The sequence below is a fragment of the Diospyros lotus genome, chromosome 4 (genome assembly GCF_014633365.1).
Source record: "Diospyros lotus cultivar Yz01 chromosome 4, ASM1463336v1, whole genome shotgun sequence".
Taxonomy (NCBI): domain Eukaryota; kingdom Viridiplantae; phylum Streptophyta; class Magnoliopsida; order Ericales; family Ebenaceae; genus Diospyros; species Diospyros lotus.
Window position 1 is genome coordinate 38,140,483 of NC_068341.1, and position 288,358 is coordinate 38,428,840.

Genomic DNA, 288,358 nt, shown 5'->3' on the forward strand with positions numbered 1-288,358 from the left:
AGAATATAACATGTCGTGTCAATGTCAAGTTGAGGTGAATAGTCATGTCAAAACAATGGTCGAAACGTCATGATGATAGAGAATCGTGAGAAAGAAAGGATCTAAATCTCGAATTATAAAATACACAAAAAATCAAATGATTGAAATCATTGATGAACTAACAGTCATCCACGCGTGCTTGTGCTTCTATGTTATTTTTGACAAACTTGAGTCCTTAAGTTTGAGGTACAAAAACTATTTTTATTATTAATTTTTAGCTGTGGAAGGTTGACAAAAATTTTATATACCAAACTAAAGCCGCCAGCTTTGACAATGGCATAAAAGAATGTTAATTTGCACAATGTAAAGCCTCTTTGGAATGTGATCTCTTCAGATTGGGTCGACTTGAAGGGAAGTCCATGCTGTTGAGATTTGGATAAAAACGACATTTTACTTGACAAAAGGAACAAAAAGTTCAAGAACGATTAATTAATGATGATATATAAAAAGTATATTAATCAAAGTAATGCATAGTTATAAAAAAAACAAAATCCAAAACAATACGGTGTCAAAACCAAAAATGACGTGCAAATATTTTCTACAAAAGTCATTTTTTTTTTATATTTTTATGTAAAATATTTTCTTAGAAACTATTTTTCATATATTTTACTATTTTCTCACTTTACTATAAAAAAAATGATTTTAGAGAGAAATTTTTTCTTCTTTTTTAGAGAGAGATTTGGAGAAGAACTCAGGAAAAAGTTTTTAGAGACAGAATCGGAGATGAATCTTTTTCGTCTCTATTTTTTTTTGTTGTTGCTCAAAGATGGGTTTAGAGAATAAAATTTTCATCTGTAACGTCTGTGTGTTTTTACTTAAGACATAGATGAAAAACATTTCATCTCTAGATTAGAGGTGAAAAGTTAACTTCAGAGACGGAATTTAAAGATGGATTTTTTCTCCATTTCTAAAATTTGAGACAAAAAACATTCATTCTCTATACCTTTTTTTTTTTCAGATTGAGACGAAATTTTTCCTATCTAATTTTAGAAATAGAAGAGTTCTATCTCTAAATTTGCCTATGAGGTTAGAGATGAATAAAAATGTGCTTTCAAATTGAGTCGAACCTAGAACCAACTGAAAATAAGAGTCCTAACTCGAATCGTTTGGCCATGAGGCTACATCTTCGAATCAATTATTTAACTGTCCATTTATTTTAATTTTATTTTACATTTGAACATAACCTGATATCATAAATTAGATATACTTATAAAGTCTTTGAAGGAAACATGATTGAAATATTGGGTTGAATCAACGAAATATTCAATTTATCGACAGAATCAACGGTAGTTTGTTTGTATTTATGGGTGTTATAAAATTGATAAAAATTTGAAAGTTGAAGTGTATAATTGCTAAAATTCAAAGTTTATTATATATAAATTAAAGTGGAAGAGTTTTTTTTTTTTTGTTTATTTAATTTTAAGTTCAGCCTTTCATTAATATTCCAAGGTTCAACTAAATAAATTAAGTTGATGAAGGTATATAATTGTTTTTTAAAAGATATCACTAAATTTAGGTCATCTACAAAAATTGTCACTAAGATAAACCAAAATCAAAATATAAACCCAAAATGTCTTAAGTTCCATCCATGATTAAGATGAATATTAATAATGTTGATTAATTCGTATGAAATTTGAGTTAATTATTATATTGTCAAATTGCTGCATACTAAATCAAATTAATTCACAAATACCACTCTTAATGTCTACCACATCTTCATCTTGATCGTCCAGTCCAATTGTTGTGACGTGTCAAAAGCTATTATTATTATTATTATTATTATTATTATTATTATTATTAAATAATATATTATTCATCAATTGATTCCTATGTCATTTTCCTTAATTAAATCACACCCATAAAACACACTGAAATGAGCCATTAAATCATCGATCGATATTAATAAATTATTATAATAATTTAATTTTAATAATAATTATTATAATAATTTAATCAATTGGGTTTATTAAATAGAATTTTATTATCTTAAATTATTAACTAAAAAAACCCATTCAAATGATAATAAACATTTTGTATATTTTTATAATTTTTATTTATAATTTTTTTGCTAGTAGATATTTTTCAACTAGAGGGGGAAAAAATTTCATCACTAATTTAGTAACGGATTGATTCCCTCTCTAATGGCAATGTATATATACATTGTAACACATCTTCTTTTCTCCATTTGCTTCATAAAACCCTAGCTCGTCGCTTGCTTACTAGTGATCCACATTGCCCATGTGCTGTTATTTGCCATCGCCATCGAGACTACCAATGTCGTTAACCAAGATGTCAACCACAATTGCCATTGCCACCACCATTGATACCATGAAAATTTCTAGAAAGCCTAACGGGCTTGCTGATTGGGTTATCGAAAGGCATCAAAAATCATATTTTGCCCCTATGCCTTGCTCTCTCCCTTCCCCTCCCATGGATTGCCCTACCCCTACTCTGTGTGTCTCCCTTGCCATAGCCTCCGCCTCGCCTCGCTACCATAGCCTCGCCGACAGTCACTGCATCGACTGTCGACAAGACGAGGCGACGATAGCAGAGAAGCGACGGCGACAAGGCGAGGAGGCGACCATGGCAGGGGATACGCACAGAGCAGGGGTAGGGGCAAAATCGTCTTTTTGCCCCTTTTCTGTGAGGGCCTTGGTAGGCCTGTTGGGCCCTGTAGAATGACTCTTGATACCATTTGCCATCATTGCCACCTCGATCGTCGTTGCGTGCCACTACCGTCGCCTTCGCATGCAATCGCAACCACAACCGCTATCACCAAAGATGCCATTCACAACCACTACCATCGCAAGCGATGTTATTTTCCCCCATTAACCCCTCAATCATTGTTGTCTTCACATGCAATCCCCGTCCCCATCCGTTACCACCACCATTGCCACCACAATTGTCTTTGCATGTGGCTGCGTCGTTGTCCACCACCGCCACCAGCTTTGCATGCGTCGTTGTTTGCCATCGCCTCTGCATCATGTGCTTTTGTTGCGTTGCCGTCCTCTACAGCCATTGTCGTCAAAATATATATGTGCCCACAATTGTCTTTATGTTTGTTTTTGTTCCTATATGTAAAGTATGTGAAATATGTGTTGTTAAGTATGTATTAAGTATATGTTAAGTATGAGTTAAGTATGTTAATGTATGTTTAAGTATGTGTTAAGAATGCACATTAACGTTGTCAATGATCTTTATATAAATACACCCATCTGTAAGATGAGTTAGATTAATTGTTGGAGAGTTAAATATAGCATTACAATACAAAATGTAAATATTTATCTTCAATTGAGCCACAAGACTCAAGTTAAGACTTCAACCTAATATATAGTTGTTTCTTTCTTCTTGTTCTCTACAATCAAACATAATGGAACTCTTTGAGCACCTAAGATAGATAGATAATAGGTTAACTGCTAATTAATATTTAACTGATGAATTTGTTGAAGGGGTTAGACAATTTATAGACTTTGAATGTGCTCAAGATCAATTTCATAGCGTATGAAAGTTGATATGTCCTTACAAGAAATGTAAATGTATGAAATTTAAATTGGTTGACGATGTTAAGGAAGATTTATGTAAGGTGTTTATGGAAAAATATTATTATTGGACCAATCATGGAGAATTGATGCCCCCCTTTCTGCTAGTAGTTTACTAGGTCCTCAATCTAAAACATAGGATTGACAACCCTCTGTTGAGGAATTTGTCATGAAGGCCTTTAAATATGGTTAAGACATGTCCTATGTACTTTTTGAATGGCTATAAGTTTTATAAAAAAGGCTGGAGTGAGGAAAAATCTACTTGTAATTATGGTGTGTGTGTGTGTTCAAGGTTCTAATTGTGGCAATCGAAGAATGATTTTTATGGCATATTACATGATGTTATAAAATTGGAGTATACTGGATGGCCTATTAAGAAATTAGTTATATTCAAATGTAAATGGTTGATCCAACTTCTAATAAAGAGACAAAAATTTATAAAGATTATGGGATTGTTGAGGTAAAAACAAATAGGTGATATAGGTCGTATGATCTATTTGTACTTGCAAAATAAATAGAACAAGTTTATTTCACACCATATCTTAATGGCCATCAAGGGTGGTTATGTGTTATCAAAACAAAAGCCCGACATGTAATTAATGCTCCAGATGCACCAAACAATGAAACAAATCAACCATACTAGAATGATGAGTCACCCCATTTGCAACTAATAATATCCTCAAGGTTCTAGACTAAATTTTAGATACAGATGGTGATGCAACAAAAATGGATAGCACACATTTCATTCAAGCAGACATAGAAGAATTAAAGGAGAACTTGTCAACTTTATCCTTTACTGATAAGAATTTACTGACATAGGGTCTAGTTAGGTTATTTAATTTATTTTATGAATGTATTATATAATTGTATTATATAATTGTATTTTATGTATAACCAATAGTCTAATTTGATTCAAGGTTTATTTGGTGTATTATATATGTGCATGTTTTTATTCTATATAGATGGCAAATGATTAAGGTAAGAGTCGGGGTAAGGGTCGAGGAAGAGGTCAGGGTTGACATAGTCCACGCATTGCTACGACCCTCGATGCTTCCTCACCCTCTCCACAGTCCAGTACTCCTACCACACATCCATCTTTCACCCTTATCATGCACACTACCAAGTATTTCTGCGACCATGCAACTATCCGATCTACCTTTAGTTGGGGAGGTGGATCCAACAGATGGGCGTATATGAATATGATCTATCACTGGATTAGAATGAGTTTTTACAATTAAAACCCTATCTAGTTTTTATTTAATATATATGTTAATATTGGTTCTGACATTATTTTTATAATTATAGTATTGACCCAACTATGGGACCGTCATCCTATATCTCTAGTATATTGAAATCTAAGTTCGAGGGGGCTTGGAGATCATGGAGCGAGGTGGATCCTACTATCAAAGATATGTGGGTTGAAGAGTTTAAGGTCAACAACAATTAGTAATTGAGTAATAATATTTTTTATATAACTATTAGTACTTTTCATGATTGTTTAGCATATTCTTGAATGCGTGTAGAAAAAATAAAAGTGGTCATCACATAATGAGTAGGAAGTTAGGAAACACTTCAACAGTAAGGGCTCGAAGTCATTAAAAAATGCATTGAAAAAAGTAAGGGATGGACATGATAGAGATGAATGGATTTCTAATAATATTCGGAGAGTTCTAGAGAAAAAATGGCAAGACTTGGATTGGGTGAAAAAGAGTTTAAAAAATATTCAGAATAGACAATTTGGAGAGGGTTCCTCACTTCATACTAGTGGCAGCATATCGGTAGCTGAGCACACGAAAAAATTGGTAAGTTTTAATTACATATCATAATTAATAGGTAGTTTATTGTATTAAGTTCAATTACATTTCATGATAAAACCTTATATTTAACTTAATTGAAATTATGTTCATTTGTTATCTTTTGTAGAGAAAATAGTTGAATACGGAACTAACCAATTTTAAACTTTTTACAAGAATAAAACACTATAAAGGGAAAGAAGATTGGATCTCTTCAAAAGTTGCCTCTATTGTTATTAGTACCAATTTTTTAATCAAATTTAATATTTGAATTGTCATTGTCAATAATTGTTTAATTTGTTAGTTATCTAATTTATTTGCATCTAAATTTCTTGTTTTATGATGAGTTTACTAGGCGACAAAGTGAGAGAGACTCATCACAAACATCTAGAGAAGGGAATAATTCGGCATAGTTGTCAGGTACCTCCGACAACGATATATCTTTAGGTACCTCCGACAACAATATATTTTTGGACGTGGTTGAAGGAGAAAACAAGAAATGGCATATTTTTGGTCTTGGGACAACATTTCTAGAGTATTGTTCAATGCCTTCATATAGTACAACGGTGAGTCCGATTGAGATGGATGATATGCGCTAGACGGTCTCTTAACTTGTCAATGGAGATGCAGTCTACACAAGAGAAAATGCACACCCAAGAAGAGATGATACAATCCCAAATAAAGAGAATGCACACCCAAGAAGAAAGGATACATGTTAGTTAAAATCATAATATTGCATGATGAACATAACATACAATTAATCATTAATTCCCATAATCGTAAAACTCATGTAAATCACATAAACTGTAATTAAATGCGTACCTGAATCCATAATATGATATATCGTAATGAGAAATACCAGCTAATGACGAAATGCCAGAATCTGATTTCTCCCCCTTGACCTCAACCATAATGATGGAATAATATAACTGTAATGCTTTTGATTGTGTTGGGTAGGGAGAGGACTAGACCCTTATTTACAATAGTAGAAGTAGTCTCCCATCAAGACTCTTAGGAGTTATCATTAACATCTTCTAAACCAAATAGAATTAGGATTGATCATTATCTTATTAAATCCTTATATTTATCTTATCAAATTAATACAATTATATATGATAATGAACTTGATTATCTCATCAGATAAACACTATAATATCTGTTGAGATATTTACTTAATTATTATGTGAGCCACAAGATAATTCTTACATTCTTCCACTTGGCTCATATGATATTACATTTAAGATTTAATAAGAAATAACATAATGTGCACAAACGATCATCCTTTAATTCTCTTTATTTTGGTTACCAAAACGTCATTATTAAGTTAAAATATTAATGCGGGTCATGGCGGTTGTGAGTCAATTCTTTCTGACCCAGTCCCTTCCATGTACCACAACACTAACTTCCAACTTAACATGACCTTTAATGAAAATGATCATGACGGTCCAACTTTAATTATTCCTGTCAACTTCATTTTAAACAGTTATGTATACAAATAGAAAATAGGAATATCAGAAACATATGAAATCAAAGTGTTAAATGCATAAACTTTAATAGAGTCAAATTACATAATACCCAAAATACCCATCCTTTCAATATGTTCATTAAATAATTTGGGTGGCAGTCATTTTGTCATAGGATCTGCTATCATAAGGTTGGTGTTGATATACTCTATTGACACTGTATCTTTATGATCTTCTTCTTTAACGGCCAAGTATTTGATTTCCATATGCTTAGCACCCTTAGAATACTTGTCGTTTTCAAAGAAGAATATTGCTGCAGAGTTATCACAATGAATTTTCAGCAGCTTGACAATACTGTCGACAATCCAAAGCTCTGAAATAAAATTCCGTAGCCATAAACCATGAACGGTGGCCTCAAAGCAAGCCACAAACTCAGCTTCCATAGTGGATGCAGCGATGATAGACTGCTTCGCACTTTTCCATGAGATTGCTCCTCCGGCTAATAGGAACAAGTAGCCGAATGTTGATTTTCTGGTATCAACACATCCGGCAAAATCTGAATCTGAATAGCCAATCACCTCAAGATGATCGGATCTTCTATAAGTGAGCATATGATCTTTAGTTTCTTGCAGGTATCTGAAAATCTTCTTTGTAGTTTTCCAGTGATCAAGGCCTGGATTACTTTGATATCTGCCCAGAACCCCTACAACGAAGCTTATGTCTGGTCTGGTGCAAGTTTGAGCATACATTAGGCTCCCAATTGTAGATGCATAAGGAATATTTCGCATTTGCTCTCATTTCAGTTCAGTTTTCGGGCATTGCATAAGGTTAAATTTATCCCCCTTTTGAATTGGAACTACCCCTGATGAGCAATTATCCATATTGAATCTCTCTAGAATTTTATTAATATATGCTTTCTGAGACAATCCTAACAATCCTTGTAATCTATCATGGAATATTTCTATTCCTATCACATAAGTTGCCTCTCCCATATCTTTCATTTCAAAATTCTCAGAGAGATACTTCTTGGTTTCATGTAATAAACCAAGATCATTAGCAGCAAGCAGAATGTCATCAACATACAGGATTAGAAAAATAAATTTGTTCCCACTGACCTTCATATATATACACCGATCAACGGTGTTTTCCTGAAAGCCAAAAGACGTAATGGTATTATTAAACTTTAGATACCATTAGCGGGAGGCTTGCTTAAGTCCGTATATTGATTTCTTTAATTTACACACTATGTGTTCCTTTCCTTCAACTGAAAAACCTTCAGGTTGATTCATACAGATCTCTTCCTCCAAATCCCCATTAAGAAAGGCAGTTTTTACGTCCATTTGATGTAATTCCAAATCATAATAAGCCACTAAAGCCAAGATAATTCTAAGAGAATCTTTCTTAGAAACTGGAGAGAAAGTCTCTTTATAATCGATGCCGCCTTTCTGAGTAAAACCTTTGGAAACAAGTTTGGCTTTATGTCGTTCAATATTGCCTTTAGAGTTATGTTTGGTCTTAAAGACCCATTTACATCCAAATCTTTTATACCCTTTAGGTAATTCAACGAGATCCCAAACTTGATTTTGATCCATAGATTTTAACTTTTCTTTCATGGCATCTAACCATTTAGTAGAATCATCACATTCCATGGCTTGCTTAAATGAAACTAGATCGTTATCAATTCCTAAGTCAAATTCAGACTCTTGTAGATAAACCACATATTCATCAGAAATAGCAGATTTTCTGTCTCTTTGAGATCTCCTTAATGCCATTGGTTGTGATTCAATTGTTGCCGGTTCATCAAGGAGTGTTTGTTGTTCTTGACTGTTATTTGGTTGGATTGCAACTTGAGGAACAACTTTATTAGTCTTGGGCACAGGAACTTCCACCCTGACTTCTTGAATGCTAACATTATGCATTCTATCACTCCCACTAATTTCACCATTTTCAATGAACCTAGCATTTCCAGTTTCTACAATTCTAGTACTGTGATTAGGATAATAAAATCTATACCCTTTGGACTTTTTCGGATATCCAATGAAATGACCACTAATAGTTTTAAAGTTCAATTTCTTTTCATGTGGATTGTAAACCCTTACTTCTACTGGGCAACCCCAAGCATGTAAGTGCCTTAAACTAGGTTTCCTACCCGTCCACAGTTCAAAAAGAGTTTTTGGAACTGCCTTACTAGGAACCCTATTAAGCAAATACATAGCAGTCTTTAATGCATACATCCACAATGATAAGGGTAAAGATGAGTGATTTATCATATTCCTAATCATTTCCATTAGGGTACGATTGTGCCTTTCAGAAACACCATTTTGTTGTGGTGTACCTGGCATTGTGTATTGAGCACAAATACCACGTCTTTCAAGGAATTTGGCAAACGGTCCTGGACATTGACCTGATTCATCAAATTTTTCATAATATTCACCACCTCTATCTGACCTTACAATTTTCACCTTTTTATCTAATTGCCTCTCAACCTCTTTAATATACACCTCAAGTGCATTGATAGATTGAGACTTATCATGCAATAAATAAATATAACTGTAACGTGAAAAATCATCAATAAATGTGATAAAATATTTTTCTCCACCAAAAGATAGAGCATCAAAAGGCCCACAAATATCAGTGTGTATAATTTCAAGAAGCTGTGTGCTTCTTGTGGCTCCTTTCTTAGTGTGTTTTGTTTGTTTGCCTTTAATACAATCAATACACACTTCAAGGTCGGTAAAATCTAAATATGGAAGGATTTCATGCTTTACTAATCTTTCCATCATTTCTTTAGATATATGACCCAAACGTTTATGCCACAAGTAAGCTGAATTTTCATTAACTAAACTGCGTTTAGTTCCAACATTATGATGTAAGGTTATCAGAGTCTCAGCAAACACATTATCAAGTTTAAACTTTTAAAGACCATCACATAATATACTGAAACCAATGAAACTATTATGTTTGAATAAACTAAAAGATCCAGAACCAAATTTAAAAGAAAAACCAACTACATCAAGTTTCTGTAATGAAACTAAGTTTCAAGTAAATGTAGGAACATAAAGAGTTTCTAATAAATCTAAGTAATGTCCGGTATCCAGAATCAAATGATAAGTGCCAATGCCTTCAATGGGAGCTTTACTTTTATTCCCCATGAACACGAAACTTTCATTTGGCCTTGTGGTTCGGATCGTAAGGAACCCTTGCATCATATTAGAAATATGAGTAGTGGAACTAGAATCAATCCACCTAGTGTTATGTGGAACTTCAGTAAAGTTTGATTCATAACATATTAAAGCACAAGGCTTATCTTTCTTTTCGAACCAAGCTTTACGTTTCAGGCAGTCTTTCTTCATATGTCCACTTTTCTTACAAAAGTGACACTTAACAACCATAGGTTCTTTATGAGCGCCTTTCGAAGAATCATTCAGGTTACGAGGACCTTTCTTCTTGCTCTTTCCACTTCTCTTCTTGAAATTGTTACCAACTTCTTGATGCTTTAGGAAATGAACAGAATGAAGTCTTTGGTTCTTTAGCCTTGTCTCCTCCTGAATGAGCATACTAGTCAATTCATTGATGTTCCACTTATCCTTTATAGTGTTATAGTTCATTTGAAATGGCCCATATTGCTCCGGAGGCAAGGAATTGAGAATAAATTGTACCAAAAAATACTCATCCACGATCATTCCCAGGGTCTTTAATTGCGCTGCTAGGGTAGTCATTTCCAGAATGTGCTCATGCATGGTACGAGAACCATCATATTTTATGGTGGTCAAATAACTCATTAATGTACTGGCCAGAGACTTATCAGCAGTCTGGGAACGCCTTTCCACGATTTTCATAAGTTAGGCATTTTCAGTTTTGGGAAGCGTTAACTTAATGTTGTTTGTAATAGTCATCCGCATAAACATAAGGCACAATCTGTTTGATCTCTCTCATACTTTATAAAATTCCCTCTGTTCATCGGTGCTTTTATTGGTGAGATCAGCGGGTTTCTCGATTCTGAGTGCTAAATCAAGATTCAGAACACCTAAGTGAAATTGAACTTGTTCACTCCAGTCAGAGAAATTTAATCCGTTGAAAAACTGTACAATTAATGTTTGCGAATGCATTGAAACAGGAACAAATACTGCAAAAGAAATTTAAATACTCAACATTAATGCATAAAAAAAAAATTCACGTAATTTCATATTCAAATATTAATCATAAGGCACATCATAGTTCTCTTTTGGGTGATACTAAGATGTACAAAATAAAACAATAATTGATAATTAAATATGCACCAATTAAATCTATTTGTTATCTTTGGATATGCAAAATAAAATTAACAGAACATAATAATTATCACATTTATGTTTGACAATTATAAGGACAAATAATTAACCTTTGGATTAATTCCGAATAGCCTTATAATGCAAACTTCAATTTACCCATAAACAAATATCAAACAAAATTTTAATGTCATCAACTATAATATTTATGAGAAAATTGAAAAATAATTTATAGTTCAAAATTTATTTACTTTACAAAATTTGGCCACCTTGGTGACTAACAAATTTTTCTTAATATAAATTTTAAGTCATAAATATTTATTTCATTTATTATATATATACACACACCATAATTGTATATATATATATAAATAAATCTAATTATGGATCTATTAATTTATAATTTAAAATTTATTTACTTTACAAAATTTGGTCACTTTGGTGACTAACAAATTTTTCTTAATATAAATTTCAAATTATAAATATTTTATTTTCTTTTATATATATATTCCATAATTATATATATATTAAACAGATCCGATTATGGATCTTGTTATTGGGTCGTAATAGGATTGAGCAACCCAAATCAGATTTGCATAAGTCTGATCGTTATGGATCAGATTGATCGACCCAGATCTTTAATGGGTTGCTTAATGGGTCTGATGGACCCAGATCCTATCTAATCAGGTGACCCAGTTGTATACTCATCTTCTTCTTCATCAATCTGCTAGGGCTTTAAACCCTTCATTGCGCCCCTGCCATCATCTCCTATTCCTCTGAATCGCAGCTCCTTTTTTTTTTTTTCGGTGAACTTATATGCACCATAAGCCTCGGCCAAAACCTCACACTCATGGGAACTTGAGCATGGCGGAGGGAAGACCATCGATCGACGCCCACTGTAATGGCCAATATTGACGGCCATGGCTGAAAGTGCTAAGGATCGATGGGAGATTAATCGCTGGCCTATCATCACGCCGGTATCTCCCTGTCGCATCCTTCATACACCGGAATCGGAAAAGAAATAATGGCAGTAAGCCAAACCCAAGGTTGACTGCCACGGCTTTAAGCTTTCGGCCATGGCTGAATCCATCGGCCATTGTTTCTTCATATTTATTCATTACATACAATAATATATTATATATATGTAAGTATACACATTGATTGATTACTTGGGTTAATCCAGATGAGAAGTTGGACATCATGGGAAAAGGAATCATGAATAGCCGAATACCAGTTCTCTTATGGTAATTAAGTTTTTATTTTATTTTACATACAAGATGATGTACGTAAATACAAAAAACATTCTGAAGCGGAAAATACATGAGTTTTATAATGTGAGGCTCTAATACCACATGTTAGTTAAAATCATAATATTGCATGATGAACATAACATACAATTAATCATTAATGCTCATAATCGTAAAACTTATGTAAATCACATAAACTGTAATTAAATGCGTACCTGAATCCATAATAGGATATACCGTAATGAGAAATACCAGTTAATGACGAAATGTCAGAATCTGGTTTCTCCCCCTTGACCTCAACCGTAATGATGGAATAATATAACTGTAATATTTTTTATTGTGTTGGGTAGAGAGAGGACCAGACCCCTATTTATAATAGTAGAAGTAGTCTCCCATCAAGACTCTTAGGAGTTATCATTAACATCTTCTAAACCAAATAGAATTAGGATTGATCATTATCTTATTAAATCATTATATTTATCTTATCAAATTAATACAATTATATCTGATAATGAACTTGATTATCTCATCAGATAAACACTATAATATCTGTTGAGATATTTACTTAATTATCATGTGAATCACAATATAATTCTTACAATACAATCCCAAATAGAAAGGATACACACCCAAGAAGAGATGATACAGTCTCAATAAGTGATGACTCGCAACGAGACATAATACAATACCTCTTCTAGCACTTGGGGATCAACCATATATCCCTATGTCATCCTTCACCAACGTCTACCCTTCCGGTGGTTCTAGGTCAACCAACTACTCTATCAAACCCAAGGACTTTAACTCATCGTGACCCTTTATTAATGACATGTATTATGATGACTATTTATTTTTTGATATTTACTTTGTAATTTTACTTGCAATACTATTTCTCTTAATTAATACTTTTGTGCTTTTGTAGTAACTTGTGTAATTATTCATGTGTTTGGAGTTTGGTTTTGTGGATATTGTATTTGACATGTTATTAGGTTTTGAATTGGATATTTTTGGACCATTCCTAGGCTGTTTTGGCAAATCTGATAATCAGAGATGAATTTGTTTTCTGCTGCTAAAAGTAGTGACATAACGACATAGGAACGGATTCCTTCTGTCTCTAAACATAGCAATGGATCTAAATCCATCATTATTTGCGACGAATTCTAATCGTCACAAATAGTGATTGATCTAATTAAAGAATCTGTTGCTAAAATTAACGACAAATCATATTTTGTCTTTAAATTATCGATAACACAGATTTCTTCACTAATTAGATATGGATTGAAAAATCTGTCACTAAAAAATTAGCGACACCTAATCTATTAACAAATAAAATTTCGTCGTTAATAAAATAGCAACGAAACTTTGTTGCTAAAGCCTTTCTTTTTTGTAGTGCCTATAGAACTTTTTCAGGGTGCGAGGTGAATTGTTATTCGCTCTTATTTCCTACCGTAGGGAAGACCCTCCATAAATAGTGTGGATTGCCCCTTTTGTGTTAACTAAATTAGGAGGATCTTTAGCGGGATCACCTTTTACTTGGTGATCTCTTAGTTTCTTTTGCTCCTCTTTAATCACATGTCGATAGCTTCCTCTCCATAATAGTCTTTGTGCTTGAAACTAACGATCACCACTTATTTCCACAATGACTTCGGTTAGAGGTCAATTGTAAGGGGCATTCTTCGAAGGGTCAAGCCTTCTTCTCTAATTTAAGGGGTTTTCTCTCTTCCTTTCCTTGGTGTTTTGAGTAAAGGATTTATCCTACTTTCTCGACATTTCGAAGGGTTTTTTTTATTGCCAATATAAACTCCTTTGTCAAATCATTGCTCTTCAGTATTGATGTATTGCTGAGAACAAACAAATAGCTAGCTTATTTAACATTTTGGCCAAATTCTTTAATAGAGAAAAATCAAAGTTGGTATTCTTTCATTCATCGGTTATGGTCGCAATAGCTAAAAGGTCATCTACGTTGTCCACTTTAAAAGCAATAGTTCAAACTACATACTATTTTAGAGTCCCTTGGTCGACTGTGCTTGACTTGAAGAAACACCAAACTAGTTTTTGAGGGTCTTGGAATCTTTCAAAGAATTGGAGTTCTAATTGAGAAAATGGCTCGATTACCTTTAGTAGGCTATTAAAACAATCTCAAGCCTTTTTATGTAGAGTCCGAGGAAAACCTTGGCAAAGCATGGCATCTGAGACTCCCTTGCCTGATGTCATCTTGATAGAGACACACATGCTTGACAAGATCTTTTATTCCTTAGAACTTGTTGATATGAGGATATTCAAAATGACTGAGGTCTTTTGTTCCTAATGACTTGCTATATGAGGATATTCAAAATGATCGAGTACAAGTTGACTAAGTACCTACTAGAAAGGGAATCATGGTTGTTCAAACAATTCGATGTCATCTCCTACCCTAGTGTTTGGTTACCTTTCTTCATGTTAAGTTTTTGAACTAGATAGATTGTCATTGATAATGAGATCATCAATCGGTAAACTTTTCATCTGGCTGAGTTAAGGGAAAACCTTTGTTTACTAAGACAACATCAAATTGATGACAACAAAATCTCTTACCAATTGAATTTATAAGACTACTCAAAAAATTTAGAGCATGTCCCGAACTAACCAAGATTTGAGATTTTACACACAAACAAGAATGAATGCCCTAAGACTTGACTGGGAAGATGTCACCATAATTCTTAAGTTAGTAAAAGAATTATGGAGAAAGGTTATGGATTGGTGAGAGTATTGTAGAATGTCACACCTTTGGTTCACCGTAAAGGTCTTTTTATACCTTTTGGCTTAAGGTTCGTGATGAGGATCATGATAGGAATTAGCTGGCCCACCCATATCGTAGAGGAATAGTTGATTCCTCCCCATTTCATGAGTTTGAGAGCGATTTGGATAAGGATTATTGGATAAGAGTGGTTTTTCTCATTTTAAGCCTATGCAGGTTAGGTTAGGTGGCACTAAGAAATTTTAGGATGATTATCTTGTGTTTGCCCTTAGGCTTGGGTATATTTACTCCCTAGAATATAGGGATTACCTTGTATTGCCCTATAGGGATTGTCTATGCATGATGGTTTTTCAAATTAGTGCTTAGAAACCTTCTTCTACTTAGATTGTGCTTTGTGAAGATTATCTCTATCCTAATTTTTGGATACTTCAGTGCCCATCCTCTACTTGGATTAGTTTAGCACTTTCTTGGACATCACTAGGACTCCTAAACTTCTTTAGTTTAGATGTTAGCACTTTTAAACTTAGTAAGATAATGTTATACTAATTATGCCTATTAATTTCATAGCTACATTTATTGTCTCACAAGCTTGTCCTTCGTTATTGGCATTGGCACGTGTGTTGAAGTTAATTTGTGTGTTGAAATTTTTTGTCTTGGAAAGGTCAATTTCTACTAAGAGAAGGGCTTTGATGTTGAAATCAAGGAAGAAAAGAGTTTCTCCTGTTATTGTTTGTGTTGAAGTGTTGTAGGCCTATAATACACGTGTGAGTTCCTCTACATAGAGGTTTTATTGCAATAAGCCTGGTTTTGAGACCTTATAAGATAATTTGTTGGCGACTTCGACTTGACCATTAACTTGAGGATAATTTAGTATAAAAAATCATAGTCCAATGCTGTACGCCTCATAAATTTTTTATAAATGTCTTTCATCAGCCTATGTTCCATTGTTTGCAACTATGGTCCTTGGGACCTCAAACCAGCAGAGGATTCACCAGTTAAGGAAGTCTCGAGTATTTCATGGGATGATCTTTGTTAGTGCTTTTATCTCTACCCACTTAGTCAAATAGTCAACTACTATTGTTAGATATTGCCTTTAACTTTTTCCTTGAAAGGTTCCATGGGATTGATGCCCCATAGATAAAATGACCGTGGCAATGATAGGTGCTTTATTGGCTACGATGATCAATGAATCCAGTTAGAATATGCCTCTACTAGCTATGACACTTTAAAACTAATTTCTTGGCATCTACAAAGAAAATAGGCCAATAGTAGCTTTCTCGAAGTATTTTGAATGTAGGAAGCTTCACATCAAAATGGTCTCTACACGTTCCCTCATGAACTTCACGAAGCACATAATTAGCTTCAATTAAGGCTCTAGAGGAGTGGTAAGCTCTAAGATCTTTTGTGAAGTTAATGCCTTGATGCACACCTTTTAGCCTTTACAGGTCATCTAGGAGTTTTGCCCTTGTAGAGGTACGTAAATATTGGGTCAATCTGTCTAGCCTCTTCTTCGATACGCCAGATATCCTCTTTAAAACTAAGTTTTATTGGAACTTCTATTGGTATGCCCTCAAGAAGACTTTTCTAGGGCCTACCAATAGAAGGACATTTTGTCTCTATATGAGGGTTTTTGAAATCAATGTTCTGAGACTTTTCTGGTTGGACTGACTATGCTTTGTGAAGATTATTTCTATCCTAATTTAAGGGAAAATTCTGTGCATTTAGATGGTGTTATCTATTTGGGATCTGAATTTCAAATTCCTCATTATAGCTGGCATTTGGGGTCAAGACTTTTCTGAGAGCCTACCAATAGAAGGACATTTCGTCTCTATATGAGGATTTTTGAATCAATGTTTTGAGACTTTTCGTTGGACTATGCTTTATGAGGATTATTTCTATCCTGATTTAAGGGAAATTTTAGTGAACATCTTCTACCTAGAGTAAGTTATTTAAGCTTGCTCATCTCTGGGCATTTAGATAGTGTTATCTATTTGGGATCTGAATTTCGAATTTCTTATTATGGATGTCATTTGAGGTCAATTCGTATATTAAGCAAGTACTTTGACTTCTAGCATGACTTAGATGATCGATAATTTATTTCATATGAATATTTATATTTTCTTTAATATCATCAAATGCATAGTTACAAAAAATAATATTGTGTCAAAACCAAAATTACTAGCATTTTTTTTAATAATATTTTTATGTTTTTATTTAAAATATTCATCTTAAAAATTATTTTCCACATATTTTACAAAATAGACACAATAAAATAAAATAAAAATCTTACCAGAAAACATTTTAGGCCAAAGTACACGGAACCATATTTTTTTTGTAATTTGAATTAAAATAAATTATAAATCAATCTATTAATGAGTCTTGGCTGAGTTAATGCAATATAATGGAGGGGTACTTTTGGTTTTCCAATTTATTTGTTTTAGATTTCTTTTCCATTTTTGGGTGGGCCTGTATTCGGTCCCACGCACCCAGCTTCAATTTGACAGTCTGAGCCCAATGGGCCTTTATTTTGGGCTTTTAAAAGATAACAAGTTCATTGAAACTCAAAATGCGATAATAACGTTGTTTATTAATGCCGAGAACTTAAAGCGGCGTTCTCTTTATTGTTTTTAATTTATTTTTAGTTTTTAATTTTCTAAAATAATGAGAATGCATTCTCTTTACTGTTTTTAAAAATTTATTTTTGAAAATAAAATGAAGGCGTTTTCTAATTTTTTATTTTGAGAAATAATTTTTCAAAATAACAAAAAAAACACGTTTTTAATTTTTTTAAAAAAGACTACAAAAACATAAAACTAAAAATGAATTCAAAATTCAAAACTAAAAATTGAAAAGTAAAGAGAACATAACTTAATTTTTTTATAATTGACATTAAATATAAATTTTTATATGTTTATTTAATGTGAATATAATTTATAAATTATTATTTATGTTCAATAAATTTATTTAATATATACTAAAATGATAGCACCCAATTGTTAATTGATATAAACTAGATTGGGGAACTTTTAATTGATTTTTACATATTTATAATAGGAGAATATAATTGAAATTAAAAAAAAAAAAGAACGTGATGTTAAAATATAACAATAAATTTATAACTGTAATTGAATGTCTGTCGTGAGCTTTGAGTCTCTGAGGGACCTGTAAAAAAAGCGATTAAGGGTGCATGATGTCTTTTGCACGAACCCCCCATACTTAAATTAGTCTATCTCTAAGTGAAGATGTAACACCCTGCCCTATACAGGTGTGTCACTATAAGGAAATTCTCGGGGTTTTTTTTTTTTTTTTTCTCCAAGACCGTTACTCGCAGCGCCGTGAGCATAATCTTCACATGCAGATGATATATTCGTCGCAAAACTACAGCCGGCACCCGCGGTGACTCAAGAATAATCTTCACATGCAGATCTAAACCCTGAGAGTCCTAGTCTTGCTCGTTTAATTAATAATAACCAGAGCCGGTCCTGGGGTTTTTAAGGCCCAGGGCAAATTTTATCAAATGTGCCCTTTTATATAAATTAAATAAAAAGATAAAAATTATTAATTAATTAATTTTATTAAAATTATAAAAATTTACAAAAGATAAGAAATAATACTTTGGGACTTTATTAAAATCTTGTTTGGGAAAAATTCAATCGGATAAAACCTCAAATGAAGGAAAAAGAATACCCCGTATTATAAACATTACATTAAAAAACAAAAATTACATATTTGAGTTTACATACTTCCTCCTGAATCTCCATAAACATTTCTTGATTTGATCAATCTTCCTTTCATCCTCCACAATTAAACGAAGCAAAAAAAATCATCAAATGTACCTACAAAATAAAAATAACAATGAAATCTCAACCACAAAACATCATTTAAAATGTCTTCTTGTTGCATTTTTATATGCAAAATCATCAATTATACTATCATATTTAATGTTTTCTAACATATCCTTTTCAATGCATAATATCGCTAATCCATTTAGTCTATCTTGAGTCATGGTGGTCCGCAAGTAAGATTTTAATAATTTTAATTTAGAAAAACTTCTTTCAGCAGATGCCACAGTCACAGGTATAATCAATAATACCCTATAAGCAACCATTACATTAGGAAACATATCCACACTCTTTACAAACTCAAGAATTTTAATGGATGTCCATGATTTATCTGTTTCATATGCTTCTTTTGGTAACATCACTTGCAATACCTGTGATTCTGAAAATAAGTCTCTTGCATCAACATCAGAAACATCACCATGTTTTAAAGCATTTTCAAGATTCACACAAAAGCTTTTCAATTCATCATCATGAAATGAAGTCAACTTTACAGCATCAAATAAGAACCCAAAAATAGATTCAAAACAATGCAATTGTTCAAACCTACTCTTCAATTCACCAAGAGCAATATCCACTATAACAAGAAAATAATCAGTTCTAAATGATTCTTCAGCTGATTGTTGTTCCCTATCACTATTGGAAACCTCATCAAAATGCCTTTTTCTACAAACTTGACTTTTTTTGGGAAATACAGGCTCAATTCCCATATCAAGGGAAATTTCTTTAGCATCAATCATAGCAGAAATAAACCCATTTATTCTATAGTTTTCAAAAAATAAAACAAGTCCTTCTAATTGCCTTACAGCAGCATCAAGACGCATGTCTTCAGATTGTAATTTTTTACTAACTAAGTTAATCTTATGTAAAATGTCATGCCAAATAACCAAACTTAATATAAATTCAAAACTTGAAAGCTCTCATGATGCTAAACTTTGAGCATCCCTACTCAATTTGGCATCTTCACTAATTTCTGTTAATTTAAATAAAGCTTCTCTGATTTGGGAAACTTGAGATTTTATTACTTTGACACTTTCAATATGATTTTCCCAACGTGTAGTTGACAATGATTTCAAAGTCAAACCATCTATGTAATCAAGTAACACATTCCATTGCTTTGTTGAATTAGAGAATACCGTATATATGCATTGACATGCTCCAAAAAAAGATTTTACTTTAACACTTGAATAATATATTATATACACATATATAATAATATATTATATAATATATTCCAATGTACACACATATAATTCCAATGTATATACAATTATATATTATATACACATTACACTTACATAGTCACAAAACACACACTGCACACACATATAATATTATACACAGTCACGCTCACGAAAAACACACACATACAATATATACAGATGCAGAATACACACACATACAATATATATATATATATAGTTGCAGAGAACACACACATACAGATACAGTGTAATAGTAATATATATATATATATTAAATGACACCAACTTCAACAGTTCAACTTCAACAGTTCAACTTCAACTTTAACGACTGGCCACAAGCCACAAGCTTAATTAATGCTCTAATCATCAGCTTATAGCAAATAATAATAATAATGGGTTTAACTAATATGATTTAAATACTCCTAACAACCAATCAAAGTTCAAACCCAGGAAGCCATGACACTGATTTCATCATCTTTGCTTCCTCTTTTATGCATTTATCAACTTGCTACCCTATTGCTTCTCTAATATATATAAAGAACAGAATATATATAGATGAAAATACTCACTAAAATGAAGCAGCAACTTAACCGAGTGTGTGTCAGCAGTGAAGGAGAAATAACCAGCAAAATGAAGAACAGTGAAGGAGAAATAACCAGCAAAATGAAGAAGAAGAAGAAGGGAGGAAAAATGAGCATTGGGCAGAGTTTCAACTTTTAGGTTGCGTGAGAGGGCGGCATTGGCAGAGCAATTTCTGCTGTTTTTTTTTTTAATATACATATATATTCATAAATTTATAAAGGAATTTGGGCCCCTTTCAATTATGGGCCCTGGGCTGTAGCCCTGGTGGCCCTAGCCCATGGCCGGCCCTGATAATAACATAATCATAACTGAACGAGACATTATAAACATAGCGGAATACTTAATTATCAAAATGTCGTGGCCTACCACGTGTTACACACAAGATGTTCCCACACCGATATATATATATACAACACCGATACTAATGATTACAACACCGTCGAGCGATTGCTCATACATATAACATAATGAACATTAGTGCTTCCAAAATAATACAACAACCATCAAATAAACACCATTGGCTCACCGGCCGTGTCCTCGACCTCGCAGCTGTCCCTGACTGGAACGTTGAATGCTCCAGGGGCATAACCCATGTTAGATGATAAACCATCTAAGTGAAGGCATGAAATAGATATACAATGCATGAAAGACACACAAGCATGGCATACTAAACAACAACATGCAAGACACGTCTAACTCGAGATATCTCCCTGACATACTTAATCCCTCGAATGCCTCACTGTGACACACGTTCACCTGGTTTAACGTTAATCCCTCGAGTGCACCGTCGTGACACCCGTTCACCTGGTTTAACATTATTCCCTCGAGTGCCCTAGTGTGACACCCGTTCACCTAGATTAACATTGTCCCGATCTCAGGTAGACCCATCCCGCCCCATACGGACCCAACGATGACATGAAATTCGACTGCAAGTGATATGAAAATTTACACACCATGCACCAACATTTAAAGTAAATCAGTTAATGCAATGTAACAAATGTTGACACGATGATCATAAGTAAAGCCTTGTAAACAACCTAAGTCCAGGAGGATATAACCGCTCACTAGAACCCACCACAAGCACTTAAAAACACTTCCAAGACAAGGTAAAGCTAGAATCAAATCACTCACCTCGAATTAGAAAAGTCTGGATTTTGCCTCGAAAAACGTGCCACACCTCAAAAATTGTGTAATCCTTATTCCAACGACCCAATTGACTCATATTTCACCATTTAAGACCTTTGGAATCAACATTTCTATTTTTCCACAATTTTCTCTATTTTTATTTATTTTTCAAACATTTCTACCTTCGGAAATTCATTAAAAATACCTAACATCAATTTTTACAAAATATTTCTCCATGATAATTCCTAAAATAATTTTACCTAAATTCTGAAATTAAAAACAAATAAAAACCCTACCTCACGCGCCACCCCGAAGCCCTGCGAGTGGAAGCCACGCACCGTCGCATAGTCGTCTTCTCTGGCTCCGGCGACTTCCTTTGGCCAAAACAACTATGGGGCCTTGAAGATCTCGATGAGGCGACCTCAATGGTACCCTCAAATGCCCCAAACAATCACCGAAAAATGCCTTAAATGGCGGTTGCAGGTCGCGGTCCGGCGGCCCTCGCTTTTCCAGCCAAGCCACTGAAACCCCTCCAAACCTATACCAAACGACCTCAAATTTTTCAGAATTAATCCTTAGAACACGAAGAACAAAAGCCCTCTAATCTCCTTGCTCGATTCTTGCCAAAATGGACGGAATTTGATCGATTTGTGCGTTAATCCTTTCGGCCGAGAACTCCTTTTATACTCGACCTCGACCCAAATTTCCACCACCAATCGATTGCTCTTATCCCCTTAACCCTAGATCTAGCCTCCAAACCAATTAAATGAGCCCAAATCGAGAGCCTAAGCCCTCGAAAGATTCGGCCAAAACGGAAAAATCTTCCGCCATTAAAACCGGTCACATCGCCGCCGTGCTCGGCCAATGGCCACCCCCTGAAGCTTCATCATCACCTGAAGAACGTCCTAGCACCCTTAGGCGAGCTTCCCGACGTCCAGAGGCGGCTGGCCGGTGACCCATGTGCGGCGGTCGTGTTCACACCTTGGCATTTTTGAAATTTTGCAGTTTAGCCCCTAGTTAATTTTTAATTGCATTTCCTCCCTTTCTTAGATACCCCTAATCTAACTAACACTTCTACTATGACCCTCAAGTTCTATATTTCCCATTTCCCTTTGGAATTTCTAAAAAGCTTTCCATCTCGACCTCCCTCGGGCAGTTTACAAAAGCTGCACTTTTGCCCGGATGCTCCTAATTGCGTGCTTTTGACTTCAATTCTTTGAAATCTCTTGATTTTTACCAAATATCGCCTAATTGTGCCATTTCACCTCAATTGGTTCATCTTAACTCAGTCACTCGTCTTTCGTTTAAGTTTTGAATATTGCACTTAAGCCCGAAACATTGCTACATATCATTTTGACCCATATCTTCCAAAAATTCTCTTAATATTTAATACCGGGTATTACAGAAGATATAGTAATGGCACAACTGAAATAGAATTAGAGTTCTAAGCATATCTCAATCAGATGAATTTTTCCTTATTTATAAAGAGTGAATTAGATGAGTGGAGATGTATCCACATCTCTCGAGATCACTCTTCCAAATTTTCAAGAAACACATCGGATGTAAGTTTGACTCGTTGTTCATAGTCTAGTAGCATGAATAATCTTTCGAAGAACACATCTGAGGAGTTTGAGGTCTGAACTCTTGAAAAAAGGTCTCCCGTTGTCGAAAGAGAGAGGCTATTGGGACTGAGTGACCCATAGGAGTCTCCTGAAAGGGTCTCTCGGTTATATTAGGAGTGGACTCTAGGAGAAGTCATCGGTTTCTTCAACAAAGGTTTTCCAAAGATTTTAAGAGATGCTTCTAGGGGAAGTCTTCAATGGGAACCTATGGGCGTCCCCTTGAGGGTCACTCACAAAAATTCTATTATTTTGATGGGAAAAAGAAATTAATTTTTCCCTAAATTGGCCACATGGACTTGCTTGCTACCTTTGCTATGTGGAGAAATTATTGTATATGAAGGGAATCACTATTATGGCAGTATAGGGAAAAATAAAATTTTTACCGTGTATTAGATATGCACAGCAAAATATAACATACACGTCATAGATAGTATGGGTATTTAAACAACACGCATATACAATAATTGAATGCATAAATAAATGCATACGTGCTACCCAATGAATGGATAAAATACATAACCATTTCTGTATTAAGACAGAGTCCACCTCAAGATGTGGTGGTCCTAATCGGTCCACACCTAATAGGAAGTAAGGTATCGTTCCAATCACCTCTTCCCATGCTAGACACAGATGATCTATGTATCACCGACGCCCGTGTCTCAAAATCATACGCGTAACAATTACACGTATAATTTCCATAATTATTTAGATGAAGAAGAAATAAGAAGAAGAAACAGAAAGCAACGATAGAAGAGATGAGAGAAGAAAAGGCAAATGCCCTACCTCTGTCCTTTTATTCAATCTCTTCCTCCCCTATTTTTCTTTCTCCCCCTCCCCCAAATGAATTTCACTCTGAAGTCCAGAGCCCTTCCCCACCTCCAATAATGCAATTTAATAATTCAAAGGTTATTATGCAATTTTACTATGCACTGTGCACTGTGCAATTTCGACCGCCGCCTTTTACTATGCAATCAATAATTGATTTCACACACACTATACACTATTGGCAAGGGGGCCAATGGTCAACTTTTGACCAATTAATTTTGGAGACATTTTGGGCACACGATATCGATACCAAACAAAACACTATATGGTATGTGACTTTCTAAGTTTGTTGCCCACTAGCAATCAGATAATACCGAAACCCTTTTCGATATCGGTCAACCCCTTGACCCATCACTGGAACTTCTCCAGATCCCGATGATGTTCTGAGAGTTCCTGAATAGCGCCTAGCAACGATTTAAGACAGTATAAGTAGCAGTGAAATTTCACTCAAAGTGAACCTATTACAGTTGACGATTACAGTGTGCTATAACTCTTTTTATAATCTAACGTCCCAACTTAGCAAGAGTTGTGGAGTGACAAACTCACAAACTCAGTAACTATGTGTCAAACCTCATTAATATAACTAGATAACACATCAAAAAACACATTTCCAAACTTTCAATCTACCTTGGTCAGGGACTATTTCATCACATCAATAATAGATCACATAGGACATTCACCCTATCAAATACCGACAAAGGCGACGAATCCTATTCCTAACACCTATCTCCATATACGGGTTAATTACACCAATACTCATTGAACTTTGCATTCTATTACTAGTTGCCCACTGAACTTTAAAATGTTACTCGTTGGTCACTCATCTTTTAAAATGGTTTCCCATCCATCACTAGTTAACTTGCCGTTGGTTGAGGGTAACGGATAAGCGCAAGTGTCAAACGGAAAATACACGTGGCACTGACATAAGCTGATTGTGCATTAACTACCAACCATAATATGCCACGTGTCACTATCTTCCAATTCCCCATAAACCCACATCCTCCCTCCCTCTTCTTCTCTCCCGACTCTGGTTTCCCCCCGCTGTTGTAGACCCACTGACGCAGACGTCATCGTCGCCGACGCCATCGACTTTCGCCTCCGTTGCAACAGTCGTCTCCGCGACCGCCGTTCGCCTCCGACGTAGCCGCCGTCGCTGGGCCGATTCCATCGACGTTCGTCGCTATTGAAGCCTCCGCCATAGCCTCCATTTTGGTTGTTGGCTGGCAGCGGCCATTCGTCTCATTCGTCACTCGATTCTGGGGGAGTGAAAGACTTATATTAGGAAGTGAAGGTTTTATTATAAATTCCAGTTGTTTCTGTTGTTCTTTGTAAATATTGATAACATATACATATGATGCTTTTGATTAATATTTCATATACTTGAATATTTGATGTCAGCCAATTGATCAAATATCTTTCGTTCGCCTCCGACACAATCGTAACCGCCGTTGCCTCCATCGACATTCGTAGCCGTTGAAGCCGCCGCCATCAACGATCCACCAAAGATGACAACTGAAATCATAAATATATTGGAGATGGATGAACCACAACCAGGTAATAATATGAATGATTTTTCTTATTTTGTAGTGTTCCAGAAACCTTACAGCTAGCATTTGGATTTTATTTGTTATAATAAGTGATGAATGACCACATTCAAGTGCATTAATATAAGCTTTCAGTTGTTAGGTCCATTATTGAAGAAACCCTAACCTTGCCTTCTTTTTGCATATGTTTAGAAGTTGAAAACGAATTACCTGTTGAGGCAGATTTTCATGATTCTGAAAACGAAGTTGATGATGGAAATGATAATGTACAGCATGGTGCAAAAGTGACAAAAGTAATGAATAATATCGACAGACAACCAATGGCAGCAGATGAAAGCAATTATTTTGATGATGCATATCTACCATTTTCTGAAGAATTGAGCACTGATTATTCTTCAGATGAGGAAGGTAATTATAAATTTCCTCAATTTTGTGCTGAGGTTGACATGAAAAATCCTACATTAGAGATTGGGATGGAGTTTAGGTCAATTGAAGAATTCAAACAGGTTGTGAGGAATTATGGGGTTATGAATAGGTTCAACATCAAATTTAAAGTTAATGACCCTAAGAGATGTCAAGCAGTGTGTAAAGATGGTTGTACATGGAAAATATGGGCATCCAACACAAAGGACAAGAACACAGTTCAAATAAAGTCTTATAGATCAGATCATACATGCACTAGAGACAAGACAAACAGGCACTGCACATATAAATATCTTGCTGAACATTACCAGGAAATGTTTAGGCTTGATCCTAAATGGAAGACTAAAACTTTTAGAGCAACAGTTTTGAAAGATTTTAAGTTGTCGATCAATAAGGTTACGGCATGGAGAACTAGGAGATATGCAAAGGTGTTAAATGAAGGAAGTAATGAAGAGCAATTTGAGTTATTGAGATCCTACGCGGCTGAAGTACTAAGAACTAATCTGGGGTCTACAGTTATAATTGCTTTAAATGAAGAAATATTTCAGGGAATTTATGTGTGTCTAGAAGCATGCAAGAAGGGATTTATTCAGGGTTGTAGGCAAGTTGTGGGGCTAGATGGGTATTGGTTGAAGGGAAATTGGGGTGGCTAGATGCTTTCAGCTGTTGGGGTAGATGCTAATGATTGCATTTACCCAATTGCATATGCAATTGTAGAGAAGGAAAACACTATTGGTTGGAGATGGTTTGTGAAGCATTTAGGTGAGGATCTTAAAATCACAAATTGTAATGAGTGGACGTTCATGACTGATAGACAAAAAGGACTACATAATGTGCTTGATGAGTTGTATCCATATGCTGAACATAGGTTTTGTGTGAGACACATGTATTCTAATTTCTTTAAGAGTGACTTCAAGGGGAAAATGCTTAAGGACTACCTATGGAAGGCAGCAAAGTCAACTCATGTTGCAGATTATAGGTTTTGGATGGGAGAAATAAGGAAGCAAAACCCAAGGGCATTTGATTGGCTAATGGATAGACCACCAAATGAGTGGAGCAAGTCTCACTTCTCAACCAAAACAAAATGTGACATCTTACTAAACAATTTGTGTGAATGTTTTAACAAGATAATTTTAGAGGATAGAGAAATGTCAATTTTGACAATGTTGGTGTCCATTCATAAGGGTTTTATGAATAGAATTCACTTGAGAAGGGATAAGATGAGAAAACATGTTGGACTACTATGTCCCAAAATTATGAAAAGGTTGGATAAGAACATGGCAACAGCTATATTGTGTGAGGGTGAATGGTCTGGAGGCTCGCAATATGTAGTTTCATGTAGATCAGATGAGTATGTGGTTGACTTGGAAAAGCACACATGTGCATGTCGGAAGTGGGATCTCACGGGCATTCCTTGTGAACATGGAATCTTTGCCATTTTGGACCAACGAAAGGATCCAGTTAACTTTGTTGACCAGTGTTACTTAGTGGAAACATACATGAAAACGTACAACAATATTGTTAACCCAATTAATGGTAAAAGATTTTGGCCTTTGGTTGAAACAATTCCAATAAAGGCACCAGCTTGGTATCAACCTGCTAGAGGCCGTAAACAAATGAAGAGGAGGAAGCAACCAGAAGAGGTTATGATTTATCATTCACAGGGCAAAGCAAAAGTAAAAAAGAAGGGTAGGGTGTTTATGACTTGTAGTGTATGTGGATTAGAGGGCCACAACAAGAGGTACCATGCTAGAAGGGATGCCCCAAGAGAAGAGGTATATTAACCTTTACATTCTGCAATTTTATATTATTAGTATATTCATTTCTTACATTTATTTTTTATTTAATTACAGAATTGGTATGATATTCCACTTGAACGTGTCATCCCAGATATATCAAGTCAAGATGCAATAGGAAATGTAATGTAATTTATTCCTTTAATTTATACCATATATCTGCTTGTATCCATTACTTAAAACTGTATTGGCTCAACATACAGGGCACATTTGTTCCACAAAGAGGAAATACAAGTGAACCAGCAACAACATACATTAGTGGCCAGCAAGAGAAAGGGAAATAAGAGTGCAGCAGTAAAGAATTTAATATTCTGATTTGAAGATGTTGTGAACTGGATAATGGAGAAAACTGGAAGTCTTTATATAAGTTGGCTTGGCATGTTGGCTCGGCAATCATTGATTTATATAAGTTGACTTAAGTTGTCTGTTTTGGCTGTTCTACTTTTTAGCTAATGTAATAGTTACATATTATGTTCATCACTTCCTCCAAGTTGTACTGTTGGAATGATTGGATTGTTTGATATAATGCATCACATGGATCAAGTTGGTGGGTTTCATGATTTTGAAACTCTTATGGCCAAGCATACTGTACTTAGCATTTGTGAATAATGAAAAATAGATAAGATCGTAAGATGCATTCAGTGCCTTTATCATGTGCAAAGAATTTATAGATGAAAAATGAATAAAATGGAAAAGCATAATCTGAGAGCAGTATGGAAGAGAAGACAACTAGCTCATTGGGTTAGTGGTTTGAGCTTTGAAGATTAAATTGTTTGGGCATTGATTTCAAGTGAACAAAGCAATATTGTATCATTCATGTTCCCGTCCCAACCATAACAAACAGAAAGACCCGGCCATCTGTCATCAACACTAAACCTAATGAAAGAATTAGCCATCTTCCTCTCCTTCCCAATATGTCCGATCAATTCAAAAATTGCAAAATGAAAGAATTAGCCATCTTCCCTCTCTTTCCCCATATGTCTTATCAATTCAGAAACTGCAAAATGAAAGAATTAGCCATCTTCCCTCTCTTTCCCCATGTCTGATCAATGCTTCATCAATTCAAGAGTGTTGTCAATCTCAAGCATTTTATTTACTGTAGATGGTTGTTTCCCTAAAGATTAAAAATTAATTCCAACACTCAAACATACATATTCTGAAGAAGAAGCCTTTAAATCCTAAGCCTTTACAGGGGTACTTAAATCATCTCATCACCAGTCATTTTCAGAACATGTATGTTTAAAACACACGCTTAAAATTAGAAGTTATAACTCTTCATCTCATCACTAATCTACAACGGCGGCGACCATCGATGGAGCTGGCCGCGGCGATGCCAGCTACGTCGAAGGCGAACGGCGGTCGCAGAGACGGCTGCTGCGACTGAGGTGAAAGTCGATGACAGAGGAGGCGGCGACATCTGCGTCGGTGAGTCTGCTGGGTCTGCTACAGCGGGGGAAACTAGAGTCGGGAGAGGAGAAGAGGGAAGGAGGATGTGGGTTTATGGGGAATTGGAAGATAGTGACACGTGGCATATTATGGTTGGCAGTTAATGCACAATCAGCTTATGTCAGTGCCACGTGTATTTTCCGTTTGACACGTGCGCTTATCCGTTACCCTCAACCAACGACAAGTTAACTAGTGATGGATGGGAAACCATTTTAAAAGATGAGTGACCAACGAGTAACATTTTAAAGTTCAGTGGGCAACTAGTAATAGAATGCAAAGTTCAATGAGTATTGGTGTAATTAACCCCTCCATATACTACTAGTACAGAACTACATAAATGAACGTTTTCACCTCCTAATTCGATGGTCCGGCTCATTAGCAAATCTCGCACACCAATACACAAAACCATTATCTAAGGATTGACACACTATCGCAACCTGATGACATGACCATTATCCACCATGCCATGTGGTTAGTCATCGACGTCATATTTGACTGATTGTTCCGTAAAGACCACCCACAGGTTTACTAGCGACATCTTATATCATATGACGCGTGACACACCATCCTCCCATCAGTATCCCCATATTGAACGAGATAGTAACCTATGTGCTAGTCCATACTTGATTAATTGGAGTCCCCATCCAAAGAATCTAAGGACTAAGAATAGTTTAAGATATTATATTACCAGAGAATCCTATCACACAGTTTCAACACCTTGAGAATAAAATTCTCACACAAAAGATCTACGGACTCATTCATATAATTGATTGGATAAAATATGAATGAAGATAACCTTATTTTTTATTGATTTATACAAAAACACAATTAATGTATTAAAATAAACCCACTAAATGTCATCCAGATCTAGTAACAAGGCACACAATACTAACAATATAAGTGACTAGTAAACTAAAAGACTTGCATGGTATTACTTAGTTGTCTTTTGTTACTAGTTTAGATATTGCTATAAACTACTATAGTTTTTATAAATAGAAATGTTACTTTTAAAACACTTTCTTTTCTTCTTTTTTTCATGCTGTTTATTCTTGATAAAAAGTCAAATTTATTACGGATATGGCGCAGTGGTAAAGCACTTAAAGTCTTACATAGAGTATTAGAGTTTGAATTAGTGTGGTGACTTAAAAGGCAAAATTATTACTAGAAGACGGTAGTAAAATTAGAAGGAAAATCTCACATAAATTGCACCAAATATCTAATTTTGAATATGTATAGACACTAACCGTATCCGAATTTATTAAGAATGTGTATCAAGAGAGAAGGTCATTCTTCTCTAAAGATTAGTTGGGTGAAGTTTAGACATTTCAGATAAATAAATAAAAAGTCAAATTATTAAATTTTTAAAAAGGATAACAAATTTCAGCGGCAATGATGTGAGAGCGCAAGACATGAGACATAGAAGGAAAATCTTTATGACATGACATGTGATATTTTTGTGATATGTATTAATATGTTATATTTTATGTCACACTAATAGAACATTAATATCACCAAAAATCTCACTCAAAATTTCTAGATTGTATTTAAAAATTAATAATATTATTTTTACAAAGTTCATATACCCTTGCTGCACTCAAACAAACTATACAAATATGCTTATTGAAAAAATCAACAAAAGTGAAAAAATATCACTAATACCTTATGAGCCTACTTTTAATTTTGAAAGCACATAAAAAATTTACAAAAGTGGGGTACAAATAATATTAATGAAAAGACATCTTATTATAGTTATATAATAATCAAAACATGTTGAACATATAACCAGAACGACTACAAAAATTAAATCCTAATCACAAAACTTAATTACAAAAACTAAATCCTATTTGTGATTTAGAACTAAGATAATAGATTTATTTTGTTAAATAATGTTTGTTAACTAAGATATAAATAAAAAAATAAAATATAAAAAATATTACAGATTTTGTCTTTTTTTAATATGTTTTATTAAACTTATGTGGTGATTCTTGAAAAACAAGTCACGTAATTTTATATTTGATATTTTTTAGATATATTTATTTCTCCCTATCAGTATAAGAGGCAGACCCATTTCATGGGCAAGGTGCACTGGAGCCCTTCCAATTTTTTTTTAAAAAGTAGACTTTTTAGCCATAAAAACATATGATTTTTTTTGTTTCAAGTTCACCGCAACTAGCCAACCCAAATCTAAAACAAATCTCTAATATTTAATTCTCGAACCTCAAAATTAAATCTAAACTCAATCTTTCTTCAATCTTTAATCTTTTTTCTTGTCTCAACAATTAGCTTTCTTCAATCTTTACCTCTTTCAGACTTATTTTGCAAATATACATCGTAAGCCATCTCTTCTCTCATTGGAAAGGGTTTTGCCAAGGATGGCCATGTTGGGCTACTATTGGTTCGCAATAAAATAGAAAATGACTTTTTAGAGATTAAATTTGTCAATGAATACCTCTATATCAATATCAGGAATAAATCTCATCAAAACATTATTTTACAATAAAAAAGAGAATTTTTCTAATAAACACGATGATTATTTATATTGAGAGGGAGATTGCTCTTAGTATTAATATATAAGTATTCATCGATAAGTTTGATCTTTTGGATAATAGTAGGTTGCCATCTTAAATAATTTTATAAGGTATTTGTATTGTATATTTTTTACTTTTACTTTTTTAAGTTAATAAATAATGTTAAATATGCATGTAAAGTTTGTTAAACTTCTATTTTTATCTTTTTATTTTTCTTCTATTGATAAAGCTCGCAATTGAAAATTTTTTTAAAGCCCCTTTAGATAAGAAAATCTTAATTTCGTTTCTAATAAGTATATTTTGAATTTTAAAAATAAGAAAAAATGACACATATATCTTCTAATATATTATAAAAAAATTAATAAATAATTTGATAAAAAATTTAAAATACTTTTTCAACTTTATTTTAATTAATTTATATTTTAATTTAAAAATATTTTTTTTAATTTTAATATAATTTTATTTTACTCCTTTTAATCCACCGTACCTTGATAATAGGGACACTGGTGTGTACGTCAGATGGATTCCTAGATTAATTGCCCACCACGGCATTTAGCTTTAAAAGAAAAAAATAGAGACAGCCGCGTGGCAAAGTCGTGGACGCAGAAGCCAACAACCTCGGCCTGGGCGTACCGGCAGTTGTACACGTGAAGCGCCTGCCACCGGTAACTCTTACCGGCTGAGCCGCTGTCCTTAGCCGAACATTCTCGTCCAAGCCGGTGTTTTTTTGTTTTAGACAACGGCATAAATATTAATTCGCTTTGGTTTTTGTTATTTTGATCACTTGTGGAACCATCCATTCTTTCCCCTTGCTGCTCTAGTAGTAAATCCTTTAGTACATTTTCTTTTAGTCAAGTTAACTTAATAATCACTAGAGAGTCTCACCTTCATTTTATTTTTATAATATAATTATTTAATTTAAAATCTTAATGCATCTAAACAAATTTAGGCCGACTCTTAATAATATTATCATTTTATACTCTTTTTAACTCATTTTTATTCACTAAAATTACAGCATCTCCCATGAATACACCAAATTGGTGTTCAATGATGTAAAACACCAATTTGGTGTCAAAACAAGATGAATACACTATATTGGAGTTGGGCATAAATTAATTTGGTGTTTTCATCAACACCAAATTTATTTTTTTTATTTTATTTCTAATTTTGCCCCTCTTTATATAACTCCAAAACAAATTCTTCTATTTATATCCTTTATTACTTTTATTATATTTGTATATTTTGATTAATAAATAAAAATTTAAATTAAATTATTATAAAGAATATATACTATTGGAAATATTTTATTGAGATCTATAAAATGAGTATAATATTGAATATATTTTAAATTTTTTAATATATATTATAAATACCATGTTAATATAAAATGAACTAATTTTTTTATGTATATTAAAAATTATTATTTCAATAATTACTTGATAGAAAAATAATATTCTTAATGCAAAAACTCAATAATATAATAAGAAGCAATAACATTCCTATTAACTTAAATTAAAAATACATGATAAAACTTAGGTGAAAAAATCAATTAAAAAATTAGTTGAAAAATTAATTAGAATAACATATTTTGTAAAAAATTTAAAAATATTATGAGAGTAATTATTATTTTTTTTTAAAATGTGACTAATTATTTTTAATAATAATATTTTATATTAAATAAATTAATTAATATTGGTTAAACAATTATTTATAGAATATTCTTTAAATATGCTTTTTGCACCAATTTAGTGTTGAGCACAATGGAGTGAAAAAAAATTTGTTGAAAAATTTGGTGTAAATTTCTGTGTGACATTAAAATGGTGTCAAGTTTGGTGTCATACATTAGGGATACTCCTAAAAGACTCTCAAAGTTTTTCTTTAATATATTTGGTACTCAACATTCCTTTAAAATTAAATATTTAAATCATTGTCAAAATTTATGAAACTTTCACAACAACTAGAACACTAAAAGAACAACCTTCTATATAAATATCAATTTCAAATGACATTATTCGACTATTTAAAAAATTATATAAAATTGACAACTTACAATTTTGCTCCTACCATACACACCTCTATATCTCAAGTATTTAACTAACTAAATCTCCATTTTTTATAAGATCCATAAATCGTTAGAAAGTTCACTCAATGGAATACAACATATTCCAAATTAATTTCATTTTATTAAGATTTGAACTTTTAGAATTTGATTCTAAATTAACTTATCTAACGAAACGTCTACACAGCGTAGTCATTACCAAATCAAACATATATTTTTCTACAACAATCAAATGGGCGCGGGGCCGAGTTTACACCATCAACTAAAATTTTCTTGTAATTTAATATGTTATCTATCATTTCCATGAATCCATCAAAGTAAACCATTTCATAGAAGCATTTTGTTTTAAACCACTCGAATATATTTCAAGAAAAAGTTCGTAACTAAATGTAGAAAAACCATAAAGTTATAATACACATCCTAGTTCTTGAAAAATATAGTTGAGAAAACATAAACATATGCGCTAAGAACTCTATTTAAGCCAAAATAGTATGTATTATTAAACATAGGCATATGTCATTTTCTCATTCCAAACAATCATGACAAAGTTACCTTATATCTGAACATTTTAGTGGTTTATATTACTACATAATATCACAAACAATTTCTCAAGCCCCAAACCGTGTGACCTTAGTGTCTCAAATTACTCTTGGCAACACTAAGTCAGCCTCTAATTTGCAGAGAAAACAAAGACTCAAGTGACCCTTAGTGTGCAAGAATCAAGAAAGGTGCATAAGAAGACAAGAAATTCATTAGAGAAAGCAAGAAATGGTTCACTATTGAGCAAAATGAAGTACACATTCTTGTACACAACTCTACTCTCGAATTCTCATGAATTTTCAAATTTGTATGCCCTTGGCAATTTATAGAGACATTTTGCCTCATTCAAAATCGTCCCAAAAGCCAAAAAATCCCAAGTTAAAATTTAATCACTACCTGTGCAGCGTCTGCCTACACCCATGGGCATTTGAATTCAAACTGCACCTATGCACTTTTGCGTGCACTACAATGCTACATAGAGGCTTACGCACATTCGAATTTAAACTATGTGCATGTGGGTTTCCCTCAACCATTCAAATTTGCTCGCATGCGAGCCTCCAACCTTTCCCACCTACTGCTCAAAGCCCATGCCAGTTGTCCTATATCTTGGCTTCCCACACTTGCCTTTGGCCTTATTGCAACCTTTGGCATAATGCTATTCTGGTTGTTATTGTGCCTTGCCTTGCTACCTCGAGCAACCTTTTCCCCTCTTCGCACAAATGTCTTTGTGCATGTCCAAGGTTTGATTCTAAGCCCACCCTCTAGCATAATCATATCCCATCTCATTGACATTCCTTGGCTGTAAAATAAGAACCCGTTATGTGGCCTGATTAAGTGCGATAATAAGAGAGTGGATGGCGGCGGTTACCTTGATGGGAGGAATCACTTGTGACTGTTACATTAAACAGTTATCGGTCCTCTATATTCCTATAAATTTAGTTGTTGATACTATATCCATAGATTTAAATGAAATTATTACTTGTTTTCTTGTTGACATTTTGTCTTTTTCAAACTTTATTTTAGGCAAACTTTCTACTAAGTCAAGTCTTACTAATTTTGAGAGTAGATCCATACTATCTAGCCTAGTTTCTTATGCCAAATCAAACAATCTTCATTAGTTGCATATAGACATTTCACATTATTTGCTAAGAGGTCATCTAAGTCAATTATATATATTTTTATGTTTTTGATCAACAAATATTATATTTGACTCTATTTTAACTATACATTTAGATGATTCAAATATTACAATATATCCATTATCACACTTAACTTATACTAAGCAAGTTATGCTTAAATCCATCAACAAGTAGCACATTTTCAATATTAGAGGAATGAGCATTACCTATTTTTACCAATTATTTTACCTTTGGCGTTATACCCAAAGGTCACAAGCCTTCACCATTTGATTTGAGTTCAAGGAAATTCTTCAAATCTCCAATCATATGCCTTGAACATCCGTTATCCAAGAACCACTTTGAGTTCCATTGAGACTTTGATTTTTCCAGCAAACATTTCAAACACTTGTTTTTGGTACCAAAACTTCCTTGAGTCTAGCTTGATTACCAAATTCTAAAAGCATATTTTTAAGCACCCATATTTGTTAACTGGTTTTCTTTTATATGGGCATAAGTAGGCTTTATGCCTTTTTTCGTGACAAGAGTAGCATGTACCAAAGAATGGTCCTTTTTCTTTAGATCTTTGTCAAAATGTATTTCTACAAACCTTTTGGTTATAAAGATTATTTTTCTTTGTTTTATAATTTTTATTTTACTTATTTTTGGCAAAAATTATTTTTACTTGATTTTTCAAACTTTTTTTTTTCTTTTTCAAGACTTTCATTTTTCAAAATAAGAGAAACACTTTCTATTTCAAAGTTTTTAATTTTTATTTTCATAGCATCATTTTCTTTTCTTAAAGAAGTCATTTCATTTTTCAAAGTGACATTTTTTGTAGAAACTTTTTCTAATTTATCAAAAATGTCATAAAATGCATCAAGAAGTTGTTCATATGTTAAATCTAAATAATAAGAGTTTATTTTTACCTCATCCTCAAGAGCCATGAGAACTATACTTACAGTCTCATCTTGAGGCTCATCTTCTTGCTCATTTTCTTTACTGTCGGGTTTACCTGCCGCTATTGCATTCTTCTTTGGTTTCTTAAGCAATGGACATTTGAGTTTGATGTGGCTAGGCTTCTTGCACTCATAGCAGATGACCGGCTCCTTCTTTTGAGACTACTTCATCTTCTTTTAAGGATTCTTTTTGAGGAGCATCCTCTTCATCAACATGTTATATCTTCTTGTGATGAGGGAAACCTTATCATCCATGTCATTGTCATTTCTATGCTCTTTCTCTTTAGTGGACTTCAACGAAATAGTTCTTTTTTCCTTTCTATTATTGTCATCTTCTTCTTCTTCTTTTCTGAGCTCTATCTCATATGTAATGAGAGATTCCATCAACTCATTAAGGGCAAGAGTCTTGAGATTCTTGGACTCTTTGATGACAATGACTTTGGGTTTCCACTCCTTTGGCAAATACTTTAAAATCTTTCTAACAATTTCATGGTTAAGATAAGTTTTTTCAAGAGACTTGAGATTATTAATAATATCAATAAATCTAGTAAACATTTCAGAAATAGACTCATCAGATTTCATAACTATGAACAAACATGCAAATTCTAGTTTCCTTAACTCGATCAATCCCCTTATGTGTTACTTGTAGCATATCTTATATTTCTTTAGTTGTGCCACAACTTGAGATTTAATTAAATTTAGTGAGTGAAAGTGTACAATATAAAGGGTTCATTGTTTTAGCATTGCTTTGTGCCTTCCTAATATCTTCTTCATCAAAATCTTCCTCAAGTTTTGAAACTACTTCCTCGTCTTCTATGGTAGTAGGCATTTCTACACCCTTAATTATGGCGTTCCATGCATAATAATCATTTGGTTGAATATAAATTTTCATTCTAGTTTCTCAATAAATGTAGTTAGTGTCATTTAACAGTGGAGGTCTATATGGATTGACCTTCGACTGTACCATTACCAATATATAATGGCTGCTATAGTGTAAAATGAAGAGAAGATCACAAGTAAGAGTGAAGACAATGAGAAAAGATTATATACCTACTTTGATACCAATTGTTGTCCAAAAAATACACAAGAGGGAGGTGAATTGGGTTTTTTGAAAATAATAATTTTATCTGTTGTTGAAAACTCTTTTAAGCTTTTTTTTTTTTTGTGATCTTAATAAAATGTGATTGACTAAGTATATGAAAATTTGAATCAAACAATTACAAAGAACAATAGAATTTTATAGAGGTTCAGCTCTTTAAAGATCCTAATCCTTTCTCTTAAAACTAAGTTTGAAGTTTCATTAGGGATGATCAACACTAGCCTTTAATTGGAGGTAGAGCCAACATACAATCCCTTAAGTAAATAAGAACCTCTAGCACACTACTAGCAAATACAATCCTCTCATACAACAAGCGAATAAAAATAACAAACTTACAATTAGAGACAAACCAAATAAGTCGCCAACAATTGAAAATTCCAGCTAGCACACTTTCAACACTTGAATATTCTTACTCTTGTTTGAATACTCTATCAATAGTTTGTTCTTCTATATGCTTAAAGCCTTCATACTTATTCTTTATATATAGGCATCTTCTGGTAACTAGCTGTTACATAGAAGAACATAAAATGATTTTAAAATTTAAAAACTTTTCAACCTTTTTCAGTCTCCAAATAGCAATTGTAGGGATCTTTGCTAACACCACACATTAGAGAAAAATTATTGTACAGAAAGATAATCTAGAAAAGTTAGGGAGACAACCTAAAAACAAAATTAGCCATAAACTTTTTGAAACAAAAAACTCAAGTTAGAGATAAGAATTGCAAAAAGAGAAGTCAAAATACATTTTCTTCAAAAAAAGATTTTACCTTTTACATGGGAAAGTCATGCCATGATTTTGGATACAAGGTAAAAACATATTTGAAAAATATATCCTTAACGTGCAACAAAAAGAGATGTTGAAAACACAGAACAACAGGAATGGCCGTTGAAGTTCGGTCGACCTAAGACACAACTTTGGTCGACCAAAGTTGTCTAGTAAACATTCTCATAATTTCAATCGAAGGTTAGGTTGACCTAAAACATGATGCCAAACTTACTAGCCAACTTCGATCGACCAACATTTAATTTGAGTAGACCTAAACGACATATAAGAAGATTTAAATATTCTGTCTCACTTCAGTCGATCTAAGATATATATACACGAAAAACATACATTTTTCATAACAAGAGGTTTATAGATACATTTATGTCATAAAAATATTTTTATTATTATCAAAATCTTATTTATCTATTCTTAAATTTAATAAGGTAAAAAGTAGTAAAATGTTCTAGAGTATCATTAATGGTAGATTGTAAAATGTTCTAGAGAGAATCCTTAATGGTAGATTGTTCTAGAATGCAAGCCGATGTCTATAAATACTTTTATTCTTCTCATTTATAATCATCTAAATAGTTCTAGTAATAAAGAAGTCTTTCTTTAAATCCTACTATTTGAGAGCTTCTTTATCTAAAATTGTGATTTGATTGTTCCTTCATTCCTCCAAATCACGTGTACAAGTGTGGGAAAGACCGGCCTAACCCCATTCAATTGGGTGACATCAACTTGGTGTTGCATTTAATTGGGTGTACTAGAAATCTTCTTTGAATCCTAATTTGAGAGCTTCTCTCTCTAAAATTATGATTCAATGTTCCCTCACTCCTCCAAATTAGGTGTACAAGTGTGGAAAAGACCAACCTAACCTCATTTGATTGATTGGGTGACATCAACTTAGGTGTTGCAAGTCCTAGCATGGGAATAAATTAGGGTGCGACAATTTGTTGCATTCAGCCATCAACAACACTAATGATAGTTAATTGGTTTTTTTTCATTTTTCTTTTTTTATTAAAATTTTCTAATATTAAAGGAGAGGAAAGGGAGAAATAAAAGTTAAAAATTATTTTTAAAATTAGACAGTAATTATTCCAATTAAAGAAAATAGTTGTTATTTTAATTTATGAAAAAAATAATTGACTGGTGGGTGGCTGAGCCAGCTAGATGCTCTCAGTCGAGCCGATCGGATCGAGCAAACTCGGCTGGTTTGATGAGTAGCTGAAAGCAAAGGATACGGAATGTGGAGGTGCGGCACTTTTTGCGTGATCCTGTAACGGCCTAACAGTCTCCCTCTCTCTCTAACGAATTATAAAATCTTATTGGCACTCGAAATTCGAGGAGAGGGAGAGAGAGAGAGAGAGGGGAGTGAAAAGCGGAAGCTAGACTGATCAGTGAGTGAGAGATGGGGTCGGTCCAGTCACCGGAGAGACTGCGGGCCGAGATCGACGAAATCCGGCGGGAGCCGCTGTCGTGCGCCGGGGTGCGCACGAGCAAGGAGGGAGATGAGTTCGGCGACAAGCTTGGGCTTCGACCTGCAGGTGCCATGGTGGATGAAGGAAACAGTGAAGACAGGCTGGTGTGTGTCACCAGCGGCCTATCGTACCTCGGCCGGGCTATCGTCAACCGCCTCCTTCTCCGTGGCTACTCCGTCCGACTTGTTATCACCAAGGAAGGTGATTTTCATTCCCTTTTTTGCTTTCCTTTTGGTGACAGCCAAACAGAGCATGAGCGATTGTTTTGTTGCAGTTGTTTCGTGAGCTATATTTCACTGTTTGCGTTTCATTTATTTATTTAATTTTGGTTTGAGATTGAGAGGTAATCAAGAATTGATTCTTCACAAATGGCGACTTAATTTCCATTTTTTTTTTAAATTAGAAGTGATTAGTCTTCTTTTGAAATCAGAATTTGTGAAGTCATGGTAGTACTCAAAACGAAAGTATTTTACCTCTCTCAGCAAGGATAATAAGAGATTATACTATTTTTCTTTATGATTAAGATTTAAATTTTCCTACCACAACTCACTTATTTGGAGAGGAAAGGGAGAATTTGTGAGCTATTGTTGGTAGAAGTAAAATTAAGAAGTTTTTAATTGGTAGAAAACTTTCCATTATTGGTACTCTTAATTTATATTATATTCCACGTGACATGCCATGTGCGGGACCAATATTCCAGGAACAAGCATGATAATAAAGATGAAGATTCTAGACCTTAGAATTTGATAGGCTTTTGATCCTATAATTGGCATTAGAATTTATATCTTTCTTGTGTTGAAAAATGTTTTTTTTTTCTTGACAAATCTGAAAATAATCAATTCCAAGTGTAGCCAATGCATTTAAATTTTACTTTTTTTTACCGAGATCGAACTTTCATGATTGTTTGTGGGAAAGTGAAACTCTGAATGCGTTAATTACCCTTCTCCTATGTTTTTTGTGGGTTCAAGTGTGATTTGTAAATTAAGGGTAAGGGGGTTAAATTGAAAATGTGTACAGAAGAAGCGAGGGAAGAAGAATTGAGAGAGACGGAATCGTGGGGGCCCAGAAACAATGGTATAAGCGTGGTGGTGGTGGAGAAGCTGAGTGACGCGGAGGGTCTATCAGAGGCATTTAATGGGTGTAGCTGTGTGTTGCACACCGCTGCATTCATTGACCCAGCTGGCCTGTCTGGCTATACCGTGAGTCTTCTTCTCTCTTGTCCACTTTAATCTTCTCTTCAGCTTTATATTATCTTCTACCACTGGCAACAATCATCCGCAGTTCTTACTTTCTCAATTATGCATGGACTCATTCGAGTTTGCACAAGTTAGACGCATTAATTAGAAGACGTGTACTAACTCGCTATCTTTCTTTCCAGCTCTGAGTCTTGCATGATGTAGTGATATAGAAATATGAATCACCAAATTTTAAGAATATATTTTTTCATAAAAAATTAAACAGAAAATTACTTATATATAAATATAGATTAATTTTATTTTTGAAGAAAGGAGCGAAAGTAGTTCTTGACACTGGAAAATTCCCAATTCACCCCGTAGGAAAAAGATTATAGACATCATTGATATTTAAAAAATGACAGTAATTTAATTTTCTTAATTTTGTAATTCTAATAATGCTTTTTTCATTGCAGTTAATATTATTAATATGATAAAAAATATTATTGCATTTCCGTTCCCTCTCATTTTATCTTTCTCCTATATTCAATGAACGGGTGAGATTTTAACGATTTGTCAACCGTATTATCTTTCTTTGGTTTAATTATGGTTAATCCATCATTGAATTGAAGAGAGATACTAAGAAACAATTGAATCCCGACTAATTCACCATACAAGATCAATACAATAAGAAGATAAAATAATGATAGAAAAAAGTGTAGTTACAATTATAAACTTGGGAGAGATTTTTGTTGTTTCTTAAATTTTTTTTTTTTTACCAAACCTAATGTGCATTGATTACAATTCACCCTCTATATTAATAATTAGTTTCTTCATCAAGTCCATATACATCACTCTTTTATTTTCCTTTTCCCTTACAAATCCCTAGTTCCAAAAATCTTATCATGGGTCTCTGAAAGTATGATCCTTACTAAAGTAACGCAGGTCTTCTTTTGTTATAATTGTTGTATTTCCATGAGTTCTGATAGGAAGGATTGCTGATGTTCATGTAAGGCCTAAATTTTCTTGCCAACCCCCTTAGCCCAAAAAACTAATGGTTATAAAACTGGCCTAATTTTTTCATTTATTCGTGGAAAACAGGGGAAAGAAACAATGAAAGAACCATTTTTTTTTCTTTTTGTATTGGTTGAGTTTAGAAACAAAAAAGAAAATGAAAGCTTCATTATGTGAAGTCTTCTTTCTTTTTTAATTACAAAATCATAAAGAAAATGAAAGCTTCTTTCTGTGAATTCTTCTTTCTTTTTTAATTACATGATCATATGATAAAGTAATACTATCTAACTACACTTTTTAGGTAAAAGAATATAACTTGAGATTTTTCTGTCCACTCAAAAATAGAAAAAATATTAAAGTAGCTTATTATTATGAAATAAATAAATTTAAAAAAAAATTAACACTAGACTTCCCAATTTTGAGAATGGGCATTGAAAGAGAATCATATTTTATGTAGCTTTCCCTCTTTTTTTGGATGCATATAGGTTATTTTTACAACTCAACCTTTGTAATCTTCTCAATTTTGGAATTACTAATTAATATCATACAATTTTAGTAATATAAGAATACAATTTTTAATCTTAATTTGAATGCTTTCTTTTGTTGGGGTCACTTTAATTGCATTAACTCATAGCCCCTTTTGTGCTCTAGTTGCAGTAAACATTGTATTGCCTTTTTTGTTGCCAAAAAATTCATACCTACGGCAACTCTTTGCTTACAAAAGCTAAACTAAATATTTGGAATGTTAGAAATCAATGGCTGAAATAGAAGCGAAGACGTGTGAGAATGTAATGGTGGCATGTGCAAGAACAGCATCGGTTAGAAACTGTGTTCTTACGTCATCTCTTTTGGCATGCATCTGGCGAGACACTTCTCAAGGTGACCTCTCTACCATTGTTAACCATCACTGCCGGAGCGATGAATCTGTCTGCTTAGACAAAAAGGTAATTTCTTCTCCTCATTATGAAAAACTCTTAAGTACTCATATGTTTAAACAAGTCAAGATCTGAGTTTTTAATTTTTTTTTTCATTTAGTAAGTTGTTTAAATAAATCTTGAATTATTAAATGATATAGCCAAAAATTGATCTTCAAGTGTTTGAGTCTGTCCATACATCCAATTTACTAAATATGCAAAGATGGGAGGTGGGGGAACGCTGTGCTCTCAATTTGAAGGGAGTATTTCAAGAATAGAAATATTTCCATATCTTTGGGGATGGCTGTGGCCTGTGGAACAGCTTTAAATGGTTGTTTTATTGCAAACTAGGTGCAGTGGTTTCAAACATCAAAATAGACTCCTCATGCATGATATCTTTTAGATTTTGTTAAATTATGCTAAAGTTTGACTTGGTGTTTTCGGTTCAAATGACAAAGACAAATCATTATCTTCTATATTTGAAGTTGGACAACAGCAATAATGATAAATTTAGCTTCTTACCCATGTTTGGTTATATAATCTAAGGCCAGAAGTTTAACAATAAACTGTTTTTTTTTAAAGTAATGTTATTCATCTCTAATAGAGATGAACAGCGATGACGTGACAACTTATGTGAACTGTGTAGTGGACACTACACATCTATTTAAAATATAAAATTTGTTGGACATTTTTTTATTTTTCCCAGACAAATTATACATTTCACATAGTCTGCCACATCACTGTTGTAATTTCTATTAGAGATGAATAGCATTTTACTCTTTTTTTTTTAATTTTCTTTTCTGACTATTTTTTATTTTTTGACAAACTATAATTAAAAATGGTTTTCTGAATTGTGATGAAAGATTACTCCACCATATTGTAGTGTGTGTCACGAGTTCAAACCATGAAAAGCTTAAACATAAGGTTATATAGTTCAATGTGATTTAGATTTTGCCAAGGAACTACTATGGTTCAGTTGCATAAATTAATTAGTTGATGATGAATTAATTGTGGAAGTTGCAAACATTGGACAGCTGTGGTATGCCTTGGGTAAATTAAGGGCAGAGAAAGCAGCATGGAGGATAGCTCATCAACAAATTAGGAGGTTCAAGCTGGTAACCATATGTCCTGCTCTCATCACTGGCCCTCAATTCTCCCTTAAAAATCCCACACCGACCATCGCTTATCTCAAAGGTACCCATCATCATCATCAATCTTCAATTCTTCATCCCTCAACCCAACTAGCTGCACAAAATTATATCACATTGTTACAACACAACGGAATTATATGTTTTTATGGCTAGCGTACGCGTATGTATATCGCAGTTATAATATTGAAATTTTGTACTAGACGAGAACTTTCCAATCACCAATTGTATTCTTGAATACACACAGGGTTTCAAGAGATGTTCGCAGATGGATTGCTGGCCACGGTTGACGTACACAGATTGGCAGAAGCACACGTAGGCGTGTTGGAGGCAATGAACAAGGGGAGTGCGTTTGGAAGGTACGTTTGCTTTGATCGGGTGATCCGGAGGCAAGATGAGGCGGAGATATTGGCCGGAGAGACGGGGATGCAAATGAACCCGCCGGCGCTAGGGGATGATGCGTCCGGCCGCAATCATCTGTTCAGGTTTGAGTTGTCGAATGTGAAGCTCTCTGGGTTATTGTCAAGAACACAGAGATGCAGTGACCCATGCCATGTTAATTAGCGGCTAAAAATTCCTCGACCAGACAGCTAGTAATAATGGGTTATATAGCGTTTGTGATAATGAGATGTTGTAAACTTGTAATCCATCTTTATAGCAAATAAAAATAAATTCTTCCTAGTCTCATAACATAAATCAAGTGACGAGCAAGTGATATGATAGGATAAATATCAGTAGGTCACGAGTTCAATATTTGGCTTAAACAAAGACTAAAGACCCATTTATAATTTATCTCTTCTGTTAAAATTGAGGGCACGAGTGATAGAGATCATTTGATAATCTCAAAAATAAATTCTATGTAAGTAAAAATTGTTACTTTAACTTTTAAGGTCAAATCAAGAATAATGTTGCCAATAGTCCAAATTTTTTTTCATTTAGGGTTCATTTAATAAAACAAAAATTAGATGCATACTCTTTATTTCATGTTATGATAACTTTAAATTAAAATTATATTTGGTTAAAGCGATATAATTTGGTGCATAGCCATGTAAGTGTTTTAGATGTTATGTTTTTTTTGTTTTATGTGATTGAAAAGGTCACAAATTTGAGTTAATAAAATTTTTTTTTCTTGCAGAAAAAATGAAATATTCCCTTTAGAAAGGAAAAAAAAAAAAAAGACAAAGGTAAGAACTTTACATACAAATATAATCTTCCTTTATCCTTTACAAAGTGATAGGAGTCTATTAAGGATACCAAACAAACACAGGTAAATTATACTTAATCTATGGTGCACGAAATTTTTTTGAGGGTGTCATTTCGACGTTTTCAAAATATTTCTGCTTTTGAAACACCAAAAAATATTTCCTAGCCACTTTTACAATTTTAGAAACTTTTCATAGTCATTTTGTAATATTAGAAAAATATCGATTCATAAATAAAGATGAAATTTTTTTCATCTCTAACTCAAAATTTTTAATTTTTTTTAAGAATTCATTTTCAATTTTTTTTCGAATGCATTATAGAATTTATATTTATTTTTAAATTGAATAACTATTTTTTTATAATTTTATATATATTAAAAATTATATTTACTCCTATATTTTTTTATTTAGGCATTTCCATTTCATACTTTTTTGAAAAATAATATTTTTTTATTTTCGTTTTATATCATATCCGTTTTCCATTTCTATTTTCTTGCAATCTAGCACTTAACATTTGAAAAATGACAGAAATCTCTTTTAATATTTTATAATTTTAGTTATGTTTTTTTCTGTATACTATTGCTTCAGTTCAACAAATACATTGAAAAAATAAAACTATGAAATGTTTTTTATATCTTTTAACTTTTTGTATTTATATCTTGATTAATCAACACTAGCTTGAAAAAAAAAAAAAAAATCCACTGTCACGTGCATAACTGATGCTAGTCCAAGATACTCACAGCTAAGGAGTGGAAGAACAGCCAGGGCCAAGTTCGACAATTTCCTATATTCCCTCTCATCGGGAAACAGAAATCGATCCGAAACGATATTAATTAAATTTGTAAAGATTTCTGAAGAGATGTTTATGGTTGATTAGTATAAATGAATCCGCGACTTGCACAGTCAGAGTCCACGCACTCGCACGCAGAGAGAGAGAGAGAGAGAGAGAGAGAGGGAGGCGGGAGTTTTGTCTTTGTATTGTATAATGCAGAAATTCGAGACAGAGGAGAGGCATTTCCGGTGAGATCCCAGTGTTCTCTGCTATTCAACCGATGAACAATGCTCTCTCAACGCAAATTCTATCTTCTCTTCTCTTCGCGTAGATTTAATCTCGTTTGTTAGCTTCCGGATTATCAATTGGAGGATGCAGTGAGAGTTCGGCCTCTTTAATTTCCCCGCAACCTGAGGTACTTCTCTTAATTAATCTCTCTTTTCCTTTCTGCAATTAGAGATCAGCCATTCAGCATTCATCTCGTTTATTCAGTTCGTGATCACCAGTCCAAGTGTGTGTCCTTTTGACAATGTGGATTAATTACTGCTTTGGAAATTAAAACTAGGATGAACATTAATATATATGATCGCTCTCGATCGACATCATGCATTCATCTACATTATGTATATACAGATCCTTCATGTGATAATCATGTCTGCATTCGATCTGGACCACCCGGCCCCCTTAGTTGACTGTTCCGTCCATATCCTTGGATAGATACCAATCTGGCAGGATTTCTGCATTCAAAACCAATTCCTTGTCTCACATTAATTGTCCCAGGCCAGGTGTCCAAGCGCGCAGTAGAACTGAGATTTTTCTTTTCGGTAATACTTGAGTTTTTGTACGTATATATGCATACATGCATATTTTGTATTTTATGAACTATTTTACATTTAATTTTTTCGTTCAACTTTTCTGTTTGATCTAGTTTTCTGTGCAATTGAGTTATGTAGTGGAACAGAGAAGTAGAGATTGGAAATCGGAAGTTGTTTCTTCGTAAATGTGAGCTCTTATGGGGATTTGGGCGAGATATTAATGGCGCTCATTGAATGAATTTTCCCATTGATTGATAATCTCTCACCAAATACTTATGGTAATAATTTAGAATTTGATAAAGTTGGATGATGGAGAGAGTTGGTGGTGGAGACGACAAGGCAGAAATGGTTGAGAGCCCAAATCCAAAGGGATGAAAAATAGAAATTAGGGGTAAGGCTGAAGTGATGCCACTGAGGGAAACTGTTTCACAAACTTGGCTTCTGTCTGAAGGGTCTTTGTCTCAGTGACATTCCCTATTATGGCCGTCCTTTGTATCCTCAAACGGGAAACGCCAATCCCCCCAAAGTCACATCCATTTTGGCAGCCTTTTATTTTACAAAATTACCTTTCGTCTCCTCACCATTTACTTTCTTGTCCTCCCCCATGTGGTTCCGTATTCCACAACTAGGGGGATGGCAAAGGGTGTTCTTGTCCTTTCATAGTGCTGTCAAACTTGCCTGGAAGTGAAGCCCCTCTCTTTAGGTGGACCCAAATCTAGCCCTAGGAGTTCAAAAAATGATTGGTGGTCACTGGTCAATCACTTTTGCTAGGTAGTAGGCGTCTTATGTTTTATTTGTTTATTTTTTGAATAATAAGAAAAAATTGAGCAATTAAGAATATAATGATTTGTCTTCTAATTCAGTTGAGCCACTACATTAGTTATATGATAAAAAAAACACTCATGATTGATAAAGAAAATGCCATTAATTTGTTTACTTTTAAATTAGTGATTGTTAAATAGTGACAAATAATCATTTAAATAATTAAAAAAATGCTAAACACGTGAGACCTTAAATTTTTGCATGAGAAGTCACTCCAATGCAAATTAAGAAATTGGGTAATTGTTTCATATTTTATGTTTTCTTATTAATATATACATCTTATATTTATATTTTTTAAGAATAATATATTTATAAAAAAATAATAATACTAAGAGTCATATCTGATGACAATATCATCAATCATGTGGTGTCTCCTCGTTGAAAAATGTTAAAAGAGATCATATAACATTATCTCCTCTATCTAATATCTTCTTTAATAAAAATACGACACATCAATAAAAACGCCTAATATTACTTTATACTATTAAAATGTTTTAAATAAATTATATTGCTTAATATAACACTTGGCAGGTAGTGATTATAAAACGTGTATCCCAAATCATGTAAGGGCCTATTAAATATATTAAATATAAAAAACTAACTTATAAATGTCAAAAATTTACTAGAAACTCAAATAAGTTGGGCGACTTTAATGGTTCTAAACTTCGTCTCTTAGCACAATGTGCATGCCTAGGCCTACGTAATTAGCATTTTGGGATTTCCAAGGACAAATACATGTGGAGAAACTGCATTCTTGTACGTGAGAGTCTGCGACGCAAAACAACCTTTTGTGGTTTCTTAAAAGCTATGCCAATGACACACACACATATATATACACATACACGTTAACGAGAAAAGGAGCGAGAAAGTGAAGGAAAATCGAAAGGGTTGTAAGTTTTCATCTTTGATCGCCAGGAAAGCCCAGATGGAGAACGCGTCTCGGTTTCGAAGTAAAGAAGGGTTTCAAGAAACATCAACGAACGGACGCAATGGCAAGAACCACCGACACGGGGATGAAAACGTCGGCGAGATTGTCAAGTGCTCCGGCGAGTACTGCCGCTCATGCGCCGCCGCCGCGGTGGCGGACTGCGTCGCCGTCTGCTGCTGCCCCTGCGCTGTGTTGAGCTTCTTCGCTCTTGCATTCTTCAAGGCCCCTTGGATGGTGGGGCGGAGGTGTTTGGGGCTCGGGAAAAAGAAGGCTAAAAAGCTGGAAAAGAAGAGACAATATGAAACTGAAATGGATGGGAGTTCAAGAAAGGAAAGTGTAGAGGTGGCAACATCGGAAATTGTATCGGGAGGGTTTCAAGACGAGGAGAGGGTTTGGCTGGAATTGTACCAGCTGGGTCATCTGGGTTTCGGCCGAGTTTCCTTCACTGGAATTCAGTCCCAAGGTAAGGGCAATTAAGGTAAATCATCATTGAGGAATTCAATTAGAATGGTACGTATCTGAGGAATTGAATTGAAGATTCAGATCTCTTCATCAGGCTTCTCTCTCTCTCTCTCTCTCTCTCTCTAGATATATAATATGCCCCGGTTGTCGTGCTTTCTTCTTCTTCCAGTTTAGCTTGCATGTAATGGAAAATGAGGAACATCTCCTCATCTCTTCCCCTAGAAAGAAATCCCTTCTCCCCAGTTAAAGTTTCAATCCATCTTCAAGTTTTCTCTAGCATTTTCTGTTTTATTCAAAATGTTCATACTCCATAGCCAGTTACGTACTCTTTTTATCGATTAGAACATTTGCCATTATGTTATCTTTGTATATTGAATAATCTTTTTAACGTAAATAAAAATTATTCATAACAAGATGGCGTGCGTGCGTGCGGGGTGAAAATAAAGTGTATAGAAGTAAAAAGTTTTTCACTCCCAAAAGGGACGTAAAAAGTTTTCAAACATAGGAGATAACGCAGTACTACTCATGTTGGGGTCTTCTTTTCAGTTTCAGAACTGATTCCCATGCTATCTATGTCCCCCTGTCTGTTTATTTTTCACCATTATTTTGCTGAGACAAAAAGAAATGAGATTCATTCATTTAACGCCATGTTTGGGATTAGGATCTAGAATCAAAACAAATCTTCGCATGAATTGCAAAAATAAAATGGCAAATTAAAGATGCGTGAATTTTTTTTTTTTTTTGGCTCATTAAGATTCATTATTTTCTACTTTTTTTTGTTTTATTTTAAGAAAAACCAGCTGTTATTTCATGGAGTTCTGAAAAGTGGGCCTGGGCGGGAATGATCAGGAAAGTGGCCCAATTCCGGCCCATATTTAACTAAAAACGCCCGCGGTTATTATAAGTGGCAATTACAAAGGCCGACTTCATATCTTAACACAAAAAACAAAAAAAAAAAACAAAAAAAAAAAAAACAAAAAAAAAAAAGAAGAAAAGAAAAGAACAGAAAGGTGGACTTCATTAAATTCTAATACAATACGAATTGTAGGGGCACAGGGATTTTTTTATTAGTATTGCCCGTGTGAATATTCCACCATATTCTGGATAGGGTCCCCTCATAAGTCGTATCCGTTTAAGTACATATTTTGTTTAAAGTTTAATAACGGATCACTCCATTAATCAGATGTCACTAAATACATCTGTAATACGCAACACGGTCTATTTTAGACAGATTCCCCTACTTTGTGAGTATGCAGTCTTAGTGCTGTTGCTTTTACTTGGCAAAGAAACAGTTTCCACTAATCGAACCCTGATCTTCCAATTATAAAAGGCCGCCCCTTATCTCCTCCTCCTCTGTCACTCAGAATCATAATTTCGTACAGAATCCAACAATGGGAGGTCTTATCAATTGCTACAATGTTGAGAACCACATTCAAGTTCTAGAGCTAAGCCAAAAGACAATCACTCTCCAAGTCGTCAATAAATAAAATATAGAATGACAAATAAGATGGCTACAACAATATCAAGCTATAATCCTGATGGGTTGGCCATGTAAATTTTAGCTCATCAATCATTCTGCGTATCACCACATAGTCTACAAGGGCTATTATAACGTGGAATAAGATAATAGAGAGAGAGAGAGAGAGAGATGGTCTGCGCTCTTTGATATCTCCAAGGTTTAAGGTGTACAGTTATAAAGCCAGTTCTTAAACATGTGCTAGTGATTGGCGAAGTCTACACAAATCAGACACCACAAATTTCTATTTTAAAAACTGATCCACATCAACAGTTGTTCCTTGGCAACAAGAAGGTCGTGAGTTTTTGAGTGTGAAAACAATCACGTAGCAAAATAAGGGTCAAGCTATATATGCAAAACGGCTCTTCCTCAACTCCTTCAAAACTGGGAGCCATCATATGGGGATGTCATTTCTTCTATACAAGGTTGTAAAACAGCATTCTTTGGAACAACTAACAGTTGCTTCTAAAGAATTTAATGAGTAAAAGATAATGAAGTTCATCCTAATCACTTTTGAATTAACTCAATGCAAATATACATTCTCATCTACAAACTTGTTTTCGACACAAAAACATTAGAAATTGAAAATCTCTGTGATGAACAAGGATGTGAATACTAAGTGGTCTCTCCATCATCACAAGAATCAACTTCATCAGAGATGTTGGAGTAAAAGTTATGGCCAAAATATCCAATGTGTCAATGACAAATCACAATCGTTAATCCCACCAAGTGAGCTCAACTAATCCAACGTGTCAAGAGTCAAATTAATTTTCTCTGAGGCTTAATTTGATTTTGCTTCAACAATTGACACATGGATACTTATATCCCAACATACCAACCAAGTGTACATTCTATAAACTCTTAAATTAAAGTTCGAGCTCAAGGGTTTTTGCTTATGAAATTTCCAAATACAAAACAGTATATGCTATTGGGTCAAGTTCATGCCAAGATCCAGTCATTTGAAAAGTAACTCACTACAGTTTTCGTCTCAATTTTGGCATCAGACTGCATTTAGATAACGATATATATTCTTAAAAGGCCATTAACGATCTTGTTTTCCAATAAATGTGAAGAATGCAGATAAAACAATGGCCAAGTACGGTCTTATTGCTGCCTGTTGCTCTCCATAACTTACACTGAACTGAGTTGGTACATTGCTGCACCATTTGTCAATAATAAGAGGACATTGCTAGATTAGCTTCAAAAACATAACTCCCCTCCAAAAGGTAGCATCAGGTAGCATATGAACACAGTGGAGTTGCTACATCCTAACCCATGCACCAAGTCTTTAGACATCAATTCTCTAAGAGCAAAAATAAGGATGCATCAAGCAGAGCTTTCAATTTTCAATTTTCAATTTTCAATTTTTGGGTTATTTATTTATTTATTTATTTTTTGTATTCAACTCTCATTTTCAGTTAAAAAATAAAAAAATTAACATATCGTGAAATAAAATGTTTATTTTCAGTTTTATTTTTTATTTTTCTTTCTTTCTTTCTTCTTCTGCTTTCTAATTTTTCCTCCTTCCTGTCATTGGTGGGAGTCAAAGGGTGATTCCAGATGGAGAACTTAGGATTTGTCAAGAGTTCATGACTCCTCTTGGCGATTAAGGTTGCTGGACGATGGGAAGAGAAGTGAAGAAAAGAAAATAAAAACAAAATTAAAATTCTAAAAACACCTTTTAGTGTTCTCATTATTTGGAATTATTCTTAAAATATTTTATTTTTTATTTTTAAGAAAGCAATCAAATGCCTCTTTTTCTTGTTTCCAAAGCAAAACAAAACAAAACCACCAAAATTGAATGCTAAAAACGAAAATCCTAGCATACTCATAAGCAACTTCCAATAACTAAAACACCAACACAGCTAGCAATAGCTAATGCTGAGGTAATATTAACACCATATAAATTAAGGGTCATGCTATTTATACATCATTTATGTACACGTTGGGCTACACAAGGCACATAAATGACATAAATACCCCTCGTCTCACTGCACCTCACCGCCTTGAGTGAGGGCATTTTAGACATTAGTACATCATTGTATAGCCCAAGGTATACACAATGATATACCAATAGCATTTTCCATAAATTAATGTCCTCCTTAGGGTGTCACTTTTCTCTCTTGCAGCATTGGGGAAAGTTTGTAGGCCTTTCTTGGGCTGTCTCTTTTTGTCTTGGGCCATTGGGAAATATTTTTATGTTCAAGTTAACACAGCCACCAAATAACCCAGAACACACAGAGTGATTACTACAACCAATCCTCTCCTGCACCCATTTTGTGCATCAAAACTCAAAATCCAAGCCAAAAAATCTTTTTCTATATTAGAAATTTTGGTTCCTAGTTCATCACAATTTCATAATTATGCTACATTTTGCAGAATTCACAACCTAGGTTTGAAATTGGAGGACCCCAGAACACTCTCATTGTAATAATTCCATGTCATAGAAACACAGATAAAATACTGAACTACTCGGTTATCACCATTGATTGATCATCTACCTCAAGGCAGAATGTAGAGTTAGCTACGTGAATTCTAAATCTCCAATCATTTCTATTTAAGGCTTTCTCTTATGTGAGACCCTTGTAACTCATACAACAAACATAAGCCAAGCATTGATACTCTATTCCTCAGTTACCAGAAATTCACAATACTTTTTATCGTTATGTTTTAGTCAAATCAAAATTAAAAATGAGCTCAAGATTTTACCTATTTTGGAGTAAACATTACCCAATTCAAAAGAAATTTCTCTGGAGTTCAATTCATTATGCTCCAAAGCAGATACAAACTATACGCTACTAAAAACTGAACTGGCTACAAACAACAGATGATTTCATCGCCCCAATACAAAAGAAGAAAAAGGAAATTTACCAGAATTCCATCAACTGGAAAAAAACCTCTAAGCGATGGCGACCTTGGCTCCAGCTTCCTCGAGCTTCTTCTTGGCCTCCTCGGCCTCTTCCTTGGACACGCCCTCCTTGAACTTCTTCGGCAAGCCCTCAATCAACTCTTTGGCCTCCTTCAAAGCCAAGTTCGTCAACGCCCTCACGGCCTTAATCGTTGCAATACGCGCATTGCTGGGGACATCCTCGATCAGGACGTCGAACTCCGTCTTCTCCTCGGGGGCCGCCGCAGCATCAGCGGCACCGCCGGCGGGGGCAGCGACAACGGCGGCAGGGGCGAAGGACGCGGCGGACACACCAAGCTTGTCCTGCAAGTACTCGACCAGCTTCTGCGCCTCTGCCAGGGTTAAATCGGAGATGTCGTCGCCTAGCTTCACGACTTTCTCCGGGGCCTCCACGGCAGCGATGGGGCGGAGGAAGGTGGCGCGGCGGGGGGAGGATTTGGGGAAGCGGAGGGGGAATTCTAGGGTTTGTGAGGGGAAGGTGGAAGAGGAGTGCGTAGGATAAGAAGCAATTGAGGGCGTAGGATAAGAGGGGGTACGAAGAGAGAGAGTGGAGAGAGTGGAAGCCATTGGAGAGGCAGAGGCTTGAGCAAAGCGAGAGGATAGAGGAGGAGGAAGAGATAAGAGTTGAGGAGGCTTCTTGGCTTTGGGGATAAGGCAGGCTTCCCATTTGCATTTCTGCTTAAATAATTTTTGGAAGCCAAATGACGGAACTGCCCTTTCTATTGTTAACGGCCAAAATATAAATCAGAAAGTATCGAATTAATCAAATAGTCTACCCAAATTAAAATTAATTTAGGGGCAGACTGATGAGAATAAGTTGAATCTCCGATGTCTTTGCTTAAAAATTTGAAATAAATGATATTCAAAAATATTGATACTCTTTTATCTATTAACTTCAATCTCAATAAATAGGGAGTAATCATTCATATCGTAGTATAACTAGAACTCTATTTAGATGTACTTCTATTGTTTCTACATATTTTGTCGGTAAAACTAATTCAAGTATCAAATGGCCTACACATAAGACATCCCACATCCTCACTTGTTTTCTATTTTACAAAACTCTCAAAGATTAAAAACTCAAGACAAGTACTCTCCCATAATTATTGATTTATTGTTGTATCTTGACAATAACAATTGATGTCATTTATGGGAATAGATCGAAAAGTTGAAACAAATAAGCAATGGCCCAAACAAGGAACGTCACTAGTCATTAGAGCCAAGAAGAACTGGAAGTCCAATCCCCTACAAACCAGCTAAGACCTTGGAAAACCCTCACAATAGGTTTTCTGGGGACGCAATCACCTGGACATTCTCAAAGGTCGTAGGAGGCCTTCCTTATAGGTCTCTTAGAGGTTTCTCTAAGATCTCGAGGGTAGTTCCTTTGACTTTGCCTCTTACTAATTACGAAGTCTTGCATAAACAAAAAATGAGGAAAGCCTACAAGCTCTTCGAGAGATGGCGAGACTATTGTAGACTATTATACATCACGTCTCCTTACAACAAACCTTAAGGAACTTTGTCCTGTCCTCTATGACTCTTTTGGGGATAAAGGGGAAGACACTCCTCCTAGAGACATCGCATTTGAAAGGACACAAAAGTAACTCTCCAGCAACCAACTTATCTATGAAAGATTCTCCTAGAGATGATCCCAACTCAAAAGAGGGACAAACCTTGCTATAGACTTTAGACTAACAAAGAACACTTCTAAAAGGAAAAAAAAATCAAAAAATGGTGGAAAGTACATTTGCAGGTTAAGCTCAAGTCCATCCTAGAGTCTCACCAAGGTGGGCATAAGAAATTGATAACCCCTTAGCATTCAACATTAAGAATTAAAGAAATAGCTTATATGAAAAGGATAATAAAGAGATTTTACAGTAGAAATGGTTGATGCTTATGCAAAAAGACCACCCAATAAGAAGAATTCCATTTTCTTTAAAGACAATGGAAAAATCTTTGCCTACGAAGTTTAAGATGCCCCAACCAACTACATATTTAGGGAAAGGAGATCCCTATGATCATATTCAAAGATATGAGCCTCTGATGTTGTTGTATGGATGGGAGGACGCATTCATGTTGAAAGATGCATTTATATTAAGTGAGTATTGCAAAAGATTCATAAAGTTTTTTAAACTATTTTTCAAAAACATGTAAATGCAGTAAAAATAAAACAAAAAATCTCACGCTAACTCGATTATTTTAGCCATGTGCATATTTTCATTCATAATGAAAAGACCATAACAATAACTTTTACCTTATGGAGAGATATTACTACTAATTGTTTCTTTTATGCTATGTCTCGAACCCTTTGGTCCTCATTTCATGAGCTCTTTCACTAACATCTCCTTACCTATTTTACCTTTCCTAACCAACTAAGTCAATCCATGCTAAAGTTGAAATTAAAACCCTTTGTCGATCACTTGTGCTAGTGGAGACCAAACAAAGGGGATAGGAAAATGGTTGTAAGTTCTTATCAAAAAGAGAAGCTCATCTCTTGAGCAAAGGTAAAAGAAGAAGAAAGAGAAGACAATGCAACAAGAAGGAGGAATATGGTTTTTTGGAGCAAAAAGCTAAAATAGTAAGTTTCAAGTCTATCGAGAATGATGATTCAAATTGAAGACTTAGAGAACATTTCTTTATTCACTCCCTTTTGTTCTTGCTTCCTTCTCTCTTCATTTAATGCACTGGTCAGTGCATTAATAAGCCTTTTTTCAAATCTTTTAATGCTATATAAAGAATGGCTTCGTTTTTAAAAACCCTATCGAACAAAACTATTGATTATTTCTAAGGACCGATCGACATTTTTCTCAAACTTATTCAACCAGTTGACCGGTTTGAACAACTGGTCAATAGTTTTGTGTTTTCCATTGAAACTTTTGTTTAATTACACTTAGACTTACTATTAACTTTTAATAGTATTTCCATTAACTTTTAAAGGAACTTAGACCCCCTTTTAACTCCTTAATGACATCCATGTTAACTCTACCCTTTGAAGGGTGAAGAAACAGGCTCGCTAATCCACTCCTTAAAGGTAGTAGAAATAACTAAATAGCCTAACTGAGAGAACCATTCTTCTTTGATGACACAAAATCGAAAAAATCACTAATTGTGCCCATCCATTAGGGTGAAGTTGGGCAAGCACAATGTGGTTTGCTCTCAAGAACTGTAGGCCAAATTCAAGAATGGGGAAGCGAAGGCCAAAAATAATGGATGCTTTGTGGACCCCAATACAGTGTCTAGAGACACAATGTGAAATGATCAGGGGATTGCTACACAATGTGAGAAGGTCCATCGAATGAAATCATAAGTAGTACTATTTCCTCCAAAAGACTTAAAAAAAAGAGTAAGAAACAATTATTGTGTTCAATAAAGTAGGCCCTAGCCCAAAAGGAATAAACTCAAAGAGACCACCAAGAATGCAATCCTTGTGAGACCTTCTAGGGACTTCTCTCAAGTGACCCTGATAGACTATCCAAGAATCTTTCTCGAATGACCCTAAGAGACCCTCATAGGGATTCTCTCGAAAGCCCGTGAGAGACCCTTTCTAGAAACCATTACTTGATATTCTTGGGAGACTTTTTTGGGAGCCTTTCTCAAGTCTTAAAAACATAGTCTTCGAGGGACCTTCCAAAATACAAACTGACGAGAATACGCCAAACCCACCTCGAATGCCTTCGCCTACAAATTTAGAATATACAATTTCAAAAGACGTGAATATTTTTCCATCAATCAACTTCAGCCTTTTAAATATGAAGCAATCATTCTGATCAAAGTATGACTAAAACTATACTTATATTGTATTTCTATTATTTTTACATATTCTCCCAATAAAACTAATTTAAGTATTAAAAGGTCCATACAAAAAACACAACATTCCCCTAATTGTTTTCTATCTTACATATCTCCTAGAGATTAGAAACTCAAGAGAGTACTCTCCCCTTTATTATTGTATACAACAGAATATCTCTTTATCTAAATTTGAACAAATAATATTTTATCCTTCAAAATTATATGAGAGAATTAAAAAAGAGAAATGAGAAATGGAAATTTTCACCGCTTCGTACAGCATATTCAAATCTTTTGCGCGGACCAAAAATTATGATTTTGTAAACCAAATACTCATAATTGCTAGGCTTGAGAAGAGTTATCCCAATCCGGAAGTACAATTATACAAAATGCTCCTACACACTTTACTCTTCTCGCCTGATAGAAAATTACTCCTGCATGGGCGTTTACCTCACCTTGTACGAGAAAAGCTTTACATGTTTCAAGAAAATTAAAAAGAAAAAAAAAAACTAAAGAGAGATTTTAGAAAACTTAAGATTCTTGATACCTTCTTGAATGTAAAAAAAATGATATACAGCACAATTGATATATTATACACGAGAATGGTACATTATAAAACTACCATATAAAGAATTTTCATGATAATATACCACTTAAACTGCATGCAACAGATTCTTTATGTGTACATGATATCAGTGGCTGCTTTAAGTATATCATTCCAAATCTAAAATACCGCCTTAATATGTTACAGCTTATTGGCCCAGCAATGATTGGTTCCTGTTGAAGACAACCATTACTCTTTTAGTACGGGTGGGGAGATAAATCCCATGATAGTAAAATTTTTACAGGATGGACAATAGAATGGCAGCTACTCATTGCCGAATGGCAGGTCCATAGAAGATTATTACAAGCTCAAATAATAATGTGCCAAGAGTAGCAGCCATAGGAGTAAATCATATATAGTTGCAGCAGGAAGTGTGTGTGTGAAGCCAAACATCTTTGTTATAACAGCAAGGTCGTTCAGAGAATTCAAGAGAAAGGTATTATCATCCCTACAAACTGCCATAAATTGGCCCTAGAAGATATATATTCTGTAACATTGCCCCAACCAAAATTTCCAGCTGCAACCAAAATCCTTGACAGCTTCAATCAAGCCTGCAAACCCAATCTCATCTTTATTAATATAAAAGCGGAGTCAGATCAACACCAAAACTGCTCATGCCATCTTTGGAGCAAAGATAAGTGAAGGTAAGAGCAAAGGTATAATAGAAAAGGGTAGAAGAAAGAACATTTTTATTCTTTTCCTTCTATTTTTGTACTGGGGGGAGGGAGATGGACAATGAGATGCAACTGAATAGATATTGCCAACAACAATCTTTTGGCTCTCGGTTAGCCGTGCATATATAATAGCATTTCTTTCCTTTAGTCTACGTTATCTGTACAAATCTATAATTCTAAACACAGCTTTAGTTATTTGTAGTTCTTTAAAACGATTGGCATAGTAGGTACTATAGGCTCCAATCATGGTCCAGGATAATTGTAACTATAAAACAATTTACTTCTTAGAAGTTACCACAGATAAGAAAAGTAAGAACTTGCCTTGCCAGCAATGTTGTTGGAAAGCCAATCCAGCCCTTCGTAAAGCCCTTCTCCAGAGGTTGCACACGTGCTCTGGATGTACCTGAGGTGAACCAAAATATCAGCGAACAGTTCAAATAATTGCTTTAATCTGAAACTTTCTTCACTTTCTCCTTTACTTTCTCATCTGTTCTCCCCCCACCCACCAACACAAACCCCCCCAGACCACCACTTTTAAGGGGCAGGGTTATTTAACATGGATTTTGAGAAACAAGCCCTAGCAACAGGACTTAATGCTCAGACCAGTCTAGACACCATTCAACCAGACTAAACACCAGTACGTGGATTCATATATTGGTGGGCACAAAGAGTAATGAAGAGGAGGGGGCATTCAAAATCATGCCAGAGTTTGGCCAAAATTCTTGACCATCTCTCCTATTTAACCACACTTCTGGCATCACAATCTTCTCCCCAGCATTGTGAAATTAAAATTGACTATACAGTGCCATAAACAAAAAGAAAGCTTACCAATGGCGTTGTCGGAGTGAATGAAGACCAAGCTTGTCAGTTATTTCAGCAGCATTCATTGCATTTGGAAGATCTTGTTTGTTAGCAAACACAAGCAGGACAGCATCTCTCAGTTCATCCTTCAACCATATTTACATGAATTCAAACTCTCTTAGCAGAAAATCCAAGTTACACATCCCCTCTTATATAAAGCCAACATATATATAATAGGACTTTAAGAAGGCTAGACATAAACCTCCACTGGTATGCATCACTAACAAGTCCAGCAGGACAAGAAAAGCACAGCACAACAGCATATAGGAGTACACCCATGGGAGAAGGAAAACACCACTAGGAAGATGTAGCAGGAAGTGAGATCTCTTCTACACTTTTATAACAATTCAGAAGAGGTGGACATTATAGGCTGAAATATGTTGATATATCAATTTACTTGGTGAACCAATGAATCTTAATATAATAGGCTGAAATATGTTGATATATTATCAACTTACTTGGTGAACCAATGATTCTTAAAAATTCAGTTCGTCCAACAATCAGTCACATATAAAATAAACTAAAATCAACCAAACCAGTTGAATAAGGGCATTCTTTTTTATCTGACAAACAAATAGGTAAAACAAGAGTCCTAGTAACACAATTTACTATGAATAACTTAATATAAAACAGGAACAACGACAAACCCCAACCCTAGCTAAAACCCTCTTCTGCCTGAGGCACCAAATCCATGAGTTGTAGAAAGGGAATCACTGCAATACTATTCAACGGTGGATAATTGAATGCTGAACTCCACTACCTCTAGAATCCTCCAAGAACTGAATTAAGCCACCAAAACATTTTTCTTAAATTCAGAGATTAATCTTCAAAACTCAATAATATCAAGCCTCTCTTATTAAAAAAATGAACGTATAAGAAAACCATGTGATGCTCTATAGTATGCCTCTTTTTTCCATTTTGTTTAATAAAAAGATAAGATATAAGTCCCCTTTTTGGCTAAACCAAAGAGGAATGAACCATATCATCTTCTTCTAACCAATCACAACTTCAGTGTGAACAGGAAGTGGAATTAACAAAATAGACTCCAAAGTCTAAAGCATGAAAGCTCTCTTGTCCAAAATAACTGAGACGGTACTGGCCAATATTTACACCATCATTTTTGAAGCAATCTTTGGACATCTTTTTCCCACTTTATATTCTTTGGAAGCAAGTAATTCAATCCAACCTTGAATTCCAAGTGAAAATATGTTAGAAAACCTCTTTGGAGTCAAAAACTGCGTGAAAACCAACTTTTGTTCATCAAATTGCCATCGCCAACTTGTGTCAAAATCTGAGAGGAGTTATCCCCGTTGGCTGCTCAAACAGCTGATGATAAGTCATCATCGCATCTGATGCCAGAACCCAACCACAGTCCACGTTATGCATGTTGGCATTACCATGCTGAATATACTTGAATTCCAAAACACTCTTTGAACCTTTTTAACTTTTCAAACTTCTATTCATTCTTTACCCGGTTTCAATTGCATCTTGCAACATCACATCACCTACCATAACTTTTGCATCCTGTTCGTTTTCACACATCAAGCTCAAACTAGCCCATCAACCACCCCTTAATTAGTTTCAATCACTTCCTGCTACACCATCACCTATCATAATGTTTGCATCTTGATAGTTTTAACACACCCACCAACCACTTCTTTATTGTTTAGTTCTCTTAAATCCTTCCAATTATGCATAAATAGAATGTAAAACACAAAACAGTTAAACAAATAAAAGTTCCTGTCCCAGTTATTTTGGCAATGAAACAAGGATCAAATATGACTAGAACTTTTGAGGGTTTTCCCCTGAGAAATAACATCTTACATTGTTGCAGTCAATAAATTTAATCACTTCTTGAAAAGACGACTTAAGTGGTGTTTTTCTTCCCACTTGAAGACTAATGGGGTGTCCCCAGTACAGGAGGCTCTATACTCTGTGAAGGTCAAAGGAGGATCAACTTGAAGACTATCTATTGCAAGATAAATTTGACAAATAGCTTTCAAAGAACAAAGCATCTCTGTTATTTATTCCTAAATCAACATACAAAGTACAGCTGATGCAATTCAATGATCCTCAAAATGCAAACTTGAGGAAAAATGAATAAATCAAGATATAGAATAGCAGTTCCTGCAGTATATTAACTGAAAGAGGCCTAACTAGAGTACCAAAAAGGAAGCATGATCCATGGTGGAAAATGGACAGAACAATAGATAGCAAGAAACACCGAATGCCCTTTAGTTTTAAATGCATGAATTTGGATTTGAGAAGGGATTTGAAAGATGTCAAATGTTTTGATATTCATAGTTCGGATACAAGTTCTTTAGGACTGATTTTAAATTGGTTAAATTAAATTAATTCAAGTGGATAAAAATAAATCTGAAAATATATGCTGCTAAACATGGTTTTCACCTTCAATATCAACTAAGGTTCTTGCATTGAAATGCAATGAAGATAAAGAAGATTTCTAACATCACCTGATGGTTTATTCATTCCTTTTCTTTTTATGAATTCATCTTCCAAATTAATTGAGAACTTCCTGGAGAATCACTTCTAAAAAAATGTCTATGCTTATGTGGGCATCAATTCAGGACTTCTGGCATCACCAGCATTGTTGCCTGTGAGTTCCTAGGAGTGAAATCCAATCTCAAGTTGTTTCTCAAAGCAAAACACCAATATCACCTGCTTGGCTGCACTACTAGGAAAGGATCAGGATTTCTAATTTAGGAAGCAGTTATGCATGGATTTATGAAATAATTCCCAATTGAAATGATTTCAGATTCATTGTTTATGAACTGTCAAACCTATGAACAGTACTCCAAATGCTTAAATCCACTTGTTATCCACACAAATAACGTGGATTTGGATTGAAGATTTGAAATTAATTCAGTTCAAACTCCACAAATGGGGCACAAAAGAATTACGCATCTCAGAGCAAAATGGCTTCAAATACAGATCAACTAAGCTGAATAGTCAGATAGAAGTTACAAAACCATTCATCTCAACACAGCCAAATATACTATTAACAGAATATTCATTGAGTACCTCGTTCAGCATCCTATGCAACTCATCCCTTGCCTCAACAACTCGATCCCTATCATTGCTATCCACCACAAATATAAGCCCCTGGGTGTTCTGGAAGTAGTGCCTCCACAGTGGGCGGATCTGTACCAGAGAGAAACCACATAGGTTGATCATTATTAGTAGCAAAATATAAATGCAGTGAACCATCATAACATCATATGCAGTTCCAGACTTATGACTTATGCCTTGAACATGACTATTAGTAAATAAGCAAACATTAAGAAGAGCTTTCTACATACATTTTATGTGAATGACTTACAAAAAGGCTGTAACATAGGATCATTTAACTTATTATCTGTTTTATTAAAATAAGTAGTATAATATATCATATCCAAGTGACCAATTTAGCCAAATAACCTAATAGAATTTACTTTGGAAATTTAGTAGAAAGTAACTAGCAGCGCCTTCTATATGACAGAAGTCATGGTAACAGAAAACAAAGACTCGACATTAGTGGCATATTGACACATCATTGTTACAGAAAATATTTCAACTGTTTCCTGATAACTCATTGCTGGCAAGACAGAATTTTGCAAGCCAGCGCGCAAAGAATCAAGAGCTTGAAACATGGTTGTCAGGACCCTGGTCCTAACTAGGTTTACTTCTAAGATATAATTGAAAAAGTAGGAGAAATAGAGAGAGAAATGAGGAAGAAATAGACAGAACAAGAGGGAAAACTGAGAGAGAAGAAGAAGTAGACAGAAAGTAGGGAGAAATAGAGAGAAACCAAGAGAGAGTAAGGGAGAAATGCAGAGGAAAAGAGAGATCTTTAATTATCATCATCCATAATCTCGACCAAGGGGTGTATAGCTTTATATATCAGCTATCCACAATCTTTACAGAGCAGTTACTACTTCTCCACTACAGGTATCTGCTCCTTAATTACTCCATAACTGACACTAATCTGAAAATAAAGGCAATAACTAACTCTTCTACAAATTAATACAATATACAGAAAATAAAAAATAGAAAATAACTAGCTAAATCGTGACATTCCCTCCCCCTTAAAAGATTTCTTATCCCCAAGAAAACTCAGCAATGGGGCCACTATTCTTCATCCAATCCCAACTTTCACTATCTTATTCAGACCATTCCTTTGCCTTTTCTTTTTCCTTCCTCTTTTCTTTTTCCTTTCCTTCCTTCTCCTTCTTGACCTTTTCCTCTTCTCTCTACCTCTATCAAGTATAACTCCAAATAAATCTTCAGGTGTAGAACCAAAGGTATTCGGTGCAACAACCTGATAAGGTGCAGAATCCTTGACCTTCATGCAATAATCACACCAATGAGTTTTAGTAGTAAATATTCCGGCAGCAACCAACTCTTCCACTATCTTCCATTCATCAACATTTTTGGACTCCAAAAGTGCTTTAAAAGCATTTGTTGCTTCCTGCTTGCTAAGGTACACCAAAGGTTCTTCTTCAACAAATTTCTTCTCCAATAGTGTTGCAGTTACTTTTCCTAATGAATCAATATTTTTTTCCAATTCAAATTGTTCACCAGTTTCTTGTAAGTTGGAAATCTGAGGAAGGATGCCCGCACTAGTTTCCTCACAGATGAATGATTTTTTAGTCAAAATTACCTGATCCAGTGTAGATTCTTCATCAACTGCTTGCAGATCGTAGGTCTCAGGTAGGATTCCAGCTCCTACTGGAATCAGTTCTACAGTAGATCTTGAATAAAGTTCCACTCATATACTAACTTGAAACTTCTTTGAAATCAAATCCAGTAAGTCATATAGCTTTTGGTTGAGGTTAGCGAATTCCCTCTTGAATCCGTTCTCCATCTCCACAGTTCAAATTCGCCGAATTGTACCATAAATAACAACTGTAACTGCTTCCAATAATTGGTAACTGCCTCTGAAATTGTTTTCAGAAACTGCCTTGTCTTGCTCACCTTCAAAATCTAATCAGGAATGCCTAGATCTAGCCAAGAACCGGACTGCTTTGATACTAATTTGTCAGGACCCTGGTCCTAAATAGGTTTACTTCTGAGATATAATTGAAAGAGTAGGAGAAATAGAGATAGAAATGAGGGAGAAACATACAAAACAAGGGGGAAAATTGAGAGAAAAGAAGGAGAAGTAGACAGAAAGTAGAAAGAAATATAGAGAAACTGAGAGAGAGTAGGGGAGAATTGCAAAGGAAAAGAGAGATCTTTAATTATCATCATCCATAATCTCGGCCAAGAAGTGTATGGCTTTATATATTAGCCATCCACAATCTTTACAAAGCAGTTACCACTTCTCCACCACAGGTAACTACCCCTTAATTACTCCATAACTGACACTAATCTGAAAATATAGGCAATAACTAACTCTTCTGCAAATTAATACGATCTACAAAAAATAAAAAATAGAAAATAACTAGCTAGGTCGTGACAATGGTTTACAAGCATCAGAGAGAACCATGTGTCATAGACCCAGGGTTCAACCTAGGGTTTAAGAGATAATTGGAAGGAATTTGGGGAGGTAGATCAGATGAAATGGGAGGGAATTAGGGAAGAGCAGAAACAGTGAGAGAGATTAGGGAGAACCGAGAGAAAGAGAGAAATTGAGAGAGATTGAAATCAGATTTCATTCAATAATGTTCTTGTATGTCTTGAATTAGATTGGATCAGCCTTATATATTGATCCAGTAATTAAGGTTTGGAGCCAATAAGGGCTGCCAAATATTCAAATCAAGTACAGTTGAAGGCAGTTGTCTTTTAGGTACAAATCACTACAACTACAATACAACTAAAAGGAAATTCATCAATACAATAAAAGGAAATTCATTTATTATCTAATTACTACTATGCCTTGGGTCATGACACCATGCTTCATATTTATTTTGACGTCCAACAGCCTACATCTAGAAAGTTCCATTGGATAGAAAAGGAGCCATGGTAGCAATAACACTTCAACTCATCACTAATAGCAAACTATGATGCATTAGTGTTACATATTTCAATCATCAAAATACCCAATAATTTGTCAATGTAGGTTTGGGGGAAGCTTGCATTGTGCAAGCCTTGGCTCACAAGTGCAAGGGCTCAAAACAGGACTAACAGGATTATGAGGGAACCACATATTATATCTGTTTTCATGACCAAGCGCCTGGATCTAGAAAGTTCCTTTTTTTCCTTGGGCCAAAAATCTTAATAACACATTAACGTTAGCACAGTGAAAGCAAACTTGGTTCATTAGAATTAGGAACCATGTTTTCTCAACCACAAACATCCCAAAACAGACATGCATACCTTGTCTTGACCACCAACATCCCAAACAGTAAAGCTAATGTTTTTGTACTCCACTGTCTCCACATTGAATCCTGAAAAAAAAAAAAAAAAAAGCCCATTTACAAGGAAATTATTGCTAAAAGACACAGAAATGAGAAAACATGATCTAATTCATCTAAGACAACAACTTTAACGAACTTCATTGATGTAATATAATACATAGTTTAGTAAACAACTAGAATAGTTGGGCATGGCAGTGAGTTCTGAAGACAATTTTAACCATCTTCATCAATTGATATATCCTTTGTTGATTTGCAAGCACCTAGAATGATCTAAGGATTTTGTGAAAGTGAAAACATGTACTTGGCCTAAGCAATAATAGACTCAACAAAACACAATATCTTCAGAAAAACATCTATAACATCCACATCCAACATCTGGCCTCTTCAATCCTTTCAGTTTTCTTCAGCAACTTGTGGTCACATAAATTTAAATGATAAACGTATCACCCCTCATTGTTTGTGTCCCTGCAGTAATATGTCAGCAACTTTCATGTCCCGAAGTACTGCAACAAACAACCTGAACATGCACACGCAATACTAAATATATTTGAAACAACCATAAGATATATAATGTATAGAAAACCAATGGGATAAACACATAAAAGAAATTGCATTTCGTATCACACCGGCCCTCAGCGTCAGGCATGAGTATAATTACAACATGCGATAGCAGTCGAATTAGTGTGCTGTCAGAGCCACTTAGCTAGTAGTACCCCATTTTTCCTGACTTCGATTTCATCATGACACTCTCCCAGCATCTTAACACTGTATTCTGACATTATTGTCATGAAGACACTACCAAAAAATAAATAAAATAATTTGGCAGGTTCATTACTTTAGTTCATGAAAACACTACAATATATATTGTAGGGGGATGGGCTCAAAGAAAAAATGGGAACCTAACCCCAATGGTGTACTCAATCCATCAGTTTATATAGAAGAAAACTTAATCCATTTATATTCACAGATGAGACTCACCTATGGTAGGGATTGTCGTGACAATTTCTCCAAGCTTCAGTTTATATAAGATTGTGGTCTTACCAGCAGCATCAAGACCTACCATAAGAATTCGCATCTCTTTCTTGGCAAATAGCCTGCTGAACAGTTTTGTAAAGGTCAACCCCATCCCTGCTTTGCTTCGGGTATGGGCTCTCCACTTGGCACTGGACACTGAAATTTAAAAAGAAGAAAATGAAAAAAGAAAATAGAGAGATTCGAGTGTTATCAGCGAAATGTCCTAATACAGACATAGGAAAAATAGTGCAATGAACGATTTACCAGATCAGAACAGCACTAGTACCATCATGGCTATGGCGATCGATACAAATCATACAATATCGATTACAAAAACGTCAAATCAGTAAAAATCCTAGACAAATGTATGGTACTCCATCAAGAAAAAAACCCAAAGAGTTCATATTTACCCATAATCATCACGAAACAATTCAATTAAACCCTAAAATAAACAAGAAATTCTACGATTGTGCCCGATTGCCTCAAAACACCGAATCTGGATTCTGAGAAGAGTTAAATCAACGACTCAGTTCATTTGAAAATCAATTCAACAGACAAAAGATCTGTCTCGATGCAGCTTAATTCTCAAACCGTAATAATTGATCCGAGAAGGAGACCAGATGAAAATTAGATCGCATCAAAGAAATATCAGAAACGGATAAATAACTCGTAGAACACGAGCAGCTAATACGAAGTCTATATCTGAGGGGATCGAATTAACGTGGAAAATGATCGACCTGCTCGAGATCTACAGAGATCTGGAACAAATATACGCACAAATCGAATATCAACCCGATATAAGAAATTGATCGAAGTGAAAAAGGAGGTGAAAAGAGAACACACCTCTACAGAGAAGGATGGAATGGAAGAAGCGACTGTCTTCCTCTCTCCGTTACTAAAAGAAATAAAAAATGGCTTGATGAAACATGTTGACTGCGGTTGGTTGCGACGAAAGAACGGAAAATGGTACATTACTTACACGTGCCCCCAAACTGTGCTTTTGTCACTTAGCCCCTAAAGTAATGGAATATTCACACAGACACCTTTTCTGTAGGCATCACCTAAAAAAAAAAAAAAAAGATAAATTACACTTACACTCCTTTAAAATTTTTAAAAGACCATCCCTCAATTTTAAAACATTACAAAGATTTCTCTAAATTTAAATCTTTCATCAGCCAATACCCTTGTCATTGAACTATAATAGGTAAATTTTAAAAAATGTCAAAAATGTTTTTCTATCTATCTTTTTTTTTGTTTTTATCTATTTTTTCTCTTTTTTTCTTTTTCTTATAACAATGGTAATGGCATTGATATTTCTCTCTCACTTATCTTCTAAAGACCCAACTATTATTGGTTCATCCTAACAACAATTGGGTTCAATCCAAGTGCACAATGGTTCGGTTGACTCAATTATTTTATCTCTTTTATTTATTTTTTTTTTTTCTTAATCTTTCAAACCCTAGAAAACACTAAGGTGTAATCTCTTTTCGTCATTGCTCTCTATCTATCGTTGAAACCCTAGCAAACATTAAGATTGAATTTCTTTCCATAGCTGAAACCCTAACAAACAAGAAAATGCAATCACCACCAAGATTTGCTCACAAAATCCCAACAATGGTTGAGGTTCACCATTTAGATTATACTAGTCGACCAACACAATATTTTTCTTTCTAAAAGACTAATTTTTTTAAAAAGATAAAAGAATGAGAACATGAGATTAATAATAGAGCAATAATGATAAATGAAATAGACAAAAAAACATTATACAAGTAAAATGATTATTTCTATAAGTTTTTAACCATATGATAAGTTTCTGTAATTTTTCAAAATCGAGAGATACTTCCTTAAATTTCACCTTCCCTAAAAAATAAAATAACTTTATCTCAATTTCACCTACCTAGGGTTTTTTTATGCTTAGTAGTGAAATGATTTAGTATTGAACTTATATACAATGAAATCAAGTTGAACCAAAATTTTAGAAAACTAATTAAACTAAAATTTTGAAATTCATCAAAGTAACTCATATTAAGAAAATTTAGTAGAAATTCAAAACATGTTAATTAGTGCAATTATGATAATATATAATCAACCTAGATTCATAATAGTGATAGACTTAAAATTTATTGGCATTTTTTTATAAAACAATCATATATTTTAATTAATTTGATTTATTCAACTCAAAATTAAAACACAAGTATTAAAGTTGAATCATAAATTGATTTTTTTATATAAAATAAAATTAAACTTAACCAAAATTAACAAAAGCTCAGGCTAAAATAATTGAAATTAATAGAGTTTGAAAATTTATTTTTTAATCAATCTCTTTGCTAATTTAATACATTTTGTTATTTGAGAATAGGATAGCGATATCCTGTTTGATTGTCGAAACTATAAAACAATTCTTTTACTCTTTTTGAAACTCAAAAAACACGATACACTAAAAATAAGTAAGGAAGAAATTAGGTGACAATTGCATATACAAGGAAGAGAATTCCGATGATCAAGAATAAAGCAAGAGTTTTTATGAGGAATATGACAATTGCATATACAGTAAATAAAGTCTAACTGTTGGTCTTGTACTGAATTTTCATCTTGTTTTTAGGGGTGAGCTTTGCTATTAACACATAATTGTGATTAAAAAGTCATGGGTTTCAGTTTAGAAAAAAAATAAAAATAAAAGGAAGATTGTACACAAATACGATTCTCACCAACAGTGGTATGTATTATTAGGTACTTTTTTTTTTATTATTTTTTAGGAATTTAGGGAGGCTTGGTTCTCTTCTTGAATGGTTTGGGCTTTAACCAATTTTTTTTACTTGTTATTTACCTAATTTTCTTTATAGCAGTAAGCAAATAAATATGTCAAATAAAAAAAATCAAGTGATTTATGCATGACATACCATGGTTAGGTGTCTCATGTATTCTCTGAAAACTAGATGTATTAACTTTATATCTATTTTTGTTATACAAATTTTTCCGCACTATTTCTTGTAGGCTAGACCCAATCTAGTAGATCGGCCCAAGCGAGCTCGTCAAGGCAAGCTCATACACTGTTGAAATCTGAGCTCATACCGCAGAATCAAGCGAGCTTCAAGCAAACTCCCAGCAAGGTTTCCAACAAGCTCTCAGTGAAATACCCAACGAGCTTCCAACAATACTTCTAGCTCGCTAGCCTAACCATTCAATTCGCTAGTCTTAATCCTTTAGCTTGCATAGACAACAAAACTGCTGAACAGTCGAAGGCAGAGACCCATTCACTTTATTTGAGGCAAGTCATATCCCTCGTAATGAGGATCTCACTCCCAGTTTTATGCCGATGATAAGGATTGCTTGTCCCCCATTATACCATCTTTATATTTTTATATTTTATGCAATTATAAACACCCCTCATTATAAATAAGGGTCAAAAATATCATTAAGAGAGAGGAGAGAGATAATAAGAATAATCGTATACTATCACTTTGTCGGAAAGAGTACAGTCACGGAGTAGACACCGTTCTGGGCGAACTACGTGAAAATTCCTTGTGTCATTTCCATTTTGTTTTTCCTTCTTGCGTATTGGGCTTATTTCATTCACTGCAAGTCTACGAATCACGGTCGACTAAATCTGAACGTCGACAATTTTTACGTAGAACTATAAATAATTTAATTTTGTAAGATAGATTAAATAAGTATTTTTATTAATAAAATCTTTATAAAATTAAAAAATAAAAATATATGAGAATACAATAAAATGGACCTCATTCAATGGTACATGAATGTTAATGAGGTAATCATAATTGCAATAGCTACATAAAATCCTAAATCTCTAACCATTATTTCTAATGTCACCTTTTTTTTCATTTCATCGACTCACCTCATATATCTATTTCTTTTTTCCATTTTATCGACTCTACTTATATTTTTGTTTGTCTTTTTTTCTATTTCGTCAACTCTCCTCATACATGTCTCCATTTCATCAACTCTACTCATTTTTGTTTGTCTTTTTTAATTTCATCGACTTTCCTCGTACATATGTCTACAACTCGAGCCTTAATTTATGAAACAAATATATAAACAGTGGAAAGACAAAATGCAAAGGGCAAGCAAAGACAAGTAAAAGCATAGCAGCAATGCTACAAAAACTAAATACATAATAGAATGCCAAAATCCCAAGTGGAAGTGGTTTCCCTTCAATTAATCAAATAATGAAAATGTAGCAACTCCCTAAAAGAAAAGTGGTTCCTCACAGACCGGCTTTGAAATTTTGGGATCCTGAGCAAATCTATAAATTAAAATTTTATTGAAACTTTAAATTTTTAAGATTTTAAGTCGAATATGATATTAATAATTTGAATAATACTACATGTCCCGGAAATGTTACAGAAAGTTTTACAGGAAATTTTATAATTTCTTTTTAATTTTATTTTATCTTCCTTGGCATTTACGCCCCCTCACCCCCCCCCCCAATTTCTCCCGCCCACTTACTGGAAATTCCCCTTTCCCTCTCTCTCTCTCTCCCTCCCCCTTCATTTCTCCCTCTCTCCCCGCGACCCTTGCTATAAAACCTTCGCCATTCGTCGGATCCCCATCTCGACCTAGCCCCGCCCTCCATGTCCTTCCCTCCCTCCCTTGTAACCCGTCACCCCCTTCCGTCGTTTGTCGCTTGTCGTTCGCCTTCACTTTTCAGAAGCGAGATTCTAGTTCGACAGCCGAGATCGTTGCTGCAGGTTAAAGATACCCAGCTGTTTGTGGTAAATTTCATGATCTGAAAAAGAAAAGAAAAAAAAAACCCTAAGTTTGATTTGCTTGGCATGGATCAGTTGTTTTCCCTTTGGTTTAATTTGTCTTTGTTTGGGTTAGTTTTAAACCGATTCTGTGTCCGTTGGACTGTTGATGATTGTGCTGATTGGGACTTGAGGTTGTTTGAGTTGAGGACGGTTGTTTGGTTTTCTGGTGGATTTTTAGTTTTTTTGATAATGAAGGACACATATATTGTGCTTAATAATTTTAAATTAAGTCTTTCTATAGCAAATTTTTTGTTGATAGTTGTTGAATAAGATGTTGTCTTGCATTGTTGTTTCAGTGCCTTAACATACGATTGTTGATAGTTGATAGTTGTTAATAGTTTATAGTTATTGATGCTGTCTTGCATTGTTGTTTCAGTTGTTGATTTTTAGTTATTGTTGGTAGTAGTTGTTTTAGTGCAAGACACCCTATATTTTGTTGATAGTTGTTGAATAATATTTTCTTGATAATTTCCAAATACTTCCATGCTTTGCATTCTATGTGTTTGCTTTGTAATCTGAAAATGATTACTTCAATTCACCAATTTGATCTTTCGTTGACAATTAGAGCTTTAAAAATGCATTTTTAATACTTGTAATTTGATATAACCTTGTGAAAGCAAATTGAGCATACCTATTTCAGCTTTAAAAATGACAATTTGATCTTCCATTTGCTTTGTTGATAGTTTTATGCTATCTTGTTGTCTTGCAATGGGCCTCTAAATGCATTTCTTATTTCATATAATGGTATACAAAGTACTTTGATGGTTTATTATTTCTTATTATAAGGAAAGTCTCGTTCACCCGTTTCATAATTCAAGGAAAGCCTCACTCATTTGTTTCTTTGAAAAGAGAAAATATAGGTACAATTTCCTTGTAATTCTAATCAAATTTTGCTATTTGGATGTGTAAATTTAGTATTCGAAAAGTTAAAATTCATGTAATGTAATTATTATCATATTATGGGGAAAAAAATTAATACGTTTTTTGTATGTATGTAAGTTTAGATGCCAATCCTATTGGGTTTGACTAATTGTACCTATATAGTGTCTCAATTGCCATGACAAACAAAGGTAATAATGTGACTAATTATTCCGACAATTTGACAATCATTGTTGAAATAATATTTATCTATGATTGTGAACGTTGCAGAATCTTACAATAGGGGGACAAAACAGAGGAATATGTCATAGTTGTAGACATCTTGGTCATACCTTGCTAGGATGTCCCACCAGGCAACATTGCCCTTCATGTGGACAGGGGTTTGTGAAATGGATGGAGGTAGAGAAGAATACAATAAATAAAGGACGGATGTTTTTCTGCTGTAGTGAAGATTGAGAATATTTCAAGTGGGGTGATGAATGCCCCCAAAAGAAAGCCGGCACTTTTAGAGGACAACCAAGTGGAGGAGTGTATGAAGAAGGTGAATCAAGTGGTGTTGCTTCAGCCAAATCATCCACCACAGAAGAAATCAAACAAGATATAGCTCGTGCATTCAGATTTGTTGCTCGTATTTCTGAAAAGGAAAATGTGGAGATATCTCTCAATATAATGTTTCGCAAGGGAAAAGGAAATATTAGTTCTTGAGCTTATGTTTAATTAAATCAGCTTTTTTTTTTCTTTATATGTATAATTATATTGTCCATTAATCAAAATTTTGTTGCGGAATGTAAAACTTAAAAATATTCAATCCAACTGGTTTGCTTTTTTATTGATAACATGCTGCTATCAAGTAATTATTTGATGTTCTTGTTTTTTTTTTTTTGCATGGTGATCCTTGTATAAATAAAATCATTGGCTTTTGTTTTGTTTTGCATGTTAGTTTGCACACCTTGTATTTCTTAAATAGAACATGTTGCAATTGTAAACATACAAGATAACCTACAAAGAAACATTGGATAAGGCAACTTCAAGAATATAAAAGGATGAAGATTGTTGTAACTTACTATGCCAATTTGTCATCCCACATGAGAATTCCAAATGCATAAATGATGGAAAGGTGAAAACAAGAAACAAAGAAAGAAAGGAAATAAGTAATTAAGCTCAATATTAAACTTTGGGGATGAAACCACCATGAATAGCATGCAGGGGGTTTCATTTATAACAAAACGGTTATGGGCAGGGAATTCATCAATAACCATATGCAACTTAACTTGCATTGCTATTGCATCTAAATGAATAGCTAACTGATCATACCTATATTTAGCGTCATTGACCTTAAAAACTTTATAATTTCCAAAAATTTCACATTAAGAAATTAAGACTGTACAAACTGGATTATATGATTAACGTTTTTTTCTTTTTTTATTTTTTGACGGTGACAACTGAAAAAATAGATTGAATAAAAGATATAGACATGCTTAGATAGGTCCAAGGATATACTGATGTTCTACCCTTGTGCTTAGTTTTGATGATGAAAAACATATGTTATTAAATCCCTAAGTCATGAATCAAGGTGGTGGTTTTCAACAAAATCAATTTCAAGTGCATTGTTAAAATGAAAACTAAAAAGATTTATGATTCTCTATTTTAGTTAGAGATTTGCAAAGTCAAGTTTTTAGTCTTAAAAGAATCTCCTAAAATGATTTTCAAATTCGCTTTGAAGTCGTTGGTCAACATAGAGCTAAAATTGTTCTAAGGCAAAAGACCAACTAGAACATGTTTTTGAAAGTGTGTTCATTTTAGAAAGTGTTCATTTTAGAAAACTATCTCCTAGTATTTTGATATCTAATATCTCTTAGTAATGAAATGGTTTTGATGAATGTCTATATAAAAATCAATTTCTATCATGTGGATTATATGAATGAGAAAATGAATTTTTAGTATATAAGCTTTGAAGCAAGATATGAAAACTTATAGAAGAAATATTGAGTATGGTTGAGAGTGATTTGAAAAACTTGCTTGTTGAGAGTGATTTGTTTCAAAATATACTTTTGATAATCTCAACTTGCTTTCAAGATAATCAAAATGAGGTTTTAAAAGAATCGAATAAGGATGTATTGAAAATTCAAGATTTTCTATAGAATAGTCGACTATCAGGATCATTCTGTCGACTATGCTTCAAAATAGTCGACTATTTTTGATGTTTTGTCGACTATTTAAGCATCTGTCGACTATTTTAGCATCTGTCGACTATCGAGTAAAAATAGTCGACTATGCCTTTTGATCTGTCGACTATTTTTGTTCATAAGTTTCAAAAATTTCTTCATATCTCAGCATCTGTCGACTATTGGAATGTGTCTGTCGACTATTGAAATTTTGTGTTATAAAATAGTCGACTATTCGTTTTATCTGTCGACTATTTCTTGCTTTAGTTATAAAAATAGTCAACTATATATTTCTTCTGTCGACTATTTCTTTGTGCAGAAAGTTCCAACGGCTATTTTTTCAAATCCCAACGGCTCCAAACGGCTATATTTCTCTTCAACTTCGTGGGACACTTATATATACATGTCATAGATGATCAAGAGAAGACTAATGGACGGAAACGAGATGATCTAGAATTTGGAAATCATTTTATTTGAGCTTACAGTGTTCTCTGTGCTTTCAATTTTATATTTTTCTATGCAAGGCTTCGTTCTATCATTGTAAATCTATTCTTAAGCCTAGTTTTCATTGTGAGAGAACTTGTGACTAAGAGTGTTAACTCTTAGCTTCTCTCTTTCATTTGTATCGTTGTTATTTTCCTAGCTTGTGTAGCTAGAGGGCCCATTTGAGTGGGAGGTTGTAATTCCTAGTCTCGGACTAGAGGACCTACTTGGTTTAAGTAGGGGGTTTTAGTGGATGGTTTGAAAAATCCTTAGTGAGGAGCTAAGGTAGTGGATTAGGCTTGGGTTAAGCCGAACCACTATAAATATTGGTGTTCTTGTGTCCTTGTGTTCTTTAAATCATCTTTATCTTTCCAAGCATTCCTTAATTCCTCACTTGTTTCACTCTTGTCATTTTATATGCTTCACGTTTTAAATCATTAAAACTTCAACCTGTATTAAAAAGTTTTTCAAGTTATTTCTACCAAGTTTTTAAAATAACCAATTCACCCCCCCTCTTGGTGTGTGCCATAGAACCTACTGTTCTAACATATACAAAAGCAAAGTAAAAGCCTAATTTCCCTTCCTGAGGACACCGATATTTTAGCTTCACAGGTTATACGCTTTCAAAATTTAACTAAGATAAAATCCTCCCATACCTCACTTAGTGGGATTAAGGTTTCTGATGTTGTTGTAAAATCCTCCCACATACTTAGAAGAAAGGACTTCAGTAGTAGGCACTACTAATGGTTGTTAGGAAATAAAAAATAAAAAAAACAAACCAGTTGGCTTTATAGTCAAAAGTTGTAATAAAAAAGCAACCCTTTGTGTTGTATTGAGTTTGCAGGTTGCTTCAACTCTGTCCGGCTAATTCTATCCCGCAAGTGGACGGATCGTGACAAGTAATACAATGATGAATAGAGTGTCGTACCCACGAGGACTAACTTTTAACGTTTACTCTAATTGATTTAACCTTAACCTAACACACACATTAACAATGACTTCAATTGTAATGAAAACTAATTTACTAATAAAAGATGCAAACAAAACAATTCCTTTGATTTAAAACTCACAAGACTAAGGCGCTAGGGTTTGTGAATCCACCGTCGACCTCCTATGATTCAATTATTTGTTACTCGGGTCTTGCTATTCCTTATCTTAGGTTGAAAATCAATGATCCAATCACAACCAAAAGCCTCTCTCGATGGTCATTCAGTTCTATGAATATATATGAGATTAACTATCTCTAGATAACCTTCGAACATATAAACATGCATTCAATCACGGAGATCATCACAAAATGATTTCATATGGCATAACGGCATCTCTACCTATTATAGAACCCTACGTTGTTTGTTACCATGTCTAATCCATATTGAATCTCTCGAAAGCAATACAAATCACAAATATGTTCCAATGGTGATCAAGCATCAAAACAGCATTATGAACATAACAAACAATCAACCCGAATGGATAAGAAAAGAACAAACCGAATAACTTTAAATCAAACCATTAGAAGTCGAGGTTTCATCATTCACCCTAGCTATAAGAACTTAGCAATGCATTCTTGCAATCAAAAGACAAAGGAAAGAGTTGGAATCCATAGCAAAAAGTTGAGAAAGAAAAGAAAAATACAACCCAAGAGTAGTCTTCAATCTTCCGTCGGCTTCTCTTCCATCCCCTCAAAAGATCCCAAATCTTCCAAGAATAAGTCTTTATATAGTCCTCTTTAGGTTATCAAAGTCTTGCACCTTAAAGGAGTCTATTTCTCTTTTATTTGGATTGAAATGGACTTAAAACGGCCTTTTCCCGAAGCTTTGAACCCTACCGTGGTCCTACCGCGGTATGCTTGTTGCTGCAGACCCGTGAGCTCCAGAAACTAATTCCTAAAGCGGTCCTACAGCGGTATGCATTCCGCTGTAGGACCGTGAGCTCCAGAAAGCAATTCCTAAAGGGGTCCTACAGCGGTATGCATTCCGCTGTAGGACCGTGAGCTCCAGAAACTAAACCTTATAGCGGTCCTACAGCGGTATGCATTCCGCTGTAAGACCGCTAGCCTTCTTCTTTAGCCTCTTGCTTTATCATTTTCAACTTCTTGCTCTCGATACTCTTTTGATTTCTTTTAATTTGATACCCGACCATGCCTCCAAGCTTTATTTCACTTCCATAATGCACCAAAATAACTCTTTTTGCTCCATGTCCGCTTTAACACATGCTCCACATCTACATAACCATATATAGAACCAAATCAAGTAGAAATCATGCTCATTGAATGTATAAATGCTAAGTTTATAGACCAAAATAAGTGTATAAAAGACACTTATCAAATACTCCCAAACTTAGACTCTTGATCGTCCCGAGCAAGATTATCGACTCAAATATATCACCCCTCAAGTAGAGAATAGTTAATATTTCAAAATCACTTACAAGTTGGATAACCTTCAAGGTAGTTTCAGATTTTTGTATCATTCATAATTCACACAGAGTTTTCTAGTAATGCTACACAACTGTTTTGGACTTATTCCATGTTTTGACGTGTGTGTGCAAATCCTGTCAGGTACAATATCATGCATAAGGTTGTTGGTATCCCGACCCTTTGATGGTCCTGTACACTTTCTCGCTCGTAATATGCACTCCACCCCCAAACTTGGTCTTTTCATTCAGTCCCTAGGTGCTCTCAATCACTCTTTTCTTTCTTGTTTAAGTTTGGTTGGACTCAGCTAAAAATGGCGTTGTCTTGGTTTGTGAAGACTCTCTTTTATTTTGAATGCTTCGACATGCTAACATCCACTAGACAGTCAAACCCACCAATTTTCTCAATCCCTAAGAGTTACAAACATCGGCACCATTATTGAGATTTTTTTTTTTTTTTGGTTGAACGAGTGCATTTTATGCTCCATCTCGTTTTTTTTTTTTTTTTTTTGATATCTTATGTGAAGCCTTCACTCCATTAAGCTTTCTGAATGACCCTTGTAACGAGCTTTCAGCCGATGACTCCCAAGCCAGATGACCACGGGGCACCAGGTTTTAAGATACCTCTATGGGCATAATCACTCAAGTCATTCAGGCTACGAAGAAAGGTATAAGATATATGCATGCTCAAATTTAATTTGGTGCACGACATAGTGACATAGGGATGAGATCACTAGCCTATGGTCATTGCCTAGCTTCTCTTAGTATGTCTAACACATTCCACACAAATTTTAACATGCACGGAATCAACACATTCCTCAACATTTGCCATCATAGCTCAACCTTCCCCAAACTTTTCTTTTCATAATGTTTGATGATTGAGTTGCTTATAAAGTTGGTTTAAGGGCGAAAGTCTAATTGGAAACCTAGCAGTGTAGTCAACCTATGCATTGAATCTTCTGACACATGTGCTCAAATTAGTCTAACATGGATAATGAATCTCAAAACGAAATGAGTAGCATCACTATCTTTACTCTTTGCATCAAAATGGTACCAAATAAACTTCATCATTGATGGCACGTCTACCCAACAAAACAAGATAATTTTTTTTTTTTTTAATAAAACCATACAACTAGACCGTACGACATATGCAAGCTGCCCATAGTGAACCTCCCCCCAAACTTAAACGTTTCATTGTCCCAATGGAACAAAGAGAAAGAAAAGGAAGGAGTGTACCTGGACTATAGTGTCAAGGTTGTGATGGTAGATAGATCAACACATGCTCGTTTTGAGGTATTGAAACTTTCGGCAATGGAGTTGCCCTTGTAAGCAGCTGGTGTAGGATGGCTCTTCAATTGCATTATCACTTTTGAAAATGTACCTACAATGCACAAGTTTGAACATGAGAATGCAACAATGAATAAGAATGACATGAAGTAGACAGAGTCACATGGATGCCCAAACTCCTCCAAACTTGAACCTCACAATCCCAAACTTAAGGTGCAATGTGCAAGTTAACATTAGCTGGGGTATTTTATCAAACACCAAGTGCATGCTGTTATGATGACCTCGACATTGTTTTTGTGCAAAAATCCTAAAAAATGACACCCTAACCTAACTCAAAGTAAAGAAAAAAAAAATGCAACATGCCAATAAATGAAAAAGATAGGAAATTGGGTTGCCTCCCAATAAGCGCTTGTTTAAAGTCATTAGCTTGACTAAGCCTCCATCTTCAAGGAGGCTTGAATCTTTTTAATTTCCATCAATATTTTGTGGGTGCCATTTAATGAACTTATTCCTTGAATGTTAGCAACCTTTAATCCAATCCCCTTCTTTTGCTCCCTCAACACCCTTACCAACTTTTCCTTTTCATGACTTGGTGGCTTGGCTTTTGAAGAAGAAGAAACATCCAAAGAACACAGTTTGTCTCTTTTTGATGGACAACCTTTTTGCTTCTCTCCCAAAGAGCCCACGACCACAACCTTGTTCTTAGCATCCAAACTTTGTTCCTGCTCATCAAAAGAGTTAGCAATGCAATTTTCTTTAAGGTCATCAGGTCTCTCTACTAAATCAACAATGCCATCTCTCATTAAGACTTCTTTTTCATTGCCATTAGAATGTTTCATAGCCTTAAATACATTAAACATAACCGTCTCATCATAAATTCTAAGACCAAGTGTTCCTTGCTGGACATCAATCAAAGCTCTTCCTGTGGCAAGAAAAGGTCTCCCTAAAATTAAGGGCATATCATAATCTTTTTCGATATCCAGAACAAAGAAGTCAACAGGAAAAATAAATTTATCCACTTTTACCAAAACGTTCTCCACTACTCCCCTCGGATATTTGATACTTCTATCAGCCAATTGAAGAGAAACAGTAGTGGGTGTTGGTTCTTTTAATCCAAGCTTCCTGAAAATAGAGTAAGGCATTAGATTTATACTAGCACCCAAATCACATAGAGCTCGTTCAAATAATAAACTACCAATAGTACAAGGAATAGTAAAACTCCCTGGATCTTTAAGCTTCGGTGGTAGTTTGTTTTTCAATATAGCGCTGCTCTCCTCCGTTAGCATAACAGTTTCATGCTCCTCCAACTTCCTCTTATTTGATAAAATTTCCTTCATAAATTTCGCACAGCTAGGCATTTGAGCTAAGGCATCAACAAATGGGATGTTTATGTGAAGCTTCTTGAATACCTCTAGGAACTTCTCAAATTGCTTATCCAGTTTGTGTTTGCGCAACCTCTGAGGGAATGGAATTGGAGGAACATATGGCTTAACCGGTGGTGGAATTACCTTCTCTTGTTCAGCTACTACTTCAGGCATTTCAAGTTGATCCGTTGTCTCCTGAACAATACCATTTTCTTTTACCACACCTGGCCTTTTAACATGAATTTCTGATAGTTGCACCCCACTCCTTGTTGTGATTGCATTTACTTGCTCCTTTGGGTTAACTTCTGTATTGCTCGACCATGTGCCCGGTTGCCTTTCCGTTAAGATTTTTGCTAGTTGCCCAATCTGATTTTCAATATTCTTAATGGCTACGTCCGTCTGGTCACTTCGTTCTTGAAGCTTTAAAAGTGCTTCCTCCCATCCTTCTTTTTCCTCTTGTGGCCGCCCTTGTTTTGGTGGATTTTGGATGTTCTGAGTATTACCATAAGAAAAATGAGGATGATTCTTCCAACCCAGATTGTATGTTTGTGATAATGGGTTACTCTGCTGCCTTTGAAAATTTTGTTGATTTTGAAAATTCTGTGCATAAGCAGCTTGCTCCGTGAATGGTGGATTTATGAGCAGCGGACATTCAGGCAATAGATGAGTTGCTCCACAAGTTGCACATATGGGAAGTGATCCTTGCACCATATTAACATTCGAAGTATACTTTAAGGCTTTCATCTGCTTTGATAGTGCATCAATCTTCGCTAACATCAATGTGTTAAGATCCACCTCATGCACTTCTGCTACTCTTTTATGTGAGTTTCTATCTGGCCACATCACCAATTGCTCACTCATTGTCTCGAAAAGGTCATGAAGCTCCCCAGCTGATTTGTTTCGGATTGATCCTCCTATTGTAGAATCAACTGCAGAGCGGCTGTGAGGAGTAAGTCCAGCATAGAAAATGTGATTTTGAGCTGGTAGTGGAAAACCATGACTAGGACACTTCCTTAATAGCTCCTTGAACCTCTCCCATGCTTCATGAAAATTTTCAGACTCAACTTGCTGAAAAGTTGAAATCTCATGCTTAAGTTTGGCAATCTTGGCCGGTGGGAAGTATTTGAGTGTGAACTTCTGTACCAAATCTGTCCATGTAGTAATACTACCCGGTGGTAATGAGTCTAACCACTCTCGAGCCCTATCCTTCAGAGTGTGAGGGAAAAGGCGCATCTTGAGTGCCTCTTCATTAATTCCTTGATACTTGAAATTTCCACAATATTCCAGAAACTGAGACAAGTGATAGTGTGGATTTTTCTCGCTCATTCCATAAAATGGTATGTTGTTGGCAAAGAGATTGATCACATCCGGCCTCAACTGAAAGTTCTCATGCCCGTAGGGAGGATAAATTATACTTGACCGATTCTCAATTAGAGGGGGCATCATGAAATCTCCCATCAGAATGTCTCTTTCATTAACTTCAACGGGCTGTGCCATTGGAACAAGTTGGTTTACGTTGTCACCCATGTTACTCAGTTGTTCTTCCCTCCTTGCTCTTTGTTCACGACGCCTTTGATGGAACGTTCTTTCTATCTCAGAATCAAACTCACAAATATCCGAACGTTCTGAACGGCTCATGCACTATCTCAATCCCTGCACACACACACAAATTGAAATAGCTTAGCCCAGAAAATAATGAAAACAAAATATAACAGTTAAAGCTAATATCAATCAAAGAAATAATCAAAAGAGTTAGTCCCCGGCAACGGCGCCAAAAACTTGTCCGGCTAATTCTATCCCGCAAGTGGACGGATCGTGACAAGTAATACAATGATGAATAGAGTGTCGTACCCACGAGGACTAACTTTTAACGTTTACTCTAATTGATTTAACCTTAACCTAACACACACATTAACAATGACTTCAATTGTAATGAAAACTAATTTACTAATAAAAGATGCAAACAAAACAATTCCTTTGATTTAAAACTCACAAGACTAAGGCGCTAGGGTTTGTGAATCCACCGTCGACCTCCTATGATTCAATTATTTGTTACTCGGGTCTTGCTATTCCTTATCTTAGGTTGAAAATCAATGATCCAATCACAACCAAAAGCCTCTCTCGATGGTCATTTAGTTCTATGAATATATATGAGATTAACTATCTCTAGATAACCTTCGAACATATAAACATGCATTCAATCACGGAGATCATCACAAAATGATTTCATATGGCATAACGGCATCTCTACCTATTATAGAACCCTACGTTGTTTGTTACCATGTCTAATACATATTGAATCTCTCGAAAGCAATACAAATCACAAATATGTTCCAATGGTGATCAAGCATCAAAATAGCATTATGAACATAACAAACAATCAACCTGAATGGATAAGAAAATAACAAACCGAATAACTTTAAATCAAACCATTAGAAGTCGAGGTTTCATCATTCACCCTAGCTATAAGAACTTAGCAATGCATTCTTGCAATCAAAAGAAAAAAGAAAGAGTTGGAATCCATAGCAAAGAGTTGAGAAAGAAAAGAAAAATACAACCCAAGAGTAGTCTTCAATCTTCCGTCGACTTCTCTTCCATCCCCTCAAAAGATCCCAAATCTTCCAAGAATAAGTCTTTATATAGTCCTCTTTAGGTTATCAAAGTCCTGCACCTTAAAGGAGTCTATTTCTCTTTTATTTGGATTGAAACGGACTTAAAACGGCCTTTTCCCGAAGCTTTGAACCCTACCGCGGTATGCTTGTTGCTGCAGACCTGTGAGCTCCAGAAACTAATTCCTAAAGCGGTCCTACAGCGGTATGCATTCCGCTGTAGGACCGTGAGCTCCAGAAAGCAATTCCTAAAGCGGTCCTACAGCGGTATGCATTCCGCTGTAGGACCGTGAGCTCCAGAAACTAAACCTTATAGCGGTCCTACAGCGGTATGCATTCCACTGTAAGACCGCTAGCCTTCTTCTTTAGCCTCTTGATTTATCATTTTCAACTTCTTGCTCTCGATACTCTTTTGATTTCTTTTAATTTGATACCCGACCATGCCTCCAAGCTTTATTTCACTTCCATAATGCACCAAAATAACTCTTTTTGCTCCATGTCTGCTTTAACACATGCTCCACATCTACATAACCATATATAGAATCAAATCAAGTAGAAATCATGCTCATTGAATGTATAAATGCTAAGTTTATAGACCAAAATAAATGTATAAAAGACACTTATCAAACTCCAATGCCAAAAACCTACAAAAATAACATGGTATCTAGCTTAAACTAAACGAACAAGCAACTTGGGGAAGTATCCGATGTCCATTTCCATATCATTGCACACAAATGCCTCAGATGCAAGTCCTATAACACCAAACAATCCAGAAAGGGCTCTGTTTCTACATGTACATCAAGAATTCATGGGATAATCCTTAAGAATTAGCTGTGTACCAATCTAATAACATTTTTAAATTTTTCATTAGTTTAGATTAAACAATCTTAAATAATGAAAGCAAAATTGTTAGAGTTTACATCTTTCAAAATTAAAACTATAATTATGAAATCTTCAATGTCACTGAAATCTTAGATCTTCTACTTCGATCTAGCTAAATGCAACGATCAGATATGTAGAACTCATGGTCCCGACCCTCCCTGCAAGTATTGATTAAAATATGGTACCATGTTACCTGCATGTAGGAAAAAATAATTAATGAACAACTTCCTATAATATTGAACCAACAATATATTTTTAAAGGTAGTGTAGATATACCTGAAGTATCGAATACAATATTGGGGAATAAAGTAGGCCTCAGAGGGGATAGTGATAGCTGTTGAACATATTGTACATGCTAATACACGTAAGGTACTCCAGGTGTCAAGATATTGCTTCTTGTATACCTTTGAGATTGCCCCTGCAAATAAAAAAAAAATAAAAATTGAACAATGCATTTTCATTGGCTTTTACATTTCATAACTCCAGATTAATAAATTTGGATGCAATCTAATGTTTAGGCTAAAATATTGATAATGATTGATAATTTACCAGTGACTGATCTATCCAATATATAGGATACTGGGATGAATCTAATGCCTGTGATGGTTGTGAGTCGTCATTATCCAATGAACTATGTTAAACCTTTGTTTTGCCTCTATCTGTACTCGCAACTGTCTGTACGTCATTCAAACATTGCAATTAAATAAAATCATTTATATAATTTAGTCATTATAAGTCATTAATTCTCTGTAATTGTTTTTTTTTTTTTGCATGGTGGTCCCTATATAAATAAAATCATTGGCTTTTATTTTGTTTTGCATGTTAGTTTGCATACCTTGGATTTCTTAGAATTCTTCTCCAATTGACTTTTTTTCCGTAATTTCTTCGGAGCTCCTTTAGTTCTCGAGTATATCAGATCGAGCATGTTAGCATTTCCAACAAGTTCTGTTGATAGAGAATTAAAGGCCACTTGTACACTTGCTTGGGAATCCAAATTACTTCCACCACCATGTATGGGTTGTGACATGGAAAGTTGAGTTGTTTTAGATTCAATCCACTCCATGATCCCACAAACTTGGTTTTCATCATCAGCCGCCAAGTTTGCTATATTAGTAAATGCATTGCACATTTTGTCAAATCTTACTTGAGCATGAGTGTTTATCCAACCATCGTAATTAACTGCTACTCTTGTGTGTCGTCTACTTACATCTCTCCTCCACCTCATAAGGATATACCTCTTGGGAAGTACAATGACATCATTACGGAGCAAAACTGATATCGCATGCCTGAACACTATTCCCCTGAACTCAAATAGATGACAACTACAAACAAATTCAGTAGTTTCTCTTTGAAATAAAACTGTGAACATTTCTTTCCTAACTCTCCCGTCAAGCATAACATCTTCTTGCACATCGTACCTTGGCATCAGACCACCCATATTAGAAGATACAACTTCACAGTAAACCTTCCCAATAAATTCCTCTTGAAATTCCCTAAATTTTGATATTGTATACATTTCCTGAAATTGCTTTTCAATTGCATACTTAGTAGCACATAGGACCATTTGCGAGAATGACTTAAAATCTGCTTGGAACTCTTTTTCAACCTTACACCTGAGTGCCCGCTCATATTGTTCAACAAATTGCTTGAGAGAAGTTTTGGAATGAACATACCCATCAAAAAATGTGTTAATACTTTCACTACGTTGAGTTGTTGACATCCCTGCCCAAAAAGTAGTTTTCAAGAAGCATGGAACCTAACGGCTTCTGTTTTCGAATAGTCTAGACAACCAATTGTTCTCATGCAAATCAAACTGATCAACCATCGCAGTCCAGCCATGCTCAAAGTCTTCTTGATGTTATGAGTCGTACACTAGACCATGCACTGCCGAAAGTATCAATCCCTTACATGGATGACTCCCAAACTTTTCTGGCAACTTTTTTAGTATATGCCATAAACACCATCTATGCTTTGTATTGAGAAAAACAATCTCAATTGCTGCTTGCAGCCCTGTCCTGATCAATAATTATTCCATTGGGAGCCTGACCATGCATACATTCAAGCCACGTCCTAAAAAACCAAACAAATGTTGTCGTATCCTTATTCAACAATAGATCGCAACCGAGTAAGGTTGACTGTCCATGGTGGTTCACACCAACAGAAGGGGCAAAAGGCATCTTGTACTTATTAGTTAAGTATGTCGTATCAAATGTTACAACATCTTCGAACTCTTTATATGTTTGCCGGCACCTGTTATCAGCCCAAAATACATTCTTCAACCGGCATTCCTTATCCAAATCTATACTGAAGTAGAAACCGGGACACATTGTTTGCATTTTCGAAAAGTAAGCTTGTATTGCTACAGCATCTCCTTCCCCAAGTCGTAGTCGCCTTACTTTTTCGATGTAGTTTCGATAATCCGTTTCTATGCATGTCAACTGGTTGTATCCACCAGCTTCGACAACAGTTGAATTAAAACTTTTATGTAAGGGAATCCCGGCTAAATCATTAACTTCAAGCCTCCGTTTAATTTGTGCACTAACTTCACAATTGCATCAGTAAAGCCTTGATTTGGACGGACTTATTTTATGATTGTGTTCAAGATATACTTTATTAATACGCCAAACACCATTCAAATTTGTACCAGCTGTTATCTTGGCTTTATAGCCTATATGGATTGTTGGTTGGGGCTTCAAGGAAGTGCTCGTGCTATCAACTCTATTACCCCCCCCCCCCCAAACTACATTCAAATGTCACATATCTCAAAGCACCATCATCGCCCTTCTTCGAATTTCTTTTTCTAACTGGAAAGCCTACGCTATAAACATAACTTTTGTAAAATTCAAATAATTCATTGACATCATTAAACTTCATCCTAATCTCTGGGACAATCTGACTATCTTTTACTAAGGTTTCATCATTGTGTACATCAAGATTTTCTATGACTACTAATTGGTCAGGCACTTCATAACATTCGGCTTCAGAACTACGAACTACGTTTCCTGGATTAGATGATACAAAATAATTTTAGTAACAATTCTTATGTAGTGCATCTATGTGTTATATGATAAACCTTTATTTGAAATTAATTGGCTATGAAAGAAGGAAGATCATGGGATGTAAGATAACCAATATTATTACCTTTGTTTGTCATGGCAATTGAGACACTGTATATTGTAAGTGACGACTTTGCTATCAATAGTGTTACAAGTAGTCAAACCCAATAGGATTGGCACCTAATATGAAAAAACGTATTAATTATTACAATTAGTCAAACCCAAATAGCAAAATTTGATTAGAATTACAAGGAAATCGTACCTATATTTTCTCTTTTCAAAGAAATGAATGAGTGAGGCTTTCCTTGTATTATGAAACGGGTGAGAGAGACTTTCCTTATAATAAGAAATAATAAACCATCAAAATACTTTGTATACCATTATATGAAATAAGAAATGCATTTAGAGGCTCATTGCAAGACAACAAGATAGCATAAAACTATCAACAAAGCAAATGGAAGATCAAATTGTCATTTTTAAAGCTGAAATAGGTATGCTCAATTTGCTTTCACAAGGTTATATCAAATTACAAGTATTAAAAATGCATTTTTAAAGCTCTAATTGTCAACGAAAGATCAAATTGGTGAATTGAAGTAATCCTTTTTAGATTACAAAGCAAACACACAGAATGCAAAGCATGGAAGTATTTGGAAATTATCAACAAAATATTATTCAACAACTATCAACAAAATATAAGGTGTCTTGCACTGAAATAACTACTACCAACAATAACTAAAAATCAACAACTGAAACAACAATACAAAACAGCATCAACAACTATAAACTATTAACAACTATCAACAATCGTATGTCAAGGCACTGAAACAACAATGCAAGACAACATCTTATTCAACAACTATCAACAAAAAATTTGCTATAGAAAGGCTTAATTTAAAATTATTAAGCACAATATACGTGTTCTTCATTATCCAAAAAACTAAAAATTAGCCAGGAAACCAAACAACCGCCCTCAACTCAAACAACCTCAAGTCCCAGTTAGCACAATCATTAACGGTCCAACAGACACAGAATCAGTCTAAAACTAACCCAAACAAAGACAAATTAAACCAAAGGAAAAACAACTTATCCATGCCAAGCAAATCAAACTTAGGGTTTTTTTTTTTCCTTTTTCAGATAATGAAATTTATCACAAATAGTTAGGTATCTTTAACCTCTAGCAACGATCTCGACTGTCGAACTGGAATCCCACTTCTGAAAAGTGAAGGCGAACGGCGAGTGACGAACGACGGAAAGGGATGGCGGGATACAGGGGAGGGAGGGACATGGACGGAAGGGGGTGGCGGGTTACATGGGAGGGAGGGAAGAAGGGACGTGGACTACGAGGCTGGGCCGAGATGGGGATCTGACGAATGGCGAATGTTTTACAGTAAGGGTCGCGGGGAGAGAGGGGGAAATGGAAGAGGGGAGAGAGAAAGAGAGAGAGAGAAGGGGGAATTTCCAATAAGTGGGTGGGAGAAATTGGGGGGGGGGGGGCGTAAATGCCAAGGAAGATAAAATAAAATAAAAAAATTATAAAATTTCCTGTAAAATTTTCTACAACATTTTCGAGACATGTAGCATTATTCTAATAATTTATACGATTAACTTTCAAATTTAAAAAATTTTCTTCAAAACTTTCAGAACTTCAATAATTAAAGTATTAATTTTTCTTATAAAATTTTGATACAAAAATAATATTTATTATTTAAAAAATATTAAAATATATAAAAATTCACTAATGCATTAATTTTTCTTACAAAATTTATGAAATTAATATTTATTGTTAAAAAACATTAAAATATAAAAAAATTCCAACTTGTTGGTAAAGTGACTTGAACCAGTGATCCAAAAAAAATTTAATTTAAAACCTACCACTTTACCAACTAAACTTAAATAAAATTAGTCTAAATTATGTATTTTAACGCATTTATTATATATTTAAAATAGATATTTAAAACCCAAACTTAATTTGTTGGGGCCTGCGATGGTTGAGGGTCCCTAGGCGACCGCCTGCCCTCAGGGCCAGCCCTGGACTTCCTCCCACAACACAATTAAACCAAAACCAACACTTTTAACACCAAGGCATTTGAATGCTATTTTCTCATGGAAAAAGGAAACCTATACAACACTGATTTCTCACTAGCACCACCACTACTACATTTTGTTGTACCTGTTATTACGAACGAGTTAAATTGAAGAAAATAATATAAATTTGACAAGAAATACAAAAATCAATTACATCCAATTCCTTGGACCCTGTTCTTGGAGCCAAAAATTATCAAATGGCAGAGAGGCTGGCCCATTTCCCTAGTTCGTAAGAATCAGCATAATGATACAACTTGATTCTATTTAACAATGACAGGCCTGCAGCCGGCAGCGCAGCTCTAGAATAGGGATCTTCCTGCTCGGCTGGGTCATCCGCAAATGCAGCAACATCCCCGAGAAGTCTGAATGAGATTCGGTGCGTCTGTATTCGCCTAGGGAAATCAAAGTACATTGCTGTCCCAGGTCTAACCACAGGCAAACGATACTCCGCAATGACAAACATATCGCGAGGTTCCTGTAAAATGCACATTACAGGAAACAGAAAATAGGTACCGTATATTTTTCAAGTTATGATTCAGATTCATTCATGCCCTGCCCTTAAGCATGATACTCAATTAAGAAAACAGAAAATAGGTACCGGGTCCATGATCTTGGGCTACTTCATATCATCATATGCATAAATGTCAGCATGGCTAATCAGCATAGAACGCCAGATATATATACTCAAGTTCTTGAGATCCTTCTTTCAATAATCATAAAACAATGTATACCAGTTTCACAACATAGAACAAAAGTTTCTAAAGAAATTGTTTGTACCCATATCTCCAAATTCTAGCATTTGTCTTGGGTTTCAGAGGCTGCAAGGGTTGAGCTATTTGGCCTATGCATTATATATTATATATATTTCTTAGTCGTTCTGATTAGACCATCATAAGAGATAAAGATCAACTGAAATCTTTGGTTAAAGTGCTTCCACAACTAGAAGGGGTTTGGATAGTCACGTGTCCATAAAAGCTATTTGATCAAATAGTATAACACCTTAACAACAATACTATTTGTGTCTGCCACTTGTGATGGTGTAAGAGTTTGTTTTATTTTATCATTTTTTTAGAGATTTTACATAGTTGACCAAACAAAATGAATTTTAGACAAATGAACAAATCATTGGAGCACAAACCTCTTAGTGACACGCTGCATTGCCTAACTGCAGCGGGTAGTGAGCTAGGGCCGCTGCATCATGTGTCAAAACTGCAGGGGATCTTGCATTTTCAGGATGGATGCAAGGAAAGAAGTTGGTCCAGGATCATAGATTAAAGATTGGACCATGGCTCAGTTTCCAGGAACGTGGTATGGGGTACCTTAGTATGCTAATTTTCAAATAGTTGGTTACTTGAACTCTTATAAAAATGATGTATAGACTTAAAACAAGTTCACATATATAATTATCAAGTTTGTATGAACACTTCTACGGGTTTTAGATCTTGTTTCCAAAAATTGTTTTATTTTTCCCATACTTTGCATTCTTCCTTTAATTTTTTCCAAAATGTTTTGGAATCTTTTTGTTTTTTAGCTAACCAAAGACAAAGAGCATATCAAAACAATATTTTATCCCTTGACAAAGACTACTAGCAGGTTACACTTTCAATTAACAGAAGAATAGAAACTGCATCCAGTGAAACGGATCAATGATAGACCGAGATTGCAGGTACCTGGAAAGCAGATACTTGGATATACAGTACAGCGGGAGATATATGTCTATCTTCTAAGAATGTTAATGTCGTATCCCCCATATTTACATCTGAAGGCGGCGAATGGGTGACTCTAGGTCTCACTGCACTGAAACCATCAAGACGGAATCCTGCCAGCAAAGGCGAAGATGGTAACAGACACTGTTCTAAAACAAGATCACCGTCCATCAACCTCTCAGTCTCTATTGGGACCTGAAAAGTATAATTGAAAGGAAATTACCTAGAGTACAAAATAACAAACCTAATAAGGACATAATATGGACAAAAGCAATAGTTGCACCTTGAATCTATTTAGTTGTGGAGCTTCGCTCAACCAGCTTCTTAAACTTATCTGGTCAGAGCCTTGTGGTGATGTAAGACCCAAATCTTTTCCCGCTGCACTTCCAACTACAAGAATTCTTTTGGCGTGAATACATGGGTCGCTTTCAACTGCCCCTCCAAAAGAGGCACGCCGATCAAGTTGTGAAAAAGGATTTTCATCTAGCGACAAAAGATTAAAGTCTTTCTCAAAATTTAAAGAACTTGAACCAGCTTTCTGAAGGCGTAAAGTTATCCAGATGATGCGGCATCGAACCGGATTCCGGAAAGTGAACTTTACATGCCTAGGAACTGTATTCCCTTTACATGTAAAGTTCGCTTTCTGGAAGTCTTCAGGTCCACAAAGTTCTGAGGCGGATGTTAACAGGGACCGGACATCCCATTTTCCCATGCATGACCTTTCCTCCTTGTGTATTTTATTGCTAGCCCAAATTTGTACCTGTACTAACAGTAAGGGGTACACATCAACAAAAGTGGTTAACATGAGAGAGCTTACAGAACATAGTAACAGCTTCACTAACATGATTGATATACGGAAATGTCACACAAAGAGGAAAATGGAGTTCAATAAAAGGTGAAAGTAGGAGGGATTACTTTGTGTGAAAATGGAGTTCAATTAAAGGGGTGAAAGTAGGAGGGGTTAGTGGTAATGTTGTTCTCCATTTTCCCCCCTTTAGTGTGGCATTTCCTTTTATCAATCATGTTAATCACTAAGCACATTCAAATATGAAAAAGAAAAGAAAGAAAAAAAAAAAAAAGGGAAAGAAAAGAAAAAGATGGAGAATGATGAAGTGGTTGGTTAAGATAAATCCTAATTGAAGTATAAAAATCTATGGGAGAAAAAGGCATCTTATATTTAACAAAACTATTTAGAAGAACAAAGGAGATTAAAGTTATAAACATGTAATTTAAAGTAATGAGCCATATAATGAAACTTTGAAGAAGGTAATTAAGAAAAAGTTAATTAAGGAAACAAAGATCTCTGAAAATTAATCTGGTTTGATACCTAGTAGGACAATAGTGGAAACTACTTATTTGTCGAGGCATCTAATGCAAAGGCCTAGAGATAAACAAAAGGATTTATTTTCTTCCAACCACTGCCCTAAGCATGAGCTAATGGAGCCATAACTCTCTGGGATACCCCATTCAAACTGCCATAAATCTGGGACTTCATCTCCATACTTTCCCCAGAAATGAAGCTTTAATTGGCTCAATATAAAAAAAAAAAGGTAGCCCAACCCAAATCCTAACCAAAATGTAATCGGAGAATCATTCCTTGTTCACTTTGTAACCTACTATTGCCAGTCAAAATTGTTCTAAGAAATTCATTGATTAAGGATAAGGGTCGTGCATCATGTGACCAACAATCACAAGACAAATATACTTCTTTCTTATGAGGCAAAAAAACATTGCTTTTATTGTAAAGACGTTAATATTTTGGACCATGTTACTTGTACATCAAGGGCTACACCTTGGACCATACACACGTGCGCAAATGACTAAAATACCCCTCGTGCCTCTGTCTTGTGCCGCCTCACCGCCTTGGGTGAGGGGTTTTAGTCATGCATCTCACTGCTTCATGTCGCTTTGGGTGAGAGGTATTTTTGTCATTTTAGCTACATTGTATAGCCCAATGAGTACAAATAGCATTTTCCTAACATTTTATGAGTAGCGTACCTAACCACTCAACATAGGTCTAAGGTCCTTAACCTCTGTATAGAAAAAAAGGAGGATGATGATAAGAATCAAAGCCCAATAATGAAATAGAAAGAAGAAAAACAAGTTATTTTCAAAGAAAAGTGTGGCAAAAGAGATTGCATTATGAAAAGTGAAGCTAATCCGATGTGGAATAAGATATATAATGCTATTAAAAAACATGAGGAAAATTTTAAGAGAGTCAATGGGAAAAGCCACAAAATGACAGTGAATGGTACCAAAAAGAAAAATAACGTCAAGAAAACTTGATACAAGACTTCACATATATGACCTAATGAACATATATGTATATATATATGTGTGTGTGTGTGCTCTGGAAAAAGCGAAAGAAAAAGTTGTAGTTGGCTAAGTAAGATAGAAAGCTTGTAAAATTTGGTAATAACAACTTGATGCAAAAGACAACAAAGAGTTATATACATACACCAGCTAAAGTGAGGAGAGAGATAGAGAGAGAGAGAGATTCAAGCATAGCGAAGTTCATAAAAGATGAAAATCAAAAGGTGCTAGTAAATGAGGGGGCATCAAGGAGAGGACTTCTCCAAACTATTAAATGGTGGAAGAATTCACTAAGCACATTCAAGAAGAGGCCCTTAGTGTAGGCTATTTGCAAAGTATATTATTTTGGTGGATGGGATAAAAGAACTTATTAAGTTGAGCAAGTCAAAAATAAATATATAAAATTAAAAATAAAAGTGTCAATGATGTTTTGGTAAGAGTTAAAATTATTTCAGGAAGCAATTAGTTCATATATCTCAGATCAATTACTCATAAAGAAAGGAAGATTGCTGAAAATATTACTCAAAGACTCAATATAAAATCATTAAATTAGAAAATGCTTATAACATCTTATCAAATGACTATACGGCTAGCTTTGTGCATGAAACAGGAGATTGGGTAGATAAGTACCAAATGGAAATTCAAATTGCAAAGCAATTGTAGCACCTATTAAAAATAAGATGCCCGAGACATATTTAAGATTGATTAGACATGTAAAAGGAAAAATAATAGATGAATTAATAAGGAAAGCAGATGAATGGAAGAAAATTATACATAAAGAGGCAGGGGAAGGCCAAGAAAACTTGGTAGAAAACTTTCAAGCGTGACATGGTATATCATGGCTTTAGAAAAGATATAGTCATGAAGATGGATGATTGATGACCTAAAATCCATATGGTCAACCCCACAGTGAGTTATGGCTTAGTGTTGTTGGACTATAATTCCTATACCAACTAACTAAATAAGGATTCAAGTCAATAAGGAATTTATTTTACACTAGCAATTAGTTATGTGAGACAGTCCTCTTTGCTTATATGGGCACCAGTTAAAAATAGAACATTAAGCATGCAAAGCAGAACCTTCTTGCAGGACAAAGATTACCAAAGTACAAAAATTATCTAATGAAAACATGATTTAAAAGTCTCCATCAAATGGGAAACCACAAAACAGGAATATAAAAGGGCATCTCTAGTGCACTAAGTCTCCCCACTTTGCAAGGGTTGGGGAGGGTTGTTTTGTACACAACCCTACCTTGCTTTGCAAAGAGGTTGTTTCCATAATTTGAACCCATGGCATTTTAGTCACAGTGGAGCAGTCTTACCATTGCTACTAAGGCTCGTCCTCAGGAAATTTAGTGAGTATCCAAGAAAAAATTATTATTATAAATTAGCATATATAGAGCAAAGGAATGCAGTTTTCAGCTGATATTTGTTAGATCATGAAAAGAGAAAGCGGAGAATAGGCGTTCAATATGATGACACAGCAGGATCCTGCTGTGTCACACACAGATAACAGTCATTTGTTGAAGTGGAGGAAAGTCAAGTATAAGGGTCCAAAATGGATTAAATTTAACATGAAGCACCTGCATAAAGATAGGGATACTTACAATAGGAGCATCGGACGTTGAATAGCCACAGGGACTGACAAGTAGGACCACCCCAGACACATCAGAAAGATCACCAAGAACAATAACAAATTCAACAGAGGAGGCACTAGGAGGAGCTTTCCAGTATGAATGTGGTAATCCAGAATCAAGTGGTGCAAGCAATGACAAGAGTGGTGCTGAACCTGCTGCTGTTTCAACCTACAATGATATAAAACCAACATTAGAAAACAGTTCAAACATGAGGCTGCTCAAAAATAAAATAAAACAAATAAATTCGAAGAGTAAAGAAAATAAAAGAAAGATGACAGCCAGGTTCCCTACAAGTACATAACCATATCTTAAATGTTTGCTTCAAGGTCTTCCTGCTTGACACAGCATTATGATATGTATTTTTCTTACTTTTTCTGATAAAAAATAACAATAAAGAAGATGGCTCTCAAGGGGTAAAGCCTTTATAAAAAAAAAAGAATAAACACAAAGATGCCTGTACATTTATAGGCATGTAGAAAACAAGCAAAGACTGCACAAAAGACAATAAGCTAAGAGAGAAACCTCCCTGAGAAACAAAAATGGGGAAACAAGAGTGGGTGCATTCATGCTAGAAATAGAATGTGAAAGGCTATACTGATGGGAAGATTGGACAGATGCAAAATGGAGGCCAGTTCTGCTGCTTTTGCCCAGTTTGCTAGCAGATGAGCTACATTGAAACTATTCAGAACATGAGAAATTATATCTTCAGAAAGAAGAGGTGGCAGCAAAATGAGTAGTAGACTGGCTTTATGTACAAAGACCACCATGCATGTCTACCTCAATGAGCATTGAATGGTGAAAAAGAAAAAAAAAAAAAAAAAAGCGAGTACTAAAAGTTGGGCCCAATAAAAGAAAACACATGGTAGACCTGAAAATTGATAGAGAGGTCCTATTTGTTTATAACAGGAATTCACAATGAATAAGGGAAACAATTTCCATGTACATTTACACCAAAACCAAGATAAGAGACAGCAAAAAACATACTGCGTACAAAAGGCTTGCAAAGGGAAATTCAGCAAGTGAGTCTTCTCCTTTAAGCAATAGTCTTAAAGTTTTAAGAGTTTCCTGCCTATCACAACCTTTACTTCTTTCAGTAATACAGTCCCTTGAAGGAAATCCAATCACATGATCCAAAGCTTTCTGTGCAGCACTGTTCGCACGAGCACTCCTGCGCATGCTCATCAAGACCCTAACATAATCCAAGGTTAATGCATCAAGAATGATCTCATGGCAGCATAGTTTACAAATAACACCATCCAGTGTCATTGACCGATTAGAAGATACATCAGCTGGGCTGCCATGGACTGATCCAGACTGGCTTAGTGCACCATTATAATTTGACAACTCCCTCAAGTTATAGCTTGATAGCAGAAGAGCTCCCTTCCCAGCAGAACAAACTTTACAAACTTTTCTCTCACATTGAGAACATAAAAAGATAGATGGTGAAGCCTCTGAAGAAGAGGAGGATGCATATCCAGCAACTCCAGCTTCAGCACGAATCTGACACATGCCACCGGAACAACACTGCCCAATTCCAGAAATATTCCAAAAATCTATAGCACTATTGTTAGTGGCATCCAGATCAATAGCAGCAGCAAGTTTGTCTTCAACTACAGAGTGCCCAAGCATGGCAAGAGAGTTTGCAACCCTGCATAATCTTACCGAGTATGATTCATCAAGCAATAGATTTGGATTTATTGTAGCAGGATCAGTGCCCATTGACAGTAATGTTCTATCTCTTTCAGCAGCTGAAAGATTTAGGCGAAGCCTTTCAATTTCAAGTTTAACAGCTTCTATAAAACCTAGTTTTCTTTCCTGCAAATTTGAATAGTTCAGGGAAATATAATAAAAAGTATTGTTATCAAAACATCAAAACAGAAAAAAGAGGAGAGAAAAATTATGTTCGCTTGATCAATCTTCTTATCTTACACAGCAAGGTTAAGATAGGATGCAATCATTATGTTTCACTATTAGGATTGATTACCTTGGTTCAGCAATTAAGACAATGACAATGACCTCGCATTATTTTCAGAAAATGCATGTGATGGAGAAAGAGAGATTCCAACAAAAGGTTCATTTCGCAATATGCACACCTTTGAAACAAGTACAAGATCATAAAAAAAAAACTATTGTACCATGCACAAATGGTTGTTGACACGTGGGAGCAACATTAAGTGTCATTTTCAAATGAATTCCCACATTGCCTATGTTGAAAAGAAAACAGGTCGCCACTACCCCTATTATAAATGTGATTACTCTAGAGGCCACGTGTATTCCTGCTACAAAGTGCTAGGCATATCTACCTAAGGATGCTAGCTTTTTTTTTTTGTTGTTGTTGATAATGGTGTATTTTACCAACCAGCATGCTACATTTTGATGTTTAAGTTATGAGCCATGTGAAATTCATACTATGACATACCTTGAATCATGGATAATGCAATCAGTAAGGTTGGAATTCAACTGAGAGTGGACTTGGGCTTCAACTGCAGGCAGACTGTAGAGTCAACTGTGGACAAACAAAGACCTGGAGGATCAATTATCCATGATCCGATGACCAAGTACCTTGAAAATGGAGGAGGATAGTCAACTGAGGGGTAGGATGTAGCCTGGAAGATTGACTGTCAAAGGCACGGTTGACTGAATTCAGTCTACTGTCACAGAAAAATGCTACTCACCTCTACTGACTGAGGGAAAGTTGACTATGGAGATACATGTAAGTTACTAGCTGTTCATATGGAGAAAATACTCCATTTTACATGGAGAATGCTGAAGGAGGTACAAGTCTCTACGTTCACCCCAGCTAGAATTGCCATAGAAACATCTAATATAAGCCAAGAAAGGTCATCTTGCTCCATGTGCCACAAGTGATCCACGGGCCATGGGCAGCCCCAACCATGCTAACCCACAGTGGATGATAGAGATAAGGTTGTCATGCAAGTCAGGGCAGGGCACCACATTTCTCCGACTCTTTTCTAGTCCTACTGGAAAACCCTAATCCATCCCACACTGTGTACTTTCTTTAATGCAATGTTAAAGGTCTCCATTACCATTATAAACAGAGGGAAAGGCAGCCCCTTTCAGAAAGGTTCTATAAGAAAAAAAACATTTTGAGACTCCATTTTCCAGAGTTGAGATCATCAAGAATGAAACATAAAAGTGTATTCTTCTCCTCCACCTCATACTAAACCCCATGGCAACTAAGATTGCAATCTCAGAAGAACTAGCTTACATGTTCATATGATTTTCCTAACCAGGTTATTACACAATAACACCCTTTTTTTTCCCTTTGACAAGTAAAAGGTGAATAAAAGAGAATGGCCTCAAGAGGGAAAACCCCATACAAGAAACATCTTAAAGGAGCACACCTGATATAAAAGACTAGGTAGGAAAACGGGAGTTCTTGCTAGGAATTAAGAAATAACTATTAAATTAAATAAGCAAGGGGTATTAGTATAATTAACTTAAAATACTTGTATGTATATATATTCTCTTGTATTATACACTTTTTGGTAGAATACAAATTATTTTATTCACATGGTATTAGAGCCCTAGACAAACCCTAACCCTAGATCCAGCTATTGCCGCCATTGATCCCACCGGCCGACGCCACCACCGCATTTCTATCCAACGCTGGTCTCGCGTATCTCTTTAGAAACATCCCATGCGTCTTTCTCCAAGGCAATAGAGGTTCTTCCATCGATTCGTGTCAGACGTCGACTGCCTCTATTCGGCTGTGCCTTGTCGTCGATGTTCGTGTCAGACGTCAACTGCTTCTATTCGGTCGTGTCTCGCTGTCGATCGTGCAACCCTGCTCAAATCTTGTCTTGCTCTGTCGCCTCGCCTAGTGACCGACCGATCGTTGGCCTTCCGCCATCAGCCTTCCTTGTGCATCCTCAGCCGTTGTTCAAGCTTAAAGAAGCTTCAAGCTTCTCATCCAGATCTTGCTACCTAGATCTTCAAGTTTCTTACCCAACCCATATCCGACCTGCCTAGATCCGACCTACTCCAGATCCGGTCAGCTAGAACAGTGGGCTATTCTTTCCATATCATGTCTACATCCACAAGCCTCTCCACCACATCCACAACTGTGACTATTCCCCATTTTTTGGGAGCACCAGTTATTACCACGGAGAAATTGAATGGACAAAATTATTCAGCTTGATCATCTACGGTTGAAATTTGGTTTCTTGGACATGGCTTTTAGGCTTAATTATCAACGACCATTTCAACTATTCCTGAGGAAAATCAACCTCTTTGACAACAAGTGGATGCACGGTTACTTAGTTTGTTGTGGCAGACTATTGAGCTGACTTCAATGCCTATATTTCGACCTCTTCGTGAGTGTAGTGCTCTATGGACTTGGGCTTGTGAGCTGTATACAAGTGACATCACCTATATTTATGATGTGATTGGTGCTTTGTTCAATCTACAACAAGTTGATTTAGATATGACCACCTATTTGGGTAAGCTTCAAGCTTCCATTATTGATTTTAACGAGTTAATGCCCTTTGATATAGATATCAAGAAACAATAGTAGTAGCGTGATCAAATGTTTACTGTCCTCTGTCTTCATGGGATTCGACCCGATCTTGAATAAGTTCAGACAAAAATTCTCGGTACTGCCTCTCTACCTCCTTTGATGGAGGTATTTGCTAGGTTACTTAGAGCCTCTTCTATTACTACTGATCGTGGCATGTCTGCACCTGGAGATCACTCCGCCCTTGCTACTACCTAGATTGATCGTGGACGTCATGGTGGTCGTGGTGGTGGTGGGCGTCTTCAGCCCCAATGCTCCTATTGTAATCGTCTTGGTCACACTCGGGAGGCTTGTTATCACTTACATGGTCGCCCACCTCAAGTAGCTAGCATTGCTAACATTGTTGTTGGCATTTCTGAGAGTCAGGCATCTATCACACCCAGCGATTCCTCACTAGTGACTATCTCCAAGCGGGAGTATACTCAGTTTCAGGCAGCACAACAGGCCACTTCACCTGTCACATCCCTTGCTCACACCGGTAACCCTACTGCTTTCTTTACTAGGTCCTCATCTTCTCTTAGCCCATGGATCTTCGACTTCGGTGCCACCAATCACATGTTTGGTAATCGTTCTCTTCTATCTCATATTCAAACTTTGAAGTCTCTACCTCCTGTTACATTGGTTGATGGCTCTCACACCTTAGTCACAAGCATTAGCACAACATCACCCCTTCCTACTTTACCATTCTCATTTATTTTACATTTACCACAGTGTCCCTTTAATTTACTTTCTATCAGTTAACTCACTCATAATCTTAATTGTTTTATAACCTTTTTGTTTGATTCCGTACTTGTTCAGGATCGGAGGACCAGACGGACGATTGGCACGGGGCTGGAGTCTCACGAAGTCTACTATTTGTCTCACCCTGCTTCATCAGTGGTGCGCACGAGGACTGCTTCCCCACTACAGGTCCATTGTCGATTAGGGCACCCGTCTCTACCCAATCTCAAGAAGATGTCTCCTAGTCTCTCTAGAATTTCTTCCTTAGAGTGTGAGTATTGTCAACTTGGGAAACATAATCATAGTTCTTTCCCGAGAAGAGTCAATAAACGTGTTAGTTCTCCTTTTTCAATGGTCCATTTGGATGTATGGGTCCCAGTCATGTCAGGTCAAAATATGATTTTCATTATTTTGTTACCTTTATTAATGATTTTTCTTGAACTACATGGCTATATTTAATAAAAACGCATTTAGAATTGTTTTCTGTTTTCACTACCTTTTGTGCTGAAATTAGAACTTAGTTTAATGTGCCTATCCATGTTCTTCGTAGTGATAATGCTCTTGAATATTTGTCCTCACTATTTAAATCCTATATGGCATCCAATGGGATTCTTCAACAAACTTCGTGTCCTGGAAGCCCACGACAAAATGAGGTAATTGAACAAAAGAATTATCATTTAATTGAGACCGCCCGCATGCTTCTTTTTCATATGCATGTTCCGCTTCAATACTAGGATGATATTATCTTAACTACATGTTAATTAATCGAATGACATCTTCTGTCCTTAATGACCAGATTCCTTATTCTGTTATTTTTCCTCAGGTTGCCTTATATTCTCCTCCTCCTCGTATCTTTGGCAGTATCTACTTTGTTCACCATCTTGCCCCAGGTCATGATAAGCTATCCGGTCATTCCTTTTCTTGTGTTTTTCTGGGTTATTCACGCATTCAGAAGGGGTATCGTTGCTACTTTCCTCAATTAGCTCGCTATTTTGTTTCAGCGGATGTTACCTTCTTTGAGTCATCTCCTTATTTTCTCTTTTCGTCTGAGGTCTCTGAGTCTATGTCTATTGGCTTACCTTTACCTGTTCCTTTTCTTGACCTTTCTTCTTCTCCTTCTCCACTACCTTCTGCCTCTCACCTTGATCACCCTGATCTTTAGGTCTATCAACGACGTCCTCAACTTGTGGTCCAACTAGTAGCGCCTGTCATCGCTTGTCCGAGGGAGCTGTCCACTGACTCATCCTCTATGCCCATTAGTTCTTCCTCCTCTGGTCTGTCACCCTTGGTTTTTTATCTTGACGTACCTATTGCTCTTCATAAAGGTACTCGTCATTGCACCACTCTCCATCCCATTTTACATTTTGTTACTTATAATTCTTTGTCCCTTGGATACTCTGCTTTTGTTTCTTCTTCATCTTATGTTTCTCTTCCTAAATTTTTTCCCGAAGCTCTTTTCCATCTGGGGTGGCGGGTTGCTATGGTTGAAGAAATGTCTGTCTTACATTCTACTGGGGACTTGGAACTTGGTATCTCTTCCCAAGGGTAAGTCTATTGTTGATTATCCCTAGGTTTACACTATTAAAGTTGGTCCCGACGGCTAGATTGATAGCCTTAAGACTCACCTTGTTTCCAAAAGATACACTCAGGTTTTTGGCCTTGATTATAGCCATACATTTTCTCCTGTTGCTAAGATCTCCTCTGTTTGCCTTTTCTTGTCCCTTGCTGCTATGTTTCACTAGCCTTTTCATCAATTGGACATAAAAAATGCCTTCCTTCATGGCAATTTACAGGAAGAGGCGTATATGGAGCAATCTCTTGGCTTTGTTGCTCGAGAGGAGTCCAGGCTAGTGTGTCGCCTTCGAAAATCCTTATACGGCTTAAAACAGTCTCATCGAGCTTGGTTTGGTCGATTCAGTTCAGCTGTTCTTGAGTTTGGGTTATCTTGTGAAGCTGACCATTCTGTTTTTATCGCTCTCAATCTAGCCACCACATTTTTTTAGTGGTATATGTTGATGATATAGTACTTACAGGGGATGATGATATTGGTATCACTGAATTAAAGGCACATCTTTACCAACAGTTTCAGACTAAGGACCTAGGTTCCTTGAAATATTTTTTGGATATTGAGGTAGCTTGGTCAAAGCAAGGCATCTATGTTTCTCAAAGAAAGTATGCCTTGGATATGCTAGAGGAGACCGGGTTGCTTGGATGTAAGCCAAAAGATACTCCTATAGATCCGAATATCAGACTGTTACCGAGACAAGGGGAGCCTCTTTCTGACCCTAGGCACTACCATTAACTAGTTGAGAAACTTAATTACCTCATAGTCACACGTCTTGATATTTCATTTTCTATGAGTGCGGTGAGTCAATTCTTGGATTCACCTTGTGACAATCATTGGGATGCAATGATTTGTACTCTTCGGTATATTAAGGTTGCCCCCGGTTGGGGTGTATTGTATCAGAATCATGAACACAATCAGATTGTGGGATATACGGATACTGATTGGGCAGGATCACCTAGTGACAGGCGATCCACATCTGGATATTGTGTATTTGTGGGTGGTAACCTAGTCTCTTGGAAAAGTAAGAAACAAACTGTTGCCGCCAGGTCTATTGCAGAAGCTGAATATAGGGCAATGGCCATAACAACATGTGAGCTAATGTGACTGAAACAATTAATTAAGGAGTTAGGGATTACGCAGGTCAAGTCTATGCAATTGATTTGTGACAATCAAGTTGCAATGCATATTGATTCTAATCTTGTGTTTCATGAGAGAACCAAGCACATTGAAATTGATTGTCACTTTGTTAGAGAAAATGTGCTCTTTGGGGATGTAGTTACAACATATGTGGGTTCCAACAATCAGTTGGCTGATTTACTCACTAAGTCCCTTAGAAGTTCTCATGTGAATTACATTTTGTACCAAGCTGGGTAATATATATGCTCCAATTTAAAGGGGAGTGTTAAATAAGATAAGTAAGGGGTATTAGTATAATTAACTTCAAATACTTGTATGTATATATATTCTTTTGTATTATATACTTTTTGGTAAAATACACGTTATTTTATTCACAATAACCATCCAAACACTATAGAGGATATACAGAATGGGGTACCATCCACAACCAAAAAGACTAATTGTTGAAAAAGCTACTCTTTACCCACAAAACCAAACATTTTGTGCCGTCAAAAGCCCTTTTGTTTTTAATCCTCCAGGTACTAACAAATGCGGAGAGGGATAATCACCCAAGTTGACCTCAGCAAGAAGGTGGACAACACTAATGCCACAAATATAAAAGCCTTAACACGTTAGTGGGAATAACCATATAGAGCCAAAATGAAACACAAAAAACTCAAAGTTCCCAATTCACCAGGTAACAAAGAGGATATGGTCCAATGATTCACCACTACAATAAAGATAGTGCCAATCTAACAAGACTAGCCTGCGCCTCCTCAATTTATCAATAGTTGAGATGGCACCAAGGGTAGTTGTCCACTAGCCAAATTTGAGTCTAAACAATCATTTAGACAAGAATTGTATCTAAGGCTCGATGCCTCTTAGGAATGCATTTTGAGAATAAAAAATGGTAAATTGCATATGCACCCCCATGGTTTCACAAATTTGCGAGGACTCCCTATGGTTTCAATTTTTGGCGCCCAAACCCCCCTCTGTTATAATTCCATTACATAAACATTAATTAAACTAAATTTAGTTAATTAAATAGTAATTAAATTATATTAAACTAAATTTAATTAAAATAAAAAATAAAAAAAGTATTGTCAGTTAGAATCCATTGTTGACGATGGGTTCCAAAGTTATCATTGACCGCTAGCACTGATCTTCTTCTTCTTCTTCACTGATTTTGGCTGATCTAGAACCCAGCGAGGGAATAGTGAATAGAGAATTGAAGGAAGAAGAGTAACCAGAGAAATCAGAGGAAGGGATGAGCAGTCGGAGAAATTAGAGAGGCGATGGGTTCTAGTCGGCAAGAAGAAGAGTCACGAGAGAAATTGGTGTAAGACGAAGAGCAGTGAGAGAAATTCAAGGTTAGGGTTTCTTTGATTTTGAATGCATAGAACCCATCTAAGGGTCCTGGTTTCAGCATCCACACAATGGGTTCTGGTTCAGAATCCATGTGATGGTTTCTGGATTTTTCTAGAATCAATTGCATGGATTTGTCTGAAATGGTGAGAGAGAGACAAAGGAGGAGGAGGAAGAAGAAGAAGAAGAAGAAGAGTCACCGACCGAGAACCATTTCTAGCTGGCAGCTTTTCTCCTCCTTCTTTTGATTTTATTTTCAGTTAAATTTAATTTTATATAATCTAATTAAAGATATTAAAAACAAAACTACATCATTTTGAGCTGTTAAAATTGATGGAAGGGGTGTGTGCACAAAAAAATTAAGACCACAGAGACTTACAAGGCCAATTTTAAAGTATGAGGGGTGTCCTCGCAAATGCATCAAACAACACAAGGTATGTAATTTACCCTAAAAAAAACAAACAATCCAACAACCTAAAATAATGAAACTTGTTCTTAGACCTATAATCAGCCTCGGCAAGTGAAGGACTTTGAAGAGGGAGATCTTGTAGTTGTGCACTTGAGGCAAGAAAGGTCTCCAAGGGGTACTTATAAAAAACTCAAGTCATGAAAATTTGGGCCATGTAAGGAGTTGAAAAAAAAATCTGCTTCAAGGCCTACCTAATGGGTGTCCCAGCTGATTTACAAATCAGCCCAATCTTTAATGTTTCTGAGTTGCTTTCTTTTGAGGGATTTGATGGTGACAACTATTGAAGATCAAGTGTAAGACTTACCAACAGTGCAACAAGGCAGGCAAATCAATGCAAAAGATTTCTAGTGAAATGGCTTGGTAAACCCAATAGTGAAAGTACTTGGATTGTAGAAGATGAAATGTAGAGGATTGATCCAAAAATGTATGCTGAAATTGTAAAAGATTTTTCATCGAAGCTGAGGTTTTTTTTTTCAACCCAAGGAGATTGATGCAGGATTATATTCTTTAATTTGTTAGTGTATTTATTTTTCTTATTTAGCTTATGGTTCATATTTATATTATTAGATTTAATAAGTAGTCATGTGACTAGCAGGTGACATTTTAATATAGATGAACAGCTGTGATTAGAAGGATTCCTTTATGATTAGTGGATAGGATCTATTACTGTTGTAACCCTAGTATAAATAGTCTTTTAAGACACTTGGAAGAAAGCCTTAATTTTCTGATTCAACTTTTTATGCAGCACCCCGTCTTTGTGACGAGGTATGTCTCCTATTTGACTTACCTTTGAGTGTAGATGGTACCGCATCCTGTAGATCGAGCTGGGTCACAAAACCAAGGTACATCCTTGGCTTGTGATTACTTCATTGAGTAGGACCCGCTCAATCTCCTCCTTAAAAGCGTCCCCTTTTATTCTATTGGTTAATAATTTCTTTTCCAACCAAACTTACTCATAAGTGATAGCTCATTGGTGAATTGTTCGTCACTCTAAACTAAAGACTTCATCACGGATTCCCGAAAGTGGAAAATTTGGACTCTAAAGTGAGCGGTGAAGACACAGGCTTGGCACCAACTAAATCCACTAAGTAATTTAATTCCAAGCATGATTACAAAACAGAGCAGTTTATATCATATATTCAACTAAGTACAATGACATTTAAGTTCATCTCATCCTCTAACCCCTGGTTGGTCAATCTCCCTCTCCCTTGAATGGTTTGGAATGTTAAAATGCAATGCAACTATGCAAGAGAATAGAATTCTCAACTAGGCATGTCAATGGAATGCAATCACACATTCATAATATTATCCACACATTTCATGAAGGCAACCCTTAGTCATAACCTTCTCCCATTCACCAACTGCTCCCTCTCCTAGGTTCAAGCCCTCCCATTATCCTTTGGCATCATTCACATGACCTAAGGGCTCTACCCTTGGCCAAACATTAACAACAATCATTACAGCACATTTATGGCTTGAACCTCCATTAACACATGCTTGACTCATACTTTCATGCAACATGCCCACATTATGCACACATATCATGAACACATGTCATTTTACGGATTAGCCTGTCACAAAATCATTTCATGCATGATACCAACATAGTGTAACCATAAGCATGCACTTACCTCAAGTTAAGTCTTAGTTTCTTCAAGCTTCGTTCAGCTTTCTAGCAGGTCTTTCTTATTTCTCAGCTCCTTTCTCACTTTCCAGCAGAACTTCCTTACTTCCTTCAACTTTCTCACTCCAGCACCCTTTCTTATGGAGATCTTCTCACTCTCATCTCAGTTGTCTCTTGAAATGAAGGTGGTCTGGCCTATTTATAGGCCATGCAAGCAGTCTACTCCTCTGCTGAAGCAGCTGAGTGCATGGCTGTCCCAATGGCTGCCACTTAGCTCTTGTTGGTGGCATTTTTCCTGCAGAGACAACCAGCTATCTGCTTCAACTGAAGCAGCTGCCACCCTTTTGTCTTTCTTGTTGCCACCTAGCCCAAGATGCAACCCTTTCTTGTAGGAAGACACCTCACCTATATGCTTCAGCAATTCAGCCAACATACCATGCTTCTAAAACCTTCTATAGATTCCTACAGCTGGAACTTCACTAATTCTTACTAACCATAATCCCTTAACTAAGTCCTTAGTCCAACTTCCTCAATTCTTAACCAAAATTACTAATTTCCCATTGGAATCCTCTTTTTATGGCTTTTTTTCTATGGCTAATAACTACTAAAAATGCAGATATTTATCTCTTAATTTAGTCCCCAAAAACTAATTTTAAATTCAGCTGCTTACTTGAGGTTTTTCACCTGCTTGGCTGCCACCTTACATATTTTGTTCCAGCAAATGTCTAAGAATAGCTCCTCAGATTTTGAAGTGTCATGTTGGGACCCTCTTCCTATGTTTTATTAATAAATTCACGGGGTGTCACATTTCAGGTTTTCTTAAACCCTAACTTACATACTATTTGTAGAAGAAAAGGAAACGATATTCCTTGTAATTTTATTGATATGAATGAAAATATTTATACAAGAGGTTTCCTAAGAATTCTCCTAAAATTTAGAACTAGATTACATCCTATTATCTAGATTACATTCCTAATATCTAGGATTAGATTACAACAATATTTAAATGTACAATAAGGATAAATAACAGATAAAAAATAACAAACACTCTAAACTTTATCTCTAGCCAAGCTATCTCTATCTCTTAGTTCTTTTGATTATTGGTTGCTGTTATCTCTATCTCTATCTCTTCGTATACTTAAAACACTATTCTTCCAACTTTGATCTTACACTGGTTTTAGCCTAATTCTACACTTCTACACTTCTTTTGTTGTTTCTTCTTCTCACACTACATCAATCTACTACCAAAATCAACCTAATTTCACCCTGTTTCCCATTACAGATTCTAAAATCTCTTCTACCTATTAGAACACCAAACCTCAAAGCTAAAGCTGAAATCCTGTTAGGCATCTAGCTATGAAAAACTAAGACAAGTTTTACAAATTGTCCTATAATTTCCATGTTCATGTGAGTAATCCCTTAGTTTCCTTTTGTAAATTTTCATATTGCCAGTTAGAAACTTTAAGACACTTGAGATAATCAAAAAATGGCATCCTTTTTTCTGCAGTAAAGAACAATTGATTTAACATTATGGATACATACATATAGACACCAACTAACACATTGATACTGGTTTTTAACAAATATCATATCTATGCATCAGAAACTTGAAGTTCCATATTCCTCACCCATCTTGATGCTCTAAAGAGTGTATAATCAATCAATTTCATAAACCAAACACCAATGAAATAGAATTTCTTACTAAAATGGGAGAGGGACATTGTATCATAAATAAATTTAATTAAAACACGAAGAGAGGTAAAGAAATTGTTGATAATAATTTTAATTACATAATGGAAAATAGAAGTACATTAAAGGGTATTAGAAAAAGAAATCTCTCTAATGAGGAGTTCAAGTCTAGAGGGGTTAAAATATCTCTCAAATGAGTAGAGAACTTTCTAGAGCCACACAACGATACCCCACAACAGATTAATGCATGTATGGGTTTTCATCATTCTAAGGTGAAGAGGGATGGATTTTGGATACTTTCTTGTATAAAAATAAAATTGAAGTTTGAAGAGATTGAATATGATAAGTAGGAAACATTTTGAATCACTATGGCAGAGTTACAGAATGCCTTGGATTCATGCTCATGGAACCCATGGATAACTTCCATGATTTCCCACCATAGTTACTCATCAAAAAAACAATGGGTACAGATGATTTGGGGGCATAAATAACAACTGAAGATTAGGGTAAATGGAAAACTGGAAGGTTCTTGGTGAAAATGTAACCAAATAACTACCAAAACTTTATCACACTGATATGAGCAAACAGCAAAACATAGCACAACGAACTTTATTAAGTCACTAACATACCATTTGTGGGCCTGCAAGGACCTTGAGACAATTTATGTACTGTTGAGAACTACTTTCTGAAGGTCGTTGGTCCCATGATAAAGTGAATTCAGAATCACCTGCCCTCTTTGGCTGTTCAATTACAGCTTCATCCAAGAAACTAAGAAAGTCGCCCCCCTCATGTACAGAAGTCTGCATGACTTGTTGAGAAATGGTCTCCGGGGGCATGTTATCTCCTGTCAGAAGGTCTACCCATAAGTCAGCAGACGCATCTGGCTGCAAAGGTTGTGACACATTTTGATTGCGTATAGCAGCATTGACAAATGGATTTCTGCCTGAATCAGATGTAAAAGGGTTGCTCTCCTTCTGAATATCATTAGCAAGTTCAAATAACCTTGCTCCCGGACCTTCATGAGTAAATATGCCTTTCCAAGGAAGAGTAACTCCAAGAATCTCAACCTGTAAAAGAATTTATTATGATGTCCTGGTAACAGTTAGGGGAAAAAAAAACATAAAATGCATTAAACTAAAACTGTCTGGAAAGGAACAAAAACATATGTGCAGATGCAGGACAAGTTCTTAACACCATCATTCCTGATTATTAACAAAAAATAACTATTGTAGCATATAGTGAACAAAGTTAACTATGGGAATTAATTCACTGGAAATGAATTTGGGTAACAAAAACCTGCCAAGTGCGTTTTGCTTGAGCAGTAATACATGATAAGATGTTGATTGTTGATATTTGAGTAGAAGAAGACAGATTCACTTCAATTTGGTGTTGCATGAGCGAAAGCAAATGGAGAGTTTATCATTATATATTTACCCATTGTTTGGCAACTAAAAAGTTGTGGGATCTTGCAGTGCCCCATCTCCTAGACGAGGTATGCCGCTTATTTGACTTACCTTTGAGTGTATTACTGTGGTCATGACCTACCATGTCTGTAGACCAACCTGGGTCACAAAGTCTAGGCACATCCTTGGCTTGTGATGACATAAAAAGTCTTGACTTCATTAAGTAGGGTCTGCTCAATCTCCTCCTAAGAAGTGTCCCCTTTTATTCCATTGGTTTCTAATTTCAGTTTCTAACCAGATTTACTCATATGAGATGTAGTATTATAATTCCAAGAATGATTAAAAAATATAGGATTGCATATCATGTTGGGTTTCACAAAACAAAACACAACGGAAATTTAAAATTTTTCGACCAACCAAACTCTTTGGCTGATCATGAAACCCAAAAAGACCGGATTTAGTTTGCAAATATATAATCTTTTATGAATATAAATTAAAGAACGATGAACCAACCCTTGGTTTTCCGACACATGAAAAGTTGAATCTTTGTGCCTTGAGGTGTCACCCACCCTCTATAAGTGATCCACACCAAAGAAGAAGCTTTATCAATGTCAACGAGAATGCCCCTTGGGTCTTCTTGCACCAAGAATGCAAGATCCACTGCCTTTAGCAGCTTGAAAACTCTTTTCAACTTCCTTGGAGGCCATTCCAACTTTTCTCAAAAGTTGTTCCTATAAAGGCAAAGGCTATTCATGGCCTTAAATAGGGGAGAAAACCAAACCCTAGTCAAACTAGGGTTAGAAACCAAGTCCCAGCACGTTTTGGACATGCTGGACCACGGCTAACCCGTTGCTAGGTTGGCTGTGCGCGGGCCTGGCTGCAAGCGCTAGTTGCGTTGAGCCCCGCACATGCAGACCTTGGGACATGCCTAGGCCCATCCTTGGCCACACCACATGCCGCCCTTTGCCAGTTTTCGTCCCGATTTCTTTTCTTGCTCATTTTTAACATCTCGTGGACTTTTCTGCAAGTGCTAGCTCACCCCAAAAACTCACGAATTCATCTGGACCAAAACATTTTTCAGTCCCATTGAATTTTCCATAAATCTTCTCTTTGTTTGTGTGTGACCTTATAGGTTCACTATGAAGATGATAAAGGGAAATTAAAGAATCACACTCTAGATCAAACGCTTTGATTAAGATTCATAACTTATGTCGTCACATTGTCGTATCCCTTGGATCCAATAGGGTTTCTCCCTTAGTAAGGGAGTTTAGGCAGGAATTCAGAGAGTAGAGGGAGAGAAGAATGAAGAAGAATTTAGAGGGAAGAGAATTAGAGGGAGAAATTGAATATAGATCAATTCAAATCATTCAATGCCTACAAGTGGAATTGGGCCAAGTTTATATACTCGGTCCCTAGCGGTTTGGTGCCAAACAGAATAGTCACTATTACCGCATTCAAATGTTTATAGTTCTAGTAATTACACTTGCTTCCCTTACTTCATACTTATTACAATAGATCTCCCCCTAGGTACACAACAACTCCCCCGCTCTTGAGCTAATTCTTGTCCCCAAGAATGGTAAGCAGGCTGGCTACGTTGGGAAACTGTTGGAGGAATTCTGAGAGATATTCCCAAGTACTGTTGTTAGGGTGTAATGCAGACCATTGCACTAGCACTTGGGTGATAGGGGCCCCTTGTTGTAAAATCACCCTCTTGTTTAAGACTGCCACTGGGATGGGTGTTAGCTCCTACTCTTTGAGAGGCAATGGTACGGGTTGGCTGACCATTTGACTCCCGGTAGCCTTTATGAGAAGGGACACATAGAACACGGGGTGGACTTGTGTTCCTTCCAGTAGTTGTAATCGGTAAGCTATCGGTCCACTCTTTGTTTTAATGGAATAGGGCTTGTAGAATTTATGACTTAGCTTAGTCATCGATTACTTTGATATGGACTTAAGTTGGGGCTGGCTAAGTTTGAGGTATACTTCTTCTCCTACCTCAAACTCCCTCTCACTCCTCTTTCTATCTACCAATTGTTTTGTCCGATTTTGCGCCTTGGCTAACTCAGTCTTTAGAGTTTGTAAGATGTTCTGCCGATGTTGTAGATATGTAACCACAGCTACCACTGAGGTTGGCTCCCCAATCATCGATACTAAATTGGGCTTGTACCCGTACAATGCGTCAAATGGCGCCATCCCAATGAAGCGATAGTGGATGGAATTATACCACCATTGCACCAAGGACAACCATTTGTTCCATCCTTTAGGCTGTATAAAACATAGCACCTTAGATAAGACTCCAAGCACTAGTTGACTCTCTCCAATTAGCCATCTGTTTCGGGATGATATGTTGTTGACATGTGAAGCTTAGACCCCAATGATTTCAACAACTCTTGTCAAAATAGGCTAGTAAACACTTTATCCCTGTCTGATATTATCGTCTGGGGAACCCCGTGCAGCTTCACCACGTGATCCAAAAACTCTCTGGCCACTTCTTGTGCCATGAAAGGGTGCGATAGGCTAATGAAGTGGTTGTATTTAGTTAGTCGATCCACCACTACCAGAACACAATTCTGCCCTTCCAATTGTGGTAGTCCTTCTACAAAATCCATTGTAATGTTAGCCCAGGCCTGGTCTGGTACTTCCAAAGGTTGTAGAAGGCCTGGTTTAGCCACTGATTCATGCTTGCACCTTTTACAAACATCACACTGTAGTATGTACTCCATAACTGATTTCTTTTAGACTGGCTAAAAAAAAATACATGCTTCACCTTTCTATAAGTGTTTTGAATTCTCGAATGTCCTCCTAGGGGTGAGTCGTGCATGGTTTAAAGTATCCTTCCCTTTAATGTCTCACAATCCCATAGCACCAGCTGTCCCCAATATCGAATCAAGCCGTTGCACATGGTGTAACCTTGCTTGCAGTTACTATCACAACTAGTGGTTGAGTGCTGGACAACTCACATTTCATCTTCCTTGTTGTTCCTTCGTCAATGAAGCTGTGGGTGCTCCCATTGCCGATTAACACCATGAGGGATCCCTCCAGTACCTTCCCTTCCATCTTAATTATCTTGCTGCTAGTCATCCCTTTTATAGCATGGAGAGAAATGGTGCCATTGTCTTCCTCCTCACCTTCTTCTCCGGTCACTAGGATTTCCTCCCCTACATCTTCTTCCACTTCTCCTCTTTCCAACAGTAGCAATTGTCTTCCACAACGATGCCCGGGGTAGTACTTATCCCCGCATTTGTAACATAGTCCAGGAGGCCTATTCAGCTCCATCATCCTCCCTCCTTACTGTATCACGTTAGCTAACTATGGCAATGCAGGTAACTTCGGTATTGGCCCCATTCTGTATGTCTCTCTTTTGGCCCTCTTCCCACTATTGGGGTTGGAACGGATCCATGTCCCCTCGCCCGACTCCTTTATACCTTATCATCACTTCCACATTCATCTCTTGAAGCAAAGCACTCTCCACTGCTTCTTGCACCATTCGTGGCCGAGTCATCTTCATTGCGGACCTCAGTTCCTCATTCAAGCCGCTAAGAAAACTTGACACAAAGTAATCTTCAATCAAGTAGGGATTGCGGCTCAGCATTAGAGACTTCGACTCCTCAAACTGGACTTGGTACTCTTGCACCAATCCATGCTACTTCATCTTGTTCAATTCTTCCACGATATCCATGGTTCTCTTCTCTCCGAATCTTTCACATATCCCCTTGACGAACTCCACCCAATTACAGTCTTCCCTCACCCATGACCAACCTTGGTACCACACATCTCCTACATCGTTCAAATATGCCACCGCCAAGCTAATCTTTTGATCCTCAACCACCCAATGTATTCCAAACAACTTCTCGCAACGGCGCAACAACCAGCGAGGCTTTGTCTCATCAAACACCAATAATTCCAATTTTGGAATGGGGAAATTGGAAGGATTGGAATTCACCTGAACCTCCGATCACATTTCCATCCCATTGTCCCCCCAATAATGCCAGATCACCCTCCACCTCCAATGAGCCAACCACCCTTTGGCTCGTACTGACTCCTGGCAAGATCGGATCCAATCTTCCTCTAGGGGGAAAGTCCGATGATAGCCTGACTTGATCTTAACTTGAGAACATGAGCATGAATTGTTGCATCTGATCGTGCAACATGTTGCTTTGCTCTCGCATTTCCTCTCGGATTTGGTTGCGCATATCTCCGCGTAATCGGTCTATTACCTCTTCCAATCTCCGAACGACCATCGATCCCAATGAGTCCTCCATCGATCTAACTCGGGCTTGTACATCCATCACCGTAGCCGACACTTGTTGGAGCTGTAATTCCATCTGCTTCATTCAAGTACCATTTGTCATTGTTGAGTTCTTCAATTCCTTGGAAAGCCAGGAGCAAATACTCTTATACCAATTGTCATATCCCTTGTATTTGACAGGGTTTCTCCCTTAGTAAGGGACTTTAGGCGGGAATTCAGAGAGTAGAGGGAGAGAAGAATGAAGGAGAATTGAGAGGGAAGAGAATCAGAGAATTAGAGGGAGAAATTGAATATGGATCAATTCAAATCATTTGATGCCTACAAATGGAATTGGGCCGAGTTTATATACTCGGACCCTAACGGTTTGGCGCCAAACAGAATAGTCACTGTTACCGCATTTAAATGTTTATAGTTCTAGTAATTACACTTGCTTCCCTTACTTCATACTTATTACAATAGATCTCCCCCTAGGTACATGACACACGTGACAAAAAATTACCATCTTGCCCTTATACCAAAATTGACATCTTGCAACGTATCATGGCCCCTATGAACCTTAGGAAGAAAACTCTAGCTTTTAATATGTATTTACCATATAGTTAAACTCATAGATTATACACCTATATATACAAATACATTGGGCCATGGGCTCTAATATAAGATTAACCCTAGATTATAATCATATAACTCAACACTCCCCCTCAAGCTAGAGCATATATATCATATGCACCGAGCTTGCTACAAATATGCTCAATTCGATGACCCCTAAGAGATTTAGTAAAGACATCTGCTAATTGGTCATTAGAATTGACAAAATCTGTGGCAATATAGCCAGATAAAATCTTCTCTCGAATGAAGTGACAATCTATCTCGATATGTTTGGTTTTCTCATGAAAGACTGGATTGGAAGCAATATGTAATGCAGCTTGATTATCGCAAATTAATCTCATCTGTGATATCTCCCCAAACTTGAGCTCCTGAAGCAATTGTTTTAACCAGATAAATTCACACGTTGCCAAGGCCATAGCACGATATTCTGCCTCTGCACTTGACTTAGCAACAACCTCCTACTTCTTACTTTTCCAAGATACTAGGTTTCCTCCAACTAGAACACAATATCCTGAAGTAGACTGTCTATCAGAGGGAGAACCTGCCCAATTAGCATCAGAATATCCGACTACTTGAGTATGACCTCTGTCCTCATACAATAGTCCTCTACCTGGAGCTCCCTTAATATACCTGCGAATCCGGATTACCGCATCCCAGTGGCTATCACAAGGAAACTGCAAAAACTGACTGATAACACTAACCGAGAAAGAAATATCTGGGCGAGTGATAGTGAGATAATTAAGTTTTCCAACTAGCCTACGGTATCTTCCAGGATCAACAAGAGGCTCCCCTATCTTGGTAAGAGCTTTACATTAAGGTCCATAGGAGAATCTATAGGTTTACAATCAAGCATCCCAATTTCTTTCCGAATGTCTAACACATACTTTGGTTGAGAGATAACAATACCAGAACTGAATTGAGCAACTTCTATGCCAAGAAAGAATTTAAGTAACCCCAAGTCCTTAGTCTGAAAATGATGGAAAAGATGTTTCTTCAACTGAACAATACCATCCTGATCATCACCTGTAATAACAATATCATCCACATAGACAACCAAGTATATACACCTCCCCTGTGATGTGTGTTTATAAAAAACTGAATGATCAGACTCACTACAAGTCATACCAAAGTCTTGAATGACAACACTGAAACAACCAAACTAGGCTCGAGGAGACTACTTCAACCCATATAGTGAGCGACGGAGTTTACAAACCTGCCCAGATTCCCCCTGAGCAACAAACCTAGGAGGTTGCTCCATATAAATCTCCTCTTAAAGCTCACCATGTAAGAAGGCATTCTTAATGTAAAACTGATATATCGGCCAGTGGCGCATAGCTGCTATAGAGAGAAACAAACGCACAAAGGACATCTTAGCAACAGGGGAAAAAGTGTCACCATAGTCAAGACCATAAACCTGAGTATACCCCTTGGCAACCAAACGAGCCTTAAGGCGATCAACCTGCCCATCAGGACCCACCTTAACAATATAGATCCACCGACAGCCAACAAGAGATTTCCCTAGGGGTAAAGGGACCAAATCTCAAGTACCATTGGAATGCAAAGCAGTCATCTCATCCACCATTGCTTGTCGCCACCCCGGATCAGAAAGTGCCTCACGAACAGTCTTAGGTACTGAAACAGAGGATAAGGAAGACACAAAAGCACAAAAAGGAGACGAGAGACAGTGATAGTTAAGAAAATTATAAATGGGGTGAGGATTGCGAGAAGAACGGGTACCTTTCCAAAGGGAAATAGGAAACAGATCCTCAGAAGGCAAGACCGCAGCAGGTGAAGAGACTGGAGCAGGATGTGAGGCAGAAGGAGTCACTGAAGGAGTACGAGACACGAGAGAAGGTGCAGGAACAACATCTCCACCGAGAGAAGACCGAGGCGGATGACGCCGATGATACACCTGTCATGGGGTAGAAGGAACAGGGAAAATAGAAGCAAGAGGACTCGCGAGAAGAGGGATAGCTTCAAAAATGGGTTGACACTCGGAAGGAGGTGAAGAGTAGAAAGTAGACAACTCAAAGAAGGTAACATCCGCTAAAAGAAAATAGCGGCGGGTGTTAGGAGAATAACACCGATAACCCTTCTGAAGGCGAGAGTAACCAAGAAAAATGCACTTGATGGACCGAGCAGACAATTTATCTTGACTGGGAGACAAGTTATGGACAAAGCAGGTGCAACCAAAGACAAGGGGAGGAAGAATATATAATGGTTGATCAGGAAACAAGAGAGAGTGAGGAATCTGGTGCTAAAGAATCGAGGAGGGCATCCTATTAATGAGATAGCAAGCAACAAGGACAGCTTCAGCCCAAAAGCGAAAAGGGACATAATGATGCAGAAGAAGAGTGCGAGCAATTTCAATCAAATTTTTATTTTTACGCTCAACAACCCCATTCTGCTGTGGTGTATATGCACAAGATGACTGATGCAAGATCCCCTGAGAAGACATAAAAGTAGTAAAGGGAATAGAAAAATACTCAGGGGCATTGTCACTGCGTAATACTTGGATAGAGGTATGAAATTGCGTTTTGATTTCAATACAAAAGGATTAAAAAATTGAGAATAACTCAGAACGATTTTTCATTAAATATAACCATGTGCAACGAGAATAATCGCCAATAAACATTATAAATATTGAAAACCCAAAACAGACACGACACGACTAAGACCCCAGACATCAGAATGAACTAAAGCAAACGGGGACACAGCCCGATTATTGACACGCTTTGGAAAAGAAGTGTGAGACTGTTTTCCAAGTTGACAAGACTCACAATGAAAAGATGACAAACTGGGGACCATCTTCTGAAACTTAGCCAAACTGGGATGTCCCAAACGAATGTGGAGAAGAGCAGGAGACTCAGTCACCGAGCAAGCAACAGGAGATGCAAAAAGGTTGAGATGATAGAGACCCTACGACTCACATCCGATGCCAATCATCTATCTCGTACCGCGATCCTAGATAGTAACAGAATGATCATCAAAGGTAATAGAGCAATTTAAGGCACGCGTAAGTTTACTAACAGAGACAAGATTAAAGGGACAATGAGGAAAATAAAGGACAGAATCTAAAGGCAGATAAGGTAAGTGTTTGGCAGTGCCAACAGCTTTAGCAACCGCTTTGGACCCATTGGCTAATGTTACAGAAGGTAAAGAAATAGAATTAGTAAAATGAGAGAACAAATGGGGATTACCAGAGATATGGTTCGAAGCACCTAAGTCCAGGACCCATGGTCCTAAAGAGGATGACTAAGCGAGACAGACAGTGGAATCACCAGAGCGGGCGACAGAAGCAACTGTGGATAAGGATTGTTGGAACGTCTTATACTTGAGATACTCATCATAGTCAGCCCCAGTGAGAAGGACAGATTGTGGTGGATGACCATCACAAGACTTAGATCGAGAACCATTAGCATGAGCAACATTAACACGAGGAGGGCGGCCATGCAACTTATAACACTGTTCCTTAGTATGCCCCCACTTGTGACAGTAGTTAGTTACACTTAGGGCGTTTGCCCCGATTACGACGATCTCCTCCCTGTTCACCATTACTCTAAACCTGTGAAGCCATAACTGAATGATCACCTGCAGAAGATTGAGGACTGTAGAAACAGATGAAACCTGAAGAAGACGATAATACACTTCATCCATAGTAGGTACAGTAGGACTAGCAAGAATCTAATCACGAACAGAAGCAAGGTCAGGACCAATGGTAACAAAAGTACACACCATAAAGAACTTATCTCGCTGAGCTAGATCCTCTGTAGTAGTCTTACCAACAAGTAACAAGGAGTTAAATTCAGCTTTAATAGAGGCCATCCAACCAAGGAAATCAGGAAGAGGCAAACCCTGTTATCGTAAACTAAGCATATTAGACACCACTGAATACAAATGTTGAATGTCATTAGTGTATAGTGCCTTAGCTTGAGCCCACAACTATATAATTGGAACTGCCCATCAACTTCTCAATAGCAATGGCTGGAGAGGGAGACAAAATACCCGAGAATGAGCTATATTTACTGGTACTAGCCATGTTGGACAAAAGAGAGCCCTACAAGATCAACAGATCTGAAACAAAAGGGGTTAAAAATAGCCAAACAAAGAGCCTAGATGATCCAGCACAAAGAATGAGGTGCGCTGGAGACGGCAAACAGCTAATGCCAGTGACCGGTGGCAGCGGATGGCGACGAAACCACCTGGACTGGGATGGATTGAAGGAGGTGAATCCAATGGTGAAGACGGCGTTGCAATCGAAGCACTGGAGAGAGAGATCGGAGCCAAAAAAAGTCTCTGAACAGTGCGAGAGAGGCAGTGCGTGACGGCGGCAACGGCGATGATCCTCTGGGGGTCGACAAATAGGAGGCCAGTGAAAGCACCAGTGGTGGCTGTGTGCGTGATCGGTGGCCAGACAGTGAAGACCCACTGCAGACCAGTAGCGCAAGCACTGTGGTAGCGGTGTGCACGAGCGGCGGCGACGGTGGCACGGCAAGCTGCGGCGGTTGGTGGCAACACGACTGACGGTGGTCGTCGGTGATGTGGGCGGCGGTGGCGGCAGCGGCGGCTAGGGTTTGTATGGTGGCTGCTAGGGTTTGTATTTTGGCTCTGATACCATGTGAAGCTTAGGAAGAAAACTCTAGCTTTTAATATATATTTACCACATAGTTAAACTCATAGATTATACACCTATATATACAAATACATTGGGCCATGGGCTCTAATATAAGATTAACCCTAGATTATAACAATATAACTCAACAGCCCCCATATCATAATGAAATATAAACGGCACTTTAGATGAACCTTTCTGCCCGAGTTTCAATGCTATTTGATCCCTCTATCATAATGTCCCGGTTCGGTCTAGAAGTATGGTAAAATGTCAAACCTCTAATAACCAATAGTATGTGTACGAATGCTAAGTCCACAACTCCTATAGTTGAATTAATAACTCTTATTAACTCTCAACTATCCGCGTTGGCCAACGACTTCTTGAGTTGTGACTTCATCATTCACATAGGACATATACCTTTTGAGATTCTTACAAAGGTCAATAGATCCCATCTTGCGTACTCACCTACTTTCGTATGATTTGGACCATACCCAATAACCACCCTATAAGAGACCCATCTTCCTGGAGTACAATGGCATCAAGGCATGACACTCCTCATATAAAATAATCGTGGTATCTCAAGTCAAGGGATTACTAGCACTTGTCGCCACAAAGAACTCCCAATTGACGTTTAGTAAGAGTTACCATTTGCGTGTTCTTAGGTTAGGTCATTTAGTGAACTCATTCAACAATGAGCACCTACACACTTGCATTAGTGTCACGGTGTCATCACACAAGTAGTCAATGAGATCAACTACCCCCTTGTAAGCATGCGTAGTGTGTACCGATCTTATCGGTACTATAGAGGTCCCACTCTATAGTCCTACAACCAAGAATAGTTTAAGAATAAAGCACAAGTCATTCAGTCTCATTAGTTTGATCTCATTATAATCTGATTGACATCGCTACACTCTTTAGGCTTCATCTAAATAGGAAAACATAAAGATGAACGCATTGTCAAGTATTAAAAGAAAAATACTTTTATTAATCAAAATATGTCCGAAATTTATAAAAGATGCAGGCAATTCACAACTCTTATGATTGACTCTCAAGTTACAACTCCTATCACATATTCAACTAAGTACAAGGACATTTAAGTTTGCGCAAAACATTCTAACAAAAGTACATATATAATGTCTTGCAAATTTCCTCTCATCCTCTAACCCCTAGTTAGTCAATCTCCCCATCCCTTGCATGGTCTGGAATTTTAAAATGCAATGCATGAGAATAGAATTCTAAGTTAAGGCATGTCATGACAATGCAATCACACAATCACAATATCATCCACACATTTCATGAAGGCAGCCCCTAAGCGTAACATTCTCCCATTTAGTGATGGCTCCCTTTCCTAGGTTCAAGCCCTCCCATTATCCTTTGGCATCATTGACACGACCTAAGTGCACTCAACCCTTGGCCAAACGTTAACAACAATCATTACAGCATTATGGCTTGAACTTTCATTAACAACACAAGCTTGCCTGTACTTTCATGCAACATGCCCTCATTATGCACACATATCATCAATACAACATGTCATTTTAAGTATCAGGATGTCATAAGTGTAACCCTAAGCATGCACTTACCTCAAGTTAAGTCTTAGTTTCTTCAAGCTTCTCTTAGCTTTATAGCAGGACTTTCTGATTTCTCATCTCCCTTCTCACTTTCCAGCAGAACTTCCTTCTTCAACTTTCTCACTCTAGCACTCTTTTTTATGGATATTTTCTCACTCTTATTTCAGTTGTCTCCTAAAATGAAGAAGGTTTGGCCTATTTATAGGCCATGAATGTAGCCTATTTCTCTGCTGAAGCAGCTGAGTGTGTGGCAACCTCGGTGGCTGCCACTTGGCTCTTGTTTAGTGGCATTTTCCTGCAGAGACAACCAGCTATCTGCTTCAACTGAACCAGCTGCCACCCTCTTGTCTTTCTTGTTGCCACCTAGCCAAGATGCAAGCCTTTCTTGTAGGAAGAAACCTCATCTATATGCTCCAGCAATTAAGCCACCTCAACATGTTTCTAAAACCTTCTACAGATTCCCAATAGCTGGAACTTCACTAATTATTGCTTAATTAACCATAATCCCTTAATTAATTCTTTAATCAAACTTCCTCACTTCTTAACCAAAATTACTAATTTCCGTATCATTGGAATCCTCTTCTTATGCCCAATAACATGTTAGAAATGCAGATATTTATCTCTTAATTTAGTCCCCAAAAACTGATGTTAAATTCAGCTACTTGAGGTTTTCCACCTGCTTGGCTGCCACCTTACATATTTTGTTACAACAACTGTCTAAGAATAGCTCCTCACCTTTTAAAGTGTTATGTAGGGACCCTTTTCCTATGTTTATTAATAAATTTATGGGGTGTCACAGATCTCCTCCTTGGATAGTTCAGAGACTTGCGCACTTAGAAGACATGTCAAGAATTTCGTTCGTTGCATGCTAAGGCACTAGAACTGCTAAGAGAAAGAAAAAAAGTGTACCTTTTTATTCATGTCTTGATGGTTGGAACATCTAAGCAAAAGTAACAAAAGAACATTCAACAATCTGAAGAACCTATATTTGACAGAAAAGTTAATTTTCCTTCCCTTTTGTACAGTCGGGTCTAAGATCGTAATGATCAACCTTCAGATTAATTCTTAGATCTCATAGAAAGTTGAAAGCAATGATGTATGGAGGAAATAATCTAAATCATTTCATTGTGTATACGGGCTGCACCACCTTGCTACCTTTAGAATGGATTCTTGTTATTTATCAGGGAAGGGAAAAAAAAAATTCATTTGGGTATACAAGATGGTCTTGCATCCTAAAAGGAGTTTTCCTCTTCGAACAGACTCTTCATGTACCCATTAAATCACTACCAAGCAAATAGAAATGCCAAACAAACAAAAGAAAATGAAAAAAAATAAAGAAGAGTATAAAGCACCATCCAAATTAGACCCTATCACAGGGATATCTGAAATATTTGTTCAAGTTCTTGCATAGACAAAGATCTCAAACGTCAATCTTCATTTCTGGCTCTTAAATCCCTATGTACTCTTCCAGCCAAAAGATTATTGATCTAATATTCATGGGTGCATTGACTTAATTACCAATTCTTCCAAATTGTAAATCTCTCCAAAGCAGAAATTACAATTCTTACAAACAACCTAGCAATCATCTCTAATAAGATCGAAAGAAACTCCGCAAAGTCAGCTAAAAAATTAGATCTAAACATAAAGATGAATAATGTAACATGCCTTAAAATTTTCTTCATACCTCACCAAGAGTTAATGGGGTTACTCCAGATACAGTAGGATAAAAGGTAAGAGCAACAAATCGGGAAAGAAAGTCCAACTCGCCCTCCAGTTCTTCATAATCATATAATAATGCACGAGTAGATGCATCCTGAGAATGAAGACGTGCACCAGCTCCAGTGACAGCCATGTCCTCTGCACTAACTGATCCTGGTAAAGGTATTAACATGTTTGTGCCATTTCCACATTTAGGTATAAATGCACCCTGCCAACAGAAATTGACTGCAATCATAAACTAGAAGAGTAAGGACACTGGAAAATACAAACGATGAATACACAGTTGCCTGTCATAAAAACGATCCTGCTTATAATCCAGTCAAGTAATCACATTTATTACAAGGATAATATGTATATAGTTTTCTACACCACTAACAAGAACCCACCCGGAATATTTGTAAAGAATATCTAAGAGCAAAATAAGTATACAGAACAAGTCACGTTCAATTACTAGGAGCAGTGAAGCACCAAATAGATGATAACCTCCTGAGCAAAGCCTCTGGTTGTGTTAACCACTTATCATATGTAGTACCAAATGGAAGACAAAACAAGGACTAATGCACCATGAACATGAATAAACATATTAGGAATTACCAACACAGCAATTGGCATGGAAAGATAATAACTGAAGGAGATAGATATAGATGGATAGACCCTTATATTTTGTGGGTGGGGAAAGGAGATCAGTTTAGAAATCATTCCATAACCAAGGGATTGGAAAATGGAAAAAGAATATATAACAGGAAATGAAACACAACAAGGGAACAGGGAAAAAAAAAAAAAAAGGAAGAAGAAAAAGCAAACAACTTTTAGCCACATGGTTAAGCATCAGTCAATATATATCACAAATAATACCTTGAAGCTTCAGAAATGTTGTCTCCAGTAAACCAGGTGTAATTCCGTCCCTGATTTTTTGCACTCCCACAAATTTAAATGAATACAACATATCAAGCCTATAACCCGCCATGTGGAATGGGCTATATAAATTCTAGCTTGCCAATCATTTCTATCTATGGCCTTATCTTTTGTAAGGTTCTTAACTCATATCATACCAAGTGTCCCCAGCCAAATTTTTCTTGGTTTCCCCTACCTCTTTGTGAGATACTTGTTCTATTTCATCCACTCCTTTCGTAGGAGCCACTATTGTCTTCTTCTCACATCAAAAAAACCATATAAATTGTGTCCCAAACATATAATCTTTAACAGGAGCCACACCAACATTGAAACAAATAACCACATTCCTAAATATTTGTCTTTTCTTCTATAGCCACACATTCATCTTAACATCCTCATCTTTGTTACATTCATATCTCCACATATTAGTGCTTTATAAGTTGGCTTTATGGCTATCTTATAAAACTTTAACTTTAACTAAATCTTACAATCACATAAAATGTCAGATGCACTTTTCCATTTTTACCTCCCTCGCCTTTGAGCGTATGTCATTTTTTTAAGGGACTTGTTAAAATGTAACCAATAATAACCCAAAAAATTAAAACAATTTGAGAAAACAATCAAACACCCCATTAGCTATTTGCCATAAAACCGAACATTAAAACAAAAAATGTCAAGTCTCATTAGCTATTCAACATAAAACCCTAAACCCTAAAGTGAGAAAGGAGAAAGGATAGAAAGAGATCCAATAGCAGAAAGGAGAAAGGTTTTAGTATGATTGTCATTGGAAAATTTGTTTTTTGTCAATATGAAAGCATAAAGAAGAAGATATTGAAGGCTTGCATGAAGAAAATGATGAGGAAGAAGACTTTGAACTTAGTCTTGATAAGGAGTGAGAAATAAGTGTAATTTTAACTTATAAAGATTTGAGACAATGATTCATGTTGATGTTTTGTTATGTTAGATAATTTAAATATTACTTTTGATTTGTTAATTTGCAAATTGTATGTCTACTTGCTTGTCATTTTATAATAATATAGTGTTGGTTAATTGTTATGTAAGATTTTATAAGTTTGCATTTGTTGAGAATCCGTATTATTGTACTAGCTTAGGTGCTGTATACAGTAGTTGTACCTAACTTAGCTGATTTGTACATGGCAATTACAGCAGGTTAGTATAAATACTTGTAACCTCTATCAGTAGATCTGAATTAGTTTTTCCCTCTAATTTCTCTTTCCTCTCTTCTTTTCTCTCAGTTCTGCATATAATTTCACAGCATTTACCCCTTTATAGTTATAGATACATATTGAACATAATGATGTATAAGTATTTTTATGCAGATTTTTAATAAATGTGTGTTTTGCATCCAAAAGGCTTGCACCTGCACCTCATGCCTAGGCTCCAAGCACCTATTGCACCTCAGTGCACCTTGAGCCTTTGACAATTATGAAGATGGGGAATTGGGGCATACCTAGGGGATGAGGACGAGGCACCGCATAAGTCCACCCCAAGGATTTAGGGTGGTTTTTGTTCCAAGCAAAAAGGTGGGAAAGAGAATATGTGAGGAGACTAGATAAAGTACATTTAATTAACAAAAGTCTCCTGTGCTTCGATAAATTCTGCCCATTCCAAGAAGCCATTACCAAATGACTCCCTAATCTCTCAATAGAACTAGTCCATTCAGTGTTGGCTTTAAAAGTTGCCCCACGTGGAAGAGAAAATACATAGTATAATGGGCCTAACCTATATCCTGGCAAAAGAATGAGAGTCAATTCTTTTGCCACCTCAAAACAAAGCAAGACACCGTGTAACTGTTCAACCTCCTCAAATAAGGCTAAGAAATAACATTGTTGGCAAAAGAATGTGAGTCATTTGTACACTAGGACTTACTCTATCACAAACCTCAACTTGCTAATCCAACAAAATATATCTGCCACATATAACAAAGACTAAGGGCCTCCATAAGGACAATGAACAAAAAAAAAAAAAAGGAAAAGAGAATCAGCCTTTGATGGAGATCTACAATTTTAATTATTCTAGAACTTTATAGATCAGTAGTATTAGTGTTTTATTTATTTAGGAAATGTTAAAGATTAGGAGTGTTACATTTTTGTTTCGTAGTTTGATTAGGATCCTAGTTTGGTAGGATTATGAGGGTATATAAATAACTCAATATGTAAAGATCTTATTCCATTTTACATGATTAATTTTTAGAATATTATAGCTTTAGTTGAATTAAGCTTCTATTTACTTAGGAAATGTTGAAGATTAGGAATGTGTGATATTTATTTTGTAGTTTGATTAGGATCCTAGTTTGGTAGGATTGTGGGTATATAAATAACTCACTATATAAACATCTTATTCAGTTTTATATGAATGATTAAATATCCAAAATATTGATTACTAATCTCCTCTCTTAGCTGGTTTTCTTCTTCTTCCTTCGCCACTTCTTCTTCTTTGGGTTTACACCACCCTTGCATCAACCCTCTAGAACTACAGAAGAAGCCTTTCGACACCCACTCACAAACACCAAGAACTTCACTAAAGAGAAAATGAATCAAAGATTGCCATTTTTGCCAATCTTCTTGCCCAATCCCAAACTCCCAATGAGGAATTACCAAAACACATCCTCAGCTTTGCCCTCTGTCAGATCTAACGGATCTGACTAGGGTTTTCTCAAGAATTCCGCAAGGAATTCTGGAGATGTGGTAGAAGTTCGACCGTAGGGAGAGAGAGAAATACAGAACGAGAGAAAGAGAGGGAAAATTAAGAGGGAAAATCGAGATTCAATTCATTCATATCCTCTTGGGTGAGATCAGTCTCTATTTGTACTGATTTCCCACAGCAAGTTGAAGTCTCCCGCCAAGCGCAACTTGCACAACTTGCCTCCGTGCCACTTGCAATCATGTGTGGCATGAGAGTTAGTTATTCTGTTACCCGATTACATTTATTATATAGGCGGTACATGACAATACCCACCCCTTGAGGAATTTCTTGTCCTCAAGAAATACAAAGTAAACTTGCTACCCTAGGAAATTGCTTGAGTAAGTCCGGGAGGTACTCCCACGTGTTGTCAGCCATGGGTAGATGATTCCATTTGACCAGTACTTGAATTAAGGGCGCCCCTTGCCGGTAGATGACCCATCTGTCGAGGATAGCTTTTGGCTCAGCTGTAGGTTCTGGGTTCTTGGATCCAGCTGGTAGCTCAAGGCTCGCTGGTTGGCCCTCCATGTATTTCTTGAGTAAAGACACGTGAAATACTAGATGGATATGGGAGTTGTCTGGTAGTTGCAGTTTGTAGGCTACCTTGCCCACCTTCGCTAAAATGGGAAAAGGGCCGCAGTACCTCGGGCTGAACTTGGTTATGGGTTTGTCGGTGATGGCCTTTAGCTGAGGGCTTCTGAGCTTCACCTTGTCATCTACTGAAAATTCCCTTTCGCTTCTTCCTTTGTCTGCTTGTTGTTTCATTCTATTTTGTGCCATAGCCAGGTCTCTTCTTAGTTGTTGCAGTAACTCTTGTCTCTGCTGAAGGTGGTCATCCACTGCTACAACATTAGTTAGCTCAGGTGGGGTCGGAAGTAGGGGAGGTTTGTACCCAAAGAGAGCTTCAAATGGTAACAGTTTGATGGAACTGTGGTGACTAGAATTGTACCACCACTGGGCTAGAGCTAACCACTTATACCATTTCTTAGGCTGTTAAAAACACAAACATTGTAGGTAATTTTCCAGGCACTGATTAACCCTCTCAATCTGCCCATCCGTTTGAGGGTGATAGGCGGATGACACGTTCAATCGGATTCCCATTGATTTCATCAACGTTTGCCAAAAAAGGCTGGTAAAGACTTTGTCCCGATCAGATATGATGGTGCGAGGAACCCCATGTAGCTTAATGACCTGTTCAAGGAACACTCGTGTAACTTCCTGAGTGGTGTAAGGGTGTGATAGACCGATAAAGTGTGTAAATTTCGTAAATCGATCAACCACCACCAATATACAATCTCTACTCTCTGATCTAGGAAGACCTTCAATAAAATCCATAGAAACACTCTCCCAAGCTTGCTCCGGAATGCTTAAAGGTTGCAGTAACCCTGGTGTGGCCACGGTTTCATACTTGCACCGTTTGCAAGTGTCACAAGTCATTACAAACTAAGTTACTGTCTCTTTTAATTTAGGTCAAAAGAATAGTTGTTTTACCTTGAGGTAAGTATTCTAAATTCCTGAATGTCCTCCCAAGGGGGACCCATGTAAGGCCTGAAGAATCTTGTCTTTCACCTAGTGACAGTCTCCAACTACTATCCTCCCATTATACCGAAGCACTCCATTCTGTAGCGTGTATCCTGTTCTACAGTTAGGATCTAAGATCAATTGCTCTAGGATCCTTTTGATGTGATCGTTTGCATCATAGCTGTTGGCCACTTCTTGGTACCACCCTGGTACTACCGTTGTGATGGCTGCTACCTTTCCTTGCTCCTGACATCTTGAAAGAGCATCTGCCACCACATTATCTTTACCCTTCTTATATTGTATAATGTAATCAAGACCCATTATCTTTGCCATACCTTTCTTTTGTAGCTGTGTGTGGAGTTTCTGTTGCAGCAGGTACTTCAAACTCTGGTGGTCAGTCTTGATCACAAATTGTCTCCCCTCTAGATAATGCCTCCACTTCTCCACTGCCATTAAGACGGCCACAAATTCCTTCTCGTAAATACTCAAGCCCACGTGTCTTTGGGCTAGTGCTTGGCTGAGAAATGCTATGGGTCTGCCTTCCTGTATCAATACCGCACCTATACCATTATCACATGCATCGGTCTCAACCACAAAGGTCTTGCTGAAGTCCAGTAATCCCAATACCGGTGCCTCGCTCATGGCTTGTTTCAACTGTTTAAAAGTTGTCTCCGCTTCAAGCCCCCATCTAAACCCTTCCTTTTTAAGCAGTTGCGTTAGGGGTCGACTTATCATCACATATCCCTTCACAAACCTCTTGTAGTACCCAGTCAGACCTAGGAATCCTCTTAATGCTTTGAGAGTGGTCGGTCTGGGCCATGCTTGCATAGCTGCCACCTTTTGCGGATCAGTGCTAACCCCTTTTCCTGATATGATATAACCCAAGTATTCAACTTGTCCTTGTGCAAATGAACACTTTGACTTCTTAAGATACAATTGGTTGAATCTAAGGATCTCAAAAGTAGCCTTGAGATGTGTAAGGTGTTGGTCAAAAGAATGGCTATACACGAGTATGTCGTCAAAGAATACGAGAATAAAACTCCTTAGGTGTGGTTCGAATATCTGGTTCATTAAGGATTGGAAAGTGGCTGGAGCATTAGTGAGACCAAAAGGCATTACTAAGAATTCGTAATGGCCTTGGTGGGTTCGAAAAGCTATCTTATGAATATCTTGAGGGTTCATCCTAATCTGGTGGTAGCCTGCCCTCAAATATAATTTAGAAAAAAGGGTGGCACTCCTTAATTCATCTAGGAGATCTTCAATGAGGGGAATGGGAAATTTATCTTTGACAGTTAGGGCATTCAATTGTTGGTAATCTACACAAAAACGCCACGTTCCGTCCTTTTTTTAACTAATAGAACCGGGGATGCAAACGGGCTATGGCTGGGTTGAATGAGAGAATGGTGCAGCATTTCTTTAACCATTTTCTCTATTTCTGTTTTCTGTGGTGGGGGGTAACGATAGGCTCGGGTGTTGCAAGGTTCTGTTTGAGGTTTCAAGATGATGGAGTGGTTGTGGGTTCGAGGTGGAGGTAAGGTCTTAGGCTCTTTAAAAACGATCCTCATATTCAATCAAAAGTAAATCAAGTAAGTCAAGTTGGTTTACCTCCCATGCCTGTTGGGCTGGACTACTGACCACCAGCCTGAGTTCTCCTGCGTTTCCTGGTTCCTCCTCTTCCTCTTCAAGTGCTTGAATGGAAAAGAGTTGAGCCACACTGCTCATTTTTTGCTTCAGTATCCTCTGCAGCCGTTTTCCTGTAATCATTTTACACATTCCCACTTCTTTGCTCCCTACTATAGTCATTCTTCTTCCCTCCTTCTCAAACGTCACCTCCATCCTATTAAAATCAAAGCATATGGGGCTCACATGCTTCATCCAATCTACCCCTAAGACCACATCACAGCCCCCCAATTTGAGCAATCTAAGATCAGTTTTGAAATTTTCTCCTTGCATGGCCCAACAAAATCCAGCACATGCAGATTTACTCACCGCCTTACTTCCATTTGCTATCGTCACTGTGAGAGGTTGCGTACTAATGAGAGGGCATTTCTATTTTTTTGCAATTTCCTCATCCAGGAAACTGTGGGTACTCCCACTATCTATGAGAATCATCAACTTGTATTCCCCCACTCTTCCTTCCACCTTAATGATTTTGTTGTTAGCCAATCCCCGCAATGCGTGTAATGAAATTTCTCCATTATCTTCCTCTCCTTCATCATGTATTTCCGTTACATCCTCTTCTTCCAAACTATCCTCTTCGCCTTCTAGCAAGAGTAGCTGCTTCTTGCACTGATGCCTCGAAAAATACCTATCTCCACATTTGAAGTAGAGGTTAGCTTGTCTTCTCTGTTCCATTAATCTATCTCCTTGTACTTTAGGACCCATCGATGGCAATCCCTTCATCTCCTGCATGCCCCTAAAATTATCTCTTCCTTGATTCCTTCCCACGGGGGTCAACACATTGTGAGTTCCTCCCCTATTCAGCAACCTCTGCTTTTTTCATAAGCGCTTCCACTGTCAACTCATGCAACCTGGCACTATCTGTGGCATGTTTTAGGGTCTTTGGTTACAAGACTTTCACCATAGGTCTCAATTCCTCACTCAATCCACTTATAAAGCTCGAGACAAAATATCCTTCTGTGAGATAAGGATTGTGGTTGAGCATCAATGCTTTTAACTCTTCAAACCTTCTTTGATACTCCGCCACCGAACCTCCTCGCTGAATCTATTGAATTCTTCTACTACATCAGTTATTCCCCTTTCTCCGAACCTCTCACATAATTCCTCCGCGAACTCTACCCAATGGCACTCCTCTTTCACCTTGGCCCATCCCTGATACCAATCATCCCCTGCATCGTTGAGATAGGCTGCAGCTAGAGTCACCCGTTGCTGCTCCGACACGCCATACCATTCAAAGGCTCTTTCACACCTCCTCAGCCACCATCTAGGGGTGTTTCCGTCAAACATGGGAATATCCAATTTAGGCATAGGAAATCCCGGATGACCTTGGATCCCAACTACTCCTTGTCTTCGTTCGACTACATTTTCTCCTGTTTCCAGTTGATCCTCCTCCATCTCGGAAGTTCCCGGCCTCCTTCAATTCGCCCCATGATTGGGAAGAATCGGTTCTTCTCTGTCTCGAGGAGGAAAATCAGGCGATAGACTTACCTGGTGTTGTCGGGTGAACATCACCATAAACCCTTGCAATTGCTCTCTGATCTGTGCTCCCACTTCTTCACGGATTTGACTAACTGCTCCATCTAGTTTGCGATCAATGGATATGATCGCTTCATGGTTGCGATTGGATCCAAGCTCCAACTAATCCACCCTCGCTGTCAGATCCAACACCGTGGAGCCAAACTGCTGCAGCTGCATCTCCATGTTCTTCATCTTGGTACCCTCCGCCATCTTTCCAAATTCACCGTAATCGGAACTGGCCCTGGATGGGCTCTGATACCAATTTGTCAGATCTAACGAATCTAACCAAGGTTTTCTCAAGAATTCCGCAAGGAATTCTGGAGATGTGGTAGAAGTTCGACCGTAGGGAGAGAGAGAAATACAGAACGAGAGAAAGAGAGGGAAAATCGAGATTCAATTCATTCATATCCTCTTGAGTGAGATCACTCTCTATTTGTACTGATTTCCCACAGCAAGTTGAAGTCTCCCGCCAAGCGCAACTTGCCTCCGCACCACTTGCAATCATGTGTGGCATGAGAGTTAGTTATTCTATTACCCGATTACATTTATTATATAGGCAGGTACATGACACCCTCTAGAAGTATAGAAGAAACATTACCTCACCAACACCGAGAACTTCACTAAAGAGACACAAAATGAATCCGAGATCACCGTTTTTGCCCAAAAATCAGCCTCTCAATCACTAAAGGAGATCCCAACACACATTGTCACAAGCCTTCTCCACATCAAGCTTATAGATGAGGTTCCAAAGCATTAGACTTAAGCCGAGAATCCAAAAATTTGTTATCAAAAAACACAACATCAACAATTTGGAAACTCCATAGAGGCATTATGGGATCAGACAACCCAGAACCTTCTTAGTTCTAGAAAGACTCAGTTCTGATCGAATTTTGTACACACTTCCTAAGACACTGATAAGACTTAAGTCTTTCAAATCCTTGGCTCCCCCCCGACTCCCCTTAAAGATCAAAGAAAAGAACAAAGCATAAAAGCTCTTTTAAAAGCAGCTAGAATAACAAATTTCTTCAATTGCACTCCAACAATGCTGAAAAAGGGCATGAGTGCCAAGCACTTTGTCTGCCCTCATACTATTCAACAGTTCTATATTCACTCAATCAAGAGGGAGTTAAACTACACACCTGGGGAGGGTGTGTATAATTTTCCTTATAATTGTAAATTCCAGCCTTGGCCCAGAAAAGAAGAAGAAAAGAATTCCCATTTCCAGGGCACAACTGCACACTATAGTCAGAAAATAAAGCAAACTTCCTTTTTAAGACTTGAATATGTAAGATCGCCACCTCCTTTTAGCACAGGAAATATAATGCTAGCAAGTATGGATCCAAAATTTCAACTAATAGATGAAATTAGCCACACCTCAAGGACAAGTTTAAGCCCATCCAAGTAGCGTCCCGTCCTGACATCAACTGTTGATGGAAAAGTTGAATCATCTGCACCATGTGAAATAGTGAGAAGAAGTTGACAGGCATGACAAGGCTCCCTGAGATAGATAAACATTTCAATAACATCTGCACCCTGTGGGCACACCTGTAGAATGGACCATCATGTAAGTTCTGATCGACATATTTCAGTACAAATAACAAACAAAGGAAATATATAAGTAGAAGAATATATTTCTATCATAATAGATATAAGACTAGTAATTAGTTATAATATGATCTCCTTGATGACAGAAAGAAATTTTGCAGTACCCAGATTAGGTCTTTCTTCTTGAAACTGAGAAGACTCGCTCCATCGTCAGAAGCTTGAAATATGTTGGGAACAGGCTTAAGCAGGCAAGCAGATTCCCGGGACGGCACCTGTAATGATCAACATGAATATTAAACAATAGTTTGTTGTAACATTGTAAATCTAAAATCAAGACGACATGTCATTTGAATTAATATTTTCCACAACAACGTCATACCTTAAAAGTAATTAAATGAAGTACAAAGACAAAGTGGAAGAAGATTAAAAAACAGCACAAGGAGCAAGAATGACCAGCTTTATATATTTACTAGCAGTTCAGCATATTGTTCAAATATGTACCCAAAAGAGTATTGTATAGCCAACTAATAAAAGGGCATCACCAATGCACAAGGCTCTCCACTTTGCGAGGGTTGAAGGAACGTCATCTTCGTACACAACCTAAACCTTGTTTTGCAAAGAGGCTGTTTTCATAACTCAAACATTTGACCTTCAAGCCACAAAACAGCAACTTAACATCACAACCAAAGCTAGCCCTCTTAAATAGCCAACTAAACAAAAATAAAAAATTGTATTGTTAATCATGAATCCTAGATTTTTGCGTAAGCAACAATACATAAGTTTTCTCTCTTCGTCTTTTATTGACATATGGACAAATAGCATTTTAGTTCAAAATGACAAGAAATTGATGTGTAAAATACTCTCATTTTGGTTTAGGAAAAGTCAATTTATAATGAATAGCTACTAATACATTCTAGAAATCCTATACAGAATTTAAATATTTTTTTATGATTATTCTAATTTATAATTTCTCAAACAAAGAAAGAAGGAAAATAGGGACAAAAGAATCCCAAATTGGAATTTTTATTCTCAGATATACCTTATTTGAGTTAGTTTTTATAGATAATAGCGTAATTTTCTTTTATTATTTTTATCCATTATTGGCAATTTCAACTATAAATGTTTCTATAACATTTTTGTATTATACCATACAACAGTATTCATGCAATTATATATTTTAAATATAAAAGTATAATTATACTATTTCATATTTACAATGGTTTACATTGTAATATAGATTGTATTTTAATTCATAAGTGAAATCTGAAATTTAAATTTTAAATAAGTGCAGCAGCTTATCATTAAAAGAATTCTAAACAAAAGCAAATACCTGAGGAGCAATATCTTAAAATAGGTGAATGAAACTGTATTAGTAGTCCTATTTCCAAAATTTAAGTTGGAAGGATAGGCTATAAATGTTACTAAACATGTATCATGCAATGTGCCCATAGTTTAAGATGGTAGAATGCAAAGTTAGACAATAATAAGAAGTTTACTTCTCATGATCAATAATTTTAGACTCTTTTATATTTAATGTCAAATACAAAAGTTGGTTGAACAGGCAATTCTATGATCTTACAAAAGAACAAAATAATATTTTTTACTGACATAATAATGATGAGACTGACATAAATCATGTCATAGAATAGATTGATATTTGAGGAAAACATACATGATAGGAAGAGAAAAAGAGAATAAAAAAACCAAGCTACAACGGTAATTTTGAGATATAAACAATGAAAGATGACACAGAATTAGGAATATAAATTATTGTTAAAACAACAACATTAACAACAAAAAACTTCTGATGAAAGATCAAATGATGAAGTAATTCATTTCAGTCTAAGTACTATATGCAAGAAGCAGAATAAAATGCAGAGCACAACAAGACGCATCAAACAAGAAATAATCCATTTAGCTAATTTGAGAAAATCCACAGGATAACATACATGTAAAGGTTGAATTGGAACTGATGGAAGATGCTTGAAAAGCCTCAACCCAAGAAACATCTCTAACTGCTTTTGGCGAGAGCTATCTACAACTGCATTTTTGTATCTCCTCTGCAGAGTGATTTTCATATTCTGTGCAGCAGAAAACTGTTTAAATTTGCCAGCTTCCTCGTTAAAAATACTTAGAATTTGGCTGTGCATAGCTTTAGAACCAGTGTACAATGTCGCATGAATATCACCAGCAAGAAGGAAAAGATCAGCCAGCTGAGATACTGGCGACAAAATCGTTGACCTCTTGAACTCTTCAAATGTCATATCAAACCTCTTCCATGGCTTGTCTGGACATGGATGATTCCAGGTTGTTGTCCTAGTATTGTGATCAATATAATATGTTTTCCCTGTTACAGCATCAGATCTTTTTTCCCAGCCTGGTGGTAGTGGGGCAGTATATCCACAATAATTATTAGTAGACTGATAACCAAATGCGAAATCACTATCAAGTGATATCCCTACCCGTCTACATTGCTCAACAAAAACTTGTAGAGAACCAAAGTAGCTAGCAGCATTGGTTCTATCCAAAGAATCCGCACAATTGAAACGTATAACTCCATTTTGATGTGTTCTCAAGCAGAATGCACCTTCAATATCACCATTAAAGATTATTTCACCACTGCAGTCCTTAATTCGCTGACGTGAAGGCAAATAATCACCCTCACAAATGCCTATAGATATTGTGGGTGCCTTCAGTAGTTTCCATAATCCTTCAATTGTTAGTTGCTCACCTTTCAATTTTACACTGGCATGCCAATCATAGTTTATCAAATGAACTCGAGTATTAGGAAGTTTTCCAGTTGATCTAATATGGCTGATGGATTTCTCAAAGTGTTGAACTAGAATGGATTCCGATTTTCCTTCTACATTTCTAAGTAAGTTGATGCACACAATTGGAAGCAGAGAATTTTTCTTCTGATTAACACCAACAGCTACATCTAGGTTCTGTGCACTGTACCTCTTACTTAACCTCTGATAGTATTCTGCGCTTCCTTTATAAGGATCACAATCTGAAACATATATCTCTGCTTCTGCTGCAGTGATCTTTAATTCTGCACCCCACCAGATTGGGATGGTGCCTCGCCGCCAGATATAAGTATTGAAAGGAACACTTTGACCAGCCTTTTTTGGAATCCATACAAGTTGCTCACACTCAACTTCATTGCCTGTCAAATACAATCTTCAGAAGCTCCAACAGATTGATTTAATAAAATAATGAACAAACAAAATATTGATATCAAGAAAAGGGTGTCCCATTGCACGAGACTCTCCACTTTGCAAGGATCAGGACAGGGTTGTTTCTGTATGCTGCCTTACTAGCTACTAAGGATCGATAGCAAGAGAAAAGCCCAAAAAAAAACAAAAAAATCAACGGCAAAAGATGTGGGACACATGTGGTCATTTTTACTTTTCTTTTTTTTTTTTCCCGTCTGCCCCGGGGGGAGGGGGGGTTGCTGTGCAGTATATGTTCTCGAGAATGTGAAAATGTTAAAAATCTGGAGAATAGAATATACAATATAATAATGATATACTACTATAACAAAACTATATGGCTCAATCATTAACCTCAAAATTATAGCAGAAAAAATGACTAGAAAGTAGAGAGGTACTTTCATGGAAAACGCTAATCTTGTTTGCAAATACATCCTAATGGATTGCAATTACTCATGACCTTAACCAGATTAAAGCTGGAATGCTTTTTCCACTGTAAATATCTGAAGTGGGATTAATGAAGATTGAGATGAATAGAAAATGTAATTTATAGATGACATGGAGTGGAGGTGGCCATTGGAATAAATATATTCTTTATCTCCAATAAAGCAAAGTGGAGATAATCACTAGACCAGTACTAGGTTTCTTAGTTTCCTGCAATGGCATGATTAAATTACACAACATAGATGGGCTACTAAGATTTATCTGAAGCATATGTGAGAGTGATTGGGAGAGAAAACTTGAGAGATTAGCCTCTCAATTCTATTATTTATACGCTAATTACAATCAATGATGGAGCTAATCATGGAGATAATTACAGCCTAGCTAATTACCCTAATTATCATCTAATCATCAGTTGATTATATACACATTCCATACATGGAAGAGAATAAATCTCATAAATCTCACAGCACATATTTAAAACAAGAAAAGTCCAACAGAAAGACAGCATAACCTAAAAGATAGAGCATGTAGAAAAGAAAACATGCTGAAAGTTGATGGCCCATATGTGCAGGTATTTGTTATGCTAGCATTTAAACCTACTGCCAATGCACACCAGATGGCTTTTGCCAGGGAAATTTGGGTCAGTGGACAAAGTTTTCCATTGAAGGACGTGAGAGAAATTTAATTTTGAGGGTACTTTTGATTCTTTTACCAGCCAAGGCTGCCTCGACAATAGGACAAACCTAAGATAACAGGACCTTTGACAATGTTAAATAATTCAACTACATTACCTGTGCTAAAACATGAATTCAAGCCCCTTGCCAAGTATCGAGTACCAGGATGAAGCCTGCTCCTACGAGCAATAAGAGCAACTATTCCTTCTTGCTGTCCTAAGCTTCCAAAGCCCCGACATTCTGCGAAACCCTATGATAGTTATCAAGCAAGTGGACATTATGACATGTTGATTTATATTTTAATAACAGAATATGAGGTGGCATTTTCAACACAGGGATGGCGGTCATCCAACAGTGAAACTTTCATTATTTGACAAGCATCTAACTGCAAAACTAAAAAACAACAAATGTTATATAAGGCAATTTTTAGAAATTTAGATAGGATAACAGGGTGCAAATGAAAAAAAAAACAACCATGGATGAGTAACTCCTCTCTCAGGAAATTATACATCAAGATATGTTTTGAGCATAAAAATGCAAATTAATGCTGTACAAAAATGCAAATTAATGCAGTAAAAAAACGCAAATTAATGATTGAAAACAATGATCATTGCAAGGTAATAATCAACACACACAGTGACTGCAACAGATCATTTATAGAGAAACCATGGGGCCAATTCTCAAGATGCATTAATACAGTATTTTTTATATTACTGTAGCCCCCAGGGCATAGGTCAACTGGCGGACAAGTGATACGCTAGGGTTAGTACTAGTAGGTCACGAGTTTGATACTCGGCCTAAGCAAGGGCCAAAGGCCCGCCTGCGATTTACCTCCTCTGCCGAAATCGAGGGCATGAGCAGTAGGAGACCGCGCAAGGGCGGTAATCCCAAGATGCATTAATACAGTAAAAGAATAACTTAAGATAAGAAGTAAAACCAAAACCTGCAGAAGAATGACACACTGCTGTGGCAGACCAATATTTTTGAAAGGCATTGAAAACCACCCATTCCAAACAAACTCAAGGTCAGGCTGATGCAAAGGCATACGGCTTGGAAAAGGCCTAGTAATGTCCCTGATTTCACAAAAGTAGTGCTTTCCATCAATATCAAGCTCTGTCAATTCTTGAACATTCTTCATTTCAGCTTTGCCCTGGGGTTGAGGATTCTGAAGTGGAATTTTGATCCATTGCGTCTCAGTCACAGTGTATACAGTCCCTCCACCAGGCAAATTTGGAATGTTAGGAGTCACCCTTGTAGCAATAAGAAGTAACCCAAAACTGCCCAGGGCTGCATATCCCAATATTGCCCTGGCATAAGTTACACTCTTGCAAAGCCACTTTGATCCATTGGTGACATAATCTAAAGCTTCATTTTGGGAGCTAAAGACATCATAACCCAGTGTCCCACGATAGCAAAGTGCTCCAGTTGTTGGGTCAACATAAATCACCTGAGTGTCACTTCTAGAAGACAAGCTGGAAACAATATAAGTTTCGCCAGAATCCAGTGTAACCACAACAACAGATGTGTCCCGGAATTGATTGGCTGCAACAAAACATCAAACACCAACATGAAAAGAAAATAGCAAGCATAACATATGCATATCATAAGTGCTCTAAAGTTGATGCCACAACAAAGTCTAACTCAGGAAATCACATCTTAATTCACTTGTGACAAAAAACAAAGATGTTTCACAAGTAAAGAAGCTGTGAGAAAGAAGAGTATAAGTTGAAAGATACGGGAGAGGCTGTAACTTTGTGAAGATCAAAGAAAACCCAACTAAAAAGAAAGGAATAGCTACATGATGAAGAGTACACAAAAATAGGAACCAGATGATGTTGTTTTGGTCTCATTGCTAATTGCATACAAAGGTTTGCATACAAAGGTAATTGAAGACAGTAGGGGGCTGTTTAGTTGTAGAAATGATTTCCAGGTTTCTATCTCCAATTTTCTATAAAATCTCTGGTTTTCATTTTCTAGAACACATTCAAATGTTAAAAATACAGAAACTAATTTCCAATCTAGGAAATTAGAACATATGTTCAGAAAAAGAAAGATGTTTTAATTTTTTTTATGTAACTTGTGTTACAGAATGAGATGAAGATGATTTGTGGAAATTTTTAGGAAAACCACGTTTTCCAAAACTCCAAACTAATAAGGAAAACTTAGAAAACTCATCTTAGTAGTTCTCCAAGATTAGTTCAATTTTGGAAAACCGGATGTTTTCCAAATCTCCATTTTCCATTTGGAAATTTTTTGCATTTGAACAAGTTTTCTAATTTTCCTTTTTCTCTGAAGTAATTTTCAGGAAAACTGGGGCAGTTTTCCACAACTAAATAGCCCCTAGTGTTCCAGAATGGAGCAGACAGGCTTGCCAGAAACAGACTTTGACAGCAAACATCTGGGTTTAAAGAATGGTAAGAATTTCATGCTTATTGCTGTTACATGTTACAAATCACATGGTACTATTCGTTATTGTATTATTTTGCATTAATTGATTGCATAAATGATATATGACCATTTCTTGTTGCACTTTCAGTCATGTAAGGCCTCATATACAGGTGGATTGCCTTGAGGAGGCACTGAACTAAAAGTTTCTATAGGCCATAGGCTAGCCTAGATGTCTGAATTCAAAAATAACATGTTATTCTGTGTTGCATCATTGGCACATGAGCACGTCACATGCCTGCGTAGCATATGCATGCATTTTTGATTAAGCTTGACAGCTCATGTGGTTATTGTTACCACAGACACTACAGGTGGAGCAACAGGTTAGGATGCTCAGCACCAATTATGTTCGTACAGCCATTGCTATTGTCAGGAAATAAAGAGTAAATTTTCAGAATTATAAGATTTATGAGTTTTTTTTTTTTCCTATATAATTATTGGTTTGTTTTTCAGTTGTATTATCTATTTGTGGGCTAAGTTATGGTCCACAAGTTGAGTTTTGTTTTCAGATTAGTCGTTAGGTAGTGGCTCCTTATTTTAAGAAAGTGGCGAGTGCTTCTCCTAAACTGTATATATATTGAGTTATAAGCAGGAAATAAGATCAGTTTTCCTTGCCAATTCATAACATGGTATCAGACGCATAAAAGCATCCTATTTTCCGAGAAGACTAATATCTGTTGGAGATCGAGATTAAGTAGAAGAAGCCGAGATAAGAAGCATTCAAATAGAAGGATAATTTGCTAATTATCAGGTTATCAAGAAGCGAAAAAATAGGAGATAAGAAGATGAGTTCAACTTAAGATATTATATACTATTTATCTGTAAATTAGTAGCTTGGTTAGATATTGTATTGTTTATCTCTAGGAGTAAAAGTCGTAGGTCATGAGCTGTATTTATATGGTGTTCAATCAATGAAAACATGGAGTTTTGATTGATTTCATTCTTCCTCAAATATACAGTTGTTTATTTTTCTGTTCATGGAATCAGAGCAAGGTTCTTTCTAGCCGAGACTTCCGATATTATGGCTTCTTCTGATCCCCATAATGCAGTTCATAAAACTGCAGAATCCTCTTTTGTCCCAAACTCTCAACTAGGAGCAAACACTGCCCCTGCAATCCCGATTACCTCTTTATCAACCGACAGCCATACCCTCCAGATTACTCAACACCGGTTGAATGGAAGGAATTTTCGAGAATGGTTCCAGTCTGTTATGCTAGTTATCAAAGGCAAGGGGAAGTTTGGCTACCTATTAGGAGATGTACTCACTCCAGCGAAGGATACAGCCGATTACCAGAGATGGGAGACGGAAAACTCTATCATCATGGCCTGGCTTATCAATTCGATGGAACCCAAAATTGGTCAGACATACCTCTTCTACGAGACTGCTAAAGCGGTATGGGATGCAGTTCAAGAAATTTATTCTGATCTTGAAAACACAGCTCAATGTTTTGAGATTAGATCAGCCATTAGAAACACTAAGCAAGGTACTCTCAGTGTCACCGATTACTATAACACCTTGATGGAGTTATGGCAAGAGATGGATCTTTTCTATGATCCAAAGTGGGATTGCTCCACAGATAGTCTGAAATACAGCAAGATGCTGGAAAAAGAGAGGATATTTGATTTCCTCCAAGGCCTAAATGCTGATCTAGATGAGGTTACAGGCCGGCTTTTTGGTGCTAAACCTCTCCCATCACTACGAGAAGTGTTTGCTGAGGTGAGAAGAGAGGAGAGCAGGAAACATGTTATGCTTCAGAATATGGTTGATTCAAATACAACTTCTACACTTACCATAACAAAAAGGGAGGAGTCTTCTAGAGAAAAACAATGGTGTGACCATTGTAATAGACCCTACCACACTAGGGATACTCGTTGGAAGTTGCATGGGAAGCCAGCAAACTGGAAACCGAAGGGCAAGAGAGAAAGACAAAAACCAGCCTATATCTCAGCTGCTACCCCTACTGCTGACGAAGGTATCAACTTAAATCTAACCACTGAACAAGTGGATTTTTTGCAGAAACTTTTGAGTAACTCGCACATTACAAAGGAGTCCAAGGCACCAGCCACTAACCCCATCGCATCTGTTGCTCAAAAAGGTAACTTACTATGCACTTTAGTAACTAAGAGAGTTGAGGGAAGTGGCTGGGTTGTAGACACAGGTGCATTGGATCATATGATTGGGTCTACAACCACCTTTGATAAATTTCAGATCAGTAATAAGGAGCTAAAGGTGTTAATAGAAGACGACACAATGACTTCTGTTCGGGGTAAAGGGGACATACACATGTCTGGTTTGCAATTAAAATCTGCTCTCTATGTGCCTAATTTGAAGTGCAACTTGCTGTCAGTTAGCAAATTGACTAAAGATATGGACTGCATTGTGATCTTCTTCTCTTCTCATTGTATTTTTCAAGATCATTCTTGGGGGAAGATGATTGGCAGTGCAGAGGAGAGGGACTCTATTGGGTTTCCAATGATATGGCTTCTCCTAAGGATCAACTACCACATAAGTCTCTTTCTTTTACAGTTAGTTCTACTTCTGAAATTTTATTGTGCATAAACGTCTTGGACATCCTAGTTTTTCTTACTTAAGATGTTTGTATCCCAACATATTCATCAATAAAGAGAAGTTAGTGCTTCAATGTGAACATTGCATTCTTTCTAAGCAAACACATAGCACTTATGCTTCTCACTCCCACATACCATCCAAACCCTTTTACCTTATACACAGTGACGTATGGGGACCAGCTAGAGTTCCTAGCTTGTCCGAGGCTCGATAGTTTGTTTTCTTTATTGATGACCATACTAGGATGTGTTGGGTATACCTTATGAAGGAAAAATCAAAAGTATGTGCTATTTTCCAGAATTTCCACAAGCTAGTTCTTAATGTTTTTTAGTCCCCTATTTGCATCCTAAGAACCGACAATGCCCGAGAATATTTTTCCTACCTGTTTACCCAATATCTTACAACTTATGGAATTTTTCATCAAAGTCCCTGTCCATACACCCCTCAACAAAATGGTGTGGCCGAGAAAAAGAATCGCCACTTACTTGAGGTTGCCCATTCCTTAATGTTCACTAGTTCTATGCCTAATAGATATTGGGGAGAAACTATCCTAACAGCTTCTTATTTGATAAACAGGCTGCCCTCTAAAGTACTCAATTTTCAGACCCCTTTGCATATCTTGCTGAGCATTTTTCCTAATTCTCAGATCCTAAATTCTCTTCCTCCAAAAATGTTTGGTTGCAGTGTTTATGTTTGTAATATTACACCTAACCATCATAAACTTGAACCAAAGGCCATTAAGTGTGTTTTTCTTGGGTATTCTCCCACTCAAAAAGGATATAAATGCTATTCACCCACATCACAAAAGTTTTTTTTCTCTTGTGATGTGACTTTTGTTGAGCATGAATCCTATCACCCAAGTGGAACCACACGCAAGCAACACCAGGTGATAAAGACCATTGGGATCCTACAATTTCCATGCCTATATCCCTTCCATCCTCTGTCTCATTCCCTTCAGAAACTGATCAAACTGAATCAGCTACAAAAGAGCAGCCCATACCTGTTGAACCTGACCTATCCTTATATGAAAAACCTATCACCCAACCAGTTGAACATGTGGATGCTAATCCTGAAAGAGAAGCTAATTCAGAAAAACCTATAAAAGTTTACTCCCAACGACAAAAGGGTCCTCAACTCGGCCAATCAATAGAACCGAAGGGTGATCCTGCCAATGATGAGATCATTAGAGCTGAATGTGACCTGGATATTCCAATTGCCATCCAAAAAGGGGTAAGATCGTGTGTTAAATACCATATTTCTAATTACTTGACATACTCTAGGCTATCTCCTACATTCAAGGCCTTTACAACTACAATGGATGAAGTTGTTGTCCCACGAAATATCCAAGAAGCACTAACAGAACCCAAGTGGAGAAAGGCTGTTATGGAAGAAATGAGGGCTCTAATTGGTAACAATACATGGCAGATTGTTGATCATCCAAAAGATAAAAAGATTGTTGGGTGTAGGTGGGTCTTTACAGTTAAATAATGATCAGATGGAAGCATAGATCGATATAAAGCAAGGCTGGTTGCTTAGGCATACTCTCAAACCTACGGGATAGACTATGAAGAAACATTTGCACCAGTAGCAAAATTAAATTCCATAAGAATTTTATTATTTGTTGCTATTAACCTTGATTGGGAGTTGTTTCAACTAGATATAAAAATGCATTCCTAAATGGAGATTTGGAGGAAGAAGTGTACATGAAGATGCCACCCGGTTTTGAGGAAGGTGAAAACAAGGGCAAGGTATGTAAGTTGAACCGATCACTCTATGGATTGAAGCAATCACCAAGAGCATGGTTCAAGAAATTCAGTTCAACTCTTATTAAGTTCGGGTACAACAACAAGGAGAGGCCAACCACACATTGTTCACCAAACATGCAAACAATGGAAAAATGGTTGTTTTAATTGTGTATGTTGATGATATTATCCTTACAGGTGATAATACTCAAGTAATAATATAACTTAAACAAAGACTTAGAGAGGAATTTGAAGTCAAGGATTTGGGGACTATGAAGTATTTTCTTGGAATGGAGGTAGCAAGGAGCAGAGAAGGCATTTTAATCACTCAAAGAAAGTACTCTGGACCTTGTAAGGGAGACCGGAATACTGGGAAGCAAACCAACTTACACTCCCCTCGAAAGGAACCGGAGTATGGCATTACTGGCAGTGGTACTCTTGTTGACAAGGGAAGGTGTCAAAGGCTAGTTAGAAGATTGATCTACCTATCTCTGACCCGACCGAATATTGCCTATGCTATGAGTATTGTGAGCAAGGGCTAGTTAGAAGATTGATCTACCTATCCCTGACCCGACCGAATATTGCCTATGCTATGAGTATTGTGAGCAAGGTTGTTAAAATCGGGATTTTAAGTGGGATCGACAAAGGGTCCATAAAATCGGATCGTAAAATTGAATCGTAAAATCGTAAGATTTTAGAGATAATTAAAAATACCCTTTAATTTTTGAAATATATGTTTATAATAATATAATTTTGTAGAAAATGAATTAATATTATTTAATAACTTAATTATTCCTTATTATAATTCAAAAAATGATATTTCCCAAATATAGCTCAAAAACTAGCAGGTTGGTATAGGCAATTTAGAGGCAAAATATAGGTAATTTAGAGGTAAAATATAGCTTAAAATTCTTTAGAGGATGCTTCCAATGTCTTCCATTAGATTTAGATTGTAATTTTTTCTTGATTTAACATTGATTAAATCAAGTAATATCCCAATTTGGGTTGGGTGGTCCATTAATTAATTACTTGTTTGTCTTGATTTACTTATGCAATCAATGTTAAATCAAGTAAAAATTATAATTTAAATCAAGTAAATTGGAACTTATGCAATTAATGTTAGATGCTATGTGACATTGGAATTTATGTAATCAATGTTAAATCAAGTTCCAATTTAGAGGCAAAATATAACAATTCATTGCATAAGTTCCAATGTCAGATGCTATGTGACATTGAGACGTTGGAAGCATCCTCTAAATTACAACTTAAATCAATAGAGGTCTTTGAATCGTAAAATCGTTTGGGGATCTCTGAAGCGTAAAATCGTAAAATCGTACATGTAAAATCGAGATTTTATAGGATTTTATCCCAAATTGAATTTTACATGGGATTTGAATCGTTTGGGGGTCTTCGAATCGTAAAATCGTACGCGTAAAATCGGGATTTTAACAACAATGATTGTGAGCTAATTTATGCACTCACCTACTCAACAGCATATGAATGCAGTCTATCATGTATTGAGGTACTTGAAAGGAACACCAGGTAAGGGGCTATTGTTTAAGAAGACTGATAATAGAGGAGCTGAAAGTTTTGCAGATGTTGACTGAGCAGGATCCATAGTGGACAGCCGATCAACATCTGGGTTTTGCACTAAACTTTGGGGTAATTTAGTCACTTGGAGGAATAAAAAGCAGTCAATAGTATCAAGAAGTAGTGCGAAGGCTAAGTACCAGGCAATTGCACAAGGTATATGTGAGTTAATTTGGGTGACTAGATTAATGGAAGATCTACAAATCCCCTTAACAACACCAACAAAACTTTATAGTGACAGCAAGTCAGCTATAAGTATTGTTAATAATCCTATCCAACATGATAGGATGAAGCATGTTAGGATCGATAGAGTTTTATCCAAAGAGAGATTGATCAAGGAGGAATCAAACTAACTTATCTACCAACAAAAAATCAGGAGGCAGATATATTTACTAAGGCCATGTCAAGACTTGGTTTTGAATCTCTTGTTAGCAAGCTGGGAATGAGAGATATCTATTCACCAGCTTGAGAATGGGTGTTGGAGATCAAGATTAAGTAGAAGAAGTCGAGATAAGAAGTATTCGAATAGAAGGATAATTTGCTAATTATTAGGTTATCAAGAAGCGAAAAAATAGGAGATAAAAAGATGAGTTCAACTTAAGATATTGTATACTATTTATCTGTAAATTAGTAGCTTGGTTAGATATTGTATTGTTTATCTCTAGGAGTAAAAGTCGTAGGTCATGAGCTGTATTTATATGGTATTCGATCAATGCAAACATGGAGTTTTGATTGATTTCATTCTTCCTCAAATAAACAGTGTTATGATTAGGAGCTTTTAGCTAATCAATACTTCTAGTTTGCCAATTCACTCAACACTCCTCTCTAGAAATCAACCAACAACAAAAATATAAACTGGAAATGTAATGTCCGACCCTTGAAATGGGCTGGAGTGGGATCAGAATTTCTGGGAAATTCCGTTAGAACAAAACTTAGAAAGAGAGACAGACGAGAGAAGAGAATTGAGGAAGAATAGAATTGGTTATTTCATTCCAGAATAGTCATTCCGTTTCAGCCTTCCCTTCTTTATTCATTGTTAGGTGGGTTAGTTAGTTCTAACCCCCTTTCCCGCCTTTCCTTCCCTTTCTATTTATTACAATAATACCCCCAAGTCCTAACAATTCCCCCCCCCCCCCAATGAAGTAATTCTTGTTCTCAAGAATCAATACATCTGGCAAGTATTCCCAAATCGGCTGGTCTGGTGGTAAATGAGACCAACGGACCAGCACCTGCGTAATAGGGGCAGCTCCTCTATAGATCACCCTATTGTCTACAATTGCCCGAGGTTCAATGGGCTCCTCTAATTCCTCTTCCATCATTGGTAAGACAGCAGTTGAGAATCCTTCATTTCCTTCCTCTAATGGTGGCAGTGAAGCCTCACTAGCTGTTGTTCCTCCTCTAGACTTCTTTAATAATGATACGTGGAATATCGGATGTATTCTCACATTTTCTGGTAGCTGCAACCGATAGGCCACCTCTCCTATCTTCTCCATGACTGCATAAGGCCCAAAATATTTGGGGCTGAATTTGGATACTGCACCCTTAGTAAAAGCAGGCTGTAAAAATCGTTTGACCTTCAAAAACACTGCATCCCCCACATTGAACTGCCGCTCACTTCTCTTTTTGTTTGCATAGTGAACCATCCTACTCCTGGCGGTTGCTAATTCCCTTTTAAGCTCCAATAATACTTCTCTCCTTTTCTAGAAATATTGTTCTACATCCGCCATTGTAGCAGTAGAACTAGAAATGGCAGGAAGTAACGGTGAACAGTACCCAAACATAGCTTCGAAAGGGGTTCGTTTAATGGCTGTATGATATGTAGAATTGTACCACCATTGAGCAAGTGATAGCCAACGGTGCCAACTTTTAGGCCTAGCAAAACACATACAGCGGAGGTAGGCCTCTAGACATTGGTTTACTCTCTCCATTTGTCCGTCTGTTTCTGGATGATAAGTTGTAGATAAGTGTAGACCCACCCCCAAACTCTTGAATAATTCCTGCCAAAATTTACTTGTGAAGATCTTGTCTCTATCAGACACAATGGTCTTGGGGATTCCATGAATTTTAAACACTGAATCCAAGAATAATCTAGCCACCTCTAGAGTTGTAAATGGATGCGTCAAACTCATGAAATGAGCAAACTTAGTTAAGCGATCCACAATCACCAAAATTGTATCTTTGCCCTCCAATTTCGATAAGCCCTCTATGAAATCCATTGAGATATCCTCCCATGCTTGATTTGGAATTGGTAGTAGCTATAATAAACCTAGTAGAGCCACTATTTCATGCTTGCATCTTTGACATATATCACATTCCAGCACATATTTCACCACTGTTTTCTTTAATCCCAGCCAATAGAAAAAACGCCTTACCCAATAATATGTGGCTCTTATCCCTGAATGTCCACCCACTGCTGATCCGTGCATGGCCCTCAGAATTTGTAACTTCAGCTGGTCATTCTCCCCTATAACAATGCGGCCCTTGAACCGAATGAGTCCCCCAACAAGAGTATAATCCTGCTGTTCATTAGGTATTATTGCTAACTGTTGTAACAATGTTTGCAACCAAGGTGTCTGGTCATAGCTCCTCACCAGCTCTTTCACCCATTCGAGAGTGACAGCTGATATAGCCTGGTAAATTCCTTTTTCCTCTCTTCTGGACAGCGCATCTGCCACCAAATTCTCCTTCCCTCTTCTATATTGAATTGTATAATCCAATCCCAAGAGTTTAGAAACTCCTTTCCGCTGTAAATGAATGTGTAACCGCTGTTGGAGTAGAAATTGAAGGCTTTCGTGGTCCGTTTTAATCACAAACTGATTATTCTCTAGGTAATGACGCCATTTCTCCACTGCTACCGATGCTGCTATCAGTTCTTTATCATACACACTCAAGCCTAGATGTTTAGGAGCTAACCCTTGGCTTATGTAAGCTAAAGGTTTCCCTTCTTGCATGAGAACTGCTCCTACCCCATTATCACAAGCATCTGTTTCAACCACAAACTGTTTTGAAAAATTTGGAAGAGCTAAAACAGGGGCTTGAGTCATGGCTTGTTTAAGGATTCCAAAGGCTGCTTCAGCTTTAGGATTCCAATGAAAATTGTCCTTCCACAATAACTCTGTCAAAGGGCGACTAATCACTCCATAATTTTTGACAAATTTTCGATAATATCCAATCAAGCCTAAAAAACCCCTTAACTCCTTCACATTCTTAAGCCTCGGCCAATTCACCATTGCCTCTATTTTTTTAGGATCTGTACTCACCCCTTTAGTTGAAATGACATGGCCTAGATATTCCACCTCTCCTTGAGCAAATGTACACTTAGACATCTTGACATATAATTGATGAACTCGCAGGATCTCAAATGTGGTTCAGAGGTGAGATAGATGGGTTTGTAGGGTTGGGCTGTAAACAAGAATGTCGTCAAAGAAAACAAGTATAAATTTGCAAAGGTAGGGACTGAAAATCTGGTTCATCAAAGCTTGAAAGGTGGCTGGCGCATTGGTTAACCCGAAGGGCATGACAGTGAATTCATAAAGCCCTTGGTGTGTTCGGAAAGCAGTTTTAGAAATATCGATGGGTCTCATTCTAATTTGGTGATAACCAGCCTTTAGGTCTAGTTTAGAAAAAATGGCAGCACTATTGATCTCATCTAATAAGTCCTCAATGATAGGAATGGAAATTTATTCTTTATGGTAAGGGAATTGAGCTGTCTATAGTCTATACAAAATCTCAAAGTGCCATCTTTTTTTTTGACAAGAAGGACTGGAGAAGTAAAGGGACTTTGGCTAGGTTGTATGATTGAATTGTTTAGCATGTCCTTTACTTGTTTCTCAATTTCAGTTTTTTGGGCAGGGTTATATCGATATGAGCGAATATTTACAGGTTCTGTGTTGGGTTTAAGATGGATAGCATGGTCTAAAGGCCTTTGGGGTGGTAGGGTAGTCGGCTCTTGGAAGAGATCTTGGAATTCATGCAATAATAAGTGCACGGGATCCTGAGTGTTTACCTCTTGAAGAAGTTGCAGTGTAGCTGTTGCTGTCCTCATGGACTGTAGACTGTCACCTTCTTCCTCCTCATACTCCATTGCATGAATAGAGTATAATTCTGCAAACTGCTCACTTTTCCGGTTCATTAGCTTGTGTAACCTCCTTCCTGATATTATTTTGCATTCCCCTTGATCTAGGCTTCCCATCATTGTCAACTTTTGGCCTTCAACCTCCACTGTCACCTCCAGCTTCTTGAAATCAAATGTTAGAGGACTTACATTCTTCATCCAGTCAACCCCCAGCACGATATCACACCCCCCCTAACTCCAAGACTCTCAAGTCTGCCACAAATTCTACTCCTTGCATTACCCACTTAAAATTCGAACATTTATGGTTGCTGTACATTCTGTCCCCATTAGCGACAATTACTGATAGTGGGTTGATTCTGGTCATTTCACACTTGAGATCTTGGGTTGTTTTCTTGTTCACAAAACTATGGGTGCTTCCAATATCAATCAGCACCGCTAATCTTCGTCTTCCCACCTGCCCTTTAACTTGTATGATCTTCCCCGTAGGCCCCCCTTTCAACGCGTGAAAGGAGATTTGTCCTCCATCATCCTCTTGTTCTTCCTCAGCATGGGGCTCTTCTTCTGTATCTTCTTTTGTCTCTTCATCATTGGAGGCCTCCATCTTCAACATTAATCTCTTACATTGATGGCTAGATCCATATTTTTCCCCACATTTGAAGCATAGGCCTAATTGGCGCTTTTGCTCCAATGTTATATTCTTGCTTGTTCCTATTCCATTTCCATTCTTAACGCCTGCTTGGTTTGTTCCTCCCATACCCGGTTTGAAATTGCTTCCCCCGAAAGGGATTCCCCCTCTATTGATGGCCGACCCTCCTTATGGCCATGGCCTATTCTTCTTGAATACTGCCTCCCATGTTACTTCTTGGAGACGTGCTTTTTCTGCTACTTGTCTTACTGACACTGGCCCCAGCATCTTTACTACGGATCTTAAATCGTCTCTGAGTCCGCTAATGAAATTGAGACGAAGTAGGACTCGGGCAAGCTCGATGAGTTGCTCCTATCAACGCCTTTAGTTCCTCAAACCGCCTCAAATAATCTTCGACCGATCCTTGCTGTTTCAATTTGTTAAATTCTTCCACCGTGTCCACCAGATTCCGTTCACCAAAACGACCACATAGTTCGTTGGAAAATTTGGTCCACGACACCCATCCCCCTTCTGATTGCCTCCAACTCTGGTACCACGCATCCACGATATCATCCAAATAGGCCACTGCCATCGTCACCCTTTGTTCTTCTCCTATCCGGTACAATTCAAAGAATCGTTCACAGCGTCGTACCCACCAACATGGTTTAGATCCATCAAAGATTGGAATTTCCAATCTTGGCGTTGGCGATTGTCCCCCATGCATCAACCAGTGATTTCTACCATGGGTTTCGCGTTCCCATGCAATCCTTCCCTCCCTTCCCTTTGGTCCGCTTGGTCGCGGTAATATTCCATCACCCATTACGTATGTCTCCATTCTTGAAACAGACTCTTCTTGTGATCGAGATTGCGGCCATGTCGACATGATCGCAACATGCGATCGATCTTCTGTCCATAAAAGTCGGCCTGTTCTTGACCCTTTTCCAGTTCCTGTATACTGTCTTTGATGGCAGCTAAATCTTCCCTCTATATCGCCATATCCTCCTTTTGGATTGCCATGTCTTCTCTTTGGGCCCTCACATCTTCTTACGTCTGCCCCATTAATCCATCAAGATTCTCAAGGCGAAGCTCCAATTGTTTCAGGCGTGTTCCTTCTGCCATTCCGCCGTTGCTGAACGGACCTTCTGTCACCTTCTACTTGCGCGCCCGAAGCCGCCGAAGAAGGCCTAGCTCTGATACCAGTTGTCCGACCCTTGAAATGGGCTGGAGTGGGATCGGAATTTCTGGGAAATTTCGTTAGAACAGAACTTAGAAAGAGAGAGAAGAGAGATAGAGAGAGTCGAGAGAAGAGAATTGACGAAGAATAGAATTGGTTATTTCATTCCAGAATAGTCATTCCGTTTCAGCCTTCCCTTCTTTATTCATTGTTAGGTGGGTTAGTTAGCTCTAACCCCCTTTCCCGCCTTTCCTTCCCTTTCTATTTATTACAATAATACCCCTAGGTCCTAACATGTAAGAACAGAATTAACAATGAAAGAAATACAACCAAACCAATCACAATAGGCGCAAGATATCTCCTGGTTCGAACTGATCAAAGATCAATCCTACATCCAGCCACAAATCTCGAGAGCAATCCACTAGAAATTCAGTGAAAACAGATTACAAAAACCCTCAACTCTCTATCACACGAGTACGCTACCCTCCCACAGAGATTACAAAGACTCTCCCTCTCACAAAGCCTTTCCTCTCTCCTTAGCAATTTCACTCGTATACAAAGACATAAAATGAATGATTGTTGTTATATCCTATTGCCTTGACAACGCCTTCTATTTATAGACCATAGGAGGCATTAATTACAATGACTTTATTTAGCCTACACAAAGACTAAAATAACCCTTATAATAAAACATCTAAGTTATCTTCTTTCTAACTTAGAATTCCAATGGCATTCACTCGCCTAAAGGGATCTGTTGTTCTCTTAATCTTCTAGACAAATTCCTCAATGCAAAAACTCACCATACAATTGTTTATTTTTCTGTTCAAATATCTCATTCCGTGACATTGAGCCTATCTATCTTGTGACTTGAGAGTTCAAGTGCAATTCATCTGGGAGCTATGTCTACCTCAACTAAATCAAGTGGAGCCTCTGAAGCACCAATTACAGCAACCATTTGTGGGGAGAACAAAAGCAGTCCCTCAACTAGAGAATTGCATAATATCCAGGAAGCCTATAGGCTAAATGGTAAAAACTATTTGAAGTGGTCTCAATTGGTTTGTACATTTCTGAAAGGGAAAGGCAAGCTGAGCCATCTACTCGGTACTTGACCCAAACAAGGAGATCCTACTTTCGAAACTTGGGATGAAAAAGATTCTATGGTAATGTCTTGGTTATGGAATGCTATGCTTCCCGAGATAAGTGATATTGTTATGTTCTTAAGTACAGCTAAAGAAATTTGGGATGCAGTCAAACAAACTTATTCAAAAGTTCAAGATACAACCCAAATTTATGAGATCAAAACAAAGATCTCAGAAACCAAGCAAGGAAACCGTTCAATCAATGAGTATTTCAATCTTCTGCAAACTCTATGGCAAGAAATGGATCACTACCAGTGCATCAAAATGACATGTAGTGAGGATGCATCCCTACTTAAGAGGTTTGATGAAAAAGGCAAGATTTATGAATTTATTGCTAGCCTAAATATTGAATTTGATACAATGAGAGTACAGATACTTGGGAAAGAGGACTTGCCATCTCTAAATGAGTCTATAGCCATTGTTCGTGCTGAGGAAGGAAGGAGAGGAGTCATGCTTGAAACTTCATACAGTGGAAAATTCTGCACTAATAACGAGAAAGATACAGCATTCCAATGCAGAACATCAAGGGAGTGAAGCTAAAAAACTACACATGGGTCACGGCCACACAAGACCTCTTGCGGTGCACCTATTATAAGAAGCCCAGACACACTATAGACAAATGCTGGAAGTTACATGGAAAACCACAAGCTGAAGGTAAGGGGACACCAAGCAAGTAGAAGAAGCAGGAGCGAGCCTATGTGGCTAACACACAATAGGCTAGAGAAATGGATCATTCAGAACCAGTGACTACTGAGTTCAACAAGGAAGAAATCACTAAATTGAAACAACTTATTGGATCCCTAGAGAAATCTACTGGTTCAGGTACCTATATCCTAACTTCTTCAAGTATTTCTTCCTTTTCTCATGCACTAAATGCCTCAAATACTACTCTCTCAAGTGCATGGATTATTGACTTAAGAGCTACAGATCATATGACATGTTCTTCTCACAAATTTGTGTCATATATTCCCTGTCCTAGCAGTCGGAAAATTACCATTGTGAATGGTATAACTTCTACAATAGCAAGTCAATGAAATGTTTATATCAATGAACATCTTGCCTTAAAAAATACCCTGCATGTACCTAAACTATTCACTAACCTTGTTTCAATCTAGAAACTTACCTCAGATTCTAATTGTAGAGTGGTTTCTCATCCCTCTCATTGTGAAATTTAGGAGTAGGACACGAGGAGGAGGATTGGGCATGCTAAAGAGAAGGAAGGTCTCTATTTTCTTGAGGAACAAAGCGGACAAGAACCTAGGCTAGCCAAAATCTCTCCAATGTCATGTATGACTAAATCCTCTCAGTCTTGCAAAGAAAAGATTTGGCTACAGCATTTACGTTTTGGTTATCCTTCTTTTAATGTTCTGAAAATGATGTATCCTTTATAGTTCAAAGGATTAAATGAAGCAGGCTTCCAGTGTGACATATGTGAGTTTGCAAAACATAGAAGGACATTTTTTCCAATGAATGTTAAAAGAAGTCCGTTTCCATTTGCACTTATACACAGTGACATCTGGGGTCCATTTCCTATTCCTAATATCACTGGGGCTTGGTGGTTTGTGTCATTTATTGATGATTGCACTAGAACCACTTGGATCTATCTTTTAAAAAAAAAAATAGATGTCACTTCGGTAGTCCCTGTTTTCTATAATCTAATAAAAACTTAGTTCAATGTTGAGATCAAACGAATCAGATCACATAATGCTAAGGACTACTTTAATTAATTCCCTACTTCCTATTTCTAAGAAAAAGGCATAGTTCATGAGTTCTCTTGTGTAAACACTCCACAACAAAATAAGGCGACTGAAAGAAAGAATATACATCTTCTAAATATCACTAGAGCTCTCTTATTTCAAAGGAATGTTCCAAAACAATACTAGGGGGGGGGGGGGCTATCTTGACTACTACTCACCTTATGAATCGACTGCAATCAAGGAACCTAAATTCTCAAAGTCCACTTCAACTACTATCTCAATTCTTTCCACAAGTTTCAATCTCTAGTGGTCTTATACCTAGAGTATTTGGGTGTGTAGCATTTGTTCATCTACACTCTCAACAAAGGGGAAAACTGGATCCTAGGGCTCTTAGATGTATTTTTGTGGGATATTCATCTACTCAAAAGGGGTATAAGTGTTTTCATCCCCCAACCAAAATTTGCATCAATGGATGTTACATTTGCTGAACAAAATCAATATTTTATTCAGAATTCTCTTCAAGGGGAGACCTCAGTAACTAAAGAAAAGGATAGAAATTTGTTTCTTCTTGAGTTTCCTTCCTTATTGCCTACTACTATACAACACCTACAACCAACATCTAATCCTCAGTTCAAGCCTCAAGAACAGACAAAAGAAGTGTTAATTCAGGAGGCTAAACCTCGTCCACTCCAAGTTTACACAAAAAGGAAGAAACCTACTGCTCATTCAGCACTTGTTCAAGTATCTGAATCAACTCCTAGTCATAAAACCTTCCTCACCAACATTGGCTCAATTCCCATCCCAAAAATAGTATATGAGACATTGAGCAATGAGAATTGGAGGAAGGCCATGAGGGTAGAGATGCAGGCACTTGAAAAGAATAAGTCATGGGATCTAGTAAGGCTACCCAAGGGGAAGAAACCAGTGGGTGTAGATGGATATTCACTGTTAAATATAACTCAAATGGGTCGTTAGAAAGATACAATGCAAGGTTGGTTGCTAAAGGCTATACCCAAACCTATGGTATGGATTACCTTGAAACTTTTGCCCTTATTGCAAAAATGAATACCATAAGGATATTGCCATCCCTAGCAGCTAATTTTAGTTGGAAATTACAGCAATTCAATGTAAAAAATGCCTTTATACATGGAGATCTAGAGGAAGAAATTTATATGGAGGTCCCACCGAGAGTAAATTCAACAAAAGAAAAAGATGTGGTATGTAAGTTAAACAAATCCCTATATGGGTTGAAGCAATCTCCAAGAGCTTGGTTTGGAAAATTCACCAAAGCCATGCTCAATTTGGGATACAAACAAAGCCAAGGAGATCATACACTATTTATAAGATAGTCAATTGCTAGAAAAATCACTATTTTGCTGGTTTATGTAGATGATATTATAATGACAGGAGATGATTTGGAGGGAATGGAAAGCCTAAAGCAATGCTTAATAAAGGAATTCGAAATTAAGGAGTTAGGCAAGCTAAAGTACTTATTGGGTATTGAAGTAGCTCACTCTCAGCAAAGTATTTTCATATCCCAACAGAAATATATCCTTAAAGACTGATATGCTAGGAAGCAAGCCAGCTAAGACTCCTATTGAGCCTAACCATAAGCTAAGTAACGGTCCAAATGATGCAGTAACAGATAAAGGTCTCTACCAAAGATTAGTTGGGAGACTCATTTATGTATCACATACTCGGCCTGACATAGCATATGTTGTGGAAGTAGTTAGCCAATTTATGCACAATCCTAAGGAAGTACACCTGAAAGCTATGCACATAATTTTGCATTATCTAAAGGGCACACCAAGTAAGGGAATCCTATTCAAAAGAGGACAAGAATTAACCCTTTAAGCCTATACAGATGTTAATTATGCAGGATCAATAGTTGATAGGAGATTAACATCCAGGTATTGTACTTATCTAGGAGGAAATATCGTGACCTAGAGGAGTAAGTAGCAGAATGTGGAGTCAAGATCAAGTGCAGAGGCAGAATTCAGGTCCATGGCACTTGGGATTTGTGAATTACTATGGATTAAAATAATCCTAGAAGATATGAAGGTCAAATGGAAGGATCCTATGAAGCTATATTGTGATAATAAGTCAACTATTAATATTGCACACAATCTAGTGCAACATGATCGCACTAAATATGTGGAAGTTGATAGACACTTTATAAAAGAAAAGGTTGAAAGGGGTCTAATTTGTACTCCATATGTGCCTACAGGAAGTCAACTAGCAAGTCCATCTACTTACTAAAGGCCTTCTAGGAACAGTCTTTCAAAGGTTAACAAGCAAGCTAGGAATAGATGATATACATTCTCCAACTTGCGGGAGAGTATTGGGAAATAAGGAGTAATTTTTCATAATTATAAGATTTATGAGTTATTGTTTTTCTTCCTATATAGTTATTGGTTTGTTTTTCAGTTGTATTATCTGTTAGTGGGCTGAGTTATGGTCCACAAGTTGTGTTTTGTTTTTAGATTAGTAAACAGGTAGTGGCTCCTTATTTTAAGGAAGTGAGGAGTGCTTCTCCTAAACTGTATATATATTGAGTAACAGACTGGAAATAAGATCAGTTTTCCTTGCCAATTCATAACAGCTATGTATCTTGTTTTTAAAGGGTCATTAGTGCATACTGTAAAGAAGATTTGGGTTATGAATATTTAGTAGTTAAGTAAGGCCCTAACAGATTGAGCTTGTTCATCAATGGACTATGGGATTTATTATATGTAATAGGGTTATATTTGTGCTTCATGCTATATGACATGAAGGGTCATGGGAATGCACTCAGTTGGGGCGGGGCGGGGAACAGCACTTTGGCTCCAGCCGAGCTTTCTAAATTTGGCAACCACTAATTAATACCCACCTACTGTTGTCAATACAAATGATAAATTTAGAACTTGGAAAGCCTTTACAATCAAGTTACTAAATTAGGATTCTTATATAAAGGTTTTGGAGAATACTTGTCATAACTCAATACCACATCAATAGTTTACTGGAAATGTATTGGGTGTATTTCTTGATCCCATAAGCCCAAATGTCAACTTCAGCTACCATGTTGAGTGGGTTACCTGTGGTATTATAATACTCCAATATTAAGATACCAACTTATGATAGATTGGCAGATTTCCTAAACTTAGCAAATTAACCAAATACCAACCCACTCAATAATAGGCACTCCCAAAAAAGATGATTATGGAAGCTCTTTCACAGCTTATCTCAAACTTACTACCCAGAACATGGGTTTCAGAAGAACTAATGACATTCTATTTCCTGCTTTCAATTATTAGCTTGAGAACATAACATCTCTCAGTAAGAGAACATAACATCTCTCAGTAAGAGAACATAACATGCCTCAATACTGCCTTACCTCATGAAATTTACCATCCAACAAAACACAAGCATTCACTGATGATGGGACAAAAGAAATGTCAAGCTGCAAAATCTTATCACATAATATTCTGCCACAACCCTTTATTTTTGCTCTTCTCATTGCAAACTAGGAGGGAAGAAGAGGTAGAAAGGAGGATATACAAATAGGGATAGGAGAATCATTCAAATCTGAAGAGGCTCACCAGGTGATTCCATGCTCTCTCAATAAATTGTTTTAATACTTTGTGATGAAAACAACCAATAGTTTGATATTCACGCTCCCTGATGAAGCCAACCAATAGTCTGCATTTAAATACCAAAAAAAACAAAAAACATAAAAAGAGGCAAAGAATAAGTTCAAATATAAAATGATTAAATTAAGGTACCAAACAAATTCAATAAGCAGCTTGACGCTTGCTAAAAGACCTCCCAACAGAAAACAACTACAAATTCAATCAGTAGCTGAGACTTTCACCAAACAAGATCTCTCGTGCCGGGACAACACGAAGACAAAAGAATCTCATTTTGTTTTCTATTAATCCCCTTTCCAACATCATTGCCCCTAAACAAGAAACTAAAGCACAAATAGATAAAGATGCAAACATAGCTTAGACAATGTAGGGTTTCAAGAAAAACATAGAGCATGAATATAACAATTATGATCCATATAAAAGGAGGGGAAATAAAGACAATGTTAAATTTCAAGGACTAGGAGCAAAAATATATGTAGAAGTGTAATATATATACACACACAAACATCTATATTCTTATAAAAGTCAAAACCCAGTTTCGTGTTAGTGAATCCAGTCAGATTTTTGTACACCTACCTACAAATTTGTAATTCCACATATTTTATATCGCTAAATAAGATAAGTAAGAGTATTAATATAATTAATTTAAAATATTTATATATATATTTTCTTCTATTATATATTTTTAGTAAAATATACAGATTATTTTATTCACGTAATATTAGAGCAATTAGAAAAAACCCTAACCCTAGATTCCGCTGCCGCCGTCACTGCCGCATCCGACGCCTGCAACGGAAGACGAAAAGCCTCCGCCAGATCTGAAACAGATCGGCCTTCCTCGTGCTCCGCCGCCGCTCTTCCAGCTTCGCCGTCGATTTCTCCTCCGGCCGCCTCTGCCTTGACCGACGATGTCTCAGTCAGTCACCCTCGCCATCGATCGACGGCTCCTCCTCTCTCTTGGTCATCGCCGGTCTTCTCGTCCTGCATCCACGGCCGCCGCTCGCTCTCCCTCGTCAACGACGGCTCACTGTCTCGAAGTCTCAAGCAGACCAGTCGTCCTCTCCAAAATTGCAGATTCGCTCTCTCTGATAATCCTATTTATGTTCTTCGTGCCTCTCCCTCTTGCCCGGACGAACACCCTCTGCTATCTCTGAAAAACCCTAGAACTTGGAATCCATTGCAACAATTCTCCTCTTGATTGGTCTTTTATATGTGTTTCTGCCATTGTTGGCTGTTTCAGCCAACCCAGATCTCAACTCAAGATCTGACCCAGATCTGATTAAATCCATTGGCAACCTCCAGACCCACTTCAGATCTGCTAGCGCAGATCCTGCCTAGATCTGGCCCAGATCCGACATGCTCCAAATCCAGGAAACCAGAACAACGGGCTGTTCTTTTTGCATCATGTCTTCATCTACAACACACTCTTCGTCCACAACTATAACTATTCCTCACTTTTCAAGCACATTAATTATTACCATGGAGAAATTAAATGAACAACTATTTTGTCTAGTCATTGTGGTTGAATTAATAAAATTAAATGAACAACTATTATGTCTAGTCATTGTGGTTGAAAATTAATTTATTGGACATGTCCTTGAGAATTATTTATGAAAGACAATTCTAACTATTCTCGAGGGAAATCAATCTCTTTGGTGACAAGTGGATGCACAGTTACTCAATTTGATGTGACAGACAATTAAGCCTACTTTGATGCATATATTTCAACCTCTTCATGAGTATAGTGCTCTATAGGTTTAGGCTCATGAGCTATATACAAGTGACATCACTCTTATTTATGATTTGACTGATGCTTTATTTAATCTATAACAAGTTGATTTAGATATGACCACCTACTTGGGTAAGATTCAAGCTTCAATTATTGATTTTAACGAGTTAATCCAAACTTCCATTACTCACCAGTGACTATCTCCGAGAGGGAGTATACTTAGTTCCTTTAGTTTCAAGTAGCATAACAAGCCACTTCATCTGTCATATATTCTACTCACACTGGTAACCCACTACTTGCTTTACTTAGTCCTTATCTTTTATTAGCCCATGGATCTTTAACTCTCATGCCATCAATCACATGCTTGGTAATTGTTCTCTTCTATCTCATTTTCACACTTTAAAGTCTCTACATCCTATTACATTGGCTGATGACTCTCAAGCCTCTGTCGCAGGTATTAGCACAACATCACCCATTCATACTTTACCATTATCATCTGTTTTACATTTATCACAATGTCCCTTTAATTTATTTTTTGTCAATTAACTCACTCATAATCTTAATTGTTCTATAACCTTCTTGTCTGATTTTGTTCTTATTCAGGATCGGAGGACCGGACGGACAATCGGCACGAGGCTTGAGTCTCACAAACTTTACTATATGTCTCACCTTACTTCATTTGTGGCATGCACAATGATTGCTTCCCCACTACAGGTGCATTGTCAGTTAGGATACCCGTCTTTACTAAATCTCAAGAAGATGGTTCATAGTCTCTCCAGTATTTCTTCCTTAAAGTATGAGTCTTGTCAACTTGGAAAACATAGTCATAGTTCTTTAAAACTAAAAAATAGAAAAAACAATAAGTTTTTCTGTACGTACAATTATTGATTCACAAGTTGTGCTTTTGAGATATTACATTATTTTATCTTAAATAAATTAGTTGTGGTCACAAAAGATCTTCTCATTTAGTAAAAATATTGGCTTGAATATGTAAGGGTGTTCATCATGTCCAAATTGAATCAGATTGAAACTAGGATTCTTAGAAATCCTACACTGAGAACCGAATTAGTAAAGCTCGATGCACAAGGAATTTCAAGCATTAGTTAAGATTAATACTTGGACTCATGTTCCTCCTTCTATTATACCTAGTTTAGTGGGTTATAAATGGGTATTTAGATTCAAGTATAATGTAGATGGCTCTAGTCTTAAATACAAAGCCAGACTTTTTGCAAAATGTTTCATTAAACATAGGCTAGGATTTTCATGAAACTTTTAGTCTTATAGTGAAAGCTCTTACAATAAGAATTATCTTTACATTGGTTGTGAGTTATGGTTGGTTTATACAACAAAATGATATTGAAAATGTCATCTTGATCGATGACTTGGAGAAGATAAGTTAACATAGAAACCTAAGGGTTTTTTTAATCCTGATTTTCCTGCTTATATCTACAAGTTGAACAAGGTTTTAGGTGGCCTAAAACAAGCTCCTTAAACCTAGTTTCATAAGCTAAAATTAGTACTTATAGTCTAAGGTTTTTATTCTAGTACTTCAGATGCATCTCTGTTCACTAAATGGACTAAATAGGAAGTGTCATATCTCTTGTTACTGGTGTGTGTCCTAATGCTAGATTTGGATGACCTTTAGCGAGCGTGCAACTAGTCACATTCATTGTATCTGTGTATATATTTATAAAAGAAGAGTTTATTCATTCATGAGCTCTCCAGTTTAACACATAAATGAGTCTCTAGATATTCTATTTGAGAATCTTATTCTCAAGGTATTGAGACTATATGACAAGATTATTTGATAACAGGATGTCTTAAACTATTCCTAGTCCTTAAATTCTTTTGATGGGGACTCCGATTAATCAAATATAGACTAGCACAAAAGTTAATGCATCGTTCAGTATGATATAGTGATGGGAGGGTGGTGTGTCACACTCTACGTGATATGAGATGTTACTAGTAGATCTATGGGTGGTTGTTGGGAATAACCAACTGAATGTGACGCCGATGACAAACCACATGGCATGGTAGATAATGCCCTTGTCGTAAAGTTGCGATGGCGTGTTGATCTTGGACTTGAACTAGCAAGGTTATTTTGTATATTGGTGTGTGGGATTTGTAAATGAGTCGAACCATCCAATTAGAAGGTGGAGAGGTTCATCTATGTGATTCCATATTGCTGGTATATAGAGACAGGTGTTGGGAATAGGATTTATCGCCTTTGTCGGTGATTGATGGGATGAACGTCCTGTGTGATCTATTGTTAGTGTGACAGGTCAATCTCTGCCCAGGGCAGATTGAATATAAGGAAATGAGTTTCCTAATGTGTCATCTGGTGTAACACCCCTAATTTCAGGTGTTAAATAACTTAGGATTTCAGGAATTTTTTTTTTTTTCACAACACATCCACTAATGCACAACATACAATTCCTAAAAATCCAAATTTTACATTCTCTTCCTATCAAACTCAAATAGCTAAGATATATAGGTGTTATAATTACAAATGCGAAAGCTAGATCGAACCTGATATGATACATAACCATAACGTTTTATTTATCATATAAGAAACTATTCAAGATGTCTACAAAATACATTACATGGATACAATCTATCAAGCGCGATAACCGAACGTCTCAAACATAGCTAAAAGAATACTATCGTTACATAGGTTTATACAAAATCAAAAACATGTTAAACATTCTACACATGGCAAAATAAGCTTATTCTTCAGCTATTTCCTTTCCCTTAGGCCGCTTGTCGAACCTAGAACGTTTAAATATTCTAGAGACATAGTCCAATTAGAAGATGAATCTTTTAGTGAAAACTCTAAAACAGTTTACATAAATGCATGAACAGGTATAAAACGTATGAGGAAACAACGAGGACTACTCTAGAGTGCCTCATGAACACGTCAGCCTCTTACAATGAGAGCTTTCTCAACGGCGCATTCATAGCTCGTCTCGGGACATCTCTAACCATCTCACCGTGGGCTAACCTCATAAAACTCATGCAAACACCACATCAGTTGTCCCTTAGACTCACGGTCTTCCTCACGAGAGCTTTTTCAATAGCACATGCATAAAGTCTCTCAGAGGATATCCAGACTTTTACCTTTGAGCAACAATAAATAGGTACAACAGTATTGACACACGAATTTTATAAATATAACCGTTGAAAGTCAAAAACATATATTTCCAGGAAAACACATTTCATATATGTAACATGATTTCATGCAAGAGAACAATAGGATTTTGCGTTCAAGAACTTTACACAAAACACGTTTCATGCAATAGACGTTTTTTTGAAAAATAAAAGTATAGGTGTTGTAGTCTTACCTTATACTTAATTCAGGATTCCTCGAAATTCGTGTCCGACCTCAATTCTCGTGCTAGGCCTATTATTATTCAACCTCGAGCCTTAATGATCCCTAACCATCATATTTATTCAAAAAAATATCAATATCTATTTTTCCTAATTTTTTCATAATTTTTCTCTATTTTCTTCCTACATTCTCTTTGAAAATTCAAAAATAAATACCTCCTAAAGATCTTTACTAAATTTCTCTCCACCATAAATCATAAAATATTTTTCTAAAAAAAATAAAAAAATTTATCAAAGTACCTCAACTCATGCTCTTGCGCGTGGAATGCGCGTGAAGACCCACACGCGTGATGCACACGTCAGTTGTCTTTTTCCTTTTTTTTGATTGCCGGTGACTAGTCCAATCACTGGATTTTTGCACCACCTTGTAGCCTACCTCAAGTCGATCACAAAGGCATGCTCCTTGGCCCAAAACCACCACTGGAAAGCCTCCAAATTGGGCAAAAATAGTCCAGTTCCAGCCACTGTCAAGCTTTTCCGGCCACCTTCAAAAACCCCTTTAAACTATCACCAAAACACTTCAAATTCTCCAGAAATGATGCTCAAGACCTCTAGAGAAAATCCCTCTATCAAATCTCTCAAAACTCACCAAAAATCGAGCAATATGATGCTTTAAAATCGGACAAAACTCTTGCCTATTTATAGGCGAAATCCAACCATCATCTGGCCAATCACCGGCCATTACCTTGCCCACAAGCCTCCTAGGACCATGCTCAGCCATACCCTAGAAAGGTATAGTCATCTCATTGTCGAATTTTGGCCCATGCGCAGTGGAAGGTCCGGCCATGCTATGGAGAAATTCCAAAAATTACACTTTAGCCCCCTTAAAAATTTGTTTTGCATTTTGACCCTCCCTTGAAGCCCCTGAGTTATCAAACAATTCCATTAACTCCCTTAAGTTATAAAACCTTCATTTCATCCCCAAATATTTAGATAAACCATCATTTTGACCCATCCTCGACCAAAATTAATAATTTGCACTTAGGCCAAAATATATGTTTTAATCGCAAACCCTTTTATTTTATCTCACAACCACTTAAGGGTTATTCGATTCACAAAATATGAACCTCTACAGGGTTCCGTAGATTTTCTAGAAGCCCCTTACCGTCATTCGGTCTTTCAAGCTATAACTTAGTTGTATCGAAAATCGCCATAGATTAGATTTCTTTCGGCGTCATAAATCCCGTCTCGAGACGCTCGTCGATGTCATACCCTTATCTTTAGACATCTAAGTTCTTAGGCACTCCTTATAGTTAATTCGATAATTTATTTTACCATCAAACCATTTTTTCAGTATTTTAAACTCATCTTAATTACATGGCGATCTCATGAAAACATAGGGTATTATATCTAGTCACATTGAAGAAGTCTGACATATAGTTTTTGAGTTTGTGAATTTATCACTCCATGGCTTTTGCTTAGTCAAAACATCAGGTGATTGAAGGATTATAACGCACGGTAATCGTTAGTCGTAATAAGTTCATTTGAAGTGAGATTTTACTGCCACCTATAATATCTTAAACCGCAACTAGACGCTATTCAGGAACTCTCATATCATCATTGAGATATGAAAAGATTCTGGTGATGAGTCAACGGGTTGGTCAGTACCGAAAGGGGTTTCAATGCTATATGATTATTAGCAGGCAATGTACCTATAAAGTCATACACCATATAGTGTCGCGTCTAGTAACCACATCTTGTGCCTAAAGTTTCGCAAGGATTGGCGAGTCAAATGTTGACTTGTCGGTCTGGAGAATCGACTTTCTTGTGGCGGAAATCAACTTTCGCCAAGGCAAGAGTCGACTTTCGATCACCAAACTTTCGCTCCAAATTGGTGCCATGTGTTGCCCAATTGGAGGAGGGCGTGGGTGAGGCGATGGTAATCCTAGTTGAGCATGTATGGCAAGCCAGAATGGCTCATCTTCTGTTTCATTTCCTTCATATGGCTCTTGCTTGGTATCAGAGCTTGCTTGGACTTATTTAAGATAAGAAGCCATGTACACCTAGGTTGTCGGGTAGGGTTAGGTTATTTTTAAGGGCAAGTTAGCATTCGAGGTTTGAATTCATTCTAAGTTCTATTGTTTATTTTGTAGGAATATGAATACTTGCAGTGGACGAGGATGATCGCCTACACAGGACTATGGGCGAAGCATACCGCCACCTAAGGTGCCGAGGGATACACGTGACACGCAACGACATGAGACTCCGGATGTGCAGGATACCTTAGTAAGCCTTGCACATGCAATTGAGGTGTTGGCTGCAACACAGCCGAGGCAAGAGTAGCAAGGTCATGGTCACCCTGCCGTCAGTCAGGCATCCCATGTGGGAGCACAGGGTGGCGAGAGTAGCTCTGGGGGCACTTCTCAAGAATTTTATGGCATTGCATCCACCTGAGTTTAGAGGAGGTGCAGATGCAATAGAGGCAAAGAATTGGTTACTAGAGATGGAGAAACACATGCAGTTTATGGATTGTACTGGAGATAAGAGGTCCTTGTGATATATCCAAATGCCTTTAGAGCCATTTATTTCGTTAGTTGGACCCATCTATTCGGGTGAAGTGGAGTTAGGAATAAATAGCTCTCCCTCAAGAAACTCATCCTGAATTTAATGATAGGGAATCAAAGACTGGCCATTAAGGGTGCCTCATGAACACCTATGCAATCCTCATCAATAGAGCCATGCCAATGTCTCCCTACCTAAGATTTCTTACCTCATAATCTTCTAAGAAGGAAAAATTCTTCCTCATTCTCTCAATATCCACCTCTAGAAATCTAGATCAAATCCCCAAAATTACCCTTATTTTTTAAGGATGGCAAGTCTTATAGTGTGTTTTGTTCTAGCTATTTACTCAGAAAAAAATAGTAAAGCTTACCACAGCTGAAAAAGTCATCAGGAGATTAAAAAGAATCAGAAGAGCTTGTGAGTGACCAAGAAGTAGTTAAGGATGGCAATTGCAACAGAAATCGTGGTGAACCGAACCGAAACCAAACCGATCAATCCGATTAAAAATCGTTTGACTGGGTAATGGTTTGGTTTAGGAAAAAATCGAACACTGTTTCAATGGATATGATTTGGTTATGATTTTCACTAAATCTAAACCAAAATCTGAACCGAATGTATGGGTAACTGAACCAAATCGAAACGAATATACATATATATAATATGTATATATTATATATACATATTGTATATAAGAGTGGCTGGCTGAGAGCAATTGAATTGAAATGATAATTTAATGTTGGGATAGATGGTCTCAGCAAAAAGCATGGCAACTGAAATTAGAAATTTGAAAGACAATTGAGAGGACATGCACAGTGGGCTGGCAGAGGTGATCATTGCACTACAAGGGAGGAAATTGGAAATTGGAAGGCTAGAGATTGAAATTGGGGGGTTGTCGTCTACTTGTAGTTGCATATACATGATATGTCGTATCATATATTATTATTGTAAAAGGAAAACTAGGAGAAGGTAGACAGACGTAGGGGTGTGCAATTGGTTTTAACCGAACCAAACTGCCCAAAAATTGTGAACCGAACCGAACCGAACCAAATGCAATAACCGAACCAAACCGACCGACCAACCCCAACAAACCGATCTAACTGAAACCGATCTAACCAAACCCTAAACCATGCTAATCGAACCGAAACCAGAAATCGAACTAGAAACCAACTAAGAGACCAGCTTTGTTGTTGCTGCCGGCCGGCAATTCCGATGATCGAAACCGATCATCGGATTCCCCCAACCACGGTGACCCACACACCCAAAAACTAAAAGCATCTAATGGTTGGATTTTAGTAGATCTAGGTTTCAAAATTTCAATGTAAAAGAGAAATAGAGTGCAAACTTATCGAAAAACCATCGGCGCAATCTTCGTCTTCGTCTCCGGCCTTCGTCTTCTTCTTCGGCATCGACGACGGATGGTGGAGGGAGAGAGAACAGATGAAAAGATGAAGTCAAAAAGCCTTCAGCCAATGCCTAATCCACGAAGCTTTGAAGAGCCTTCATCTTCCCCATCGCCTTCGAAGAGCCTTCGTCTTCCCTTTCGCATTCGTCTTCGTATTCGCCATCGCCAGATCTATGAACTCGAAATCAAATCGAGATGAAATACCAAGATGCGAGAGAGAGATAGAGAGAGAGAAGAACGAAGAACAGAGAAATGAAATGTCGCGCCCGCGTGCGTGACTCGTGAGAGGGGGAGTTTGGTTCGCGCGATGGGGGTTGTGGCCGGTTCAGTTCAAGTGAGTGAGGCTATGTTTTACAAGTTCGGTTCGGTTTTTTTGGTATTTTTATCAAAATAACTGAACCGAACCGAATAACCGATTTTTAAACAAAAATATAACCGAACCAAACCATTATTTTTGAAAAACCGAACCGAATCGACCAAACTTTTCGGTTCGGTTCGGTTAGTTCGGTTTAACTGAACTTTTGCTCACCCCCAGACAGACGTGAGCCCTTTCTCTCTCTCTCTCTCCCCCTTGCATTCTCAGAAGCTTCTCGATTAATTTTCCTGTCAATTGTGCATCTCTCGTCCCTGCAAGTTTTGCCTTCCATCGACTCTCCTCCGCTTTCTTTCTCTCCAGCCCGTCCGTTAAAATCCTTCCCATGTAAATACATATATTTGGGATGTTGTGTGATGTAGTTTTTGGAAGTAGTAGCGTGAGTTGGAGCCATTAATAAGGAGCAAGTAATTGAAGTATAAATCAGTGGAGCAATTTGAAAGCAGCTACGGGAGGAATAAATTAATAAGGGGGAAGAGGAGGAAAGGAATTAGTAATGTGTAGCAGCCCGCGTGAGCCTCTTGTGTGTTTGTTCCTTCCTCTCTTCTCATCATAAGGTGCGCGACTACATTTCTTATCTCCATAGCTTGGTGCATGCAAGAGTTCAGAAGATCTAAGGCAAGTTCTTCTACTCTTTTCTTCCCTTCTTTGGAAAGTTCCTATTATTTTATATAACTTGCGAGGGTCCTTTACGTTGCAAGTCCATGTGCCCATTTACCTATTTGGCAAGTTGTTTTATCTTTTCTTCTAGGGTTTCTTATGTATGAGATATATGGTGGGAGCCTAAGAGCCATTTGTATTCCATTGAGGATAAGCATAACACACTGATTTTGTTACAGTTTCTTTCATCTTAATTAATGCATGTCTGTCTGCTTGCTTAAGCATTGAATAAAATGATTATCATTTTTTCACCCGTATGTATATTGTAAATATATTCTCAGAATGGAGTTCCATGATCTGCTAAGATATTATTCATAAAACTTTTGGTCCCAAATTATTTTTGTGCTATTTTGCATTGCTTGTAATTGTGCAATGAGAACTGTTTGATCTGTGCATAATTTGTTCAATGAGATTTGTATAATCTGTGTTCTTTAACTTCATTGAGATTTTTCCTGTTGGGGTCTGAGTAATAACTAATAACAACTTCTGAATTATGTTGTTTGTTTTTACAGAATATGGCATGCTCGCAAAATGGTAGCACACAACAATGTTTTGTACGAGGATCTTCTTCTGGTGAACGAACTCATCAATCAATACCGGTGGAGAGTTCTCAAGAGATGAATGTTTCTGATAAGGAAATTGGTGATAGGATTAGAAGTGATGTATGGAAACATTTTCAAAGTGTGATCATCAATAAAGAAATTAAGTCCCAATGCAACTATTGTAAGAAATTACTTAAGGGTAAATCAATGAATGGTACATCAACTATGAAACAATATCTCAATAGGTGTCCTAGGAGAAGATTGGTAGGAGATATAAGGCAAATGTTTATAAAACCTGATTTGAAATGAGAGCTCTCTTTCAGTCCATATGATGAAAAAAAAAAAAAAGAGAAATTAGGAAAGATGATCATTATACATGATTATCCTCTTTCGATGGTGGAGCATAGTGGATTCAAAGATTTCACAAGTACCATTCAACCTTTTTTCAAGTGTCTTTCTTATAATACTTTGAAGAATGATATCATGAGGATTTACAAAGAAAAGAGGGATAAAGTGATGAGTTTGATTGAAAACATTGACAGTAGTAGGGTGGTTATTACAACGGACATGTGGACTTCTAGTAACCAAAAAATGGGTTTTATGACTGTTACAGCACATTTCATTGATAAGTCTTGGACATTGCATAGCAAAATTTTGAGATATAACAAGTATTTTTTACTTAGTATATTGTTTTATTGTTGTTAAATTTGATCATTGTAGTTTTAAACTTTAAGTTTACTAATAATTTATAATTGTATGTCATTTAGGTTTATCTATGTCCCTTGCCCTTATACAAGTTGTTAAGTTCAAGGGTAAGTAAATACGATTTTGATGATAACAAAAATATTTTTATGATATAAATGTATTTCTTTTTCATACAAAAAGTAAATTTATTTTGAATTAAAAGTGAGTACAAAAAGTAATTTATTTTGAATTAAAGATTAATTGTCTTTAGACATGTTTCCTTATTTTGATCATTTATGCCTCAAAAGTATATGTTTGAATTTTCATTTTTTGATAAATGCATTTATTATTTATGCAATGAGTATAATTATTTTGAATTAAAGGATAATTGATTTTAAATATATTTTCTCTTTCTCATACAAAAAGTAAATTTATTTTAAATTAAAGAGAATTGGTTTTAAACATGTTTTCTCTTACTCATGCAAAAAGTAAATTTATTTTAAATTAAAAGATAATTATTTTTAGACATGTTTTCTTATTTTAATAATTTATATCTTAAAAACTCACATTTGAATTTTCAAATTTTGAATTAAAGAAGAATTATTTTTAGACATGTTTTCTCTTACTCATACAAAAAATAAATTTATTTTGAATTAAAAGAGAATTGATTTTAAACTTGTTTTCTTGTTTTAATCATTTATGTCTCAAAATCTTATATTTGAATTTTTAAATCTTGATTTCTCATGCAAAAAGTAAATTTATTTTGAATTAAATGTGAGATATGTTTTCTTATTGTTTGAGAAAGTCTAAACATTTTTTAAATTTCAAATTTCATATTAATCTTTTCTTTAATTGCTAGTGTGTTTGGAAGATGTATATATATATAGGGTAAGTAATGAGGCTCAAGATAGAACAAAGTTGATAGAGCATTCAAACAAGAGTGGGAAAGTTCGAAGTGATGAAACTGTGCTCACTAGTTGAATTCTCAATCGTTGGTGACTTGTTTGTAATTGTCTCTAGTTGCAAGTTTGTTATTTTTACTCATTTGTTGTGTGAGGGGATTATATTTGCTAGTAATTATTGCTTAGACAATGAATTATATGTTAGTTCTACCTCCAATTAAAAACTAATGTTAATTCTCCCTAGTGAAACCTCAAACTAAGTCTTGAGAGAGAGGATTAAGCTCTTTAGAGCCGAACCTTTATAAATTTCTCTTGTTATGTGTGATTGTGTGATTTTATTGATTTCAATCTTACTGCAATCACCACATATTAAGATCACAAATTTAAGAGTTTTCAAAAGAGTTAAAATTATTAATTTCTGTAAAACCCAATTGTAACACCCCGCATTCTCAGGGCGTTAGATAACGTAAGATATCGAGGATATAAATTTTTTTTTCCAAATAGAAACCCATCACAAAAACCATTCTCCGAAGATCCCATTACACTTTCTTAGTATATCAACCATGAACCATTAATAAACTAAGATAGGTACATCATCTCAAATGCGGAAGCTAGATCGAAACCTCAATAAATCATAATCGAAACCACTTTATTCATAATATAAAGTCGAACCAACGTCTACATGACATCCTCAAAATAAACAGCATAATTGAAACGACATAATATAAAACATGAAATAATCGTCGTCACTCCTCAGCAATTCCTTTTTCCTTTGCACCGCTACCTTCACCTAGAACGTTAGAATATTCCAGGTACATAGTCCATATTAGATGATGAATAATTTAAGTGAGAGTTCAAAAACACATTTTTCATGATTGAATGCAAAACATGAAATAAACCAATACACTCGATAAGCCTTAAGCCAAGAGAATCCCAAGTGCTTAACTACCACGGAAAAAGAGCAATCTCTCTAAAAGCTATGCCACCATACCGACACATCAACATGATGCAATTCTAGCTTAAGAGGGGCAAGCCAACCCATCACTCCAACATCTCGGGAACAATCGTTACCAACTCCCGGCCAGGAGGGTCACATTAACGCAGAAACCCGGATCACCACATTTACGTCGGATATTACGTTCTCACTCTAAGCATCCAGGAACCACCACACAATCCCAACTCTAAAATTTCACATGGACCACCTAGTCATTCTAATGCAACTTTCCTGACCAAACGGCCTGGCACGAAAACCAAGGCAGCCTTCCTGGCATACTCACCAGCACAAGATACCCTTATTATTCCGTCACGCCCTTGGAGAATTATGGCTACACTATCCAGACAACATCCTAGGCTGACATCCCACATGAACAACACAATATGGACCACCTAGTCATCCTAGTGCAATTTTCCTAACCAAAAGGCTTGACACGGAAATCAAGGCGACTATCTCGGCATACACATAGCATCAGATACCCCTATTATTCCGTCACGCCCTTGGAGAATTGTGGTTACATTATCCAGATAACATCTTAGGCTGACATTCCATACGAACACACAAAACGCAAGACAATGTCACATTTCACAATTCAATGCATCATATAAACAACATTTATAAAATGCAATGCACAAGTACAAAATGTTAAGGGACAAACCTACCCCATAAAACCAACCGTCACCGATTATCGTTTGCAAGCAACAAAACCATTTTGCATGAAAACTCAACATGTTTTGATAGCACAAACCAAGTCTTTAGGATAGAACCACGCATAGGTAAGAACCAAGTTTTCAGGTAGAACACTCACAATAAGTCAAGTTTTGGGGGCGAAAACTCACCTCGAATGTATTCAGATTGCCTCGATTCTCGTGTATTACCTTGATTTGCGTGTTAAATTACAAACACTTGAACTTATACTCAACCTCGAGCCACGATACTTGCAAAACATCATATTTAATTAAGGAAGCATCAAAATCTATTTTCCTTAATTTTCTCTATTTTTCTCCCAATTTTCACCTCGGTAATTCCAAAATAATTATTTCCTCAAGCATTTTTCTCAATTTTTTCACACAAAAAATCCTAAAATAAATCAAGAGAAATACTGGAAGAAGAAATACCCTGAAATACCCTTGTCACGTGCCCTCACGCGCCTAGCGCATGGGTGCGAGTGGAGTGTGGCGCGTATAGCTCACACGCCACCTTCTTCTCTTATTTTCAGTTGCCGACGATGGCTCTAATGGCCAAAACGATGGTACCCCCTTGAAGCCCTTGAAGAGTCGATCCCAACCATACCAACCTCCGGCCGAAAAGACGTCGGAAAGTGCCCCAAACGGGCTATTACAGGTGGCGGCGGCAGTCCACCTTGCTTCTTCCAGCGAACTTCGAATAACCCTCAAACGCACACCAAACACTCCAGAAATGATCATTGATGCCTCAAGACCAAAAGCCCTCTACCTGTTGCCTTCGATTCACTCCTAAAATCAACCAATTTGATGTCAAAAACCTTGAAGTTTCTACCCCATTTTTATACCAAAAAATCAGCCACTCCTCGACCAATCGTCAGCCAGAGCTTGGCCCCCAAGCATCCCTCGGCCGTATACAACCTCTCCCAGCTCCTCCCCGATCGTACTATCACCGAGATAGACCTCACATGCAGTGGATTTGCGGCGATCGAAATCCTCCTTGCGTTCTCACTGCCCAACTTTGATTTATTGCACTTCCACCCCGCTGCTTCCTCCAATCTCATTTTGGCCTCTTCCATGATACCCCTGATCTTTCCAACACCATCACTAAGGCCCACAAGTTTTGTACTTCTGAAAAATTACCTTTTTGACCTCCCTTGGGCAAAATTAGAAAATTACACTTTGGCCCGATTAGTCGATTTGACCTTAAATCCATTCGTTTTAACCTGAAATCACTCGAGGGTTGTTCTATACATAAAATATTGGTCCCCAACATGCTCCATTAACACTCTGGATGATCCTTACGTCGATTCGATCTTCTCAGCCCAATCGACAGTTGTACCAAAAACTGTTCCCGATTTCATTTCTTTTATTTCCTAAAATCATAACTCAAATCACCCATTCTTACTATACCATTTTCCTTAATCATATAGGGTTCGGGGTACTCCCTCCAGCTGATTCAGTCTCTTAAAACTGCCATAGTGTACCCTAAAGTCTCATTTTTCTAAAAATTTCATTTATACCCTTCATTAAATATCGTTTAAAGCCTCAAATCATTCCCGGGTATTACATATTCACCCCCATCTTAGGTATTTTTCTGGGCAACACAAGTGATGTGTTAATTGATGCTATGCTTGGGTGGAATGTGGACTCAAGATTATCCACAATTGCAATGGATAATTACTCTACCGATGATAGTATGATTGGTAAGATTAAAGCAAAATTGAATGTTGGATGTCTTTTGAATGGTGGATCTTTATTACATATACGTTGTTTTGCCCATATCTTGAATCTCATTGTTAAGATTGGTTTAGATGTGATTAAACATGCCATTGGTAATGTGAGGGAAAGTGTAGTTTTTGGACAACATCTCCAAAAAGAATAGAAACGTTTGAGGACGTTTGTCGACAAATGAAAGTGCCTTATGCTAAAATGTTGGATTTGGATTATCCTACTAGATGGAACTCTACTTATTTGATGCTTAAAACTGCTTTGGTTTATAAGTCTGTGTTTTCTCGAGTTAATCACAGTATAAGAATGTGCCAAGTGACAAGGATTGGGAAACTGTAAATGATGTTTTGTGATAAATTAGAGTTATTTTATAATGTAACTGAGTTGTTTTCTGAGAGAAAATATCCAACTGTTAATATGTACTTTCCAATAATTTGTAAGTTAAGTTGACATTGAATGAGTAGGTCAAGTCTCCCAATGAAGTGATTAATACAATGGAAAAAAACATGTCAGATAAGTTTGATACATATTGGAATGTGATTCATAAGTTGATGAGTGTTGCTGCAGTGTTAGATCCTAGGTATAAGATGATTTTTCTTGACTTTTACTCTTTTAAGGTCTATTCTTATGACTATGATGAACAAATTAGCAGCATCAAGTACCTTTGTTATGATTTGATGAAGGAATATCACATTAAAAAGAACAAATTGAATAATGTGAATAACCAAGAATGTACATTGGATGGGAGCGTCACTCAAAGAAAGAATTTCATTTCTTTTGATCATGAATATCAATATTTTCTTAAAAAGAGGAAAACTACTAAGCTTACTAGATTCAGAACTGAATTGGACCTTTACTTGGATTAAGATGTTATAGTTGATAATGGTTAGTTTGATATTTTACTTTGGTGGAAAGTGAATGGGGTGAAGTATCTTACCTTGCAAACTATTGCAAGAGATATATTAGCCATTCATGTATCTACTATTGGTTCGGAGTCGGCATTCAATTCTAGTGGGAGACTGGTGAGTCTTCATCATAATCGACTTCGTCCAAAGACAATAAAAGCATTGATGTGTGCCCAAAGTTGGTTGTCAAATGAAGTGGAAAAAGGTGAATTTATTTCATTTACTAGTTATTTTTTATTGTTAGGACTTTAAAATTTTCATATTAATTTACTTTTTATATTTATATTTTTGTTAGATGGAGTTGGCTCATTCATTTCAGATGGATATGCATCAATTTACGAAGAAGATATTAATGTTATTGATGAAGATATTAACTTTCGTAACTATTTTTTTTTAGTTTAAGTTACAATTTAATTATGCAAATATTAGTTTATTGATCTTAACAATTGTAGGTTTGGAGATGTGAATTTCTATCCAAGAAGTTTGAAGTTAATTTGTAATTTTATGCAAGAATAAGTTAACTTTATTATAGTTTGTCTTTATTTGTTGTGGAGTTATCAAAAATTTTTATAAATGTTATTCGCAAGAGTTTGTCTTTGTTTGTTGGTATAGATCAAACTAAAAAAATCATGGCTAAAATCGAAACTGAACCAAAAATGAATGGTTTGGTTATGGTTTTTAATTTTTAAAACCAATGGGTAATGCTTTGATTTTGGTTTTAGTAGTTTAAGTTTGATTTGGTTATGGTTTTGGCAAAAATCGAAACCAAAACGAACCATTACCAACCCTAGAAGTAGTACACAAAAGGTCTTTCAAAAAATCTAACAAGAATCGCCCGAGTGAAAAGTAAAAAAAAAAAGAGAAATAATTGAGGATCCTCTTTTATAAAGAAACCCTAAGAGACAAAATGACATAGGCTATGGGAATTTGAATCGTACGGTAAAAATGCAATGAAAGACCATAGCCATTGGATGAAAAGAAAAAGATTTAGTAAGGTAAGGTCCATGCTAAAACCAAAACAAAAAATGTTTCCACCACTAGAAAAGCATAACTTCAAAAAAGTCCCTTGGATGATGGTTTGACAAACACAAATACTCTTCCCTTTGAGAGATTCAAAGGAAAAAGTTGAAAACAATTGATGTGTAATGGATCCAAGCTTGCCAAAAATAAGCCCAAAACTAAAAAACAATGGATAAAAGCAAAAGAGTAACAAAGAGCCTAGAAGACCCTCTTGGGAGACGGGTCTTCAAGAGACCCATTAATCAAACTTTGTAAGCTCATCCTCTGGGAGACTTGAAAGCCTCCCAAAGACCCCTCTTGCGAGGTATTCTCATATGAAACTTGCAAACTTATCTTCAAAATTATCTCCAGGAATTGCGTAAAAGATAAGGATTATCTATAGCAATCCAAATTCTACTCAATCTTGGAATATCAATGATATTTATCACAAATCTCCCAACTCGGTTATAAATAGGCGAGCCTTCATTCAAAAGAGATCAGTCATTTTTTTATTAATTCAAGAGTTGTGTACTTTCTTCTATAATATTTAAAAACATGACTTAAGAATCAAAGTGTTTGTACCAAAAGTGCCTTACACCATTTGAAAATTTTGTTTTGGCAAAGTTCTCAAGGTTTAAAAATGGTTCTTCCTAACCAATAAATTTTATTTTTGTATTTAAGTCACAACACAAAATGATAGCCAAACTCAACCTCAAACTAGCTATTTCAATTGCATGGCATGTAAAGACAAAGTGGTGTTGGAACATTAGTTGGTTGGTTGATTTTCCCTTTTGTTGTTGGGTAATGTGTTTGTTAGTTAGTTAGGAGGCTGTGAAGTGGATATAAAAACACAATTTGTGCCTTTTCACTTATTCATTGATTCAAATGAGTTTGTTGCAGAAATATTTTCTCTTCTCTGCTCCTCTTCTTTATTTTCTTCTCTTTTCTTCTTTGCAATTTTGTTTTGGTTCAACTCCTCACAGAAAAAACATAATTAATTATACTTTGTAACAAAAGTACAACATACATTCTAATTTTAATTAATAAATGTTTATATCAAATAGTATACTTATATAGTTTAGATTTCTATATTTGTATAAATTTTATATAAACTATTATATTTATATAAATAAACTATATATATTTATACATATGCATATATAAAGAAAATATATATTTACTTATGTATAAATATAAATAACTAAAAATTTAAAAAAAATAAAAAAGCCCCAAAGGCCCAATGATAAATCATCTTAATAATGAATTTTGTTGGCAACTAGAAAAGCATCCCAATCACCAACAAAATCCATAGCAGATGAGTTCTCTAGATCATCATATTCCAACAATCTAAAATCCAAAAAGGAGAAAAAGAAAGACAACGATGGGTGGTTATTATTACCATTTGTTTTGCATGATAACTACAACATCAATGGCAATAATGATGGCTACAGGAGCTAATGATGATGGCAACGAAGAACACTACGAGAAAGACATAGACAATTGTTGAAATATTTCAATTTGTTTAGGGGTATATTTGTTTTTTTTTAGTCATTTTCATTTTTTTACGTGAAGTTTTAAACTTTAAAAATATAAGGTTGACCTCTTGTCATTTTTTTAAAATGCTAGTACGAAAGTTTTGAAACGAGATAGTATTTTTTTTTTTTTTTGAGCTATTTAAATATAGACAAATAAAATAATTATTTTAAAATGTTAATCCAACCAACTTTAAATTCTATCCAGGGGTGGATTTAAATGTGAGCTGTCTTGGGCTGAAGCTCAGGGTAGCCCATAACAAAATAAAAATTTTTAAAATAAAATCCAGCCCAAATCCAATTTAGCCGAGCCCACCCCAAATTGTTGGATCTACCCTTGGTTCTATCCAGTCTTGATTTTCGAAGAAGCAAAATTATATTTTTAAAGTTTTAGATAGCACGATTGAACCATCCACTCAGTGTGGAATATCACTATCCTTTGTCAATAAAAGAAAATTTGATGGACTACTTGCATGATAATCAGATTGATATAATCCCTACCCTAATTATAAAATAAAAAAAAAAATCTTTATGAAACATGTGATCATGTGTATCCAAAGGTGGTGAGCAGCTCTCTCTCTGTTTGAACAAACATGTCTTGTGGCACCAGTATCAATCCACTATTCTCTCAGGTTATGACTCGATCAACAACCATTTGAAATGATTCACTAAGGACCATCCCTTTTACATGAATTTCATGTAAAATTACCTAAAGTTATTGCACTTGACCGACCACTGTTTTGAAATACACCATCTTAAAATTAAGGAATTGGCCAACTATGAATTTTTTGGCTCTAACATCCTTGATTTTGTATTTTCGGTCTAAGGATTCCCAAAGCTCCTTGACAATTTTCATTATACTATACTGTATACATTATACAATAAATCATGCAGATTATTCATCACAAAATTTCTGCATAAAAAATCAGAATGTTTCCATGCATTAAGAGCATTGATAACTTGCATATCTATTTCATCTTCCTTTTAGTGTAGGAGCATCATCACTCAAGAATCTTGCAAGATTCAAAATGTTGAGTTAAAACATCATCTTTTGTCACCTCCTCTTGAAATTCAACCCATTGAATTTCTTAGATTTTTCACCATGATTCACGAGCACAGTGACGGGCATTTGGGCAACAGGGGCAAATCCTTGCGCCATGTTAGCAAGGGTTCCAGCAGCATTCAGGCTTGTAGCCATTTCTAGAAAATTGAATGTGAGAATCTGTTTTAAGACTGTTAGAAATCTAATAAATACAATGTTGTACAAATTAAGATAACAATACAACAAAATATATAATAGAACAAGGGATTACAACACAGCATGAAGCAATAATAACTGTAGGACAGAATATGAAACTGGACAAACAGAAAATGAAATGAAACCGAAACAGCGCAGGGATGGAGAATCAAGGCGAGTGTGACATAAATTCGTCTCCTCACTGAGAGTGTTTGAGGTTGGTTGGTGTCTGTCTCCCAAAGTATAACGGTGCACGGGCTATGAAGTTAGCACAAGTTTCGAAACCTCACAGCAAACTAGAATACTGGCCGAACACTATCAAAACTGGGCAAGAAACGAGGATGATTTGAGAGAACACAAATTTCGTGCAATGAGTGTTGTGTCTTTCAAAGAAATGAGGGACTCTATTTATAGGCGAAATGCTAGTAAATGGCATTGAATGGCGTTGGCAAACGACATTAACAAGGCCCGGTTGTTACAAAAATTTAAATCACTTAAACTAGCTAGTGTTACTGCACATGACACCAGCAATTGTAGCTGGCTAATAAACCTGTCGTTAATCGCATTTAGGGTTATAAAAGGCCTGTAACAGCCAGCATTCACCACGCTTAATGTTGTAACGGCTTCCCTCCAAATTCTTGTAATAGCTACAGAGTGAACTCCAGGTGAAAAATAAAAGGGAAATAGACGTTGCATTCATGTACGCAAGTTACACACTAGTTTTGTTCACGGGATCGAAGATTGGCACCCGCATGTGCATGCACACGCAAGAAAGAGTTTTTTTGGTCTGAGAAGTTTACTCATTATTTTATGTGTAAGTTTATATGAACATTAAGAGGTTATATTACTCCTTCAATGTAAGATAAGAGTATTCTCTAAATATTTTTCTAACTCAACAACTATGGTTCGAATATCAATTTTTTATTCACCCATTTATTATTTTTAGCATATAAGTATATCAACTTGATCTTCTCGTAGAATTAGAATTCACTTTGATCTAGTTACAATATTTAAAATTCACTTTGATCTAGTTACAATATTTAACGAATTTCACTTAAAATTTAGTCTTAATATGGGATGCCTCAACGTCATTTATGCCAATTTTCCAACAATGTATGGCAACGAATTCACGATCTCATACAGTGTTTGGTTTCCAAGAAAATTACAACCAAGAAAGAAAATTCGTAGTGTTAAACGATAGCAGTCCCTATTAGGTACAGCCTTAACGAGGCATATTAAAACGTTATGGAGATAAGTCAACGCTCGTCGTCGCGGGCGATGATGGGAACTTACGGGCACCCTTTTTAGTGGCGGAATGTTCCAGACCCAGCACAGAGAGCAAAGAACAAGCAAACGATGCTCTTGATGATAAGATTATTTTCTTAAATATTTGGGTAAGAGCTTCTTTATTTCATAACTCGCTTGCCTAGTCTACTATTATCCTCTGTGTCAGGAGAACTCGGTTTGGATTTTTTTTTTTTTTTGGTTACCATGAAGATGTGCTTCATCTTGACTGGTTTTTTAAGATCATGTTTACTGTCTTTGGAAGTAGTGAACTGCACCTTGCCCATGTGTCCTGTCAGAATAAGCCTTTTCTTAATTGATTAGCCAGGTGATTTGAAGAGAACAAGCAGGTAGATGCGAATATGCCTAATACCCTGCCAGCCATAAACCATTTTATTCGTTACCTTCATATAACTGATTCATTGATTCATAATATGTGAAAAATAGGTCTTGACTTCCTCTTTTGTTGAACTGATTGCATTGTTTTCTCAGTTCCCCAACCTGGGATGGTGTACAACTTAGGGTTCTTAATCCAGGAGTTGAGTGTCCAGAATGAAAAATTGGTTCAAGAGTTCACAGGTTTAACAAATTGCTAGGAATTTTCAGAAGGGCAGAGATTACCAAATAACCAGGAATAGCACCAGAAAAATAAAACTCGTTTTCTTTACAAAAATCTCATAGAAAACTGAATACTAAAGCCAAAGGCTGTTGTATGTTAGTTGGCCCAATAGATCAAGGTTCATGCATTCCTTCACAGTCGAGATTTTAGGAAAAGAAGCAAAAAAAAACTCAAGGAAAGATAAGAAAAGTCACTGAGGAACAAACCCAAAAATTTGAAAAACTTTCTGGGAGCTTTAATAGAGGAATCGATTGTATTGGGTTTTTTTTTTTAATGGATAAATTACAGTAACCATTCCTGAGAGTTGTTATAATTATGGGGACCACCCCGCTAGTTTGAGAACTGAGATCTAAAATTTGTATCAGCCCCTGCCGTTAAACAACAATTTAAATTTCTTGAAAATGTTAATTGCCCTCCCATTTAAATTTCTCTCCATCTTCTCTCTCCCCCATCTCTCTTTCTCTCTCCTTCTTCGGCAGTGGCGGCATTTCTTCATTGGCAATGGTATATTCTCTCTCTCTCTCTCTCCAAAGAACCCATTCAACCTTCTTCAATTCGAACAATCCATTTGATTTCTTGCTCCCCCCCCCCTCTCTTCTTCCTCTCCCATCTTTCTTTGAAGAACCTATTCGATTTCTCTCTCACTCTCTCTCTCTCTCCCTCCCTCACCCCCCCCCCCCCCCCGGCCCTCTTCGTTCCATCTCAGAATCAATCAAACACCAATGTTCTCTGGGGTTCTGCCACCGACACAACGGCCACCACTGGCTGGCCAGCAACTGTTGGTATTTTCTTTTTACTCCACTGAAATGATAGAGAGAGGAGGGAGAAAGTTATAGGGGTTAAATAGTTAGTTTACGTTGATTTTTTAACGGCATGGGAGGTCCCTGTGATTATGCCAATTCTCAAGGATGGTTATTGTAATTTCCCTTTATTTATTTATTTATTTTTAACTAACCAAGAGACAGCAAGCAGGAGATCAAGCTCCAATACCGAGTTAAATTTCAGAACAATAAAATAAAGAAAAGAGAGATTAATGATGAAGGCTGAGGAATAGAGTGCAAAGAACAATGCAGGTGGTTAATGGGAGAAATCATATGACTATAGGTTATGCCACTTAATTCCATTTATGTTTTTAACATGATATATAGTACATAAGTACTCTCAACTTAAATAAATAACTCACACAACAAGAAGGAACTTCTCTATCTCCAGGTAGGAGGAGAAGACAACAAAAATTTCCTTTAGACTGGTGTCACCTACGATGGAATTTGTGTACACGCACATACTATAAATTGGCTTCATCAGACCTGTAATGCCATACTTATATCTGCTAAATTAAGTTTTAAGTTTAGAACATATCCTCCATTCAGAACTTTCATAGAGAAAATTCCTACTGACTGAGAAGGTAGTATAATTTTTCTGCTTGTAAGCTATTTGATGTTTTTTTTTATAGTTCTCTAATTATATAAACATTTATAAGACACATTATTCAACAGATTTAGCATTGGACTAGACTTGGTTGTCTGCCTGGTGGTTTCCCCGTCTTCAAACAATCAATTGGAGGGGTGCTTGTGGTTTTAAGCTCTCCATATGTCTCCCAACAGAATGGTTCAGATTGTTGCCCTTTTAGCTCTATGTTTGTTAATGTTATGCCTGAGCATGGCAAGCTATCGCTGCATGCGAAATACACAGGTTTTTCTGTGTAAGTCCCTTTTATATTCTGATAGGATACACCCGAGATAGCCACAGCTGATGTTGCATTATTGCACTTGTGCCCGTCACAGTAAAACTGATCTATCACGATAGGAATTTGTACTTCAGAAACTTGAATATTGGAGAACATTATTCCTTGCACTGAGCCTGAGCCACCCTGCAGTAGAGCACAATGATCCTTGTAATGGTTAACGTCTAGAAGAAAAGCATTTTAAGGGCTTCTGGTAAGTTCTGAACGGACTCCAAGTTATTGGATACTAGGGTAACTAGAACATGGAATGGGAATAGAAACACCATACACCGTATCTTTTGAAATGTGTTAAGTAAACTCGAATGCCTAAACAAAGCAAAGACGTGAACTTGAATATATTTCAAGATGTTCTGTTAGTATTTTTCTTTTCGACAATTAGGAATCCAGTGAAATAAAAGTCTAGTTAGTTTTTCAAATTAATGATACAAGAGCAGAATTTTTCAAAGCCTGATGGTCGTTCTTTTTTCCCCCCTTTTTATGCTTAAATTTACTATCCAAGCTGTTTGTCTATTATATATGTTTTCTTTGGCTCTCCTAAGAAAACATTTGAGAGATTAAATTTGGAAAAAAAAAAATCAGATTTGCTGAATTCACTGTTTTGGGAAAAAAAATATGTCATGTTCTGGAACGTGCATACCAATTTGTAATTTCTTAGGGTATTATCACTTTTTAGTAACATGGTTTGGGTACCTAGCTTGATTCAGGTGTCAATATGAACAAATTTCTCTTGACTCTAGAAGGAAAATGTAGGCAAGTCATTTATACCTGCCATGTCTTTATCCTTACACCAGTTAATGTGTTCTTAATTGTGGTGTCTCTGACAGTAATGTTTGAGACACAAGCTGTGGTGTCCTCTTTTCCTAGCCCCCCAATGCTGATTCCATGTCCTGGTCCGCAGCTCAGATCGTGTATGTATACACCCGAGCATCCAGTCTGGATTGAGACACAGTCATCTCCTGTAGAACATAAGAGTTAATAACTGCATGTCAAAAATTCTTATTTAACAACAGATAACCCAGTGGAACAGGGGACGGGACATAATAAGAGCCTCAGTTATAAAGAAGACAACTTGGTATTTTCAAATTACCACAAGCAAGATTAGTGTTGTAGATCACAACATCGTGGGAGTTCTGCAGGTGGATTCCATCTGTATTTGGACTGTCACTGGGGGATGAAACACTCAAATCAAAAACCTGAACTGCCGTGCAACTGTCAAACTTGAGGTGAGTTTGAGGGCTATTTTGAATTGTTATCCCAGTAACCGTAACATCAGAACTCCCGTAGAACCTGAGTGCCTGCATAACACCATTTGCATTTCACAATTCATTTTGACTTCTAAAATGTAGGTGCAAACAGATGAATAACAGTGTTGGAAAACAGGGGGAAAATAAAAGGAAAATAACCATAATACTGCTTAATAACGGTTCTTACTGTTGGCTTGGTGCTTGGCATCTTTCCAGTGGTTTCAGTACTTGTCTGCAGGCATTGAGGCCATGAGAAGGCATGGTTAGTTCAATAAGCAAATTCGTGTCACTGCTAGTAACAGCTACTTAGTTTTAGTATATGCTTTGCTTAGGTTTGAAAAGAAATTGATATACCAAATCCTGTGAGCTGCTGTAATTCGATTCTTTTGTAGAATATGGACCTAATTCGGTCTCATCTGTTGGATTGTCTGCAGGTGTTTTGTTCCACCAGACGGAACCTTGTCCATCAATAACGCCTTTCCCTCTAATTGTAATGCCCTTGAGCTTTGTGAATTCCAGCCACTGGAGGAGACCAGATCCCCAAGCGCCAGAGCTCGTAGGAGCAAGAATCTTACCATCCAACTGCAGCCAGATAATGAAAATAAATTCACAGTTTCAATCTTATAACCAATGAACCATGTATTAAACTTCATGAATGAAATCTAATTTCAGCTCAAAATGATCATAAGACTGAAGAGCGTCGGAAAAGTACACTTAGCCATGCATAATTCACCTGAAATACGATGTTCGATTCACAGTCGGTGCCTGAGAAAGAGATGGGTTTGAGTAAGAACACAGGACCCTGATGGCACCACCACTGTTGGTGCCTTCACTTTACACGCCTCTGCCCAGGCAGCTTCAAATGCCTGCAACGCGCAATCACAAGCCAGTCAGTTAAGACCATCACTGCATTAATGCCATACGAATAGGATTTGGATACAAAATTCTCATACGGATAATGTATCTTATTAATATTCATTCATCTGCTAACTATCATTGTCCTATTATATGTTGATATTTCATCTATGTGTACTTTCTCTGTAAATAAGTTTAGCGAGCTGATGCCCCCAAGGTTGGCAGCCCAACAGGAGTCAGGTTCAAACAGGGACCAAAAGTCTCGAGGTCAAGTTCAATTGTCTTGCCTCGCATGGATTTGGGTGGCAGCCCATCATGCTGAGGTTTAAGGGTGAGAGGCCAATGATGGGGAGTTATCCTTAATGGCGTCTTAGACACCCCCCTCTCATGCATCCTAAGCAATAGAGTATCCAACTGACCTACAAAGCTTAGCCTAACAGGTGGGACAGGAGTCGAGCATTAGTTGAATGAATGTTGGAGAAGAAAACCATCACCTTTGTGTCATCTGTAGCTCCATCACCTTTAGCACCATAGTGTAACACATCGAATATGGGGGAGCTGCCACCATCTTGCAGCAGCATCCTCCTGGCCACGGCCATGCAAGCTGTGTCATGGCTCAAAAACCAGCCAACTAGCAAAGCAATGAGAACACTGCTTGCCGGAGCTCTTAGCCCACAGTTGCCAGTCATATTGCCAGTAATTAATATTAGAGACAGGCGGAGAGGTGGTTGTTTCCGGTGGGAATGTGGTGGTGTATATATAGGCGGGTAATGAGCATAATGTACACGTCTCGCAAGACTGCACACACACGAGCTGCACAGTGAATTCTATTCACGAAAATGATGCTCCAAAGCAAGTTAAAAAGTGAGGTCAATGTCTTCTGTCATTATAGGTTATTTTAATGAAGTGTTTCGTTTCTTTTATATATGTGGATGATAGATATTAGAATATCTTATGATTTTGTGTCCAACTTCTCTTTATACTTGCAGGGTTTTCTGTGTATTAATTCCCATTTTGTTTCCGTACTTGTGTTTTTGTGTATTAATTGTCATCTTGTTTTTGTATTTGCATGAATACTTTCATATGAATTGAAGATACGACTCTCTCCCCTCCCCCCTCAAATATAAAAATTAAAATTTGATTAACTTTAAGCTCCGATGTCTACTGTGCAGAATATTTTAATTTTTTTTTAACTTTTTGTGATAGTGTATTTGTATTGTTACATTTGAAGAAGTGTACTTTAATAAAACTATTTAATTATACTCCTAAAATGCATATTATACTTGTGCAATTGGCCCGTTTTGTACTTAGCACATCCTTCTATTCATATGAAAAGGATTGGCATTCGGCTCCATAATTATATCTTCGCCGCCTAATAGAGTTAATAATACGAAAACAATATACATAAGCATTAGCCTCTATCTCTATGAATATGGGGATTCGGTGAAAATCTTCATTGTTGCTTGAGATGGTAGATATATAAAATGCTTACAAATTGGGTTATATGTATTCGTAAAACCCCAAAAAAATTATTTATTTGTCTTCGAAGTATACGTCGAGCGGTTTGATGAGTAATATGTTGGTGTCAATCATGTGGATTGTGAGTTTGATCATCGTTCTACACAAGAATCAAAAGTTTAATCTTGAATTTATTTCTCTTGATATAATTAAAAAAATAAATATAAGAGATCACACAAAAACGATCATTCAAGAAAAGTTATTCATTTCAGCCGTTGTTTGGATTTTTAGAAAGGCTGAAGTGTTTGGTATTATTACAATAAGTGTAAGAAGAAAGGCCAACATCTCTCGTCTCTGTACTTCCCTTTTGGCATTTCTGTTGTTAGCATAAGGACGTTTGGGAATTTTCTATTCTTAATTTTTAATTACTTAGTGTCCCTAAAGTTTTAAAATAGGATAATAATTAATAGTGAAGAAACTAATCTAAATATGCAGTTCCTTGCACGGTTGACTAATTAATGGCTGTGGATTAGTGCAGAGGATGCTATCAAAATTGAAGAATTTTTCTCAAACCAAATCATATTGAGACTTGACTAATTAATGGTAGTTGTGGCCTCTAGTTGCTTAGATTACGCAAGGATCAAATCCACCAAAAGAAGTCAAATCCATCAAAAAGAAGTCTTTGTGTGTTTTTTAAGATAGTGTTTATCAATCAAGACATGGGCTAAAAAAAATTAGAATATAAAAAATATTATTGACAAAAGTATTTTTTATTATATTTGTTAAATTTATGTGGTAACCCACTTAAAAGAAGTCACGTGACTTTTTAATTGAGATTATCTATATAAATTTATTTTTTTCTCTCTAGATAAATTTATCTGGCACCTTATAAATAAAAAAATAATTTATATGTCTCCTAATGCATTCTATAAAATTTAACAAGCAGTTCGATAAAAAATTTGAAATACTTCTTAATTTTATTTTGATCATTCCATATCTAGAAAATATTTTAATCTTCTTTTGATATAATTTTATCTTGCTCGTTTTAATAAACACTATCTAAATTTGATTGCCCCTTTGCTCCGGATTTAATGGAATTATTATGTAATTAATACTACCTTTCTCTCCATTTAAAAAGTTTGCTCCAGATTTAATGGAATTATTATGTAATTAATACTACCTTTCTCTTCATTTAAAAAGTTCTAGGTGAATTAGAGTAACAGCTTCAAATTGGGCTACAGTAAATTTGGTTTAAATTTATTTATTTAGTCAAATAATAGAGTTTGAGCTTCACTTTTAAATTTGTTTATTAAGGCAGTGTTTGTTAAAATGAGTAAGATAAGATTGTATTAAGATAAGATTAGAATATTTTTTAAACTAAAATATAGAATAATCAATATAAGATTTAGAAGTATTTTAAGATTTTTATTAAACTATTTGTTAAATTTTTTAAAATGCACTAGAGACATATGCGTCATTTTTTTCTTATATATAAAAACCATGATAAATTTATCTGAAGGGGGAGAGATAAATTTATCTGAAAAAATTAAAATAAAAAATACTCTTATTTGGAATACTTTGTATATTTTATTTTTTTCGATTTATATCTTAATTAACAAACACTATCTAAATAGATTGAGAATTCGAGATTTAAATTTAAAGTGCTCGCTCCTCAACTCATTCGAACTTATTTATATGCAATATATATTTCAAAATAATGAGTTTAACTCAAACTCATTTCATACTCGAATCTAAACCCAATAAAATTCTAAATAAACAAAAGTCTAAATATTTAAACTCTCAGCCAATTTGCACCCTTTTACCTCCAATCAATACAAAGATGGAAAACTCCTTTATCCATCACGTGATACCATGGTCAAGTTGGATCCTATTTCTCCGAGTCTAAGTCCATCTTGGCTATTTTTCTTCATTACAATTCCATAGAAATAGGAAATGATTATGGGATATTTAATTTTAATATTTAAAATGATACTTTATAACGATATAATGTACATTTATATTAATTTTTCATATAATATAATACATTGATGTTTGTCGACATGCAGAAATGGTCGACCGAGATTCATCGACCCATACTGATCCAGTAATCATAAATACGAGGAGAAGAGAACAATAACACCATTAACAAACAATGCGCAAGAGTTTTTTACGTAGTTCGGCCAGAATGATGCCTAATTCACGACTATTTTTTGATCATTTTTGTAAAGTAACAGTATGTATTTTATCATGCCTCTACAATAGCTTTTGATCCCCTATTTATGGTGTGGAATACTGACAATTTATACAAAATTTAAAATAGTGGGGACCATATCGTGAGGGACAACATATCATCATCTCCATAAAATATAGGGTAAAAGCTCCGCATCATGTGGGGACTGGCTTTCCACGGATAAGGACAGGTAGACATCAGATCCGGTTATTCTGCTTCGTGGTCTTATTGACGAGTTGATCGGGTTGACTAGCGAGCTGGAGCCATCGTCGGGAACTCGCTGGTTATAGTAACCAAAGCTCGGGCTTTAACAATTATGCGACCTCGCAGAAATAACGTCAGTCTTGGGCCCATTGGACTTGGAGAGGTTGGACCTTACATTTGAACTATTCCTCACCCACAACAGTTCAAGGAGGTTCAAAAAATACCCGTAACAATGTTTAAATTAGATAGACCACTGAATTAGAAATTGTAATTGAATTAATAACGTTTTTAATAAATCGGATTAAAGATTTTTCTTATGTCCACGATGTTTTTGAACCATATGGATTAGTGAATTTGAATAATGTTACTTACACATTTAGATTGACCCTTATATTAACATTTCATTAATCAATTATCAATATACCATTCATTTGAATGATTTAATGAGGAGTGTAATCGTAATTAATTAATAAGGTGTCAATCTAAATGTACAGGTAGCATTATTCAATAGATTTATTGGATTTATAGATTTATTAATAAGGTGATGGTCACAGTCCTTAAGGCATAGGTCAAATGGTTAGGCCATGTTAAGGTGGGATTTGCATCAGTAGATCGTGAGTGTGATTGTTTATCCTACGCAGTGAGATAAAGTCTTCACATGCGATTTATCTCTTCTGTAGAAATCGATAGCACGAGCGACGGGAAATCAGACGAGAACGGTAATACTAATAAAATTTAAATATTAAAATAATAATTTAATAAAAATTAAATATTAAAATTTACTAAATTGTATGTGAGTGAGCAACTCAAAAGAATCCTCAAAAACCATTTTCGGTTTTAAATATAGAGAAGACACTGAATCAGTAAATCTCCAATCATAGATCTTGACTTGACACAAACTATATTTTATTTCCATGATTGTTATAAATACATTTTCTTTTCTTTTCTTTTCTTTTCTTTTTTTTAAATTGTTGTATGAAAGCAACCCATGTATATATTCAAACAATAAGAGACTAAATTGTGATGATGTGATACCCCCTAAATTACAAACCCTAGGCATGTGCCCTTTTCAGCCTTGAAATGATGATTCTAGTAGAAATTCATGCACATACTTGCCGTGACCAACTATCATCTACTGTTTACTTTGATACAATTTTCCCAAAGGGACAAACTCCTAGTAATCGGTTGACATGAGTGTTAAAAAATTATATAAATCACACAATTTATACATGTATTTATGAAATATATGTATATGTATGGAAATGGGATAAAACACTTTATTGTGATTACATTATTGGTGATAATTTCGTCAAGAATACTTTAGAGTAAGTGTATTTTTTTTAGATAGTATTTGTTAATTAATATATAGATCGAAAAAGATAAGATACAAAAAATATTTCAAATTTTTGTTCTCTCCAATGTATTTGTTAAAACTTATTTGGTGATCATTGAAAAAGAAGTCACTTAACTTCTTATCTGATATTTTTCAGATATGTTGATCTCTTTCCCTCCAAATAAATATGTTTTTGACCTTACAAATAAGAAAAAATGATGCATATGTCCCCTTCAATGTATTTTTAAAACATTTAATAAACAATTTAATAAAAATTTTAGAATGCTTTACAAACCTATCTTGACAATTTCATATCATGGTCTGGAAAGTATTCCAATCTTATCTTGATAGAAGATCTTACTCATTTGCCCCCAAAGCACATGTCAAGTGGTTGAGTCATGATAAACTAAGATTCACACCAGTAGATCATAAGTTCGATTCATTACCCTATGTAGTGAGGCAAAATCTCCACATGTGATTTACCTCATCTGTCAAAATCGAGGGTACGAGCGGCCGAAGATCACACAAGAACACTAATCTCAAGATTTTACTCATTTTAATAAACGTCACATTAAAAGATAATAGAGTTATTCTTATTAATACACATCGGGCGAGTTCATTATTAAGGACGACGAGAAAACATTCATACTACTTGTCTAATATTTTGTGCTTTTACGGTACTACATAAAAAAAAATCTCTGCATATTATAAATTTTTGCTTTTTTTCTTAATTTAAGTATTAAAAAGATTGAATTTGATCAACAAATTATTATCATCACATATATTATTATTATTATTATTCATAAAAACAGTAATATGCCTATTTATAAATTGAAACAAGACTTTTTTGATAATTTATTATATCATAATCAAATAAAATTAGGGATACATGCATGCATGTAATCCAGCGTCACGTGAAGAGGGCATGTGCGTCCAAGACTTGTGTATAAATTTGTTTATTGTACCGTTTACCCGGAAAAAGCCAAAGACAGCGGCTGAAGACACGGCGGCGGAACGCTTGACAAAAACGAAAGGGAATGGAAGAATGTTGTACTGCGCCGGTGTCCGGTCGCCTTTAATTAGCGTCTGTACTCGTGATTGCTTGTTTACCGCTTCAATTGACATGTGAACGTCGTTTTCATCATCTTTGGCTGCTTATCAAACGGCCGTTAATGCAGTTATTCCCATATATCATGCCTTCGCTTTTGGGATCCGCTTCTTCTTCGCCCTTATCTCCGCCCATGTCAGCCTTGCATCATAAGTTGATAATCAATAAACTTTAAAAAATTCCATTGATCCATCACTATTAACACTTTAGGCTACACAATAATACTAAAATATCTAAAATACCTCTCACCCAAAGAGATGAGGTGAGGCGATGAGGCTGTTTGAGGAGATGTGGCACATGACTATAATATCCCTCACCCAAGGCGGTGAGACGTAATGAGGCGAGGTGATGAGGTGAAAGGGATATTTTTTCTCATTTATGATATATTGTGTAATCTAAAATATACACAATGATGTACTTATACAATGGTCCATAAATCTTTAGACTAATTACCTAATTTATCTTCAGTTTTGAGTATTTTTTTAATTTTATCATATTTTAAGAATTACTTCAATTTGGTTATTATACATAATTTGCAATAAGAGTAAGGCAAAAATGACGTCATTTGATTGATGCGTCAATTATTGGATACTTCAGCACGCCACGTCAGTTGGGCCACTCAACAAGTCGATCTAGAATAAAATTGACATCAATCTTAAAATATGAGAATTAAATTAAAAAAATTAAAATAAAACAAAATTAAAAAATAATTTAAAATTGAGGATAAATCAAGCTATCAAGCCTAAATTTATCGCATCATTTTTGAGTTAACAGTAGGGTTGATGCAAGTAGAGGTGTCAGAGCTGGTCCTGGGTTTTCTAAGGCTCAGGGCAAATTTTTTCTAAGTGTGCCCTTTATATAAATTAAATAAAAAATAAAAATTATCAATTAATTAATTTTATTAAAATTATAAGAATTTACAAAAGATAAGGAAGAATAATTTGGGATCTCATTAAAACCTTGTTTGGGGAAAATTCAATGGGACAAAACCCCAAACAAAGAAAAAAGAGTAGCCTGCATTGTAAACATTGCATTAAAAAATGAAAACTACATATTTGAGTCTACATGCTTCCTCCCGAATCTCCATAAGCATTTCTTGATTTGATTAATTTTCCTTTCATCTAGGAGTGTCAAAAAATATCCGAAAACCGGTAAACCGTACCTTTTGGATTGGTTCTATGGTTCAATAGTTAAGTTATGGTTCTAAAAAATTAAGAATCAATATATTTGATTTGGTTACTGATTTTTTTTTGTTTAAAATCGTGATTCGAACCGAACTAGAACCGATATTATACTTATATATATTATAATTTTTTGGTATATATATACATATGCATAAATAATATCACTTCTTAGGAAACTAGCAAGAGTCATGAACTCTTTTATTTCTAGGCTTTTATGCGCTATTGCTATAATAAATGGTAGATATAATCTCATTTAATGAGATAGTTTAAGAATTACTTTGTTCTACTTTTACTTCAAAACTGGAAACATTAATGAAATTATGGGTTTATTTCAATTAATAAATTTGTTTGTATTTTCATATTTTGTGAAAATGTTTAAAAGCTAAATGTTAATTGGATAGAATCGAAACGAAACCGAAACCGGTCCAGTGTGACGGATTGGTCATGGTTTGATTTTATATATGTAATGATTCGATTACAATTCTTATTTTTTCGGAATCATTAAAAATATTTCGGTTACTAGATTCTTACAAAATCGGATCAATCTGAATCGTTGACACCTCTATGTTCATCCTCTACAATTAATCGAACCAAAAACAATTATCACATGTATCTACAAAATAAAAATAGCAATGAAATTTTCTTTTGATAGGATACTGATGACAATTTCTTTTGTTAATTTTTTTAAAAAAATTTATATACATATATATATATATATAGACTTAAAAAAAGTTTGGCCCCTCAATTGTGGCCCTAGGCTGTAGCGCTGGGCCAGGGCCGGCTCTGAGAGTCGTCGGACTGTAAAATATGAATTCACATTAATGAATTAGTGTTTGTCATGTCTAAATAGTGTTCGGACAATAGCAAACTGATGTTGAAGTGATGGCATGGCTTGCGTATGTTTCAAAACTAAAGTGTTTTTCAAACTAGAGGCCAAAACTCATTTTTATTAAAATTATGCTTAAAAATCAAAAAATAAATTATAATCGTCAAATATTATTGAATATATTTTTCTTTTATTTTTTACACGTGCACAAAAAAGACCACTCATTTATATATATATATATATATATAAGCCCATGTTATCTTTTCATATCGTAAAATTTTATTAAAAAATATTTTTTCTGAAATATCATTTATGTATCTCACTTGAAAAAAATTAATTGTATCAATAAAATTTGAATTTATGACTTTTAAATAATAATTATTTTTTAAACAACTTTATCACTAAACTAAACTCATTTTGTTTAAATTTTATCTTTAAGAAGGTAAAAATTAAATTACAAAAGATATAACAATGCCCTTAAAAGTACATTCTGCCTTTTAGGTTCAAAAGGTGGAACTGACTACTTTCTTTTAGGACACCACAAGCCTTTAAATTGGTTGGTGTTCCTTTTGGACTTAGGTGGTCAAATGTGAGATTACAATGGCAGGGAATGAATTCTGAGGAGTGATTGATACCTACAAGTACTCTAACGCTCAAGTCAATAAAAAAAGAAAGTGACAGAATATCATTTGGCTAGAAAAAAACATACATTGGTTGTAAAACCCTGCCTCGTCGGGCGTGCCAATATAAGGAATATACTTGAATTTTATTTTTCTTCCATAAATTCAACACAAATAGTATTTCAAAGAACAATTTTCACATGCTCACAAAATCTCAAAACTCCAGTCTTGCCCCTTTAACTATCGAAATCAATAAAGTTAAACTAAACAAGGCATGTCATTATGCAACGAAAATAAAAAATTTATTGTCATAGATGACAACAATCGTTCATACAACTGAATTCAAATTAAATAAATATTACATGACTTTAAGAAATGAAACTAACGTCTATCACCGCCGATCGCACCACGTTCGCCGCCGCGGGCCGCCATCATGGCAGCCTTCCTTACCTCGCATCCAACCGCTATGAGCTCGCGGCCATGGTCGCCATTACTGCGCAGCCAACTCTACCTGCCTTCAACCTCGTCGGCCTCCTCCAAACTGTCATTGTTGCTGCTTTGCTTGTTGGTCGCCCCTGCTCTGCTCGAGCTTTCTGGAAGCTTGCAGGCATGGCTACCACAAGCTATTGCGGCTTGCTCCAGTTGCTTCCGACCACCCTTGCGGTTACTTCCGGCCTCCAGCATCGTCTCCCAGCTTCTCCCTCGACCTCTCGGCCTTTCCTTGCGCAGCTTCAGCCTCATTCTTTGCCATTACTCTCTCGGCCACGTTCCTTCTTCATTTCCATTTTGCTCTCAATCGAAGCCCTATTTATAGGAGACCTGTAACGCCTCGTTTTCCCACAACGTGCATTATTTCGAGATTTCGAGAATATTTTTTTTTTTTCACATCATATACACAACACAAGCCTCTTGACATACATACCTTCATCATAGTCATTTCCCGACAATCCCGATCGTACCTTCTTAGCATATCAAAACTTAAGAATTAATAAACTAAGACAAGTAATATCAATCACATCAGCGGAAGCAAGATTGAAACCTCAATAATATTTAACCGACAATTCCTTTTACAATAATCAAATCGATGTTTCACATGAAAATATCAAAATATTACATAACCTCTGAACATCGTAATCATGGACAAAAACCTACGAAAACTAAACATAGCCGCTACATCTCGATGATATTCTTTCCCTTGGTGCCACTGCATTCACCTGGAACGTTTGAATATTCCAGGGACATAGTCCAAATTAGATGCTGAATCATCTAAGTGAGAGTTCAAAAATATTTTCATGCAGATACGCAAAATCATATATAAAATCGATAAATCCTGACATGCACCAGCCTAAGAGAATCCCACATAGCACTTAACCCTAACCGGGGAAAATGCAATCTCTCTAAAGGCGACACGACCACTTCGGCCCATTGGCAAAATAATTCTGCTTAAGAGGGACAACCTCGACATATGAACTCGAGAATTACCCCATTGTCATTGTTAGGCTTTACGCTCCAACTCAAAAGCATTCCAAAACCCAACGCAACCTTAGCCCCAAGAGTGTCACATCAGCACTATCCCCGAAATTCACAACACCTCAGAATTAATGCTATTGCTCAAAGGAACCTGGGGTGGTGTTCACTTTCAGCCCCGCCACTTGAGCCAACAATCAGGGTGGTGTCCACTCTCAGCCCCGTCCCAAGTGGGTCACATAACATTAACCCTTGGCACCCATTCGAGTGCTGACACTCGAGAGCTACGTCACAGGTTAACAACCCATGTCCCACATGGACAACACAACATGCCAATGTTGAAAAATCATAACATGCATAGCTTAAAATCAACATTTCGATCTATGCAATTTACCGTATGAAATTTAATGCACGTGTAAATAACCGTTTGGACAATCCATCACAATAAATCAAGCCATAGGATGAACACTCACAGTAAACCATTCACATGTCACTTAAAGTCTTTTCGGGCATAACCACTCACCTTTAGACGAAATTTCAAATTGACAAGTGCGGTTTGCCTCGATTTACGTGCCTGTCTTGATTTGCGTGCCCTCTTCTCACTTTGCACGAGTTACTTCACCTCAAGCCGCAAGGTACCCTAATCACCCAATAATTATTAAAATATATGTTTCCCCTTAATTTTCTCACATTTTCTTATTTTCTCCTATTTTTCTTCTCTAATGATTCAAAATAAATATCTACACAACTATTTTCTCAAATATTTTTACATAATAATTCATAAAATAATTTTCTAAGAATTTTGGAAAAAAAATTAAAAATTACCTATGTGGCATGCGCCTCCACACGCGGGCGAGTGGGCTGGAAGCAAAGGCTGGCGCGTGGCAGTCACGCGCCTCCACACGCGGGCGAGTGGGCTGGAAGCAAAGGCTAGCGCGTGGCAATCACGCGCCACCATCTTCAACCTCGAGCCGGTCGCCAGCGGTTGCTCTGATGGCCACAAAACCGGTACCGTCTGAAAGCCCTTGAAGAATCGATCCTAGCCCCACCGGTTTCAGGCCGAAAGGACATCGGAAAGGCCTCCAAATGGCCAGTTACAGGTCGGCGGTGGCGGTCCGCCTCTAACCCTCAGCCGAACTCGAACAACCCTCAAAAGCTCACCAAAATACCTCAAAACACTCCCAAAACGATCCTTGATGCCTAGAGACCAAAAGCCCTCTATCAAAGCTCCCAAAATCATCCAAAATCGAGGTCGATTTGTGCTTCAAATTCGACTGAAAGCCCTCGGTATTTATAGGCAAAAACGACCCCTCACGTGGCCGATCTCCGGCCAAAACTTCTTCCCCACGCCTCCTAGACCACCCTAGGCCACTCCCTAACGACCCTAGGCTGTCAAATGGCCGGATTTTCCGGCCAAATCGGCCATGCATGTGCAACTTTCTGAAAATTATAATTTAGCCCCTTGGAATTTCTTTTTTACATTTTGGCCCTTATCCTCAAGCCCCTGATCTTTCTAGCACCATCACTAAAACCCTCAAGATTGGTATTTCTCATTTCTCCCTTGAAACTTCAAAAAAATTACCGTTTTGACCTCCCTCGAGCAAATTCAAAAAATTATACTTAGACCCGATTGATCGTTTTGACCTCAAATTGACTCGATTCAACCTGAAACCACTTAAAGGTTATTCTATATATTAAATATTAGTCCTAGACACACTCCGTTGATTTTTCGGACATCGTCTATGACAATTCGGAAATACGACCTAATTGGCAACTGTATTTTCGCTGTACCGAAAATTGTTCTCAATCTCATTTCTTTTATTACTAAAAATCATAATTTAAATCACTTGTCATTACTATACCATTTTCCTTGGCTGTCTAGGGTTTGGGGTACTCCCTCTAACTAATTCGGTTGTTCAAAGCTGTGTTAGTGTACCCTATAGTCTTATTTTTTTTTAAATTCCATTTATGCCCTTTATCAAATATCATTTTTATCCTTAAATTATTCCCGGGTATTACAAGACCCACTACTACCTCAAACCAACCTTAGTCATCATTTCTTGAAGCCACATTAGCCCTCTAAACTAGCAGAAGCTCAATCTCAAAGCTTCACAGAAGCTCACATGCACGTGTGTATATATATATAAAACTATTTATTACACTATAAGTTAAAGGAAATTACATATTAACCCCTTAAATTTTCTCTTATTTTTATTTATAAAATCTCTAATTATAATTACATCCTCAAATCTCAAATTAATTTACATTACAATACTGAAAATACAAAATTAATAACTCCAAGATTATTTGATAAGGACAATTTTACCCCCAACGTCTTTACTGAACTATTGTTTCATCCCGAAACCACCTCAGGGTTGTTTCTTACAAAAAACTGAAGCCCCCTCAAGGTTCCGTTGATTTCCCAAAGGTCTCCTACAATGATTCGATTTTTCAACTTGAACCGAACCTATATCAAAAACTGTCTCGATTCCCATTTCTTTTAATACCATAAATCCTATCTCGGAACGCTCGTTAATGAGATATATTTTTCCTAGGGTATCTAGGCTCCAAGGTAGTCCCTACAGTCAATTCGGTACTAATATCTGTAAGAGATTATACTTAAACCCCAAACCTTTTAAAAATTTCACTTATGGCTCAAGTAAAAATTACTCTTGCGTCCTTTAAAAATTCTTGGGTATTACATTGGTTCTAGAGAAAGCTAGTCTATATAGAAGGATGAGAAGTCCTCTTGCATGCATGCTTGTATCGGACGTTGTAGGGTGATGGGACTGGATATCCGGTACAGATGGAGCTCATTAACGGTGGCATGGTGCCAATATGACCCTTATTAAATGCGGATGGGATCTGGCATTAATGAGGATGGGATCTAAAGTAGGCGCATGAGTATCCAACATCCAGTAGAAATGATGGTTGTTGTAAACTAACACAAGGTTGAGATTGGGCCAAGATTGGGTCGTGGGCCGAGATGGAGCTGGGCTAGGCCAGGCTTGATTTGGGCTGGTACATACCATAACCCCTTAGGTCGAATGTTCGAGAGGCGAGCATCCAAGCTAAAAAAGAAGAAGTTGGGTGAATCTGCTACCTATCCGAGGTTTACAGCCGAGTTGGCGTTTAAACCTTACCGAGACAGATGGCCTAGTTAAGGCTTTGAATATGTCCGAGATCAATGCCTGAGCTGATTTGTGGTTGTTCTTGGGTGGATGTGGGTCCTATAAGTACCTAAAGTTAGCTCAGACCCTATGATGCGGCATCTTTCTTGAGGTTCTGACATGCGGCGCATGTAATTCCAAGATTTAAGGCGTCATGCTCAGGAGGTGGGACGTTGCAGACAAGTAATTGAAAGCCCATTATTTTGCTCATGATTTTAAATGTACGACAAATGGCGGCTTCCTAGTGGTGGATTGGCGACGGATGACTTCCAACTGTCGGATGCGTCGTGCAGCGACCATTATAAAGCCCCTCTTCTGCCTAGAGTTTCTACTCTTTGCTTCTTCAAATTTTTCAATTCCTACAATCTCGCAAGTTCTAAGTGCTTTCCTTCCTCCTTTGCAGCCTACGATCGAGACCGTGTTTCCTACTCACGTTCCCCCTTCGCCCACGACTCTGACCAGGTAGTCCTTTGAATCTTGATTGTTTTCGTTACTGTAGGCTTGCGTCGAATGTTGTGGGGGTTTTACCAAGAACGTGAGTGATTCTTTAGCTTCGCTTACTCTTTTGCGTCTATTTGTCCAGCACGTATATGCTTATGCTTGTGTATTCTTGTTGCAGGCAAAATGGCGCCAAAGCTTTCCAAGTGAGACATGAGTAGGAAGCATGATCTCGATCGTAGACCACAAAAGAAGAAGGAAAGCACCTAGAACTTGCGAGATCAACAACAAGAGGAAGGAAATTACACCACGCTGAGCCAATCGACAAAGTGGCTGGGAAGACCCTAGCCTTGCCAAGGATGGTTCCCAAACTGGGGAAGCCTACCATTTCCAAGGAGCTGGCTTGGTACCAAAAGCGGCAGAGGGATTCCGAGAGGGAGGACAGACCATCCAACAACTCAAGCCCAGCTAGTCATCAAGCTTACTCGATCCAGTTTCAGGATCCCAATTTTCGAAGCAACCTCTTCATTAATGATTATCTACATTCATCGTCAGAGCAAAAGAAGCTGTTAGATCTAGGGTAGCCTGCCACATTTCACTGGGTCAAGCACTGGGTACTCCAGCTTGCTGCTAATTGTCAAAAGCTTGAGGCAAACATCGTGAGTCAGCTCACCAAGATGAAGCAAGAATATGAAGAGAAGCTGGGTCGAGCCTGGGAATTAATGAAGAGGAAAATACGAAAAGGCGTGGAGGCGGGCACTATAGAGGTAAAGAAACGGGTCGATGAGGTCGAGTCGCTCAGCTTTAAACGTCACATGATTGACACCATCCAAAGCCAGCTCGATGTTGCAGGTGCAGAGCTAATAAAGCTTAAGGTGGAGGTTGTGGTAGCCAAGGCCGAGGTGATCAAGAAGGAGATGAAAGTGAAGACTGATATTATAGTTGCTCGTTCAGAGGTGGAGAAGGTGAAGACAGAGGTAGCCAAGATCAAAGAGGAGATCAATAGGGCGCAGGCAGAAGCGGAAAAGTTGGCTAGTGAGGCTTTCCTTCAATACGTCGAGGGGTGCGAAGTAGCTCTGTCTCATGTTCGAGCTATCTTCCCCAAGTTGGATCTAACGGGCTTTGGGCCTTTTGCAGAAATCAAGGACAGCCAACTCGTGGACCCAGTGGAAGAGAGCGGAGCCGAGTAGGCCGACATTTCAAAGACAACCTAGCCGTGCGAAATTGGAGATGAAGCGCTCCAAGATGCCGAAGTTGTTGATCTTTCTTCAGTGTCCTTACCAAAGATTGTTGTCGAGGCTGCTCCTGAAATGTCCCTACCAAACATCTTGGAGCGCTTCATCCTCGATCTGATGCTACTTGGCTGCCTTTAAAATGTCGGCCTGCTAGGTTCGGCTCTCTTCTACTGGGTCCATGAGCTGGTCGTCCTTGATTTCTTTAAAAGGCCTAAAAGCCAAGAGATCCATCTTGGGGAAAATAGCTTGGACATGAGACAGAGTTCTTTCGTACCCCTCGACGTATTGAAAGGAAGCCTCACCTGCCAACTCTTCCGCTTCAGCTCGCTCCCTGTTGATCTCCTTCTTAATATTGGCTACCTCTGTATTTGTCTCTTCCATCTCGAATCGGGCAACTGCAATATCAGCCTTCGCCTTCATTTCTTTCTCGGTCACCTCAGCCTTGGCTATCGCAACCTCTGCCTTTAGCTTTATCAACTCCGCACCAGCAGCGTCGAGCTAGCTTTGGAGGGTGTCAATCATGTGATGCTATTTAAAGCTGAGAGACTCGGCCTTATCGACCCTCTTTTTCTCCTCAACAATGGTCACCTACATGCCTTTCCGTATGTCCCTCTTCACTGATTCCCAAGCACGACCCAGCTTCTTTTCATAGTCCAACTATAACACCTCAAATTTCTCGGGCGTGTTATAACTTAGGATTTCGGGAATATAAAAATTTTCCATACCATAATCGCTGCCATACATCACACAAATTCCCCAAAACCCTAATTTTCACCTTCTTAGCTTTACAAACCCAATATTAAATAGCTAAGATAAGTGTTAAAATCTCGAATGCGGAAGCTAGATCGAACCTGATATGGTTCACAACCATAACGCTTTATTTATCATACATAAAATCGTTCAAGACGTCTACAAAATATATTACATGGACATCATCTCTAGCAAGTGATAACTGAAATATTAAATATATCCAAAATTATATAGGTTCGCACAAAAATAAAGATATTCTAAACATGCTACAGGCAGCAAATTAAACTTATTCTTCAGCTACCTCTTATCCCTCAGAGCCGCTCGTCGAACCTGGAATGTTTGAATATTCCAGGGACATAGTCCAATTAGAAGATGAATCTTCTAGTGAGAAACTCCAAAAACAATTTATATCGATGCATGATCAGGTAGGGGTGTTCACGGTTCGGTTTGGTCGATTTTTGACATTTTTAATACGCCAAACTGCTTGTGCGGTTTTTTATTAAACCAAACCGCGCGATCTGGTTTGGTGAGCAAAAACCTCATCGAACCGCATCGTATTTGCGGTGCGGTTTTCGCGGTTTGTTCAAAATATTCAAAATATTAATCCACTCATTTTTGTAGTGCGATTTTCATGATTTAATAAATTATTTCATCAACTATTTAATTCATAAATTAAAATAAATAAAATAATCTTTTATTTATACAATTTGTAAACAGATTGTTTTTACAAACTGTTTGTATAAAGAATCTGTTTGTAAACAGATTGTATAAGATTGTTTTTACAAATTGTATAAGATTGTTTGTAAAAACAAACTGTATAACAAACAGTTTGTAAAACAGAACAGATTGTTTACAATCTGTTTACCAGATCTATTTTTCTGGTTTGAGAGTAAATTGTTTTATAAATTATTTTATAATTTTTTTATTATTACATTATATTCGGGCGGTTCGGTTTTAAACCGAACCGAGAAATCCTCAAACCGAAAATCGCACGGTTTGAGGATTTCTCAAACCGTGTCGGACCGCTCATCTTAAAAAACCACGCGGTGCGGTTCGATTCGGTCGGTTTCCACGGTTTGTCCATTTTTTTGAACACCCTTATGATCAGGTATAAAATGTATGGGAAGACAACGAGAACTACTCCGAAGTGCCTCGTGAACATGTTAGCCTCTTCCAACGAGAGCTTTCTCAATGGTGCACGCATAGTGCCTCTCAGAAAGTCCCTAACCATGTCACTTCGGCCCGACCTCATAAAACTCATGCAAGCACCACATCCATTGTTCCTTAGGCTCACGGTCTTCCCCATAAGAGTTTTCTCGATGGCGCACACATAGCGCCTCTCGAGGGATATCCGACTTTTGCCATCGACCAATAACAAATAGGTACAATAGTATGGCCACACGAATTTTATAAATGCGACAGTTAAAAAGCCAATAGCATATATTTTTCAGATAAATACATTTCATATATGCAACATGATTTCACGTAAGAGAATAATAAGAGTTTACGAACAAGAACTTCACAAAACACGTCTTATGCAATAGAAGTTTCTCATAAGAGAATAAAAAATAAGATTTGGAGTATAGGAGTCTCACCTTGTTGGTTTATCTCTTGGACGGTATAATTTCACAGTAAACGACCTAGGTTTCTGCAGAAAACACACGTTTTAGTAAACCTAACCTCAAATATTTTTACATAGGGTTGAGGTGTATTAAAGTATGGGCCTAATTGGAAAATTTTAAGGAAAATGGGCCTCTCACGCGCCCTCAAGCGCCCCAGGAAGATAGCTTACGCACCTTCACGCGCAGCCACTTCTGGCACGTGTATCTCACGCGCTACTACCAGATTTCAAACAACATTGCGTCGTTTTCGTATTTTGGCTATATCTCTATCGTTTTAACTCCGATTCGACCCATGTTTGAACCTATTGGACCCTATATTTCCCCTCTACTGGATTATCAAAAAAAAAGGACTTAGCTCACTTTTTTTTATTGATTTTGGCGAACTCCGGCGAAAAATCGTAACTCTGACGAGGCTCGTTCTCCCTAGCTTCTCTATAAATTTCTTCCCGCCTTCTTGCCGAACTTCCTACTCTCTCTCTAGAGCAAGCTCCTCCTCTTAGAGTGCCTCAACTCTCAAACTTGCTTGGAATGATTTGAGAACAACTCATGGTGCCTTTTTATAGATTTTTTCAACCAATCACATTATGCCACTTGTCATAATCTAAGCCATGGACTCCAAAGACTCAAGATATATTTGAATGGCTTTTGAAATCCAAAACTAGAATGGATTTGACTTTTGAAATCAAAGCTAATTTCCTAACTTCTTCCAAATGACACTTTGACCCTTATTTCAAGTTCTCAACTTTAATATTTTACCACATGAGCTTATAATTTTATCTTTATTTCATTTGGATAATTCTCTAATTACAATTACACCCTCAAACATCAAATTTATTAAGATACTTAAAATCTCAAAATTAATAACTCAATATTACTCGATATGTATGATTTTCGGGAAGCCCTTACCATTATTCGATCTTTTCAGGCTATAACTTAGTTTAACCGAAAATCGTCTCTTATTTTATTTCTTTCAGCGCCATAAATATCGCTTCGACACGCTCGTCAAAAATATACCTTTGTCCTTAGATATCTAAGCTCCAAGGCACTCCTTGTGACCGATTCGGTCACTTGTTGCCATTTTTAGCATATTTTTCGATATTTTAAACTCACTTAAAATACATGGCAACCTTACGAAAATATGGGGTATTACACCAAATTTATCTTGGTAAGCTAGCTCACGATGTTTGCCTCAATCGTTCGACAATCTGCAATAAGCTGGAGTACCTAGCGCTTAACCCAGTGAAATGTTGCAAGTTATCCTAGATCCAACAACTTCTTCCATTCTAACGGTGAATGTAAATGGTCATTAATGAAGAGGTCGATCCAAAAATTAGGATCCTAAAACTGGATCGAGTAAGCTTCGTGACCAACTAGTTTTGAGCTTCCAGACGGTCTGACCTCCACCTCAGAACCCCTCTGTCGCTTTTGGTACCTAGCCAGCTCCTCAGTAATTGTAAGCTCCCTCGGTTTTGGAACCAACCTTGGCAAAGCTAGGGTCTTCCTAGCCGCTTTGTCGACCAGCTCAGAACTTGGGGTAGTTTCCTTTCTCTTGTTGTTGAGTGTTCTCATGTCTCCCTTGGAAAGCTTTGGCACCATTTTGCTTGCAGCAAGAATACACAAGCATAAGCATATATGTGCTGGATAAACAGAAACAAAAGAGTGAGCGAAGCCAAAGAACCACTCACGTACTTGGTAAAACCCCCCACAACATCCCGACGCAGCCCACAGTAATGAAAGAAATCCATATTTGAATGATTACCTAGTCAGAGTCGTGGGCAGATGGGGAACGTGAGTAGGAAGCACGATCTCGATCGTAAGCCACAGAAGCAAAGGAAATCACCTAGAACTTGTGAGATTGCAAGAATTCAAAAACTTGAAGCAAATAGTAGAAACTCTAAGAAAAATAGGGCCTTTATAATGGTTGTTGCACGGCGCATCCAATGGTTGGAAGTCATTCGTTGCCAATCCACCCCTAGGAAGCCGCCATCTGTCGTACATTTAAAACCACGAGCAAAATAATGGGTTTTCAGTTACTTATTTGCAATGTCCCACCTCTCGAGCGTGACACCTCGAATCTCAAAATTATATGTGTTGTGTGTCAGAACCTCAAGAGAGCCACCTCATCGTAGGGTTTGAGTTGACTTCAAGTACCTATAGGACCTACATCTGCCCAGGCACGACCACACATTAGCTCGGGCATCGATCTCCAACATATTCGAAGCCTCAACTCGGCCATCTGGCCCGGCCAGGTCTAAATGCCAACTCGGCTATAAACCTTGGATAGGTAGCAAATTCACCCAACTTCCATTTTTTTAGCTTGGATGCTCGCCTCTCAAACATCCGACCTAGGGGGGTTGTGGACCATAATAACCCAAGTCAAGCCTAGCCCAACCCAACTCCATCTTGGCCCATGACCCAATCTTGGCCCGATCTCAACCCTATGCCAATCTGCAGCAACCATCATTACCACAACATGTTTGATACTCTCGTGCTCGCTCTAAATCTCATCCTCATTAATGTCATATCCTATTCGCATTTAATGAGGGTCCCATCGACACCATGCCACCGTAAAAAAGCCTTGTCAGTGTCGAATATCTAGTTACATCACCTTGCAACGCCCAAGGCAAGCATGCATGTAGGAGAATCGCTCATCCTTTTATATAGACCAGTTCTCTTTAAAGTCAAAGTATGTTCTTTCCAACCAACTAATATTTTGTCACTTTCATCTCTTACTAATTTGAATGTCGAACTGCTTATAACTGTCAATCACCCCCCGGAGTCCATTCTTTGTCATTGCAAGCTCACGTCCAACCACCATTTTTGCAGCAAAAGGAACAACTAGGCTACAGACCTGTTTTGCCCTTCATTAAATTCTTTCACATGCGTGCAATGTTATAGCACATGTACACCTCTAGCGTGTGTTTATATATATATAAATTAATTTTTAAAAAATATTTTATCACGCAAATAAACACACAAAATAAAATAAAAAATAATTTTTTATGTAAAATATTTTACATTTAGACAAACATAACGTGTGAAAGAAATATGTGTAATAGAGTTTGGTAAAAATAAATAAGTATATACATTGTGGCTGGTCAATAAAAATAAAATAATTATTAAATAACAGTTGGTCATCGAAGGCCTGCTAAGCTAGCCCGCTTATGGTCGAGTCTTTGGGCCATGGTGGGGCACCCCCTCCTTGTGAGGCGACACGACTAGCGTTTGCTCCTTTAGGTGTAAGAAGGTTTTTTTAGCAATTAAAATATCATTTTATAGTACTTATTGCTTTTTAAAAAACATTATAGGTTCCTAGTTACTCAAATGAGTATTCAGGTGTATATCTATTAATATAAAAAATTATATTTAGAGTTGTGCAATTGGTTACAACTGAACCGAACCATCTAAAATTACTAACCAAATCGAACCAACCAACATATAATAATCGAACCGATCGACTAACCCCATTAACCGAAACCTAAATCATGGTAACCGAACCGAACCGAAAACCGAATTAATCTAGAATACCAAAGAGACCAAACATCTGTTGTAGCTTGCCACCTAGTCGACCGGTGATTCTAATTTTTGGAACCGATCATTGGATTCCCCCAATCACGGTAATTCCTATATCCAAAAATGAGTTTGATCGGATGATTGATTTTTTGTTGATCTAAAAATTAATTCTATAGTTAAAAAACTCAACACGTTTCTAGAAAAATAGAAGTTGCCAAAAATTTACCGAAAGGCGAGCACGGTGGTGTAAATCGGAGGAGAGAGAGAGAGAGATACACTCATCGTGAGTGTTGAAGTTGACGTTGCTGTGTTGGAAGTTCAAGTCAACGTAGGCGTTAGAACGGAAGCATCGGAAGTGGTTGTATCGATGGAAACAACAGTTGACGTCGGAGCTAGAGATAAAGCATCACATCGGCGTTGACGATGGCATCGAAAAGGGCAATGGTGCCGTTGTGCAGGAAAGTCAAAGACGATGGGGGCTGAGCAAACGGAATGACCAAGGATCAATTCGGTCCTTTCGCCTTCGAGGTCTTCTCTCTGATCTATGAAGCCTCGAAGAGCCTTCGTCTTCGCCATTGACGACGGCGACGGATGGTGGAGGTATAGAGAAAGAATGAATCGGCAAGTTTTGGGATGAAAATGAAATGACGAGAGAGAGAGAGAGAAAATGACAAAGAGAAAATGAAATGGCAGTACAGAAATGGGGTGTCACGCCTGCGTGAGGAGGATTCACAGTTCGGTTCTATTTTTTGATTATTTTTAGCAAAATAATCGAATCGAATCGAATAACCGATTTTTTACTAAATGAGTAACCAAAACCAAACCGAACATTATGGCTAACCGAATCGAAGTTAAATCGGTTTACCCAATTTTTTATACACCCTTAATTTAAATACATAATTGTCCATTACTCTTGATATAACTCATAATTAAGAGAGTCGTATTCTCAAATTCTCGTACATAAAAGTTAAAATCAACCCAACCCCGTTTATATAGAGTTTAGGGATCCTCGCGAAAAACTTATTCCTTAAATTGCTCAAACCTTCTCGTACTGACCCGTAAATCTACTCTAAATTTATCTTAAACCACGATGTGTTGAAATATATATATAAATGATAATATGAAAGGTGTAACTCATAATTTACTCTAAATCATTCAAATCCAAACACAATCCAACATGGACAATGTCAGACCAAGTCTAACAATGGCCCATCTAAAGCCCATAATACAATTTGTCTTCCCCGGCCCTTGAATCACGGGCGTGAAGCCCATAACTCCTTTAATATATTTCATACTAAGTATTTGTTCAGCCCATATCTAGGTTTAAAATTTCATACTAATTCCTTTAATTTTTAGTATTATTCAAAATACTAAAAATTCATTATTATAACATTGAAACTAAATACAAAGTTAATAATAGTCCTTTTAAAATAAATTGAAAGTTTTTTTTATAAAATTAAATAAAACAAGAAAATTTAACATTTTTACTATAATTTTTTTAATAAAAAATAAAAAATCCAAGTAACTAAAGACACGAATTTCATAATTTCTAATTTGAATGTAGTTAACACATTGATTATTGAATAAATTACATATTTTGAGATTTCACGAAATTATAAAAAACTCTTTGTTTGAGAAATAACAATAAGCACTTATATTGTTAAATAAAATGACACATTAACCAATTTACTTTTTATACTCCCTTATTTTTCTATATATTAAAAATAGAAATAAAAAATACCTCACGCCGTAATTCATTTCAGTGCTTATGCCCACGATGAACCTAGTGGATTCAAGATGTGATGAACCCATATCTAGGTTGAAAAATGCTATTGGTATATCTTTGTGTATATCTTGAACTACACAAAGGGGTATCAATGACAAAAAAGTTATTCATGAGGCGCAAATAGGCGAGCAAGGCCCATGGAGGTGAGGGGTATTTTGATCATAATACCTCTTTATATAATTCAAGATGTACAAAAATAATGTACATGTAGTATAACTCATCTAGGTTTATCACCATGCTTTATTTCCAACTCATATATGGGTTTAAATGTCCGTGAGAAAAAGAGAAAATTAGGTGAATAAGAAAAAATGAGAGGGAAAGAATTTTATGTTGCATTTTATTTTGCTTTTTTTAATTCGTTTTGAATTTTTAATTTTTTAAAACATTAAAAACACGTTTACTTTGTTATTTTTAAAAATATATTTTCAAAAAAAAAATTATAAATGAAACCCAAAATAATTTTTTAATTATTTTGAGTGTTTTCAACCAAAACACACTAAAAACACCAAAATGCAGAAAAACACACCCCCCCTCAAATCTCGCACACCCAGCATCTCTTGTCTCTCTCACCTATTCTCTTGCTTCAGCCGTTGACCATGTCTGTCACATCCATAATCGCCGTTGACCGTGCCTTCCACCGACCGTGCAAGCTGTCGTCGATCGCCTCCTGCTGTTCTCTTACTAGTTTTGTCTTATTTCTCTTATCTTCTCTCATCTCTCACCTATTCTCTTCCTTGGGTGTCTAGTGGTTGCTTCTTATCATCAAAAACCATGGGCCATAGTGGCGATTAGTAGTGCATATATAAACGAGTGTTGGGTTTGGTCGAATGTTCAAACTTAAATCTAAGGAGATTTGGCCATTGGATTTTGCTGATTTTTTTGTATCTTGGTCAATGGGCCCTTGGGTGTCTAGTGGTTGTCTCTAATCATTGAAAATCATCTATCACAGTGACTGGTAGAGACTGACAATGCGTTTTTCATTTGTGACTAAAAATTAAAAATTAGATTTATAAAAATTCAACCGTTAAATTTGGTTCATTATTGTGTATGTTAACCCCCTTGGCTTGGAGTTTCTAATTGTAGGTTCTGATTATGTGAGTCTCTAGCTAGTGGTGGTCGCCAACGATGGAGAAGACGTAGGGTGCATAATAGAAGAATAAAAGAGATAAAAAAAAATATAAGGAAAAAAAAGGGGGGGGGAAACAATGTATGTTAGTAATTTATTAATTAAATTTATTATTTTATTTTAATAGTAAAATTTAATTAAAAATAGTTAATTTTATTATTTAATAATCAAATTCATTGAATAATATATTATAAAACATTTTTTTTCAAAATTTCTAAGTAAACACATTTTATAGTTTTATGTTTTAAAAAACAGTTTTTTAGAATAACAAAAAGAATACGTTTTTAAAAATCTCAAAATAGATACTCAAAATACAAAATTGAAAATAAATTCAAAACTAAAAATTGAAAACTGAGATACAAAAAATAACGTAGTCTTAATTTTTTTTAATTAATTAGAGAGAGAAAAAAAAAACTTAAGTTGTTTTCTTTTTGTATTTTCAATTTTTAGTTTTAAGTTTTAAATTTATTTTTAATTTTTGTTTTGATAGTCTATTTTTAGAAAACTAAAAATATATTATTTTTGTCATTATAAAAAAAAGTTTTTTAAAATAGTAAATTAGATAACGCATTTACTTTAGAATTTTGAGAAAAAATATTTTATGATATTTTATTCAATAAATTTGATTATTAACTATTTTTAATAAAATTTTACTATTAAAATAAAATAATAAATTTGATTAATAAATTACTGACATTTGTTTGATAATTTATATTAAATATTATTATACATAATATATTTAATATACTTAATAATATACTATATGTTATCTTATATTTTTTATTATAATATAGATATATTATATTTTTAAATAAATATATAATTTTATTTTTAAAATTTAATAATATTTTTTCATTTTTTTCCTTTTCTTTTTTAGAGCCAAAACATCGAAAATGAATTGTGTTTTCCATGTGTTGAAATTAAAGATTGTTTTGGTTTAAAACAACCAATGTTTTGGGTTTTCTTTACAATTTTTTTCTTATTTTTTAAAATGTATTTTTAAAAATAATAAAATAAACATATTTTCATTATTTTAGAAAATTGAAAACTAAAAATAACCTAAAAACAACAAAAAAAATACAGTTTTAAATTTTTGTAATTATCTTAAACCTTTGAGATACTACGACCCTATTTGTTGCAGTTTAATTAAAGAAATTATAGTTTCTAACTTTTTAGATTATAGTTTCTAAAACTTAAAATAAGTTGTGAACTTGTTTGTTACAACTTATCAGAAATTGTAGTTAAACAGTTGTAGTGTTTGATACCATAAGCTGTAAAATAACTTATTTTTGTATAATTGTCCATAATACCTTAATAGTTATGGAATGATAATTTAAAAATTAATTAGTGTATATGTATAAGTTTCAAGTGTTATAAAAAAATTAATTAGTGTATAGAGAGAAAGGGAGATGGCGAGAGAGAAGAAGAGATCTGAAAATGGAGATGGCGATGGAGAAGAGAGACTCTTGATTGCATGGACAGAAGAGTAATTCTTTGTTAAAAATAGGGGCAAAATTATCACAAAAATGTAACTATTTAATTAGAAGTTGTAAAATGTGGGGTACCCCAGTTTTGAAAAAGCCATCTTCTATCTCTTCTAAAAATTAGTAAAAGTTATGAGATATAATTCTAAAAACTAAAACAAACACTACATACCCACTTTTTTGAAATTAGAAACTAAAAGTTGTAACTTTTAAGTTGTAACAAACAGGCCCTATGTAGATTTGGGATGAACACTTAATTTAGATTTTAGATTCTCATATAGAAAGAGAGAAAGAATAATAATAATAAAATTAAATAGAGATAAAAGGTAAAACTATTCGTCTCAAACTCAAACTAGTTTCAAATGAAGAAAAAGGGAGAAAAAGAAAAGAGAGGGAGAGATAATATATGCCTGTTTGTATAAACCTTAAGAATATTCTGTGTGTTTTTTCAAATGCCAAAAGTAAATTTTACAATTATCTTAAATTCTAAAACTATCACATGTAGTATTCCCTTAATTATTTATGCATATAACAAAACCTATATATACAACATGCATCAATTTCGTACCCTCACATTTGTGTATCATATAATGACCAATAAGTAAATCTTATATATCTAGACCCTATAGTGTAATTCAAGAACCCATTGTCTCATGACTCACAAATTATGTTAATTTAAGGAGTCCATAAAATTGAGAGAAAATGATTATTTTGTCTCTATGTCTAAATGACGATTTTACCTTTATATAAATCACTCCCCCTAATTTAAAATCTGTTAGAATGAACTCTCTTTTTCTCCGTGTCTAAATGAATATTTATTTATTTTTTATATTTTATTATAAAAATAAAATTTAAATGTGATTCGGGAGTCCATTTTTACATTTCGACTCAAAATCTCATATACGGCATTATATATATCAAACTCAAACTTAAAATTTTAAATGGTAGAGATTTTCTACTTTTGATATAAAGTGGGGCTTTTAACCTTTTGTTTTTATGTGATTAGTGGGAGTTGAAATGATTCCTTTTCCAAGGGAGCCTACCCTAATTAGTGAATCACATTAGAGCCTAATTGGCCTTGCCTGCCCTATTTATGGACATCTCCAATCCAAGTGAAAGCGGCACAATAATTTGTCTACTAATCAAATTTGGAAAAGGATTCACATGAGACATCACTCAACATCTAACTCTTAAAAAATATAAAATAAAATATATATAAATAAGCACAAGTGTTCATTTATATAGTACTTAGCTAAAAACGCAACTTATTAAGATGCAAGTTAATTTGAATCGGACTAGCGTCGATAAAACATTAAGTGAAAATAAAAAAATGAAATAAACATGAGTTTTTGTGTGTTTAAAATTTCAAAAAGGTAATTAATTTGGGTCATTTTGATTAAATCAATTTTTAAAACTTTGGATGGATTTGATTTTGATATATATATATATATAAATTCAATATAGACTACCAAATTATTTTAAAGGGGCAAAATACTAATTTACCCTTCTTCTTCTACTTGGGTTGGGTTTAATCAGCTAAAATATTAGGGTTTTCACTAATCTGATCCACGGGGCTAAATCCCACAGCTTAATTAACGTTTTATATTTGGGGGCATGTCCTTTAATAAAGGCATCGGTTGCCTGATTCAAAGAAGCTAATGGTTTTTTGAGAGAGGGGTGGAGGGGGGGGGGGGGGGCAGTCAAAATTTGCAGAGTCAAGAAGCCAACCAGAGAGCGACGCGTGTAAACCAAACTCCACGGTACGAACATAGTGGCTCTAGACAAGATTTAATACGGCTCTTGGGGTCCGCTCTTCTCTCTCTCTCTCTCTCAATCTTTTGGAAAATAAAATAACAACAAACTCAGACTTAGAGTATCCAATAAGCACATTTCCAGAGAGAGAGAGAGAGAGAGAGAGAGTCCGTGAGAGTCTCGCGCAGTCAAACCTCTCTCTGAATCTCGCAACACACACACACACTCTCTCTCTCTCTCTCTCTCTCTCCGTCTTTTGTGTTCCGATTGCAGTTCGGAACGCCTCGGATCGAAGGCTTCGAAGTTTGCAAAATGTGAAGGGATTCGCAGCTGCAGGAGGTGAGTTTTCATCTCTCTTCGCTTCTGTTGTGCTCCTTTCATTGTCCTACTCTTTCCACCTAGGAAGAAAGCAGAGCCTTAGGTTTTGTTTGGACGCTGAGGAAATGTAGGAGAGAGATCTGTTCTGTTGGAAAGAACCTGAAGAATCACGTCCTCTACTTGAGCTTGATGGCCGAGTGTTTGGTTCAGGTGATCGGTGGACTTGCTGATCAGTTTAAGAATTTTCTTTCATGCATTTTTCGTGTAATGCCCACCGTGGTGCGGCGGGAATGTGATATGTGTGAAGGATGGTAACATCTGAGAGTTAGAGGAGATGTAGAAAATGATGGCATTTTCAGTTAAAATGTGAAAAAGTTCGCTGCCCGTGGGAAGACTTGCTTCGGATGTGGTTTACTTTGGGCGGCTCCGCGAATGCGTCTCTCAGTACGCACGGTGACAGATTCTGAGAATGGCTGCCGAAAAACAAAGTCTGTGTTGGGAGAATGAGTTTGTAAATAGTTTTCTGGCAAAATTGATCTCAACATACCTTCTTTTTAGGGGTGGAAAAAAGATTGCACGGTTTCCAAAAATCATCGTCTGGGAAATAAAAATTATGATAGGATTTTAAAGTTCTGGTTATTTACTTACCCAAAAAAAGTTATGATTATTTTGGGTCTAGACGGATAATGAAAATAAAGAAAAGAAAAACACAGGGATCACAAAGAGGCCGAAGTTTGGATATTGTTGTCTAGCTTTTAGATGTTTCTGTGAGTTTATATAATGTAATACAATATGAGAAAGGGGCAAGGGGTTGTGGCTCTAAATCTTGAAACTTGTATTTGGTTACCCCTTTTCTCTGTTCAGTGATTATTTATGCACCCTTTTTAGTCGATTTCTATCTCTAAATGTCCAAGACAAATTGCATGCAGAGTTTATGATAGAAAAGGTTAAAGCCTTACCATGAACCATAATGGAGAAAAAATAATGGAAAATGAGATCTTTCCTTGATTTAATTCTATTGCTGAAGCAATTACAATGCTTGCAGAGTTTGGTTGTAACTTTAAAAGCAAATTTCATTTATGATATTCTAGATATTTCTATATACAGATAGATCATACATATATGGCAACATAAAAGGGTGTTCCCAATGCATGAGACATAGTTTTGGAGGAAGGTCGTTTGTATGCAGTCTTACCTTTACGTTTTAAAGAGGTTTCTACAATTTGAATTGATGAACTTCTGATCACAAAGGATCAACATGTTTGACAGGACTCACAAATGAAATTAAGGGGTTATGCATATATGTGGTTGTTTATGTACACAAGTGAAGAGCCATGAATGTTTTTTTGCATGTTAGATAGATGTGCAGGATTGATATATGTTAACATATGCACCAAGTATAGTGGCTAATAGAATGGTATAGTAGCACAGCGAATGAAATAGAGAGTAGAAGCATGGTGAATGAAGTGTTCTTTGTGTATGGATGTGATGCAGACTCAAAACCAAAACATAAGAGTAATCCCGATTACTCAAACAAGAAATAAACTAAATAAATAAATAAAATAAACAATACTAATTCCTGAAATTTACTATTCTGTCCTACATCAAGATGTGGCACCTAATTTTCTGTAAATTGGTATTAGGGCATGCCATCCATCAAATGTCAATAGTGTAGTCAAGCTTGGTGGTGGATGGTGGTAAGTCACTAACATATGCAAATGGTTGGTTGGGAGTAGTTGTTAAAATTGTGTTAATTTGATCATTGGAGATTGCCTTATCAGAGTTAGAAAAGCAACGTGATTGTGGATAGGGACATATAAGAGGCATGATCATACAAGTTGTATGTGATTTAAAGATGATTTGAAAGTCCACGAAAAAATGTATATTCTTGGTGATACATTGATCTTTCCCAATTTTAGAAGATCAAATATTATTACCAAGTTATGTCTTGAAGCATGTGATGCATGGGATATTATAAAAGAAGAACCATGCACTGGCTTGCTGAAAGAAGAGAAAAAATAAGAGAATTTTCAATTTTGGAAAATGCTCTTCATATTAAAATTTGGAAGGAGATTGGAAGAAAGATATCCAAGTTTTTGTTTGGGAGATTCTTGAGCACATTGTCTCTAATTGTAGATATGAGGTTTTACCAGTTGAGTATTGGGAAATATGGTTTGAGGAAGAGGAGTTTATGTTGAACGAGAGTGACAAGTTTGAAAAGCTTAAGTAGACTAACATGGATATCTATAAGGAAGATGGAAAGGAAGAACATCCACCTAATGAAGGTTAAGAAACTGTAGCCCCAATTATGAAGTAAAAACTGTTGAAATTAAAACAAAATGGAGGAGATGTTAGTAAACAAAGAGAATGAAAAGATCAAAAACATTATAGTTGACAAATTGAGGGAAGAGATTTGTGGCAACCAAATTGGAGACTGTCCAAATTAGAAGTTTGAAGAAGAAAATGTGAATGAAGAAGTTTATTATGACTTTAAGTTGAAGAGTTGGATTTTAAAGGAATGACTTAACTGGAGCAAATTTCAATTGACCATTTTTTTTAGATGACAACATGATTTCTATTTTCTCCCCAAAGTTAGAAGGAAAAGTGAATGACCCTTATATTGTCCATGTTGAGATGGAGTTTAATGCATCTACCTCAACAAATTATCCCAATGATTGAGAGCACTAGAAATCGGGATATTGAGATTTTTACAAGTTGTTATTTGCAAATTGATATCAGGAAGTCTATTTTCGATGCATGTTGGGTGGATGTGGAAGAATCCTTTTATCCTCTAGAGCAAGTGAAATTTGAGGAATAAAGGAAATTTGAGAATAGTAATCAATAGAGTGCCCATGTGACAAAGAAGTAAAGAAGAAGCTTTGAAGACATTACACAAGGATGCTAGGAAGAAATAGAAATGCATTTCTAAAAGATCAAAGTTAGGAGACAATTGCAAAGGATATAAAGCTTATTTTTGTTAAAGGTGATGGATGTTAAGACTACATCTACAATTTTAGCCCCTTGAAAGTTAAGTATGTGCAAAATAAAAATTTCATCATAAAATCATGTTTAATGGGGTTTGGAAAGTAAACTTGATTTATGATATTTTAGATATTTATGAAGCATTATGTATAAAGTTAACAGGTCATGCACGTATTTAGTTGTTCTTTTATACAAGCAAAGAGCCATAAGTGTCTTTAATATTGTTAGATACACATATATGATGTGCCTATTAGTAGAAGTTTATAAATAAGCTATAGTCAAGTTGTATGGTAAAATATAAAATGAAAGGACTTTTCCCTTTGTTTTGTATTGCTTTTTCTCCATGTTTTTGTATGGATGTCGAGGACCATGAGTATGTTGAGTGGTCAAACATTTTCCCAATATAACTTTACAATCCTTACAACATAAGCGATCTTCTTGTCTTATAAGAAAGTGGTCTATTTGGGTAGTTGGTAAGCCATTATAATATGTGTCAAGTTTTCTGTCTTGTTTCTATTTGGGTAGTTGATAAGCCATTTTAATGTGTGATCAAGCCATTCTAGTAGCTTGTTAGTCATTTCCATGGCCTTATGTTTTGTAAGGCCCTTATAACTCATAATATATTTAAAGGTCTTCTACCAAGCTTTTCCCTATCTTATCTTATTGTTTTTTCTAACAAAAGATTAATTCCACACATCCACTGCTGTCACAAGTGTGTATTCTTCTCACATAATCGAGCCATCTTAATAATCAAACCATCTTAATTGTGTCTCATGCATTTGATCTTTAATAGAAACTACTATGGCCTTATCACAAATACCATCTTTTCTAATTTTATTTCCTCTTGTTGCACATTATTTGTAATATTCCCCATCTCCGTTCAGCTCATATGCCATGGAAAATCAAATTGCTATTTAGCCTATTATTTTTTTCTCCAAATCCGTAACCTCTATATATATCTCTATACCCATTCACCTCCCATAATGATCTTCTCTGCTCTAGGTATTTCTTGTATCAATCCCTCTAAATATTTCCAGAAGTTTGTCTTTATCTCTTTTCCCAACCCATCCGTGGTGCATGTGTGCTGATAGTTTTCACGGTCTTTTCTCTTAGAACAATTTTAGCTCTAATAATAATCATTGAGTCGTTCTACAGGGCCTGACGGGCTTACTGAGCCCCTTACAGAAAGGGGGCAAAAAGACACTTTTGCCCCCGCCCACTGCTGCTCTCTCCCTGCTCGCTTGTCTCCCTTCCATGGCCGCCGCCTTGCCACTGGCCTCGCCTCGCTGTCGCGCCTCACCGATGCAATGACGGTTGGCGAGGCAGCGGAGGTGAGGCGAGGGCGACAGCCATGGAAGGAAGACAAGCAAGCAGGGAGAGAGCAGCAGTGGCCCACTTTGCAAAGTGGGCGGGGGCAAAATCGTCTTTTTGCCCCCTTTTGGTAAGGCTGTCGGTAAGCCCGCCGGGCTCTCTAGACTTTTCCATGATCATTTCTCTTATTCTCTTCACAACTACTATCCCAAGTCTTAACCATAATAACTCCCCACTCCATTCTTTTCATGATCCATTTTGAGTACCTAAGTTTTTATCCAGATTATATCAACAGTTTAGCTTTCTCTCTCACCCATCTCATCTCTTGGAGGCATATAATATCAAGTTTTCTCCTTATCATCATGTCCACCTCTTCCATAGATTTTGCCATCAAAGTTTATATATATATATATATATATGTATGTATGTATGTATGTATGTATTTTTAATTCTTTCGTTTCTTATATGGCTTCATATCTAGCATAACATACTTTACTTAGTTAATCACTTTGAATGTCATTGCTGAAGGACACAATAGTGGACTTCAACTCAGTTTTCTGACCTTAAAAGAAACTTGTAATTTCAAACTCTTTGTGAGACAAGAAATTGTGCAATTTTAAGTCTTCTTTGTTAGCACCAAAGACTCAGCTCAATCCATTATTAGACTAAAAGAGTTATGGGCAAATTGCTGGAACATTGTCAAGTTTGGGACTTTTTTTGTTTTGGGACATATTTGCTCCAAACAGTTTAGACCTCTTACTAATAATTAAGCCTAGTGTATGTTTCTTTTACTTATCTGACCCTACCTAGTGGATTAAGGCTTGATATGTTGTAGCTGTACATATTTCTCAGATTCAGATAACTCAAAAATACACGCCTGTGTTTTTGTTCTCAAATTATCAATAGCATAATAACAGAATAACCAGACTAAACCTTATCTCTTGCAACTAAATGTTTATGATTAGCTAGTAATAGACTTGTTCCTGACTTGATTCTTTGTGGAATTCAACCAAAATTTACTGTTCAACTTATTATGACTTAACATGCCAAATTGGTGTCACACCCCACTTGACACTTGTATTCCTAAAACTTGACAACTGATCAATTGACTAAATAAGATATAATACTTTACAGCTTGTATGATTCCATTTTTAATTTCGTTCAATGTAGATTTTATTCTATCTTAATTGAGGCTACATAAAATTTTGTTCCTTAAAAGTTTATTTCTCATACAGTTGATTTCTTCAAAAGTTAACTTTGTTCAGGATACACTTTATTTTGCAATTGCAGACATATAATCCCTGTTTCTGCTTGGCAGGTATGGCTTCAGCTGGTACGGTGCCTTCAGGAATGGGAAAACCTAGTGGTGATGCAATGTTGGTTGACAAGCTCCCTGAGGAAATCAATGAAATGAAGATCAGAGATGATAAGACGGAGAAGGTTGTTGTTTATGAATTTGGATAAAACTAATCACCTTTTTCTGCCTGCCTGTCTGTTTATGGCTTCTCCTAATTTATCTCTTGTTTTTTCTCCTGTGTTAGGAAATGGAAGCTACTGTGGTGGATGGAAATGTAACTGAAACAGGCCATATAATTGTGACAACAATTGGTGGTAAAAATGGTCAACCGAAGCAGGTAGATGATGCAAATTTCCTAGTTATACTGTGGTGACTTGTGGCTGCTTTTATGCACTGTCAGAGAGTACAATTTACAGCTATATAGAGCAAATACCAATTATGGCAGGATTAACTGTGTAGCTTGGCATCCACTCTTTGGAAAATCACATGGGTGTAAAAATATTTGGACAAATGACTTCAAAAAAAATTTCAAGAAAGAGGAGATGCTAATCATTTTTTCCATGACTTATTTTTAGAACTAACTACTTTGCATTCTATTTATAATTTTATCGAAGCTAGCTGACCATATAAATTAGCATACAGGCGTTATTTGATCTAGCAAAAAGAAAAAAAAAAAAAGAAAACGTAGTAATTGTTTGTTGATAGTCTTGTTTGCTACTCCAAGCAGTCATAGTATTACCTTTTGGTTTCTGGTTGAACTCTAAATCGAAGAAGGCATGTAAAAAGATACTGTTTGATTTTTTGAAAGTTATAATGAATCAGTTGTAATTCATTTTTTCGTTCTATGGTGCTTTGAGTTTTTTTTTTTTTTTCTAATGTGATATTTCACAGTTCCCCTGATAAATTGTATTTATTTTTTCTTGTTGGGATTCAGACCATAAGCTACATGGCAGAACGTGTTGTTGGGCAGGGTTCGTTTGGAATTGTTTTTCAGGTGATAGTTTGAATTTGAACTGAACTGGTATTGATGTTCTACTAACAATGTTGGCATCCATTGCATAGTCTTCCAATGGTTACTATTATCACTTATCAGTTCCAATTTTCTTATTTTGCAGGCTAAATGCCTTGAAACTGGGGAAACTGTTGCAATCAAGAAGGTCTTGCAGGACAAGAGATATAAGAACCGTGAACTGCAAACAATGCGCCTTCTTGATCATCCCAATGTTGTTTCACTCAAACATTGCTTCTTTTCGACTACAGACAAGGACGAGCTTTATCTCAATTTAGTTCTTGAATATGTACCTGAGACACTTTATCGTGTAGCAAAACACTACAGCAGGGCAAGTCAGAGGATGCCTATGATATATGTCAAACTCTACACATATCAGGTATGATGTTCAAAAAGTTGTATTCTTCCAGTTTCAGGTTCTAATATGTGAAATCCACTCTTGCATTTGCATTTTGCAATGTATCTTTATCCTAGCAGTCCCAACTCCCAAGCCTGCTTAAAGAAGAAGGGCTTTGCAAGACATTTATTGACCATTGTATCGCAAGGATACTAAGAATTTATATAGTAAAGAAAGAAATGATTGTAGTGGTTCAGCACTAATTGTGGCCATGCTAGAGTAAAATGAACAAAGAGGATTCATGCAGTTCAGCTTAAGTAGTTGGAGAAAACACGAGTCAGGTTGAGCGTGATTTGATTATTGGAAATTATCTCAAAGAGTTCAGCTCACTTCCCACGTTTCTTCTTTCTTGAAATCGGATTCTGTCTTTTGTGTGTGTATAAAGTATGTTTTCCTTATTTTTATTAAAGACAACTAATATTCAGAGCGTGGAAAGCCTTAAAAGTTTTAAATTGAAACATTTTCTATTCGAGATTATTCATTCATATTTACTTTTCGAAATCTTAGTTGAAAGCCCTTCTAATACATGGTGCAGTTCTCTCAAATGCAACAGTGTCAAGTCAGGATATGCTAATCTCTGATGCTGGGCCTTACATAGATGTTATTTTCCTTGTCAAAAAAGGAAAATAAAAATTAAATAGCTTGTCAAGTTCATGTCTGCCATGGCAATGGGTTAAATTGCCAAAGATCTATCATCTACTGCCCTTTATGCAATTTAAGCATGTGACCATTTTGGTTGCTGTTTGAGCGGATATAATTCTAGAAGAAATGTCAGGGCAATCTTCATTTTAGGAGAAAGTGGGGTTTACACCTACTTCCTGGTCATGTCTTGAGTTTAAGTTGGGGGCTAAATTTAAGCACTTTTTTTCTGGGTTCCACTTTACTGTGCTCGAATAAAATACTAAATTGCAAATCATATAATGGTCTTGCAAGAGTTGTGCCTAACTGCTAAAATTTTGCTTAATTTGATTTCCCATTTTAAGTTCTGTCACAATGTGAGTATCTTGCGGAAATGGAGTTGATATTTTCTTAACATTATTTGCATATGGTTGTTATATAATATGACTTGTGTTAATCTAGTAGATTTTTAGAGCTCTGGCATATATTCATGCGGGTGTTGGAGTCTGCCACAGAGACATAAAGCCTCAAAATCTACTGGTTTGTAGTTCTTTTCTTTCCTTCTTTTATATATGTATTATTATTACTTTTTTGGTGTGTGAGGGGGGGGGGGGCAGTGGGAACCTCCTGTGTTTAAATTGAAGGCTTAATACTATAACCAAGAGAATTGATTTTTCAGGTTAATCCCCATACTCACCAGCTCAAGCTATGTGATTTTGGCAGTGCAAAAGTTTTGGTAAGATATCTGGTTGTTTGCAACTTCATCTCTAATAGGGGATGCTTTTACACTTCTAGTGTCAGCAAAAAGGTTCATGGGTTGAGCTCTTGCATTTCCGTTCATAGAATCAACTACCAAGTGTTGTTTCTGATGGTGGTTGGATATCCTTAACCTATAAAACACATATATGGATTTACAAATAGACAAGGGTGAAAGACATGACAATTTGGAAAAAGAAAAAGAGGAAATAAGCATATTGGTGTTAGGAAAAATTATGTTTTTATATAAAATTTCTGTTAGCTATATATTTTTAGTGTAATATCCATATAACATAAAAAATACATATAAAAAAAAAACATTTTTTCAGTAGGATGTCTGAGTATCAAAATAGATAGAATTACAAGTTATAGAAGATCATCATCGAGACATCATTACAATCTTAAAAACCTTAATCAATATTTAGGGCCCATGTAAAGAATTAAGAATGAGCATTCCCACTTCCCACTTTAACTTTAGCCCTGCAAAACCATCACATGTAATGTGTCCCAACACATATTCATATCTGTCCAATGAATATCCATATTCACTAAATGGCGGGGCACTGAAAAGGATGGTCATTTCTGAGTGACTGCTCTCCATAGCTGTCAACAACAGTACTCAAAGGAATGTCAATAAACCAAAAATTGACATGGGATCCTAATTTGTCTGTTTCAATCCTTAACAATCTGAATAAATTCTTGAAAGTTTCTTTTATTCTACCTTTGATCTCTTGTACTTTGCACATTATATTTGACAAATAAATCATTGTTACTTATGTAATGGATCGACTCTTTTTGGGTTACAGTACTGAGATTCTTATGCTATACTTGCATGAATGACTGCATGTGGGAACACGTATATAGCCAGATGCATGTTTGTTTGTTTATGTTTGTCTTGTTTGTGTGTTGTCAAGGTCATTTGAAAGGAAACAATGTCCATGTTGCAGTTGCATGATCTTTCAACTCACATAGATATAGGGTAGAGATCCCTTTGATGAAGCTCTTTGTTATTTTGTCCCGAGATGCTTGGGTGCTGTTTCATTTATTTCTTAATTTTGTTTGGATATATGCCCCATTGTTTGTCTCTGACCTCTGCATAATATATGTAGCCCTTTTCCCTTCTGATAGCACAGATTCCTCTCGCCTATCTGTTTGTTATTTTGTCTCGTGATGCTCTGGGCTATGTTCCATTTTTTTCTTAATTTTGCTTGTATATGCCGCATTGTTTGTCTATGATCTGTACATAATGCATGCAGTCCTTTTTTCCTTCCAATCTGTGACAGGTCAAAGGGGAGCCAAATATATCATATATATGTTCTCGTTATTATCGTGCACCTGAACTTATATTTGGAGCAACTGAATACACAACTGCAATTGATATATGGTCTGTGGGCTGCGTCCTTGCTGAACTGCTTCTTGGCCAGGTTCTTAAGAAGCTGCACGATCTATTTCTTTTACTTGGTGTAGAGAACAGACCTGTAAAAAGTTGATTATTTTCTTATATTTTTCTTTTTCACATGGCCATTCCAAATTGCCAGCCCCTCTTTCCAGGTGAGAGCGGAGTTGATCAGCTTGTTGAAATAATTAAGGTGACATTTCTGGGCCTTGCGCACAAGAATGATGTTGGAGTTCTTTACCATCTTTTAGTTTCTGAAGACATATTTCTTTACTATATTCTATTTCTAGGTACTTGGAACCCCTACTCGGGAGGAGATCAAATGTATGAATCCCAACTATACTGAGTTCAAATTTCCACAAATCAAGGCTCATCCTTGGCACAAAGTGAGCATGCTAGTTTCTTGCCAACTACACACATTTATATCTGCTGTATGTACTCATCTGAACCCATACTCCTGTCATCTGTAGCTTTTTCACAAGCGTATGCCACCTGAAGCTGTGGATCTTGTCTCAAGACTTCTTCAATACTCCCCGAACTTGAGGTGCAATGCTGTGAGTATTTCCTTCCATTTTGCTGTTAATATTTTTCTGCAATGAAGTAATTTAATTATTATAAATTCACCACTAACTTTATTCATGCCATGGCTTTTTCTATTTGATGGCTTTCATTTCTCAGAAATGCTCAAGTGCATAAACATTTTATGTTGCAGTTTCATTTCAAACCAAATAAATCTCTGAAGGGGAAGTGGAGGATATTAACTACTAATAAATCTCTGATTTTTTTTTTTTTTTTTTTGCTTAGCCAAAAAAAAAGAAAAAAAGAAAAAACATAGCACTTTTATTTTTCCTTCTTGTAAGAACTATTAACAAAAATCTCTGTGGGAAAGTGGCACAACTTGGATTTTATGAACTTTTGAAATCATTGGGTAATTTTTTTCAATCTCCTTGTAGTCATTTTTCTTTTCCCTCTAAGCATTGTTTTCCACTTATATTGAGAACTTATGTTCTTTTCTTTTAAAGAATCCTTTGGTTGTGAGTTTTTTCAATTTAATAACCTTACAATTTTCCAAAATCCACATAATTTAGTGGAAGCAAAATTAAACATTGATAATATTTGTTACCACTAAATTTCCAAACTATAATTCTGAACATCCTCGGTTTGCCAGAGCTATATGATTATCTGGGATAAAATGAATTTAGCTCTTTGTGAAATTTTATAGGAAAACTCCTCGTACTCTTAAACATTATAATGATTGAATTTTTTTTTTTTTTTTTTTTACCGAAAGATTGGAGAATTTTATTTTATGAACTCATTTATGGCCCAAAAATTTCATGTTTGCTCTTTAGACTTTTTAATGTTCTCAGGGCACCCTTCCGGATAGACCACTTATCACCCATTAAACAATTCTTCCCTGGTCTCAAAGTTTCCAGATTTAACCTACGCATTGTTCTGGTCATCTTGCATATGTTTTTTTAGAATTTTTAAAAATTATTTTGACCCCTTTCAACCTGCATATTTCTCTGGTTTTAACATCCCAAAGCATTTCTGGACAGGATATAAATTCCAAATTTATTCACGTAATGAATGATTTCTTAGGTTTCATCTTCTCTAGCAGATTTAACTCAACTAGGTTTGGGAAGCTGCTCTATTGGCCCCAGTCTCAACATTGCATGACCAATATCAACCCATCTAATATCTAGATAAAACACGTCAAAATTCCAAAATATACATGACATATTTGCAATAATTAATGTATTAAAACAACTCCTTTGTGTATGTCATATGAAATGAAAAAATAGAGAGTTTATCTCTCTATTTTATCTCAAACAGTAGCTTTTTGTGTGATTATTTTCCTATTTCGTTACTTGATTTTCTGGTCACTGGAGTGTCGTTGGCCGACCAGACCACCTCTATCTTGTAGCCCACTCTACAGAGAGTAGAAACCACCTTTTCTCACCACTGGAAGGTGGCTGGAGTCACCGGAAATGTGTCTCAAAGGTGGTTTGACAAACCAACTTCATTTTCTGGCAAGGTTGACGAATCGACTTTGGGCTCACTTTTCACCCTTTACCAGTCTCACTTTTTGGCAACAGCTTAAATAGAAAAGTTGGGGTCCTAAATGTCGTCTTAACTCAAATTAATGGCTCCCTCAAAGGCTTCTTGAATTTTGATAGATTTTCCCTTTTCTCTCAGCCAAATCAACCCATTTTGTTTATGAGACATCTTATCTCTTCAGAAGATATGCCTCTATAAATTTATGAAGCCAAGTATATCTCTTTTGATTTCCTTTTAAGGGTAATGTGAACCATTGCCCTAAGAGCAATGATTAATTTGCAATAATTGCATATTTTTTTCAGACAAGGTGCATTTATATCACCTTCTAAACAATCCTTTTGGTTGATTAAATGTCTGAAAACACTGCACATTTATCATTAACATTGGAGTGTTTGGAAGTTGAAAACAATATACAATAAATACACGTTGTCTGAAAATAAGGTGCACTTATTACACCTTAACCATTGCCCTACCACATTACCCTTTTCTTAATTATCCTTCTTTTATCAAAGAAAGATTTTTGTAATTTGTCCCATTTCCCTAAGATATAGATCGGAAAAAGTGGGATATGAAAAACATTTTAAACAAAAGTACTTTACATCGTATTTGTTAAATTTATCTGACGACCCTTGAAAAATAAGTCACATGACTTCTTATCTTGAACTTTTCAAATAAATTTATCTCTCATCTCCTTCAAATAAATTTATCTTGGATTTTATAGATAAGAAAAAATGACGCATATGTCCTCCATTGTATTCCAAAATGTTTGACAAACAATTTGATAAAAATCTTGAAATGCTTTCTAGTTTTATCTTGATCATTCTATATCTTGGTCCAAAAAGTATTCCAATCTTATTTTACTCAATTTAACAAACGCTACCTTGACTTATATTATCAAATTCTAGAATGCTCTTTATCCCCTCATTTTTCTAGATTTTTTAAATTTTTTTGCTATTTTTAAAACCCTATATTTAATATTTTTGGGCAATGGGCATCTTTCCTAACTTCTGAAAATATCCAAAAATTTAATATTTAATTTGGATTTTCAGGCTATTTTCTCATTTTCCCCAGAAATTGATATTTTAGGGAACATTAATATAAGGTTTCAATTTAAACCCCATTTTTGGATAATTGGACCTTAAAATAATTTTGCTTTTTCCACTTTCCCCTATCATTAAAATCTGAATATCACAGCAAGCCTTGATAGCAACGGTGAGGTTGCTCCTTTGTGACTGGAGTGTCGCTAGTTCAAGCTGCTGAAATAGCCTCTTTGCAGAAGAAGGGCAAGGCTGCTACATGGTAAATAAAGAACTAAGTAGGGCCACTCTGTTCACAGGCTGGGTAGTAAGTCAAATGTTGTAATTGTTCAATAAAATATAGATTGATCTGGTTAGATGGCTGTATCAAATATCAATAATCCATGGTTCACTCCCTGCATAAGGCTTCCATGTAAGTACAGTTTCCCTTCACTGTGTGGTTGACATTTATGGTATATGCATTACTAGACTGTTGATTTAATATAGTTCACTGTAATCTATGCTTCAAACAAGTAAATCTGCATTCTTCAAACTCATATAATCAATTTCCAATAATAGGTTCACATTTTATCACTCTTGAGTTACGTTGATATTTCTTACAAAATGGTGTCCCTCAAGCACGAGACTCACCAACTTTGTGAGGGTCAAGAGCTGAGTCATTTTCATATGCAGCCATTGTCCTGCATTTTAACAGTTTTGTCTGTTTAATCCTCCAAGGCTTTAACAGTTGTAATGATGAAAAATAATGCCAGAAACTGTGAAGACGGACATAACTTTTTTGTAGCACAGTGGCATATTCTTGATACAAAGAGTTTTAGCAAGTGAAATCAATCTTCTGTATTATAGATAGAAATGTTAATTGCGACGTGCTCCTTTCCATATGTTTGTTTGTCTGTTTGCAGTTAGAGGCTTGTATCCACCCCTTCTTCGATGAACTCCGCGACCCTAATGCTCGCCTCCCAAATGGGCGCCCCTTGCCCTATCTCTTCAATTTTAAGCCTCAAGGTTTGCTCTTTGGCCCGTTTTGTTTAGAAAATGGTTTCCATTTGGGCGAGTTCTTGTCCTTTTGATTTCTGAATTGAAAAATGCTGCATGCATTTGCAGAGCTGAAAGGAGCATCTCTGGAGCTGCTGTCCAAACTGATCCCAGAACATGCCCGGAAGCAGTGCCCCTTCCTCAGTTTCTAAGAGTGTAACATCAACGTGGATTCTCTTTTGGACTGGTTTGTTTGTACCTGTACCTGTAACTGTACCTTGTTTCCCTAACTTGGATCATGCAGAATTAGATTTAGAAGCAACCCTGCTTGTTTATTTGTTATATACTAATGGTGACGGGGTGTCCCAAAAGTCTCTTGATTGATCAACATTCCTGGGTCTTATGCTCCCGCTTCCTATGGAAATCTATGTTGCACGAAAATGGAAACAGAAAATGTTTCCGATAGAAAATGGAAACGTGGAAACGAACATTTTTTTAAAAAAATAAGCATAAATAGGGTCCGAAACAGGAATAAGAAACGTTTCAAAAAGGAAAAACGATTCTTATGAGATGTTTTCGTGCAACAGTGGAAATCACATTTTAGACTCTAATAGCAGTCTCAACCTGATGATCTCTCTCTCTCTCTCTCTCATCTAATTTCTCTACTTTTCGTCATTTGGTCTCTCAGTCAAAGAGAGAATCTTTCTTTTTGTTTTCTCCATTTCATTACTATATCTTACCCAACATCCTAACGCATGATATATATTGTTGTCTGTAATCTTCCCTCTTTGGCTTGGCATTACTTTGCAGCCATTGCTTTCAACTGTGCATTGAATTTGTCAAAAATAATAATTCACTAAACCTCCCGCAATGGTCACTTCAAATTCAACTTGATTGGGGCCCTTTGAAGATTCTTGTGATTCAAATATTTAGCTTTCAATGCCAATCGATTACAATTTTTAAGGTAAATATAATTTTCTTATTAAATGCGAATAGATTTGACTATAGTTTATAAGATAATTATAATTGCGATTTTATATTCGTAATTGTACTTGTAATCGCATGGTTATAGAATTTTATAATTGCGTTGTAGATTAATTGTATAACTAACTAAAATTTTAATGAAAAATAATCTTTTATTAAATTAAATAATATACAACAGACACAAAAAATATATATATGAAATTGTTAACCAAAATTGAAAATACATATTTAAATCACATTTAAACTAATAATTGCATAAATTAGAATTGCTCATATAATGAAAATCTTAAAATGATTACATTTTATGGGAAATGATTTTGCTAATTGTTGTGATGTTGTTATAATGTATTTTAAGGAAACAATGTTATTTATTAGGGCAAATAGCAAAAAAAAATTAAAATTTTTTACGAATTTATAAATTTATCTAAACGTTATAATTTTAACAATTGTATTTCAATTTGCAAATTAGGTGTAATTTTATTCAATATCTAAAATTAATTTGGGAGACATATTATTACTAATGTAGCTCGTAATGTCATAAAAATATATATATATGAGTAGGACCCACATGTACAGATAAAAAAATTATACATGTGAGTCCCACTCACATGTGTACATGTGGATCCTATTTTTATTTCTTTTTATGACAAGTGATTTGACACGTTTTCTTTTTTTACTTATTAAAAAATTATTATTTTTTTGTTTTTGTTTCATATCATATTTATTTTTTTAATTTATTTGGCATCTTATCTTGAAATTCTCAATTTACGAAAAAATAATACTAAACTCCTACTACTGAGAGTACAATAATTGCCCTACTCTCTTTAGATTTACTTTCCACCACTTCATCTAAAAGCATTCAAACATAAAAAATTAATTAAAAAGTCAGTAATATATTTTACTTTTTATACTAAACAATTATAATTATGATTTTATATTCGTAATTGTACTTATAATCGCATGGTTATAGAATTTTATAATTGCATTACTAACCAATAGATTAATTGTATAATGAAATAAAATTTTAATGAAAAGTAATCTTTTATTAAATTAAATAATATACAATAGACAAAAAAATATATGAAATTGTCAACCAAAATTGAAAATACATATTTAAATCACATTTAAACTAATAATTACACAAATTAGAATTGCTCATATAATGAAAATCTTAAAATGATTACATTTTATGGGAAATGATTTTGCTATCTGCTGGGATATTATTATAATGTATTTTAAGGTAATAATGTTATTTATTAGGGCAAATAGCAACAAAAATTTAATTTTTTTTATGAATTTATAAATTTATTTAAATGTTTTAATTTTGACAATTGTATCATAATTGGTTTCAATTTAATGTAATTTTATTCAACACTTAAAATTAATTTAGAAGACATGTGTTATTATTGATGTAACACGTCACTTGTTATAAAAAATATATGAGTGGGACCCACATATACATATATGAAAAAAATAAAATTATACATGTGGATCTCACTCGTGTGTGTGGGTCCTACTCTTATTATTTTTTTTATGACAAATAATTTGGTACATCAGTAATGACACACGTCTTTTAAATTGATTTCAGGTATTGAATAAAATTGCATCTAATTGAACCAATTGAGATATAATTGCTAAAATTAAAAAGTTTGAATGAATTTACAAATTGTCGAGAAGCTTTGAGTTTTTTTTGTTATTTGTCCTATTTATTAAACATTATTGTAAATAGATTACAACATAAAGATATTTTCTATCAGAATATATATTTGAATTATTAATTTATAAACTAATACTATATTATATATAAAAACTAATATTATATATATAATTATCTGTTGGTCCTATGATATGGCCACTCAATATAGGGTGAATTGAGTGATTAATTTTTTCTTAATTTTAATAAATATTATTAATTAAATATTTTATTAAAAAATATATTTGATAAATATAATAAATTATATTTAAGATTAATATTAAATGTAAGCCACAAGATATAAGAAAAATAAATAATATGAAGCACAACACAATTTATAGTGGTTTAGTATTTCCACATACACTTAATCCACTTTCCCAAGGTTTAACCACCCTTGAGGTTACACTAAATCAAAATCACCAAAGTTTCCATACTAACTCACATTAAAAACTATATACACACCTAAATTACAATAGGTTATAGGCAACCACTATACCAAAGTTTTATTCATAACTTACTTTTAAAACTAGATTCATCTATATTTTAACGGATATAGGAAATCTATACAATCCTCAATAATAATTTAAATACTTACAAATAAATTGTGTACACTTGGACACAAATAAGCAATTAATAACAAATTATACAATTCAATAATATTTAAATAAATAAATAAACAGTGACCTCAATTTGAATGGAGAATATCGAATTCGGCTTTGCGATCTCTTTTTTTCCTTTTGCCTTGTGCCTCTACGGTTGATGAACAATGAATCTTTGAAAGCCTGGTGATATTTGAAAGTTAGCTTGAGAGATTTGGATGTGCAATGGATTCTAAAAAAATGAGTTTGGAGGGGTATTTATAAGTATTTTAGCCACTAAATAAAGAGTTAATATGAAGTTTGAAATTTAAAAAATGTTTACTCTTTTTTAAACAATAAGAAAACATGTTTCACATTTAATTCAAAACAAATTTACTTTTTGCATAAGAAATCAAGATTTGAAAATGCAAATATAAGGTTGCGTTCTCTTTATTGTTCTCAAGTCATTTTTAGTTTTTAATTTTTTAAAATAATGAAAACGCGTTCTTTTTACTGTTTTTAAAAATGTATTTTTGAAAATAAAAAAATATTTATAAAGAAAACTCAAAACAACAAAAAGTTATTTTGAGTGTTTTCATTCAAAATAAACTCTAAACTCAAAACACATTTATTTATGTATTTATTCATATTTTACTATTATAATGGAAAAAAATATTACAAAATTTATTAACTTTAAAATTTATATATTTTTTAATAATATATTAACATTAAATATTTCTAATTTACTGAATAATCAATTTTTTTGTATAAAATATTATTAACAAATTATTTTCAAAATTTCAAAGAGAACGCGTTTTCTAATTTTCTGTTTTGAGAAATAGTTTTTCAAAATGACAAAGAGAACGTGTTTTCAATTTTTTAAAAATACACTATCAAAACAGAAAACTGAAAATGAATTCAAAAACTTAAAACTGAAAATTAAAAAACAAAGAGAACGCAGTCTAAGTTTTTGAGACATAAATGATTAAAACAAGAAAATATGTCTAAAAATAATCTCCTTTAATTTAAAATAAATTTACTTTTTACATGAGTAATATAAAACATATCTAAAACTAATTATCTTTAATTCAAAATAAATTTACTTTTTGTATGAAAAAGAGAAAATATATTTAAAAGTAATTATCCTTTAATTTAAAATAAATATACTTTTTGCATGAGTAATATAAAACATATATAAAACTAATTATCTTTAATTCAAAATAAATTTACTTTTTGTATGAAAAAGATAAAACATATCTAAAAGTAATTATCCTTTAATTTAAAATAAATATACTTTTTGCATGAGTAATATAAAACATATCTAAAACTAATTATCTTTAATTCAAAATAAATTTACTTTTTGTATGAAAAAGATAAAACATGTCTAAAAGTAATTATCTTTTAATTCAAAATAAATGTACTTTTTACACGAGTAAGATAAAACATGTCTAAAACTAATTCTCTTTAATTCAAAATAAATTTATTTTTTGTATGAGAAAGATAAAATATGTCTAAAAATAATTATCCTTTAATTCAAAATAAATATACTTTTTGCATAAGTAATAAAAGTATTTATAAATAAATAAAAATTCAAACATAAACTTTTGAAACATAAATAATCAAAAGAATGAAATATGTCTAAAGACTATCTATTTTTGAGACATAAATATCTATTTTTGTTTCCACTTTTAATTCAAAATAAATTTATTTTTATATAAAAAATAAATACATTTATATCATAAAAATATTTTTGTTAATCATCAAAACTTAATTAATATGAGCAAGTTAACTCAATATTATCAATTACGGTTAGTGGGTTATATTTTTTATAATAATCATAATTGTAACAATAACTGGAATTTTTTTATTTTTTAATCATAACGGTGTTTGTATAAATTTTACTTAATTTTTAACTGTATTTGTCTAATGCAATTATAAATATCTTTACAAATTAACTAATCCGCTCCATCCCTATAGCCTACGGCTTTTAATTATATTTTTGTATATTCAATGAATAATGCTTGAAATATTTATTTGAAGTTTGACCTAGAATAAGCCAGTCAGTTATAAGTTTACAAATGTAATTTTAATAAATAAAATGTAGTAAATAAACTATGTTTTAAAAAGATTAAAAAATTATATTTCTATTTATACTTATTATATTCTATTAAAATATATGAATAATAAAACGTTTCTATCCTATGATACATAGAAACTTTGAGAAACATCAAAAAAATATTTTAAAACCATTTTTACAATTATAAAAATGTTTCAGGATCGATCCGTAATATTAGAAAATATCAAAAACGCGTTTCTGTTCACGAAGATGTTAGAAATGGAAAAAAATTTATCTACTTTCTCTATTTACGCATTTCTGTTTCTTACTTTTTAAAAGAGTACTACTTTTTCGCTTTCATTTCGTATCGCATTTATTTTTTTAATTTATTTGATATCTTGTCTCGAAATTCTCAATTTACAGAAAAAGAATACTAAACCCCTACTCCTGAGAGTACAATAATTGCCCTACTCTCTTTAGATTTACTTTCCACCACTTTATCTAAAAGTATTCAAACATAAAAAATTAATTAAAAAGTCAATAATATATTTTACTTTTTTATACTAAACAATTATAATTATGATTTTATATTCATAATCGTACTTATAATGACATGGTTGTAGAATTTTATAATTGCATTACTAACCAATAGATTAATTGTATAATGAAATAAAATTTTAATGAAAAGTAATATTTTATTAAATTAAATAATATACAATAGACAAAAAAAATATGAAATTGTCAACCAAAATTGAAAATACATATTTAAATCACATTTAAACTACCAATTACACAAATTATAATTGCTCATATAATGAAAATCTTAAAATGATTACATTTTATGGGAAATGATTTTGCTATCTGTTGGGATATTGTTATAATGGATTTTAAGGTAACAATGTTATTTATTAGGGCAAATAGCAACAAAAAATTAATTTTTTTTTATGAATTTACAAATTTATCTAAACGTTTTAATTTTAACAATTATATCCTAATTGGTTTAATTGAATGTAATTTTATCCAATACCCAAGATTAATTTAGGAGATGTGTTATTATTGATGTAGCACGTCACTTCTCATAAAAAATATATATAAATAGGACCCACATATATACATATAAAAAAAATAAAATTATACATGTGGATTCCATTCATGTGTACATGTGGGTTCTACTCTTATTTCTTTTTATGACAAGTGATTTGGCACGTCAGTAATGACACACGTCTTTTAAATTGATTTCAGGTGTTAGATAAAATTACATTTAATTGAACCAATTAGAATACAATTGCTAAAATTGAAAAGTTTGAATAAATTTACAAATTGGGGAGAAGCTTTGAGTTTTTTTTTTTTTTGTTATTTGTCCTATTTATTAAACATTATTGTAAATAGATTACAACATAAAGATATTTTCTAACGGAATATATATTTAAATTATTAATTTATAAACTAATACTATATTACATATAAAAACTAATATTATATTATATATATAATTATCAATTACGGTTACTGGATTATATATATAATAACTGGAATTTTTTTTTATTTTTTAATCATAACCTTGTTTGTATAAATTTTACTTAATTTTTACCCGTATTTGTCTAATGCAATTATAAATATATTTACGAATTAACTAATCCGCTCCATCCCTATAGCCTATGGCTTTTAATTATATTTTTGATAGCCAGTCATTTACAAGTTTACAAATGTAATTTTAATAAATACAATATGCTAAATAAACTATGTTTTAAAAAAAATTAAAACATTATATTTCTATTTATGCTTATTATATTCTATTTATATATATGAATAATAAAGCGTTTCTATCCTACGAGGCATAGAAACATTTTGGGAATGTCGTTTCGGCATCTTCAAAACTTTTATTGTACTAAAATATCGATAAATACTAAAAATGTATTTTTAAATTATTTCTACAATCGTAAAAATGTTTTAGGATTGATCTGTAATATTAGAAGATATCGAAAATGAGTACTACTTTTTCGTTCGTAAAGATGTTAGAAATGGAAAAAGTTTCATCTACTTTCTCTGTTTACGCTTTTTTGTTTCTTACTTGTTAAGAAAGTACTACTTTTTCGTTTCCGTTTCGTATTGTATTTATTTTAGCATCTTACCTCGAGATTCTCAATTTACCGAAAAAGAATACTAAACTCTTACTCTCGAGAGTACACTAATTGCCCTACTCTCTTTAGATTTACTTTCCACCACTTCATCTAAAAGCAATCAAACATACAAAAATAATTAAAAAGTCAGGAATTTATTTTACTTTTTATACTAAACAATTTAATTAATACAAGTAAAGCCGGTGAAAGCAATGCATCTTCTCTCCTTCTTTTTTTTTAAATCATTTCATTAATGAAATAAATGCATCAATTTAATTGATTATTTTTAAATTTAAAGAAAATGTAAATAGAAATTATCCGACGTGGCGCGAGTATCGCTGATTATTCCATCGTGGCGCGTACTCGTCGTTCTCACTGCGTTCCAACGCAGAGATTTGTTCCGCCCGCGCTCTTCATCAGTGCGATTCCCTTGAACCTCTTTGCCTTCTTCTGTTGGTTCCGAGATCTCTCTCTCTCTCTGTGTGCTCTCTCTCTCTCTCTCTCTGCTCTCTCTTTCTACCGGTAGGTGGTAGACGAGCGATTCTTCTATGCAGTTTGCTTTTTCTCGCTCGCCGGGGCTTTTTTTTTTCTTGGTCTTTGTCTTTGTCGTAATTTTGGTGTGTTTTACGGGAGGAATTATTGGTTTATAGCGCAGAAACGTTACACTTTCTTTGCCCGTTGCAGGAGCGAAGTGCATTGTCGATGTAATCAGAGATGCTTTCAGTGTCAGATTGATTCTTCCGTACCGGAGAAAAGGTTTGGTTCAGTCAGTTACTATTTTCGTCTTTGTTGTTTAACTCAGTTTTATGACTTTGTAAGACCGGCTTTTTAGCCTGGAATGCAGTTGAAGTCGCTGGATGTTCTTTGGGAGCCCTTTCAAGGAATTTGAAGGGTTCAGGTTGGTACAAAAAATCAAGGGATTAAAGCCCTAAGGGAGGGTAAGATTCTCGTTTGGTTCTTTAGGTTGTGGAATTTGGCTTTTGAGTGTATTTAGTAAGTGTTTAATGTAGTAGAAAAAGGAGTTGCTAGGGGTTATAATTGTTCCATCTTCCGTTCTATGCAACTTGTTCTAATATTATTGCTTCTTTCATCTATTATTTAAACAGAATTTTGAACGGTTTTTCACGTAGATGGGAAATCCTAGTCCTTGTTCTTGGATGCGCCTTAAACTATACAAATCATACGATTATTGAATGAGTAATGGAGACTATTGTCTAAACGTACCTTGAGCATGACTGTTATGTTGAGTTCACGCCAAGTGCATGATTACTCGGCTAAAATCACCCACTTTCTCATCTTCTATTCTTAAGTGTGGGATTATATTTGTGTAATATTTTTTCTCTTACATTAAGATATTGGCTGTTGAGAGAGAGCCTTAAAGGCAAGGACAAAGTTGTTTCTTTTGTGACTGGGAGTTCTCAAGGTTGAGTTGTGGAAAAATCGCCTTTTTTGCGAATTAAAGGAATGGCCGCATACAAATACAATTCTCGCAAAGTGGGAATCTCATGCACTTAGGCCTTCCTTTGCCTATTCTAATGCCCTCCTCTTGTTTTGGCACTTAACAATTGGTTCTCATAAGTTTGTTTTGACTTTTCTTTTCCTAAGTTATTCATTTTTCTTTTTATAAATTGCATGTCTTCTCTGGGCATTGGTATTACAGTGATTTGCATTTGTCTGTAATTGTTTTTGACATGTGAGACATCTAATGGTCACAACACTGTATTGTACAATTCTTACCCTTTTTGATATGCCAGTCATCATCTTAACTTGTACAGTTCTTACCTTGGGAGCATTAGCCTTCGGTTATATAGTCTTCCATTGGCAGGCCATTTAGACAATCTTTTATATGCTTAAAATTATGTATTCAAGATTTGATGCTTGAAGTTGTTGTAATTAGTTATGACAATTTAATCTACAGACATTGGCTATGCTTTGTATCTAATTCATTTCATCTATTTCTTGTGCAGCTTCTGAACCTTTGGGCTGGCATAGTGGTTTCTGCAAAATGGTATGTTCCTTTCTAATTCAATTTTATAAGCCCTTCAATCTGAATTTCAATAGATCTCTTTCATTCTTCACTAGCAGGTATATTATTTCTCATGTAATTTTATATGTATTCACCCTGAAATTCAATACTTTGAACCATTTACGTTCTGGTCGGTAATAGAAGAAATTATGATGTTTGGTCAAGTAAGAGGAAGACTAATAGAGGCTCATATGAGGAGAGTGGATGGAATGGAACAACTATTTAGCAAAAGAGGCAGAGGAAGACCAAGAAAACTTTGTGGGAGATACTTAGGTTTGATACTAATTATATGGGCCTTACAGAAAATAAGACTACACATAGAAATAAATGGAAAACTGGAATTAATGTAATTGGCTCCACATACTTGGATAAAGGCTTTGTATGTGGTTGTTGTTGTTTAATGTTGTGTTTTAATTGTTGTAGGACGGGAAATCCTCTGGTGAAGAGAGTGACAATATTGATTGGGATACTGAGGATGAGCTAGAAATTCAGAACTATGGCTTATCTTCTTGCCCAAGTTTGACAAATCTGGATGGCAAAGCTGTTGTCAAGGTATATGTATTAGGATCATAGCAAAAGTTCCAGTGAAGTTTCCTACTTTTTTACGTTGCCTAATTTGTTGAACAACAGTTGAATTGCTGATATGCTGTAGAAATATAGAGGGTTGGAGGGTTGTTTTTGTACACAACCTTACACTTTCTTTGCAAAGAGGCTATTTTTTCAACTTGACCCATAACTTTCCAGTCATAAAGAAACAACCTTTTTATCACGACTTGAACGACTGTGATTGGTGTAAATCCCTAGGAAGGTGGTGGGCCCCTTGGGGACCTCCAAGCATATGAAGATCTAGTTCTATACATATATTGTAAAGACTAAGGTTCACCATGAATATGCCTCGTGTGTATAAAACAATAAAGTGTCAAAAAAATTATCATATCCATGATGGACGATCCTGTTAATACAACTGAGTATCAAAATGCAAAGAAATCATATCCTCAGTTTGGGAATCTACGTATAACAGTTTCCATCAAGATATTTGAGTATATCTGTCTATATTTGTCTATTTGTGAATCAATATATGGACTTATACTGTATTTGGAGCAGGCATATAATGCAAAATGAGAAAATAGAAAGAGAAGAATGTCCACTGGCATATCAATACTCAACTGCACTATTGCTCTCTGAGATATCTATCCTAAAATTTAGTTGCTAAAAAATTTGTAGATTATGAATTGTTTTACTATGGATGAGTCACTAGGACACAATAAGCAGATAATCTAAACTAAGATGGATGGGTGACAAGTTAATGCATTCAACAAAAGAGGGTTAATGTGAGAAAAAAACTGATGATACAACAACAAACACCAGCCTTAATCCCACTAGGTGGGGTCAATTACATGAATTCAAAATCTCCAAACATCTATATTCATAATCATCTCCTCCATAAGGCCATTATATCCTATGTCATCTTTAAGGGTTTTCCACTAAGTTTTCTTTGGTCTTTTCTTGTTTCATCCTTTTGGTACAAATTTTCTCCATTTAATCCATTTGCCTCACAGGTGCTTCTATTGGTATTCTTTTCACATATCAAAGCTATCCTAATCGTGATTCCCCCATTTTATCTTTAATAGGTGCCAATATAATCTTATTATGTATGAACTCGTTTTTCTAATTTGTAATTTTTGTTTGGCTGCTCATCCGTTGTAACATTCTCATCTTTGCTATTCTCATTTTTTCACATGTTGGTGTTTAACTGCCTAACATTCTAAGCCTTACACCAAAGATGGTCCTATAGTTGTCCAAATAAATTTTCCTTTTTTGCTTGACAGCAATTTTTTGATTGTATAAAATGCTTGACACACCTCTCCACTTCAACAATCATATCTTGATTATATGAGTAACATTCTTCATAACCTCCCTTTCTTTTTGAACAATTGATCCACTATATTGAAATTGTTTTTTTTTTTTTGGGTAATTTGGTCTTCAAGCTCTAGAATGATATCATCCACACTTATATTTTTACTGAACTTATATTTTACATCTTGGATGTGTTTTGTAATTTTATCCATACCAAGAGCAAAGAGTTAAGTGCTCAGTGCAGATCCTTGATGTAATCCAATTGTAATTAGGAAAGCCTCAGTATCTCCTCCACAAGTCCTAATGCACCTTTTTGCTTCACGGTGCATGTTCTGTATCCCTGTGTATCTGCAATTGAGATTTCTCTCTTTTACAATACCTTTCACAAGACTTTTCTAGGCTTTTTCCAAGTCTATAAATACTGTATGGAAGTCTTTTTGTTTGTCTTTGGACCTTTTTGTTAAACGTCTTAGTAAGTAGATGACTTCCATTGTTTAACTACTAGGCATAAAACCAGATTGGTTTTCAATGACCTTAGTTTCTCTCCTTAAACCTTTTCTCAATTACCCTCTCTCAATTACCCTCTCACAAAATCACCTGACTTATTAGCTTGATTCCACTACAATTTTCACAGCTTTGAACATCTCGTTTATTCTATAAATAGGTTCTTTTTCCAGCTTCTTCTTTACTTTGTTTTAATCATAGGACTTCGCAGTATATTATCCAGGGAATATGATGCTAAAAGGATCTTCTGGTATGTAGCAGGTCATATGTTTGCATTTTATTGGTGATCAGGAACTGTGTGGGTGTTCTTTGCTCTGTACTTGTGCAAGGCTTTATATAATTAATGCAGCTTGTTGTCAAGACGCTAGTCCTAACTAATGTTTCATTTGAAGATAGAATTGGAATTGAGGGAGGAATAGAAAGAAATGAGGGAGAAACAGACAGACATGGGGGAGAAACTAAAATTCTGATATTCCTTAACTTCACATATGATATTCCTTTACTTCTACTCCCACTACTCCTCTACTCCACCACACCTAAGTACTCCTAATACATAACTGTAAATAACAACTGAATAAAGATCTAACAACTGAATAATAAAAATAACAACTTCCTAATTTATCTAGGTTGTGACACTTGTCTTTGAATGTCCAAGCCTAGGAGCCTTTCTTTGTTGTTTTGGATTCTTTATTTTTATTGACACTTCGGTTATGGTTGCGTGCACCTTCTAATTTTTTTTTCAGCCTTTGTTTTTGTAATCAAACTTGCTATATGAATTGGTATACTGTTCTCCATACTATAAACTTACAGTTGATGTTGGTTCCTTTTATTGTCACCAGGCGAGCTCATCAACAGCAGTTCCTTGCTCCAATTTGATTAATCATTTTGTAGGAATGGGTTTTTCCCAGAAAATGGTAGCAAAAGCTATCGAGGAGAATGGTAGTTTTGTTGTTACTCATTTGAGGGATATTTTTTAGCTTGAAAGAATAACTTGTTTATATGACTATAACATTATCAACAATATGCAGGTGAAGGCAATACAGAATCCATACTGGAAACTCTGCTTACGTACTCGGTGAGTAATATATGCCTCATTCTTTTGGTTATATCATCGCTATTATTATTTTGAATACAATATCTAGGTGTCTTGAAGGAGTAAAGTGACAAAAAAGATCTATTGGGGTGGGGAATCCAGATATCACCTTGGATACCAGGATGGAAACTGCCATTATCTTTTTTTGTTGATGGTTTAATATTTCAGATGCTAATGTTTACCTTGTATAACCACATTCTACTATTTACTTCTTCACCCCATAAATGAAATCAATTTGGATACTCTCTTTATTCATGAACTGTGTACTGTATAATGTTAGAAGTAGATGGTATGAATTCTCAAGGAATGCTGTTTATTATTTTTTTACATAATGTTTTAGCAGATACTTATACTTAATTTGAGATCTAAACAAATTATTGTTTGCAAGCATGAAAAAACAGTTGCTTAGTTGTGGTAGGTAAATGATTTGGACGTACCCTCTGTTCCACTAATAAGATACTGGGAACAATTTGACTTAGATGGATGTTTTTGTTGTTTGACATGCAAGAATCTGGGTAGAAGACCAAAGCCTATAAAAATGTGGTCTGCAAGTATTTCTTGCTGTGATGGTTGCTACACTAACTTCTTCATTCTTTATTCACAATTTAATTTTTGGTAATTTTGAGTGTAATCTCCAATATGAAAAATAATGAGGTAGATCTAAACAAATTATTGTTTGTGGTGATTTGCTACTCCCCTCTATGATGTTGAGTAGTGTGGCTGTTTTTGATGATACTTCACATTAATGATGAAGCAACTAAGAAAACCTAATGTTGCGTGGGAAATTTCATCTAGAAGTTGTAAATAAATTTTCTATGGGAATTTGATGTGGTTCACATGTGAGTAGCGCTTGCAGCTAAATATTGAGTATGCAATCATATAAACTATTCTTACCAAATATAAATGCCAATACATGGTTGAATTTGTTATTTTATAGATATTTCATCTAAGACTGAGTGCATGATTTTGACCCAGGACAAGTCATCTAACTTGAACTTTCTTTTGAATGATTGATATATATATATATATATATATAACAAGTGCTCCATTTGGTTCTGTTTGTTTGATATTAGTTATTGGCTAGATAGATATTAGGGTTGGAGAGAGTTTTTGTTCTTATTCAAGTGCACCCCATTTTTGTTGTGCTGCCGCTTATTCAGAAAGCATATTCCAATGGTTTCTTTTTCAAGTTTTTTGTACGTAAAAAAAATTGCTATTTTCTTTTCCTAAAGATGGTGCATATTTACTCACAATCCCATCATTTTCTTGAAAAATTAACATCTATTTTCTAGAAATTAAGGAAATTAGGAAAAAAATATATTAAACAATAACAACATATCATGCCTTAATCCCACTAGGTGGGGCTAGTCATGTGAATTATTGTTTTGCTAATCATTTGGCTGTATCTTTTGTAAGCTCTATATCATTCATAAGAGTTTACCACCAAGTTTCTCTTGGTTGTCTTCTATCTATTTTGTTAAAGACTTCTTCAACATCTACTTTCCTCATAGAAACCTCCCATCTTAATTGTGTTTTGTGCATCTTATCTCCAATATAGGAAACAATCCACATCTACTTTCCTCATAGAAACCTCCCATCTTAATTGTGTTTTGTGCATCTTATCTCCAATATAGGAGGCACTCCAACTTTATTACGGATAATGTCATTTCTAATTATACCTTTTCTTGAATGGATTAACATACATCTTAACATCTTCATTTGTGTTAGGCTCATATTTTGTACCTGTTGGTGTTTTATTTTTGTGCCGTACAATAAAATTGGTCTTACAACTGTCTTATAAAATATTATTTTTACCTTTAACAAAATCTTACTATTATATAAAATATTGCACGTTTTCATTTTAACCATCCTACTTCAATTCTATGGGTAACATCTTCATTAATCTCTATCTTTTTGGATGATTGTTCTAAGGTATTGGAGTTAATCTTTTCTTGGGGTAACTTTTTCTTCAAGTCTGACCATGACATCATTCGTACTTTATATTTTTTGCTAAAATTATGTTTCATATATTTGGATTTCATTTTGCTCAACTTAAATGTTTAGATTCTAAATTCTTCCTTCATTTCTTGTAGAATAATATAATGGCATTAAAGTAGGAGAATAACTTTTTTATGCTTATATTGATGTGTTTGTATTACTGTAATTCTAAAATTTGGTTCCATTTGTCATTTTATTTTAGATATATTGGAACAAAGCATTTTAGTTTATGTTTTGATGCAACAATCTTTCCTTGACGATTTTGTTGGTAACTTTGTTTATTTTATCATTTTGATTGAATACTATTACTCTATGACTAATATATTAGCTATAAAGTTTTGAATTCCATGAAAATACCTGAAAATTGTGTACCCTTTCAATATTGGAATGTAGGAAAAATACCATGTGTTGGACTTAAACTAGTTTGGGGAAAAAAATACCATGTGTTGTTAATCCTTACCCTACTTGGATATGGTAATTCTTATTTCCTAAACTCTTATCTTCACTAATCATACAGATCTAGTCCATTTAGAATTGACATTGCGAAGTTCAACTTCAAATAGGTTTTGGATTATTTTAATTAGTTTAGTTATTATTATTATTATTATTATTATTATCATTATCATTATTTTAATTATCCATTATCCTAATTTCTATGTTTCTAATTTTCTTGTAGATCTGTCTGTATATATATATATATATCTTTATATTTTCTTTATTATCTTTTTCCTAAAATTTTGTTTGTCACATAATTGTCTGATCATTAATCTATTTCTAGATTTGAAAATTTTCCAAAATACAATTTTTCCTGCAAGCAACTTCACCTTTTCCTTATTTAAACAAACCAATAACTAATAATTGGAATTATAATCTCTTATCTAAGTATCTTGTAGTCCGTTGACAGGAGTTTTCTAATTATTTCAGGCTATTGAAAGCTCTCCTCAGCAGCCACAGCCTATTGATTTTGATTACTGCTCTCTGGAAGATGACGAGAACTTCCATTGTGATCTTTCTGATTCAGTTAGTTGGTCTGAAGATGAGGTAACTGTGTCTTTTGGTTGCATATGTTACCTGGTTGCTTTCTTTTAATAATGTTTGATCACTTCAATCATCAAATCTACCCTTCTGCTTAAACCTAACAATTAACGTGGTGATTGTGCACCTGTTATGTTTCGCTAATAGTTGTCTTTTCTTGTTGATACTCGAAGATGCATGCTATTATTTCTATTGGAGTAAGTGGAATATTATCACATGCAACTAAATTGCTTAGAAATATCCTAGTCATTTTTTGTGCTGATGAATACATGCTTTTGGAGAAATAAATCTCACAATTTTTTAATTTCCAGAATTAAATAAAAATAAGATGTAGTTCACCATTAAAAACCACATGCTCATGGTACCCATCTGTCCAGTCATAAAGAAAAGGGCAAGAAAGAATATAATATCTAAGCCCATGAATGGGAAAATTCTATTCTGATTTTCCTTCTTTGATAGAGAACTAACATCATTATTACCAGGCCATACCAAAGAGTACTGAAAATGTTCCCTTTGTTGCTTTATGTTGCCAGCCTTTTTGTTTTGTTAGAAACTACCTGAGATTCCTTGTCCATATGTTGGACTCGATATGCTTGATCTTGCTTTCTATATTTCTGTGCTACATCTTCTCGAAAATTATGTTTTGATTATATGTTCCAGTCGTATCTTGGATTGTATATATATTTCCAAATGTAGATTAGGTAGTTTCCTAATCTAGATTTGGTAGTTGCTTATTGTGGTAGAACATCTTGTGTGTATATATATATATATATATATTCATCCAAACCCTTCAAGGGTAATAAGATTGAATATCTTTTTAGTCACGTTTGACATGGTATCAGAGCCATAGAAAGTCGATCACCAGTCTTTGTGGTTTCCGATTGCTGTGGCCTTTGTTGATATTCAATCTCATTACATAGCTACTAAAATCCCACGACACCATAATGGATTCAACTGATTCTAGTAGCACAACAAAGGCCCCTTTTGCTGGAAGTAGTGGCATAATCTTAGGAGGAGAGCTACAGAACATCCAAGCGACCTACAAGTTGAATGGAATGAATTACTTGAAGTGGTCTTAGTTGATTCAGACATTTTTAAAGGGTAAAGGGAAGCTAAGTCACCTACTTGGAATCGGGCCAAAAGAGGGAGATCCTATGTATGCATCTCGGGATGACAAGTACTCTTTAGTCAGTCCTAGCTTTGGAATTCTATGCTGCCAGAGATTAGTGACACATTTATGTTTCTAAAGATTGCCAAGGAGATTTGGGATGCTATGAAGCTCAGCTACTTTAAAGTGCATGATGCTGCTCAGATCTATGAGATCAAGACTAAAGTAGTAGCCACCAAGCAAGGCTCCCAGTCCATCACTAAGTATGCAAACCTCTTGTAGACATTGTGGCAAGAGTTAGACCACTACCAGTGCATTCAAATGAAATGTGTCAGATCTTAAGAGATCTGACAAAAATTCTCTGAAGAATTCTAGAGAATGATAGAAACAGAGAGAGAATGGAGAAGAAATGGAAGAGAATAGAGATAATTTGAGAGAAAGAGAGAGAAATGAGAGGGAAATAAGAGAATGATTCAATTCAATATCTCGGTCCTCCTTACATGCGCTCAGGTCCTTTATATAGGATCCCGCAATTACATTCCCGCCAACCAACTTATTTACATAGTTACCCTCTTCTAGAGTTAGCTAGTTGCTTCCCTTAACTACCGCACGTATATGCTAGGTCCCCCTTTTACATGGCATCTTCTACTTCTACATATTAGGACCGTGACAAATCCCCTCCGGCTTGAGATAATTCTTGTCCTCAAGAATACTAAGCAGGCTGGCTGCCTGAGGGAATTGCCCTAGTAGGTCAGGCAAATATTGCCAGGTGTTGTTATCAAGGGAAAGGTTCGACTATTTCACCAACACTTGGATGATAGGGGTCTCGTGCTTGTATAATACTCGCTTGTCTAGGGTAGAGCTGGGAACTATCGTGACATTTGCATCTACAGAGAGTTGCGATAAATTGGAGGATGTTTGCTGTGTTCCCATTGATCTCTTGAGCAAAGAGACGTGAAAAACCGGGTGAATTCTAGATCCTTTAGGGAGCTGTAGTCGGTATGCTACCTTTCCCACCTTGGCTTCAATCACATAAGGTCCGTAGTACCTGGGGCTTAGTTTGTTCACCTGACCCTTAGCAATTGCCTTAAGGTGGGCTGGCCTGACTTTGAGGTATACTCTTTCCCTCACGTTGAACTCCCTTTCGCTCCTCTTCTTATCAGCGTACTGCTTCATACAGTTTTGAGCCAATGCTAGCTCTTATTTGAGCTATTGCAAAACTCTTTGCCTCTTCTCTAAGTATGCCTCTACAGTGGCCATTGTCGTGTGCTTTGTTGGAAGTAGTGGAGGCTGATATCCAAACAATGCTTCGAAGGGTGTTCTTTTGATAGATGCATGATGGCTGGTATTGTACCACCATTGGGACAGGGACATCCACTTATGCCACCTTTTAGGATGCAAGAAATACAAACACCTCAAATAGCCTTCCACACATTGATTAACCCTCTGCATCTGGCCATCCGTTTGAGGATGGTAAGCTGTAGACATTTTAAGCTTCACCCCTAGGGATTTCATCAACTCCTGCCAGAACAAGCTTGTAAAGATCTTGTCCCTATCTGAAATTATCGACTCGGGAATCCCATGTAGCTTCATCACTTGATCCAAGAAGGCTCTAGCTACTTCTTGGGTTGAATAGGGATGGGTTAGGCCAATGAAGTGTGCATACTTAGTGAACCGGACCACCACCACTAAGATGCAGTCCCTCCCTTCTGACTTAGGAAGACCTTCAATAAAATCCATACTTATGCTCTCCCAAGCTTGTGCAGGTATGGTTAAGGGCTGTAACAAGCTTGGCTGGGCCACGGTTTCATACTTGCATCTGCTACACATGTCATACACCATCACATACTCGGTCACATATCGTTTAAGGTGAGGCTAATAGAAAATTTGCTTCACCTTATGATATGTGTTCTGAATTCCGGAGTGCCCTCCCATTGGAGATTCATGAAGGGAACTCAGTATCTTTTTTTCTCAATTCCTCATTCCCACCAATTACGACTCTGCCTTTGTACGTCAATATCCCTTGATGCAATCTATATCCCGGCTTCCCATCAAGACTTAGAATCAACTGCTCCAATAACTCTTTCATTTTGTCGTTTACTTCATAACTCGCCTCAACTTCCCGGTACCATTCACTGGTGACTACAGTAAGGGCAACTACTTCTCTTTCTTCTGGGCATCTAGATAGGGCATCAACAACTACATTTTCTCTTCCCTTATTGTATTTTATGCTATAGTCTAGGCCCATAAGCTTAGAAATTCCTTTCCTTTGGAGGTGGGTATGAAGCTTCTGTTGTAGTAAAAATTTAAGACTTTCGTGATTAGTTCTAATTATGAACTGACCTCTTTCCAAATAATGCCACCACCTTTCAACTGCCATTATCACTGCCAAAAGCTCCTTTTCATATATACTTAGTCCCAGATGTCTAGGGGACAAGGCCTGACTAAGGTAAGCCAACAGTTTTCCTTTTTGTATCAACACAGCTCCCACCCCCGTATTACATGCGTCAATCTCCAGTATAAATGGCTTACTGAAGTCTGGTAGCCCGAGCATTGGAGCCTTGCTTATAGCTACCTTTAATTGTTCAAATGCCTTCTCCACCTTTGGACCCCAATGAAATCCCTCATTTTTTAACTGCTCCGTCAAAGATCGGCTGATAATACCATAATTCTTTACAAATTGCTTATAGTATCCTGTCAAGTCCAAAAAGCCCCTCAAGGCCTTAATGTTAGTAGGCCTTGGCCAAGCCATCATAGTAGCCACTTTCCTTGGATCGGTACTCAACCCTGCTCCCAATATAACATGCCCCAGATACTCTACTTGCTTTTGACCGAAGGCACATTTGGACCTCTTAATATACAATTGGCTGTTTCTGAGAACCTCAAATGTAGTCCTTAGGTGTTTCAAGTGTTGGCTGAAAGTTGGGCTTTATATTAAGATATCATCAAAGAAAACTAGAATAAAATGGCGTAGGTAAGGTTCAAAAACTTGGTTCATGAGTGATTGAAAAGTGGTTGGGGCATTGGTGAGCCCAAAAGGCATCACCAAGAACTCATAATGGATCACGGGTTCTAAAGGTTGTTTTGTGGATATCATCAGTATTGGTGCGGATCTGATGATAGTCGGAATGAAGGTCTAACTTGGAAAAATAGGTGGCATTCTTTAGTTCATCGAGTAGGTCTTCGATTATGGGAATGGGGAATTTATCCTTTATGGTTAAGGCATTAAGCTGCCAATAGTCTATATAAAAATGCCACATTCTGTCCTTTTTCTTGACAAGGAGGACAGGGGAAGCGTACAGGCTTTGGCAAGGTCGGATTAAGGACTGTTGAAGCATGTCCTTAACCATTCTTTCAATCTCAGTTTTCTGGTGTGGGTGGTATCTGTAAGATCTGACATTAATAGGCTCATAGTTAGGTTTAAGGTTTATTGAGTGGTCAAAGGCTCTGTTGGGAGGTAGGGAGTTAGGTTCTATAAATAAGTCCTCATACTTAGCCAAAAGCATATTAAGTTGGTGTAAGAATTGTACCTCTGATTTGTTTGAATCTGTAGTGTGGGTGGCCATTTTCAACTCCCCCTCTTGTTCCTTCCCATCTTCCATCTCTTTTAGTGTCTGTATGGAAAATAATTGGGCTACTTGAGCCCATTTACTCCGGAGCAATCTCTGAAATTTCCTTCCTGTGATCATCTTGCATGTACCATTCTCTCTGCTACCGGTAAGGGTCAACTTCTTTCCCTTCTTTTCAAACGTTACTTCCATCCAATTGAAATCAAAGCTGATAGGGCTCACTTGTTTCATCCAATCCACCCCAAGTACTACATCGCAGCCCCCTAGCTTAAGCAACCTTAGGTCAGTCTCGAACAACTCCCCTTGCATCTCCTAGCAAAATCCCGTGCAAGCTGATTTGCTTAGCACTCTATGGCCATTAGCAACTGTCACAAACAATGGCTGGGTCCCTGTTAGCTTGCATTGGAGTCTCTTGGCAGTACCCTCGTCCAAGAAACTGTGGGTACTCCCACTATCAATCAGGATCATCAGGCTCCCCTCCTAAACCCTTCCTTCCACTTTAATAATTTTATTGTTGGTTAGCCCCTTAAGGGCGTGCAACGATATTTCTCCGTTATCATCCCCTACTACTTCTATCACTTCTTCTACTCCATCTCTTTCTTCTTCTACTTCTTCATCCTCTCCTTCCAGCAAGAGCAGCTGCCTCTTGCATTGGTGTCCTGGGAAATATCAGTCACCACATCTGAAACAGAGTCCTGGTTGCCTTCTTTGATTTGTTAACCTCCCATTCTGTCCTGTTGAGGAAGGAACAAGTGCGGCAACTGTCATACTTCTCTGCCCCGGATTCACCCTTACCATTTCCCTATTGTACCCCTTCACCATCGGTCCTGTCAGTCCTATACCGACTCCCCTACTCTACTGCCTCTGCTTTTTCATGACGACTTCCACCGTCTCAAGTCATAACATCTTGACCATAGGTCTGAGCTCCTCACTTAACCCACTCATGAAGTTGGAGACAAAGTAAGCTTTAGAGAGGTGGGGGTTTAGGGTGACCATTATTGATCTTAGCTCCTCGAATCGGGCCTGATAAGATTGCACTCCTCCTTCTTGTTTGAGTTTATTGAATTCCTCCACCACTTCCATTCTATTTCTATCTCCAAACCTCTCACAATTTCTTAGCAAACTCCTCCCACGAACATTCTCCTCTAGCCTGTGACCACCCTTGGTACTAGGCGTCCCCTGTATCATTAAGGTAGGCAACTGCCAATGCTACTTGACACTCATCTGGAACATTGTGCCAACCAAACATCCGCTCACATCTTCTTACCCACCACCTAGGATTACTCCCTTCAAATAGGGGGATATCTAATTTAGGCATAGGAAACCCCGGTTGATTAATTGTAAACGGTCCTTCCCGCCTTAGATCTACCCTCGTATCCCTTTCTTCTCTCGGAGCATCCTCAATTTCAGAGAGTTCGACATTCCCATTCCTCACTCCTTACCCGGTTAGAATCGGTTTGGTTCTTTCTCTAGGGGGAAAATCAAGTGATAAACTTACCTGATTTTGGCGTGTAAATATCGCCATAAAATTTTACAGTTGGTCTCTAATTTGAGCTCCAACTTCATCCTTGATTCCATCCAATCTCTCCAAACCCCCTAACGATGCGTCCATCTTCTGATCCATCGCCATGGTTGCTTCATGCTTGCAGTTGGATCCAATTTCTAGCAACTCTACTCGAGCTTGCGAGTCAGTCACTGTCGACTGAAATTGGTGCACTTGTGAATCCAAGTTCTTCATTCGAGTTCCCTCCGCCATTGTTGTTATCGACTTCCCTTGGCTTGGATTTGCTCTGATACCAAATTGTTAGATCTTAAGAGATCTGACGAGAATTTTCTAGAATTCTCTGAAGAATTCTGGAGAATGATAGAAACAGAGAGAGAATGGAGAAGAAACGGAAGTCGAGAGAAAGAAAGAGAGAAATGAGAGGGAAATAAGAGAATGATTCAATTCAATATCTCGATCGTCCTTACATGTGCTCGGGTCCTTTATATAGGATCCCGCAATTAGATTCCCGCTAACCAACTTATTTATATAGTTACCCTCTTCTAGAGTTAGCTAGCTACTTTCCTTAACTACTGCACGTATATGCTAGGCCCCCCTTTTACACGATATCTTCTACTTCTACATATTAGGACTGTGACAAAATGCAGTGAAGATGTGGCTATACAAAAGAGGTTTGTTGAAAAAGAAGGAATGTATAACTTTCTTGGTAAGGAGGATCTACCCTCTCTAAATTAGGCAATCTCTATTGTGCGTGTAGAGGAAGGACGAAGAGGAGTAATGTTTGATGCTTCTCCTACACATAGCTTAGCTCTCATCACCTTGAAGGATTCTAGTCAAAATAAGGGGTCTAGAGAGGAGAAAAAGGTGTCAGACTCGTCTAAGATGAACAACAGGGATGTATAACTTTCTTGGTAAGGAGGATCTACCCTCTCTAAATTAGGCAATCTCCATTGTGCGTGTAGAGGAAGGATGAAGAGGAGTAATGTTTGATGCTTCTCCTACACATGGCTTAGCTCTCATCACCTTGAAGGATTCTAGTCAAAATAAGGGGTTTAGAGAGGAGAAAAAGGTGTCAGACTCGTCCAAGATGAACAACAGGGACTCACTACGGTGCACTTATTGCAGGAAGTCTTGGCACACCATAGAAAAGTGTTGGAAACTCCATGGTAAGCTACCCAAGGAAGGACAACCAAAGGGCGAAGGACAAGTCTTTGTGGCTAGTGGCCATCAGCCTACTAAAAGAAAAGTTCCAGATCAAATAGATGCAATGGAACTTAACTGGGAAGAGATTGAAAAGCTGAGGAGTTTGTTAGGATTGTTGGAAAAGAAACCTAAGACAAGTACTTACTCTCTAGCCCTCACAGATACCTCTTCTTCTTCTCTTACCTTTCATGCTTTAGATATGACCCATCCTCATACTTGGATTCTTGACTTTGGAGCCATAGACCATATGACATGTTCCTCACACCTATTCATCTCTTATACACCATGTCCCAGCTCTAGAAAAATAACTACGGCCGATGGATCATTGACCACTATGGCTGGCCCAGGGGATGTCCTTATAAACATGCATCTCACCCTCAAGAATGTTCTTCATGTCCCTAAACTCTTTATAAACCTTGTATCTATTTAAAAACTCACCGCAGATGCTAACTGTCGTGTCATTTTTTCACCAAATTTATGTGAAATTCAAGAACATGACACGATGAAGATGATTGGGCATGCTAGGGAAAGGGCTGCACTCTACTACCTTGAAGAACTCAATGAGCATCCCAATAAGATGAGAGTTTCTCCTGTCTCATTCCTACCTAGGTCCAATAAAGATAAGTTGTGGCTACATCACTTCCGTCTTGGTCATCCCTCTTTTATGGTTCTTAAATTGTTGTTTCCTTCCTTATTCAAGGGTCTAGATGTTAGGGATTTTCACTGTGATGTGTGTGAATTTGCAAAACACAAAAGAGTCTCATTTCCCCATTCTAATAAAAGTAGTCGTCTTCCGTTTACACTAATTCACAGTGACGTATGGGGTCATTCTACTGCTCCTAACATCTCAGGGGCCTGTTGGTTCATTTCCTTTGTTGATGATTGTACTTGGGTTGTCTGGTTGTATATGCTAAAGACTAAATCTAAAGTGTGCATTGTTTTCCCAATTTTTTACAACATGATTAAAACTCAATTTGGGGTTGAGATAGAAAGGTTCAGGTCTGACAATGGTGAAGACTACTTCAATCAGTCTTTATTAATTTTCTTTCAACAAAGGAGCGTACTTTGAATCTTCTTGCATTTATACTCCTCAACAAAATGGAGTGGTTGAGAGGAAAAATGACCTCTTTTAGCTGTTACGAGGGCTCCTCTTTCGCAATAATGTTCCAAAACATTATTTGGGGGGAAATAGCCTTAACAACCACATTCCTTATTAACCGGCTACCCTCTAGGAGTCTTGATTCACAAAGTCCCATTCAACTTCTCACAAAGGCTTTTCTTGGATTCCATGCATCTAACTGTCTCACACCCAAAGCGTTTGGTTGTCTCACTTTTGTCCATGTTCATACTCCTAATAGAGGCAAACTTGATCCTCGTGTGTTTTTATTGGGTATTCCTTCACCCAAAAAGGCTATACGTGTTATCATCCTTCTACCAAGAAATTTTTTATTACAGCTGATGTTACATTTGTCGAGAATACCTCCTACTTTGCTCACCCTTATCCTCAGGAGGAGACTATGGTACCAGAAGATAGGAATTGGGATTTGTTCCTCCTTGACCTATCTTCTTCTTCTCTATCTTCTCCTACCTCAAAGGATTCCCCAGGTATGATACAAGGGAAGACTCTACCGCTTACTTTCTGTCCACTACAGGTATACTCAAGAAGAAAAACACTAGTTCCTCCACCTATGCAGGTTACAACATCTGATCTAAGTCCTGCTCCTGACATTTTTCCAGGTATTTCTCCTACTAAACCTGAAATATCAACCATCATACCTGCTGTTGAATTTGATTTGAGTGACCATGATTCACCTAGTACTAGTGACTTTGACTTGCCTATTGCCCTTAGAAAGGGAACAAGGACCTGTACAAAACCCTCTACTACGTTTGTTCATGACCTATTCAAAACTGTCTCCTAGACATAAAGCTTTTCTCACTAGCCTGAACACAATTCCTATTCCAAAGACCTTTTCTAAAGCAATAGGTAATGAGAATTGGAAGAGTGCCATGGAGGTAGAGATGGCCTCTCTGGAGAAAAATCAAACTTAGGAATTGGTTAGTTTGTTGAAAGGAAAACATCTGGTGGGGTGTAAGTGGATATTTACTGTAAAGTACAGGACAGATGAATCCTTAGATAGGTACAAAACAAGATTGGTGGCTAAAGGATATACACAGACTTATGGGGTAGACTATCTGGATATTTTTGCTCCAATTGCAAAACTGAATACATTAAGGGTGCTACTGTCCTTAGTTGCTAATTTAGGCTGGGCACTGCAACAGTTTGATGTCAAGAATGCTTTCTTGCACGGTGGCCTAGAGAAATAAATTTACATGGAATTGCCACTAGGATTTGGGCTAAAGACTAAGGCAAATGTGGTGTGCAAGTTAAAAAAGACTATGTATGGACTGAAACAATCACCAAGAGCATGGTTTGGCCGTTTTAAAAAAGTTATGCTTGGTATGGACTACAAACAAAGTCAAGGTGATCATACCTTGTTTGTCCATCACTTAGCTATAGGGGGAGTGACAACATTACTGGTATATGTGGATGACATTATTGTAACCAGTGATGATATAGAGTGTATGGAAACATTACAAGGATGTCTGCTCAAGGAGTTTGAAATCAAAGAATTGGGCATATTGAAGTATTTCTTGGGAATAGAGGTGGCTCATTCTAAGGAAGGAATTTTTATCTCCCAACAAAAATACATACTTGATCTCTTAACAGAAACAAGGACGTTAGGCAGCAAGGCTATTGACACACCAATTGAGCCTAATCACCTAGCACATACTCGGCCAGACATTGCTTATGCCGTGAGTGTAGTCAATGAATTCATGCACAACCCTAAGGAGACTCACCTAAAAGCAGTATATAGGATCTTGCATTACTTAAAGGGGACTCCTGGAAAAGGTATACTATTCAAAAATGAAGAAGTAATGTCTCTTGAAGCCTATACAGATTCTGATTATGTAGGGTCTGTGGTGGATAGGAGATCTACATTAGGGTATTGCACATTCCTAGGAGGTAATCTTGTGACTTGGATAAGTAAGAAGCAAAATGTTGTGGCTCGATCAAGTGCTGAAATAGAATTCAGGTCAATGCCCCTAGGGATCTGTGAGTTACTATGGCTTAAGATATTATTGGATGACCTTTAGATCAATTGGACATCACCTATGAGAGTCTATTGTGACAATAAATCAGCTATTAACATTGCACACAATCCAGTTCAACACGACCGAACAAAGCATGTTGAAGTGGATAGGTATTTTATTAAAGAAAAATTAGACAATGGACTGATTTGCACCCCATTTGTAACTTCAAGTGTTCAACTTGCAGATATTTTGACAAAATGTCTACTGGGAGTTGTGTCAAAGGTTACTAAGCAAGATTGGAATGTATGACAATAAAATGGCTTTTTGGTAGTTTTAGCTATTTGCCAATTGTAACTATTTTAATGTAGTAACTCTTTTGATGAGAAAGCTTTTGTTTGATATGTCATGGGAGCAGTCTCGTAAGTTTTTGAGCAGTAGTCTTGTCGCCATGTGTAATGTGTAGAATTTAGAAGCAAAATAAGTTGAATCTTAGGAAAGCTTACTTAATGTCTTATTGAATTTGAGTATGAGATATATATACACGAGAAACCACGTAAACTATCTCCTAAAAATTAGGAACAAATTTGAATTAGATTTAGAAGATAAAACAAATCTACTAATATTTAAATTTCTGGAGTCATCTTTTTCTTTTTAGCGAGCTACCTCATCCCTTTAATCTCGAAAACTTCTTTGATCTCCTAACAACTTTATTCACTAATCTTGGGCATTCCTTCTACCTGTTCCAACACTCTCCCTCAAGCTGGTGAATAAATATTTGCTATTCCCAGCTTGCCAATAAGTGATTCAAAACCTGGTCTTGCCATTGTTTTGATAAGCACATAAGCAATTTGACTTTTGTAGGAATAAAGGACAAATTAATTCTTTCTTCTTCAATTTCTCACTTTGTAAAACTTTGATTAATTCTCACATGCTTCATTCGATCATGCTATACCAGATTGTCGACAATACTAATTACTAATTTACTATCATTGTACACTCCTGTTTGCTGTGACAAAGGAATATGTAAATCTCCCATCAATCTTTCTAATCAAATTACTTCACAATTCCCTTGAGCTATGGCCTGGAACTCTACCTTGGCACTGCTGCAAGCAACAATTGTCTACTTTTTACTTCTCCATATAACTAAGTTTCCCTATAACTTAGTGTAATAATCTGAAGTTGATCGGCTATCTTCAATAGACCTGGCCCAATCTGCATCGATAAAACCCTCAATTTCTTATCCTGTATTTTTTAGAAATAAAAGTCCCTTTCTTGGTGTCCCTTTTAGATATCTTAGGACATGGATAGCAGCATTCATATGTCTTTGGGTGGAGAATGCAATATTGGCTTATCACACTCACTACATAGGCTATATAAGGCCATGTGAGAGATAAATAGATTAATTTTCCCACTAGCCATTGATATCTTTCTTTTTCTACTAGTGCATCATCCTTGATTTCTCCAAGTTTCCAATTCTTCTCTAGGGGTGTTCCAACTAGTCTACATCCTAGCATACTTGTCTCTTTCAAAAGATCTAGTGTGCATTTTCTTTGTGAAATGAAAATACCTGCTTTATTTCGACCCCCCTCCATTTTTAGGAAATATCACATTGTTCCTCTCAACTGCTTCTTTAGACTCTATTTCTTGTATATCATCCCCTGTTACTATGATATCATTCACATATACAATCAAGATAGTGTTGTTTCCATTTGCTGCATGTTTTGTAAACAATGTATGGTCTGTCTGCTCCTGTTGATATCCTAACTGATTAAGAGTCTTATTGAACTTCTTGAACCATGCTCTTGGTGACTGTTTCAACTCATATAAAGATTTCTTAAGCTTACATAACTTTCTAACTTCCACTTCTTGTTGAATTCCAAGAGGAATCCTCATATACATTTCCTTATCTAGCTCTCCATTGAGGAAGGCATTTTTAATATCTAATTGATGTAGAGTCCTTTCTAAATTGACAGCAAGAGGGAGTAATACTGTGATAGAATTTAATTTAGCCATGAGAGCAAACGTCTTTTCATAGCCACTCCCATGGGTTTGGGTGAAACCCTGGGCGACCAATCTAGCCTTATATCTATCAATACTTCCATCTGCACGATATTTCATTGTGCAGACCTATTTATGCCCAACCACCTTTTTGTTCGAGGGTAACTCTACTATGTCCCAAGATTTGTTGCCAACAAATGCTTTTATCTCCTCTAAAACAAGAACTTTCCACTTTGGATCCTTCAAAGCACATTGGATGGTCTAAGGAACTAAAATATTGTCTATACTTGCAGTAAGGGCCTTGAACTGTGGAGACAAATTTGAATAAGCCAAATGATTAGAAATAGGGTACTTAGCACAAGACCTTACCCCCTTTCGAAGTGCTATAGGAACAGCTAGATCATCAACCATGATAGTGTTGTCCTCAGGTGGACTAGGCTCCAGATCCAATGCTTGGCTATGCTGAGGTTGCTGAGGACCTGTAGGCTGCCGAGAATAAACCAGAATTGGGTTTTCAGGAGCTGTAAGGGAGGTTTCAGGAGCTGTAAATGAGTTTTCAGGAGCTGTAGGTGGGTTGAGTGAGTTTTTCAGCCATGATTCATGGATTGAAGAGTCTGGCGCTTAAGATCTAGGCTTCCAGGATTTTGGCTTTGATACCATGAAATAAGTTGAATCTTAGAAAAGCTTACTTAATCTCTTATTGAGTTTGAGTATGAGATATATATACACGAGAAACCACGTAAACTATCTCCTAAAAATCAAGAACATATTTGAATTAGACTTAGAAGATAAAACAAATCTACTGATATTTAAATTTCTGGAGTTATCTTTTTCTTTTCAGTGAGCTACCTCATCCCTTTCATCTCGGAAACTTCTCTTATCTCCTAACAACATCTTTATCCACTAATCTTGGGCATTTCTTCTACTTGTTCCAACAAGAAGTCTTGATTTACCTTGGCACACGCCCACTCTAGTTTATTCTTGTAGATTTTAGTCTTTTGATTGATTTCTCTTTGCAGGAATGTACAGATTCTTTGTCTGATAAAGAGAAGACATTATTGTCCTTGGCAAATATGGGGTACACAGTTGAAGAGGCTTCGGTAGCTTTGGATAGATGTGGTGCACACACGACTCTTTTTCATGCTGCTTTGGCATTTAGCTTTATCCGATGATTTTCGTGCTATTATATTGCTGATATTGGTTTATTCTGCTAATAAATATTTTTTCTGTGTGTTATATTTTCTACATGTAAATACTTGGTTGTATTTCAGCTTTGGTTGTTAAAATCTTATCTTGATTGGCACTGTATTTCCTTGTGGGACTTACTTTTCCTTCTTTCTATATTTCATCAAAGATGCTTTTAGTACATTTACATTCTCTTTGAGGGCTTTGCTGAGGAAGAGCACTATTTTTCAGTTCTCCTGTTTTAGTTCTTATAACATGTGTAGACTTTCTTTCTTTCCTTCTTACTTGTTGGCTATTTCTATCATCTTGTTGCTCCCTGGGTCTGTCTAATCCTAGCTTAAGGCAAGGGTTCTGATTAAGTTACTACATTAAGAAGTTGATGTTTTTCCTTATTGGGTTTGTTGTATTGTTGAAGCTTTATGTAACTGCTTCTTATTAAATTGAATAAACATCTCACTACCGGAAGTTATTTGCCACCACTTTTTCTCAGGTGGTTTTTTTGTTGCAACCCATTTGGTTTTGTACTACAGTCGTTAAAATCGAAAAATTTGATGATGTCAGATCATTTGAATACATTTAGTTGCAAACAATTTGGGTTTGTGCTATAGTCGTTAAAACCGATATATTTGGTGGTGTGAGATCATTTGAGTAATTTAGACCTTGGCATTTCCACTGATTGATGAAATTTATGGGGTTCCTGATTGACTTGATCATATCAATTGAAGGGAGAAAACACGTGTCATGTTGACAATGTACCATGTCTTAGTTGGGTCATTATTCTCTTCTTTATTTCTTTCTCTTCTTCATTTATCATCTTTTTGGCTTCTCTCCCTCTCAAGAGGTATCTAAAAACCAGGGTTAATGGATAGCATTCAGCATTTTTGTATTCCCCTTTCCCCTTTTGTACCATCTTGATGCTCAAACCATCCATTTCAATGGGAAAAATAATAATTTATTGTTTCACTCTGTACAATACTTGCATTCCAGTTCTGCCATGGGTTTCTACCTCCTATGAGTTTCTTTGGACGTTTCAAAAAGTTTGGTATTTCAGCCACTGGGGTCCTTTAGAGTTAATTGTTTTACTTCAAACATCCACCTCCTTCCCTGATCCAGAAGAAAACATAAGGTGATTGAATTGAGTTTGTGAATCATAGCAGTTTTGTTGAAATCTGGTTACAGAATAAAGCAAGAAAGCTTGTGATTATACAGTAACCCTATACCCTTATTAATGGGTGTTGAATGCACTAGCGTGCTTTCCTGGAAATGAGTACTGGAATGGGTAATATATGACCCATAATGCTAACTTCTGTATCCATAGGTTTTGAAGTTGTTGAGGAAACTGTTCTTACATGTTCTAGAACGTTGCACAGTAAGGGCAACATGAATGCTTTGAAGACAAAACAACAAATGTGAGGCCTCAGTGGGTATGAAGGCTAATCTCTTCCTGTTAGGTCACACTATCACTTGTTAGTAAGAGGCTCATTATTCATGTAACGTATGTTAGTTATGTTATATGTGTTCATATGGCCGTTTGTCTATCCAGAAATTGGTGTGTGATTCATGGTTTCTTTTTGAGTTATGATTTAGGACAACGTGATATACTGGATGTCTCACACCACCATGTCTCATATTTCCATTGATCAAGTATATAGATTTGCTGGGTGGTCTTAACCAATTACTTTAGCTAGTTGATAATGTTGAACTTTGTGCTCCTGTGCAGTTCAGCTGCACATAACTATTAAAATAAATATCTTTCCTAATAATCCTTCCTTCAAACTGTTGTAGGTCCAGATGCCGCAATAGCTGAACTAACTGATTTTTTATGTGCTGCTCAAATTGCAAAGGCATCAGATGCCTATTCACAAGAACTACCCGATGAGCATAAGGTCTATTTTCATTTTCTTTTCAAGAATAGGGACATAAGATTTTACATCTTATTCAGTTTGTTCTTTTAGTTATCATTGCAAGAGGATTATTTCCTTTTTGTGCTCATACTCAATAGTTGTCAAAAGGCATGTCCGGTTGAGAGGTGCAGCTCTGTATGCCTCCACACAGCCGAGGTGAGTCACCATCCACTGGGTGCGTGCCTAGGTGCAAGGGCGCGCTCCTCTTGTGCCTTATAACATTAAGGCCCAATAATTGACAAGAAAAAATTATTAAAATAAATTTCAAACCTAAAAAGATTAGAAAAGATTAAGCCTTATTTCAAAATGTGAAGATTAAATCCCAGAAAAAAAAAAAAAAACTAAACAGACTACAAAAAATTCATATCAAATCCTAATAACATTAAAGCAAAAATATATCAAAATTTAATCTAATAACATTAAAGCAATCCCCATTCTAGAAAGATTAAAACAAATATATATCAGACTCTAATAACATGAGAACAAAATGTTGATAGTTATAAATCTAAGAATGATGGATGACTACAATCTTGGGAAAATTGATAGCTGTAATTGTGTTATGTAAACTTTTCTATTTGTAATAATAGAGTACAAATATAGGGTGTAGAGTGAGACACAGACCAACTAACAACTCTTCATTTTTATCTTGACAACCCACTCAATCTTGATTTCTATTTGTATCTCTAGTTATCTTTACTTCTTTTATAAAAAAAAAAAGTATTATGTTTATCTTTACTTCTAGTTTTAATCATAATCCGTTACAATAGCTATATCCTACTTCGTCTAAACCCCTATTTGTTCTCAGCTAATTCTTCTCATCTTAATTTTCATTTATCTTTATTTATTTATTTTTTATTTCTAGAATTTTGAGTGTTACAAAAATTTTCTGTCAGTCTTATTTTTCAACTCAAAAGTCAAAACCCCCATTCCGAGAAGATTAAAATGAAATTATATCAAACCCTAATAACATTATGCAAATATATATCAAATCTCAAACAGAAAACCCCATACCCATTCTAAAAAGATCAAAACAAATTTATATCAAACCTTAATAACGTCAAATCAAATACATATCAAACCCAAAAAACATTAAAACAATGCTTCATGTTGATGTTTTGGACTTCTAGTCCTTTGTTCAAATAATATTAGTTGTATTATAGTGTTGGTTATTTGTTATTTATGTTTTTATGAGTTAGCATTTACCTCTTTATAGGTATGTGTTGAGAATAATGGGGTATAAATATTTTACGCATTTTAAATAAATATGCACCTCACATCCATGAGGCACACGCTTGCGCCTTGTGGTTTTGATAACTATGCTCATAATCTATAAATTTGTGCAGTGTTAATCTTTTCTTGATCTTTCCAGCCAACACCAAAGCTAATTTATGCCGATGGAAGTAAACACAGGAAGAGGAAATTTATTAAGAGTGAGCTACAGAAGATCAAAAGGCAAAGGAGTTATGAAAAGAGGATAATGAGTGAAGATGACGAGACAATTCATCTTCCCAATCCAATGATTGGCTATGGAGTCCCTTCAGAAGTGTGCCCAATAGTTCATAGAAGCCTTCCAGAGGCAGCTATTGGACCTCCTTTTTTCTATTATGAGAATGTGGCCCTAGCTCCCAAGGGAGTTTGGGACACTATTAAACGGTTCTTATACGATGTTGAACCAGAGTTTGTTGATTCAAAATATTTCTGTGCTGCTGCAAGGAAAAGAGGCTATGTCCACAATCTTCCTATTCAAAACAGATTTCCTCTCCTTCCACTTCCTGCAAGCACCATACATGAAGCATTGCCACTGACAAGGAAATGGTGGCCTGCATGGGATGAAAGAACAAAGTTGAATTGCTTACAGACTGTTATTGGAAGTGCAAAACTAACAGAGAGGATCCGCAAGGCTCTTGAGGACTGGGATGGTGAGCCACCTTTGCATGTGCAAAAGTATGTACTTGAGCAGTGTCGAAAATGGAATTTAGTTTGGGTAGGGAGGAACAAGGTTGCACCCCTTGAGCCTGATGAATTTGAAATGCTCTTGGGGTTCCCGAGGAACCATACAAGAGGAGGTGGTATAAGTAGGACTGACAGATATAAATCACTTGGTAACTCATTCCAGGTAAACATTTCTTGCATTCCCTTCTTTATACTGGCAATCTTTTTTTTTTTGGTTACACAGTACAAATAAACTTTTTGTAAAAAGGTTTTATACATAAGGTTTTTGTTACATCTATTTATTGGAAATTAAACACCCCATTGTAATGATGTATATTTGCAAAATATCATGGTCACATCATTCTATTTGTACTTTCTGTTATTTTCCCTTGTATTTTCATCATATATTTCTATTTAGCCTATCCAATCTCTAATGTGCCATCTTTATGGGATAAACCATTACAGGTTGACACAGTTGCCTATCATCTGTCTGTCTTAAAGGACTTATTCCCAGGAGGCATCAACCTTTTATCTCTGTTCTCTGGCATAGGTGGTGCTGAAGTTGCCCTTCATCGGCTTGGTATCCCCCTTAAGAATGCTGTATCAGTCGAAATTTCAGAAGTGAATAGAAATATTGTCAGGAGCTGGTGGGAGCAGACGAACCAGAAAGGCAACCTTATTGACTTTGCTGATGTGCAAGAATTAAATGGTGACCGCCTGGAACAACTCATGAACTCTTTTGGTGGCTTTGATCTTGTCATTGGTGGGAGCCCATGTAACAACCTTGCAGGCAGCAACCGGGTCAGTCGGAATGGGCTGGAGGGTGAGCAATCTTCACTGTTTTTTCATTACCATAGGATTTTAGAGCTTGTCAAGTGTATAATGGGGAAACAAGGATAATAATATTTGGAAGGGCCATTTTTGCCTGAAATCTTTTCTGATTCCAAAACCAAAATCCCTGTTCCATTTGTTCAAATGAATTGCTAAATGATCATTTTATGGTCAAATGCAACAGTACTGCTGCCCCGAGGGCTCTTTTGAATGTTATTCTAAGTTGCCGCATTCTCTTTATTGCTAGATTTTGGCATGAAAGCTGTTTCTTATTCTGTTGCTTACACCAGTCAGGTGATTGGCATATAATCACATTTGTTCGCAACGTGCTGTGGAAGAAATAGATGACATGAAATGCCATTTTCTTAAGTTTTTAGTTGTTGGGTTTGTCATGAAATTTGTTTCATATATTCTGGTGCTTAATGAATAGTAGATGTGGCCAAGTAGTTCCTTGTTAGTATGCAACTTAAACAACTCCTCCTATTCAACTCTTTTCTTCGTCGAGTAGTAGATGTGGCCAAGTTATAGTTGCAGCTCTGACTATAATCAAACAATGAAGTAAAACAAGTCAACTGGGTGTCTCTTGCATAGCATGGAGAAAAGTAAAGGACACTCATGTTTTACTTGGAGGTAAAGGTGTGTATATTTGAGAGTTTTGAAAAAGAATTGAACTAGACTGAACTCTGTTTGGGGGATTTGACTCGATCTTTTAGCATTATTAACTAAAATTGAACCAAGTTGGTTGGTTTTATGGACCAAAACTAGACCCTACTCTTAAAAAACCAAAATGTTTGATACGATTTCTTGATTTTCTTAGTTATTTGCACACTTGTACTTGGATGAATTTAAATTATAAGAGTTCCTAAAATTTAGAGTTTGAAGTTATGTAAAGTGTAAAGTGTACAGGTTTTAGAATTTGAATTAAAAAAATACTTTAACATGCATGTGTCTAATAATATAAAAGTTTACAGTTGTTAAAATTATTAAAATGATAAAAATGACATATTAGATATCACTTATTTTAATTGATAAATTTATTTGGATGCAATTTTTAAATAAGGAATTTTATTAATTATAATTTTAGAAAAATTATAACATATATTGACAATACTTATATAATAAATTCATGTTGTTGGATCTTTAGGTGTCGAACAACAAAACTAATTTACAATATACAAAATACAAAAGTTACAGAAAAAATAAAAAAATACATAGACACTAGATTTACGTGTTCATATTTTTTTTAAGAATTCTATATTAGAACAAGGATTTTTTCCTTAGTCAATTCACTCAATAATAAATCAAAATTTACAAAATTACACAAAAACGCTCACAATATCCCTCCAAAACTTTTCAGAGTAGAAGCTCTTACTCTACCAACCCAGCACTCACCTCTTTTTACTTTTTCAATCCCAATGTTTAACACTTAGAGAAATTAGGATACAATGGCTTCTTCATATCATCATTCATCCCTGTTCTGTTTTTATTTATAAAGGAATTCCCGACTTCAATAATTTTTATGAAGGTTAGTTAGTTACAATTAGATGTTTAGGATTTATCAGTTGGCCATTGGAGCTCTAGTCCCCAACGGTCAAAATGACTTCTAACGACTAACAGACTCAATTTTTAGTCATCCACCCGACACATATATTTCAAACCACATGTATAAATATATTTACAAATATATATATATATATATAATTGTCGAGGACGCAGTTGCTTTAAGACCCCATCGTCGATGACTCGCTCCAACCAAGATGTTGGGTTGAGAGCAAAGGTGGTGATCGGATAAGGAGAAAGTGATGGTGAGGAATGGCGGTGATTGGTAGAAGGCGATTCTAGACGGTGGTGTCGGAGATTGACGGGACCAAGAGGGACAGAGGCAGATCTCGAGTGGGGACAGAGGTCCAAGGTGGTGGTCAATTTAGCAAAGAAAGGGAAAGAGGTTAATGTAGGGAGGCGGAAAGTGGTGGCCATCGGCGTTGGTGACGAAAGCTGACTTGGCAAGGAGGGATTAAGGCATTTTGATGTAGATGATGTTAGATTTGCTTGAGGGCGAATTAGTCATTTTGTTTCCTCAACAACGGCTTTTTAAGTAGCTTATAAGCTCTTATAAATTAAAAAAAAAAATAAAGTTAGGAGGAGTAACTTTTTAAAAATATTATCATTTTAAAAGAAATTAACAAAATATTACAAATTTAATTTATTTAACAAAATGTTACAAATTTTAAGCCTATGTGGTCCACTTTGAAGATGGAGGCAACAAAATAATTTGAACAAGACAAGATAAGATATATTGTTAAAAAAGGTAAATTATTATAAAACTTGAGCGAGTTTAGCCCTTTGTAATGTGTAACTTGTGAAATTCGATTCCTCGAAGGGACACTCCAAAATGGCGAGCCAAATAGGATTTTAATGTTGTTTGGACAATAATATTTAATACTCTTCTTAAGTTTATGTCTTTTGAGGGATGAGCTACTGTCCGCCTAATGTGGGCTAGTCGGGGGATGGGTGTGTGGGTCTTACCCATCATGGGGCCCACACCCCTCTTTTGTCTCTCAATTTGCCCGCTTCAGGCAACTTTTATGTTGCCCAATGCAAGCAACATAAGAGTATTTATATGTTATTGTTTGATAAATAATCTCTATTTATAAAAAGTTTAAAATACTTTTTAATCTTATCTTCATTATTTTATATCTTGATTTCGAAAGTATTCTAACTTTATCTTGATATAATTTTATTTTACTTATTTTAATAAATAGTATCTTAATTTGAATTGAGATGAAAGGCAAATGAATCAATTAGATTTAGGACATATTAGGTGTACTGCCATATTCATTAATATTAAAAGTTTAATAATTTACCATTGTGATGTAGATATGTAAGATAATTAACTAAAAGGCCCACTATATATCAAGAAATTATTAGGATACAGAAGGAGTAAATTATACTATAAGTATCCAAATTTTACATTTTGTAACAAACTGATTAGTGTATTTTAATTTTATTAGTACAATTACTAAACTTTAATTTTTCTTACAATTTTATTTCTTTTTCTGGGTACAATTTTGTTAACAAAAACTGATATGGTATGCATTAATATAAATTTTAAAATAATTAATTATGAAGTTTATGTTAATTTAGCCATTGAAGGATTTTTAAATTTATATTAACGCATATTATCTCAATTTTTGCTAATAGAATTTGATCTAAAATCAAGCACAAGAATTGAATTATAAACAAAATTATAGCTCAGTAGTTGTGGTGACAATAACTAAAGTAGAGCAATTAGTTGTTATGAAGTGTAGAGTTTAGAGAGTAGTCGTATCGTAGTATAATTCAATAATGGTAATTTTAATGAACGATGCACCTTATTTATTGCATTTTATTTTAGTTATTTAACATTTTTATAAGTTGATCATAAATATACTGTATTTTAAAATATTTTTTTAACTAATATAAGGTTTGTAAGAGTAAAAATAAAACACATTTATGTCATCACCTTATTTATGTTGGGAAAATCGAGCAATTTTCCCCAAAATCAAAAGTACCAAAAATAATACTCGAAAAAACTATTAAATATAAAAATAAATAGAACACCAGAAAATTAACGAGGTTCGACCAATATGATCTAGGTCCTCGGACACCACCAAATCTTTTACTAATATCAAAAGAGAAAAAAATACAAAGTGTGTAGAAAGAGAAATAAACACAATTGAGGGATACATATTACAAAGGGGGAGGGTGCCTTTTATAATGAAATAGACCCTCCCAATCCTACTGCCCAGTCGATGTGGGATTGGGAGAGCCAAAATCCAACAAATCTCCACTTGGCGAATCTCCAAATTCCATCCAAATTGCTCAAAATTCTCTCTAAATAATCTATCATCAGTAGTGTTTTCAAATGCGCTATGAAGTGCCAACTTCAAATACTAAGGATATTAATCAAGTCCAAACAATGTTGGAACTTGACTACTGTCACAACTTTAGTCATCATATCAGTAAGATTTTCAGCAGTTGGGATCTTTTGAATTTGTATCTCTCATTTTTCCAAAATTTTCCGTACAAAATGATATCTTACGTCGATGTGTTTCATCCTTGCATGATAAACTTGGTTCTTTGCTAAGTGAATAGCACTCTGACTGTCATAATGTACCTTAATGTACTTTTGACCAATTCCCAATTTATTAAGCAACCCATAAAGCCAAATTGCTTACCTTTACAGTCTTTGTAACTGCCATATACTTTGCTTCTGTGGTAGACAGAACAATTGTAGACTGTAAGGTAGACTTCCAACTGACCGGTGCCTTTGCTAAAGTGAACACATAACCAGTCGTAGATCGGCGTTTATCCATATCACCAGCATAGTCGGAATCATAATAACCAACTATGCAATTATCCACTTTCTCATCTCGCTCAAATACTAAGCCAACATCTACGGTGTTAGAATATACCATAGAATCCATTTCACAGTTTGCTAATGTTTATTTCCAGGATCATGCATATACCTGCTCACAACTCCAACTGCCTGTAAAATATCGGGCCTTGTACACACCATAACATACATCAAGCTACCAATAACTTTTGCATACGGAACCTTTGACATATACTCCTGTTTCGTAGCATTCTTCGGAGTTAAAGATGCACTAAGTTTGAAGTGAGGAGCTAACAGGGTACTCACAAGTTTTGACTTTTCGTTTGTGTTGAAATGGTGTAGTACTTTCTTTAGATATGTTCTCTGAGTCAAACAAAGCCTTCATCTTTTCCTGTCTATAATTATCTCCATGCCGAGAATCTTTTTGGCTTCACCTAAATCTTTCATTTCGAACTCTTTATTCAACCGAGCCTTCAGTTTTTCAATTTCTCCACTATTCTTGGAGGCTATAAGCATATCATCAACATATAGGAGAAGATAAATAAACGATCCATCTTGTAGCTTGCGTAAATACACACAGTGATCATATTTTCTTTTTGTGTACCTCTGCCCCAACATGAACTTGTCAAATTGCTTGTACCACTACCTTGGAGATTGGTTCAATCCGTACAACGATTTGTTTAGTTTGCAAACCCAATTTTCTTTACCAGCAACTCTGAATTCTTCTGGCTGAGTCATATAGATTTCTTGTTCCAAGTCGCCATGTAGAAATGCAGTTTTCACATCCATCTAAACTAATTCCAAATTCAATTGCGCTACCAAGGCCAACAAAATTCTAATGGAGGAATGCTTCACAACTGGAGAAAAAACTTCATTATAATCAATACCCTCCGTCTGAACGTAGCCTTTAGCCACCAACCTTGCCTTGTAGCGAACATCTTTCTTATAAGGAAATCCATCTTTCTTTGCATATACCCATTTGCATTCAATTTCCTTCTTTCCATTCGATAAGCTGGCTAGCCTCCATGTCACATTCTTCTGAAGGGACTGCATTTCTTCATTCATAGCCTTCCTCCACTTTCTATTTTCTGAACTTTGGACAGCTTCATTGTAAGTGGTAGGAATATTATCATTTACAATTGGAGATGCATAGGCCCCAAATAAAAAAAATGAGCAGGTTTTCGAATCTCTTGTCGTGGCCTTCCTATTGCTATTGATTCTTGTTATTGTGGAGGTTCTTGGGTTGGAACCTCTTCTTCATCTGACGACTCCTCTACCGCAGGAGTGTCTCCACCTGATTTGATATTCACTGCTGGGTCAATCATTCTTTTAAACTCCACATGTTTTGGAGTATTCTCCACATGTTGTGGACCATCATGAAGGTTAGGCTTCCATGAAGGTCAAGGTGACCGAGGGACCAGGGTAGTGGTTAACAATAATGACTCGTGTATCATGATGATTAGACCTTTGATGTCGAAAAGTAATATCGGTTGAGTAACTGAGAGATCACAAGTTGGGAAATGACTCGGATATGAATATGTAGTTGTTTGTGTGAGAATAAATTGTCGAGAAGCTGATTCGATGAATGTTGAGACCATGTGGTGTCTTGAGATGTCTAAAGAGAATGGAACCCAAGGAATGAGGAATGGCTCTAACATGGAATAATACTACAGGTGACGCCTACCAGTGACGGGTCTAATGCTAGGGACCACTGAATGCAGGTGGCAGATGGCCATTAGGTTAGCTCATGTTGAGGGACCGCAGCCCTCTATGTGGGGTAACCAATCTGCTGTGGAGACGATTAAACGCCGAAGTCCTGGAGCGAACTGTAGGTTATGTCTGGGCTAAGCCTGATTTCCTTGGGGACTATAGTGTTGTGATAGTGCTGCTAGCGTGGCGCAACGATTTGGAAATTTGTGTAGCCTGACTGAGGATGTAAATTTCCAAGCTTTGAATGAGATGACAATTAAGACTCGATATCATTTACTTCGACTTGATTAATTATTAAACAACTGCAAGAGGTTGAGATAATTTTCTTATGATTGATATGCAATCGAGGGTAAGACAAGGGAATGAAACATTAAAGTACTCAAAACATAATATTCATTCCATATGTTCAATATAGTTACAAGAGATCAAGCCATACAGTAAAAAAAAAAAAGGTCAAACCATAAAACTGATAATGTCATTGATGCTCAGTGGCGACGATGGTTTGCAAACACGATGGGTCCCATCTCATTGATGTCATCTGGGAGTGGCATCTGGCTACTACTAGTTTTGCCAGGGTAAGGTAGAAGAGTAGCCTCTGGGAGACTAGGATGAGGGACGTCCTCTGGGATGATGGGAATATCGGAGCTCTAGTTTGGGTTTTGATCAGGTTGAGGAATAGAATGTGGATGTGAAGAATAGTATGCGAATAATGAATCTTGCAATAGAGCTCGATAAGTTTGCAAATCACTAACCTGTTGCTGAAGAGCAAGAATGTGAGGTACACATCCATAGACAGGATCTTAAAGCCGGGCTTGAGTTTCAAATAAGAGTGTCATAGCAGCTCCAAGTCAATCACTTACCGGAAGATGGGCCAGGAGGATGGAGGCATTTCTGGCACCAAAAATGTTGTGGATGGCAGCAAAATAAGTGGATCCTTCCTCATGAAAGAAATAAAGAGCAAAGATGCAGTGTGGAGTACACTGTCTTCTCAAAACTCGGCAGGCACCGCATTGAAATGGGTCGAACCTTAGCATCAGATATGGGTTAGATCTAGTGGATCGAATTAGGGATGGGTCAAACCTGAAGCGGGTCCAGTCAAGCCGATTGGGTCGGATCGACCCAGATCTGGCAGCAGCCGCAGAGACGACGATGGTCGCTGTGGCGGCCGGGGGGAAGCCAGGTAGTGGCCGGTGGCTGCGCGAGGGAGTAGGCAGCGGTGGTGGCCTGGTCGGATCTGGCCTATGCGAGGACTGATTGGGCTGGCGATGAGGTTTGGGAGGAGATGGTGATCGGTGGCTAGGGCGTGAGGAAGCCATATTGTGGCTCGCGGCCGAAGGCGGAACAGGTGCTGGAGGCGGTTGCCTAGCGGGCGATGGCTGCCGTCGGAGGTGGTGGCGACGCTTGTGGCCGGTGGCTGTTATCTCGGTCAGTGCATTGCAGAGGAAGGAGGAAGGAAGAGGAAGAAGAAGATGCAGGTGAAGAAAGAGAAGGAATGAAGAAATGGGAAAAGAAAAATATATATATATATTTGAAAAAAAATCAAAAAATACCAGGAAAACCCAAAAAACGTGGGGAAAATGCTAAAAAAAATAAGAAATGAAGATTTATTAATATTCTAGAGATTTTAGCGAGAAAAATGGTTCGAGCACGTGTTTCGAGGCAATACACAAAAATCAAGATAGTGTGCAAGAATTGAGGTGATGCCCGAGAATCAAGGATTTGAATGCATTTCGAGGTCAGGGCACGCATACCGAGGAAGCCTGAGAGGCTAAGTCAAGGGTGCTTTGAGGTTTAAGATGAAGTGACTTGTGCGAAGTTTGAAGTTGACACAAATCGAGATGATGCACGTATTGTTAGAACAGGTAGGTTCTATGGCACACACCAAGAGGGGGGGTGAATTGGTTATTTTAAAAACTTAAATGATAGAATTTAAAATAAAAACTTTTTGATACAGATTGAGGTTTTAGAGTTTTAAAGCGTAAACCATAAAAATGACAAATGAACAAAGATAAATATGAGAACCAGTGAGGAATAATGAAATACTTGGAAAGATAAATATATCAAAGAACATAAGCATAAGAAAACACAAGGATTTATAGTGGTTCGGGTTAACCAAGCCTAATCCACTACCTTAGCTCCTCACTAAGGATTTTTCAAACCATCCACTAAAACCCCTTACTTAAACCAAGTAGGTCCTCTAGTCCAAGACTAGGAATTACAACCTCTTACTTATACAAGCAAGCCTTCTAGCACCTAGCTAGGAAATACAAAACCTTCCACTCAAAATGGGCCCTCTAGCTACACAAACTAGGAAGCATAAGAAATATAGAATGAGAGAGAATCTAAGAGATGAATCTCTTAATTACAATGTCTCTCAAGATTAAACAAGGCTTAAATGAATGTATTAACAATAATAGAACGAAGCCTTGGAGAGAAAAGTATAACAATGAAAGCACAAAACACTGTAAATACAAATGAATATAAAATGTAAGCTCAATTCAATTCGTTCTCGTCCATTAGCCTTCTCTTGGTCATCCATGACTTGTATTTATAAGCTTCCCACAAGATTGAAGAGAAATGAAGCCGTTTGTGACCGTTGGAGAATGAGAAACTAGCCGTTGGAGATTAAAAAAACTAGCTGTTGTAAGTTTCTGTGAAACACATAGTTGACAGAGAAAATAGGTTAGTCGACTATTTTATCAAATAAAACTAGCCATAGTCAACAGACATAAAAGCATAGTCGACTATTTCTCAACCAAAACTTCTCATAGTCGACAGATCCTTTTACATAGTCGACAGATCAAAAATTACAAAGAAAATTTTGAAATTCATGAACAAACATAGTCGACAGATGAAATAGCATAGTTGACTATCCTTACACAATAGTCGACAGAATGAAATATAGTCGACAGAGGCCATATATAGTCGACAAATTAAACAAGCATAGTCGACTATCCTTATGCATAGTCGATAGCACTAAACAACATAGTCGACTATCTTCTTGGAAAATCTGGAAACTTAACAGATAACATGTAGAAGCACACTTGATTAATACAAAACATCACCACATATTTATCACTAATTTTGTTTAAATTAGTCCTCATTTTGTTTAATTTATATTTTACCTTTCATTTACTTTAATACATAAATGTAAATAAGAAAATACCCCTCATTTGGATTCAATAAAAATATCTAAAAAATCAAAATCCATAAGAATAAAAAAGTAGAATTTGGATTTTAGTAGGAACTTAGGATTTTGCGATTTTACCACCTCCAAGATATACACTTTCTATTTCTTGAAAAATTCGTTAAAAATCATTTTATTATTAATGAATGTTAGCTATTGAATTACCGGGAGTTAGTTTTCTAAAAAGGAAACATTTTCATATATGTCTCCTTATAAGGTGCTAGTCTTCCAGACTTAGAAAAAATATTGAAACGTTATCAAAATGAGTTTCAAGATATGATGCATGAACTAAAGGATTTTTCATACGATTAAGTTTCAAGCCAAAACCTTTCATGCACGTTTCAAAATATGAAAGCTTATTTTGAAGTATGAGATTAACATAAATGATTTTTCATACTTAAGATTGGATTTTCATCAAACACATATATGTTAAAGATGATCTTTTGCCTTAGAACAATTTTAGCTCTATGTTGACCAACGACTTCAAAACTAATTTGAAAATCATTTTAGGAGATTCTTTTAAAACTAAATACTTGACTTTGCAAATCTCCAACTAATATAGAAAATGATAAATCTTTTTGATTTTCATTTTAACAAAGCATTTGAAATTGATTTTTGTTGAAAACCATAGACTTGACTCATGACTTAGGGATAAAACAAGGTATTATTTTTCATCATCAAAACTAAACACAAGGGTAGAACATCACGTATTTCAAGGCAATATGCGAATATCGAGGTAGCCCGATAAGCTTGAGAATATGGAGATTGTAGCAGAAACAAAGATGAATGAGGCTAGGTTGGTAATCTTGGCTAAAAAGTCGTTACAAGGATGTTGGTGTAACCATGATAGCTTAAGGTGGTAGGTGTGGGACCAAAAGCCAAAAGACATGATACGGGTGTGATGTAAGCAGTGACAGACCCGAGCCATGCTGTTGGGAACTAGTGTTGGGACCGAGTGTGTCCTTGTGGGAGCAGCCTAACTAGGAGACTGGATGACGACCCACCAGGTGCACAAGGGCAACACCGTGATTATGTAGGTGGGTAGGGACCGAAGACCTATAGTAAGCACAATAGGCGTGACGAGGGCTGTGGTTAAAGATTCCACAACCAGATGGCGAAATGGTAGGACCACTCACTCATTGTAGGGTTTGACAACCAAGTGAAAGCTTAGCAAAGTAGAAATTGAGAATCGGGTGCAACCTATTTAAGAGGGGTTACCTAATGAGAATTCTTAGGTAAGGGTAAATGACCCTAGTTGGCAAGTGGCATCAACCAATGGAAAAAGCCTCAGTATCTTTGTCGAGCATGGAAAGAATTCCTAGTTAGGAGAGTGGGCGCACTTCCTTAAGCTCGAGGTGTGGACTCGAGTAGTGCACGTTATTAGTTAAAGCGTGAAATTACCCATTATGATGAAGTATGGGTATGTGGGTTATGTTTGAGTCGTAGAGATAAGTGACGTTCAGCTGGTCAAGGTAGTAGACCATGTGTGAAATGGTCAAGTATGGCTAAAGGAGCCAGATGGTTGCTTCCCATATAGTACTAGCATAGTGATAGTCAATCGACAATGAGATGTTGCCATGAGGATCGACTTAAGCTATACATGCATATGATTGATGACGAAATACCATAGGTGAATGGGTGTTAGTGTGTCTAGTGGGTACTAGAAGTGACACTGCTGCGATTGATCAATGTTAAGACATTGTCGTGTGTGTGATCGGCGTAAAAATTATGGTCATGTGGGTTTGGCATGGGAAACGTTGCCATGTGCGATCGGTGTAAAATTGTTGCTGACTGATCAATGATGCAGTGTTGATGAGATTGGATAGCATTATCGTGTGATGATCTTGGTTTGATATGGGGAAAATGGGAAGATGACTGCAAGGTGATGTATGGAGACATTTGAAATCCATCAAAAAGATGGGTATTACTGTAGTAGTCGCGTGTTATGACTAACGGCTAGTTGTAGGTTTTGACGGGAGGCTAAAGTGGCATTAGTAGATGAATATCCTCGAGAATTAAAGGATCGGTAACTTAAGCAGAAGCTTGAGTGGTGGTAACTTGAACGAATGATAAAGCTGTGAGATTTCTAAGTGTAGGAATGAGGAAGTAGCTTGAGAACTAGATTGTCTTAGGCAGAGTAATCGTGAAAGAGAATTTCGAGTATGAAATTCTTTTTAAAGGGGGTGAAATGTAACACCCTATATTACCGGTGTTGGAAAATAAGAGAAAATTTTCAAGAATGCTCTTTGAGAGAGAAGCGTGAAATGAAATGATGGTGCCCTAAGAGAGGGGCATTTTGGTAATTTGGTTAGTGAGCGGTCTGGTGGGCCCTGAGGGCAATTTTGAGAAATGAATTAGCAAATTGTTGAATCAACAGTAGAGAATGCCCTGGGATTTGCATGCCCAAGAAAGAGGGCATGGGATTGACGAGTGTCTCAAGGTAAGGCTAATGATGCTGAAAGAAATCGGATCGGGAATAGTTTCCGGATTAGTTTCTATATAAGCTTAAATTGTTACCCTAACCGAATGTTCGTAAGGGGCAACCGAGAAGTCACCGGTAACTCAGAGGGCCCTAAAGGGTGGCTTGATTTTATGAATAAGTCAACCTTAAAGTGTTTTCAGGTTGAGATAAGGTCCTGTGAAAGCACATGGACGAGATCGGTTTTATCGAGTAATAACCGATTATTAATTTTGGGAAATCAAGATTTTTAGTGTCTTGAGGGCAATTATTTAAGACCTTAGAGGGTCTAAATGCGATTATTAAAATTCCCTAAGTGGGATTATGGAGTATTAGTGGGGTTGATGCGTAATTATTAAATAATTATGTGTCTTATGATATAATTAAATGTAATATATATATATACACACATTGGATGCACTGAGCAAGCTTCTAGCATAGCCCATTCTCTCAAACCCAATGGAATCCGAGGCAGAGAAAAGAGAAGGGAGACGCCGAGAGCGATTAAGAGGGAGAAAGAGAGATTGGGATTGAGAGAAAGGGTCGATCGTTGAATGGCAATGGTGGCCGATTGGCGAGTAGCAGGTGGAAGAGGCGGCGACCATGAGAATAACAACAGCAACGAGGGAGGCGACCGTCGAAGGCTGAGCGCGAGGGTTGCGGTGTCGCGATGGCGTGAGGGGCAACTGTTGGCGATTGCAGCGGTGACTCGGGAGGCTAGCTTGGTCGGCGTCGGTGGCTGAAGTAGCCATGGCAGCCGTGTGCACAAGCGACTGCTCACGGTGTAAGGCTGCCTGAGGCGATGGCAGCCGACCGATGGTTGCGGAGCAGCAGAGACGATCGATGGTGGTGGAGCTGGCTGCAGCGGCGACCGGTGGGCAGAAGCCAGGTGGCGGTGACCGATTGCTAGTGCAGGGCACGCATAGGGGAGAAGGCTCGGGAGGAAGAAAAAGGTAGGAGGAAGAAGGAAAAAAAAAATAAAAAAATCTGAAAAATAAAGGAAAAATAATCAAAAAATTTTGGAAAAAGTTCTAGAAATTATTTCGAGACGTGAGGAACATGCCAGAGGCTTGAAAATGGGGTTTTGAGCAAAATGTGGCATTCTAAGAGGTAACATCAGTGTGGGCATTTGGTCGATTTTCTCCTTCAGATTTAATAAGGGTTGATCGAGGAGGCGGTGATTCTAGAAAAGTTTAAAGTTCAAGCTAGCGTTCTTGCCGTGATAGAGATAAGGCTTCGAGCCAGGTAAGGGACGACTTCAATGGTGGCGGGCATGCAGATGTTTGGTAATATGGTTAAATATATGTTGTGTGTAGTGGTGTGTTGTGCATGTTCTATAGGTAGTCTAGTAGAGTCCTATGGCCATGGGAGAGACTAAATGCATGCTAGGGGTAATACGGAAGGTAAGTGCCTCGAACAAATAAGTTCAAAGAGCAATGATGCCTCATCATTCATGCATAATTATTTGTCATTGCAATGCATATATTATCTTGTTTACATTCATTTGCACCCTTACTGAGTCATTGTGATTCATGAGGTTTTACCTCATGTTGTAGATGTTGCGAGTTCATATGCAAGCAGGGATGATGTCGGGAGGTTAAAGTGGCGACTAGCGTCGTTGCTCGTGTTGGGAATTGTATTATCTCCTGTATATATATTCATGTGGTGGTATGTATATATATCCTTATCGGTGAATGTGTATGTTGTTGGGCACTGGATGGTATCCAATATGTTGTAAGCGGTATATTGTAGTATATGATTGTGTAAACTTCTGGTTGTTAGTGCTTTGTTTGATGGAGCCAAGTTTTAGGAACAGGTAAGGATCAAAGAGGTACTTCCCATAAATCCCCAGTACTCAGTCGATTTTTAACGTGCTAGTTCTTGGGTCACCTTTAGCTTGTTGTGAGGCGAGCTGAAGAAAGATGAGGCTTACTCGGGTTTCGAGTCCCGTCCGCTGTGCTTCTTTTTATGTTTTGGGACCGACTCCTCGAGTGGAGTGAAGGGAAGGACGAAGCCTAGTCCCCACCTAGGATGTTTTTCGATGAAACATAGTTCGTCTCTTCATTAGTTTGGTGTTGTGTATGAGTAATCCGGTCGATTATTCATCGGTAGCGCCCATAAGTGGGAGCAGACTGTTACAGTAACATCCTTACTAAAGATTATCTTCTTCGATTCCGAACACCAGAGCCGATAGCCCTTTATTCCAGAAGTGATCCCCATGAACAATGCTTTCTTTGCTCTTGGATCCAACTTGGATTCCTTAACATGATAGTATATAGTGGAACCAAATACATGTAAGGAATTATATCATTAGCAAGTTTTTCAGACCATACGTTGAAAGGTGTTTTTCCACAAATAGCAGTTGATGGCAACCGACTAATGAGATGACTCGCATATGTCACAACCTTAGCGCAACATTGTCTGCCCAACCTAGCATTGGACAATATACACCGAACTTTCTCCAGCAACGTTTGGTTCATGCGCTCTGCCACCCTATTCTGTTGCGGTGTATCTCTAACTGTAAAGTGTCGAACAATACCTTCATCTTGGCAGACTTTGTCAAATGGATCATTTCTATAGTCATCACCATTATTTGTTTTAAGTCGTTTGATCCTTTTGTCAGTCTGAGTTTCCACCATATTTTTCCATTTAAGGAAACAACACTTCATCATTTTCCTTTAAAAGATACACCCATACTCTTCAGGAATAATCATCAACAAATGTCACATAATAGTGTTTACCTCCCATAGAAGCTATCTTGGCTGGTCCCCACACATCTTAGTGCCCAATTTCGCTTTCGTCTGCTTCCCTTTAACATAGTGCTCACAAAAGTCTAATTTACAGGTCTTGATGCCTTACAATAATCCTTGCTTGGCTAAAATTTGCAAAGATTTTTCACCTGTATGTCCCAAATGCATATGCTACAGTTTGATTATTTCTGTATCCCTATCATTATCGAAAGCTACTGCTATTGTTGTCCTAATAATTGCATTACCCTGATAGTAATACAAGTTATTATTCTTTCGTATACCTTTTATCATTATAAGTGCGCCAGAGAACACCTTCATAACTCTATTTTCTGCAGTTACCTATCCCTTAGACTCTAATGTTCCCACAAAAATGAGATTCTTTTTCAAACTCGGCACATATCTCACATCTGTCATCATTATAGTTGATCCATCATGATTCCTCAAATGGATTGTGTCAACTCTGGTTGTTTCAAAAGGTGTGTTATTTGCTGTGTAAACAACTCCTCCATCAAGTTCTTGAAAGTCAAAGAACCAATTCCAATTGGGACACATATAGTAGTTGCAACCCGAATCCAAAAGCCAAGCACCAGAATAGCTTATCGAAGACGTAAGAACTAGTGAAAGATTTAAACTCTCATCATTAAGTTCAGCAACATTTGAGACAACTTTCCCTTTGTCAGTTTAGCTTTTAACTTTGGGCAATCCTTCTTCCAATGGCGTTTCTCTCGACAAAAGGCACTCATCTTTGTTCGGTCTGGGTTTCGAACTGGATCTCCCTCTCCTTTTTTTCTTCTGGCTTTGCGAACGGCCTCTTACAATCAATGCTTCTGTTATGCCATGCATTGGTTCCTTTTTTTTCTTTCATTTTCAACTCATAGCTATACAAAGCAACACAAACTTCACTAAGAGACACTTGAACCTTCCTGTGAAGCAGAGTAGTGCCAAGAAATTCAAATTTCTCGAGAAGGGATTCCAACAGCATCAAAGACAAATCCTCATCTTTGAATGTTTCATCTAAATTCATCAAATCAGCTACTAATTGATTAAATGTAGTGATATGATCATCTATCGTGGTACTAGGAACATAAATAAAGCGGAATAATCTCTTTTTCATGTAGAGATTATTCTGACCATTTTTCTTCAAAAATTTCTCCTTCAATGCCTTCCATAGAATGCTGACAGAATTTTCCTTCAAAAATGCATACTTCTGCTCTCTGGACAGGCATGATCGAATTGTACCATAAACCAATCGATTGATGGTTTTTCAATCTTTTTTTCAATATCATCTGGTTTCTTTTCTTCAATGGCGATGTCTAAACCTTGCTAAAAAAGAGCGTCTAGAACCTCACATTGCCACGTGCTGAAATGACCCGAACCGTTAAACACCTCCACTGCAATTCTTGTATTCGCCAGATTCCTCGCCCAAGTGGACGAAGAAGAAGCTCCTAATATGGATTATTTTGAACTCTTTTCGCTTGCCATCTCTGCCATCTTCTATATTCAATAGTTATCAAAGTGGAACAATTCAAGAAAATCTTTTCTGATGTGGAAGCTCAGACACAGCTGCAATCACAGAGCATACTAAGAAGTCTTGGGCTTTGATACATATTACAAAGGGGGAGGGTGTCTTTTATAATGAAAGGGACCCTCCCAAACCCACTGCCCAGCCGATGTGGGATGGGGAGAGCCAAAATCCAATAATTTATTCATACAAAAGATTAGTTTATTCAAGTTGGAGCTTGCTTTCATGGGATTCCCTCAGCATTGACTCAGGGACGACCTCATGGGATAGGAGCTGGGATAAATTAAGGTTGGGACTTGTCCTTTTTCCATTTTTTTTTTTTTTGGTATAGTCACTTAAATTTTGTATTATTTCGATTATATTTCTGAACTATACATTTTAGAGTTAATTGTACATCTCAGTTAGAGTGTGTAATACATGCGAACTAAAATGTCTAAATTATCCCTCACGCGCGACCACCATTTCAACCATAGCTTCTTCCTTTAGAGTGACTAACGATGAGACATATGCAAGCCACTAAAAGAAGAAGCTACGACAGAGATGGTGGTCATGTTAGGCCTAATTTGGACATTTTAGTGTATGTATTACATGCTCTAATTGAGGTATGTAGTTGATTTGAAAATGTATACTCTTAAGGTATAATTTAAACAAAAAAAAGTTTAACTGACCACATAAAAAAAATGTGAAAGGATATAGAGAAAGATATGTATTTGGTCAATTAAGATTTGAAGGAGATGAAGATACAAACACACATACATGCATAAGGATATTGAAAGATGAAGGAGGGAGAAGCCATGATGAACCTAACTCTAATTCAGTGATCAGATACATGCATGCATCAATCATATATTTGAAAATCATGGTCAAGATGCACCATATATGGCATAATTGCATATCCCTCTCTACAATGACGACTCCACTTCAAACCATCACAAGCTTTTTATTCAATTTTAACTTAATTTCACTTCATGTGATGAATGAAATGCTTATTTGGAATGTAAGAATTATTTGTGGCTCACGCGGTAATGAGGTATATTTTATTAGATATAGTTGTATTTATTTGATGAGATAAATAAAATATTTAATAAGATAATTAAATATTCAAATTCTACATGTATCAGATACGCGCAATGGAATTAATTATATATAAACTATATGCAGTTTGGGTATTTAAGCAATACGCATATTCATTACATGAATATAAATAAATGAGCTAATAGCATGAAAAAACCAAACATTTTGTGATTTTATCCAAACGTTTTAATTTTGGCAATAGATGCTTAATTTGGTCGATTGATTACAATTTTAGCTAGTACCCAAATCCGATTTGAGAGGTGTGTGCGTTCACTGACATGGCACGCCACCTAGCATTTTAAAACATTTTTAGCGGGCCTTACATTGACATATGTGAAAAATAAATAAAAAAATCTTATATTATATAGATATATATATATGTTATATATATATATACACACACAGGGAAGGCTAGCAGGGGATGGAGCGACGGCGATGGTGGTGACAACGACAATGATAGTGTAGGGCTGGAGGCGGTGGCTGATCTGCACCACCATCATCGTTCACGACGTCACATGCATCAAAAACCCTAGCCCAAAATGCTTCCCCCTCCATTGTTTAAAATGTCGATTTGGAAGTTTGTGGTGCAAGGTGATTACATAAGGATTGGGACTATGAACAACTTGCGAAGCCAGTCTCCAGATCTCGACAACATAGAGTCCCCGATGAGTGATTTCTAGGTTAAGTTCGATAGGATGATGACTGTCGTTGATAGAGGTGAAGTGGTAGCGTTGTTCTGCTCGAGCCCGGATGTGAATGTAAAAGTTGATGTGTTCATAACCAAGTTTAAGGCTGGGCTTAAGCTTCAAAAAATCAATTGCATCAAGCAAAAACATGGGTTGGCCCCCGTCAAATCTAGCCATCGCCTCTTCCTTCATAGCCTCTATCGTCGCAACAAAGAAGTAGAGATCTCCGCTGCCTTGAGCCCTACACTGTCATCGTCGCCATTGCCTCGATCTTCTCCTTTGTCACCATGGCCTCCGCCGCCGTTACTCCATCCCCTACTCGGCTTCCTTTTGCGTGTGTGTGTATATATATATAACATATATTTATCTATATAATATAAGATTTTTTTTTTTTTTACATATGTCAATGTGGGGCCCACTAAAAATATTTTAAAATGATAAGTGGTGTGCCACGTCAGCGAGCGTACACGCCTCTTGAATCGGATTCAGGTACTGGCCAAAATTGCAACTAATCCACCAAATCGTGCGTCTATTGCCAAAATTGAAATGTTTGGATAAAATTGTAAAAACGCGAAAAGATTTGATTTTTTCATGCGATCTAAATAAACACATACCTACAGTTCGATGTAAGGATGAAGTACAAAACTATTTTGTATATTGAGACCATATCCACCTCAAGTTGTGATAGTCTTAGTTCGTCTACACCTAATACGCTGCTCTATACCGTTTCGATCACCTCTTCTCATGCTAGACACAGAGATTCCTCGTATCACTAGTACCCACATCTTAATTTTTGTCGTGTGACCCTCACGTGTATTAATTTTACAACGGCAACAAAAATTATAGAGGAAACAGAAGAATAAGAAGAAGTAGCATGCAAACAGTTAATATTGCTATGTGGTATTCAATTGGGCTGGCTGAGTGACACCAAAAGTTGACTTTCCATAAGGTAAAAGTTAACTTTTGTTGTTGTATAGAGTCGACTCTCCTATCTTGGAAAGTTGACTTTCCTGCCTTACTGGTCAACTTTTGGCCTGCAATCCTTGGGACATTTTGGGCACACAATATGGATACCAAACGCAACACTATATGGTATGTGACTTTTTACGTTTACTACATGCTAGCAATCAGATAACACTAAAACTTATTTCGATATCGGCCAACACCTTGACCCATCACCAGAATCTCTCCATATCCCGATGACGATATAAGGGTTCCTAGGCAACGCCTAACAGCCGCTCAAGACAATATAGGTAGCAGTGAAGTCTCATTTCAAGTGAACCTATTACAACTGATGATTATCATGTTCTATAATCATTCCATCACCTAACGTCTTGACTGAGAGAGAGCCATGGAGTGATAAACTCACAAATTCAGTAACTATATGTCTGACCTTATCAATGTGACTGGATAACACCTTAGAAAATTCTTTCTTGATAATCAATCTACCTTGCTTAGGTATTGTCCTATCACACTAACGATATATCATATATGATGTTCATTCTATCAAATACTGATGAGAGTGATGAATCATATCCCCAACACGTCTCCATATACCAACAATACAAATGCATATAGATGAATGTTCCCACCTCCCAATTGAATGATTCGGCTCATTAGTAAATCTCGCACACACCAAACCACAAAGCAACTATGTTGGTTCAAGTTCAAGGATCAACACACCATGGTAACTTAACGACTTGACCATTATCCACCATGCTATGTGGTCAGTCATCGGTGTCACATTCGGTTGGTTGTTTATTAGAACAGGTAGGTTCTATGGCACACACCAAGAGGGGGGTGAATTGGTTATTTTAAAAACTTAAATGATAGAACATCAATATAAAAACTTTTTGATACAGATTGAGGATTTAGAGTTTTAAAGCGTAAACCATAAAAATGACAAATGAACAAAGATAAATATGAGAACCGAGGAGGAATAATGAAATGCTTGGAAAGATAAATATATCAAAGAACACAAGCATAAGAAAACACAAGGATTTATAGTGGTTCGGCTTTACCAAGCCTAATCCACTACCTTAGCTCCTCACTAAGGATTTTTTAAACCATCCACTAAAACCCCCTACTTAAACCAAGTAGGTCCTCTAGTCCAAGACTAGGAATTACAACCCCTTGCTTATACAAGCAAGCCCTCTAGCACCTAACTAGGAATTACAGCCACTTGCTTTAACGAGCAAGTCTTCTAGCACAAAGCTAGGAAAGTAAGAGTGATACAAATGTAAACGAGATGCTAAGAGTGGGCACTCTTAGTTACAAGTTCTCTCACAATAAAAACAAGGCTTGAATGAATTAATACAAGTTAAAATCAAAGCCTTGAAGAGAGAAAAAAATTAAAGCACAATCACTGTAAATACAAACGAGTAACAGTAAGCTCAAATTAATTCATTCCCGTCCATTAGCCTTCTCTTGATCTCCTTGATATGTATATATAAGCTTCCCACAAGATTGAAGAGAAATGAAGCCGTTTGTGACCGTTGGAGAATGAGAAACTAGCCGTTGGAGATTGAAAAACTAGCCGTTGTAAGTTTCTGTGAAACACATAGTCGACAGATCAAATAGGTTAGTCGACTATTTTATCAAATAAAACTAGCCATAGTCGACAGACAGAAAAGCATAGTCGACTATCTTATAACACAAAAATCCCATAATCGACAGATACATATGCATAGTCGACTATTGCAAAAATGTGAAGAAAATTTTGAATTTACAGAACAAAAATAGTCGACAGATGAAATAGCATAGTCGACTATCCTTTCACAATAGTCGACAGACACAAAAATAGTCGACAGATGCAAAATATAGTCGATAGATTGAAGAAGCATAGTCGACTATCCTTATGCATAGTCGACAGATTGAAGCACACAGTCGACAGATGAAGAAGATTTTCAACAGAATGAATTTTGAAAACATTACAACATATTTACATTTTGTTTAATTTATATTTTACCTTCCATTTACTTTAATACATAAATGTAAATAAGAAAGTACCCCCCATTTGGATTCAATAAAAATATCTAATAAATCAAAATCCATAAGAATAAAAAAGTAGAATTTGGATTTTAGTAGGAACTTAGGATTTTGCGATTTTACCACCTCCAAGATATACACTTTCTATTTCTTGAAAAATTCGTTAAAAATCATTTTATCACTAATGAATGTTAGCTATTGAATTACCGGGAGTTAGTTTTCTAAAAAGGAAACATTTTCATATATGTCTCCTTATAAGGTACTAGTCTTCCAGATTTAGAAAAATATTGAAGTATTATCAAAACAAGTTTCAAGACATGATGCATGAACTAAAGGATTTTTTCATACGATTAAGTTTCAAACCAAAACCTTTCATGCATGCTTCAAAATATGAAATCTTATTCTGAAGAATGAGATTAACATAAATGATTTTTCATACTTAAGATTGAATTTTCATCAAACACATTTATGTTCAAGTTGGTCTTTTGCCTTAGAACAATTTTAGCTCTATGTTGACCAACGACTTCAAAGCTAATATGAAAATTATTTTAGGAGATTCTTTTAAGACTAAAAACTTGACTTTGTAAATCTCTAACTAAAATAGAAAATCATAAATCTTTTTGGTTTTTATTTTAACAATGCACTTGAAATTGATTTTTGTTGAAAACCACCACCTTGATTCATGACTTAGGGATTTAATAACATATGTTTTTCATCATCAAAACTAACCACAAGGGTAGAACATCATTGTTCACCAACAACCACCCACAGATCTACTAACGACATCCCTATATCATATGACGTGTGACACAATACCCCCATCAGTAACTCATACTAAAAGAGGTAGTAACCCTTATGCTAGTCCATACTCAACTAATTGAAGTCCCCATCCAAAGAATCTAAGGATTAAGAATAGTTTAAGACATCCTGATATCAGATAATTCTGTCACACAATCTCAACACCTTAAGAATAAGATTTTCAAACAAAATATTTAGGGATTCATTCATATATTAAACTGAAGAGCTTATGAATGAAAAAAACCTACCTTTTATTAACTTTTATTAATATATATATACACACACAAAGACACAATAAATGTGTTCAGTTACAAACTCGCTAAATGTCATCCAAATTTAGTATTAAGGCACACAATATTAGCAAAAACTTTACTTAATTGTAAGAACTACCTCCTCATTTTAGAAATAGCAAAAACCTCTGTTACTGTTAAACAAATGAATAAAATGACTATTTTACTCTTCATTCTGTTTTATTTTTCTCTCTTTCTCATTTTTTTCTCATTTGATTTTAGAAAAATAAATAGCCATCAATGACTACTATTATAGCTAGATAAAACAATTTCAACCCTTATTGGTGATAGAAAAGTCAGCTTAAGAGCGGGGTGAATTAACCTATTTCACCCTTTACAAAATGAAACTTGAATAAATTTAAATGTAAGTACAGTGCAATAAAAAAAAAATGAAGAAAGCAGTATATGATGTAAAGTGGTTCAGCCTCAACTATCTAGTCCACTACCTTGATCCACAACCAAGAATTTTCAACCACACCCACTGGTGTATATTCTATTAACTTATAGTTTTAGTAGGCTCACTACCAACTTTTACACTTGGCTTTTTAGAAATGGCTCATCCACAACCATAATCTTTTCATAAGACAAGGTTTAACCTTTACACGATGGCTTTTCAAATTGGTTAAGCCAGAGCCACTACTTTTTAAAGAATAAGGTGTAACCTTTAACAAATTCACAATAGATTATGAAGAATATATAAAAGAAATAGTAATTAAGTACAGAAGCTCTTTTCTTGATTGAGAGAGTTACATGATTTCAAATGAAACTCATTATCAAATATTTTTTCACAGAAATGTATTAAAATGGATAGCTCGTGAGAAGTAGGATTTTTGGAAGGAGAACTCTTAAAGTTTGATTGAAGTAGTATATCACGTTTTTAGTTCAGATGTGTGTCAATTCTTCAAACAACCTCTTCTTCTATTTATATATTTCATGTACTTAAAGTTAGCTGACATGGCATATTTCAAAATGAATGAACCATTTTGTCTCACAACTACCACTTTTTGTCTCTAATAGCATTTAACAACAATTAATAATTCACGTGAGAAAGCTCATGTTGCCTTATCAACATTTATTGAACTGAAAAGTGTAAATTATCAAGCATTGAATGCACCCAGCGGCTATAAATTTCAAATTCAGATGGCAATTACTTGATTAGGTTAAAAAAATACTCGACTAATAAAAAATCTTCTAATCGACTAAATAAAGCAGGTAATTAATTATGTAGAGTTTACTAAGTATGACCAAGCATTACTCGATTTAGTTAAAAGCCACAAAAAGCGCATATATAAAACACTCAACTACCAGGCTAGACTTACCCGACTAAATACTTTATACTCAATTGATCTTGAAGCATAGAAGCATAGCCACAATTAGTTTAAATATTGCTCGACCATCTTAAGAATTTACTCGACTAAGTTTGAAAGATACATAGAGAATGCATAACTCACTCAATTGATAAATCCTTAATAGTTGATTGAAATTTAGTTTTATAAAACACATATTCGACTATCTTGAAAAACACAAAGATATATACTCGAATAATTTTATAAAAAAAAATAGGTGTGTAAAGCTTTTTACCAACTGATACTTGATTAACTCAAGTACGTTAGCCAACATATAATATACGTTTTACTTTGTTCAATAAATGCTCAAACCTTAATGCTCTTGAAGATGCATGGATAATCTCAAGGCATATTTCGAGTATAAGAAGGATTTCCAAACATATTCTTTTCATAAATCAAAACACAAATTTCTTAATAATTGGGATTCGATTTGGGGTTTGAAATTGAACCAAGATATGAGAGAGAGAAAGAGGACAAATCCTATAACGATGATGGTTTTTTTGCTAGCACCGAAGACAACCCTTGCAGCAATGATGACAATCGTGGTGAAGCCTTGTTGCAATGACAAATGCATTATGTGGTGTAGTGGAATGACAAATGCATTATCTAGTATTAGGGTACACAACACTAATAGAAACTTAACTTAATTGTAAGAACTACGCCCTCATTTTAGAAATAGCAAAAACCTCTTTTACTATTAAACAAATGGATAAAATGACTATTTTACTCTTCATTCTCTTTCATTTTTTTTTCTCTCTATCTTTTTTCTCATTTGGTTTTAGAAAAATAAATAGCCATAAGTGACCACTGTTGTAGCTAGATAAAGCAATTTCAACCCTTATTGAGATTCGATTTGGGGTTCGAAATTGAACCAAGATATGAGAGAGAGAGAGAGAGAGAGGACAAACCCTAAAACGATGATGGTTTTTTTGCTAGCACTGGAGACAACCCTTGTAGCAATGACAATCGTGGTGGAGCCTTGTTGCAATGACAAATGGGATGCATTAGTAGTGGTTGCTCTTTTTCATCAAACCCACACTATTGCATCAAAAAGACGCTATGGTAATGGTGGGGGTATCTAAGCCATGATTGCAATTTTCTTCTTCAACACTAACAAGATGAAACAACGACAAAGGACATACATTTTGTGGTGATGACAACAACGATCTCTTTGAGGATGGGCTATGATTGTAGTGACAGTGGCTACGTTAGACCCCATGAACCTTAATTTTTTTTTTTCTAGGGTTCATTGTTTATACATGATGTATCTAGATTTCTAAGGAAAGAGAGGGAGAGATTACCATTAGTGTCATCGCGATTATTGGGAAATTCCACCATTGTTACTAGAAAAGATCTCCCATCGACCTTCATTGGGAAATGAGAAAAAATGGGAAAAAAGAAAGAACGAAAAAAGCATGAAAAAAAAAAGAAAAATGCCTTTGAATTATGAATGCATTTTTGGTCATTTTATAATATTTGCTGGGCTTAACTAGTGACAGGGAGAAATTTCAATATAGTATTAAATATCAAAAGTATTCTTGTATTTTTTCAAACATTATCAATAATTCTTGCAATTATCATAAACCTTAGAGGTATAGTGTATAATTTTCCCTTTTCTTAATTTTCTGTCTCTTTCTCTCTCATGCCTTGTCCTCATCCAGTCATCTCTTCTACAATACCACATCAACATCTTAATGGTAGAGACTGAGAGCAATGGTGTTCCAAAACTAAAACTAAAAAATAAGTTAGGTATACTATATATCAAAAAAAGTTAAAAGTTTATTCTAAAATAGAAACTAAGCCAAAAGTTCAACATTCCTTTTGGTTGTTTACCTTATAAAAATACATATTTTAAAAAGTTATCGAAGAAAATCAAGTTAGAAATAGAGAAGGTTGAGGTCAACACAACGTCTAAATTCCTTGTTTTCTATTTTCTTATTAGAAATTTAAATTTATTTATTTAGAATTTTTAGTAATATTTTTGTTTTTTCTATTAGAAATGTAGCTTAGGATTGTTGTGCACCGTTTTCTCGATTTCTATCAATGGTGAAGATTTGAGATTGATATGAAACGGTCAGCACATGCAAACCACGTGTTTTGAGGTATACAACTAAAAGACAAATAACCATAGACAACTCATCATTACATCTTTACCCATTGTATGATGATATTAATACGAGAAAATATTTTACTAATTTACCATTTCTTAAAAAAAAATTCTACAAATGACACCATTTTGAAAATATTTACCTACATACAACAATTGATGCCACTCGGGTGCCATGTTAGAAGAGTGGCTAGTGTGGTTGGTTTTTGAATGCAATATAACTACTTGTGGCACAAGTTGCTTTATGTTGCAATATGTACCTACTCATGCCACAAGTGATAACATACCAATACATAACCATATGTGGCACAAGTGGTTCTAAGTTGTTGTATAGAACTCCTTGTGGTATAAGGTTATTCTATATCTAACATTTGGACAAATCTATGAAGGTTTGAGCACATAGTAAATTGAAAGAGTCGCTTGCCTAGACACCATCACTTAGACAATTTTATTTAAGGTTAGAGCACATAGTAAATTGAAAGAGCCATTTGGCTAGAATAATGACTTGATCTTTCACTCACTTAGACAATTTTCTCTAAGTGTAAAAGAAGAAACACATATGGCATAGCTAATTTTGTGTCAAGCAACTAATCATGGGTACCTTCGCCAATGTGGCTTCCCACTTGGCAAATAAGGTGGTAGAATAATAATAATTTTGGAAAGGATGGTGTTTTGTCAACTTATTTTTAAAAAAGTGGTAAATTAGTAAAAATTCAAGGAAAAGGGAAACGTAACCGTTAGTCTCAAGTAGAAACCCTGATCGTCAGATCTAATTTCTTAATTGACGATCTTAGATCAATTTTTCCTACTTGTTTTCCTTTTTCGGCACTCTAATAAAAAATAGCCCACAGGACTACCTTTCAGCACACCAAACTCAAATCCAAGCTTCTTCTTCTTTTTCTTTCTCTTTCTATCTTTATTTCTTTTGCTCTCACTCTTTGTTCCCTACTCATTTTCTCTACCAGAGAAAATTTAGTAGAAATTTGAAAGAAAATCTTCTTTTTCATTAAAGTTTCTTCATCGAAAAAACGTCTGAAGCACAAATGGAAGATGGGTCTTCAGTTATTCGACCATCTTCTCTAAATGGTATGTATCAAGATTTTCCCAATTTTGATGAATATTCCACCCCCATTTAAGATTGATCTACATCGATCCTCAATTTTGGGCTTCTTACGCCATTTTACAATTTGTTTGATCCATTTCGAGTTCCACCCCATGGTGCGTTCACTAATCCTCTATGCTTAAATTCGTTTGTGGTTCTTTCAGGATCAAATGCAACTACAAATAGTTTCAAGCACGGAAACCAAATTCTCGGAGTTTTGACTTATCCTTCGAAAAGTTGTCATCCTATGATGGATCAAGATCATACTTGTCAGACGCTAGAGTTGAAAGAAATCAAGTCCATAGACTTGAATGTCCCAATCTTAATTGAAGAAGACAAATTAGTGAATCCAGATCTACCAGGTGAAATTTTAGACTTAAGTATCAAAAGAGACATAGATCAAGGGATCAAAGCTAATGATCATATGGAGAACAGAAAGAAGCGACCAAAAAAGAGCAAAAAAAAGGGTCGACATTCTAATTCAGTCAAAGAGCATTGGCTACTTGAGGAGGATAGGTGGATCAACTTATTACTTGTGTTTTTTTGGGGATTTTTTCTTTCATTTTCTGCTAATGATTTTGGATTTGGTTTTCATGTTTAGAATTATATATATGTTTGTAGGCATTGAAAATAAACAATTTTGTAGGTTATTGGTGAGCTTGGTCAATGAATATGGAGATAAGAAATGGGCTGAAATTGCTCAAGTGCTTAAAGGGAGAAAGGGGAAACAGTGCAGGGAGAGATGGCATAACCATTTGAGACCAGATATTAAGGTTTTCCTCTCTTCTTCTTCTTCTTCTTCTTCTTCTTCTTATTTCTGCTCTTTCTTTGAGTGCTCTTCTTACCAAGAAATAAAAAATAAGAAAGAAGCAAACATATATAAATGCATAAACAAAAATTGAAAATTGATTGGAGTAACTTTCTGTTAAATTATGATCACATTTCATTTCTACACTATTATCCTCTCAAGTGCAAATGTGCAATTGTGAGACACTAATGGATTATAGATTATGAAAGGCTATCAATTTCACGTGTTTGATATCCGATCAAAGTTTTCCTTTAGGCACACACTAATATCTATGATTTTCTTTCTTTATTTTCAGCAATTTACTTTGCTTGTAAATACACGTAAATATTCAAAAAGCTTTTATGCCATGCAATAAACAATAGAACTATATACATACATTCATACATATCCTTTCTAATTCTTGTAATATCAAGGTTTTCATCCTCTTTATGTTTGATAACTTTTAGTGTTACACAATTCCTATGCACTAGAAAAATAACAAAATGAAAACATCATCGACAACTAATCATATTAGTTGAAACAATATTATTCTTCGTTTTTATTTAGAGTCAGTTACTAATGAAACTAAGATCTTGCATTCATTAATTATTTATAGAATTTTATTAATTTTAATGCATTAATAATAGTATGATAAGTTTTTGCAGATCTAGTTTAGTAGTATATATGACATTATTATTTTTGAGATAACTTACATAAAGAAAGTAAGATACAGTTCTCTATCTAACAAATTATTTGTCGTGTGAAAATTTCTTTATGTTCTTTGTATTCTCAATACTTCAAAAGTCTTATTTATATTATTTATTTCAATGGACTGATGCCATAGAATAATAGAATTCACTACAATTTTACTTGTTATGGATTGTGCTGATTGATGCCATAATTATGTAATTTAGACGGAATTTCTTATAATATATATATTAATATATATATATATATATATTATGTGCACATATATCATTTTTCATGCTTAAACATTAGAAAAAAGAATTTATTTGTTGTTAAATTCACAATCTAATAACTGTTTCTTAAGTAATAAAAAAGTGTTTCTTGTTTGAAAACTTTCTTAATTTTCTTTATATCCTCCATATGCATTACCATTCTTATTTATATTATCCAATATTTCAATGGATTGATGGCATATGGAATGTACAGATTACAAGTATTGTGAGGTGGGATGAGTGGGTTGGATTACATAAGGTCATTTGGTAAAATTTATTAAGTTTAGTTGAGTTTTCTTATGTTTATAATATTAAATAATATATACTAATATTATTATATTGTTAAAATTATAATATTAATAATAATACCATTAAATTAGAAGACTTCAATTCACCCCCAACTCACTTCAACTTCATCAAAATTAATTAAGAGATTGAGTTAGAGACCTTAAACTCTTCTCTAGTCAGTTGAGTTGAAAAAACTAATGTTGCACCAAACACTAGTACTATTGAGTTTGGCTCTAACCTCACAGGGGAATTATATATATATATATATATATATTATGTGCAAGGATTTCATTTTCCATGCTCAAACATGCAAAACCATTTGTTTGCTGTTAAATTCAAAATCTACTAACTATTTCTCAGTTAGTAAAGAAGGAAAACCCATTTCTTGTGCGAAAAGTCTCTTTACACACATATATCCTTTATATATCCTCAATGCATTACTGTTCTTACATAGATATATATCATCCATTTCAATATATTGATTCTATATAATGGCAATGCAATATTCAAGTTATTAATTGTGTTGATTGATGCCATAATTATCGTTTAAATGGTATTTCTTATGACATAATTAAATATACATTCATAACCTACAAAGATGCCATTTTCCATGCTCAAACATAGAAAACCATTTGTTTGTTTATTAAATTCACAATCTAATAAATGTTTCATATAATATATCTATATATCATTTCTTTTATATAGTTCATGCATGATCTTTTTATCCATTTGAATTGGTTTCCGTGGAATGCAATGCATTTTTCGTTTGTTGGTTGGTTAAATTTGCAGAAAGAAACATGGACAGAGGAAGAGGACAGGCTTTTGATAGAGGTCCACAAGGAACTGGGGAACAAATGGGCGTCCATTGCAAAGATGCTGCCAGGACGATCCGAGAATGCCATAAAGAACCACTGGAACGCAACTAAAAGAAGGAAATGCAAGAGCAAGGGACCTTGTCGCTCCATCTTGAAGGAGTATATCAAGAGCCTTCAGGCTTTGAAATCATCATCAGCCACTGCTACTGGTGAAGGCCCATCGGTGAATCCAAAAGCTCCAATTACCCATCATCATCATCACCTTCAGTTTCATCAGTTGGCTCTTGCTGTTGCTGTTGCAGCCCCTACCCCTAACTGAATACATGGATCGAGCTGCTGCTTCTGATGATGAGAGCAGCGAAAGGATGGAGACATATATGATGATCATGGAACTACAAGCTTGCTTTCATCATGCATCTTGTGTTCTGTGCCTTTACTTAATTTTGTCTATATATATGTTTTAGTTTCTTAGAGACAACCATGAGTCATGGAAGTTCGAAATTGATCCCCTCCCCCCCCCCCCCCCCCCCCCCCCCCCCCATCTCTCTCTCTCTCTCTCTCTCTCTCTCTCTATGTAATATATGTGTAGCAGTGACTGTAATGCATGTGTTC

At 36.0% G+C, this 288,358-nt stretch overlaps 11 protein-coding genes and 1 non-coding gene across 14 annotated transcripts; 7 read left to right on the forward strand and 5 right to left on the reverse strand.

Annotated features, from left to right (window-relative positions):
- The first annotated feature begins 26,898 nt into the window (after positions 1 to 26,898).
- On the forward strand, positions 26,899 to 28,325 carry LOC127799830 (uncharacterized). The gene is made up of 3 exons (XM_052334047.1): positions 26,899 to 28,020; positions 28,099 to 28,164; positions 28,245 to 28,325. Exons 1-3 carry the CDS (start codon positions 26,899 to 26,901, stop codon positions 28,323 to 28,325), a joined length of 1,269 nt encoding a protein of 422 aa, XP_052190007.1.
- An 11,525-nt stretch (positions 28,326 to 39,850) lies between these two features.
- On the forward strand, positions 39,851 to 44,983 carry LOC127798659 (cinnamoyl-CoA reductase-like SNL6). The gene is made up of 5 exons (XM_052332189.1): positions 39,851 to 40,232; positions 41,049 to 41,230; positions 42,967 to 43,161; positions 44,166 to 44,325; positions 44,527 to 44,983. Exons 1-5 carry the CDS (start codon positions 39,962 to 39,964, stop codon positions 44,841 to 44,843), a joined length of 1,125 nt encoding a protein of 374 aa, XP_052188149.1. The 5' UTR covers positions 39,851 to 39,961; the 3' UTR covers positions 44,844 to 44,983.
- Positions 44,984 to 46,501: 1,518 nt separating this feature from the next.
- LOC127798660 (uncharacterized) lies at positions 46,502 to 49,626 on the forward strand. Its single transcript, XM_052332190.1, has 2 exons — positions 46,502 to 46,668; positions 48,806 to 49,626. The coding sequence occupies exon 2, from the start codon at positions 48,816 to 48,818 to the stop codon at positions 49,293 to 49,295; it is 480 nt and encodes a 159-aa protein (XP_052188150.1). The 5' UTR covers positions 46,502 to 46,668; positions 48,806 to 48,815; the 3' UTR covers positions 49,296 to 49,626.
- A 3,873-nt stretch (positions 49,627 to 53,499) lies between these two features.
- Positions 53,500 to 54,353, reverse strand: LOC127798814 (50S ribosomal protein L12, chloroplastic-like). The gene has a single exon (XM_052332428.1). The coding sequence runs from the start codon at positions 54,269 to 54,271 to the stop codon at positions 53,696 to 53,698; it is 576 nt and encodes a 191-aa protein (XP_052188388.1). The 5' UTR covers positions 54,272 to 54,353; the 3' UTR covers positions 53,500 to 53,695.
- A 3,917-nt stretch (positions 54,354 to 58,270) lies between these two features.
- Positions 58,271 to 67,964, reverse strand: LOC127799876 (ADP-ribosylation factor 2-B). 2 transcript variants are annotated; one of them, XM_052334098.1, is made up of 7 exons: positions 67,846 to 67,964; positions 66,967 to 67,158; positions 65,948 to 66,018; positions 62,672 to 62,791; positions 59,597 to 59,715; positions 59,090 to 59,171; positions 58,271 to 58,645 (listed from the first exon to the last, which is right to left on the reverse strand). In XM_052334098.1, exons 2-7 carry the CDS (start codon positions 67,112 to 67,114, stop codon positions 58,640 to 58,642), a joined length of 546 nt encoding a protein of 181 aa, XP_052190058.1. In that variant the 5' UTR covers positions 67,115 to 67,158; positions 67,846 to 67,964; the 3' UTR covers positions 58,271 to 58,639. The 2 variants fall into 2 exon arrangements, with proteins under 2 accessions (XP_052190058.1, XP_052190057.1); XM_052334097.1 differs by having other exon boundaries at positions 67,740 to 67,891.
- Positions 67,965 to 81,349: 13,385 nt separating this feature from the next.
- On the forward strand, positions 81,350 to 81,456 carry LOC127800843 (small nucleolar RNA R71). Its single transcript, XR_008022870.1, has one exon. It is a non-coding gene; the product is annotated as a small nucleolar RNA R71 (small nucleolar RNA).
- A 3,029-nt stretch (positions 81,457 to 84,485) lies between these two features.
- LOC127799831 (protein FAR1-RELATED SEQUENCE 5-like) lies at positions 84,486 to 85,569 on the reverse strand. The gene is made up of 2 exons (XM_052334048.1): positions 84,685 to 85,569; positions 84,486 to 84,524 (listed from the first exon to the last, which is right to left on the reverse strand). The coding sequence occupies exons 1-2, from the start codon at positions 85,567 to 85,569 to the stop codon at positions 84,486 to 84,488; spliced, it is 924 nt and encodes a 307-aa protein (XP_052190008.1).
- Positions 85,570 to 89,037: 3,468 nt separating this feature from the next.
- On the reverse strand, positions 89,038 to 157,953 carry LOC127800543 (probable phosphoinositide phosphatase SAC9). The gene is made up of 14 exons (XM_052335213.1): positions 157,513 to 157,953; positions 156,718 to 156,817; positions 137,030 to 137,628; positions 136,204 to 136,336; positions 133,706 to 134,922; positions 131,921 to 132,028; positions 131,586 to 131,756; positions 121,861 to 122,103; positions 108,362 to 108,799; positions 95,630 to 96,460; positions 94,616 to 94,813; positions 90,980 to 91,456; positions 90,661 to 90,891; positions 89,038 to 89,465 (listed from the first exon to the last, which is right to left on the reverse strand). Exons 2-14 carry the CDS (start codon positions 156,728 to 156,730, stop codon positions 89,184 to 89,186), a joined length of 4,941 nt encoding a protein of 1,646 aa, XP_052191173.1. The 5' UTR covers positions 156,731 to 156,817; positions 157,513 to 157,953; the 3' UTR covers positions 89,038 to 89,183.
- A 22,048-nt stretch (positions 157,954 to 180,001) lies between these two features.
- Positions 180,002 to 183,462, reverse strand: LOC127798802 (polygalacturonase At1g48100). The gene is given in 8 exon segments (XM_052332408.1): positions 180,002 to 180,800; positions 181,440 to 181,630; positions 181,762 to 181,969; positions 182,106 to 182,150; positions 182,273 to 182,500; positions 182,652 to 182,714; positions 182,716 to 182,784; positions 183,268 to 183,462. Coding segments are annotated over 8 exon segments (1,371 nt in total). The 3' UTR covers positions 180,002 to 180,428.
- Positions 183,463 to 210,248: 26,786 nt separating this feature from the next.
- On the forward strand, positions 210,249 to 224,636 carry LOC127799974 (shaggy-related protein kinase epsilon). Its single transcript, XM_052334303.1, has 14 exons — positions 210,249 to 210,273; positions 210,317 to 210,418; positions 216,009 to 216,130; positions 216,232 to 216,324; positions 216,922 to 216,981; positions 217,103 to 217,375; positions 218,477 to 218,551; positions 218,691 to 218,747; positions 220,051 to 220,191; positions 220,306 to 220,356; positions 220,454 to 220,549; positions 220,634 to 220,717; positions 224,161 to 224,263; positions 224,363 to 224,636. The coding sequence occupies exons 3-14, from the start codon at positions 216,011 to 216,013 to the stop codon at positions 224,443 to 224,445; spliced, it is 1,236 nt and encodes a 411-aa protein (XP_052190263.1). The 5' UTR covers positions 210,249 to 210,273; positions 210,317 to 210,418; positions 216,009 to 216,010; the 3' UTR covers positions 224,446 to 224,636.
- A 7,395-nt stretch (positions 224,637 to 232,031) lies between these two features.
- On the forward strand, positions 232,032 to 258,829 carry LOC127800713 (DNA (cytosine-5)-methyltransferase DRM2-like). 2 transcript variants are annotated; one of them, XM_052335489.1, is made up of 12 exons: positions 232,032 to 232,186; positions 232,349 to 232,420; positions 232,497 to 232,602; positions 233,632 to 233,672; positions 234,114 to 234,242; positions 236,891 to 236,990; positions 237,080 to 237,126; positions 240,067 to 240,183; positions 253,672 to 253,771; positions 255,623 to 255,723; positions 257,111 to 257,857; positions 258,139 to 258,829. In XM_052335489.1, the coding sequence occupies exons 4-12, from the start codon at positions 233,670 to 233,672 to the stop codon at positions 258,571 to 258,573; spliced, it is 1,779 nt and encodes a 592-aa protein (XP_052191449.1). In that variant the 5' UTR covers positions 232,032 to 232,186; positions 232,349 to 232,420; positions 232,497 to 232,602; positions 233,632 to 233,669; the 3' UTR covers positions 258,574 to 258,829. The 2 variants fall into 2 exon arrangements, with proteins under 2 accessions (XP_052191449.1, XP_052191450.1); XM_052335490.1 differs by having other exon boundaries at positions 232,509 to 232,602.
- Positions 258,830 to 284,838: 26,009 nt separating this feature from the next.
- Positions 284,839 to 288,065, forward strand: LOC127799833 (transcription factor MYB98-like). The gene is made up of 4 exons (XM_052334049.1): positions 284,839 to 284,881; positions 285,062 to 285,413; positions 285,544 to 285,670; positions 287,721 to 288,065. The coding sequence occupies exons 1-4, from the start codon at positions 284,839 to 284,841 to the stop codon at positions 288,063 to 288,065; spliced, it is 867 nt and encodes a 288-aa protein (XP_052190009.1).
- The last annotated feature ends 293 nt before the right edge of the window (positions 288,066 to 288,358 follow it).

Bases quoted from the DNA above. Each gene is read 5' to 3' on its own strand.
- LOC127798659 (XM_052332189.1), top strand. From the start codon at position 39,962: ATGGGGTCGGTCCAGTCACCGGAGAGACTGCGGGCCGAGATCGACGAA. The intron at 41,231-42,966 runs GTGAGTCTTCTT...TTGGAATGTTAG, and splicing joins CTGGCCTGTCTGGCTATACC to AAATCAATGGCTGAAATAGA. The intron at 44,326-44,526 runs GTACCCATCATC...GAATACACACAG, and splicing joins GACCATCGCTTATCTCAAAG to GGTTTCAAGAGATGTTCGCA.
- LOC127800543 (XM_052335213.1), bottom strand. The intron at 108,800-121,860 runs GTATGAAGAAAA...ATTCTTTTACAG, and splicing joins CCCCATTAACTCTTGGTGAG to GTTGAGATTCTTGGAGTTAC. The intron at 89,466-90,660 runs GTACCTGCAATC...TGCATTTTACAG, and splicing joins TCCAAGTATCTGCTTTCCAG to GAACCTCGCGATATGTTTGT.
- LOC127798660 (XM_052332190.1), top strand. From the start codon at position 48,816: ATGGAGAACGCGTCTCGGTTTCGAAGTAAAGAAGGGTTTCAAGAAACA.
- LOC127798814 (XM_052332428.1), bottom strand. From the start codon at position 54,271: ATGGCTTCCACTCTCTCCACTCTCTCTCTTCGTACCCCCTCTTATCCT.
- LOC127800713 (XM_052335489.1), top strand. The intron at 240,184-253,671 runs GTAACTGTGTCT...TTCTCTTTGCAG, and splicing joins TTAGTTGGTCTGAAGATGAG to GAATGTACAGATTCTTTGTC. The intron at 257,858-258,138 runs GTAAACATTTCT...AAACCATTACAG, and splicing joins CACTTGGTAACTCATTCCAG to GTTGACACAGTTGCCTATCA.
- LOC127799833 (XM_052334049.1), top strand. From the start codon at position 284,839: ATGGAAGATGGGTCTTCAGTTATTCGACCATCTTCTCTAAATG. The intron at 285,414-285,543 runs GTGGATCAACTT...ACAATTTTGTAG, and splicing joins TGGCTACTTGAGGAGGATAG to GTTATTGGTGAGCTTGGTCA. The intron at 285,671-287,720 runs GTTTTCCTCTCT...TTAAATTTGCAG, and splicing joins ATTTGAGACCAGATATTAAG to AAAGAAACATGGACAGAGGA.
- LOC127799831 (XM_052334048.1), bottom strand. From the start codon at position 85,569: ATGTCAACAACTCAACGTAGTGAAAGTATTAACACATTTTTTGATGGG. The intron at 84,525-84,684 runs GTATGCAAACTA...AATGACGTACAG, and splicing joins AGAATTCTAAGAAATCCAAG to ACAGTTGCGAGTACAGATAG.
- LOC127799974 (XM_052334303.1), top strand. From the start codon at position 216,011: ATGGCTTCAGCTGGTACGGTGCCTTCAGGAATGGGAAAACCTAGTGGT. The intron at 216,131-216,231 runs GTTGTTGTTTAT...CTCCTGTGTTAG, and splicing joins GAGATGATAAGACGGAGAAG to GAAATGGAAGCTACTGTGGT. The intron at 217,376-218,476 runs GTATGATGTTCA...TTAATCTAGTAG, and splicing joins TCAAACTCTACACATATCAG to ATTTTTAGAGCTCTGGCATA.
- LOC127799876 (XM_052334098.1), bottom strand. From the start codon at position 67,114: ATGGGGTTGACCTTTACAAAACTGTTCAGCAGGCTATTTGCCAAGAAA. The intron at 59,716-62,671 runs GTACTCAATGAA...ATATGGTTGAAG, and splicing joins TGCATAGGATGCTGAACGAG to GATGAACTGAGAGATGCTGT. The intron at 59,172-59,596 runs GTAAGCTTTCTT...GGTTCACCTCAG, and splicing joins TCACTCCGACAACGCCATTG to GTACATCCAGAGCACGTGTG.
- LOC127799830 (XM_052334047.1), top strand. From the start codon at position 26,899: ATGCTTTCAGCTGTTGGGGTAGATGCTAATGATTGCATTTACCCAATT. The intron at 28,021-28,098 runs GTATATTAACCT...ATTTAATTACAG, and splicing joins GGGATGCCCCAAGAGAAGAG to AATTGGTATGATATTCCACT. The intron at 28,165-28,244 runs GTAATGTAATTT...CTCAACATACAG, and splicing joins GTCAAGATGCAATAGGAAAT to GGCACATTTGTTCCACAAAG.